Here is a 225,488-nt window from a genome sequence, read left to right as displayed (position 1 = left end):
AAACAATCAAGAAGACAGTCATTTGATGAAATCTCTCGCACATGCCCTTTTAATATAATGTTGTTAAGCTCTATATGATGTGGGCCTTTCTATGTACGTAACTCATGGGGTTTTATGTTATGAGAGCTGACTGTCATTCCCCCCCCCCCCATTACTTTGGTGGAGGGACAGGCAGAAGAGAGATCAGGATCTACTGCTAGCTCTCTGGCTGGTTTGCAATAGGTTGGCAAAGCTTTCTCATTCCAAATCCTTTTAACAATAGCAGCAATAAAATCACCTTTGCCAGCAGGCTGCTGTGATGAAGAAAGCTAAACAGGAGTGTTGTTCTGTCTGAAAGGACCGAGAGCTTAGTTCAGAAAATAAATCCCTAGTTCAGAATGTGCTCAGGGATACCCTGTTGTTCTTGAACACCAACCGTGCAACTTTTGCACTAGGCTCCCATTGGTCGATCTTGGCGTTCTAATAATAAAGCAAGCCTAAAATCAGTCTCCTCTTCCTTTGGTAGATGGATCAGATCTAGTAAGCAGCTTCTCTCTCCTACAGGGCCTTTGTCATCAACAGTGTGTACACTAAAAGGAGGAAGCTGGTTTCACAATTTGGCATGATGTATATTTGCATAAGAGCCTGCTCTTTCAGCATTAGTCTCTTCCCTGTACTATGCAACAACTGGGGACAATCCAATATTTTTTGCTGCCTGAGTTGAAGGACCAGATGGTTACTCTTCCCTCCCCATTCTATGTATGGAAGCCAACTGGACTGATGCATGAATCTGATGAACACCTGAGGAAACACGCTAGTTTGACGAGGAGCAAAGACATGTCATGTAGCTTACAAAACTCTTTTCTCTAACAGAGAGGAATGGCCAGAGGTCTTAGAAGGAACAAGATGCTGCAATTGCCTCTCTTTGCCTCATGGTAGGGCCAGCCCTGCAACAGTGGAAAGAAGCCAATGTTTGCTTGAGTCAGGTCTAATGAGATAATCTACTGACTGCACTGAGCATGAGTTGTTGTTGTTGTCCCCTGAGGCAGAAGTGAAAGCTGCCCATGAAAAACAATGGAGAAGTCCATTCTGTTAGAATAGCTGTGACTAGGTAGCAGCTTGTCCCCTCATTTAGCCAAAGGGAGCAGCAAACACTGGAGTTTCTGTCTTCCACATTCTGTAAACCCAGGAGTTCCCCCTCTAGGCAATGGAATGAGTCACTCCGATTTTTCTTATATCTATTCCCTCACTATTTTGTAAGTCTTGGAAACTTACAATGTCATTTTTAAAAACAACAACAAGCATTTTTTAAAAAAAATTAATTTACAAACTATTTGCATTGACAAGATATACCTGCTGAAATTCCCCTTTTCTACAGAACAATTCAGGGTGGCTTCATTTGCATCCTAGCTATGCTCCTCATAGCTGTGTTCAAGCCCTAGAATAGTTGGGATATCCAATCACGAATCCATGTATTACAGCATTTGACCCTAAGTGTATGGCGTTTTGGGAAGGAAAGTGCTTTAGCGAAATAAAAAGTTTGAGGTGGTGGGTGGAATGTGATACGGCTGAATTCTAATGCATCCAAAATGGATACTTCTTCCCCTTTGAAGGAAAATGAACAGCGCAGTCTTGTACTATTCAGAAATCCCAATGAGTTCAATCGGACGTACTTCCAGATAAGTACATATTGGACTGCAGCTTAAATTGGTGGATATTTCATGACAAATAGTAATTACTTCATGTATAGTCTGGGAATGCCTGAGAGGACATAAACATAAATACAATTTAAAATATACTTTTAGCTGTTTTCATGGTATGTTTATACATCACCTTGAGGTACATGCAAAATATGCTTATTTTCTTTAAGTAATTGGGTTGTACTTATTTCTCTACTAACAGATGGTGACTCTTTTAGACCCCTCCTTGTAAAATTGGACTGCACATTTATCCATCATGCCGTCACAATTCACTCAAACAACAAATAACTAAGTGAGGGCGTTTTTCACACATCAGGGCTTATGCTGACTCTTGCTATAAATCCATCTGTAAAGTAATTGTGCATTTGCTTTCTCTTCCATTTTCCCACGTTATTACCACTCACCCATCCTGTATGACAGAGTCTCAAAAAGTGCTGTTAGGCTGCAATCTTAAAATAAAATGAAGCAGGGCCTTAGCGCAGTGGGTAGACCATGTGACTTGCATGCAGAATGTCAATCCCTGGCATCTCCAGGTAAGAAATGGTAGAGACCCCTGCCTGAAACCTTGGAGAGCCACTGCCAGTCAGCAAAGACAGTGCTGAGCTAAATGGGCCTACTATGGTCTGATTCAGTACAAAGTAGCATCCTAGAGATCCAGATGTTGTTGGGCTCTGACTCTCATCAGCTCCAACCAGGAGGCCAGCAACATCTGGATAACCACATCTGGGTTCCCACCTCTGCACTGGGGAGTAAGCCCCATTGAATATAATTAGGATGCCCCTGAGCATACATGCATAAGTTTACATTGTTATTGTCTCATAGGGGAATGTTCAGCCATTTCAGTACCACAGAGCTCTTTGTTTGCTTTGCTGCTATGTATAAGTACTGGGTGGAGGGGAGTTTAGTGTAGTGCTACAGCAATCGTTTCACCAGCACAAGCTATTCAGCTTGCTAGGTGGGACAATCCCCTACTCCTACATGCTGCTATGGGAGTTCTCTTGACCCACGGAACCACTTTGGGCTGTGGGGTAGGGAATAGAGGGAAGGAAAGTCCCTCATTGTGTTAGTGGGAGCTCTTGTGTAGACTTCAACCAATGGAGGTTATTAGCTGGATCCTAGCCAGATGCTCTCCTGGAAACTAGTAGCAACAAATGTAAGCCGTCATGACAGATGTGGGTGGGAGTGGTGGATCTCAGGCTTAGGGACCAGATGTGGCCTTCCAGCCCTCTCTTTCTTGCCCTCAGAAATCTTCCAGGCCACCCCATTCTTTGATCACACCCTTCACTGGCCCTGCTTTGTACCCACAACTAATTTTGTCTGGCTGGAATGTGTCCTTGAACTCAAATGATGCCTTTTGCTTGTCTGGATGGAGGCTAGAGTGTGTGCACAGAAAATAGCCTACTGTACAAAAGTAAAATTCCTATCTGTTGCTCCACCCACTTTTGCTTCTGGCACTGCCCATCATTGCCATGTGCCCCCCCCCCCCCCGGAAGGGTATGCAGCCCTCAGACTGAAAAAGGTTCCCTAGTCCTGTGATCAAGAGAGACCATATTCCTCACATTTGTGTAGGCTGGCCGTAGCGTCCAAGTTGCTGACAGTTTCTTATATGAATTGAACCTGCCTGCTAGAGACATAGAAGTTTTGCATTTGGGTTGTTCTATTTGTATAGAACACTTTGGGTTGTTCTATTTGCTCAGCATGCATCGACAAATATGCAGGAATTTGCTTTGCTTTGTATTTCTAGTCTGTTTCATGTGTTTAATAAAAAAACAACAGTAGTTTTACAAAGGGAACAGAGCTTGCTAACAGCGGTGGAGTATCTGTCTCGTGGAGTTATGGCCAGCCCCATCTATATCAATAACCCTTCCAGCTTTACAGTTCTGCTCTATATCGGAAATGTGCTTGCAGAGGTGCCAAAGCAGAATAGGAAGCAGAGATTACATGATAAAGGTCGCCATCTGCTGGTACTAAAGCACTCACAATGCGTTTTCAGAAGCCCAGGAAACCGCTATCAGCTGCTCATGTACAAGAGAAATCAGACTCATTCTGAGCTGCATGCTTTGCTTTCCACAGATTTATCCTGCCCTTGCCTTCCCTCCTTTCCACACTTTGTTTGATGACAGGGTAACTCTGCATAGCAGCTCCCTGTTTGAGACGCTCCCTTCACTCATCCATAGGTAACTGCAAATAATGGGCTTAAAGCAGAGTTGAGCCACAACGTTCTTAGAAGACATTTATTTCCCCAAGAAAATTTCTTTTCTTTTCTTTGCAAACGTTGATGGTTGCGTTTTTTTAAAAAATCAGTAAACATAAAGTGTTGTCTTCCAAGACAAATACATGCACAGATGTTGAGTCTTGTATGCAGTCATCTACACAACATCAAAACAAACTTGTGAGTATAAGACGCCTGTGCATCACTTATTTGTAATATATGGGGAAGCAAATTTGGAGCTACGGAAATCAAAGGTAACGTTATTAACAGTCTCTGGTATTTCTACCACTCAAGTAGCAAAGCAGACTCAAAGGTGCTGTCCAGAGTGCTAGAGATTCAGTACTTCTCCTGTCCAGAAAGCAGAAAGGCTGAGGTGGTCAGATGGCCCTTGGGAGAGAGAGAAATTAATGTTCTACAGCCAGGTCTATACAGGCCTGGATCGAGGTGGGGCAAGTGGGGGACACGTGCTTCAGCCAGCTGTCTGGAAGACCATCAAAGGAACATCCTTCCCTGGCAATGATGCAGGCAGCCACTCACCTCTTCTAATAAGTGATACCAAGGGACGTGGGTGGCGCTGTGGGTTAAATCACAGAGCCTAGGACTTGCCGATCAGAAGGTCGGCAGTTCGAATCCCCTCGACGGCGTGAGCTCCCGTTGCTCGATCCCTGCTCCTGCCAACCTAGCAGTTCGAAAGCACGCCAAAGTGCAAGTAGATAAATAGGTACCGCTCTGGCGGGAAGGTAAACGGCGTTTCCGTGCGCTGCTCTGGTTTGCCAGAAGCGGCTTAGTCATGCTGAATGCCAGCTCCCTCGGCCAATAAAGCGAGATGAGCGTCACAACCCCAGAGTCGGGCACGACTGGACCTAATGGCCATGGGTCCCTTTACCTTTACCTTTAAGGCATCACCAGGCTCTTTCCTCCACACTGTATTGTTTTCAGGGTATGAATCCTCTTTTATATTCCTGATCAGACCCTGATCAGGATGCAGCATGGCTGGCTACAGCCCATTTACTTCTTCTAATAAGCAGAGCTTGTTGCTATAAATAAACTAAAGATTGTTAACAAAAGAAGTCAATGCACAGTGCAATTTCAAGCTGCCACTGAAACCCTAATGACCCCAAGAGGTAGCCCTGGTTCTCTTTCCCTCAATCTCTTTATGACATGCTGAATGACTACATTTCTCAAACATTTGACTAATTAGTTCAAATCAACACCTGACATTGTGTGTGTGTGTGTGTGTCAGTGTCAGTCATAGACACACACACACCAAGTGGTTCTTGATTTTTGCATTTAAATTTCACACGCTGATTTTACACCAGGGGTAGGTAGAAGGTAGATTGGAATCTCTGGGCTATATTTCAATAGATCACCAACAATTACCAACTCTAATTTTCCCAATGAGACTGCCGAAACAAAGGAAACTTGGGGGAAACAAGGATTGAGTTTTTGTGTGAAATAACTGGGAGCCTCTTTCTGGTACTGAAAATAAACTCTTGGATTGAGAAACACTCAGAGGTGCTCTGTTCCTTAATATTAAATGTGTGCCTGCCCCTCTTTCTAAGCCACTATATTACACTTAACATCAGCAGATAAACCACGGGGCTCTTGGAGAAAGAAAACAGATCCCACAAGCTTGAAATCTGTTCAGTCCTTTTTTACACCAATTTTTGGGGCATGTGGCAGCTGCCTGATCCAGGCCTTTAGACCCCTAGTAGCTGTAAGAAGGGGGACGCGGGTGGCGCTGTGGGTAAAACCTCAGTGCCTAGGACTTGCTGATCGTAAGGTCGGCGGTGCGAATCTCCACGGCGGGGTGAGCTCCCGTCGTTCGGTCCCAGCTCCTGCCCACCTAGCAGTTCGAAAGCACCCCTAAGTGCAAGTAGATAAATAGGTACCGCTTTATAGCGGGAAGGTAAACAGTGTTTCCGTGTGCGGCACTGGTGCTGGCTCGCTGGAGCAGCTTCATCACGCTGGCCACGTGACCCGGAAGTGTCTCCGGACGGCACTGGCTCCCGGCCTCTTAAGCGAGATGGGCGCGCAACCCTAGAGTCGGTCACGACTGGCCCGTACGGGAAGGGGTACCTTTACCTTTACCTTTAGCTGTAAGAAGGGAGAATTTAACCAAGTGCTGCTTTTTGACTTTTCCAGGGTGATGGAGTGAAACTAGAGGCAGTGACTTGCAAAATAATAATATTTTTTAAAAAAACAATCGTGTGGCTCTTAGTCTCCCTTCTCAATAATGAAATGCAGCTTTTCATAGACTCTGCTTGACATGGACTCTGCTTTTCTTTTTTTCTTTTTTTCCTTTTTGATTTTTTTAAACATATAAAACACATACATTTACACAATACACATACATAACACACTACCTTATTTTCATAACATAAAACATACCTACATTACTCTATATAATACCTACCTATACTATACATATCAACATACCTACACACCTACCCCCCACGGATACCCACCAAGTGACTTGACTTTCAGCCGTTCTTGTTATGCTACTTTATTTTTCCAACTAGCTTAAACACATTTCATTATTTCTTTAATCTCTTCTTCTATCTTGACTTTACTCTCCTTTCACTCTGATCATTTTCTGGATTCACTCAATATCTGTCAGAAATTCTACTTTTTCCACATAAATTTTGATGTATTCCTTAAAGATAGCCCACTCCTTATTCACTTTTTGTACCATATATCTTCTTATCCTCCCTCTTAGTTCGGCAATATGGATGTATTCCATCATTTTAGATAGCCAGTCTGTTTTAGTTGGGACACTGCTGCTTTTCCAATTTTTGGCAATCAATTACCTTGCCGCCATAGTTGCATACACAAATACTGGTCTGACCATTCTTTTTATTTCCTCTGACATGATACCTAGGAGAAAGGATTCTGGGTTTTTTCCAAATGAAAATATAAACATATTTTTCAATTTGTTATAGATATTTTCCCAGAATCCCACTATCTCTTCGCACTCCCACCACATGTGTAGAAAGGTTCCTGCCCTATTGTTGCATCTCTAACAGACATCACTACAGTTTTTATACATTTTTGCCAGTTTGACTGGGGTCAGGTACCATTTGTATTGCATTTTCATTACATTCTCTCTTAAATTATAGCATGCTGTAAATTTGATATCTCTTTTCTAGAGCCATTCCCATTGGCTCATCATAATATTTTCCCCTGAATCCTGGGCCCACTTTACCATCACTGTCTTCACTTGCTGCTCCTTTACCTCCCATTCTAGGAGCAAATCATATAATTTGTAAATATGTTTACGGTACTTTTAGATTGGATTAAGTACTCATCCAGTCTTGAAATTTCTTTCTCAAATCCTTTAATTTGAAAATATTGCAGCCAATCGTTCAAATATTTTTTAACTTCCTTATATTCTTTCAATTTAAGTTTGTTATTTTCCTCCTCCAGTAATACTTTTTATGTTGCCCAATTGTTATTCATATTCTTTCTCTTTATGGTCATGATTTCTAAGGGTGAGGTCCTCCAAGGTGTTTTGGGTTCTAGGATCCCTTTATATTTCATCCATATTTTATACAGTGATTTCCTTATAATATGGTCCATAAAACCCTTGTGGACTCTCACCTTTTCATCTATTAGGTATGCATGCCATCCAAATCGAGTGCCTACTCCCTCCAGATCTAACACATCGGTATCCTTTAATTTAACCCACTACTTTAACCAGGTCAGACCTGCTGCAGCATGATATAATTCCAGGTCAGGTAGGGACATGGACTCTGCTTTTCAGTCTATGGTCTACTTGACCTGCCTTTGTTTGGGATGCTCTGTGTTCTTGACCTAGCTATAAAGTTCACTATCTGGATCATAGTACTTCTTGAACCCAAGAAGGATTTGCAAGGCAAATGGGTAAATGGGAAGTATAAATGACTGGCAGTAGTGGACTTACCTGGCTGTAGGAGCAAAGAAAAGCAAGGGAAGAAAAAGTAACCATCCGCCCTCTTTCCTCTGCAAAGGAAAGTGTGAAGCAACTTGCAGTTTACCTTTAGGTTCCTCTCCTTTTCCTTTTGTAAGCAACTTTTCTGGCCCATCTATACTCAGGGTGGAAATCAGCAATACAGCCAGAAAACACATCAATACAATGCAACACAGCAATGTCTTTTTTTAAAAAAACAGCAATAAACTAGAAACTAAACCAGTGCAGAACTCTGCTACTAATGGCACCATAAACGTTTCATTTCATTGCTCAAATTGTTGCACTCAAGGCATTCACTATACTGCTCAAATTGTTGCACTCAAGGCATTCACTATACTGCTATGTTGCAATGTTCCACTAGATGTCAGTGTAACCTTAGGATAAGGGGAAGCAAAGAGAGAGTTCCCCATTACCTAACAGATGTGGAATAAAGCTCTGTCACTGCTGTTTTGATCACACGAGGAAATAATGTTGCCTATGTACCCTGAAAGAGAAGTTGCTGAGACTTTATTTGATGTTGGGCCTCTTTTACTTGAATTAATATTGTGGATCTGGGGTCCAATGGCCCTCTTCCTGTTATATTGTGTTTCTTGTTTGTAAGTAAACAAAATTTTGACTAACCAAATGTGTGGTCTTTTCCTATGCTGGTGGCAGAGGGAAATTATGGAACTCGCTTAAAAGGGCATATTTCAAAGATCTGACAGCCTAGATTTTCCACATGCTTCTTTGCTGCATATTTTGTGACTTTAAATATCTGCTGGGGCTCTCTCACCCAAGAGTACCTGCTCCAAACTTGGGTTTTGGCATCCAGATACACAGACACACAAACACAATCTTATTGTGGGAACATGCAATCACAAAAACAACTCCTGCAAGTCACAATGGACCATGGACCTAATTTCATGGATGGTGTCCTTGTGAGCCTGGTTGTGTGAAACAGAGTGGACTGAAGATAAGTATTCTTGAGACTTCTATATTCACTACGTATCAACCAATCTTTAAGATTGTTGGTTCTTTTAAAACCACCAAGTGTTTTTTGATGTCAAACGTGGCGGGTCTTGTACTACATGCCATTTGGAACATATGTGCATTTGTAAATCTTTTTGTGACCTGGCTGAATGGAAAAAAAATACATGAATTTCTGTTGTTTGCTATTCTTCTTTGAGGAGACATGATAACACATCTACGGATGTTGGTCCTATTCAAGGCTGATTCTACAACCCTAGATGGGTAACCTTTATTATAAAAGTGTCATAGTAAAATTTGTGGTTCTTTCATGTTCTCCTGATTTTCAGACCATTCCAGAGCTCCCCTTCTTTCTGCTGACTTTAGAGCTTCCCACCACCACCCTTGCTCATTTCAGTCTCTAACCAGGCTGGAAATCAGACTGAAAGGGGTAGAGAAGCATTTTGCAGTCTTGCTACTGGCACTGAGTGGAGCCATATGTCAGGGTAATGCTACAGATAAAATCTCATTGTTATCTGGAAAGGCCATCAAGGAAGTGGGTGCATAGGTTTCTGCGTGGAGCAAAGGTGATGTTCCCTAATCCTAGCTAGAATTCTGAGACCACAAACCTATACTTACCTGGGAGTAAAAAGGTAAAGGAAAATGACTCCTGGACAGTTAAGTCCAGTCAAAGGCGACTATGGGGTTGCGGTGCTCATCTCACTTTCAGGCCGAGGGTGCCGGCGTTTGTCCACAGACAGTTTTCAGGGTCATGTGGCCAGCATAACTATACCACTGCTGGCTCACAGAGGACTGTGACAAATGCAAGAGCACACGGAAACGCCATTTACCTTCCTACCACTTCCTACTTGCACTGGCGTGCTTTCAAACTGCTAGGTTGGCAGGAGCTGGGAAAGAGCAATGGAAGCTCACCCCGTCACGGGGATTTGAACCGCCAACCTTCCAATCAACAAGCCCAAGAGAGGCTCAGTGGTTTAGACCACATAAGCCCAACTGAACTCAATTCAACTATCTTCCAAATGGACACATAGAGGATTGTCGGCGGCTGGCTCTGCACAAGCTTTGGCAGCCTGCTTCTCACAAGTGGCAGCAGCCAGCTCCTCAACAAGTCAGAGCAATCTCTCCCCATTTTCTAAATTTAGAGTTCCCAAAAACAGGGGTCGTCCTACACATGGGGGCGTCCAATACACAGAAAAATACGTAACTTCTTAAGAGAAATGCACAGGTCTCTATCTACTCTGTAGTTCCACAACCCCATTCCTATAACACTGATGCAGCTATTGCTATTTGATAACAATGCTTGCCATTGTTTTCTAACCACATGCCTCAAGGCTCTTTTTTATGTTGTTCTCATAGCAAGATTGGTGCGTGTGTGTGTTTCCATTGCTGAGGGTTACCAGAGCAGGAAACAGGTCTCTCTCTCCATCTCAAGGCAATCTGGGACATTGACATAACTCTCTGCGGGTCACTTGCCTTGACTTGGGTTGAACCAGGTACATTCAGAGAATCATAAAGGTGGAAGGGACCCCAAGGATCATCTACTCCAAACCCCGGCAACGCAGGAATCTCAAATGAAGCATCCATGCATCTATTCCTTGCATGGACATATACCTCAAGCAATTGATTCATACAGGAAGTGTTTGAGTTTAAAGCGATTGAACCACTTCAAAATAACTTTGTCAAGCTCCTTGGAGTTTGAGTGGGCAAACAAGGCCTCTTTCAGGTGACTTTGTTGTTTTAAGGAAGATGGATCAGGTAGGACGGTGGTCCCCCAAGAAGTGGGGTGGGGGGGTGGGCAAGCTGCTGTGTTTGGGCAAGAGAGAGGTGAATAAGGGTTATCAAGCAGAGCCAGGAATGGAGCTGGCCCTTAGCAAAGGAAACAGCAGCATACTGCCAGGACAAATATGAAGCTTTTGTTCGTTCTGCTTGCCCGCATCGCTTTGGGTTAATTTGCTATTACCCAAAGTACTTGACAGCAGTGATTAGCAAAGCCTGCAATAACAGTGAGAATTAAGAAAAGTGGTAAAAGAAGGAAGCTAAAAAGCAGCTCCTAGATAAGGTATCATTCATAGGAAATGGATGGCAGGATCAAGGGGTTGGGGAGTGTTTGGCAGCTAAAATATCCTGGCAAGTTGTCACCTACAGCTTTCACACATTTCATTCTTCAGAAAGTGCAGATACACCTCTTCAAGCTAAAGCCACAATTATTGCTGAGGCAAAGTTAAGCGTGCTTGATGGTTAATGTTGCAGTGGGTGGGTTGCAGACCGTATAGATAGGTATTTGGTGTATCCTAGGTCAAGGTTAGAGCTTTGGCAAAAAAAACCCTCCACCCCCCATTTTTCTCACCCCCCCCCATTTATTTTGTAGTTCCTGGTGCTTTGAATAGGGCTGCATTAACCATTATGCAGTCATTCCAGACAACCTGGGACCCGTTGCAATAGAATGGTTGTTTAAAATAAAAAGTACTTTCATGTGAATTAACAAGTTTATCCCACTCCCACTGCTGGCATCCTTTAAAGTTTCCCACAGCTCATCCCATCAGGCTGCCTTAGTGGGAGGGATGGGAAACAAGGCTTCTCGCATCAGCTTTGCGGAAAGACCAGCTGCATCAGGCACCTCCTACCCCTGAACTATTTCTACACCTGCTGCTCATGATAAGAAATGCTCTTTAACCATTAGTGTCTTAGTTTGCTTTCTGCGTCTCTTCCCTCCCTGTTCTTCCCCCTTGCTTCTCACTTTTTTTTAGATTGCAAGCCTGCAGGCAGGGCCTGTCTTATTTTAGTTGATTTTATGAAAACCATTCTGGGAGCCCTTTTGGCTCTTCGGAGTGGGGTACAAATGCTCTGTTTAAAACAAATAATATAGGGTGGCTGTTCCTCCAGGACATCATAGAATTGCAGAGTTGGGAGGGACCATGAGGGTCATCTTCTGTAGTCCAACCCTCTGCAATGCAGGAATCTTTTTGCCTAATGTGGGGCTTGAACCCGTGAACCCTGAGATTAAGAGTATTGTGCTCTACCAGCTAAGCTATTGCAGCATCAGTGGCCATTTTTTCTAATTGTGTGGGAAATTGAACTCTGCTTACAGAAGGGGCTGCTTACAACTTGGCAGCAATTTTTGGATGCAGAGATAAGCAGATGTTTGACTGCCTGAGAGACTCCAGGAAGAACAAAGAGTGGCATAGGTATCAGGCAGGTCAGTGCCTGCAGAATATGATCCCCTTCGTAAACCAGAGCTGCATGTTGGGTTCAAGTTGAGAGTTCAGTAGCATTCTTTAGTGGAATAATGGAAAATAGAAAATAATGTTGCCTGACAAATTTCAAATACATAAACAAAAAAACTTGACATTGGTGTATCTTGACTTGATGAATTCAGGGTGGACCAAGTTCCGATGCTTTTAATAATGGCATAGAAAGGGGAATTTCAGCAAATGCAGCTTCTGCTACCACTACCAGGAAACTCTGGTGCAATATTTCAAATATGAGGGGACCTCCAAAACTTCTTGATATCACAAGCTATGCACCATTTGGATCCTTTATATTGGAACATTTATCATAGCCAATTAAGCCCAGTTATATAATTTACACCAACCTTTTGTGTTCTGTGACATCTCAGGATGTTTCAGAAATGAATTTTCATTTCATACCACAGTTATAAAGATTAAAATCCTGGTTTCCCCCTATGAAAAGCCACCATGCTAATCAAATATTTGTATATGTTCCACCAGTGGTGTGAAACCTCCCGCCCTGGCTGCTATTGGATGAGCTGCCCTGATGTCAGCAGAGGGAGTGACATCAGGGCAGGAAGCAGCAGTGAGCTGAAGAAGCAGTAAGGCAAGGGAAGGAGTGGTGAAAGAGGAAGAGGGTGGAAAGAGAAACAGCCACAGTAGGAAGAGGGGAGGGGAGTGGTAGGAAACAGAAAGAACAAAGTTGAGAGAGAGAGAGAGAGAGAGAGAGAGAGAGAGAATGTATGTGTTGAGTAAGATAGGAAGCTGAGTCAGACAAAATGAGGTGTAGTCAGTGGCAGAAGATGAGATGAAGGTGACCCTGGTGTCATGGGAGGCAAGTGAGCAGGAAGGAAAGTGGGGGAGAAAATGAGCTCAGAAAAGAGAACACACATGTCCAGTTTCTGGAGGGGCAAGAAGGGCAAAACTTCAAGCATGTTGCATTATTTTATTTATTAAAGCATGCCATCCCTTTTTTCAGTCCAAAGACATCTGGAGGGCATCTCACCTCCGTAATATCAAAAACCCATTCAATATACATTGGTTTAACATCATTAGAGCCAGATCTTGGGCTACACGTCTCTGATGTTGACGTCTACATCCCAAAGCTCAAGCACGGCATCTCCTTCCCTCTTTTATCTTCAGGACATGGGTGCGTGGGGCCAGTCATTGTCATCCCCATTTTAGAGATGAAAAACTGAGGCTGAGGAATCACTCGAAGTAATGCAGTGGCTGCGTGGCCGAGCTGGCATACGCTTCCTGGACCAACACATTCACTCCTGGATTTCATTTCCACCTGGACCCAGCCAAAAAGAAAAATGAAAAATCGCCTCTGGAAGAGTGTCTTTATTAGTCGCTGTCCTCTTCCTGCCGTGCTGATGGGACCGTCGAGGTTAGTCTTCTTCCCTGTTCACGAGGTGGTTTGATAGACCTACCATTATGCGCCTGATAATGTGATGAGGATCCTTCCCGCTGACGAGGCTGATAAACCAGCTTAGGGTCACGCTTAGAACGAAGGTAATCTGGGAGTCGAAACGGTGCCACTGCTCTACTTTTGCTTTTTTCTGATGCAAAGCACCTGAAAACGCAGGTGCGTTGTTATCGATCCTTGGCACTGCGGCCTCACGCCCTGATCTTCGGGAGCATGTTTAGATCTCGGATGCATCTTTGGATTGCATCCTGCTAATCCCCTGCTGCTCTAGCCCCAGGTGGCTTTCTTTCACAAAAAGCAACATCGGGCTTCCCTCTGGCCCTTGCGATTGTTTTCCAGGCTTTCTAGGCCACCGGGTTTTTGGGGGGTGGGGGATGAAGGAGAGAATCAGCACGAGACCGGAAAGGCTTGCTTGATCTCGCCGCAGCCCCGACTACCTGCGCCTCCCCTCCCCCGCAATTCTCAAGGATCATTCCCAGACTCCCCCCACGATTTGAAAGAGGTGAGAAAATGACCCCGACGTAGAGGCCCCGGCTGAGAGTGGCTTGTTGCCAGACCACCCAACGAGCCACGAGGACAGGCGAGGATTCGAACTCGGGATTCCCCAGGTTCTAGTGATTCGTCTATTGATCCAGCTTTCCGAGCCCCCTCTTTCTGTCTCTCTCTCCCCACCCACCCGCAATTTCTGCAAAAGGAAATCGTGGGGAGGTCTGAAAGCAGGCTCCCTTCCCAACTCCCTCGATTCCCTTCGCGTCCCGTGGGTCCACAGCGCGGATGAGCCCCAGAGTGTTCACCCCTCCCCTCTCTGCTCGACATCGGGAGTGGGGACATTTGGAGGGACCTCTGCAGCGGTTCTAGGAACGCAAAAGAAGAAGAAGTGGACCCCCTCCTGACCCGAATCCCCCTTTTGGGGGCGCGTCCAGATCGGCGAACCCCCTAAGCGCCCCCCCCCGAGAAATCCACAGAGGAGGGAGGCCCTAGATCATCGCAAACGCGATAGGACGCCAGACACGAAGGACGTCGGGGCTATTCGGGTAGAGACCCCGGTGGGGGTGGGGGCGCGATCCGGAGAGGGATACCCCCTTCCCCAGCGTCTACGAAGATATTCGGCTGGATCGTGGTGGGCTGACTGGGAACGAAGGCGCGCCATCTCCCCTCTCCTCTCTCAGACTGAGGGCTGGAGGGGTGCTGAGTCCTCTTTCCTGTAAAGGTAAGTCCACTGCGGTGAATCGTCGGCAGCCAAAGAGCGCACGGGCGGCGTGGGAATCCCGCTTACCCCGCTTACCTTAACCCCGGGGGCTGCTGATCGGGGGCAGGGCGGTTCTTTGGGGGAGAAGAGACGGCAAAAGGAGATCCACCCCAGGAAGCAGGATGATCTGGAGGCCCAGCACGCGGGGCTCCGTCGGGGCAAGTGACCGTGTCCGGGTTGAGGAAGCGCCAGCTATTCCCACTACCCCGCCTCGCTTCCCTCATTAAGACCTCGTTGGTCCCAATTGCGAGGTTCCTGTTTCCCTAAGGCGGATCTCTTTTCCATCTCTTTTCCATCCTTCGGCGCACGCCTCGCATTGGCTTCTTCAGCTGAAATGTGGAAGCTGCTTCGCTGGTCCGTAAAAATGCTTAGCTCAAATAAGTTAAGCTTAAAAAACCCCACACACCAACCCAACAGGATGGGGCAGGTGTTCTTCCTTCCCCTACCCCCGCTCTCTTCCCCAGCCGATTCGCACTGAAACGACCCCAAGAGACAATTTTAACCCGGGCCAAAGTGCCCTAGATTTCTCTTTTCTTCCCCTCACCCCCACCCTCCGCCAGTTCTTCTTCTTCCTCCTCCTCCTCCCTGTCCCCAGTGCGTTGATTCAGGCCTTGGTAATTAATTTGGCATTTCAGAAAAGCCCCTGGTCTGGATAAAGCCGCCATTCATCCCCCCAGCCTAATCTGAGCACAATCTGGAAGAAAAGCTTTCAGAGAGACAGAAAACGCCTTTCGCTTCGCGTTCAAAAGAGCTGTCACTCCGTCGGAATAAATCGCTCCTGATTATTTCGAACCGGGGCTCCTGCCTCGCCTTTGCGCCACGAACTTTTCTCTCTCTCGGTCCTTAGCCAATAATTATTTCTTTTATAACCCCACCCCAAAAAAGCCACCACCCCATTTTAAAAATAACTTAGCACTAATAGTTTTTAGAATATATATTTAGGCTGCAGTGCGTTTTTTCTTTTACAGAAAGGGGGAAATGCCTTCTCTCCCTAATTCCTTTCTCTTTTTTTTGCGCTGCCTCTGGACCAGAAAGAGAGGGCCAAAACAACAATCCTCGGCAGAGGGAGTTGAAAATAAGCGTGTTGTTTCAGAGATGAAAAGAAGGACATGTGCAAAGCAGGAGGGGGGAGAGAGATCACGTCCGAAATCCGGAATTCAATTCAAAATGCGCTGTCTTTCAAAACAGTTCAGTTCAGACGCGCGCACCACTTGAAGGCTGTGATTCCGTTGCAATCAATATAAGGCAATGTAGTGCATATTGTGTTTAGCATAGTTTCCTTCGTGGTCTCCCCCCCCCCATACATATTTACAGGGGTTAAGTATTCCGATTTTGTTCCATTGTTTTATCAAGTCTCCGAGGTCCAAAAGCGAGCCAAGTTTTACTTTACTCTGAAAGGTGAAGGCGCTCGGAGGGGTGCGGGGAGTTAAGGACAGGGCCTCCTCTTCCCCATATTGCGGGGAAAGTACCCCCCCCCCCGGCAAAATTAAGCTCATCCTTCCACCCCCTGGAAAGGATAGGTCAAAGGAGCTTCGTTTGGGCTGCGTGCTCCGCGCTTCCCCCTCTTTAATGGCGAGACTGCGGCGCAAGAAATTACCCCGATTGCGCGAACACCGCCCCCCCCCCCGGGAAGAGAGTGATGGGTTGGCAGCTCCCCCACCCCTGTCCAATCGCTGCGCGGAATGGAGGGTCTCTAACCCGAAGCAAAGGGGCCTAAGCAGAGAGCGCGCGTCGGGCGGCAAGGCTGACCCCGTCACCCCTGGGCCCTGCGGCAGCAGCCGACGAGGCGCTGGTTTCAGTCGCCCTTGATCAAAACTCAGGGAACCCGGGTCTGGACGAGGGGAAAATGGGCACGAGGGAGGAGAGATAAAAACACCCAGAGGAGAGAGGAAACCTTGGGGAACGCGGGTGATATGCTTTTTTATTATTTGGGGGGAGGGGGGCGTGGGAAATCTGATTAACGCGGGATCAAGCGCCAGAAAGTTTGCTTCCCGCTTTTCCCTCAAGAAGTCCTACCATGCAGAAAGTCCTTCCTTCTAAAATACTAAAACACTCCAAAGAGAACAAAACGATCATTTCCTCCTCTTCCTCCCCGCTGCGCCCTTATTCCTTCGCCGTTGCGTCGTTCCCCACCAAGGGAACTCTCCAAACCGAGAAATCCCGCCGGCCAACTTTGCCCTGAAGCCTCTGGGACAGAGCAAAACGGAGGTCGAGCTTGTGAGCCACTGAGCTGCGCTTCGCGGGGACCCGCCGTCGCGTAAAGAGAGAGAGGAGAGGTTTCCATAATATGTGAAGAGACCTTAGAAAGAGTTGGGGAGGAAGGAGCGGTGGCGGGGGGCCGGCTGAGAGACGGGTCGGGAAATTCTGAAATATTGGCAATGTGGTACATCCATGCAGATAAAGATGCCTTCGCACAAGCAGGTATCCCACCTGGCGTCACTGATCTTAGGAGACACTGGCCTGGCTTAGGAGACACTGTGCTTTGCCGTCAGTGACGGCGCTTGGTCTTGGGTTCTATGTATCCAAGACGCCACTTGACCTGACGGTCATCATCCAGTGCAAAACACACACCTGGTGGCGACTCCGTCTAGCTCAGGGAAACCCTCCCCCCCCCATGTTGCTGGACTGCAACACCCATCACCCCTGAGCATTGGTCATGCTGGCTGAAGGTTGATGGGGGTTGGGAGTCCGGCCACACCTGGAGAAGCACAACTTCCCCACCTCTGGTGTAACACTTTCTTGAGAAGTAGTGGTAGCTCCCTTGCCTTGGAATTGACTAGATTTTTGATTTTTTTAAAAAAAGGAATATACAGTGGTACCTCGGGTTAAGTACTTAGTTCGTTCCGGAGGTCCGTTCTTAACCTGAAACTGTTCTTAACCTGAAGCACCACTTTAGCTAATGGGGCCTGCTGCTGCTGCTGCTGCCCCGCAGGACCACAATTTCTGTTCTTATCCTGAATCAAAGTTCTTAACCCGAGGTACCATTTCTGAGTTAGCGGAGTCTATAACCTAAAGCGAATGTAACCTGAAGCGTATGTAACCCAAGGTACCACTGTAATAGGGTTGCCTTGTAGAAATCATCTTAATGCTGCCCTTGAACTGTTTTCTCGAAATGAAAGTCTGTTTGGGCTTCCTTGATTCTGCAGCATAAGGATTTTAGCAAACCCAGCAGCAATTGGCCTTAAGGTCTGGCAGGCTGACTAAGCATTGTGCATCATGATCCTATGCATGTTTACTGAGAAGTATTCTGTGGAGCTTACTCCAAGGTATCTGTGCACAGAATTGCAGTCATGTGGAATAGGTCTAGGAGATATCTGAGATTCATTGTTGAAGATTACTATAGTGCATAAACAAATGTACCTATGTTTTGTCTGCATAGGCACTAACCTGTTTGTAGCACAAAAATGTAGCTTTTTGCAATCCATAAATGTTTGTGCTGGTCGTCATTGATCCTGCCCTCCTGAACCCTTGATTAGGTTTAGCTATGTCTTTTCCTCCCTGTGCAGGCCCCAGTTGAATGAAGAAGGAAATGATTATTGCCTTTTGGTCTATTTTACGCACACCCACAAGGTCATTGGGCAGCTAGGGAGACACACAAACAAACAAACAAACAAACAAACAAACACTGCATTGTTGGACACCCCATTGGGTAATGCAGAATAAATATGCAATGAGCTCTTATTTTCAGAATGAAACCAGTTCCCCAAAAGGGGTTTTCATGGGCAAAAAATATGTGATAGATCTAGGTTATGTACAGACTAGGTAGAAAAAAAAACAAATATTCAGTCTCCATTGATTCGAGAGTGAAATATTGTGTTCACACCACCTAAGTTAGTATTTATTTGTTTTCCTCACTTTTTTGTAAGGGGTTAGAAATAAGAATAACGGAAAAGGTTAGGGATCTCAATCCAGTTAAATCATACTTGAAGTAGAGCCATTGAAATTAATTAACTTACTTTGATTTCAATGGGGTTGCTTTGACTAACATTAGCTTTCACCCACAACTCTGTAAAGTGGTTAAGCTTTGTCTGTCTCAGTCAAAGAATTCACACTTTATGGGTTTGAGTATGTCTCCTCTCCCCCAGTAAGGTTTCCACAGTGAAACCATGACACCATCCAATCCAATATTCCCTTCTGGTGATTCCCAAACTTTCCCCTCCATGGACCACTTGAAAATGGTTGAGGCTCTTGGCGGTCCACTTAATGATTCTTCCGCCCATTGCAGCAGTTGTAATGTGCTGTGGTAGATGTGTGGTTTTTAATTGCATTTGTATTGCTTCTTTTATTTCTTATGTAGTATTTCATTGTCTGGCAATCTGGACTCTAAGGAAATCAAATTGTAAGTGTTGTTTAGAGGCATGCCACAAAGTCCACCTGAATGAAACTTGTGGACCACTGGTGGTCTGCAGACCACAGTTTGGGAATCCCTGGTATTTTTTTCCTAAAGTGGTCGCTTCTGGAAGTCCACATGAAGGTCCTCACATAGTGTTTGTCCATAGCTCTCCAGTTCAGAGGTCTCTGTGCCTGGAAGTTCCATTCCCACTATCATTCATCAGTGCTCTCAGACTTCCCTGTGAATTTGGAAGCTCTATACCCCATGAATTTGAAATCTGAGAAAAGAAAAGAAAACCCTCATTCCACCTAGGGGCCATCTCCAGATGGACTGCCAAAACAAACAAACAAAACCAATGATTAAAGCACAAATCAGGGGTGGGGGGCACTCATTAGCCCTGTTAAAAGGCTAACAGTATAGGGTAAGATGAGACCAGCAATAAAAAATAATTTGCAGCACTTCCTGAGTCTTTGTTAAAAACAAAGAAAAATCCGTTTACAAATATGAGAGTTTTGCATAAGGCATCTCTGTCTCCTTATGACATAAGAAGTTAGTTGCCAAAAGCATGTCCCGAAACTAGGCGATTACAGCATAGAAATGCCCACTCATTAATATTATCAATTATCAATTATGTAGAGGAGCATAATAAAAAGCTAACTTGATAATTTCCCCCACTTTCTAGGTCATTATGGTTTCTTTATAATCCCCTTGTCTTTGGAATGTTAGTACAGACCATTCTGTTGAAAAAAAAGCCCTTGAAATAGGAGACCTCACTGCTCTGGTATCTCTACTATTATATATTTGCTGGCAGGTGAGTAGAAATGCCTGTTGGTTTTATTTTTTTAGGATTAAAAATTGCAGGTCAAGGAGACTCTCCCACATTTGTGCCATGTAATCCTTGGCATGTTTACTCAGAAGTAAGTTCTGCTGTGTTCCACGGTGCTTACTCCCAAATAAATGTGTTTAGGAACTTAAAAAGCCATGGCCAGCTAGTTTGGGCCACGCTATGCTTTAATGCAATCGGAGGTGGGTTTAGGGAAGCACAAACAGTCACCGCCCCCCCCACTGGACACTGAGCCAAAGGGGGGGGGGACCGCAGGGCACCACAAGTATGACATTGTGCATGTGCAGAATGGAAGGTGAGAGGAAGGGGGACACTGAATTTTGGCCTCACACAGGGAGCTGCTGAAATTTGAAAGACTGAAGCTCCTGATGCAATTAGGGGCTCAAGTCTTCTGTTGTTAGATAAAATAGAAATGGTTGTTGGGAATGCTGGTTGAGCGTGATGGGAGTTGAAGTCCAAAATATCTGGTCAGCACCACTTTTGGGAAGGCTGATCCTGATCACTCTTGTGGTTATTTCCAGCTACTTTTTTATATGATGAGATACAAAGAATGGTCTAGGTCAAAGGCATGGCCAAACTTGGCCCTCCAGCTGTTTTGGGACTACAATTGCCATCATCCCTGACCACTGGTCCTGTTAGCTAGGGATGATGGGAGTTGTAGTCCCAAAACAGCTGGAGGGCCAAGTTTGGCCATGCCTGGTCTAGGAGCAACCGATGCTACAGTGTTATTGAAGCTAAGCAGGTGTGGATGTGGCCTGGAGAGGAGGCTCCTGGGAGGCACAGATAAGTTGCTATGAGTTTTCAAAGGTGAAGGAAATAAATGCATGAATAATAAACACAATCTAGGGCACCCTGTAATATAGCAACAACTATCAGTAGTGCATGACCTATGCTTAGATTCAAATAGTAGTAATGGTTAGTAGCCATTTTGGGTATGTTGCCATTTGAGTTTTCAATGGGATTCACGACTCTGTGCTGCTTTTGCTATCCACTGCTATTTCTCCCCTCACCCCTCCTTCATCCATTGCCATTTCCAAACATCTAGATGAAAACTGGAAATGGGATGGACACTTGAACAGATAGTGCCAGGCCAGCTTTATGTTCCTTCTTGATGGGTGAACCAGTTTGGTAGATATGGGGAATGAATATTAACTACATCAGCAGCCTGCCTGCCCTTCCCTCTTTGGCTTGCGGAACCACAGCTTTGTTTCATGATGGTAACCTAGGAAGGCTACTTAGGCTGAGAGAAAGTAACTTGCCAAAGGCCATCACCCAGGGAGCAGGGATTTGTATGCGCCTGTCTCTATCTTACCCCAATGTTTTGCCCACTGCTAAATCACACTGGCTGACAAGGCCCAGGACCCATTCCCTCCTCTATGGCACTTAGTTTAGAAAACCAGGGAGAATTGCATGCCATCCCAGATAACTCGCCTGCCCAAAAGTCAGATGTATAAAGAAAGAACTTCCCCCATTCTTTCTTTCACTTGTGCATTTGATTGCAGAGGGCTTTGACTCTTGGAATCTTGCAGCAAATAAACAAGGCTCATTATCCAGAGCAGCTGCTCTATGAGAAAGTTGCCACCATCAGGCACAATATATAAAATTGTTGTTGCTGCTTTGCACAGTTCTGCCCTTTCAAAAATTAGGAAAAACTAGGTCAAAAAGTTAGCAGCATTAAGTGAGGATACAGCTGGCCAATTTTTCATTCATACAAGATTTGGATCTTTTTTCCAATGTGAGTGTGGCACATTGGTATTTATTCAGTTTTGTCATATTGCTGGCTATCCGGGACATTTTGAATTTCAGTCCTGCTCCTGTCTTTTGTATTCATGTGATTGACGTTTCTTTTCTAAATCATGGTCATTTATTAAAAGTAGCCTGTACAACTTTCGGTGGAGTTCATTTCCATGCAAGGCATTTAGGACCAGGGTGCTAGGCTGCAATCCTAGACCCACTTACCTGGGAGTAAGCTCCATTGAATTTACTGTTCAGCACATCAAAGCTAACTTCTATATTAAAATGTATCTAGTGAGCAGCATCTGCTCCACATTTTAAAGCATCCAGCCTCTGGCTGATGGACCAAGCCTTTATAGTTGCTCCTTGTCCCCCCTCACCCCCTGCCGTTCACCCCTGTGAACTCTGCCATTGCTAGAATTTTTAGAGGGTTATTTTTCTCTCTCCCTTTGAAAGGGTAAAATATGGCAACGCATTTGTTATATTGTATCTGTTGGCTACACGGCTGTTGAGGAAGCATGGGGAAATTCATGGTGTTTGGACAAGACAAACATTGTTTCATCCCTAAACAAACCTCCCTGGAGGTCAGCTTGGTTCATTCCATTGCTGCAGCCAAGAAGCAAAGGGGCATCCAGATAATGTGAAAATCAGACCTTTTCAGTTGTGGAGGGGGAGGGTGGGGATAAAATAAAACCCAACCCCTCTGCAAGTAGACAGGCAGACAGGAAAGCAAGAAAAGGCCTCTATCCAGTTCCTGTTGCCTGATTCCCATTGCCTGACTCATGCAGAGAGGAGCTGACAACTGATCTAAGGACATATATTAAGAAATGAACCCCACTCATTTTTTTAAAAAATCTGGTGCAAGAGGTTCAGGTGTCCAGGTGATGCACTACAATGTTCTGCTGACTCCTCATTTATACATCTATCACCTCAGCATAATCCAGTCCATCCTAGTTTATCAATGGCAGCATTAAACTGGGCTTTCCTCCTATCAGCTTCTTATGCACTGAGAACAAGGGTAGGGAATCTCAGGCCTGGGGGACAAGTGTGGCCATCTGGGCCTCACACCTCTCTGTTTAATCTGTTTCTCTGCCCACTTTTGCCTCTGGCCCTGCCATCTTCTGAGGCATGTGGCCCTCAGAAGACTGCTCTGGAGGGAAGATGGTCCTTGGGCTGAAGAAGATTCTCTGAGCCACCCTCCTCCCCCAGATCACTCAGAATGATTGGCATGCATTACCACCAGGTATATTGACATCTGCATTCTCAGACAGGATAGGGTTTTAGCAAGTAACTTCAGCAGTAAATCACATCATTCCAAACTGCAGGTTTAGGTTATTCCTTCAGGCTGGCAAAGCAGAGAGTGTAACGAAAGCATTAGTAAACCACTCTTGTTTAAGAGCAAGCTGCCAATACAGACACTCCAGAAGGTAAACACTTTCCTATCAAAATAAATTCTTGCTTGGAGAACATAGGTAATGAAAGCAAAACCAGCAAAATGAAAACTTGTAAGGTGGGTGTGTACAGTCTTAACATTTTCCCCACACTGTAAAAGAGGGACAAAGGCTGAGAGAGGTTTTCTCTAGTGAATTCATAACAGAGGTGAGATTTGAGCTAGAGGCCTCCCGGTGCATTGCTCAGCTATTTAGCCATACTCTCACTAAGTTCTTTCACTCCCAAATAATGTACTTCTGAGCCAGGCACAAGTCAGATTAAGAAGGAAATAGCAAAACTGGCTGCATTTCATACAGTATTTGGTGCAATGGAGGAGTAGCTGCCACACCACCTGATTGCAAAGGGGTTGATGGTGAGCTTTTTTGGAAATTACCAACCCTGAAAATTTTAGAATGGAGGCAGAGGTTGCAGAGAAACCCACTGTCACTTACCTGTGAAAGATGCTTAATAGAGAATCCTGCTCGCTGTGCACTAACTGGTACTAGAAGATAAATGTAGGTCAAATATAAAGAAGGGTAAAGGGACCCCTGACCATTAGGTCCAGTCGTGGCTGACTCTGGGGTTGCGGCACTCATCTTGTTTTATTGGCCGAGGGAGCCGGCATACAGCTTCCAGGTCATGTGGCCAGCATGACTAAGCCGTTTCTGGCGAACCAGAGCAGTGCACAGAAACACTGTTTACCTTCCTACCGGAGCGGTACCTATTTATCTACTTGCACTTTGACATGCTTTCGAACTGCTAGGTTGGCAGGAGCTGGGACCAAGCAACAGGAGCTCACCCTGTTGCGGGGATTCGAACCACCGAACTTCTGATCAGCAAGTCCTAGGCTCTGTGATTTAACCCACAGTGCCACCTGCATCCCTTAGGTCAAATATATATTTTGTTAAATTTAATTTTGCAGTTAAACTGTTTTCCATTCCAATATACTATCCAGTTGTTGTCCCCCCCCCTTAACCTTAATATATATATTTTGCTATAATTTGGTAGTGGAATGTTGCATGGTCATTAAGCGAAGAGCTGTGGCAAGCTAGCCAGCTTTTGAAAACTGGCTGTATGGAGGTACCTAGGCAACCAGTGGAAGCAGATACCGCTTTGGGGAGTAGTGGGGCTGACCTGGGCTGTAGCAAGGGTCTGCAGTACACAGAGCTGGATTTGTGCATAAGAAAAGTTACCGGTAACTACAGTTAAGGCCACAAATTATGAGGAGCCTCTAAATACAAACAACAACACTAATTGTCAAGATTGTAATAATAATAATAATAGAAACAGGAAAAACAGACATCATTATTGCATCACAAATATATATTTCATGCCTACACCATTAGTTGATATATTGCATTTAAACTTCTACGGATTTAACTATAATATGGTTTCCATATTTGATAAGTAAGAAATCATAAGGTATAGCCATTTGAAGTTATTTCATATGCAAACAGGCTTGTGGCAAGCTACATGATTTAGCTAGCTTGCTAGTTTTTGGCTGCATCCTCAACTATGCACTAGTATTTATGCAAATGTAAAATGTCATTACTTCTATTTTTATTGCCCTTTCTGTTAGACTAATACACATCTTTTGGGTAATGCTCTGGGGGCCTCTTCAACGCGACACAGCTTAGGGCCTCAGTGTGTCTTAATTCAGCCCTGGCAACAAAGCGATGGCTGTGTTGGCCCCAGAGACGAGGCTAAACTGGGCTAAAGTATGTTGCAGAATAAAAACCCCAGAGACGGAGGGATCTGGCTGGAGTGCAATACAAATATCAGAGGGCATCTCTTTAGAAAGGCCTGGGTATGAGATTTCTTGAAATGTCTGGGTTTTGTGAGAAGAGAAGTGGGAGGGGTGAGAAAGGATTGATAGGGATTGTGGGCAGAGGGTGGGTGTAAGGAAGGGGTTTGGGGATATGGGAGGGCTTTGAAGGGTTAGGGTCCCCGGGGACAAATCTGAATAATATGAACTGGTTGCACAATTGCAAAAGAAAGAGGACTGTTACCTAGAAGGTGCTGATGGCTCAGCTATAGCAGGGGTACTTGCTCAAAGGCCATCATCATCACCAGCTCCCCTCCTCAAAGTGACCTTTCCATCAAATTAGTTCCTGGCTGGGGGTTTTGTGGAACTGGTATTTTTACATGGAAGACTCACACTGCTCCCCCATTGCCACCCTCTGTAGCTTTCAGTGGCTTATGCAAGTTGGGCGGCAGATAAGATGTTTTAATAAATTGTGGATAGTGTGTCAAGTTGATGCTAGGCTGGCTGGTTGTTTTTATGCTAGCTTTTTGACTACCGTGAAGCGTGGCTGCATTTAGATATTTTTAAATAACACTTGTATTGATGTGGAGGGCAGTTTACACTGCTTTGCAAAGTATCTTTTCTTTAAAAGCAGCTTATAACCACCTTCATGTTGAACTAAATTGAAATGTATACCTCTCATACAGTCCTTTAGCATCTGATTCCAGGTGACCCCGCCCCCAATAGTTCCCAAATTGGCATATATAAGCGTCCACTTGTTTTGCTATAGGTGTAGACCCCAGCTGATCTGGGGCTCCACTTGCAAGTTACTCTTGCAATTGCAAAGTGCCTGATCTGAACCCAGAGCCCTTCATGGTGTCTGAGAAGCCTTAGGCTGCAATCCTAACCATGTCTACTCTGAAATAAACCCCATAGAATTCAATATGTAGGGCTTACTTCCTGGTAAGGGCATGGGGATGGGGACTGTAGCCTTAGAAAGGAACGCCATGTCTGCTTACAAGGGACCAATTTTGTTATTATTCATAATAATATTTAAATTCCAGTGGGAGTCCCAGCTTTTTGGAAAATTAAATAATCTAAAAACTATACTATTGGAGTTTGACCCTTACTGAGTGATTAGGGGTTGCAGGGGGAAGGGGGTCAAAGAGGTGTGACGGGGAGATGCTTAGGGGGTGAGTTATTTTTCCCACAAGGAAGAGGATTATTGGGATCTCCAAGCTGTTACCTGAACTCTGGAGGCAAAGTGGGAGGAGGAGAATGGGGAATAAATTTGAAATCACACCAGAGAAGGCCTTCTGGATGTGCAATAAGAGCTGCGCCAGATTTCCTTATTCTGCTTCTTAGGCTGCGATGCGCAACCCGATCCTGTGCGCCTTGGGGCAGAAACTATTCAGCATCGTGCAGGGATAGACGCGATTAGCGTCTTAAGCTCTCTAACAAATTGCACCAACTTCCTTACTTAGACGAGGGACAGCAATGCCTGCTTGGAGCGAGAGAGAAGAATAAGGGGGGAAAGTCTCTGATTGGAAGTCTTCGCTATAGCGAAAGCAGGCAAAAGACCCTGCAAAGAGAGGAGGGGAAAGGGGGGGATGTTGCCCACCCGAGTGCAGGTTCAAAGAGAGGACAAAAGTTTTTTAAAAAAAGTTCTGCTACGTACATATGTGCCTTCCTTCACCCTATTTTCTGATTGCTGAACAGCGCTCAGCACAATATAAATTGTGGCTAAAGCAGAAAAATTCCGCGCGCCCCTTCCAGCCACCCACAGGGTTTGGGGTGAGGTGGAGAGCCTCTTCTTTTAACATTATGGATGGTACCCTTTCTATAAGGCCAATATACTGTATGTGCAGGAATAATATTTGAAGAAATGCTCCCCTCTCCTTTGGATCGGTTCTAGTTGTTGGATGTTTTCCTTTCAAGACTTTATTGCGGACCGAGAGGGGATGGGGAATTTGCAAAGACCCGAGGAAGGGGTAGATGCGAGTGCAATCTCTTAGCAGTTTGCATGCTTCCTTGAAAAACGGAGTCTCGATCAGAAGTCGTTTAGTTTCTCTATTATTGTTGCCTGGTTGTTGTTGTTGTTGTTGTTGTTTGGGGTTTTTTTTTTTGTAAAATGCGGATACTGCATTCCTGATAGCCAGCATATTTGCACTTCAATGCTAAATGAGCAGGCTTTGACAGAACTCCTACAAATTTAAATCGAACTGCAAAAGCAACTCTTAACGGCAGGCTTCACAGTTCTGAAAACATCCAGATAGCAGCTCAGATTCTAGAGGTAGTTATATTTTATTAATCCAAACGGGACACTGGCTCCACCAGCGCAGCGATGCACACCTTAAAGATCGGAATATCATTAGAATAAACGAATAGTTTACCTTTAAAACTAAGAATCAGTCCTGAAAATCTGAGAGTGAAAATCTTTTGTGTTTTTCATAGCAGCCTCATAGGCGGGATGGGGAAGAAACGGGTATCTAGAAGGGCCCATTATCATCATAATCATAGAATCATCATCATCACCAATTGAATTTGTATACCGCCCTTTATTCGTACATCTCATGGGAAAACGAAATTAATTCTACAGTGCCTGAGTAGAGAAATGTTCACAATGGCTTTCCACTAAATATTACAATTTGTTTGTTGTTGTGGAAATAGTGGCTTTTTCTAAACAAGAAACGCACTTCCATTGCTCGCAAGACTATCACCAGCACATTAAAAAGCAAAAAACTAGGCTCTCGTTGTGCAAAAACTCGGAGCTCGAGCCCATCGACGTTAAGTACCTTTTAGCCCCATCGACTTCAATGTGAGGAAGTTAGCTGTCTGTGTAAGGCTAAAGTCCTAAAAGCTCCTGGAAGGGAATCACAGACCTGTCCTAGTATGTAGCCTAGACCCTAGTGCGCTCAGCTGGCCCTGCTTCCTGCTGAACATGCTTATAGGTTCCCGCTTCGTGTCGCCGGCTTAAAAGCAAATGGATTTCAAAGCACTTAATTTTGGCTGGATCTCATTATGTGTGTATGTGTGTGAGTGTGATACCTTTGAAATTGTTTGTAATGCGTTTTGAGATTCGTTGCTGCAAGTTCATTTATATATTAATGAATGAATAACAAACAAAAACATCATCCAACTCACAGTTTAACTACAAACAGCAGCTATTATTGCAGAAGTCGCCCTGGATAGGAACCGGCCCAAGGCCAGACTGAAAAGAGAGGCGCTTGGCCCCATATTCTGCATCTGTAATCAACGAATTAATTCATAGATCGCTGTGGCAGAAGGAAGTTTGTATGAAAGTAGGAACTCGGGCCTATTTAGAATTAAAGAAGCTACAAGAAAATGTGCTGCCTGGGGTGATTTGGAATAATGTAACAGGGTGCTAAGGGACGCGCTAGTCCTTGGCAGCCGGCTGGAGCTCGTTTTGCTGCGCTGTTTAACTACAAGGCAATCCGCCCTGCGATTTAGGAACCCCCCCCCAACTGCCCTTGCCTCCTCCTAGAACCCACATACTAACTGAGTCAGCTCCTACAAATAGTTTGCCGAGCGCGTTCCGCTTGTCAGCCGCAGCATCCAGCGCCTCAAATCGATGGGAACCTTTTAACTTCTCTCCGGAGTTTACTCGGCAGTTTAATCCCAGCCGAGATCTAAGGGTCTCCCAACACGCCCTCCCGTTTATACATACGTTACAAGCACCAAATTAGCACATGGCGAACCTTGCAAGACTGTATTATTTCCAGTTACTGCAGCTTGCACTGAACGCTCGGTCATCGGCTGACCTTATATACATTTGAGCTTTTGCATAGAGATGTAGCTGACACTGACTGTACCTTCGGCTTCACTGTTTATACCTTTCCCCCGGTCCCCATAGCCCTGTAGAAAACATGCCCTGCTCCGCCAACTGCGCATAACCCTTCGTGCCTCAGGTGCAGCAGTGGATTCCAGTACACCAACGTTTGTGTCACAATGCCTCTAATTTAGTTTGGTGGTGGCAGCGGGGGAGGCGTGGGTTTTTGTTTTTAATTATTATTGCTATAGCAGACGAACAAGGCTACCTTTCTGGCTTTTTCTTCTTCCAGAAGTCTGATATTGTAGTTTCTTTTCTGCCAGTTAAAAACACCCGTTCATCGCTATCCTTAGCCCTTTCCACCCGGAAGCAAAGCTTCGATCAGCTGGCGGATCTCAGCTTACTCTGTGTTTATGATTTTTGTGTGTGTGTCTTTCTGGAGAGAGTAGGCGCATCTCCCGTTGCAAAGGATCCTCCGTGCAGGAAACGGATGCGTGGCTAGAGCACAGGCACCAGGGTGTCCTAATCCAATCTGCCAGAGGTAGTGGACAGACCCTCGCTAAAAAAAAACCAATTTCAGTTGGTTAGCTGACCGACAGGCTGGCTTGAAGAGAAAGGACAAGGGCCGGGGGAGGATAGACTGACTAGGACTGTAAAAGGGCAGGTGCGAGTGGACCTCTTCTGCAGACTAAGGTAGCTGCATCTCAAGAGGAAAGCATTCTCCTTTTTTCTTGGTACTTGTGCATTCCTGTCTACAGGCTTTTTTGCCTTCACACAGTGCCTAGTCAACTTCATGCTCTGTGTACGTACACGAACAGAACAAATATAAATCTCAGTGCATCAGTGTATGTGCGCTCGTGAGAGTGACCAGCCGTTGTGTCAGAAGAGGATTTCTATTTTTTATTTTTTGCAGACGCTATGGGCCTCGTGGCTCCACCTTCATCCTTTCGCCACGCCCATTTAGAATCCTCTCCCACCTGTGGCCATATCACCCCCCCCCCTCTTTCGAATGAAACAGACGGGACAACCTATAAAGAAAAGTACCTCTGAGCATGTACAGAGTGCCTTCTCCTCGCCACTGTTCCCCACCCACTTAAAATGAAGAACCAGGTTTTCCTTCTAGGCCTGAGTTCGAGGATCCCAATGCAGGTTTGGGCTCCAACAAGGCAGCCCTTGCCAGCCCTGGGAAAACTCCGTTTTAAATCTCGTGCCGGGTTTGAACCTTACTACGACATTGCGGACCTTTCCTCCCCTGGGAGACTCAGTTCCTCTTCTGAGCTGCCATCCCTCCGCATTTCTACTGCAGAGGTGGAAGAGACCAGGGTTCTCGCGCCTTTCAAAGTTGCGTGGAAGCGGGGATTTCAGGGAGGGTTGGTTGTCTTGTAGCCCTTGGCAGGTGTGCTGAGGGTGACAGAACTGAGAAAGCAACGGATCAGCACTGGGAGAGGGTCACGTCTAGGCCCTGGGCTGTAGCGAGGGATCTAGGCAGGGCGGCTTCTAGCAGAGGAATCGGTGCTAGGAGTCGTCACTTTCAGATATTGCAATAAAACTTATTTCCCGGCCAACAGCGCCAGAGAAGTAATCTCTCTGGAAGCAGAGGTGAGGTGGTGGTGTCCAGCTTTCTCGGAAGAGTCTGGAGAGCGAATGGACTTTCTACGTGGGCTCTGGGAATTTGCGTGCGTGTGATGCCTATTCACCCTTTTTCTTGGCGAGTCGCTTGCGGCCTTTGAATGGGATCCCAAACAAACGGATCGCGGTGTGCGCAGTGCGTGTATTCAGTTATAACATTTCATAACACGCAGTCTGGGCGAAACTAGGCTGGCTAGCCACCGCCAAACACAACCCAATATACAAAAGTACTTCTCTACAATCACATATACGCACACAGTACGAGAAATTGGCGATGGAGCCAAGACTTCACCCTCTGTATCCAACGAGTCCGACAAACGCTCCATAAGAGCGAGTGAGGTGCTTGTGGGAAGCTAGGACTTGTTAGGAAACGACGGGATTTCGCCACACAGGTCTGCCCAAAGAACAGCGATAACACCGGAATTCCTCCCCAAGGAATTGTAATGAGCACATAATTGGGTGCACAATAAAAGGCAGCTGGATTTATTATGCAAGTAATAGACGAACAGCAGGAAGAGCTGGTAATAGATGTTCTTTAGACAGGTTGACAGGATTCGACACCCTGGAACAACCAGGGGTGTGGGTGTGTCGCTCGAAGTCGGCTTTAAACATCGGAGGAATAAAGGAAGGCAAGAAAAAACACACCGGTTGGTGGGAAGAGAAAGGAACTCTGACGATTCTCGCTGCCAAAACACTGTCGTTTTGCCTCCAGCAAGGAAGAAGGCGCTGGGTATTTTAACAACTCGCACGAGTTTGCCCCGGGAGGTGAGCAACAGATACGCTTAGTTCACTCGCAGGAGGGAAGAGGAGGGCGGCTGACGGCTTTCTGGAGCCCAGCTGGATGGCTGCGTGTTTTGTCTGGCGGAGTATTTTCGACTAAGTATTTTAGGCTGGTGGGAAGTTTGGCAGCGCAGCGCGGCCGGAGGTAGCTAAAGAGGTCCCTGTGCGTGGTATCTTTTTGGACACGGGAATTCGGGGATGTATGATTTACCAAGCGAGAAGATTTGCCCCCTCCCCCTGCCCCAGGTGGCTAACCGGCTTGGGATGCACCCAGTCCTTCCTTAGAAACTCCACCAGCAGGAGCTGAGCCCCAACAGCAGTTCGTCGGGACGAAGCCCAGGCTTTTCCCTTCCCTTCTCCCGGGCTCCTCCACGCTAGCCGGAGCGCGAGGCACTTCGGTCTCCCTTAGGGCAGCCAAGCTCGGGTTTGGCCGCGGGACAGGAGCTTCACGCGTCGCCCTCCTTCCCGGCCGCAAAGCTCGGCAGCCCGCGCTCGCTCACCCGGTTTCCCCTGCGCAACGGCTCTTGACTGCCCAGTCTCGACCCTCTGAGCTCGCGGGGAAGGAGCCACCTAGGAGGGCCCGATCCTGCAGTAGCTGGCCAACTCCCCCTCCCCCGGCTCCTCCCCCTCCGGCGCCGCCCCTTCTCCCTCCCGCCGCGCGCCCTGCCAGCCCCCCAGTGGATGTCGTCGCTTCTTCCCCCGCGCGAGCCCACGGGGTGTCACTCCTCCGGGATGACCTCAGCCTCGGCCCGAGCCGGGCGCGTCACTAGCTCCGGGCATCCACGGAGCCTGGCCGCTCGCTGGGGCCGGACGATGGGCAACGAGCGCGACCCCTGAGCCACCGAAGCCCGCTGGCTGCAGCTGCCGCCGAAGAACCAAGTCCGCCACCCGCGAAACGACTGCCCGCCCTCTAGCAGCTGCGGCTGCTGCTGCCAAACCAAGCAAGGTAGCTCGGAGGGACCCTAGGAGGGCGGCGGAGGGGAGCTTCGAGGCGGGAGGGAAGGGGGGGTGGAGGTCTCTTTAAGAGAGTCGCGGCTGCCTCAGCTCTCCGTGAAGAAGAGCCACGCCGGGGCAGAGCCCACGTCTTTGCGCGCAAAAGGTTCCTTCTTTCGCGTCGCCAGGTAGGGCCCCGAAAGACTCTTGCTTGAAACTCCAGAGAGCCACTGTGCGGAGCAGCATTTTTAGACAGATGAACTGTTGGTCGGTCTGCGTTTCTACGATCCTCGGGTGCGAGGGACGGAGTCCTGGGTGGCGCTTCCGGATAAGTTATCTCGCTTGAACCGATCAGGGAAATTCCCGCCGGAGGCTGCAGGATGCTTCCCGGAGCTGGGGAGCCTCCCGCATGCCTTGTTCCAACTTTTGTGGGCTGGACGTCGACCTCTCTCTCTCGGCCACCAGTGTGCCCAGATTCCTTCTTGCTAGGGTGTGTGTGTGTGTGTGACGCTGGAGCGAAACTCAGGCGGCATTTTCAAAGCAGCCCCAAGCTCAGTCGCCTTCTCCTAAGCAGGCGAGGGCAGCGAGTTTTCTCGAGCGAAGGAAAGAGCAATTTGCTCTCTTGGCCAATACAGTTGGAATAACTGAAAAAAGCCTCTTCCGCCTGAGCCGTTTTGGAGTCCCATCCGCCGCTTTTCGTTTCTCTCTCGTTAAGAGATATGTGCAGTACGATCCTATGCATGTTTACTCAGAAGTCAGATCCAGCGTCTTCAATGGGGCTTACTCACTAGTAGCAGCAGCATTCGCTGAATGGCTCCGTTTAAACCCTGGTAGGTCGGACGAACTGGGTTGTGGATGGGGCTGAGATGAGCCCTCTCTCTCCTCACCTTCCACTTTCCCTCGTTCATCCTCTGACAACCAGAACCACAAGCCTGGTAGTAAGCCACACCGCTTGGTTTAGTGTCGCATAGAAGCGAAGGCAATCCTAGGCACGCTCGCTTGGGCGATTCCCACTGAAAGGGCTGAACCACGCACAGGTTCAGGCTGCAGGGTTGTGATTCCAAGGCGGATATCCTCGAAAACTTTCCCGGGAATAAGAACCACTGAACGTAGTGGGATTTGCTTCTGAGTAGACTTGTTTAGGATTGCCCAGAACGCCACTTGCAATGGAAGGAAGTCCCACAAGCGATTTTCTGCTGTTGGTCCCTCGCATAGAAGGCACCACCAAGGCTCCTGTGTCCTGAACTTCATTACTGTTGCGCTAATTTACCTAAGAGAGAACCTACTGGTTCAGATGCACCAGAAATCACTGGGTCTTATTTACGCAGTAAAAAGTTCCAGACATTATGGGACTGCCCACGTGCATGAGTTTCGAAGACCTGAATAAATTGGGTCTGCCGGCTCAAATTCTCCCGCCCAATTTCCCCTAATTGCAGAACAGTTTAATGGCTGTTAAATATTCTGCCTGCATCAAAATGAGGTGCATATGTTTGCTTTAAATGGCTTTCGGGGCAAGGCCCTCCCAAGAGTGAAGGAAGGCGTTCTCTGTGGAAGAAGCGTGTGGGATGGGGACCCATATTCAGAAGGGCTAATAGCAGGTGTCTGTGAAGGTGGTCGAAGTACTAGAATGCGTTAGGAAAACTCAGTCTGAAGGCGCCCCGTCGTCCATTTAAAACGGAGTCCTACTGGTTCCGCAGAACTTCTTTCCAGACAGTGGGACTTCAGTTGAAGGTAGCTTGGGGCTCTCTCTCATCTGCTTTCTCGCTTGCCGAAACCGCCACACACCCCTCAAGCCACTGGACAGTCTGCCGTGGAAATCCGCGCACCATCCAAGCCCGTTGCGCGGGCGCCCACCTCCCGGATTGCAAGGGGGTTTGCTTGCTCGGAGTCGATGGATCCTCATCCTCATGGCTTCAGCGGAACGCCTTTCCATCTCCTCCTCCACCCTTTAGGACAGAGGATGTTGCTGGCAAGATAAAATCTGTAGCATTTTATCTTGAATCAAGTCCTCACTCTCAGGCCCCATTCGCGGTACAGTATATATTTAAAGTAGTAGCAGCAGCAGCAATGCCATTTACCTGTGAACCGTAGTTTAAAGGTGCTGAGAGATATTGGGAGACCCCAGTTCACCACGTAGAACTACAATTTACAGAGTGGTTTAACGATCAATCGGCAACTCTGAAATTGTACCCCTGCGAACAGGGTTCTCCTAACAGCTTTCCACACCCTTAACAACATACAGTTCCCAGGACTCTTGCAGGGAAGCCATGGCTATTTAAAGTGGTATAATACAGCTTTATCTGTAGCGATGTGTCTTCAGTGACACTTGGCTCATGCAGCAGAGACTTCTTCACCTTCTCTCCCGCTTAAGCACAGCTCAACGGGCCTTACTCTCGAGTCGACACTTTAGATAGTGTGCCACGTGCCACTTTTCTCTAGCGCCAGCTGTTTTTTTTCCGGACTACAATTCCCATCATCCCTGACCACTGGGCCTGCTAGCCAGGGATGATGGGAGTTGTAGTCCCAAAACAGCTGGAGCCCTCACCTTTGGGAAACGCTGGTCTAGCGCCTAGAAAAACACAGGAAAAACGCTGAAGGCTCTTTTGAGCGCCTTTATGAATACTTCGCAGGTTCCAAGGACGAAAGTTGGGACTTGATAGGAGAGCGCGAGAAACGGCCTCAACTTAAAACTCGGCTGACTCAGCCCCGCTTAACCTGAGCGGGAATCTCCCTCCGCGTGAAGAGGCGGGCGGTGCTGCTTGTCCGTCAAAAGTGGGTCAGCGGCTCGCGCGCTCGGCCTCGCAGGTTCCTCCCCGCGCGCGCGCCCTGCCCCGCCCCGCCCCGCCCCACCCACCGCTCCCCACTCCGACCGGGTCAGCTTGGAAGGCGCCCACGGCCCGCTCCGGCTCTTCCGCCCAAACTTGTTCATTGGCCAGCCCAAGCAAGCGCCAGTCTTAATTCACCCTCAGTGGCAGCACCTGTGAGGCTGACGCGCTCTCTCTCTCTCTGTCTCTCTCTCTCTCTCCACTTTCCCCGCTGCAGGTTGGCTTTCCCGCCCTTTCTCCCCCCTCCGCGCGCCCTCCCGCGGCGACCCGGCATGTCTCCGGCGGGCTGGGAGGCGCTGGTGGCTCTGGCCGCCGTGGCCGCTTGCCTGGCGGAGGGCGTGCGCGGCGGCGGCGGCGGCGGCGGCGGCCTGAGCATGTTCGCGGTGCAGACGGCTCCTCAGCCGGACCCTTGCTACGACGAGAACGGGCACCCGCGCCGCTGCATCCCGGACTTCGTCAACGCCGCCTTCGGCAAGGAGGTGAAGGTGTCGAGCACGTGCGGGCGCCCCCAGGCGCGCTACTGCGTCCTGGCCGAGAAGGGCGACGAGCGCAGCCGCACTTGCCACTTGTGCGACGCGGCCGACCCCAAGCGCGCGCGCCCGGCCGCTTACCTCACGGACCTCAACAACCCGCACAACCTGACGTGCTGGCAGTCGGAGAGCTACGTGCAGCACCCGCTCAACGTGACGCTGACGCTGGCGCTGGGCAAGAAGTTCGAGGTGACCTACGTCAGCCTCCAGTTCTGCTCGCCGCGCCCGGAGTCCATGGCCATCGCCAAGTCCATGGACTTCGGCAAGACGTGGGTGCCCTTCCAGTTCTACTCGACGCAGTGCCGCAAGATGTACAACCGGCCCAGCCGCGCCGCCATCACCAAGCAGAACGAGCAGGAGGCCATCTGCACCGACTCGCACACCGACATGAGGCCCCTGGCCGGCGGCCTCATCGCCTTCAGCACCCTCGACGGCCGGCCCTCGGCGCACGACTTCGACAACTCGCCCGTGCTGCAGGACTGGGTCACGGCCACCGACATCAAGGTGGTCTTCAGCCGCCTGCACACCTTCGGCGACGAGAACGAGGACGACTCGGAGCTGGCCCGAGACTCCTACTACTACGCCGTCTCCGACCTGCAGGTGGGCGGGCGCTGCAAGTGCAACGGCCACGCCTCCCGCTGCGTGCGCGACCGCGACGACAACCTGGGGTGCGACTGCAAGCACAACACAGCCGGGCCCGAGTGCGACCGCTGCAAGCCCTTCCACTACGACCGGCCCTGGCAGAGGGCCACCGCCCGAGAGGCCAACGAGTGCGTCGGTGAGTGAGGAGGAGGAGGAGGAGGAGGGACTCCTTGTACGGTTTCGCCTTATGAGCATCCTAATAGCCATGTACCCTCCAAAATTCTCTGATGTAGGGACGTCCTAAGGGGCATTCCGGGATCAAATCAGAAACCGGAATGCCTTCTGTAAATCTGGGGCGGTCCCTGGGAAAATAGGGACACTTGGAGGGTTCTGGTAATTGCAGCTTCTCCACAGGTGCGCAGGCAGAGAGCCAGGTGTGAAAGGGGCTCCTCGGAGTGGCGCAGCGAGAAAACTGCGAGAACGTTTGCAAAAGCTAAGCAGGAACTGGTAGGGTTTCATATTGGATGGGGGCATGGATTTATATGGGGGGGGGGGAGTGAGGCAGGACACGCACCTGTCCTCCTCCTCATCTGTCTTGATCTGCCTAACTCTGTCTAGCAGATTCAGAGTTTAAAGTTGTTTTAAATTACCACAGGTGTTAGAAAAATCTGTCACAATCTTTCTACAGTTTTGTAATTTTAGTTAAGTATTTTTTATTTATTTACTTGATTTAGGTGAGAGCAGCTGGCTATGGCTATGAATGGAGGCTACACCAAGTTGAGATTCCTGCAGTGCAGGGGGTTGGACTAGATGGCCCTTGGGGTACCTTCCATATGAGGGGCTGTGGGAGGCCAAATGATGCAAGCCTGTTCAGTGGAGTCTGTTCACATGGGGGGGGGGGCGCGCTAGTTGCCAAAATATACAGTGGTGTGTCTTGCAATAAATGCAGTTGATTCCCTCCCACCCACACTGCAATAATTGCCTGACCCATCTCAGATAGGTGGGATATGTCTGGGTTTATGCACTGGAGGCTTCGTACATGCTCAGAGGCACTCTGCTATGTTAGTTTGTTTATTGGCGATATCGCTTACATGTTGTCTGCAAACAGAACAGTTTGTTTTAGCAATGAGTTGCAAGCCTCTGGCCTGATTCTGAGCCTTAGTATTAAAACCAGATTCTGGGACTGAACCTTCTGCTGTCCTTGCAGGCAGATTAATACCCTTAGTATAATGCTAAATGGGTGAGCGATTTGTGACCTGGCTGGGAAGTCAAACATGCTCCGCATGTGCAGAAAGGCTCTCTCCTGTATTTCTTAATAGGTGGCTAAACCCTGGTTCAAGTAAAGCCACACACCATTTTAAGGCTCCTCTCCTTCCCACTCTTTCCCCCAATGTCCTGTGCACCTGTGCACAAGAGACAAAAATACATTCTGCACAAGAGACATTGTGCACAAGAGACGAAAAAATACATTGACACAGCTTTTCCCAGTGTGGAGGAAAACTTGACCTGCTGAATTTCTAACCTTCAAGACAGTTGTTAGTGGTGCAGCAGTCTTGTGCAAAAACAAGCTGAAGTCCTGAACCCTTGGAGTGTTTCGCTTTCTCCCCCACCCTTAATCCCAGGTTTTTTAAAGGGACAATTGGATTGAAGAGAAGGCACCTCGGCAGTTGCCCAGTGATGCTCTTTGCTTCGCTATTCCTGTGACCCATGGAGGAGCATGTGGGGATGAGGTCAGGGATATAAGGTGATTCTGGCAAAGCTGCAGGAAGGCAATCTTTCTCACAACGCAGTTCATCCCGTGTACTTGTTTCCTCAGCTCACTCGGCTTCAGTCCAAGTATTTCGGCTAGTTAAAATAAGCCTGGCAGGAAATTAATTTCCAAAGTTAATGGGTCCCCTTCTTCAACATAGTCTTGGTATGCTGAGGAACAAACTGGTGGAGGAAAGGCAGGGCAAACAGTAGGTTTATCTTGCGTGACCCCGGCTGGTCCCCTCACCTCACCCAGCCACAATGTCTCCCCTAAAGAAGTAGGTCAGGTCAGACCAGAGTGGGTCTTTACCTTAGAAAAGATGTGCTTGCAAGCTGGTTTCCACCAGATTCCTGTGGGTCGGGGCCGGTATAGGAAGCACAGAGCAAAGTGGCAGGAGGGACTCTCTCGCACTGTCTCCCCAAAGCGACTTTGAGAAGGGGGACAGAGTTAGAGTTTAGGGAGAGTAAAAGATTAGGGAGCTCTACTGGTTTGGTGGAAGTCCCAGCAATGGTGCACTGCTTCGGAATCCAACCCAAGGTCGAGTTTGTGCAGCCTGCTGAAGTCTTGTACTGCCTGGTCACAGGGGCCAGGCGTTGCTGTGGGACTCTTCTAATTATCTTCTCTTCTAAGTATCTCTATCTGCTCCTTCCAGTCCGAATTCTTTGATCTGTGATGGGCGGGCCTAGGCAGGCATAATATTCGGTCCTCTTTTGCTGTAGTCAGAAAAGCACAGAGGGAGGGGTGCAGTCGGAGAGACTGAGAGGAAGGTTGACTGGCCTGAAGCAATCCCTGGATAGAGGACTGGGGTGTATCGGGATTATCTTACTTGTGGTGCCAGGTGTGTGCTGCTGCTGGGGGAAATTGATAAGGTGATAAAACATCACTTTAAAATGCTCAAAGTGTTCTGGGGGAAATGAAACACTTTTTAAAACTCAACTTTATTTCTTTCTAAGCCTCATTGCTAAGCAGGTGAATTTGAAAGCAAACTTTGACTGGTTTTAATGCATTTTGTTTAGGATTACTGTTGGAAGAGGGAAGCAACTCAGGTTGCCAAGAAAGGTTTGCATGGAAGCTCTCTCCCCGGAAATGAAACTTGCTTCCAAAATCTTCAATAAGTTTACATGTAATTAAACTTCGGGTTGAATCTTTATAACTTGTACCCTGCGTCCCCATGCATAGGGGTTAGAGCTGAAACACACTAACCTGGTAACAAGCTTCTCTTGAGAAGTGACACCTTCTGAGAAAGCAAAGTTAAGGACCTGCTCTAAGGAATACTGTATCAGTTTTAGTAACAATAACTATATAAACAGAGTACTATTAAGAATATTTGTATCTATTTGGAACTAGTAACACTTTTCATTCACATACTGAAGACAGAATTATCCAGTATTTGAGCTGCAATTACCGTACCTGTAAAACAACTATCATTTATTCCTGGGAAACACGAGAAACATTTGAGTTAGGGGGCAGGTTATAGGCCATCTAGCACAAACTGCTGTTTATACATAAATACAGAGCTAGAACCCCTCCTAATACGTGTATGTGTGTCAGCTATCTTTAAAAGGAGAGCCACTATTTATTCAAAAAGGGAGAAACTGTAATTTGGATAGAGAATATTTTAAATTTTCTGAGGGTTTTTGTTTTAAAAAAATTGTGTTGGAGAAGCTTTTTCTTGTTTCTGGATTTTGTTTTCCGCAGGCTCTCACATAACTTAAGAGAATGGTAAAGGAATCATTTCTTTGCTAAATGTGTGATTGTATCCTTAACCCCCCCCCCAAAAAAACCTCAAAACCTACAAAGGAGCCTTAAGTAATTATAAAAAGTTCACAGATGGAACAGTTCAGTCATTGCCCGTGCATCAGCCATGACCCCAAATCATACAGTCCCTTTCTTTTCGATTTGTCATTGCTTTGTGCCTTGCTCAAACACTTCCCTTCCCAATTTGTCATGCTGTGGAAGGACCAAACAGGTTTCTATCATTTTTTTAAAAAAATGTTTTTATTAAAATATTTTCCGTAAGTAACAAGAGTACATTCAGTGTTTCTATTTTGGAATCGTACTGTGTTTCATACAGGCCACTTTGAGACCTTTTTTTTTTTTTTTACTCTTGTCCACTTGTCATTCACCCCTTTGAGTTTCTTAAACCACAAGGATGACTCCAAGGGATTGTGGGTGTTATTGCAAAATATTTCCAATTACTCTGTTCGCTCCCCTAGGTTTTAGTCACACTATAGCAAGGTTCTGTGCAGCATAGATTAAATCCTTGCTTCTGTAATACTGAAAAAGTAGTTGGATAATACAAAAACAAGGAGGAAGAGTTGGGCTCTGGGTTGCAGGATTGTGCAGGAGGGCTAACACTCTTCCCCCATGCCATTTTGAATTGCTCCCAGAACTTCTCTTTGCACCTCACCATATCAATTCAGATGGGGAAATGGAAAAGACAGAGTTAACCCTCTCTTCCCAAACATTGTGGCTCTAATCTGAATTTCCCCTCTTTCCCTTTTCAATAAATCTTAACTTGTCTGCTTGAGTCCTTTAACGAAGAAATGAACCTATGCTGCCAATTCTCGTATTAGACCAGTATGAAGTAAGCAGCACATAAGTGGCACACAAAACACTACCAAACTATTCTACATTCTAAATCTTATATTAATAATACAAAAATTGAGAGAACAAGGTACAAGATCTACTACAAAAGGAACTTTAAAAATTGAATCTTTCTTTTGGACACAATTTGAATGAGTTTTCTGATTGTGGCTTCTGCAGTAGATCTTGTACCTTTGTTCTCTCATTTTTTGGATTATTGATATAAGATTTAGAACGTAGAATGTTTTGGTAGTGTTTTGTGTGATGCTTATGTGCTGAGTCCTTTAACTGGTTGCTCACCCATGAATTCCAGTGCCTTTATTTCCTGTATAAGCCAATGCAGGAAAAAGTATAGGGCTTTTCCACCCTCTATGTATGACTCATTTGTCACTATTGGATCATGTTGTTTAATGGGCAGTGAGTGCTGTTTTCTTTGGCCTTTGAATGATTTGCAATTGAATAATATTGCAGAATAATATTGCTGCACAAGTGCAGTTCCATTCTATTAAATGGTACTCAGATGTGACTTTAAAGATATTTCTCATGTCTTTGTCTTGCTGTTGAACACCAGGATTGTTAACAAAACAAAATATTGTCACCATATGGCTGTTGTTTGGCTCATTGAGATTTATTCCTTTAGAAAACGGATACAGCTGAATATGTCACAACAATGTTAAATACAGACATGCATGGGCTCTTGCAAGATTATTTGTTGGATTTTTTGTTCCTGTTGAGAGACATCAGCTCCCACATTTTGGTTGAGTTCTTGTAGTGGAGTATGGTTCAGTTTGCCTTTGAGAACATACTTGTCTTGTTTTGCTAATATTACATAGCCTTTGGTTTGTGTTGTGAATAAAATTAAACGATTCAGCATTGCTATAAATTGTTCTGGAGACTTGGAAGTTGAATCTGAAGCTGAGCCAGGTCTGAGCTAGCTGATAGTATTACCAATTTCTCTTCCTTCATATTATTGATGTTTGTTTATATTATTGGTGAATGTTTTCTATTATGGTTTGCAGCCTGGCAAATTGTAATGCCTTTGGCTAGTACAACAAACTTAATGATTTATTGAATTAAACGACAGACACATTGCGTTCTTTCTACTGAGATGTTTCACAACCCGCTTGGGTTCAGAACCTGAAGGGGTAGGGAGCCTTTTTCAGCCCAAGATTACATTCCATCATGGACATTTGGGCCCCCTGATCTGAGATTCCCCACCCCTGCTGCAGACATTACACTCCATCTTACTATTACTATTTGGGGTGTGTGTATGTGTGTGTAAAGAGAATGAATGCACAGCAGTATACTATTTCCAGCTATTGCTAAAATTCTGGAGTGGAAAACTTGGTTTTTCTGTTCAGTGTTCTCAAGTACAAATTTGCTCTAGAAAAAGTCTAAAAGAGAAGGGCATTTCTGTGAAGTTATTATGTCCCTTGGTGAAATAACAAGATTTTAAATTCAGCTGCAGCTTTGAGGTACAAATGATGTACAGTGGTACCTCGGGTTACATACGTTAACCCAGAAATATTACCTTGGGTTAAGAACTTTGCTTCAGGATGAGAACAGAAATCGTGCTCCGGCGGCATGGCAGCAGCAGGAGGCCCCATTAGCAAAAGTGGTGCTTCAGGTTAAGAACGGACCTCCGGAATGAATTAAGTACTTAACTCGAGGTACCACTGTATACTTAAAAGGTATCATCTGGCATATATGTGTGTAGGCCAATGAAAATTTACTAATTTCATTCTCCATTGCAAAAAACCCCATAAATGGGATTATACAGTAGCACTATCTATATAATCTAAAGCAACACACATGGAGCTCCATGCAATCTTCATAAACTTCCCATCTGTATCTCATGCATGCAAACAAAAAATTGTTCCTACAGAGTTCAGGCTGGGGAGGTCTCTTGAAGAATATTTCCAAGGGGCGGAGAAACTTGTTTTCCAGAATGAGATGCAAAGTTTGCTGATGTTTTAATCCACTCCTGATGAAGAATGTCCTACTTGGGTGTTTTATTGCTGAAAACACTTAAAATACTTACTTGCAAGGCAAATGCTTGCAGTGCTTCTCAAGTCTGTGGTTGGGCTCAAGTTTAGGAAAACTAATTCAGCGGTCACAGCCAGAGGCAATAAGCATCTGTAATTTAAAACCACAGCAAGTCAGGGTTGTGAAAACCAGCCCCTTGGTACTACGTTGTATTAGCTCTACCTATGAGATCACTTGATGGTAATGAAGCAAAACACACATATTGAGCATTTCCCTGAGCTATCAGAGCTTTGAGGCCCAGAAGATACATTCAACACAAGGTTATTTAAGGTTTAATGCTCCTGAGTGTGCAAGTACTGTACAAAATAAATAAAAGATTTTTTTCGGGATAGTCATCTGATTGATCACAGAAGGGATTTATGAAGAGAATTTTTTTCTGGCTCTTTTTAAAAAATCATTTAACTTTAATTCATTATGATTTGGAATCACTCGTAATGATCTGTCTGAACATATCTTTGCAACTCTTTGGCACTGGAGCTCAGAGAGTTTGAACAGAAAACACAGTAAATGCCCCAAACTACTGAGAATAATGAACTGCAGCAGCAGTTCAAAGTTCAGCATAAAAAATATACAACACCAATTTAAAAATCCTGGGCAAATAAAAAAGTTTTCAACTGATGCTGAAAAGCTAATAAAAATGGTGCCAGGCAAATCTGTCTGGCAAGGGAGTTCTTGGGACATCCTCCAGTTTGTCAATACTGGGATATGACAGAATCTTGGGAACTGGTTGCTACAGAGAGATCTAATGATAATTTTTAGCATGCAAGTTGTGTACAGACTTTATTGCCTTTAGTGCCTTGTTAGGGCTGCAGTTTGTTTTCACATTTGAGAACCCTATTTTGGGGGGGGGGGTGCGGTGGGGGGAGGTACAGCTTTTGTTTAAGTTACTTTAATTTTGTGTTCTGCTTATCCTGTGACATCTCAAAGATTTTGCTTCCCCCGGTGCTTAGAGTACCAGCATCTGAGGGGCCAACCCTGGATGAGATCTTCACGTCTCGCAGCTTGAAGAAGTCACACAATATCTTGAGAGATCCCACCCATCCTGCTCACAACCTCTTTGAACTGTTGCCTTCGGGCAGAAGATACAGGACAATGAAAACACGAACCACACGCCTTCTGAATAGTTTCTATCCAAGAGCTCTGATTGCACTAAATAATGATCTCAGGGCCAGTTGTAAGAAATAGCAAGCAGTGAGTAGTAAGGAATGAGATAGGTTTTAGGTTATGCTATGCTTTTAATAGGTTGTGTTATATTCTGGATTATGTATGTTTTAATAGATTATGTCTGAATAGGATGAGAGTGTTGGAGATACGTGCAAATGTGTATGTGAATCCGGTCTTGGGTGTTTGATTTTCGTTGTTGTGTATACTGTGTATATACGGACAATGACAATAAATTTATCTAATCTAATCTAATCTAATCTAATCTAATCTAACAGGGTCACATTATTAGTGATAGGGTCTTGGTGGGAAAGGGCATTTTCAGTCCCTTGTGGGAAGTCCTTAAGTACCCTTAAAATGTGCAAACACTCTAGAGCTGTAATTTATCTCCTTTAGCCTGTAGCAGCTGCAGGAGGGGCACTGCTGGGATTCTCATTAACACTTTTGGGAAAGTGGGAGATGCAAGCAATAGCACTGCCTTCCAGCCCAGTCAGCCTTGGCATCCTTGCGGTGAGACAACATAGAGGGGTTATTTCCTAATATGCCCACCACATTATTATTTTTAAAATGTAAACAATGCCATTCTCTCATTTCATTAGTTTTAAACTTCATGAAAACTTCTGCTTTTTTTGCAATGAGCATGGCACAGATCTAGGAGCTGATAACTGAACCTACCCACTTATTTCACATCCAGATTTGACGTAGATCAGGGTGGCATTTAAAAACTACGGGTAATTCATGTTTACATTTGGGATTATTCACATCTCAGTGACTGAAGAAGGCCAAAGCCGCCACCCCCCCCCCCAATTTGGCTTTAATATCTGTCGTTAGTCACTGTAACAAGTATACCGGTTTTAATGATTATCTGTATCCTCCTGGGATTCAGAACAAACTTGTTGAAGTGCTATTTGATGCTTTAAAAGTATTCTATATTAATAAATATTGTGTGTGGGTATTACTGTCTCTAGGCAAGTAATGGTGTTTGCTAAACTCCATAGCAAGAGAGCCTGATGCTGATGTGAGATCGGCAACCATTTTTATTATTTGAATTTTTTTTTGATGTTTGATTTTGTTAATTGTATTTGCCAGAGTCCATGAAAATGCAACCAAAGCACTTAAAATGCAGCCTCGTTTTAGTGGTAGCCTATAGATCTAAGCCATAAGGGGAGAAAACATCAAATATTCACCGGGGCCAACTATCCATGCTGGTCCTACATGGGCCAGCAAAAAGAGCCAAGGGAAAATTTATATACAAATCCCTTATAAGGGGTTCCATCAAAAATAAATAAATGGGGGGGGGGTTAGACAGAGTCCAGCCCAAAGGCCAAGCGGAACAGCTCCGTCTTGCAGGCCCATTCCTGCAGGGGATTTACTCTAAGACCCCTATTACTCAGCGTCTATGTCCATGCACAATGAATGAAGTAGAGGACTTCATACATTTCTTTTTCTACTGCCCTATTTATGAGCTAATAAGAACTAAGCTCCTCCTCTTGATCCCGTCCACCATCACATCCAAGAAAGACTGTTTGAAATCGCTTCTTGTGGACGCAAATCCCCAAGTTACACGTGGGGTGGCAATCTTTATAGTGCAGGCCTTGAAACTCAGGGCTACTCTGACGGGGTAGTGTGTCCTAGACCTGGACCTGTCTTAATTCTTTTATTACCTTTTTAACCTAATGTCCCGAGCCTATTTTGGGGCCATTATATGCTTTATATACATTCGCAGTAATATCGCTTTGAATTTTGTTTGGTTGTTTGTCTCTAGCATTTTTATTTATTTATTTATTTATTTATTTATTTATTTATTTATTTATTTATTTATTTATTTATTTATTTATTTATTATCCTGCTATGGCTGTATGCTAATGCAATAAAGGTTTGATTGATTGCAGGCCCTGCAGAAAGATGTCAAATCCCGCAGGGCCCTAATCTCCTGTGGTAGGGCATTCCACCAGGCTGGGGCCAGAGCTGAAAAGGCCCTGGCCCTGGTTGAAGCCAATCTAACCTCCTTGAGGCTCGGCACTTCCAAAGTGTTTTTATTTATGGACCTTAAGGTCCTCCGCGGGGGCATACCAGGAGAGGCGTTCCCATAGGTACGAGGGTCCTACGCCGCATAGGGCTTTAAAGGTCAAAACCAGCACCTTAAACATGACACTGTACTCCACCAGGAGCCAGTGCAGCTGGTAAAGCACTGGATGAATGTGATCCCGCGGCAAGGACCCCGTAAGGAGTCTCGCCACGGCATTCTGCACCTGCTGGAGTTTCTGGGTCAGCTTCAGTAGCCCTCTCCACCATGAATTTGTCTAATCCTCTTTAAAGCCACCCCACTCCTGTGGGAGTGAGTTCCATAGTTTAATAGTTCATCGTGTGAAGGAGTACTTTCTTTATCCATCTTGAATCATCCAACACTCAGCTTCATTGCATGTCCATGAGTTCTAGTGTTGTGAGAGAGGGAGAAAACTTCTCAGTCCCCTTTCTCCATGCCCTGCATAATGTTATCAACTTCTATCATATCACCTCTCACTCGCCTTTTCTCTAAACTAAAAAGTCCCAAATGTTGTAACCTTTCTTCACAGGGGAGTTGCACCATCCACTTGAGCATTTTGGTTGCCTCCCCTTTCTGTTTTCCAGATGTATAATGTCTTCTTTGAGGTGAGGTGACCAGAACTGTACAGAGTATTCCAAATGCGATCACACAAAAGATTTGTATAATGGCCTTATGATACTGGAAGTTTTATTTTCAGTTCCTTTCCTAATGATCCCTAGCATGCAATTTGCCTTTTTCTTTGGCTACCATACACTGGGTGGACATCTTCATTGAACTATCTACTCTGACCCCAAGTTCTCATTTTCTGGCCCCATGAGTGTATTCATGAAATTAACATGTTTTGCCCCAACACTTTTACAAATGAATTGCATTTGTAGTCACAAGGGAAAACAAACTATAAACAAAACACAAAACAATGTTGTCAAGATGAGCTCTTTTATGCTTTGATTCTCTCAAGCTCTAGAGAACAAGCTCTATTGATTTCAGTGGAAATGTCTTTATAAATAAGTGTATTCAGCATTATACCTTTGGTTGCCATAGTTCAACAGAAAGCATACACAGTTAGAACTTAAGCTTTTGTTTCCCTTGGTCATATAGCAAACAACACTCGCCCTTTCCTTCTGCATGAAACAAACTTTATTCCAATTAGGTATCATTCCACCTATTGCTACCAATGAAAAGCCATACCCTCATCCACAGGGGAAAACAACCTTTGCTGTTTCAGGTATCGCTAATGACTGTATGGATCATGGCATTATTTTATTCAGTCAAAAGCATTTCCATTGCACTGGGGATTGAATGAAGGCTTGCAACTCAGTCTTATGCACGTTTATTCTGGGGAATGGTCAGTGACTAAGTGGTAGAGCACCTGCTTTGCATGCATATGTTCCCAGGTTAAATCCCCAGAAGTTTTATGTCAGCAGATGGCCAAGAACGAAACCTTTTAATGCATGGATAGGGAACCTGTGCCTCGTCAAATGTCCACCATCCCTAATCATTGGCCATGCTGGTTGCAGCTGATGGAAGTCAAAGTCCAATAGCATCTGGAGGCCCACAAGTTCCCTGTCCCACTTTAAATCTTCCCTATATACCCCTCCAACTGCTTTTTTACTCATGGGACAATTTTCCTATAAAATATATGGGTAGTTTGGTCAACCTTGCGCATCATTCTTGGGGCTGGCCAAGCCTAGCAGCAGTCCCTTGCTAAGAGCAAAGTTGCTTCTCACCCTATCCAAAGAGCAGAGGTAGTCATTGTGGACTCCGACTCCAATCATCCTTAGCCAGGATGACCAATGACCAGGGGTGATGAGAGTTGTAGTCCAACAACATCTGGAGAGCACCACATTGACTACCCCTGCCAAACAGCTTTTGGCCTCTTCTGTTTTTTGTTATATCCATCGGTTGTTTACTCTCTGTTTCCCGCTGTAGGATAATAGATAGTAGTGTCAGTTCTGTATAATGTTTGAGATTGCATCATTAAATAAAAATGGTTTTGCTTCAAAGGACATTGCAGAAATAAGCTTGAAACGCTGCCTGGAAGGGCAAGGGGCATTCCAAAATCCAGTAAACCAGTCACTGCCGTACCAGTCTTATGGCAGTTATTGCTTTGCTAAATTTTAGAATGCCCTTTGCCCTTTCTGGTACAAGCTTTTCCTTTTGCAAATTGTCAGAACAGCCTTCTTTCATGTACGGTAGAAGCTTCTCCCCCAAGGAAAATTGCAGGCATGAGGACCCTGATGCAGGCTGGGACTTTAGGAAAGAGCAGAAGGTTAAAGACAGAGAGACAGAGACAGTGACAGCGCCAGGGTTCCAATCCAGATCAGGCTCACTACACTGGAAGTTTATGAAAGAAAAAGCTTGCACTCAAAGACAAACCATGTTATTAACGTCATATGTGGTTTGGTCCACAGTGAGTGAGCTCCAGAAGAAGAAGGAATTCCTAGGAGCCAAAGCCAGCACATTCTGCAGTGAGCGCTTAGTGTTTAATCAGAGATGATGATCAAGACAGGAAATATTATAAGAACTTTTTCTAAGATGAAAGGAAAAATTATTACTGTAGCTATCATGATTATTCTGCTGAGCATCCGCCTAGTTCTTTGAACACAGAGCAAGTTTCCTGCCCTAAATTACTGGCAGTCTCGAGTTAATTTTTATATGAACATTGAGGACAAATCAAAAGTTATCACTGAGAATTTCCAGAGGAGTAGTTGTATTGCTGCAAAAGCAACACAGAGTCTTGTGTTATTTTAAATACTGTCATACATTTTATTATAGTATAAACTCTTAAGGATTAGTATCATCCACCTCATCCAGTGCATTCATTCTCATACTCTCTCCCTCCCTCCCAGTGGGTGTAAAATAGGGGAAGTGTATAAAGGGTAGAGTGGGACACGAGTGGTGCTGTGGGTTAAACCACAGAGCCTAGGGCTTGCCGATCAGAAGGCTGGTGGCTCAAATCCCCACGACAGGGTGAGCTCCCATTGCTCGGTCCCCGCTCCTGCCAACCTAGCAGTTTGAAAGCACGTCAAAGTGCAAGTAGATAAATAGGTACCGCTCCGGCGGGAAGGTAAATGACATTTCTGTGCGCCGCTCTGGTTCGCCAGAAGCGGCTTAGTCATGCTGGCCACATGACCTGGAAGCTGTACGCTGGCTCCCTCGGCCAATAAAGCGAGATGAGCGCTGCAACCCCAGAGTCGTCCGCGACTGGACCTAATGGTCAGGGGTCCCTTTACTTTTACCTTTGAAGTGTAGAGTAAATGCCACTGGAGTGAAAAAGTACTATCTATCAGAATTCATTTGCATATTTATGTTGCATTTAACTACAGCCCCAATCTGCATGGTGCTATTTCATAGGGTTTGTACTGACTTTGTATCTGGCAGTCTCTTGTAACTGCTCCTGAATTCTAAGTGAATGCCTTGCTTACACAATAGTGGGGCTATTCTATGGTGCCTGTGCACATGAAAAGAAGCTGCCTTTAAAATAGTGTGAGTTTCCCACAGGAAGTTGTGCCGTTTCCTTAAAACTTGTTGTGTATCACGCCTGGGGCCTGCCAGTACTAGAATCCCAGACCCTTGGGAAAAGCAGTGGCTTCTGGTCCACCCCAAATAGCATCCTTAGACATTTAGAACCCATAGAACAGCTGCAGAGCTTTTGCCTCCCTCCTTTGCGGTTACAGCCATCAGGTTGTTTACTCTCTCTTTCCTCCTTAAGGATAGTAGAGTCAGTTCTGGCTAATGTTTGAGATTGCATCACGGGGAAAAAATTGCTTCGCTTCAAAGGAAAAGTGGGGAGGAGTTTAGAAGCATTTCTGGCAAGCTTGAGGATGGATGTGTAGATATTGAAAGCGGGTTGGCAGCAGGCTTTGCACTTTGCACAATCGAGTCCTGACTGTGTGAAGTCAAATACAAACAGTGGCTTGTGTTTGCACATAAGAGCTTTGTGGATCAGTATCCCAGGCCCTATACTTTACATCATTGGATCTGAGAGCAGAGGTTTGCTGGTGTGAGTTTGGCTAGAGTGGGGCGAGTGGTGAGGTGGGGGGGGGAGGCTCTGCTGAGCATTTTGAAATGAATTGAACTGTGCAAACATTCTGCTGAAAAGCTCTCAGGGTGATGCTTTGGAACAGATACCCAGCCCCTTGCTGAAATTTAAATAGCAACTTTCACGCTGGAGCAAGCTGAACAAAAGAGGACAAATAAAATAGACCCGAATGGGGTTTTGTTTGTTTGTTTTTGTAGCTTAGCTAATATTTCAGCAATTGTTCTGGTCAGGAATGTGAGGAGTTCCCTTCAGAATTAATTTGAGTGAAACATGAGAAGGCTCAGTGTTGGGTAAATGCCACCCCTATTCTCTCCCTAACTCCCACCCCCAAATCTCGATGCATCAAAATCTTAGGCTGTGAAATCGTAAGTCACAGTTGTTCCTTGCTACATTTCCGAAATGTTGGCATTTGGATAGTCATAAGTCAAGGGCAACCCAGCACCTGCACATCCATAAAAAGGAAACCAAAATATTTGACAAAAATTGGATTTAATCTGATTAAATATTGTAGTTGCTTAATCAACTATCTTTAACCAGTCTATCATTCAGTTAAATTAAATGTAAATATATTGACATATTTCTAGACCCTCAGTATTGGTTGTCTTTATGAGTTATTGAAGGAATAATGAGTTAATAAAAAAAAAGCTACCACTCATTATTAAAATGAAACATAGTATTTTATATTTCTTTTTCATTCAATATTAAACTTATTAAAACAATCCCAAATACAAACAAGATTGCCTTAACTTTGCAGCCTCAGTAATTAAACTTGGTACTTATTAGTTAATCTAGTGAAGCTTTAGTCAATTAACTTGAATAGAATTTGCAACATTATTTTTTAAAATTTATATTTAGCATCAGGCAAACTTGTCAGGTGGTACAGATAATTACAGTGGAACTGAAATCACTGGGATCATGGTTTGTTTTGCCTCTAACACTCCAGGACCTGCAACCAAGGTTTGTTCTTGGCTTACTAATCATGGTTTGTTGGAGCAAATAAAGCTGCAATCTCTGTATCAGACAAACATGAAGGCAGAGGGCATGGTTTATTTTCTCTGTGTGCAGAGGCGGATTTAGGGGAGCATGACTGGTTTGGTTGCCCTGGACATGGAGCTTTGAGGGTGCCATAGGGGGCTCCACAACTATTATGCAGAATGGGAGGCGGGAGTGGTGGTGGTGAATTTCAGTGTTGCAGAGGTGCCACTGAAATTTGACACCCCAAGGTCTGCCACTGTTTGTGTGCTGGTTTGTAAGAGGGACACAGCCCTGAAAAGTGTGTTCACAATAAACCAGTAAGTATGAACTGGTCTGCCTTTCAGGTGTATTCAGACCATTCTTCAATAAGAATATACAGTCATACCTCGGAAGTCAAACAGAATCCGTTCTGGAAGTCCATTCGACTTCTGAAATGTTCAAGAACCAAAACACGCTTTTGGATTGGCTGCAGCAAGCTCCTGCAGCCAATTGGAAGCCACAGAAGCCCTGTCGGACGTTTGGCTTCCCAAGAACATTTGAAAACTGGAACACTCACTTCTGGTTTTTGATTGCTCAGGAGCCAGAACGTTCGACTCCCAAGGCATTTGGGAGCCGAGGTACGACTGTAGTGCAATAGGTGAGGAAGCATCTGGTCAGGTTTGGCCCAACCATGATAGCTACAGTATGCAAGGAATTGTAAATAATTCATTACCACGACAGAAGGAAACAAGGACCTTTTCTTCTGACTCATATTTTTGTGATCAAGCTTTAAAACAAGTTTTCCAAACAATTACACATCAGTAGATACCTTCACATTGACTGACATGCTGTGGTATTAATAATAAAAGCTAAACAGGATCCAAAAATTCAAGTAAGGGTTCTTTCTAAATAGCTTCCTTTGTGCCAGAAGCCAATGGCTCAGACCTTCAACTGAGTAGCAGAGCGGTTGTCAGTTTAACACTGGTAGAAGGGTTCCTTCATGTTAGAGCAGTGTGTCTGAATGTGAGAGAGGATGTGCATCCCCTAATACAGCTCTAATAACTGCTTGTTTAGTGGATAATTGCAGAGTTGACCAATTAGGCATATACTGTCCTATTAAAGTGCTGGAAACAGTACAAGAAGAGAGCAAGGCTTGCAGTGTGAACTGAGCTTCTGAAACCTGCACAATATCCAGCTTCAGGGTTCTAATCCTTGGGTGCTGTACCAAGTCTGGAAAATTTAAGGCACATTAATGCTGGAGGACGGAAGTCTATAGTAAAAAGTAATAACTGCAGGGAAGCACACACACAAAAATGATTTTTTTTCCTGCTAAATGTTAAAGTTGAAACATTCATGTGCTGCAAGCTCCTCAAAAGAAAATAAGGCTTGTTTCAATACAGCACCTCAAGGACTGGTTCAATAGTTTTAGCAGGGCTGAAAGAATTGTAACTGCAGTCATGCAAAAGAAAATGAAATGCTTTAGGTTTTGCGACAACATATTTGCTTTGATTTAATGTTGGATATACACTACACTCTGAATGGAGGGCAAAACATAGACCAATGTATGATGGATTTTAAAACTGTTGGCACAACTTTTGGGAGCTGTCCGAATTATTTATTTGAAATCACAGCACATAGCAGAAGGTCAGACAGATGTAAGATCCAGATTACTGTAAGAGCAATTTAACTCCGCAGCATGCACTGGATGTAAGCGTAGAAGAAATAGCAGCCACAATGCAGTTGAGAAATGTGTACAGCAAGGGAGAAAAAGTTCAACGGCAAAGCCTTGTTTACTCTGACAGAAACAGGTGAAAACCCATGGGTGTACTGAATTCTTCAGCTTTGGAAGATGTATGAAATATGGATCTTGTCATAGATGTTCACAAAACAATGAATTTCAAAACTGGCACAAGGAAACAAAGCTCATGCAATTGTAAGTAAAACATTGCAATGAGAACAACTTCAAAATTCAAGATTCAAATACCAGATTACTCTCATACTCCTGGAGGTGGGAGTAGGGAAGGAAATGCAGGTGTTTAAATTTCATCGAAATTTCACATATAAAGTCAAGACAGCTCAGTTGAAATTTCAGGTAGCAGTATACTTTGCCTAAGGGCTATGATTAATAATAACTTGCAAAATGAGTTTGCAAAAGGAAAGTTTCCTGCCCTCTGCACAAGCCTGTGTACCTCATCCTATAGTATTCAGTAGGGACTCTGAAAAGACTTTGCAGGGGGTGCAGGCAGCTACAATGGAGGAGGAGGGGATGGGAAACTTTTCATCTGCAAACTTCTTTTCATTCACTTATCTTGGGATCCAAGTATATGCTGGCAACAGAGTTTGGTGGCACAAGATTCCACCAATTCACCCAAGAATAAAGTTTCTATGGAAAGAAGCCACAAACCATTAGGTGCAATTTGGATGAAACTTGAGTCAAATATTATTTACAACACTACTGAAACACTAGCTGCTACAGAGCAAGCAAAGGGTTGATAATCTCTGATTCTCTATCCAGGGCAGACACTTCCCCACCCCCATTTATTCTGTAGGGATAGCAAGATGGCCTGATTAAGTGACCATAATACAGAATTGTTTGGTACAGTATATACCAAAGGCATTGTCTGGTATAGTATCAGGTCTAAACATGGGTTCATGGCTTATCTTGCTCTAGACAAGCCATGGGCCTCTAGCCAAGGTATGTTCTATGGTTTACCACCTAAACTTTTAGATTTTCTTTAGGTATCAATGCAACATATGAACAATGAACATTATACCTGAATGTTCAGCATATTAGAAATTTCTCGGATAGGTGATGGATGGCGAACCCTCAGCCCTCCATATATTACTCTTCTTCTCCCACCATCCTGGCCATTGGCCATACTTGCTGGGGCTGATGGAAGTTGTAGTTCAACAACATATGGAGGGTCAAAGGATTCCACCCCTGTGGTAGACACTGGCCCATATTAAAATCCTCTTTCTGTGTTTGGCAATCCAGAATTTACTCTATTCTCTCACATTAGATTTGAATACAAAAAAATTGCAGCAATGACCAAAAGGTAGATTATGGTCTACTGGTAGATCTCATAGATAGGGTCGATCGTCAATTGTTTAACAACAGCAGAAATTTTGTTTCCAAATTAGGCTGCTGAAACAAATGAGAGTGAGAGGAAACTAGGCATAGATTTTTGTATGAAAGGAATGTGACCTCAGTTCTGATGCTAAAAACAAATTCCTGGACTAAGGTGCAGTCAGAGATGACTTGTTCCTTAATTCTTTGGCCCCAGATGGTAGCCCTAGGCATCCTAGGAAAAAACAAAGTAGGTCTCTCAGGCTTGAAGTCTACCCGTTGCTGTACTAATGCATATGGATGTGTGCATTTCTTAAGGCAGGAAATGCAACATGTTTTCCCCTCCATGTTAGGAAGATAATGGGGAGGGGGATACGCATGTGCAGATATTTGTGTGTTGCAAAATATTCACCATGGCTAATTTTAGATACGCCAAAACATTATTTTCACAAAACTCTGCTTTGGGAGGGAATGAGAAACACAGTGAGTTATTTGTTGCCTGCTGCTAGTTGATCTTGTGTATTTAAGAATGTTTTAATTCTGTATATGGCTATAATACATATGGTTATTGTTTTATTTGCATTGTGGGGCGGTTTTTCTTTATTCTCGTATTCCTGTCCTGGGACCAATTGGTGAAAGGCAGGTTACAAATGCTATGAATAAACAAACACATTTCTCCAAGTGGAAAGTGGAAATAAAAACCCCTCATTCCTGGCAGGAATGTTGGAAACCCACTTTTGCACTGTTGTAAATGAATAGTTTCTGTGTGCAGGCTACATGGCACAAGACCATCTCTGCTTGAAAGTGGATGGGTATTGCTTTTCCCATCTCAGAGGTAGTCTTGGACAAATGCATTTAACTTCCTACCCTTCAGAATTTCAAACATTTTCCAAAAAAACTGCTAACAACCAGCATGGTTGGAATTGTTTGTTTTACAATCCCAGCACGCTGTGTCTGTCACGAGGAGTTTTGCTCATTATATACAAAAGCATAGAGGGGTGGTAGGTGGAACTGTATGTTTTCCAGAAGAAGTGGACAATACAACTTGTATGAATGAATGGCTGTTAGTGCCCCTGGAGCGGACAATGGGGGGAAAACTGCCGGCACAAAACGAACAGGCTTCCAGGCTTCTCAGCGGCTGAGCCATTCTCCTGAGAGTTTAATTTTTTGGGAAGCTTTAACATCACAAGCTTACCCAGCACAGAAAGAAAGAAAGGTCAGCTAATCCCTCAGAACATCTGAATGAATTCAGGCCCAGAAGTGAGATTACGCAGATGGGATGAGGAGGACGGAAAAGCTGCGTGGATACAGGGACCCTTCCCATAGCCAGACATGCTTTCTAAAGAAATTGAGCTTTTATTTAAATTTTCTTTCCCTGGGAAGAGGAGGAGGGGGTGGATGGCTAGATGCATTGAGGGAGATAAGGGCCCAAACCATGCTCTCTCTCTCTCTCTCTCTCTCTCTCTCTCTCTCTCTCTCTCTCCTGCTACCACCAAGAAGCTCAGACTTTCAAACACTGACCCTCTCAAGGCTGTATGAAACCCAGCTTCTCAGGTGAACATGGGGATCAGCCAGGAGGAGCAGCAGGAGAAAGGCAGAATTGCAAGTAAGACTCCTATATGTGAGATATATAGTTTTAGGGTAGCATATATGAATTCTGTTTTCAAATTTGTAATTCTCATGCCTGTTTTGAATCAAATCATTGGTTTCTTATGGGCTATATAGCACAGTCATAGAAGTAACAGGACAGAAATAAGGCTAGCAAGTTTTAAATCAAGCTAAATATTTTTGTTTTAGTACCCTGAGGGCATTTAAAGGCTGCCTTCCCTGATAGGTAATCATCTATTTAAAACTACCATATATTTAAGTGGTTTTTAATATATGAAGTTTAACCTTTCTTCTCTGGGATATATGAAAACCCTAGTTGACGTCAGCTAGAAATGATTTAGAATGCTTTATCATAACTATCCATTTATATCTCTCTTTAGGTGTGTAATCCCTATGTTGTGCTTCTGCACATAATGTCCCTGAGTAGTAAGTCATTCCCATTTTACAGATGTGAAAGTGAGGCTGAGAGATAATGATATGCCCAAGGCCACACAAGGAGTCCCTGGCTGAGCTGGGATTTAAGCTCCATATTTGAACACTGGTCTTTCAACACAGCATCTAGTCTCTATTGAATCATGCTTTCTTAATCATCAACAGATAGAGGTAGACATTTTAGACTATGACACTGTGAAGTGATGGTGAGGGAGACAACTGAAGAACCAGAGGACAAGGTGGAACTTCCATACATATGTTTTTAATTCAATTTGCATTCTGCCCTTCATCTGAAGATCTCAGGCACTTCACAGCATAAGTAGCACCCTATGGTAAGAAAGGGAAACCCACTCTCTCTATAACACATTATTTGAAGGCTTTTCCACACTTCCTCTTGTCCCATTGCTTTCCCCCTGGAAAAAACTACTCTTTAGCACTCAATTGAAGCAAATGACAATTCAGGTTCCCCTCACATTTCCATTTGTTATGATCTATTGCTAAAGAGTGGGTTTTCCCTTGGAAAAGTGTGGGGCAAAGGGAAAACTGCTCAGACCCATGCCTAGAAAGTGAGTCAAGCAGAAAACTGCATGGACCCATGTTTTCTAGCCATGGCACAAGCAGAAGTGTGGATGAGCCCTGAGTTATATTTGGATTGGCACCATTTGTGTAGTCCCAAGAAGGAAGTTCTTTTTTTGTGTGGCTTCTGTAGAGGGACCTCTGAGCCATGAGAACTGTCCAGTGCCGTGCAGACATAAGCAGCCAGCTCTATTATGCTTTGCACCCACAATCCATTGTGAACCCTGGGGTGATGACATGACAGCCCCACTAAGGGCTCTCTTTTCTTCTGCAAATCAACTGTCCTTCTCAATGCTGGAAGAGCTGAGTCCCATTGAATGGGGGAGAGAGGCACCCCCCGGGGTGTGGATGCACAGTGGATGAGCCATGGTAACCTGGCTGCCAGTGTGACAACACAGACACCCAGACCTTAGCTGTTCCTGCCAGGCTCTGAGTCCTCCCCAGATTGGGTATTCAGGCAGGAGGGTTTCTCTCCATTGACCCTGTAACACTGTTCTGCATGGGAGAATTCTCTTTCTTATTCTTTCTTTTTGTACCCTCCCACCCCACACTTTTTAAAAAGGGGGAAAAAACCCTACAGTACCAAACATTTGCAGCTGAAGGGCATTTGTTACCCACCAACAAATCATTAATTTAATTCAGCCAGGATGTACTTCCCCATACAAGGAAGCCTTAATCAGGAGTTTTCAATGCCAGGGTGGAAAGGAAGGATTTTTTTGCTACCTTTGGACTACCTCAATTGCATTCATTATGTTCTGATATGTCTGCATCATGTTGATCAGTGCCCAATTACGATTGGTGGTGGACCTCTGGCCATAACAGGTTTGAGTGTTACATAAATGCGTGCCTAGGACAGCCCTGCAAATTAATGATTAGTGCATGTGTGTGTGTGTGTGTGTGGTGCTTGTATTTGGAAAGAGTGCTGGAACTCAGTCCAGGTGTTCCGTCTTGTTCCCTAATGGCTAAGTCCTATTATGACCTTGCCGATAATGACACCAGTTGATACAGTAAGTGTCACACTTTTAAATCAAAAACGAAGAGGTGCCGGTACCCTTGAGTACCCCCTGAAGAAAAAAACAAAGCACTGGTGGCACTCCATTTGTGGAATTCCCTTTTCAGAGACCCACCTGGCACACATATTGTTATCTTTTTGTTGTCACATAAAATGTGTTTTTATTTTCCCAGGCATTTTAATGTATTTTTCTTTTAACATGCTGCTGTTGTATTTTATTGGTGCATTTTATCTTGCTTATGTAACACACATTGGAAGCTCTGCTGAAGTGTGATATGTCATCTCCAGGGAAGCTGATTTTGGTTACACATCAGGAGAAACCTAACAGTATGATTTGTTTAATTGTGGAATACACTGCTCTCCTTTGGGGTGGGCTCTCCTTTGTTGGAGATATTTAAGTAGAGTCTGGACAACCATGGTCAGTGATGTTATAGTTGCATCCTGCATCGAAAAACCTGTAATGAGCAGAGAGTTGCTTTAGGTAACCTACAATGTCCTTTCTGGTTCTGTAGTTCTAGAATGCTGTGTTACAAAAACTGCTTGAAAAAAAGCTAGTTCCAAAGTCAAAAATCTGTTCTCTGCACTGCGTGGTGTAGTTACAGTCCAGTTGGAAGATGACTGCAAAGCAGGATGGTGATTGGGTTTTTCTTTGACTGGATGGCAGGACTACAGAACCGCAGTGTAGAGTGAAGAATTGCATTTCTATATGATCCTCTCTAGCTAACGCAAGTGTCTGGTGAAAGAAAATTCATTAGTCCAAGAAGCCTCAGTGTTCTCTGATGCATCAACAGCCAGAATTATCAAGGGGGTTTATTAGTCCATAAAAATGTCATCAGCTCATGAAGCAGTGTCATAAAAAAGCCCAGTAAACTTTATCACCATTTAATTCAAAATGGGAGTCTTTTGGCAAGGCATATATAAATATCAACCACTTCCCCTGACACATTCTTACAATAGTTTTGCGGATGGGGAGTGGAGCATCAAGCAGAACACCCAAGCAGTAAATACACTGTGCTGAGCAAGACACCGGAGCTAGAGCTGAGCCTGGGGGAAGACATGATGGATGAGAATATTCAACAACCAGCTGAAGGAGCAACATTCAGCTGATGAAGAGGCCAAGTCATTAGGGCACTTGACTGTGTTCCCAAGGGCTGCTGATTTGTGCCTTCTTCAAGTTCAGCTCTAAGAGTGAATGCAGATGACCTGTTGTGGTCAATTCCATTTCTGACATCTGAAAAGTAGACTTATATTGCTGCACTGGAGGTCAGTCTCTAATGTTGCACACTTCTTATACAGCTATAAAGTCTAACATGACTTCCTGCCAACATTCACCAAGTGGCAACTTTGCTTCATTGCATACACAGTCACATGAAGTGCTTGGTGCTTCTTTGTCCAAATATGGGACAAGAAAGGACCCAGGACTGCATATATTTTTCAGATGCAAATTTTTATATCGTTAGATGTAAATTTAGAAATTGTTACTATACGATTTCTACTATACGACGCGGGTGGTGCTGTGGGTAAAACCTCAGCGCCTAGGACTTGCTGATCGTAAGGTCGGCGGTGCGAATCTCCACGGCGGGGTGAGCTCCCGTCGTTCGGTCCCAGCTCCTGCCCACCTAGCAGTTTGAAAGCACCCTTAAGTGCAAGTAGATAAATAGGTACCGCTTTATAGCGGGAAGGTAAACGGCGTTTCCGTGTGCTGCTCTGGTGCCGGTTCGCCAGAGCAGCTTCATCATGCTGGCCATGTGACCTGGAAGTGTCTCCGGACAGCGCTGGCCCCCGGCCTCTTAAGTGAGATGGGCGCACAGCCCTAGAGTCGGACACGACTGGCCCGTACGGGCAGGGGTACCTTTACCTTTACTAGACTTTTAATAGAATATATATGTGGACTGCAAGAAGATCAAATCTATCCATTCTGAAGGAAATCAGCCCTGAGTGCTCACTGGAAGGACAGATCCTGAAGCTGAGGCTCCAATACTTTGGCCACCTCATGAGAAGAGAAGACTCCCTGGAAAAGACACTGATGTTGGGAAAGATGGAGGGCACAAGGAGAAGGGAACGACAGAGGACGAGATGGTTGGATAGTGTTCTCGAAGCTACCAGCATGAGTTTGAACAAACTGCAGGAGGCAGTGGAAGACAGGAGTGCCTGGTGTGCTCTGGTCCATGGAGTCACGAAGAGTCAGACACGACTAAATGACAACATCAATATGTGTAAATATACATCTACTAATGAGGATATTGCTTCATGTATCTGTGGTGTGGCACACACTTTTTTTTACTACCTTTGTTACTTTTTTATTATTTTGGTGGTATTTGTTGGTTTAAGATACTTGCCTGGGATCAGATCCAGTTGTATGCTGGACGAGTGATTTAACTACAAATGACTAAATGAGAAGACCTTATCCCACCACATTTTGTACAACCTATACTACTCTGAGATCACTCTGGAAAATTCTTCTTTCAAGACAGCAGGTCTGTTGGGCTCCCTCTGGTGCCAGCTATCTAGCCCTGCCCTTTGAAGTTGCTGCTTCCTTAAGCACTTCTCGGTAGCCCAATAGACACATCATTCCCACTCCAGAGTAAGCCTGTGGGCTATATCCTCTCTGCTTACAGTCATTGCCAATTTCATTATGTCCTGGCCTAAGTATTTGAACTGACTTGAGCTTTATGAATGAATTTAAATGCAAAAGGTTAGAAATATGGTGTTTATTTTAAGATGAGGCTCAAGAGAGCCAGAAGCAAGAGAGCCAGAGATGGAGCTACCTGGATTGAGACTTATAATTTTAATATGCAAAGACTTAGCATAGGGGATCAAGACTTGGAATGTGACTTCCACCCAAAGGAGCTTAATGTCTCTTTATTTGATTGACTCACAGAATTTTAAGGATTATTTTTTTAAAATGTAATCATAAATGCTCCATGGGGGTGGGGGGAGAGAGAAAAGAAACCAAACCTTAAGTTGTAAGCACTGTTCTCTTCTGTATCTGCATGTCCCTTCTTTGAATTCTGGCAAAAACAACACCCATACATACTTCATAAAGTTTTAGTGTGTTCAGCCAAGTACAGCGTATTTCAATTTCCCTATTTGCATGTGGTGTCTACTGAGAAGGCCCTCTGCCTGGTTCCCTGTAACTTCACTTTTCACAGTGAGAGAACTGCCAGAAGGCCCTTGGAGTGTCTGGACTGAACAATGGGGGGTGGAGACCCTCCTTCAGGTATACTGGGCTAAGGTCGTTTAGGATCAGCACCAACACTTTGAACTGTGCTTGGAAATGTACTAGGAGTCATATTTTCTTAGTTTTACTGCCCTGTACTTAACTTTGGATCTCCCATGTTTCTCTGTGCCTCCCACCATGAGAATAATGATACATTAATAACACAGATAGTTATTATTTATAATATTAATTAATATCATACTGTTATTGTACTACACATGAATAATAATAATAATACTATACTATTACTCCCACTACATAGGCATTATATGGGTATGATTACAGCAAATAATAATCTCTGTTAGCAGATTTATATGGTCTCCCATCAGATGTGTCCTCATAAAAGAATAAAGTCCCATCAGGGAAAATGGCAGGGTAAATACAACAACAACAACAACAACAACAACAACAACAACAACAACAACAACAACAACAACAACAACAACATATTATAGTAAAATACAAGGTAATAATTGAAAGCTTCAAATAAACTGTTTTTTGACAGAAATAAATACAATAAATGAGCTGCTCAATAAAACAAAACATGGTTAGCATAATGACAGCTCAGATTTTGTTGATTTAAAATGGTAGTTTTTAAAAGACTCAGGTGAACACAAAGGGCTCCACTTGTTTCTTTCTTTATGGTCTTTTTGGCACTAGGTGAGTATCTCCAGGGAAGCTATTTTCACAGCTAAGGAAGTTACCACTGATAATGCCCTCTCCTAGGCAGCCACCCATCTCACTTGGGGACACACTGGTCAGGGCCTCTGAGCAAAGAATCTAAAAGATTGGGTAGTATCAGGATAATGAATTTGTACATGGTTAAGATTTCCAGACAGACCAGATGGCTGCATGTGAAAGGCAAACATGATGTCAGTGCTTAGCTCATACCTGGGAATGGGCTGAGACGTGCGTTTGGCTCCATGAGTGTGAATTAAATTTTCAAAGAAAGGTAAGGAAGGAACAACGTAAGGCAACAGGTGGTGGATAAATGCTAATAATGTGAGAGCTAAAAGTATACATTTTGGAAAAGTTCAAGGTCAATCATTTACGCGGGATACATATGCTCTGGCAGGTACTTTATTATAAAAAAAGCCCCCACTCCCTTTGTTTCGTTATGCAGGATAGTATGTGCAGCCTTATTCCATTCCACCTTGTACCCTAGACCTTTCCAGATGTTCTTCCCTAATCTTAATAAAGTCATATTGGGTTGAATATAACTTGGCACTAATTGTTAGTATTGAATTGCATGCTAAAGTAAACTGGTCAATGCTGAGGTACTGAGTCTATGGAGGCAGAAGTGCTTCCCCTAGTTCTTCTTAGATCATGAGTGGGGAGCCTCAGGCACCTACTGGAAATAATGCACAGTGGTGGGTTGGAATCACAGCTTCAGTGGAGGCCAACCAGAGTGTGGCTGTGGTGGCAATTTAGCCTTTTTGCTATTTTGGCGATTCAGGTCCCACTCCTGTGCTGGTCACTCATTATGTGCCATGTCCCTTTTAATGGCAGCACAGTCCTTTGGGCTTTCTGTGCTTACTGAAGAAAATAAAGGCTCAACAAAGTCATGGAATGTTCGGAAAACAGACTTGACAAGTTGGTAAATGCTAAAGCTCTTGTGCCTGGTCCATTTGGTTTCATAGCATGAGTTGTAAAGATTAGTGTCTGAGGGATAAAGGGGTGAGGGAGGGGAGAAAAGATGGAATTAATTAACAGAACTGTGTGAAGACACGATACATGAACATTTCTTCCAAAAACCAATGAGGAAAAAGTTGTGCAATGGCTACATCAGAAATGCATCATGGGATGGAGCCACAGCTAATTACATTCTTCAGTTTGTATGTTCATTAATATTAATTTTCATTTAATATTCACTTTAGTGACAGATTTAAAACTACAGTTGGTGAAAGCTTTGAACCATCTATAGTAGTATTTCCCTGAAGCCTTTAAATGAAACAGAGCTTGACTCAGGAAATATTAATATGTGGGTGGGGTAGGGGAATGAGTACAGGCTCCTAAATTACTTTAACTTCCTACATTGTTTTCAGTTATTTAGTACTTTGGCCATCATATGTATAAAACTAATTTTTGACAGAATGAAAACTCAACTTGAAACACTTAATCACCAGGGTTCTAAGAACTGCTCAAAGGACATTCTAAAATAACACTCGATGTGGCATGTCTCTTAAGGGGGAGAGAGACCTAAATAATCTCTGGCCTTTCCAACAAGGAGGAAAAAGACTACCTTTGCTAATACTATAGGGAAACAGAAGACAAGCTAAAATATGGAAGACAAGCTAAAATATGGAAGAAGTCATGGCTCTTGGTTGCTGTAAAGCTGGGTCTGGTATTCTGCTCATCTTGAGAAATGGAGGATAACCTGGGGCTAGTAGAAAGGAAGACAATGACTGATGTCATGTCATGTGAAAAACTTATAACTATCCATACATTATGACATTAGGAGGAGAGGGCTGGTCAAGCAGCCTTGCCTCACTTTTGGAGGCAAGATTTAATAGCTCTCCCTAGGTCGTATAGGTTCCCTACCTCAGAACAGTGACATAATGGCAGATTAGGAGTCCCCAGGACGCCATTGAGATACTTAGGCTTTCTGGGACCAGCACATGCAGGCCACTTCACGCATTAACTAGAATCTATTGTGCAGTCCATCCCTCCCCTCTGACGCCAAGCTTTCAGGAAATCCAAGCTCTTCCCTTCTTCAGAAGCCAAGCATTTGTGTTGAAGTGGACTTGCTGACAGACTGTCCTTTTATGCACAGGATGGGCTCTCCGGGATCTTTTCCTTAATGCATTGTAGGGCTTCTGAATGGTGGCCCGGAAAAGGGTGGCTCCTGGGGAGTGTAGGGTTTGGGGAAGCCAGAGGCCCTGTTGCATGGAAGAATAATAGCCCAAGCCAGCAGGTGGGACATGGAAGCTGTTAATCTGAGCCATTTTTCTCACTTTTTTAAAATAATTATCACTGGCAAGGCATGGACTCACCGCCTTAGAGACTGATATTATTCACCCCTTTTGTGAACTATACCACATTTGAAATGAGGAACGAGCCTTAACAGCATGTGCCTCCTGTTCAACCCTTTCCTACCTCACTAGGGAGCTGAGACCTATTCATTCCAGTCTAATCACCAGATTTGATTCTTCCTTTATCTGTTTTAGCTCCTTAACAAATATCATAAAATAGGAGAATAATGATCACTGATTGCCCAGGGGCCCTTCCATATGTGTGAGGCACCTGAGAGCAGCTTACAAAAATTGGCAGTTAATTAATTGTCAGTAAATGTCTCATTTAAGACATTTGTGTTCTACATTAGTTACTAAAGACTGAAGAATGGAGGGCGCCAGTAGAAGTAATGCAAAAATAATAATAATCATGGATTTTTACCTTCTCAAAAATTGAGACTTCCATTAAGTGATTAATATTCTCAGATATTCCCATCTATAGAAATAACATGCCCAACATTGCACAGTTGGTGTAGCATGGAAAAAAACAACGTTGCACTAGACTTAAGAACATAAAAAGTGTCTTTCTGGATCAGACCAGAGACTTATCTAGTCAAGCATTCTGTTCTTACAAGTGTTTGAGGAACAATGCCAGCATGTGTTTTCCTTTTACTCTTTCGACATAACACATTGAACTGAAAATGAAATATATTCTTACAGCTTAGTGTATGTTAGGTGCATGAAAAAGGAGCTCATCTACAATTAGTATGCAAGCAGAAGGGACAAACTCTTAGAGCAGGAGGAAGAAATTACACCAGTAGGATTCCTGTTTTGGGTGACCAAAAATGATGTTTCAGTTTTTCTGGTCCCTGCAACCCCATGTAGGGTACCACATCAGCTGCATCAGCAGGAATAGCTCCCTACACATTGCTGTGGGTGTGTCCCAAGAAACTGCTACAGCGCCAAGTAAGAAATGTGGGAAGCTAACAGAAGGGATGATTAAAAGGAGGATTCTAAAGAAATAGAGAACTGGGAGTCCAAATTGAGTGGTAGGAAACAGTATAAAGGGAGCCTTCTCAGTCTACCAAAGGATAAGATCACTGGGAGTTGTTTAATGCATTAGCTGAAAAAGGACTGATTAATGTCTCATTTTTATTTTTATTTAAAGAACTCACTCTGTGTAGAAAATAATTCTTCTACTAAGGCTAGGCTATAACTCACCAGAAGTCATCACTTACCCTTGTCATAGACAATTGGTCTATTGGTTTTCTTCTCTTTCTCTCTCTCTAAAAAAGTGCATACTTTCTAGATTCAGTGCCAAGAGAACTTGTATTTTATATATTTATTAACCAAACACCAACCTCAAATATGAAAAACAAGCTATTAGCTGACATCTTGCAAAGAAGCAGATGTGATTAAGTGCTATAGTACCTATTACTGGAATGTTGCACTTTTCATTCCCCACACATTATGTAGTGAAACCGTATGGAGTTCGAACAGAGTTGGAAAGCTTTCCTGGCAGAAACAGGAAGTAACCATAGAGTAACTTTAAACTCTCAATGCCATTTCACACCATAGTCTTAACTTATCCACAGGAAAAGTAACATCATGTATTGAGCTCACTTTGAGTAATCAAAGTTCTATGTTTTGAGGAAATTAGATTCATTTTTGTGTGTGTGAAAAAGACAGGAGTTATCAGATGAGATATATGAATGAAATTGGGGGTGGGAGCAGTAGATGTGTGAGGCAGAGATAGTGACAAGAGGTAGCAGGAAGGAAGAGGGAGATGTCATGGGTGTTGAGGTACTGAACACTAGAAACATAGTGTACATCCTTCTAACGTCTTCATGTTTAACAACGTCTTCATGCTTAACCTTTTTTTTTTTTACTGTACTAAAGCAAAAGATAACTGAATAATAGCACAGCTCTAATTCTCATCCGGTATACAAATACATGCTGGATTATTTCTTGGATGTCGTCTGATAATCAAGGAAGGTTTATGAGCAAACTTCTCTTTGCTCCAGGAGAGAGCAAAACAAGGAGAATGATTTTATTTTTATTCTCTAAAAGATGCTCTTCCACAGTCAAAACAGATGTATAGATTTATCTCGACTCATCACTATGGTGTTTGTTCCTTAACCTCAAGGGAAGAGCAAGTATCTCAAAATGTAAAGAGGTCGGTAACCTACGATCCTCTATGCCAACTGCACCAGCTTGAAGCTATTTCCATGCTCTATAAATTTTATTGGGAGAACAGATTCCGTTGTGTTGTTTTTGTGCGGGGGGAATTATTTCTTTCCCTCTTTAATGCACCATGAAGGACTTGTTAAAAAGCACAGCTTCTCCTCATGCAGATTAATCCTCCCAAGCAGGGTGACACACACTAATGATATTTCCAGCAGGGTCTGTCCCTAGAGTCTTTTGTTGCAGCTGCTTGAAGCCCAAGTACCGCTGAAGGAGACAGCCTCTTGGATGGCTGAAGGGTTGCTTTTGGCCGTGGCCTTCGTTTGTAGTGGATAAGTGCCTGCAGGAGCTCAGGCCGCCTGTGACTCTCAATGCTCCCTAGGATGGAGGCTGCTCATGTCTCACACGCTGCTGGGACATTGCTGTGGGAGGTAAATGAGTGATGATTCTGGGCTCTTTGACAGTGGTGACTTTCGCTTCCAGGGGAGGTTTTGTTATGTGGAAAAGCCCCCCCCCCCCCGTTCTTTAGCCTGCTCAAGACCTGACCCTCCTCTTTATCAATAAACAGGTGGTTTTCAATGAAAGGATTCAAAAATCTTGTTTCCTTAACCTAATAGACTGCACTCCAGCTCCTGCCAAGATTCTAATTCTCTTGGAAGAGTGCAAGCCATCATGGCTTCTGTCCAAAAGAATTGTTTTAATGAACTAACCCCTTGGTCCAAAATCCAATGGCAAAGCAGTAATGGATGGTAGATCCATCTCCACTCTTTCTCTTCCCGAAAGGTCAGGCAGCTGCTTGTCTCTAACAGACATGCCTGTGCTTTCCTTTTGCCGTCATCTTACTATGCCTTGTTCCCCAAGGATCAGTCTATCCATGGTTATGGTGCGTGGACTTGGGTTCATTTTTGCCATAATCTGGTTAAGGTCATTCTAATATCTGCACTGCTCACAATAGCCAAAAAGCATGCCTGGGGGAGATGCCAGCTGTGTAGGGTAGCTGGCAGTGATACACTACAGGGCATGTTAAACAACCTGTGTTGACTGGCAGAGAGCTGGCAAATTTAGTGACCTCCAAGCAGGAACAGATACATGATGACGTGAAACAGAGAGGGTGAGCGGAGGACAAGTATGTGTGGGTGGGTAAGGAGAGATGCTTTGGGATTTAGCACCGGCTTCAGAGCTTAGCAAAACATCCAACACTCAATGTAGACATCACTTGCCTAGGTTAGCATGAACTGCATGCAGGATTGCTAGTCTGGCTGACATGGAGCTGTGCTGTCCTTTGAGGGTCCATGCCATTGCAGCCAAGAAGTATATGTGGAGTCTAGGGTACAATGAAGGGGGAACAGTGGGGAAAGGAAATTTGTTGAAAGATGGTTTCCACGTCATCTAAGGGGAATTTATATTTAAACTGGCATGGGGTACTTGTTTTCACTTAAGCAGAACTATGAGCAGACATCTCATAACTGCCTTCAATGTGAGGTCTTGTTCATTTTGGCCAACACAGCTACACAGTTGAGAGGTGGGGGTAGAGGGAAGCTGCTGACAGTTTCTAGGGGTGGTATTTGGTGGGAGGTAGGTGAGAAAGAAAAGCTGGAGCTGGAGCCAAGTTACATGAAGCTGCTTGGGCTGCTTATAGCAGCTAGTGTGAGGGAGACACTATAAGGCTGATGTCAGAGGAACTAAGCTACTTCACATTAAATGAGGATTTGGCCTGAGTCAATTACCATGACTCCTCTGTCATCCCCCCCCCCCCGCTGCTCCTCCCCTGCCTGGGTGGTGAAAGATGCTGCTGGTTTAGTCTTGAGATTTTACCCTTTTGTCTTTCTGTTCTTTTAAAACAGAACACAGGCCAAAAATTCGTCCAAGGTTGGATTAGTGTACGCAAGTCTGCAGTATCTCCCAGTGTACTTTAAACCCTTCCAGATCAGGACTGGGTGTGATGCTCCTGGGTGGTGGGGTTATGATGTAATTACACTGCATTCCTGTCAATGTCTTCTCAAAAGGAAGTCCAGTTAAGTGCAGTGGAACTAATTTCTATGTAAATGTAGATAGGGTTTCTGTCTATATCTCTTCCTCTAGCAAATCTCATCCAATGTTTGAGAAGCGAGTAATTATTATTAGGTTAATTGATAAGAATGCATTGAAAAATCTAATTCCTATTAATTTGCTGATACATTAATGCTGAAATATGCAAATAAAATACCCTTCTGTCTTATACACTAGCACTAGTTTGATAGAGATACGTAGTTATAACTATGGTAGATCCACATGTGAGTAAGATATAAATTGTCAGGCCTTTTACAGTTTACCTCAGGCTTCCTCAACCTTGGCCCTCCAGATGTTTTGAGACTACAATTCCCACCATCCCTGACCACTGGTCCTGCTAGCTAGGGATCATGGGAGTTGTAGACCAAAAACATCTGGAGGGCTGAGGTTGCAGAAGCCTGGTTTACCTGGTAATTACCTCCTGAAAGTACTATAACCTACCAAAGTTTGATTGCCCAAGGTTCAACGAAGGGCTTCCCCCCTTTTTTCTTTTGTTACTGCTGCGCCCATTTTATGCAGTGAGTTCCCAATGGGCATCAGGCAAGCACTTAATGATGTGATGCCTTTGCAGACAGCCAAAGACCTTTCTGTTTACCCTGGAGGTTTCCGACTGTTAACATTGTGGTTCAGGCTGTATGTTCTCTTCCACACAAGATGATTGCAGTAGTGGCGTTTGTGGTAGGCTGGAGCTGCTGCTTTGCACTGGCATCACTTAACCTCTTTGTGGGTAAGTAGTCTGCAAACAACAAGCATGAGAAAAGTGTCCCTGGGTAAGGAACATGCCAAATTGCAGACAAACAGATGTATAAGTTTTGGTGCTTTATAGTTGATGCAGGCAGGGAAGTGGAGAACTCAACTGAATTAGCTTTCCTTCCTGTGGTTTTGTTTGTTGGCGCTGGAGTGGGCACCTAGTGGCTTGGTGGAAATGCACACAAGCAGCAAAGGGTTTATCCAGAGCTGCACAGGACTTCCCCCTTCTCCTCCAGTCCCCATGCTCCCTCCCAAACCTCTCTGAGCAAATTTTGAGGGTGCACAACGGACTGCAGAGGAGAAGGTGAAGTTATGTTGTACAGGCAGAAGTCTTCTGCATGAGTGGAACAGCAATGCTGGCTTTGAGGATTAGGCTGGCTTCAGGTACTTGGTGCAACTGAGCTGGTGGCAGGTAGAGGAGATGCTAGGGAAAGGGTTTGGCAAAACAAAGGGTTGGTAGGTGGTTTGATGGGCTGTAGTTCATTGGTAGAACATTGGCAAAAGATCCTTGGTCCAACCCATGGCATCTCCAGGAAGGGCTGAGAAAGATCCCTGTCTGAAATCCTGGATAACGATTGCCAATATTAGTGTCAATAACACTGTGCTAGATGATCCAGTGGCAGTTTCCCAAGTTTCTGTGGTTCAAGTCTAATTGTTGCTGTAAATATGAGCCAAGACATGGAAAGTATGTATTTTATGTTCATATGTTAGGTCTGAATATATTGCAGCTGGCTGAGTTTCAGGCCTGACTTTTATGTTTTCGGTTATGGGTCCCCCCACCCTGACTCGGCATTCATTTTCTTTGGGTCTCCTGTGAAGTTACTCTCAAACTATGCAAAGTTCATACTGAATGTTTTCTTTGAAGGGTCCTGCCCATTTTTATCTTTTAATAATTCTTTCTTTGTGGCAAAATCTACTTTGCTATTAGGGGTTTAATTTCTTCATACTGTGCAGCACTGTTCACAGGTGACTGAAACAACGTGCAGATTTATGCTAGCAGTTTTTAACATTATTTTGGTGATGTGCTCCTTTACAATTGATCTAATCAAGCTTTCCCTCCTGCCTCGGCCAAACATGAACATACAAGCAGACCTCTTCCATCTCTGTAATACGCAGATCTTTTGCTCTCTTTGTAACTCCACATGGCCTTTACCACTTGTAGCTGAGGCTTGGCAAGACTTCTAGGAGAATTAATGAGCGGCTGGGAAAGAATAAAATATTATGGACCGTATCAAATGCTTTCCTGCTGGTGCATGCTGCAGGAGCCCAGGATAGTCAGAGTCCCCAGCGCCTAAGTTGGCTTTACACAACGATCCCTCCCATGCGCCAGAATTTTTTTAATAAAAAAACATTGTGGTTTACTCTTCACTGTCATAATGTTGAAGTCTGGCATGGGCTTCACCACAGCACTTGCAGTAACTCTGAGCATGAGGAAGGAAAGGAATATAATTTACTGAGTGCTAACAAAGAGTAAAGAGATGGCAGTACACATTGTATTTCCTAAGGGCCCAGTCGTTTGTAAACACAGCTCAAATGCATTTGAACACCAGACTGTGACAAAGAAGAAGATAGTTATGGGATGAATCTAAAGAGACATATTATCCAGAGCAGAAAATGGAGAGTTTTAAAGCATTCCATGCGCTACCCAAGTGTGTTTGTTATACAGTGGTACCTCAGGTTACATACACTTCAGGTTACATACGCTTCAGGTTACAGACTCTGTTAACCCAGAAATAGTGCTTCAGGTTAAGAACTTTGCTTCAGGATGAGAACAGAAATCGTGCTCCGGTGGTGTGGCAGCAGCAGCAGGCCCCATTAGTTAAAGTGGTGCTTCAGGTTAAGAACCGTTTCAGGTTAAGAATGGACCTCCGGAATAAATTAAGTACTTAACCCGAGGTACCACTGTACAGAGCAGAATATTAGTTTTGTCCAGGTTTGGCTCTGCTGTTAGGCAGAGTGAGGCAGCTGCCGTAGCCAACAGATACCAGTGTGTGTTGAGCAGTGATAGTAGTCTGTCGCCTCAGGTGGATTCCCCTCCATTGGAGGACAGAGCTATGCATGCTGTGCAGTCAACCCTCAGCTCCCTGAACTAGCTTGCTGTCCTCAGGTGCTGTGAAAGGTCCTGGCCCCATCTTGGGCTGGCCTCATATTTATCTACATCACTGAAATATCACCATGGCCTCTGGGCATAGGAGCCAACTCTTAGGGGCCATAGGGGCTTTGGCCCCCACAATAAAATAAAAAAGGGAGGGGGATATATTGTTAATGCCTGTGTAAATAGCACAGAATTATGGTAAACTGTGTTTTTGAAATGCATTCAGTGGAAATAAGTGTGGAGAAGTGAATGTCTCCTTATTCTGCATATTAATTTGGTACATCTGTTGACCAAATGCAGACATGCTTTCTATACACAGTGATTATTTTTTTAAGTATAATGTCAGACCAGACAACCTGAAATTTGCTCTGAGTATGAAATAAGGTTTCCAAATAAGTGTGCTCTAACCACTGGTGTTTGAAGTCGTGTGCACATAATGTTACCTACAAACCATATCCATCTTGTAGTTTCTATTGCTGTTTGATTGGTTTTCCCTCAAACCAGCTTCCATTTGATTTGAAAATGTAAAGCATATTCACTTCACAGTTAAGCTGAGGTGTGTATATTTGAGACAGCCATTGCACATGCACAGATCACAGCTTCGTGACTAGGATTTTGGGGGTGGGGGTGGGGACTGCAGTCACTGGAAAACCAAACAAGTAAAGTGCATTGGGTGAAGATATCCTCCCTCCTACAAGTGCAGCTTGAAATGCAGCTGGGGAGTGCGGGAAAGACCTTGCTCCATTTTAAGATGCTAATATATACAAAGTGAGATGAGAGTCCTCCCTCAGGAATAATAATAATAATAATAATAATTTATTATTTATACCCCGCCCATCTGGCTGGGCCTCCCCAGCCACTCTGGGCGGCTTCCAAAAGAATATTAAAATACTATGATACATCAAACATTAAAAGCATCCCTAAACAGGGCTGCCTTCAGATGTCTTCTAAAAGTCTGGTAGTTGTTGTTCTCTTTGACATCTGGTGGGAGGGCATTCCACAGGGAGGGCGCCACTACCGAGAAGGCCCTCTGCCTGGTTCCCTGTAACTTGACTTCTCGCAGTGAGGGAACCGCCAGAAGGCCCTCGGTGCTGGACCTCAGTGTCCGGGTAGAACGATGGGGGTGGAGACGCTCCTTCAGGTATACTGGACCGAGGCCGTTTAGGGCTTTAAAGGTCAGCACCAACACTTTGAATTGTGCTCGGAAACGTACTGGGAGCCAATGTAGGTCTTTCAAGACCGGTGTTATATGGTCTCGGCGGCCGCTCCCTGTCACCAGTCTGGCTGCTGCGTTCTGGATTAGTTGTAGTTTCCGGGTCACCTTCAAAGGTAGCCCCACGTAGAGTGCATTGCAGTAGTCCAAGCGGGAGGTAACCAGAGCATGCACCACTCTGGCGAGGCAGTCCACAGGCAGATAGGGTCTCAGCCTGCGTACCAGATGGAGCTGGTACACAGCTGCCCTGGACACGGATTTAACTTGTGCCTCCATGGACAGCTGTGAGTCCAAAATGACTCCCAGGCTGCACACCTGGTCCTTCAGGGGCACAGGTACCCCATTCAGGACCAGGGAGTCCTCCACACCTGCCCGCCTCCTGTCCCCCAGAAACAGTACTTCTGTCTTGTCAGGATTCAATCTCAATCTGTTAGCCGCCATCCATCCTCCAACCGCCTCCAGACACTCACACAGGACTGTCACCGCCTTCACTGGTTCTGATTTGAAAGAGAGGTAGAGCTGGGTATCATCCGCATACTGATGAACACCCAGCCCAAACCCACCCAGGACAATACAATCAAAGAAGCTGATTTGAGACTTGTTGGTGGTTTTTGGCTTTAGAAAAGTTCTGTTTGCTTGACAAAATCCCAGCCCCATTTTGTTTCTGCATGAAACATGTAATCTGGCCCTAAGATTTTACCCATGTTCAAGTCATCTCCAGTGCTGCCTGTGGGAGTAGCTGGTGGTATATCATCTCCCCCATCCCCTTGACACATTGGCTTGCACTCCAGTTCAGCTCATTGGGATGCAGAAGTGGCACATTTCCTTCTATTTAAAATTTCCTATATTGCTCGAGGTAATTCGTAAGTTCTTCAGCTAACCTCTGTAAATATGAATCTGCATTCCTATTCCATTCGGATAATGTTAGAAGGGTGGGTTTTGAGGCTGGAGTAGCTACCCTAGTGTTAAATGGACCCCCTTGCTCAAGGTGCAGCATTTATACTTCTTCAAATGAGCAAGAACCAGATAGGTGTAACAGTTTTCAAGCAGGTATCTAAGGCTGAGGTGGTAACATTGGTGCCACTGCTATATTTTTTATAGCACCAATAACTGAGGAGCTTATAACCTCACAAACTGTTTTAGAAACTCATGAATTTCGGTAATATATATATATATATATATATATTACCTTCTCTCCCAATTGAGAGAGAATATTCTCAAGATACTGAACTGTGTGCCCAACTGATACAAAATTCTGCACATGTGTGGGGCTTAAATGAGATATGTGCAAAGTTGTTCAACGCTGCTAAATACCTAAGCCCCGAAGCTGGATCTGCTTGTGAAATGCACAAGATGAGCATTTTCTCTTTGCTTTCTGTTCTAGGGCCCCTTGCATGCCCCAGAAGCATGTATTAACCAAACATCTTTAAGTGATTTTGTGCTTAAAGTGGCGTAAGGACAAATACTGACGTCTCTGCAGAGTACAACTTTCTTTACACATGGAGGGTGTAGGGAAATGCCAGAGAATTAGGAAGATGACTTGGCCTGACTAAAAGCCCTGGCACAGCAGATCAGTTAAAAACAAGTCAGATGCTGGCAGGTTTCTGCTTGCACCAGCCCTTTCAGGTCAAATGTGAATTCCAGGAGATTCCCACTTGCCCCCCTTAAGATCTAGCTCCTTGGTTTATTGTGTATTGTTGTTGAAAACAGTCCTCCTGTTTGTGTAAAGAAATTCTAACTGGGTTTGTGGTTGGGAAGGAATGCACTGAACCAGGAGTTGTTTTGAGGTCAGAAAGCCTTTCGCAGACAATCGATGTTATTAAAAACATCCACACGGCGGGGAAAGAAAACCCCTCTCCCTCCCACAGTTCAGGAAATGATTTGTCAGTGTATCTCCCCAGCAAAAAACACAAAAAACAATTAGATAATTTTTTAAAAAGTTATTACATGGGGGATGACAATATTTATTAAACCAGATAATTGGAACCAAGTGAAACTTAGAATGTTTTGTCATGAAAACTGCTTGATGGACTCTTGTATCAGAGCTTTGCGGGCGCTATAATAACCAAGTTGAGATATTATGTATGGTGATGCTTAAAGGATATTACCCTGCAAAGCTGCCAGTGGTAGAGAGTGTGTCCTTTTTAGAATCTGGGCTGCCCTGGGAGCTTCTGTGGGGCCCTGTTTTATGTTATGGGGCCCCATCACTTCACTTGGAACTGCTGCAGCATTACAGAATACTGGTGGCATTGTGCAGAACTTGTTCTGCTCATGCTTGCGAGGAGTTGCTGTGTAGGTGGTCTTATGCCTTTTCTCTGTCAGGGAGATTCTGTCTGGCTGCTTGTGGCACAGTTCCAACCCATACAGCCCACCAGAGAAAATGCAGGAGTGAGGGAGACAGATGCTCTCCCACAACTTCCCTGGCAGTACTTTGATCTGCAGAGTTCTTCCGTCCAGTCTCCACTTGGCTGAACTTCATGACGAGAATCACTGTTGCTGAAAAGTCTATGCATATATTGCACAGTGTGACTTTCAAGCAATTTCTACAGAAGAGTATAAAAAAAAAATAGCCTTTTAAACAAAAAAGGGAGAGGAGAATCATATTGGTTCTGACACCCTGCTTATATGGTTGGCATCCTCTGTTCTTGCCCATGCCAGCATTTTGAACTAACTTGGAGTTAACAATCTGCAAGGCAGAGGAGAGAGTCACTCTCCTTGTTTGTTTGCATCAACCTACATTGATGATGTTTCTCTTGACTTTTTAAGTTTTTAACTAAATATTTTAACTGCATCTTTAGGTTAGCTTCTCCCCAGTAACATGAGCACTGCAGAGAATATTTCATAATGGTTGAGAGAAACTTGGATCCTTCATAAACTACAGACTAAATGATGCAATGACGCCACGTTGCCATAATCCCTCCCTTAGCACTGCATGTAACACTTGAGGCTGAGGCTTTGATTTCTGAGTCCTTATGTGAACTAGGCTGGTCTGAGATTCCCACTAAGATCCATTGTTTGACTTGCTCTATGCAAGTCAATGACCTGCAGTCCCAGTTACTCATCAGTTATCATTGGATGGTTTTGAATTCTGTAACTTACTACTTAATATATTTCTTATTTTAATTTAATTATTAAATATTTTAAATGATTAAATACTGAAATATTTTTTCTTAATTTACACCCATTGTCTTAATAATTATAATAATATGCCTTTTTATTTTAGTTATCCTTTTTGTCAAAGACTGGAGTGATGATGAATATGGGGCCTGCAACAAAATGTTGCAGTGGATTCCCCCGTAAAGCTCTTAGGACTGTCATCCAAATAACAACCTCAAGATAAATTTATTACTTGATTTTAGACACTTAATGTATATTTTCTAGTAATTTAATCTGCATAACTTTAAATTAGGCTAAAATAATGTAACAAGTTAATTTTAGTCTAATGTATATTTTATTCATCTTTATAGTTAAGAAAAAGAATTCCTTCCTTTCCTTTCCCTCCACAAATAAGAAAAGTCTTTATTGCCTTATTCTGTCCAGATAGTGGCAGCATAAGTGGGAGTAGAGTTTATGGGAATGGTTTTAGGATCTATAATGGTGAACTGCTGGAGGTTTCTGCTCACCTACTTTTCTGGAGTTCTTGACAAATGCAGCCAGATGGGCGGGCGGGGTGTAAATAATACATTATTATTATTATTATTATTATTATTATTATTATTATTATTATTATATACCCCCTGTTTCATTTATTATATATACTTTAAAGCTTATTACAGGTTTACCAAATATACAAAATTAAAGATTTCTGTAGGTGTAATCCTACATTTCTGGGGAGGGCATCCCACATAGGCCATAGGACAGTGGTTCTCAAACTTAAGTTTCCAAGGAGCACTTGAAAATTCCTGAGTGTCTTGGAGGACCACTTAATGGTTTTTCTGCCTGTTGAAGCAACTGGATTACACTGTGCTAGATGCTGTATGGTTTTTGATTGTATTTTTGTTTGCTTCCTTTATTTCTTATATATACAATATATTTCTTTGCATTAGAATTTGAATTCCATAGAAACACTTCTTAGGGCAGGGGATTTGAAACATGTTGCTGTTGTTTCTTGTGAAAAAGTATGTTTATATATTTGTGTATTCATTTATTTAGAGAACTGACATCCCACCCTACAAAAAGGTTTTTTCAGAGCAGCTTTGCAAAATATAAAAATAAAATATAACCTATTAGAGTGCAATCAGCATCAGACTAATAACAGACAAAAGCAGAAGAAAACTAAGCCAAAGAACTAAATTTGTTAAATTTGTTAAACGGCATGGGAATACAAAAGGGGTTTTTGCCTGGCCCTGAAATGATAATAAATTGTCAGGTAATTCTCCCTTAATAGCTGAGGAGGTCCTATTTTCCAATCTACCCGGTACCTTATTTCAGATTACAGGGTGTCCTGAAGAGGGCCCCCAAGGAGAACTTGAAGGCAGGCAGGTTTTCTTCAAAGAGCCTATGGGAGAGTTGCCAGAATTGGTGATTCATGGAAAAATTGCTACAGATTTCTAGACGACATAATACTGATAATTCTCCTTACAGTATTGTTAAGATATAGAGTGATTGCACAGTTATAAGTACTAAAATTGTTACTGTTATTACTGCCTTTGTTCTTTCAATTCTTCCCCTCCAAGAACATGCAAGCTCAAGGGTCATTGCACCTGACACTCCAGAGCTTAAACAGATATCCTTAGTATCTGCTGTTCCTAGCCTGTTCTGCTTCGTGTGTTAGGGAAAGCTCAGAATTTCCCTGGTTTACATGGGAAAACAAAGCTTCTCTTGAGCACCTTCCACATCCTTCTGCATTGCTTAAGCTGCCCTGAGGGGAAACATAAGTGATGGAGCTAATTGCCTGCAATAAACTAATTAAATGACTCTGATATAAATCTTTTTTGGCACACTTGGGACTCCAGTAGCCATGCCATCGTGAAGCAAGCGGGTCTTTCTCCAGGCTTATCCCTCCTTCCACCTCAGTTTGTCAGCATTAATTATCTAAACCTGCTCTTTTCACTGCCTGCCTTTCTTGTGCTTTTTCTCTATGCCTGGCACTTGTTTGTTGTTGACAGGGAATCGGGAATCCAGGATTATAGACATGGGGCTGAAGGTGTTACAGCCAATCATAACAGGCTCGCAGAGTTCAAAACTCTGACAAGAGCACCCACTTTAAGGATTCCACTGCTTTGAGATACTGCATGTTTTAATGCAAAGAGATATTAGCATTTAAACAATCAAAGGATATGAACCACTTTAAATGCTTTTCACAAAAGCATGGAAGATTAAATATATCCACGTGCAATTTAGCTCATTCCTGCCACCCCAAGGTTGCATAAGCTATACACTGAATCACATGCACACCATGCATCTTGTTCCCAATTTGCTCATTTTATTTTTATACCAGAATGTTACAGGTGGGTAGCAGGAGCAAACAAAGAACCATATGTCTGTCAGAGGTGCTTGCACAGTTGATTCTAGTAAAACAGCTCCAGATGGCTCAAGCGAGTGAGCAAGCGAGTCTAAAAACAGCAGTAGCAACAGGTCACTAGTTAGGTTGACTTTGGGGGTAAAATTGCTTAGCTTGTTTGAAACTAGTTGTGTAGGCACTTGCTTTGAAAGTTATCAACATTCAAGGGAATGTTTCCTGGTTATTCTCCTTACTATGTCACACTCTTCTGCACCTGTTTATCTAAAGAGATTATAAGCCATGTTTGCCAAGTGAAGGACTTGTACCAGCTGTTACAGAGGTACCTTAATTGGGGCATGCACTAATGGATTGTCTGCCACTTCCACAGTCCTGCTGGCCAGGATATAAGGTGGGGCCCAGTTTTTCAGCATATGCTGTTGCACCAACTCCAGGCTGACACAGCACAGGGGCCTGGACTGTGCCCCTCTCCAGGAACAGGCCCTGCTTTGGATCTAGCAAATCCATCACTGCCAGGGTCTGCCCCTGCTACCCAAACATTTCATTTTGCCACCTGATATCAGCTACTGCACACAGGAACACCACCAGTAATCACATGTGCTCCATTGCACTTTTTGGCAGGAGCAATGGAGGCTTCTTTGCTGGCAGAGCCTACCACCATCACCACCAGAACCCCACAGAGTCCAACAAGGGGTACCTCCACCAAACCCCCACCATTAATGTGGACCAGAAGTTAGGAGTTACCTGCACATTTTGGTATGTTGTCAAAAGGCAGCTCTGTTGCATGATTTCTTCCTGCTTTCCCCCCATCCCATTTATGGGAGACTCTATATATGGTCTCTGACAATTGAAATATTACTTTGTAAGGGTCCCTGCATATATTCCATTTTTAGTTGAACACATTAAGATGTTTTAAGAGTACATCCAAAGTGTAACTGTGTCAAACAGATGTGTCATGCAGGTACACAGGTCAGGGAGCTGGGATGGGCTGTATCTCTCTGTTGATGGAATATTCAGTGCTGAACTCAGGTCTTATTCAGAGTAATAATGTGTGGTATGGTCCCTGCACTCCCGCATCCATACATTTCAGTCAGCAAGTATCTTCTCAAAACATTCACACAGTATATTGACTGCACCAGTCACACTGCATCTTCTTTCCTAATGGACAGCACAGTGCGTGGTTGGGGCAGAACAGGGTTGCTTTGCTGTCTTCATGGGACAACCATGGCTGGTACTATGTTGCTGGAGCTAGCAGTGCCCAGTGGCAGAGCAAAATGTTCCCTTTTAAATCTCTCCTTGAAATCATATATATTTTCTAATATAGTGATTACATTTTCTGATTGCTCTATTCAAATGTATTCAGAACTTTTAACCAACTTCTTTGTTAACTGAACAAGAAGGTGTGTGTGTATTCCTCAACTAAACTGATGTTTTGGTAATTTTGGTTTCATGAAGCAGCAATCCTTTTTCTAAATCTTACTCACCTTTGGTACAGGGTGAACACTGCTGTGAATCCCTAAAGGAGCAAAAGGCAGGTAAATGCCCAATACAGGGGTAGCCAACACGTGAAAGATGTTGCTGGACTACAGCCTCCATAACCCCGACCATTGGCCATATTGGTTGGGGTTGATGGGAGTTGAAGTCCAAAATATCTGGAAGGCACCATATTGGCTACCCCTGGCCTAACAAAAGCTTGCTTGCAGTTCAGAGCAGCTAAGATCAGAGTGCTGATGTCCAGAAAAGAGAAAGTGCAAGCTCCCTTGTTACAGGGGAGCAATGGGGCTGAAGTGGACACAGTGGGATGGGTACTGGATATGTACACAGCAATCACCTGCCTCAAAGATGCCTTGGTAATTATAGAAATGATTTGGTGAGCTTTTATCATTGTTTTAGTTCAAGAAAGTGCAATCCCTGGTATTTCCAGGTAGGGTTGGAAGAGACTTCTATCTGAAATCCTGGAGAGCTGCTACTAGTCAGTGTAGAAAATACTAAGCTAGTTGGACCAACATTCTGATTCACTAAAAAGCAGCTTCTTATGCCCCTATGTTTATGTTCAGAGGCAATGTGCACTACATGCCAGTTGCTGGGCACAAAAGTAGGGAAGAGCTCTTGCCTGCATGCCCTGTTTGTGGGCTTCGTGAAGGCATTTAGTTGTCTGGGAGAAGCAAGGTGCTGAATTTGATGGAATTTTGGCCTAATCCAGCAGGAGTGGTTTTATGTTCCAGCTTGTGTGTGTTGTGTTTTTAGTTTTGCCTTGGCCAAGTTTAAAGATGCTTTTGACATGCAGATACTGCCATCAGTTTCAGTGTCCACTAAAGCCCTTAGTCTGGATCAGTAAATGCTGGACTTGCTTTGGATTTTGTTTTTGTTTTTTGCCATAAGGGTATGCTGCAACCCCAGAATTTGCTCTGGACTATGATTTAGTGCTTCGTAAAACAGTCTACCTCAGTCCAAAGCACTTAAGAGGCTGCTAGATGTTGTATTGTATTTCTTTTTATTGCTATAACTGTTGTCCAATTTGGTATAAGTGGATGAAATGTGTAGGCATAATAGGCCCTCCTTCTATTAGGAGAAAGTCTTACGGGAGGGGGCCATTTATCTCTACTTTGTGCTTTTCAAGCCTTTCCCTCCCTCTAGATAAGAGTACTCTGTTGATGCTTAGAGGCACCTGAGTTGAGGGCTCTCCCACTCCTTGCCTTAGGCCGCAGCCTTGTAATATATTGCAGAAGCAATGCTGATGTGAGCTGAAAAGGAAAAGGTCTAATGGGTTTCCTTGGGGAGGGGGTGCAGAGTGGGGGGAGCAGGAGGGAGTTGGCAAGCAAAGGACTTAATGGGGGCAGGAGTAGAGGGTTGGTGAGGTCCAAGTAGGGGTTGGTGAGGTGGGAGGGGTGGCAGGGGTGGTGAAGTAAGCAGAGGTGCAACTTCTAGTAATAATAGAATGACTTAAGGCAGACTTAGCTGATAAATAATACAGGAAATATACCGTATCACTTTGGATAAACTAAGGTTTGTGCATGCATGTGAAAAATTCACACACAAACACACACTAAGAATTTAATAATGTAAAGTAGACTACGGCTGAATAAAATCACTTGAGACAGACTAAATAAAACAGATTACCGAACTTACATCAACTCTTCAGACCAGAACTATTCAAAGGGGGAAAGCGGGGGTCCACTGACTCTAATAAGAACAAGCTAACAATGGAAGATTTAAATGTGAAGAAAAGAACTATAGGATTTAAAAAGAAAGGGTGGGCAAAGGGAGGGACTGGGCTGGACGTAAGGAAAAGAAAAGTCTCACTCCAATTGCTCCACTAGAACTCTTTTAATAGCATTCTTCTTTCTCAGAGACAGAACTTGTGAAAGAGCCAGAAGTGCATAAAACCAAGGCTGTTTATTTACCTCAGCATCCCTGCCCCAAAGCAGGGGGGTTGGAGAGTCCAGGTAAAATAATTCCCTCTGATGACAAGCTTTGCCTGTCAGCCACCATGGAGCTTTCTCTCCCCTTTCACCCCATGCTAGATACATTAATAGAATTAGGGAACATGAGTAACTTGGGTACATTACATTAAATGAGCGTACTCTGAATAGAAATTATTTGGATACAATCCTTTAGTTTCATGTTTAGCAGACACTTGTTTGTAGCATTGTTCTGATACCCGAATCACCAAGACATCACAAAATGCTTTAGGGGATCCTTGCTTTGGTTTGGGGCACCTTATACAGATCCTGCTTCACTTTGGATAAACTTAGAACTCCTGCACTTCAGCTTGGGATTCATCTGCTGCATACTTCTCATAAATACTATCCGATCAAGATAGTATTGGCCGTAGCTAGTATGATTTTGGCAATATCTTGCAGAGGAAAATCAGTGAGGAAAATATAGAGCAAACTGGTCAGCAAGAGAACAACATTGGCAAGTAGTTTTTAGTAGTGTCACCTGGTCCATTACTGAGGGTGTAAGTTCCTTATAGGGTTCAAAGATTTCCTAAGTTTTAGACAACAGTATTCACAGACACAGAAAGGGTGGTCCAGACAATTTCACTGTGGTATATAAAAGCACAGTAAGTGTTCGAGAGACAGAAAAGAAATATAGAGCAGTGCCCTCCATGACACTGTTTTGCTCAGAGAGCAACATCCTTGGACACTTCCATGTAAAGCCTTAAAGCTGCTTTGCTTGCTGTTTTCCCTTTTCTCCTCCTCTTGAAATAATTTTGAAACTCTACTACCAACAAATACTACACACTCAGAAGCCAGGAGGCAAATTAAAATAAGTTTGAATTTATTTAATCATGGTTTCTGAAATTTTATTGGATCTATAACCACACAGAGCTTAGAAGCATTGCATATTTTATATTTTCTCCAAGTTTAAATTTACAATTCAAAAATTCAAAAGCAATTTATAAACCAGGTTATCATGCCTGCAAATGACCTATGTTTCTTATATTATAACATGAGTCCAATGTTGACCCTGGGACTGCCACTTCCTGCAGTGGGGGAAAAAATGCCCATTGCTTATTAATACCTGTGAAATCATTTCCTGTAAATGTAGAAACTAATCATAGTGTAGAACTGTGAGTGGCACTTTATTGAAAAGAAGAGAGTCAGAAAAACAGCCAGAATGCCTTAGCACACACCAGGTGGTGACCTCGGTGCTGAACATGTTGCCTGTCGCTGGCTGATGTGGCTTTAGTGAAACATCCAAACAGCTGTGAGGTGTTTGCCCTGACCCAAGACTTGCCCTGACACCTCCCTGTAATGCTTTTCATATCCTAGGCAAGTTGGTGATAACTCTGGCCAGTGTGTCAGTCAAAGAAGCCATTGGGTCTCCTTCTCCCTTAGATCTCTCCTAGATAAAGCCCCTGGGCATAAACTGGCTGTGTTTGCTGAAGGGTCAGCCAGCCCCTGTTCACAAAAGAGTGCTCTGTCAACAATCCTCAAGGGGCGCTAGCATATTTGAGCAAACAAGCTCTTCACACCTGTTTAATGTTTTGAAAGCAAAGCCTTGGCCTGACAAGCTGCATCCAAGGCTGATTCCTTTTTGAAGATAGCAAACAAAAGGAAGGAAAGGGAGGACTGCTGATTTTAACACCCTGTGTTTCAGAATTGACTCTGGCAACACAGAGACTTTCCCTTTGCATCCATTCATATTGACTTTCCGTGGTGCTATTCCAGGGTGTGGCCTTGGCCTACGTCTTGCAGGTCGTTAGCTGATTGATCTTTTCTTGTTTGGATATGCTAGCGCTGGACTGAGGGATATGGTAAAGCATATATCGCAACCCCACAATTCTCTCATTATTCACTGCACTCCCAATTTACTCTCATAAGTAGAACTATGAGACTGGGCGCCTTTTCTTAGCTTACCAATTAAACTCCATATGCCAGACGTGCAGTTCTTCTGCTCCTCATGCTGTATTGGCTTCTAGAATTTGTGAATTATCTTCACAGATGTGAAGCAGTGACCTTAGGTAAGGAACTCTCACAAATGTAAGGATAGCAATACAGATTTGGCTTAAAGAGTTGCGGTGGTGCTGTTTTTATAAAAACATTGCTTTCGTTGATTTAAACTTAACAACACGACAAATATTATCAATAGCCAAAACAAGTAGCAACATACATGTAGATCAGCACATCAATCAGAAAAAAAAGTGGCAGAGCCCAATACAATACAACAGTGATATTGAAAGTTGGTGCAGAATGTCACAGGTGTGAGAAATATACCATCTTCAATGTGGAATGTGTTGCTGAGGATTGATGGGCCACTGCATTCCTGTGAATAAAGCTAATAAAAGGGAGCTACACCATGTCCATCTGATGATCATCCTGTGTGTTGCTGTAATACGGAATGAAAAAGAAAGAATTAAAAATAGCCTTTCCTTTTATATATGAGGGATACATTTCATTCACAAAATGGTAAATTGTTTATTTAGATCATTTTATTTTGTTAACTGCTTTGAGGTTTGTTTTTACAATCAAATGGTTATATACATTTTATTAAACAAAATAAATTTTGAATCAAACCTCCCCTCCTTCAATATATCAAAAGGGGGCTATTTTTGCAATCCTGACAATGTACAGATTTTAAGGCAATGCATTTTAAGTGACAGAAAACTCAGAGATGCAATTAAAAATCTTTAAAAAACCCTGTCATTCTAGCATCACATGTACAACACGTAAGCTATTCTTATTCTGATTTCAGCTTCATTGCCTGAAATGTGTTCAGCTTTAAACTACCTGGGTTAATAAATTTGTCTCCTGGGGAAAAAACCACAACCCTCTTCAAAAACACTTCTCTACCAAAATCATACCTGTATGTTTTTCCCTACTGCGAAAATAGTAGCTTGGGGAGCAATTTTCACGGAGCATGGAATAAAGAATTAACTCCTCCCTCCACATTATGCTTTTAAACCTCACAAATTGCTGGCAAATTTGACCCACAAACACTCCTGCCATGTTCCTCATCAACTTTGGCGCCCATTTTCCTTTCCTTTCCTTTCCTTTCCTTTCCTTTCCTTTCCTTTCCTTTCCTTTTTTGAAGGAAATTCAGAATCTTCCACCGGCGGTTTATTCTTCACTGTTTCACTCACTTTTTACTTTCTGTGAATTTTAAAACCTCTGCTTCTTTTTCTAACTAATAGGAAGAAGAGTTTTCCCCATTCTTTATTCTGATATTTCTATTTTTACACATTTTCCAAATATTATAGATGTATAGAAATATATTCTAAAATATAAATATTTTTTTAAAAAAATATCTATCATCTACCTATCATCTATTTATCATCTATCTATCTATCTATCTATCTATCTATCTATCTATCTATCTATCAGCAATTCTCTTCTCTCTAGGTAGAACACAGCCAGTTCTTTCAGCCATTTATTATCTCCAGTTGTCTTTGTTCCCTTGCATAGTAATACCAAATCTAAAAAGGGGTATAGATGTATTGTCTTGTTTGTAGCACCTTCCCCTCACATGTTGCTTTTATTGGATTCTCTTTCTAGCTTTTTTTTTATTTTTTAGATTATGAATCTACAAGGATTTGCTGGGATGTAGTTTACTGGACAACAGTAAGAGCCACATCCATTATTTGGCCAACTTACTTGCCTTCAGCTCTCCCCACTATTGGAAAGGCTGTGGCCTTTGGGCTGAAAAAGGTTCCCCACTCCTTCCCCATACTAACTAATCTTATAACATCAAGTATACAACACAAGGGACGCGGGTGGCGCTGTGGGTTAAACCACAGAGCCTAGCGCTTGCCAATCAGAGGGTTAGCAGTTCGAATCCCCACAACGGGGTGAGTTCCCGTTGCTCGGCCCCTGCTCCTGCCAACCTAGCAGTTCGAAAGCACGTCAAAGTGCAAGTAGATAAATAGGTACCACTCCAGCAGGAAGGTAAACCACGTTTCCGTGCGCTGCTCTGGTTTGCCAGAAGCGGCTTAGTCATGCTGCCCACATGACCCGGAAGCTGTACGCCGGCTCCCTCGGCCAATAAAGCGAAATGAGCGCCGCAACCCCAGAGTCATCTGCGACTGGACCTAATGGTCAGGGGTCCCTTTACCTTTACCTTTACCTTTTATACAAACACAAGTATATATGCACGCTTGCACTGGTCCGTCTCTAGCTCACTATTGGCTGCACTGACTGGCTATGGCTATGCAGGGTTTCAGACAGATAATTCTTCCCAGCCCTACTGAACCAGATGCTCCACCACTAAGCTGCAACCCTTCCCCAGACTGGTTTTAAAACAGCCACAGATATTTTTCAAAGCTTCATGAACTCAGTTAAAGAAATAAACAAACGAAGTGTGCATTTTAACATTCTGAATTTTTCAAATTTGGATGAAGAATATTGACAAATGCAAACATTTCAGAATTCATTCAGGCCTGCCCCGCTTAGTGAGAGTCCAGATCCCACCCAGTTACTCCTTCCTTTCTCATATGATCTCTTGGGGGTTCTTAGTGTCCCAATGAACCTTTAGCATCCTGTTAGAAAACTCTATCAAGGTTGACGTGCTCAGTGGCATCCAGCGCCTCTTGCATGGGGTAGGGAGTAGGCATGTGGAAAAACACAAAAGTTAAGCTTAGAGGAGTTACCACAGCAAACTCAACGGCTGGTCCTTTTTCTCTGATAATCAGCCACACTAGATGTCTGTGGAAAAGCATGAAACCCACATAATGGTTCTCATTGTTCAATATCCTGCCTGGCTCCTGAGACCCCCGCCCCATGCACACACTTTCACAGCAGGAGAATCAGCCACTGAATGATCCTTATCCTGGGCAAACAAATCATCTCCCACCCCCTGCTCCCAAGCTCCACCTTGGAAACTGGAGATCAAGCGTATTTTGGCCAAGTTGTACTACGGCAGCACAAACACTTGGTTTTGCTCTGTTGGGCAGAAACAAGCAGCTTGACCTGCCAACTGTTCCCTGGAGCCAGCTCTACATCTGAGGAAAAACCAGTGCTTCCCAAGAGCTGCAATCTGTCAAGCCTCTGTTAGCATGTCTGGCACATCAAGAGGCTGAGCTGAGGTTTGTAATTCATTGGCATCAGGAGGAGGACCCAGTAAGTGCTCCCAAAGAGCTCACACTGTGTTCTGTTTCCCTAGCACGAGTCAGGAGACCAGGAAGAGGGAAAGTTAGGGTTTTGCCAAGCTGACTGTGTGAAAAAGTCAGTTCTGGTGTGTTAGTGGCCATCTTTTGAGTCCCTACCCCCCCCCCCAAGGCTGCAAGATTCATTTATAATGGCACAATGTTACACGTCAGGTGAAGTTGCCAGTTCCCTCTCCTGGAAGCTGTTGTAACACCCATTCATTGGCAATACTTAACCACTGTACTTGGAATGAAGTGACATTTCTGCATTTACAGGGACCTGATTTTTGAGCTACATGCAGATTACATCTTAGTATTCCATGCTCATTAAACTGCAGTAATTGTGGACCACAGACCCAATCTTACGTGTTTAGTTTGCTCACCTATATGAATTGGTTATTAGTAGATATCAAAGTGTGCCGGCAGGTTATCTCCACATATAGAATACAGTTGTACCTTGGAAGTCAAATGGAATCCATTCCTGAAGTCTGTTTGACTTCCAAAGTGATTGACTTCCAAATCGTGACTTCTGCAGCTCCTGCAGCCAATCGGAAGCCACGGAAGCCCCATCGGATGTTCAGCTTCCAAAAAAACGTTCGAAAACTGGATCAGTCACTTCTGGGTTTTGTTTGGGAGCCAAAACGTCAGAGTTCCAGAGTGTTCAACAACCAAGGTACAACTGTATAGTTTGAGCTTGAATCCCAACAAGATGGAGGCTCTGTGGATGAGTGGTTTTCAGGTCTGTGTCAGTTGGCTGTTCTGAACAAGGTTGCACTCCATCTGAAGGAGCAGATACATCACTTGTGGGTATTCCTATACATCTTTGTCACTGGAATGATATATTTGTCCCTGGAGGCCCAAGCTAGGTGTGCTTTCTGACATCTTCAGCAGGTCTGACAACTTCAACCATTCCTTGGTCAGGATAGCTTGACTAGGGTAGCCAGGCATTGGTAATCCCCATATTTTTGTGATTGGAAGTTGTTTTAAACTGTTTTTTAAAAAAATAATATATTTCACTGTTGTGATCTGCCCTGGGACCTTTGAGTGAAGGGCAGGTAATAAATAAACAAATAATATTGAATTGTTCTGTGTGATGCTTTCCTTAATGGCTGGTCCAGAAGTTGCAGCTGATGAAAACCTTTGCAGCAAGGTTGCTAAATTAATGGATGATTGGCCTATTAATAAATGCCTATTATCCATGTTGGGACGCGGGTGGCGCTGTGGGTAAAACCTCAGTGCCTAGGACTTGCCGATCATATGGTCGGCGGTTCAAATCCCCACGGTGGGGTGAGCTCCTGTCTTTCGGTCCCAGCTCCTGCCCACCTAGCAGTTCGAAAGCACCCCCAAGTGCAAGTAGATAAATAGGGACCGCTTTATAGCGGGAAGGTAAACGGCGTTTCCGTGTGCTGCGCTGGTGCTGGTTCGCCAGAGCAGCTTAGTCACGCTGGCCACGTGACCCGGAAGTGTCTCCGGACAGCGCTGGCCCCCGGCCTCTTAAGTGAGATGGGCGCACAACCCTAGAGTCGGACACGACTGGCCGTACGGGCAGGGGTACCTTTACCTTTACCTATTATCCATGTTGGCTATATGGATACTCAGGGCAATATGGCTTCTTCATGCGCCTCCTCCCTGAGAGGTCTGAAGGGTAGCAACAGGGTAATGGGCCATTTCTGCAGTGGCTCCACCATTTGTGGAATGATGGCCTGTCACCATCAGGTGCTGGACAAAAACTTTCCTGTATAACAAGGCCTTTGGCCTTTAACTATCTGTGGCCTTTTATAAGTGGGTGGAATGTTTTTAATGTTTTGGTTTTAATGTGTCTATATGGGTGTCGTTTGCTTGTATGTAAGTTGCTTTAGGTTGCCTTGAGAACAAGAGAAAGGGACAGCTGTCACTGTCACCTACATGCCTTGACCGTAGGCTTCCTGGAAACATCTGGTAGACCATTCTTGGAAACAGGATGCTGGAGTTGGTAGATTTCTGGTCTAATCCAGGAAGGACCTCTTTTATGTTGCTTAACATCTTCATATTGAAACCACGGCAGCAGTCGTAACATTTCAAGCTCGGGGCTAAGGTGTGACCTTAAGAGTGAGATCAAAAATGAAAAAGCTCATAGCTCCCAAACTGTAGTCATTGCCCAGCCATTGGCTCACCCTGTGAGTCACTTCTATCCAGACTGGATTTGCAACATCCCATGGATAATGTGGTTCCTTTTCCAAGGTCTTATCCAAAGCTAAATAACATGAAAAGAGAACTGATTTTAATCTTACATAAAAAGAGCCTGTTGGATCAGGTCAATGGTCCATCTAATCCAGCTTCCTGTTTTCACAGTGGCCAACCAGATGCCTGTGGGAAACCTGCTAGCAGGAGTTCAGCACAAAAACACTCATTCCTCCTGTGATTTCCAACAACTGGTATACAGAGGCACACTGCCTCTGAGAATGGAGTTGGAGCATGGCCATCATGCCTAGAAGCCATTGATAGCCTTATCCTTCATGAATTTGCCCCATCATTTTAAAAAGACACCCTAGTTATTGACCATCACTGACTACTGTAAGTGCTGGTGCCGGGCTATTTTGCGCCTTAGGCAAGACTAACTACTTGCACACCCCCCACCCCCCAAATTGCTAACTTGAATTTTCAAAAAACGGATGTCTTGCAGAAAAAAGAAAAGCGAAAACCTTGAAACTGTTAAATTTATTTTAAATTGCAAGAATAAGTAATACAACAATCATTGATTATTTTTCTCGTATACAGAAGACAATGTTTTAGCACACAGGTCGTTTTGAATAATCTTGTGAATTGTGATGTTAAAATTTAAGTCTCTTAAAAGTTTCAATTTCAGGCACATCAATATCTCACTTTGTGTGCTGTGGCCTTTGCAAATTTTGTCACCAATTCCTTTTGGTCAAGTGGTGATGCTTGGGCATGTTCAGCTAATATAGCTGCCAAGTCAACTAGTCTCTTTCACAGTATTGCTGGGCATTAAAAGATTGCATCTGAGAAAAGCCTGCTGGAGTAAGATCACATTTGCTGCTCAGATAATAAAAGTGGGCAGGGAATATATAGCATTTCATGTATCTCTCTTGGCTGTTCCAGATTTTGTCCCCACGACCTCCAATGGTGAGGGGAACCAGAGAAAGGCTGCAGAGGTTGGTTGAAGTGCATAACTCCAAGGCACAAAGGGGAGAATTATTTTTTAATACGTCTATAAAAATGTGGGTAAAAGAATAGGTAGACACAAATAATTTGGAAATAAGGTGATGAGAATCACAATCAAAAAAAGGTCTGCCTCTCATTATGAAATACAAAGATTTGGAAATTCTAAAAAAGAAAGTTTGATAGCATCAGCATGTGAGATTAACAAGAACAACCAGCAACAAATCTAGAATATAAAAGCCTTGAGAATATTTGGGAAGCAGGTAGAAGTTGTGTGCAGAGAGGTTCTGTTTTGCCTGCAGCCAGAGAAAGCTGCAACAAAGATCTTAACCAGATAAGACTGTGATTGTACAGACAAATAGCTTAAGCGGACAAATTGTTCCCAAGTGGATTCCAATTGAGTGCTAAAGAAACATTTTGCAAGCCCTTAGGCATTTATTTCTAACAGGACATGCTGCTCTTCGCTTCCCCAACTAAAATAGAGATTTAATGCATTAACCTTGCATCAGGCTTGGCATCTGTATTATCTATAAGCCTAGTTTGCATGAAATGCTAAGCCAAACCATGGTTTAGTGCAAGCCAATTTGTCACTTGCAGGAGTGAACATCACAAAGTCTGTGTACCTCTCCCAGGTCCTCCTGTTGTTGTGCTATCAAGGTCTAAGACATGGTTTGGCTTAGCATCACGTCCAAGCCTTGGCACGTCGTTTATCTCCCCTAGACAAACCACAAGGAGTTAAAAGAAAACAAAAGAAACCCACCCCCAACAATCTTGGCTCATATTGGACACAACCCTAAGCCAAGCTATGGTTTATCCCTGGGTAGCAAGGCAGTAGCAGAACTATAGGAGTGCAGGAACAGCCCATGTGCCCAGCTATGTAAGCAAGCAAGCATTTTTAGCAATATAATTGAGTGGAAAACTGTGGGAGGGGAAAGTGTCAAGCAACGCCAATCTCTAATTTGCTGCTTCAAATACCCACTTCAAAAAACTCCATTTTCTTAACCCCTCCATATCCACCCTCCACATTTAAATATGCAAAAAGCCCCTTGGCTTAGGAAGAAAATATCTTGTCGGATGCCACCCTGAGACTAATTTCTAATTGTTACATTTGTAAATCAGTATGTCTGCATTTGAACATCCAGAAAATGGGTGGGGTGACTATATTGGGGAAGGGGCCAGTATAGGAGGCAATCTTTACTGACAGGTGGGATATCTAGCCCTTGCAGAAAAGTTAAGAGAGCTGGAACATCCTCACCAATCCCCAAATCCCCAAAACTGGACATGGAACTGCAGTGGTTGTGCATGAGCTCTTCTCTCATCATTCTGGAAATATACCGGGGCTTAGAGGAATAGGGGATTTTTGCTGGCTGAGTGGGAAGTGTAGTGCAGCTTGATTCTTACCCAGCCAACAGGGGGAGCTACCATGTGTTTTTGCTGCCCTTGCTCCCTTTAAAAGTGAAGGAAGCCTGATCACTGCCTTCTGGCACATTGTCTAAATAAGACCCTATTCCCCTCTCCCCTAAGGTTGCTTTGGGGCATTGCTTAGTTCCTAAAGTCACCAGAAGGACAAGGAAAGGATTTGCCTGACTTTCTGTAAACCTACCGTAATCACTATCCCTTTCAGCTAACCCATTTCATTCAGAGTAAGCATCTGATTTCCAATGTGTACATACATTCTCCAGTTACCTGTTTCGTGACAAGGGAAGGCAGCAAATGTGTTTTGTTTGTTTTTTAAAAAAGTGATGCTGTCTTTTAAATGCATTTTCCTATTTGCTAAAATATTGCAAAAGAGAAAGTAGATCTTTAAAGAAAAAAGAATTGGCCAGCACCACCAACAAAGTGGACCCAAAAGAAAATAAGGCTTTTGCCAATGGGAGAGAAGCCAGTCTGATCTGTTACAGGAATCATGAAGTATGGGGAAGGAGGCTTTTGTGAGACTTTCTCGTTTCAAAACACAAAACTATACAATTTATAGAAGACATCTAAAGGTAGCCCTGTATAGGGAAGTTTTTAATGTTGGATGTTTTATTATGTTTTTAATAGTTGTTGGAAGCTGCCCAGAGTGGCTGGGACAATCCAGTCGGCAGAGTATATTATTATTATTATTATTATTATTATTATTATTATTATTATTATTATTACACTTGTGAGATGTAGACTCACCACCCCAAAGCAAGCTGCTCCACTCTTCTGGAATTGTTTCCCCCCCAACTCCTGTGGGTTCCCTGTGTTCCCTTGAACAAAATGGAACAGCTACAGAAGCAGTTGTTCAGCAGCAGCATGTTTACCAGAGCCATCAGAATTCAGCAGCTAAGGAGGAAAGCCATAATTGCATCACGTCCGGCCTTCCAAGGGAATGGTACATGGGAGCGATAGGATGTAACTCTGCTCCTCCTGGGCCTCTTCCAGCCTTTACTCTTTAGTTGTTTCTCCTTTTTATTAAATGTGCCAATGGCATTCATTCTCTTTTTTTGGAAGTTACTGTAATGGTAAGAGTATTTCTTAGCAAGTCCAATTCTTCCACGGGGCATCATAAAGCACAGCAGGCTAACAAGCATAATTGCCAATGAGTGCTGGCTGGAGGCCAGGCCAACCCAGTGGCAGGATTTTCAGAAGCTGGGCATTCAGGGACAGGGTGAAGACAATGGTTTCTAATCCATCCATCTCCACTCCTAATGAAATTAGAGCCTGTATGAGCTGCCGTTCCAATGGTGCCAGCATGGTTTGCAGGGCCTGGTTTCTGCATACAGGTGCACGGTGAAGGCAGGAAATAAGCAGCTACAAGAGTGTCTGCTTTGGATCTAAAGCAGCTAGGATGTGTTGCAATGTGTGGTACAGGACAATGGTGGCAGAACCCCAGACACAACAAAACCCCTGCGAGTTGGCACAGTAGAGCAGCTTCCCAGTGATTACTTGAGCGATAAGGAAGCAGAAAACTTGCTGCATTCCAAACCCTAACCCAGGATTAGAAATAGGAGAGGAGGTGAGATGCAGACAGCTTTTCTGCCAGGCTGGATACTTTATACTGTTTTATGAGTGCTTTGTGTACGCGGTTTAGATATTTTCTAAGATGGAGCGTGCATCTATAGGCAGGAATTCAATCACTACGGCTGGGGAAGGAAACCTGTGGCCTTCCTGATGTTGCTGGATTATAACTCCCTGCAACCAGCATTGCTGATGGTCAGGGATGATAGGGGCTGTTGTCCGGCAGAACCTGGGCCCCCACAAGTTCCCCAACTATGGACAAAAACCAAGCAGGCAGGGCAAGAATGGATGACACCAGAGCTTGCGTGAGAGAAGGTGAAGTTCTACTCTTGCTGTTACTTCTGTTACTTTCTTGTGGGCAGAATAGAACAACAAACTTTGGCTACAGCTTTTTACTACAGTGTTATCAGTGGGACTTTTAACCTTGACTAATTGTATCCGAATTGTTGTTTGCTGGTCTGTAGCACTGATAACAAATCCTACCCATTGCATATGGCCTATTGTGCTAGGACTGAATTTAGTAGGCTAGGTTTGGTTGGTGTGTGTGCATGTGTTGGGGGAGAACCCGACTCACATTTGCTCTGGGATCTATAAATCCTCTCCCCAGCTCTATGCCGAAGGAAAAAAATCAACATTTTTATTGGCCCAGGTCCTAACATATTTTCTCCCCCCTCCCTCCTATGCCTGGAATGGTTTTAAAACTTTTTAAAATTGGGTAGCATTTCCTTTGCTAAAGACGCTACTTACTTCAAGCGACTGGTTGGTTGCTTTGGGATTGAAGGGCACCTGTTTAAGACCCAGCAGACTTCGTAATATTGGTAAAAGAAACCAACATGTATTATGTAATTTACTTTAAAGTTTTATCACAAGATAAAAGCAAATAACTCCTCTTTCTTCTCAGTTGCCATAGACGTGGCACACAGATAAACCTCTGGGATAGCTCAGTTGGTAGAGCCTGAGACTCTTAATCTCAGGGTTGTGGGTTTGAGCCCCACACTGAAGCAAAAGATTCCTGCATTGCAGGGGGTTGGACAAAATGACCCTCTATTATTATTCTATTAACAATATTCTATTATTATTCTATTTCAATAAGAGATAGTTTGGCAGTCCACATTAGAGTTATGACCACTTCACACACACACCCCACACACATCCACACACACACCAAGAAGCTACATTGTAATTCTTAGGACTGAAATGTGATAATTAAGCAAATATAATGCCTTAATCTCCAACCAGCTGTATCAGGTAAACAAAGGAATAGGAGTTTTCTCTTCCAAACCAAAGTGAGAAACCATGAGCCATGAGACCTTCATGATGAACCAGGAAATCCAGGTGTGGATTTGCAGTGTTTGTTAGACATAGATGCATCTGTCAATTTTGATGTATCTTCATTTCTCATTATTTATTTAATTATGAATGAATGAATGAATGAATTGGTTCCTATGAAGCATCCAGAGGTGATGCCACAATACAGTAAAACCATATATAAAGCACTTGCATATATGAAAACAGTTTCAACAATTGCATATATAAAAGAAATTTCACATCCAATACAGATACTGATTAGGATTATTAAAAACAACAACAACAACACCTTCGCTTAGAAGGCTTGTTGAAAGAGGAACTGGCACCAAAAGGACAGTAAGAGCAGCACCTGTCTTCTTTGTAAGCCAGAACCTAAATGAATGGGTGAAGATAACTGTTTTCATCCAAGAGTACTTGCAGCTGTTGCACCACAGCCCTCTTGATCATACTGGATTAGTGTGAAAATCAAAATCCTGGTGACTTGGGAAAGAAAATTGGAGCCTTGTGTAGTTCAGATTTAATTGATAAATTGTGATTTTGAATTGGTACAAACAATTTATATCCTTAAAATGTATCTTTTGTTTTCCATGAGAAAACAGAAACTCATGTATTCATGCTAACTTGTTATACTACTTTGGTTGGCCCTGCCAAACATTTTCAGCTATAATTTTTCTTGTATTATTTCCTTCTATACTCGGAATAGCAGGGATGACAACTTTGGGGCTTAGGACACGCCTAAGGTGTTCTCAGGTTTACTCAGATATATTAAGGACAAGTATTTATCACTTTTGTCAAGGGTAATCCTAAATGAGTGCCACCATTCAATGGCAGCAACATTTCTTTTCTCTCTCTCTTTTTGTCTCCTTTCTTTTCAGCTTGCAACTGCAACCTACACGCCAGAAGGTGCCGTTTTAATATGGAACTCTACAAATTATCTGGTCGCAAGAGTGGAGGTGTCTGCCTTAATTGCCGCCACAACACAGCAGGTCGTCACTGTCACTACTGTAAGGAGGGGTACTATCGGGACATGACCAAACCAATTACCCACAGGAAAGCATGCAAAGGTATGTGTGTCAGGGTAGCAGAAGCCAGGGGAACAGCAACAGGTTTACTAATGTCTTTCCTTCTCTGCCATATCTGTAAGTGTTTTCTTTCCAACAGTCTTTGGTATGTTTATTCAGAACTAAGCTCCACTGAGTCCAATGGGCACATATTCCTGGGTAAATGTGCATAAGATGGCAGACTTATTGTCTGCTTCCGGCCTATTTATATTCAAAATTCCAAATTGCATTGAATTCTTTGGACTCTTTTGCCTCTCCTCTTTTTCTTCTTCACAGCCACACTCATGGGTTGAGAGTGGGGGAATTAAAGGGAAAAGCCAGGCACAAACAGAGCAATCACACCTCTTCAGAGCCTGATTTGTGTCTACACAGCTGGTCTTATGGTACTGGTAAAGGAGCTACGGCTCATAAACTTGGATATACTATCCATTACTGAGCTTACTATAAAGAACTGAAGCTGAAAAAGTGAGTTGCTTATTATACACTAATCCCTATATGTGGCAGCTTAGGCTTGCAACACTTGGAAGAAAGGGTCTTAAGTGGGTGGGCTTTTGAACACAAACTACACGTTTGTAGCAGTCTATCATGGGAAAGAAGACATATACTGCATGAAAGGAGGAAACATACTAATATCCTAATTTTAAAATGGTTCCTACAACTTTTCCCCCCTGTCTGGCATGCCGAAAAAAGTGTAGCTATCTAATGATGACAGTGTTAGGTAGACACTGTTTTTGCAGGACCTGGATCATGGAGTCCTCAGGGCTGGCTTGTCCAGATGTACATGCTCAAAAGTAGGGATGCACTTAGGTAATGTTAGTCTTTGAATTTAATAGTCTTAGGTGCCTAAAACCCCCTCCTTCATTTTTTGTAATGTGTGTTACTTCAATGATTTCACAACTTGAGAATCCTGCTGTTCTGCATTTGGGAGCCATCCTGTTCATTCTACTGAACAGGGCCCTGGATCTCTGCTCCCAGAGTCTTGTCATGATGGCACCATTGCTTGAAAATCTTTGAACTATTTTTGTTCCTCTTTAAGTAAGCAGCACAGCCCCTTTTGCAAGCTTGGGGTGTTATTCTGGTTAGAAAAAAACACACAGAATCATTTCATGGTTTTAATTCTGGGTGTCACTGGTGAAGCTGTGGGTATTGATTGATTCTGGTGTGGGGAATCCTAGGCCACAATACACCTCTCTCTCTCCCTCTCCTACACTGCCCATGCAGGCTGTCCATCAATATGGCACCTGAGGATTATTCTGCTCTCTGGTTCTGGCTGGCTCTGTGACCAAGAATCACAGTAGTAGTGATAGCAGCAGCAGCAGCTTCTCCCTACCTTTGTGTTCTCAACAGTGCTTTCTTCCAGTTTTTCGCTACTTTTGTTCAGGATTGGGATGATTCATTACTGTCAGGAGCTAGAGCTGGAATCTTACTCCTGAGAGAAACAGACAATTCAGTTCCGAACCCCCCCTCTCTCTCTTTGCCCGTTGGGCTGTGGGAGAATTGGAGCAGTCCAAGGGATTGACCCCAGCTCCGCTTCCATGGGAGATGTGTGAGCTTGTGCAAACCTTTACAGACCTCTCTCCCCTTTGAAAGGTATGGAATTTAGCTGTATGAGAAGCTGGTCCTGCAACTGCTATTACAGGAAAGAGATCTGGGCAGTTCAGTTCTGAAAGCTCCACTTGTCTGGACTATGTGCTATGTCCAAGAAACCATAATGCTTTCAGGATTTTTAAAGGGGGGGGGGGAGATCAGAAGTCTGTTTTGTTCAACTTGTCACAGCTTATCAGCCTTTCCCCCTCCTCTTCGCTCCCCCCTCCTCACCATTCCCGCCCTTCAAATGCATAAGCACAGGCACACATGCAGAAACATTGAATGGCTCAGAGCAGCTATTCAGAACACGTGTGACTAGACAAGTAAAAACAAAGAAGTGGAAAAGGGACCTCAGACATAGGAGAAGAAAGACAAAGGTGTGAATGGATTGTTGAGGTTATTCAGATCAGCATATGGGCCTCTCACATCAAAACAAAAGCTCGCCTTCCCTCCCCTTCCCACAGGTGTGCATACCAGCAAACACTGGGCTCCATTCAATAGGCTTAGTATCTGGGAAGACAAAGACTATTTCTTTTGCAAATACACATAGACACAGATCTACCATGCATACACACAGAGAGACAAATATATCCCTAATCCATATGAAAACAGCTTTATTATCTGGACAAAATAATAGAAAGCTAAAAGTTTCCTTCATTGAGTGGCTCATCGTTCAGTGCTTGGCAAAATCCTACAAAGCAAAGTAAGTTTATTTACAATCAAGGATTTTATTTATCCGTTACTAAGTTCCTACCCCAGATTCATTTTCCAAGATGATGTAAAAATGTGCAGTTGCACATATGAAAACTGGAGTTCAGTGGAAAAGAAACAGGAACTTAAAAGACAATGGCAGGCAAGCCATTCCTACAAAGCCTTTGGGGCAACCCAGATAATAAAAATAAAAATAATGATAACAATGATGATGATGATGATGATTTCTTCCTGTCAACAGGAGGATCTATACCAAATCTACTTATCTACCTATGTGCTCCATCTTTTAAAATTTGAGTGTTTGCTATGCATTAGATGCAAAATCTTTTCAGCATCAACAGAAGAGATAAAAGGCTAGATAAGACAATGCTACCCACATTAAAGTTAAGCATGTTCTGTCTCCTAACTGTAAACGAATGCAAAAGTGAAGGGGAAGGAGGCTGTAGATCAGTGCATTCAGAAGGTTTCTGGTTTAATCTCTGGCATTTAGGCATCTCTACGTAGAACTGGAAAAGATTCCTTACCTGAAATCATGGAGAGCTGCTTCCTGTCAGTACTAACAGTACATGACTAGATGGACCAATGGTCTGACTTGGTATAAGATAGCTTCCTATGTTCCTAAGGAGGAGTGAGGTATGGGAGGTAAATTAGGAATGTGTTTTTGTGTATAGTAAAGACAGGGAACTGTGAACAGGGAAACTGCAAGAAGCTTGCATGCTGGAAGCTCCTCTGAGACACCCCCACCCCGTCTCAGAGCTTTTAGCAGATGTTGCCTTTTGCTTTTAAAATGTTATATTTGGAACCAGGAGGGCTAGAAGTGAAAGCTGAGAATCTCAGGAATATGGCAATAGAAGCCAATATTTGAAATTCATGGAATAACTGTAGCCATATACAGTGCCCCTGCTTATGCTCTCCAATCTCTCTCTCTCTGCTGTGGGCAAGGCCTTGCATTTCAGCTAAGTGTATGTCTGTGGGAGGCAGATGTATTGTGCACCCACCTCATTCATCTGATAGAAAGGAAACATGCCCAACTAATGTGGGCCACTCAGAACAGCCTGAACCTTTTGAATAAGCTGGAATTTCAGCAGCAGGGGAGGGTGAAACAGCCACATCACTGAATGTGGGCACTAAGTAAGGGGGGGGGGCGAGAGAAAAGATCTCTTGACATCATTGCTTGGCAGGTTTGGAATCCACAAGAGCAGGCAGATCTGAAAGAGGAAAGAAAACCAAGCCCGCAGTTGGGAGGGAAGCAACTGTGACACAACACAGTTTTAATATTTTTCAAGCTGCTCTGCTTTCCTGAGGGGGATAGCATGCTTATTGGCAAATTGCTGGCAGAGCACTGGGAAAGTATGTTTGGTAATGAAGCTGACAATTTAATTCTGAGTAAGTAACTCAGCTAAGTAACAAAGGCTGCACGCAACAAAGAGAAAGCTTAACACATGGCCCCTTTCCTAATACAGATGAAGGGGCAAGAGAGATGCAGAGAGAAAGAGGTACAAGAACTAGAGGTAAACCAACATTTCTCAGAATATTTTTTAAAAAAGAAAACACACCCCCCCCCGCAACACACACAAATAAGGAAATACAGTGGTTCCTTGGTTCTCGAACTCAATCCGTTCCAGGAGTCTGTTCGGCTCCCAAAATTGTTTGAAAACCAAGGCGTGGGTTCTGATTGGCTGCAGAAGCTTTTTGCACTCAAGTGGAAACTGCATCGGATGTTCGGCTTCCGAGAAACGTTCGCAAACTGGAACACTTACTTCTGGGTTTGCGGCCTTCGGGCACCGATGTGTTCGACAACTAAGCCGTTCGAGAACCAAGGTACCACTGTATCTGCAGAATTTTCTGTGGCTATGGGTTTCCCCCACCATTTATTTAGTGACATTCCCCACCTGCCAATGCCCACAGAACTACCATAGGTCTAGGTCGTTGTTGAGGATGCAAAATGTTGACTAGGCTGACAACTGGGTTCGAATAAGCATATGGCTGCTTCAAGGACTTGGCACTTCTTCAAGCAAAACAAGATTTGGATCTTGGATTTGGATGTCATACATCTACTACCAGCTAGAATCAGGTTCAGAGGGAAAACAGCACCCATATCTTCAGAAATCTTCAGGAAGATAGCAGGTTCATTGGCTTCCTGCTATACACCATCAGAACAACAATATACCACTAGTCCTTCTAACTCAATGCACCTAAATCTGTTATAGGGATTCCCTCAACCCTCTGGAGCTTATTTGGGAAGGGTGCAGTGTGCATGTGGGGGGAGGAGAGAGGGTGGACACCTATTGCACAAGTGGAAATCCTTGCACGGACAGAATGTGGTCATTGAATATTGCCCAGACACCTTTGAATTCCTTTGTCTTTTGTAGAATTAATTAGATTATCCATAAACCTTGGGTTGTTTTATCTCTTCATTTGTGAGGGTTTTTAGAAATGTTGGTGTAGGATTTAAAATTTTAATTGCATTTTACTGGTTGATTATTTAATTTTTGCAAACTACTCTGGATTCTATTTACAAGAAGGTCAGTTTAGAAGCTCCATAACTAAATAAAACATTTGCCTCTTAGCTTCCTTGATTTTAAGGAACCACTTCTAAAGTACTGTACTCAAAGTTTCTGTTGAATGGTTTGCTTATTAATGTCCTCATAAAAGTGGGCTTAATTTCATTCATTTGCTTTAAAAAGTAATACCCTTCTCTCCTCCTCTGAAAAAAAATTATCAGTGCTGCCCAATATCCGTTTTTCTACTGACACAACAGCAACCTTGTTTTTTTCCTTGTTACCCTAATAGAAACCTATTTACATTTGACTGTGCAATGAATGTTGCTAGTATTACAATTTTCAACTGACATTCTCTCTTCTAGATGGACTGCAAAGAATTCAAGTTGTTTCATTTTGTTCCTTTAAAAAACAATGATGTCATCTTTGTGCAAGATTTCCAAAACTCTGCTTAGTTTTGTTTAGTTTTTAACTAAGCAGGTGGAAACTATTCAGCGTGGACCAGGTTAATGTGGTGGCTAGTGCAATGGGGATCACCACTTAAAACTTGTCTGTGGCCCAGTGAAACAAAAGTCTCGTCCCAACATAACCTGTGCTCCTGACTCTATGGATGTGATTAAATTTCCATGCAGTGGGACAGACATTATAAAACATAGATCTTAATCATGCTGTACCACCCAGGGCCTGATGACTGATGAAGGATAGAGCACTGAACATAAGACTGCAAGAGTTGTGGGGGACCCCCTATACTTTGCTAATTCAGAGTCTGACACTGCATCGCTCAAGTTCCATCAGCCGCAGAATATTTAATCCATAACTATAAAAACCGTAACTAAATGTTTGTCTCCTTTACATCCGGCTGACTGTTTGCTTTGTGAATATTGTTTTGTGAAGTTTGCCAAAAGTCTGGAAAATATTTTCTGTTGAAGTTTATGATTTGGCGTATGAACCTCCCTTGATTTCAGAATGTGAGAGCAACACGTTGGTGGATTTTTCTTACCTTTTAGCCATGTGAGCCACAGCAAACACATCTGTCAAGGCTAATGGATGTAAAGAGAATGCAGCGCTAGGCTACAGGTTGGAAAGCCCTGGCTCAATAGCAGCTCAACACTATTTTGCTGTGGTTTCTTATGGTTGCTTTCTGTTTTTTAATGCAAACTGACTGGTGTGGTATTTTGCACGAGGGGGAATTCTTCTGAGGCATGGGCTTTGTCAAAGAGTACTCTTGTCTATCTAGGGCCCTCATCTTTTGTGCTCTTGATGTTTTGCTTTTGGGACATTTTAAAACAATTGTGCTAAAACAGTTTTGTGAAAAGTTACCTTCTAACAGTCTGAGCCATATCTCTATTGATAATAGTATTAATTTCCACTTCATCAGATAATCTGCCAGTAGGCTGAACTTCGTAGAAATATGAGGTTTGGACACAATTCAGATTAAGAAATTAACCCACTTTCTGCATTTGCCATCAGCTTTACCAGCAACTCATCTTCCATCCTATATAGCTGAGAATGTTTCTCCATAAGACTTGATTCTTTCAACCATTTAGTCCTGATTCATTTGCACTTGCATTTAATACATTTAAATCAATGCATCTAATGAAATGTCAATGCCTTGTGAGAGTAAAAGTGAGTAACTGCCTGCCAACCAAGCATGCAGCAAAGTTCATAATTCTTGCAAGTATTTTTTGGCTAATATGAAGTAACTCCTGGCATTCTGTAAAGAGGCTGTGTAGGGTGTTTGTCCATAATAATGCAATTTCATCCATTTACTCTAACAGACATGCTGTGCTAAACTGCTTTCCTTCATCCCTGCGCTTTCCATCTGTCACTTCACCATACTATCTGAGCTGGTATTTCTGAATAGGCAATAGATTCACAGTTAAGAAAACACAGAAAGATTGAGTTACTTTGAAGGTACACTGGAAAAGTAAATTTGATTTGTTTATTTCTGAAGTTGTATATGTATTTTAATTCTCCATATGTACAAACAGTTTTTCTTCCTTTTAAAAACAGATACATGATAGATGTTCAAAAATTGAAAATTTATGGTCTGTTGTTGTTGTTGTTGTTGTTGTTGTTGTTGTTGTGTGTTTTAACAAAATCCTAGTTGACAGAACGTTTAATTTCAGTTTTTGATCTGAAAGTAACATTGTAGTCTTTGTAGGTACAAATGGGAGCTCAAAAAGGAAGAGCTCTTTTCCTGCAAAAGCTTCATAAGTGAATGGCACATGAACAGAGTAATTTCAAAAAAGATAGTTCCATGACCTTTAAAACATTAAATTAATGAAGGATAGGAAAAAAATAATCATGCAATTTCAGCATCTTTCTTTAAAAATCAGCGGGCAAAAACAAACAAAAGTAAACAATTTAATGGAATGTGAACATTTTTATTGGAGGAAACAAAAGACAAATGAAATGGGTAATACTTTTCTTAAGAATCTAAAATGATCAAATTAAATAATTTTTAAATAAATTGCAACTTTATCACTTATAGAATTATGCTGCTTTGTCACTTGTCTGTCCTGCTAGCTTTTTGTATAGAAAATTTTAACCGGGTACCCTCAGCTCTGCACCATTCAGAGAAGCCAATACTAAGCAAATGGAAAAAGGAAAGGAAAGAAAACCTTTTGCTAGACCAGCAAGTGTGATGAGCTCCTTACTGCAACTTGGAAAGAAGCCACACAACAGGAAAAGAGATGACAGATTGAGTAGGGAATATCACATGAAGTGGCAGGGTTGGGATCATGCCAAGGCCTACTGAAGCAGCCTGGAAGTAGAAAAGGAGCCAGGCTGCTGTACGCTACTGGGTGGTCAAAGGCAGAAATGAAATGCCAGTGGTTCAAGAAGGCATCATGTTTGACAGATGAAGGATATAAATCATGTCCCATAAAATTAATGCAAGAAAGAGTTGCGTTATCACTAGAGTGGTACTATTGGGACTTAGAAATGACCTAAAGCTCCTGTTCTTTCTTTCTCCCTCTCTCTCCTGGCAGCTGTCCCTGCCCCATCTCCCCAAGAGGATTAATTTCTAGCACAGTTTCCAAATTAAAAGGGAAACTAACCCCAGAATCCTATACATGCTATACAACTTAGAAATAAATCCTATTGAGTTCAGTTGGGCTTACTCCTGAGTAAGTAAATACCGTATTTTTCGCTCTATAAGACGCACCAGACCACAAGACACACCTAGTTTTTGGAGGAGGAAAACAAGGGGAAAAAAATTCTGAATCTCAGAAGCCAGAACAGCAAGAGGGATCGCTGCGCAGTGAAAGCAGCAATCCCTCTTGCTGTTCTGGCTTCTGGGATAGCTGCGCAGCCTGCATTCGCTCCATAAGACGCACACACATTTCCCCTTACTTTTTAGGAGGGAAAAAGTGAGTCTTATAGAGCAGAAAATACGGTATATTAGTGTTGCAACCTAAGTGCCTATTTTAATCTTACATTGTATTCTCAACAGTCAAACTGTTCATTGAACATCTACCTCAAAATAAGCAACTCTATTTTTCCGCTCTGTCTGTTCTGTTTAGAAGAATGTTTTCATGCAGAACCCTTTCTGTGGTCAAATACATTTATAGCATTGATCCAGGAATGGCTACACAACTTCTAGTACCAATCTGTTCTGTTGAAGTACTGGACATGCTGTTGGGCAGCTGTCTACGTAAATATGGAACCCTATGGAAACATATGCAGTGTAGGTGGACAGTTGCAAGCATGAGACTGCTTCTTGCTGCATATGCTGAATCTGTGCCACTAGCAAATGTTCCACATCCTGTTTACATATTATGCATTATTGGTTTGTTTATAAAAAGGGGCCTTAAAAAAAGGTAGGCTCAGCTGAAGTTTTAGATTTGGGCCTTAGAAACTGGAGACAAATATGATTTTCACCTTGCGCAGCTTTCTCAAAGAGTTCCTGAAGCAGGAGGTGAAACAGGAACATTCACCTTCCTGTCCTCCTAGATAAACCATTGCATTATTTTTATTTCCTCACTCCTCCATATCCACCCCCATCTTCTTAAAAAGAGTGAGGTTAATAGGGAAGTTCCAAATGACCTTTCTATGTAAAACCTGTTTTGTTGTATAATATATTTGGAATTGGTTCCATAAGCCCCTTTGATTAATTTCAACTCTGATATTTACCAGGCTACTGATACCAATGTAATTCTATTGAAACAGAGCCCCTGTCGAGTTTTATAGTATTTCTGTAAAACTGCTCTGCACACTGGGGAAAGGATTTCCATGCTTTTGATGAAAAAATGATGAATGATATGAACCATGAATGCACTCAGGCTCCACTTGCCAATATAAACCTATTGGGGAGCAGTGGAATTTAACATATGGAAAGGCGGCAAGTTGGCTTAATGCAGGCTAAACTTTTAATTAAGGATGCCAATCTTCCTCCTAAATGTCTGCTCCAGAGATTCTCAGCCAAATTTTGAGGCTTCAGTAAAGAATCATTGCTCAGCTTGCTCCCCTCAGGGAATCAATAGCTGCTGCTCCTTCTCACATGCACAGAGATTTGAGTTTTGTGAAAGGAAATAAGACCAAGCCTTAACCAGTTTTCTTCTATGAACAGCATTTTGAATTATAGTGAGCTGAACCTCAGCTCACTGCACGACCATGGAACAGTCTGCTTCCTTGGGTTTCTTTCTATGGAAAACAGAGACAAGACTGGCAGGCTCATAATTTTGATATATCCAGATTAAATACACTTTGCTCAAGTTCTTTCTTTCTTTCTTTCTTTCTTTCTTTCTTTCTTTCTTTCTGTCAAATGGCTACAACGGTCTTAAAGGAAAGCCCAACCTTTAAGGGTTTATAACATTTTAAAACAAATTAGCACAGTTCACTGAGAAAAAGCTCGTGACATTACAGTATATTATATCTCCATGGTAACAAACAGCACTCCTGAAATATGCTTTCAAAAGATAAATGGTTGCAGTTAAATTTGAGGTAAGAACAAGTATTGTAGTGATCTGGTGCCTTGGAAGCAATGCTTTTCCAGCTGGGTTAAAATAATTTAAAAATCAATAATACCCACAGTTAACAGTGTGTTACCCCAATTGAAAAAGCATTGTTTCCAAGTCATGATGTCACTACGACACTGCAATTTCTACACTGAATAACTTGGGAGTAAGTCCCATTTGCCTCAGTAGGGATTACTTGTGACTAGACAAGTTAGACTAGACAGCTATTCAGTGTGTTTTGTATATCATCATTGTGAAATCCCTCAGAATTGCTAACAAGCTACAGTTATATATTTGCAGTCTCTTGTCTATTTAAAGCATTTGTTGTTTTCTTTCTTCTTAGTATTTGCAACATAAAGTTGCAATACATGCTTGGGGGAAAAGAAAGCTTAAAGGTAAATCATATGCAAATACGAAAATTATTTCCATAGCAATAGTAAAGGTAAAGGTAAAGGTACCCCTGCCCGTACGGGCCAGTCTTGACAGACTCTGGGGTTGTGCGCCCATCTCACTTAAGAGGCCAGGGGCCAGCGCTGTCCGGAGACACTTCCGGGTCACGTGGCCAGCATGACAAAGCTGCATCTGGCGAGCCAGAGCTGCACACAGAAACGCCGTTTACCTTCCCGCTGGTAAGCGGTCCCTATTTATCTACTTGCACCCGGAGGTGCTTTCGAACTGCTAGGTTGGCAGGCGCTGGGACCGAGCAGCGGGAGCGCACCCCACCGCAGGGATTCGAACCGCCGACCTTTCAATCGGCAAGTCCTAGGTGCTGAGGCTTTAACCCACAGCGCCACCTGTGTCCCTTATAGCAATAGTAGAACAGTGCTATTTGCATAGAAAGCAATGGGAATGCATCTGTCGTAAAAGAGAGAGAAATAAACATTGCAGGAGCAATCCAGATTTTAATGCCTATTTGATATTTTGGAGCCACAAGTCATTTCTACAATAATCAATAAATGCAACATAGGAAGCTGCCTTCTGCTCTGTATTGTGACTGGCAGCAGCAGTTTCAGGCGATATGGGGTGGCAGGTCCATTTCAGCCTACCTGGAGATTCCAGAGATTGAACTTCCTGCATGACTCCCAATGATCTGCAGCCCTTTCCACTTCATTGTAAAATTATTTGATTTTGTTAAATGTAGATCATTAAAATTAAAATCAAGTAATGGTTAATTATTTAATTGGTTCTTCTTCTTTTTTTTACCCAGACATTCTAATCCTTTGCTTAAAAATCTCCTTGTCTCACTCCACCCCGGTCATGCCACATTCTCTTCTCTGTTTTTACTATATCATGCTTGGGGCAAAATTCTGAGTGCCCAGCAAGCACAGAGAGCCTTTTCCCAAAGCAAGCCATCTGACTTAAAAGAAGAAAGGAGCTGGTGTGAACCTCAGTCCTATGCAGGCTTACTCAGATGTAAGGCCAGTTGAATCCAGTGGGACTTACAGGCATACTAATATTGCAACTTTAGTATTGTAATTTTCCCAGTTTTTTTAAAAAGTCCGGTTTCCAGTTTCCCTAAATCTGCTCCTGCAACACATGTGTACGATAGCACTGACTTGGTGGCACGAGGCCCCAGCATGCTTGAAAATGCAGGAAAGAGAAAAAAAAGGAGGAGGGAAGAAAAAGAAGAAATAAACTTCTGCTCTGAAAAGCACAAACAGAAAGTTGTGGGGATTTTGCCATCAATGAGCTACAGCAGCAGAGGCCCCAGCCCCAGCTTCGTGAACATTAATTGAGCAAACTGAAAGTCTGTCTACATGCAGTGATAACACTACAGTGAAGTCACTCTGATGCCAAGAATTCAATCATTCTGCAGATGTCTTGAAGCTCCAGAGGAGCCAGTGGTTTCATACACTTCCACCCAGATTACATCTAAGTCCAGTTTTGTGTCCCAGAAAGGATCATCCCGTCACTTTCCCTTTAGACTTGTTATGGTTCAGATGGTGATATTCTGGAACCTCAATTCTGGCAGGTGGTCTCTTCCCCCACAACTTCTTATCCTTTGTCTCAGCAGACTGGGGACTCTGACTTTCTGTTGCTATAAAAAATACAAAGGCAGTGAATTTCCTTCTTCAGCTGAGAAAAGAGTATTACGTTTAAGTCTGCTTTCCCATCCACTCCAGTTCAAAGATTCTAGGACATCCTCTCCTGGATTTTAGGAATTTATTAAAGCCTGTCGTATTTCCCCTTCCCTGTCAAATGTTAAAAACAGAAAGGCCTTCGGGGGGTGGGGGAACAAGGATGAGGCTTTCCGTGGTCCTTCATAAAGGCCAGAAACACATCTGGTCATAAACAGGACAAAGATTTCTTGGAACTGCATCTGACCTCCGGTGTGATTTCCAAAACATTGCGCTGACATATCTGCTAGACATCCCCTGTGACACAGCTCAGTCAAAAAATGGATGAGAACTATTCAGGGGTTCCCTGTTTTTGTGATCATATCTTGGTGCACGTGCTTGCAGCTTCTAAAGCGTAGGAGCTCTGCACTTGCACAGATGCTCTCATTTGTCATACCTTTGGTATTTGACTTCAGGAAATAAGATTATTTCACAGATGAAAATGTAAACAGGGCCCAAATCAGCCACTGCCCAAGAAGAGCTGTCGTAGAGAAGGGAGGAGAAATGCAAAGGGATAGTTGTGGTCTCTTGATCAGAAAATCTGCTACATGCTGGGGACTGTTTTCCTGCTCATCGTATTTAGCTGCTTCAGATAGATGATCAAACCTTGGTTCAAAATTTCTCTGATTTTGTGGGCTTCAGAAGTGTTGCTTCATATCACCTTGTGGAATAAAGTTATCAACTGAACAAAATTGAATCACTGATTAAAAACAGCAGCAGCAGCAATGCAAACTCAAATGGCAACATCATATGTCATCACAATGCAAGCCACCATGGCAATAACAGAAGGCAAGGTGTGGTCAATCAAGGAGGATTTCTAAAGGAAAGCCACATTACAAACTACAGTATTCACCAAAGGGGTTGAAAATTCAGGTACTGCTGACCTCTGTTTCCCCCCACAAACTCTAAGAATGAACAAACCAAAAAAGTAAGCATTTTGCTGTAACAATCTTCACAAACTACCAGTGGTTCTGTGTACGGTGCTGGGGCAATTTAATAATGCACAAATATGGAATCTCACATGAGGACAAAACTATTAATAGAACACAGTCATCGGAAGAATAATTGAGACCATTGAAATGTACAGGTGATTCAAATTAATGCACACGAGAACACTGATGTGGAATTTTAGAAGCAATGAAAAGGACTTGTGAGGAAACGCATAGCAGCAGAACCTGAGCTGCAGCTCTGCACACACTTTATTGGCAAAAGCCCCATTGAATTCAGTGGGACTTAAGGATCCATAGAATTTGGCTAATAGAATGACCCAAAGAATGGAGGAAAAGCTGGACAACATTAACTGACAGTTGTGAGGTGCTAATGTAACACTGTGTGAGCCACAATGGTTCTTCCTCCTTGCATAGTTAGGGAGTTCTGAGAGTTTGCATGTCCCCACCACTTCTGTAACACAACTTGTGAGGCGGGTTGTACATACATACAAGCATTACCACCCTTTGTTGAGGAGAAAGGGTTGAATGAAAAGTGCATAAATTAGGCTTTGGTTAATTAAACAATATATCACCTTTTAAACTGGGAGTTTTGTTTGTGATTGTTGCTATGGTATTTTTGTGTGTGTTTTAATATTGTAAATTGCCCAGTGATCCTCAGATGAAGGGTGGTATACAAATTTAATCGATGATGATGATGATGATATTGTTGCAGCTTAAACCCTTATAATTATATTATCACTAAATGAATGCAATATGCTTAGAATTCAGAATCGTTGCTCGTTCCACAGCCAGTCATACACAACTTTTTAAAATATACACTGTGATAAAATATAGATATGAAAATGATGCACATAGCACACTAGCGGTGGTGGGGAGACTCCTATAAGTAGTAAGCCATAACCATATAAAATGACACAGGATTGTTTTAGAACATGAAGACAAATCAACACATACAAGGTATATGAATACACATACCACAAAAACTAAAATAATGCTTACTTGTGAAAAATATGTAAGATACATTTAGGCAAATGATCTCTGATACTGGTAAATTGTGTTTCTTGAGCTCATAAACTTTGTCTCCTTTGACAAAGTATAGCTTCCTGTGTAACAAAAAGCTGTTGATCTTAAAAGAATGTAAATTCCTTCTGTTACTCCTTCACTGTTAAATGGTCACATTCTAAATCAATATCTAGCTTGACAGAAGATTTAGTCTTTTCTGTATCTTTCAATACATTGACACAGAGAGAGATTAGTGTTTGGAAATTATTGTGACATATTTAGTGAACTGGCTTGACCGACCTGTCTTTGGACAGGCATATCCCAGCATGTTCTAGCATTGTTGACAGATGGATTCTGGGACTTCTAAATGTATGACTATGAACATCTTAGTGATAGAGATAGAAAGAGAAACAACAATCCTAGACCATAAACACAAGGCTGGACTTTAATTTTATTTCCAAGTGTCACATTCATTCACTATTTTTGAGCTTTGAATCACACCTCTGTGTCATTGAAAATATGAATGTTTCAAATGCAAAGCAACAAGAAAAGAAAAAAGTCCACCTCAAGAGGGAAAACCTAGATTTAATAAGGGAACTGACAAAAATAAGTAAACAATGAGTACTGAATGTTCTTATACATACCTGCTGCTGAAACATATTAGATTTCCCCAACAACAGCCATGCAACCCCAGTAAAATATATATTCACAGATATTTTGATTGTCATGAGCTGTATCACTGGAGACTGACTAGTATGACTGACAAAGATGCGATAGCTCAAATGTCAAGCTTATCTTAAAGACTTAAATGAGAAATAATCTGAATTGTGTAGGCTCTGGTTCAGCAAACAGCTAAGCTCTAAATGTTGAATTAAGTTTTCAAAAGGTGGGATGACAACATTTCATTATCCCATGAGTCCTGGCTTAGTAGGCAGCTTAACTCTAAAAGTGAAAAGAATGCAAGAAGAATTAATGTTGACTGGTTATGATGGTTATATGCATCCTCTGTGCTTATTTATAGAAGAGGTGGGGCACTTCAGGTCCAGGGGGTCAAATGTGGCCCTTCAGACCTCTCTGTCTGGCCCCTGGAACTCTCCCCAGGCCACACCCATCACTGGCCCTGCTTAACACTCAGTATTTTTGCCTGGCTGGAATGTGCCCTTGAATTTTAATGCATTGTTTGTCCTGATGGAGGATAGAGAGGAGTTTATGTCTTCTATATAGAAATTAAAATTTACATTTGTTGCTCTGTCCATTTTTGCCTCTTGCCCCTACTGGCATGCGGCCATCAGAAGGGTCACAGAACCCTTGGGCTGAAAAGGTTCCTTGCCACTGATATATGGGAACATGGGAAGCTATCTAAAACTGAGTTGCACCATATAGCTAGATCATGTACCACAAACTGGCAGCAGCTGTTTAGGGTTTCAGACCAGGGTCTTTTTCAGCTCAATGTGGAGGTGGTGGGGATTGAACTTTGGACCTTCTAGCATGTAATGTATGTGCTCTACAACTGAGCCATAACCCTTTCCTGACTAGATTGCGAAGGTAGTATGCCTCTCGAGTGCCAGCTGCTGAAGGAAAGGAGTGGGGTTATTGCTTTCATGCCTTGCTTGCCTTCTCAAGAGGCATCTGGTTAGCTATTGACAATTTATGGCTGTCGCTTGTTGGCTAATGATGGACCATTGGTTTGATTCAGCAGAGCTCCCCCTGAATGCTCTTCAACAGGAATTTAGCCAGGAGAAATCACCACAATCCGCTGAGTTTAGTTATTGTTCCAGCTACAGAACAGGTGTTTCAATGACCTCTAGAGAGAAAAGGAAACCCTTCCTCTTCTTCTTGCTCCCACCAGCTGTGATGATTGGAGGTTGATAGTGAGGCTGGAACAGAATATTTCCCGAAGCACTGAACAAAGAGCAAACGTACGGAAATTGAATGGTGGGGAAATAATTCTAGGTGTGGCATTAGGCAAGTCCACTCAGCAGCAGTAAATGTCTGCTTTAAAACTTTTAAATTCATTTTAGGCCACAAGTATATTAATAATCCTTGTGGTGTAATGTAGTAGCTGGCACTGATTGTCCATCATGTTGCTTTCAGATTTTCTGGGGAAAGTTGTGCTTACAGAGCACTGCTATTAGAATGAGATGATACCTGCAGTCCAGGGCACTGGCTACTCTCACCTCATTCCTATAGCTCTGCTACAAAAAATCTTGCTGTCTTTGGATACTCTTGCTAGTTGAAAATGCTTGTTCTTTTTGGAAAATCCTTCCTTCCTCTCCAGCTCCTCACCTCTGATCCTCTTGTTGTGTGTTCCCCCCACAGCATGTGATTGCCATCCCGTGGGTGCAGCTGGAAAAACCTGTAATCAAACCACAGGGCAATGTCCCTGCAAAGATGGCGTGACAGGCATCACTTGCAACCGATGTGCCAAAGGTTACCAGCAAAGCAGATCTCCCATTGCCCCCTGCATAAGTAGGTGGATGCACTTTCCGACATTGGTACCATAACGTAATGAATCCTAAATCTGGTCTGCTTACTAACACCTGATAGACTTAATTAATATAGCTAGAGATACTGTTGGCCACTTTTCACATTGCAGTTTTCATGGGTAGTAGTTACAGGTCCACCTTGTGAACCTAAAACTTCAGGTTTTAAGGCACATTCATTTCCACCACTATTTCAACTCGCTTATTCAGTGAAAATGCACAGTGAAGAGCTGGGGCTAATAGCAAGGAAAGACATATATGAACCTGGAAACTGGGATAGGTTTAGTGAGTACACAGTGAAACTGTGTAATGTATACCCATTAAAGCTGTAATTTGTGCAGTGGCCCTGTGTGTTGTATGTCCAGGTTGCATTTTGCATGTCTCTATGTATATAAATATATGGATGAATTATACATATATCTTATTGATCACACTAGTAAGGTGATGCGAGTACAAGTTCCCACTTAAACAAAAGGTTTCAAAGTTCAAAACATGATTTTCTGTGTTGCAGAACCATTTTTTCTAGCAATGCCAGCAATAAACTACTACTGTTTTTAAATTATGTTTGATTAAAATAATGTTTGGGCGTAGTCAATGTTTTCCTCCTAAAAGCATTAGACAGCCTGGGTTCCATCATTGTTCAGAGCAACTTTCATACCAAAGCAGTTGGTTCTGTCTCTGTCATACAGAGAAAAAGAAATCAAAGACCAAAGCAACTTTGAAAAGCCAAAAAGAAACACAGAACAGCCATATAATGGCCATTACCCTGTTTCCTTAATACTAATGCAAAAATAAAATAAATAAGGTCATGGTTGAAAGAATCAAGTCTTTTAATAACTTCTCAGGATGCATTTCTGATAATCTGGAATAGTCACGGAAATTTCATACTCTTATACTGTTATAGAGTATTTATGGTCTGAAGGCAGCTGCCCTCTCCCTACAGCTTCTTTAAGATAAAAGATGTGAGAAATATCTGATTATGGATCCTCTTCATCTCATACAGTATGAGACTCTAGAACTCACTTCAAGGAACTGAAATGAGATTGTTCCTAGAACCAAATATGGCTCCAGGAAATATATGTCTTTCTCTTCTCTGATGGAGTCCTGATTACATCAAAATCATTGGAGACATTGTTTGCTATGATATTTAGATGGACATAACTAGATGTGCTTGGTGAAGGCGAACTCTAGGTTAGCGCTGCACTAAAATGTACATGCACACACTTGCTGAACACCCTCTCTGGTCCCTGAAGGTTCATTTGCACAATCACTTTTTTTCTGACAACTTTTGAACTTGTGAAAACGTTCATTCCTGGAGAGAGTAACAACTTTTACCTTTTCTTGTTTATCCTTCCCTTGTTTGCCTTTTCTTCTTTACCACAGAGATACCTGTTGTTCCTCCCACCACTGTGGCCAGTAGCACAGAAGAACCTGCAGGTATGTTATACTTTTGTTTTAATCCTGTTCAAATTGTCGGGGGGGGGGGGGAATATCCTATTCCAAAGACAAGATAGGTTTGCTGACCAAGTTATAGCAACAACAAAGTAAGCAGGACTGAAACTTATTCAAGGCTTTTTTTTACTGTAGGTGAGGGGGAGGTCATAAGCGTAATATTTTGGTTTTTTCATTTAAGAATAAAATAATTAACATTAAATGTCAAGAATGGGTTATTACATAGCAAAAGAAATAGTGTTTGTGTAGTATTGTATGAAAAAACTGGCTCTGGGAAATAAGTACATAGATTTAAACTGCAAAAAGACATGAAAAAGGGCAAAAAAATGTGTGAAATGATTGGCTAGCAATCCCAGAAGTCTTTGCACTAACATTTGAGGTCTGTGGAGAGTTGGAGTTTGAGAGAAAGCTTTGGAGGGAGTGATTGTGCTGGAGTTTGGCGGATTTTGTGGAATTTGGTACTTCAGGAGACCAGTCTGCCCCCCTTGTCATTTTTTCAACATTATCCTCTAGCAATGAGGAAAACTGAGAGCCCCCATTGCCACTATTCATGCCAGTTTGGTAAGTGCTGCTGGCTTTTAAAAGGGTTTTTCAAGAGTTTCCAGAGGTTTAGAGGGTGTTTACAGGCATTTTAGATGGTGTCCCCCACTATATGTGGTTTCATGTATATGTGCAGTACCTGGGAATGTAAACCCTGTGTAAGTGAGGAGACGCCTGTAACATATTACCTTTGGTTGGGTATTTTACAGTCTTGTGGGTAGCCTGACCTGGAGCAGAACAAATTAGACAAACAGATGGAAGTAAAGAATCAGCTGTTTAAATATGCTATTATTGAATCTTTTAAGGAACATTAGCAACATCACTGTTGTGGACTCATTTATTCTCATCGTCCTCTGCTACTTTCAGTTTAGGCTAAAAGCTATAGAAGTGCAAGTTTTTATTCTCTTTTCAAAGAAAATTGTTTACAAGGTGGAGAGGGAGTAGTAAACACTCAAACTTGCAACAGTATCTCCTGGATTCCTAAATTTTAAAAAATTATTATTCATTCCCCTGTGTATATCATTTTCAGTGGAACAATCCATCTTTTCAGAAGCAGATTGCAGCACAAGGCGCCTTCTCTTTAAAAGCACAAGGAAAGTTCAGCCAAACTGAACAATCTGATTGGCGGTGGGTCCCTAAGTGCATGATATCCCTTCAGTAGAAATTTTATTGACGTTTTTAAGCACCACTTTAGTCAGAGAGGATGAGCTCCCGTATTTTATCATTTTTATTTGACTGCCTAGCCCACTTGGGAGTGTGGCACCTTTCAGATTTCATCATTGCACACTTCCCCAGAAGTCCACAACACTGTCTTGGCTACATGTCACTTGGCATAAGCACAGGTGATAGCACAGCTACCCCTAAATGCATTCTGAGGGCTGTCTGAACATTGCAATTCAAAAGAAGAAATCTGGATGGAAGTTATATGTAGCAGCCCATTGGACAGAATCGCTTTGCCGCACTTCTTCAAGAGTGTGTGTGTTGTTGTGGATAGAGTGCTCTGGTCAGACTGCAACATTCAGTTTCAAATCCTCAGTCATGAAACTCGCTGGGTGACCTTGGGCCTGTCACTTCTCTCAAGGTTTAATCTGCCAAACAGCGTCGTTGGAATAATAAAATGTGGGAATGAATGCCAGTGTAGGGAATCAAGCTCCTTGGAGGAACGGCAGGATATAAATAAATGCTCAAGTTGAAAGTGGCTCCAAATCTGAAAGAAAGGGGAATGTATATTTTGTAGAGAAATCTCAAATGGATCATGAGCCAAGACCAGCTTTAGTGTGAAAGAGAGAAAACATTGCCATTGCTGGTTCTGCACCAGGGTTTGCTTTAGTTATATAACATCTGCATTTGACTGGAAAAGCAATTAAAATTCATTTGCTTTTATAAAATTGCTCTTTGCCAACGTTTTGAGCCAGCAGCCTTGCTGAACATTTTAAGCTGAGCAACCTGGACATTTTCTACTTCTCTCTCATTTTATAATTCTACTCCTAGACCTTGTCTTGCTGCTGGAGGGTAGCAATGGGCAGGTGGGCAATTCATGGGATAGCCGTGTGGCTGCTTAGACAAGGATTTAGTCTCTCATGTTGGTTACTGCAGTGCACCTTCAAAAACACTTGGGAAGTTTGGGGGAGTACGATATGCTGCAGTTCATCTTTGACAGGTTACTCATGACAGGTCTTGGTAAAATTGCTTCTAGCTTTGCTGGCTTCCTGTTAGCTTCTGGGCCCAGTTAGCAGTATGAGTGATGAACTTTAAACCAGGGTACAGGCTAGGTCAACTACCCCCAGTATTTTGGAACTGAACATTTTGGATGGGTGTTGCAGTCCATCTGAAAGTTTTGGAGGACGAGGTTGGGGAAAACTTTGTCTTAGGGCCTGATGAAGCCCATCCTGTGGAATGCTCTGCCAGCAGTTGGCTCCTTTGCTGCTGTTTTTCTGGCAGTTTTTAATACATTGCTTTCTCTCTTTCTTTCTTTCTTTCTTTCTTTCTTTCTTTCTTTCTTTCTTTCGCTTTTCACAGTATAGTGAGTAACCAAGGAGTTGGTTTCTGCTGTTTCTTTCTACAATTATGTTCTAAGTGTAGCTGCACTGTGGGGATGTGCCTGTTGTCCTAGTATTGTGCCTTTGTTAGTGGTAGTACTGCAGGTTTTATAATGATTGTGCACTGCTTTACTTGTCACTTTTGTGGTAGAGAATCAATCTATAAATTGAAAAATGTTGCCCCAAAGATGTAATGATTCCAGGGTGTGTTTTTGCTTTTGCTTGTATGTCTGTATATGTTATGGCTGTTGTTTGTTTGAGTCATCTCAATCTGTTTGCTTTGTAAGCACTTTTCTGTGGTCTATTTGCTCTGTTCCTAGAACATTGGCCTCTGGCTTGTGCAACAGGTATATCTGTGGAGGGCTGCTGAATGGGAATATAGCTCTGGCTTCAAGCAGAGGATTGTATTGTTGGATGAGATGACTAGAAGATGCTCTGACATTCACTCTGAAGGGGCTGATCAGGCAGGAATTTGGCTGAGAAACAGGCACAGCAACCATGTCTGTGTGAGGGGTGTGTGTGTGTGTGTGTGTGTGTGTGTGTGCATGCATGTCAGAGAGAGAAGAGGGGGATGGATTGATGAAGAGAAGGGAAGGAGAGAGAAAGAGAGAGAGAAGGGGGAGTGGGAATGGCCATGCCCACTTTTTGGCCTTGGCTCTGACCACCAGTGGTATGCAGTCCCCAACCAATATGGCCCCCAGCCCTGAAGTTTGCCTAGCCCTGATTTATTGCATTCCAACTGTGATTGTAGACATGGATTGTTTCAGCTAAACAAACCTTCATTGACTTAAATGAATTATTCCATATGATAAACTTGGCCTGTGAGCCGCATTACGAAGTTCAGCATGACTTACCTCTCTTCTGGTGTACCAGCATCCTGCCTTGCCAGTTTTCCCTACCAGTTGCTGTTAGCGTCATTTATTTCTGGCTGCAAATTCTTTCCTGGATTATAGAATTGCTGCTGCTCAAAAGGCTAATCTGTATACCCTGGGCAGCTACTGGAAATAATAACTGGAAAAAATTCTTTGCTCTGTTGTAGGGCTAGTGTTTCCTGTGGGTCTTATCACGTTCCTAGGATTTCCCACAAAGTATAGGAGCAGAATAGTGTAAGATATGACCTGCTCTATCTTGGCTATCTGTGTGCTTCATTTGCAGCAGCTGTGATATAATGCAGTTACGCAAATGCTTGGACTGACCTAAGCTGGGCAGGACAACAGCCCAGAGGCCATACTGTAGGGAACATTCTTTCTCTGCCCCTGGAGATGGGCTGCATTTGGCCTTTCGATTTCCTCATTTTGCAGTTCCATAAACACTTTAGCTGAGAGAAATGGGGGCAGGAGAGAGAAGGTGGGGAGAAAACTCTGGTAATTTTCCTGATAATCAGGAAGGCAAACCACTGTGACTCTGGAATGGCTATGTTGACTGACCTTGCCGCTAGCATTGTTAGACTTTGTAAAATACAAATTCATGTTCTAAATTAAATACACGACAATTCAGATTAGAACAATACTGTAGGCTGGTGGTTTAGAGTTATTTCATCTGACATGCAACCAGCACAATTTCCACACACACCCCAACAAATATTTTTATTAAACTTTTAACATGAAAAGACATTTAATTGACATTTGCATGGGGATTGTCATTTTACACAGGATCAGCTACATGAAGGATTAGACCTCTCCAGAAAGTTGTATGGGCTGTTGGGAGTAGGCATAAATCCCAGTGTTTGTTGATAAAGTCAATGAATGTGTGTCATATAGCATAGAATGAGTCTTTTTGTGGTTTCCCCTGCAAGCTGGGCATGGCAAGTTAGTTTTTCTGACAGGGCTACCTGCCGGACTCTATCTAGACACTTGAAGGGAAGAAACTAGGCTTTATTTCACCCGGGTCAAAGACTCACTTTGGTACCCCCTCCCATGCGCATTTGGGTACACACACAGAGAGAGAGAGGGAACCTCAATGGCACCCCTCTGGAGGCTTCACCCAGGGCAAAAAAACCTGGCTACCTCCATAGCTATGGCTCTGCCACTTGTCATGTGAAAGGCATACAACTAGTACAAATATGCACAAATCCTATGCTTGTTTTTTGGTAGTAAGTCCCATGTGGGAGGAAGTTCCAGTCATAAGGAGCAGCAAGGGAAAATGTTACTTCAGGTAGCAAGGATACCTTTGAATGGCTGAGGATGGTAGAGCTAGACAAAATGATCTCTTGCGAAATATGTGCAGAGACAAGGACAGATGAGGCTATGGAAGGTTTTGAACGCTGAAGACAAGAAGGGACTTAAAGATGAAGGCCAAAAAGTCAAAGTTCTGAGAGAGCTGAATAATTTTGAGAGGCAAAGGGAAGGGAAGTATCAAATAGAACACCAAGGCTTTGTGCCTGGTCAACTGGGTGGATGGTGACGCTGGTAACGGACAAAGAGATGATGGCTTGGGAGGAAAGATGAGAAGTTTGTTTTTGATCACACTGAGCTTGAGACTATGTTGCAGCATCTCAGCAGAAATATCAGAAATGTAGTTGAAAATGCACATGAAGTATTCTCTAGCGGGGAACGTTTAGCCTTCCAGATGTTGTTGGATTACTTGCATCATGCCTGACCATTTACCATGGTCATTATCCAACAACATCTGAAGGACCACAGGCTTCCCATCCCTGCCCCTATTGTTATCAAGTTGCTGGATTCTGTTGGGTTCCAGTTTTCTTGCCTTCTGAAATGTGAGGTATCTTGTGACACCTCCATTTGAGCTCTGATATGATGAAGCACAAATGGGACGCGGATGGCGCTGTGGGTTAAACCACAGAGCCTAGGACTTGCTGATCGTAAGGTTGGTGGTTCGAATCCCCGCGGCGGGGTGAGCTCCCGTTGTTCGGTCCCAGCTCCTGCCCACCTAGCAGTTCGAAAGCACCCCTAAGTGCAAGTAGATAAATAGGTACCGCTTTATAGCGGGAAGGTAAACGACGTTTCCGTGTGCGGCGCTGGTGCTGGCTCGCCAGCTGCAGCTTCGTCACGCTGGCCACGTGACCCGGAAGTGTCTTCGGACGGCGCCGGCTCCCGGCCTCTTGAGTGAGATGAGCACGCAACCCTAGAGTCGGTCACGACTGGCCCTGACGGGCAGGGGTACCTTTACCTTTACCTATGATGAAGCAGCAAAGTGGGGGAGACAGATGCTGCCGCAGTGGGCTCTGAATGAGATACTCCGGTGCTAAGCAGTACGCTCAAGCTTTAATAACAAAACATCTTGGCTGCTCCTTGTCCTTCCTGCCTTCATACCCTAATGGGAGAGACCCCAAAATGGCATTCAGCAAGTTAACGCTATCCCCTTGCTTTCAGCAACAACACTTCACAATGGAGCCCCCATACAATGGAGGGAGCCGAAGGTCATGACAAGGGTTAGAAGGCGCCCACCGGGGGCTATGACTTGCTGTCAAACATAAAGCAAAGTCCTTTGTACACCCCACCGCCACCTCTGGGTTTGAGCCCTTTCATTCTGCTTTGGTTTTGCGGGTGGATATGGCTGCTTTTCCACAATAGGGCATCTTGATAGAAGCTAGAAGGGAAGGAAGCAGGTGTGGGTACCCTTGACAACTGCATTCCATTCTCCTCTGAAACACTTCCATATAGTAGAAATTCTTCATTGTAATTTAAAATAGACGTGCATTTTTAATATGCCACTTTCCCACAATTCTTTTACAATACTATTCTAATTCCCAATAATTGTATCATCGTTTAGGGGTGGGGGTGAGAGAGGGGTTGATGCAGGATTTAAAAATAAAATGTTTGTTCTGAAGGGAGGTCCCATATGTAAATTTACTCCCCAACCCAACCCAAATAAACAGTAGGTGGGAACCAAAGATGGTATAATGATTTCACTTCAAGATTGGCTTTATGAAGTCACATAGGCAGTTTGCACTTTTAGCTGTGGGGTGAACCAGGAAACAATGAATGAAATTTTGTGTAGTGAAAATCTATTGAGCAGAGTCTGCCATCAGTTACTTGTGCAAGTCCCTTCTCTTAAACTGGTAGTATTACTCTGGATTTGCTACTCTTGGAAGTGCAGTGCAATATGGATGTGCTCCAGCTCTTCTCTGGAGCTTGAAGCTCAGTACAGAAAGGAAGTGGATCATCCATTCTCTCACACCACACTTCCAAGTGCCTGGATTGCCTCTGAAGCTCAACATAGTTGTTTTATGCCTTTTGTTCTGTGATGGAATGCAAGTTAACATACATGGATTCACAAGGATCAGAACTGCTTTGCTTAATCAAGGTTATTGTATCATGTGCCTCCAGACTGTTTTCTGGAACACATAAGCGGTAAGACACTGCCCCTCCCCTGCTAGTGAGGGTCAGGAAGCTGGCAATCACAAATTTTAGCAGGCTATCTGGACCAGACAAAATGTGCAAATTCCTGATGGCCAGGGCTGAAGTAATCCCAAGTGTAACCCACCTTCCTTTTTTGTTTTCTTAAAACCAGTTTCAGTGTGATGGTATCAGTTTCCTTTATGGAGCCCCAGCAGTATGTTCTCTGCTTCTAGAATAAGAATTTTAAAGAAGTACTGCTGTCACTCAAGAAACAGAAACTTCTACGATCCCCGTGGCATCTAGTTCAACTCATTGTCCCACTCCTGACAACATACTATTTTCTGTCTATCCTTGGACAAGTATTTTGCTGCTTCTTTTCATATGCTAAAGTCTTGCACAGTTGGACTTGCATTGGATTGAAAGATGGGAGGTGTATTCCAGCCCTTGGAAGGGTGAGCTGAATACTTGGACAATTGTTGTTTTGGGGTAATTTGGGGAGCCCAGGGAGCAGATGATTGTGTGCTCCCCCCTCTGCTCCCCGTCATCTTGCAAGGTTTCTAAAAGATTCAACTCACCTTTAACTTGTTTCTTATTCCTGTTTGTCTTCCCCGTCATCTGCAAATGACAGGCAAGGCAGAAAATCTGCCCTGTGTTCAGACAGTAGGAAAAATCTCATCAAGTTGGTTTCCTATTCCTGTTTTTAACTGGGCGGATCTGAAATCAGCAGGGTTGTATTCCTTAAAGGGAGCTGTAATCAGGAACTCTTAAATTTGCCAGCACACACCAGTTCACAAATACACCCTCATGAACTATCATTTGGCAACCCATGAACAAGAAGAAAACTCTGCTTGATTATAATACTGTGGTGGCTATGAGTATATTCTCTTGGGCTGTAAGGCTGCGGGGACAAGGAGGGGCCACAGACAGATTTATTAATGGTGCCTCGGCTCCCACAGAAGCCTGCCCAAGTCTTGATTTCCGTCCTGGCAGCCCCAAGTGAGAGGCTTTAATCTAATTTCATGCCTTATTTGCGCCAATTTGTTTTTCAATCAATCTTGCTCAGCAAGAAGAAAGGATATTGCTAGGGGCTTATTTGTTCGGTCTTGTTCCAAGGGTGAGGTTAATAGCAGTTATGCTTTGCTGGGATTGCTGCAGGGTTCATGGAGCTTTACTTGTTCACTTCAGCTCCCTGTTTGCATCTGGCACATCCTCTTCTGCCCCAACTTTACATACCAACCACGCTTTACATACCAAGGGCACTTGAACCAGTTTGAGCAGCAGAACTCTGCAACTTGACTTCAGTAGGACTTTTGTTCTTAAAATACATTATATGTCTCTGCAATTGTTGTTGTTAAATTTATTACAGGCCCTTCACCAGCAGATCCCAAGGCAGGTTACAAATAATTTAAAATTCAGAATTAGGAAGTTACAGTTACTAATAAGATGCACTACAACGCTGCTCAAACACTATGAACAGACCAAGAGCCATGCCAGCCGTGCTGTAGAAGTGGCAAGAGAGAGGAAGCCAAACTTCCCCTTTCCATTCTCCTAGATTTCATCCAAAGGGGTGTGGTGCATATTCACCCCCATGGGTGAGCTGCGTGTTCTTCCACTGCAGAAACAAACACAGTGGGGAAAATATCTATGAAGGGCAGGGCCAATCTATCCTGCTTTGTGTGAGACATGGAAGCATGGGGAGAGGAAGTGTGCTTCTTTAGAATATCCAGTGTGGCTCCGAGGGAGCTGGTATCAGTGAATTAGCATTTGTCAGGACAAAAGCTGTAACTCTGCTCTAGTGAATCTGTAGAATTATCTAGCCAACCTCCTCGGAATCACCTTGAGCATATGAACTGCACCTGCAACAGAATGTAATTTTGCATATACAACCTAGGACTAGCAAAATAGTGTCACCACGCAATCGCTTTGGGATTCAGGGAGGACCAGTCGGGTTTTAGACCCTGATTGTGAGAGCTAGTGCTTTCACATAACAGTTGGCTCTGGTTACTTGTATAGCTTGTTATAAATGACATGTCTGCACAAATGCTGCCCAGTTGCAAGACAGAGGCAGCCTTGCACACTTTAAAAGGTGATAATGGGGGAGCAGCTGGTACGGGCCTTAGCTAGTGCCAAACTGTGGAGGAAATCCATTTGGTTTAGCCATTGTCTCTACTGCTACAAAGCAAGCAAGTAAAAACCAGATGGCTATTGAACTATGTTCTTGTTTCTTACTTCCATTCTCCAGCTGCTAGAAGGTTTAAGGAAGTCTGGACATGTTTAGCCAGGCCAAAAGTAAATAGATGTTTATTTGTTTGTTGCTGTTATTTATGTATTAAGCATTTGAAAATACGGATAAGCCCTGTACAAAGAGTAGAATGGACAAATCTCTACAATAATGGCATTCATTCTAACATGGGCATGCCTGATATAAATGCTATAGAAAAGGAAGAGTAATGTTTGACATGTCAAGAGTGATGCTATTCTTGAAAATCAAAAATAAAAAGATACATTAAATGGTTCCAGAATAGCTTTTTAAAAATTGAATAACAGAAACAGACAATACACCAACACACACACAAAAAAACATTAACAACGAAATAATTTATACAAGTCCCTTTTGATAGTAAAGTAAAAAAAAAAAAAAAATCAGAAGTGGATGAAATGGATTCATCTATAAAATTATAAATGGGATATAAAAACACAATGTACATTGTACAATGAAGGAAATAGAAAAAAAGAAAAAGGTCTTGCCTGTTCACCAACTCCACCAAATAAAATAAATTTTGATGGGATTTGCTACCCATGTGATTGTGATGTCATATATTTAATAAATAACCCTCTAAATAGAGGAGACATTTGACCCCTCAGATATTACACCAGACTCAAAATCTTTATGTAGTTGGTTTATTGTCTTTCCTCCACCACTGACAAAACTTTCGCTTTTTTAAAATTTAAAGAGAGGTATAATAAAATAATATCAGAGTCAAAGGAACAAATAAAACTGAGTTTAGCGTTCTGTCTGATAGATCCACCCAGGCTTTGTGCTGAATTGTGGTACCAAGGCAGAACCAATGCATGCCATTTTCTGCAGTGGGAACAGCATCTCCAGCCCCCAGCCCCTCAGTGACCCGTCACCTCAAGGTTGCAAAGATAAAGGCAGGCTCAATCAATGAAAGGCTTGAAGCAGCAAAACATTTGGAGGAAATTGTAGCTACTTGGCAGAGAAAGCAGACACTGGCTCTGCAAAAGCATTTTTACTGTCACCCATGGAACCATTTGCTGCTCTGAAGTTGATCTTGAAGATATTAAAACCAATAAACTCACTCCAAGGACAGATTGAGCCTGAACATAAAATCATAGAATTGTAGGATGGGATGGGACCTGCGTATCACTGAGTTCTTGTAGCAAGAGTAAGGAACCGTCACTAACTGATTGGCCTACTTTATCTGAATTGTATTTTAACATGGGAGATAGAAATGGTGCCAGATATTCTGTTAGTAAAAGAACAAGGTTAGCAAAAGCAATACCCCAGGTAACCTACCTGTGAGGTGTTTCCTGCTTTAGCTTTTGACTCCTCATTGCACCCTTTCTCTCCAGCACTGGCTGCATGATTATGGAGGGCCATGTGGCTCATATTTGTGTTTTGGAGAAACGTCTGAAAATGTTCAGATGGTTTATCTGGAAATGGCTATTCTCCATACTGGAATTTGTTTTGGGATTTAGTGGAAACCTAAAGTCAACCCTCGTGTCTCATTCCTTTTTAACACTTTGATGTGATCAGCTATGGAGAATGGGTAATTTTACTAGTTCTTTTCCTGCTCCTCAGAGCAGAATTTTATTACAGTTCTGGCCCATTGTTCAATGACACCATTTCTCCTTCTCTTTCTCTTACATTCTATACCTCATGCTGAAATTGTGGCCTGCTGCAGGATTTGGGGTCAAGCAGCTTCTTATAAAGGGGTTTGGAGACCTGGCTTTGCAGCTGGAACTCAAAGCAGCTGGAGCATGCAGTTCCACAGAGACTGGATTAACTTGCAATTACGCTGTCTGTTGACTCGTTGGCCCATATTTTCGCTATGTGTTGTACTGTATAGAGCTTAGTAGCTACCCAAGCAAATGCATTGATCCCTCTTTAATGAAGTGTGCTCATGGTACCCACTGGTAGTTTTCTTGTCATCTTTAGTTGTTCGATCTTTTCAGGAGACAGGTGCTGCCTGCTCCTACACACTGGGTGTGACGTAGTAGCACAAGAGAACAAGGAATTTTGCAGGCATGGAAAATGTTTAAGCAATGTTCTTATTTAGGGTGTTTGATTCATCCAGCTGTAGAAACAGAGCCAACTCCTCCAAAAGATCAGCTCTGAAGTCTGCTTCACAGGTAACTTTCATGTGACTTGGAGATTATCTGTAGTGTTCTGTCTCACCTAAGCATGTTATCCTGCTTAAAACTGTATGGCAAATTTTATGTTGGAGCTCATAATGGGAAAGCCATAGTAGCTGCCACACAACCCGGAGACATCATGCTGCTGTGTTCTCCCCATCCCAGTTTGTCTCTCTGTGAGATACGTTCTGTTCCTGAATCAGACACAAGTGCAACAGTGCTGAATAGTTCTGAGAAATCAAGATGATGCTATTGATGATGACCATTCTGAGTGGGCAACTGGAAAGCAGCCCTGAGAAATGAACCCCAAGAAATGTGCATACATAGGGAAATAAAACATGAAGCAGAAGAAGGAATAAAACAGATGTGCTGTGAACAATATGAACCAATCTCCCACAAAATACAACCAGAATATCATGTACTGCAAACATGTCCACTTTGTCTCTCAAGCATCTGGCATTCCATCTGGGATGATGCATCCCAGCTGACACAAGAAGTGCACTTTGTCATAGGCTCCAAATAGCTCTAGCACCGTTGCTCAAGAAGTGTTTAGTGCTGTGTGGTTTTAGTGCCAGGCATTCTGATTATCCTATGATCTCCATCTCCACATGAACACCATCCTGTGAGCACAGACAGCAGCATGCTGGGAATTCCTTGTTCAAGGATTAGTAGACCATAGAAGGATCAGGGCAGGGAGGTTTTTCAGGCAAGGCTGTGTGTCAGTTGCTGCCCAGCACATGGAAACCCCAATGACAGGTTTTTAATGCTGTCCACACTGTGCAAATAAAAGAAGCACTAAAAAAGGTGAGTGCACTGATTTGTGAAGGAAGTGTTCAGAAAATAACTAAGCTAACAGATATGAAAGGGGAGGGGGGGAAATGCTCCTGACATGTTCTGAAGCTGCAAAGGAGACAAAACAGCCGCCACACCTTTTTATCCTGCTTTAAGGATTTTAAAATTATATATATATTAAAGGTACCATTTCCCAAATCTGTTTTGTTTTGACTGGACAAGAGATTGCTGGGTTTGAGGTTGCAGCTTGCCAAGGTTGTTTGTTTGTTTGTTTAAATAAGACTAACATTTTCTCCAATCTGGGGAGGTTTATGTGTGTTGTGTTCCCCTGTGGTACCCCAGCTCCTGGAGAGCCTTGCTCTTCTTACAAACTGCACAAGTGGACTTCCACTTGCTGAGCCCTGGTACTTTGGCCTTGGTCAGGGCAGTAGACACACTCCACAAAGCTTCTCTCACATCCCCCCCACCCCCAGAAGAGTGCTTGGTCAAAACAGAGAGAGAATCAAGATGCAGGAGAGTGAATATGCTGTACATGCCTTGTGTTACAGTGAAGGAAATGGGGGATAGAAGCATCATCTACTACAGCACATCTGTAGTCCTGTTTTGGTTCTGTGCATAAATGCTGAGCTGTGCTCAGAGTCAGAAGTTGAAAGTGCAACAAGCGAATAATTCACTTTTCAATTTTCCTGTGATTATTTATACATTTTTGGCTGATATTAATTGCTGTTGCAGACAGTTTCGTGGACATACATTGCCATACAGGTTAGCAACACTGTCCTTAATAGATAACCTAAATGCACTCTGTTGTTGCTAGATAATTTCTGTGTCAATTGTGAAGGGGCTACATGTAGTTTGAGGCAAGATGAGGAAAGCAGGAATACTAGTGAAAAGTATTTGGAGTTGTACTCTTCCACCCTTCTCAAGGGTTACATTGAAATGGCAAGTGAAATTGCCATCAGTGAAATCTTAAACAAGTCTTCAAGAGATGCCTGAAAGTCAAAAGCAAGGGTGTATCCTGAATCTCTGTTGGAAGAGTATTGCTCAGCTTGAGACCAGTGATGCTAAACAGTTAGAAGCAATAACGCCAGAAGTTCCATGCAGAAATAAGGTTCCGTTGGGGTATTGCCAGTGTACATTTCATTTTCTCAAGCAGCAGTCCAAGGCCTAAAGCCTGGGAGATCACTCACCACCTCAGTATTGTATGCAACACTCTGAGCCTTGCCTTGGTTCCTAGGGGATCAGCCAGAAATATTAGTGATTTATCAACTCAATTGAGACAATGTACTTTTATTGTCACAACAAAGGAAATGGCATGCAGAGGGGAAAACATAGAAAAAATAAGAAATAAATTTTCCTTCAGAAAGTGCATATTCTTAGGTATTGGGGAAAGGTAGAAATAAACAAAAAGGAAACACGAATTTGAACCACAATTCCATTTAGAACTTAAACGAAAGCTTGACTTATTATTCAATTATACATCGTGATACATTATACAAGTACCTTTGTTTCAACCCCAAACTGACCCAAAATTGCTTTTATCATCTCTTGGTTGAAAATGCCTGTCTTACTTTTCTTTGTTGCTGCTTCCAAGCATGCTCTCAGCTTCTGTTGATGGATCAGTAATTGGAAGCAGTCAGAACAGTGTTCAACACAGTGGATGGGGGCTCTAGCCAACCTGGTAACACACATTCAAGCTTTTGCTCTGACTTGGGATAGAGAATTCAACTTTTCCTCCAGGACTTGGAAAATGACTATAATAATGCAGCCCTACTCTTACAGAAGACAATGGCAAGACCCCCATTTAATGTAACTGAATTGCAGCCTTTGCTAGTGGTTAACTGAGGTTAGGTGAGATGAGTCTTTTTTTAGAATATATTGTCAGTAGATCCACAGAACTATTCCACAGTAAATAGTTCAAGGACAAATATATTAGTGTGAGATGGGCCCAGAACAATTCACTGTATGGTCAGAGATGGACCAGGAACAACAAGGAGCATTAGTCAGGCTGAAAGAAGCACCCAACCCTTCATGATGTTTGCTTTATAGCAATGGACAGATTGCTTTAACTGTCCGTATGGGGCTGCCTTCCTTCTCCATTTCTGGTCCTCCTAATCCTAATGTGGCCAATGTCTTTCCACAAGGAATACACTCTTATCTTAGGCAATAATTAGAGCTGTTGAACTGTATTTGTACTGAACTATATTTTAATCGGTAGGCAAAGCTCTGCATTAGGCAGTGGTGGAAAAGAAGGGCAGAGGGAGGTTGTAGGTGTGAATGTGGTGGGGCTCGACTTTTCCCTTCCTCCATTGTTCATGAGTATAAATATGAAAATTTCTAAGTATTTTTTATTTCCTTTATCTGTACATCCTGTTTGCAACACAATCAGGTAGGTAATTATACTATATGGATTTATAACCTTAAAGGATGCTGTTCTGGCTAGGAAGGAGGGATATCAGTAAATAATATTGCTGTAGTTGCTCATTTCCATTGTATAGTCCCCTATGTGGTCATAGGGCCTCTCGTTCTTGAGCATACTGCTTGCAGACAAGCAAGAGGTGAATATGATCAGTCATATGTAGGAAACTTATGTTAGCTGATTTGAGCATTCTAAAGAAAGAGCAGGACATGAACACATAATGAAATAATATTTATCAATCACTGCAGAAAAGCAAGTTGCCCATCATCATATGTTTTCCTAACAGCAAAGTATAATTCCTGACCCATCTGTGCACCAATTGGATAAGCAGGAACACTGCTGTAGAAACACTATACTCTGGCATACCTGGGAAACATAGTGCAGGCTGAGCTATGTGCAGCCCAGCCTTGCCAGACTGGAGAGAGAGAGAAAGAAAGAAATGCCACAGCAAATAACAGTTTTTCATGCTCAGGGTCAAGCTGCACTCCCAGTGCTCAAAAGTGGCATGAAAATAGTTCTAGCACAGCCAAAGCAGGATGGAGGCAGTGCCAAAAACTCAACGCAGCATTACATTAGTGGCACTGGAACACAGGATGATGTTCAGGAGGAGTAAATCCATCGTATCACAGCAGTAAGGCCCATAGAAATGAAGCAGTCCCACTGGGGCATTTTATTTGCACACTCCAGTAGAGTGGACGCCAAAGGCTTTGCTAATGCTTCATAGGCTGCTAATTTCCTCCCTGACCCCTTTTGTTGAGGAGTGACCCCAGCCAGAATCCCTTTGCTATGAATGCCAAAGCCTGACACAGGTCTGGGTTAGGGGGTGACAAAGAGGCCTCTGTGGGCTTTAATCAGACTCCAGTTTGCAGTTTAAGAACTGGGGGGGGGGGCTGTGGCTCTCTAAAGATCTGGGTGGCACAATAAGCGAGGCCCTGGGGTCTCCCATGGAGGCAACCAAGTTGTGGCAGCCTGCAGAGGACAGCTTAAAGAATTTGTCAGGCGGGGATAGGAGGGGAGGGAAAGGGAGAGGAGGATAGCTTCTTTTGTGAGTTACTTTCTTTAGAAAGGAAGGTTTTCAGTGAATGCCCCCATTAGATGACCCAATCAGGTCCTGGCAGATGGATATCACAGGCATGCTGCTTATTCATAGCGGGCTACAGCTTTCACTGTTCGCTTCTCCCCTCACACACACACTCCCTTCTTTTCCCAAGTCTTTCATTCATTTTAAGACTAATTTGTTTTGTTAATGTTTTCTTCTGTCTCTTCCTCCTCGGCTCCCCTGAAGACTGTGATTCATACTGCAAGGCATCCAAAGGGAAACTGAAGATCAACATGAAGAAGTATTGCAAAAAGGACTATGGTGAGCTACCATCTCTCCTCCCCGAGGGCACCCTAGAGTTAGTGTGCATCTGCCTCTGTTTATGTCAGAAATTTCAATTTAAGTTCAATTTGTTTTCTGAAATGCCATTGGATTCCTCTCTAGAATTGATGGGCCTGGGCCTGCATTTGTGGTAAGCAGGATTTGGGACCCTTTGTTTCTGGAGTCCTGGGAAGCCCCTGCCAAAGGGTGCAGCAGAGGGGCATAAATACTGGGAAGGTGTGGGAGTGGTGTGGCAGGTAGACAGTTTGGTTTTGCTCAGAGAGCGTCAAATGACCACTCAGTTTGTCACTCACTGACGGTCTAACTACATTATGGTAAATGCCTCACTGGCAATTTGGTTGGTGGTTTTTATCTAATATTTTGTGTATGTGTGGGAAGGGAGAGAGACCTTCATGCTGTAGGCCAAATTAGGCCCATCAGTCCAGCCAAATATGGCTGCTTTGGCTGGCCACACCCACCTGCCACTCACATGATAGCATATGACATCAGGTGCAGGACTAGTAAAGCCATGACTGCCAAGGAACAATTGGGAGTGCACAAGTGTTTGGCAGCAGGGATTGTCTGAATCAGCATGGAATGCAAACTCCTTTGTGGTCAGTTCCACTTAGGAACTTCAATCCAGAGTGAAGCCAGGCCCCAGCAGAAAGCAGGAGGTTTTGTATTTTTGGCAGTGTATTCTGTTCAAAGCAAAAAGCAAAAGTGTGAGAGAAGCAGGAAAAGTGGGAAAAGGAAGGGAAACTTCCTTGTTTGCCAATTTGCAAAAGCTGCTTGATGGTTTATTATTATTATTATTATTATTATTATTATTATTATTATTATTATGCATTCCTTTCTGATGTGATTTGTCAGTGGTTTTCCAGCAAAAGTCAGCAATCACGTAATATGCCATCAATTATCCTTTGCTTCATCTGAGGACACAGAGATGGTCACAGATGTGAAACCTAACTAGTTTGCATTTGACCATTCATGTCAAAATATGTACAACTGTGCATAAAACCATAGAACAGGAACTAAAAGGACATCAACAGGAACTAATAGGCTATTCTGTACCTGAGGCATGCCCAACTTATTCGTAAGAGTATGGTGCGTTTAACTTTGCTTACTGTTTAAGAACACTGTAGAAATGATCAGGAGGTATTTGAGAATGTTAAGAGTTTGTGGGTGCTAGACACCCTAAATTCCTGGATTCAAGAATCCTGGAAATTGTATTTACCCCTTAAAGAACTGTTAGTTCCTAACACCCTTAAAGTTAAGAGTTTGTGGGTGCTAGACACCCTAAATTCCTGGATTCAAGAATCCTGGAAATTGTATTTACCCCTTAAAGAACTGTTAGTTCCTAACACCCTTAAAAAACTACCATTCCTAGGATTCTTCTTTGGGGGGAAGGATGTGTGTGCTTTGAATGAATGGTGCATATGCAGCCTAGGTTAGAATTCTATACAACATTCTTTGACACCAGATCCCTCCCTTGAAAAAAATAAGCAATGGTTAACCTCTGAGTATTTATCCAGATTACTGCTGACTGTACCTTCTTTGCTTAAATAGTGGTACAAAAATCTATACAACTTGAGTCTAACTATTATACCATTGGGCATATCTGAGAAGCCTGAAGTTCAAAATAATTGTTATCATTAACACTATTTATGCATCTGCAGATGCTTGGGGGCAGAAGCACTTAAGGTTTGCTCTTGGGCAGCATTTCGTTCTCCCCAGATTGGGAATGTCCTGCTTAGGCTTGTGCATATCACCCTTGTTTCTTCTAGCTCCCTTACTATTGGTTTTACTGGTAACAAAATCAATCGCTTTCTCAGCCTAATCTCATTCTCAGGCTAATCCTGGCCATGGTCTGTTTATATTCTAGCAGAACTTTAAAATGTAGCCTTTAAACTGCTGGTATGCCTATTGGTCATGTATGCACATGATGAACTATGCTGATTGCTGGAGGTCTCTGGAAAAGATTCCTCTGCCTCTCCCCCCCCCCCCCCCCGTTTCCTCACTGAATCAGAATTTCCAGCAGCAGCACCACATTCTGCTCATTTGAAACTTAAGGCACACTTTGGATGTGATTGCAAATGCTGAACTAAATTCAAGGTAGCATGCCATCGCAACTTCCTTCTTGCCACAAGGGAATTTCTGGCAGTAACTCAGTTTGTTCTGTTCAGGGGACGTGTTGGGATTTTGCTTTGTATCTAGGCAGCTTATTGCAAATTCATGGGAGCAAGATTGCACCAAATAACAGGCAAGTAACAAAACGGCCCTCTCCTTGTACACAAAATCTCCTCCCACTTCACCAGGCCATGGCCACCTGCCCACTCCAGCAAAACAAAATTCCAACTTGCATTTGCAGAGATAAACCCTGAATAATTTATCACATCCTTTTCCCATGGAAGGACAGTGTGAAGACTGTGCATGTATGTGACATTTAGTGAAAAAGTACTGTTGTTAGTTTCTTTGCCAGTCCCCCATTGAGAGGGTCAAATGCAAAAGCTTGTTGTGTCGACTTGCTTTTTACAAAAAAGGCAAATGTGTTCTGAAGCCTAAATGAGAAAGCCCCTCCTCCCTTTCTTCCACAATAAATATTCATAACCAGGGCCACAAAGAAGAGTCACATGGCTATGCGCAAACATGAGTTGGGAGGCTATATCTAGCACAGCACAGCACACATCTCAATGCCAGCTCTAGCCTTTTCTCTTTTTTTGGAGCGGGGGGAGAAGAGATGCCTTCAGTAGGCCTACTCCCTGAGAGAGCCCACATCACCCTTCCTTCCATCTCTACTGCTCATTCACATACTCTCCCCTCTCTGGACCCAACCCACAAAACCACCCAGAGGGAAAGCACAAGGCTGGATATTCCTACATCTCCTCCTCCCCCTTGTTACTGCTTGCATACTCAGAGAGGGCAGGTGAAGGGGCAGTGACAGCACTGAGCAGCAGCATGATCAAGAACCCTGGGGGAACTGCAGTGTCTCTGAAGGTGCCCAAATAATCCCATTTCTGATGCCAGTCCTGCCTCCCCTCAGTACTCAGTTCTGATCTAGCTTAAAGCCATCTTGTACTTCTGTACTTTCCACCTTCTCTGTCCTCTCTTGCACTGAGGTGTGATGTTACTTTCTGTTTTGTTAAGTTGTCTCTGCTGTTACATAACCTTACTCTCCCTAGGAAAGTAAAAGGCGATGCTTCATAAAATCAGAAATGTCATCTCAGTTTCTTTTTGAAGCTGAGTGAAACGGGGGTGGGGAGGTCCCAGGAGCCTGTTCACTTAAATTAATGCCGAAGGGTAAGGTGTTGTGTTCTCAACTCACAATCTAAGCCCAGGTGCAATTGCTCTTTTGGCTCTTCTAGAATCCATTCTTTAGAGATTACAAGCACCATACCCCATTGCCTCTCAGTTTTTGGGTCCCACCTATGGACAGGAGGAAAATTTAAATGCAGGTATTTAAATGTTTCAAGCCCCCCCCCCTCCAGTTTTAGAACAGATTGCAGATAGGAGTGCTTCAAAATCAAATGATATTCAAATAAGCATGTGAGACCTTGCACACACGATTGTGAGAAAAACTCCTGATACGCCAAGTAACATTCATGTACTAGTAGCATGAAAGTTTCTTGCAGCCATGCCTTTAGGTGAGGGCAGCACAGTGTTCAAAACAGTCCAGCTGCAAAGAAAGTGCAGAGTGGGTTACACAGAGGGACAATAAAGGCTTTTTCCCGGACTTCCCAGCAGGAAGCCAATTAGGAGACTGTTTTCTTCAACTTTATGGAATGATAGCAGTTCTGAATATCCTAACAGGTCCTAATTAGATTGAACATGGTTACTTCCCTTGTGAGCTAAATTGGGGTGCTATCATCTGGACAACTAGCTTCTATAGAGCTTTTATCATCATTTTAATTTGCTGGCTCAAAAGGGGGAGTGTGTCTTTAAAAATACAAAACAAAGAAAAATCCTGTCTCTTACTATTATTTATACCTTTAAAAAAAAGGTTCATAAGCAAATTTAATTCTGTTCAAATATTTGGAGCTGAATAATGCCAGAGGGTACTTAATTTCAACCACCTTTATTTTGGCTCAATCCAAAATTGCTTTGGTTTGCCTCTAAGTTGAATTAATTAATGACTTTGCTTAACTTCAACAGGAAGCCTGGGGAGGGGGGGGGGAATGAGCTGGTAGACTTGGAGAGTGTGAGATTCTGGGACGTTTATAAGTAGCTCATTGCATAGCCACAGAATACTAAAAGGCAGGGTTTGCCATGAGACACCAGTGCTGAAGCCACTGCTTCATGGGCTATGAAAAGAGATGGCTACTTATTTGCTTCCTTCCTTTCAAAGTGCAAAAATGTTGACAATTTCCTCCTAAAAATCTTCACTGAATCCCTCCCTCCCTCCCGTAACTGCTTATATCTTGTTATTTTATTCATAACCATTATGTCCCAATTGCATTTTAAGAGTGTCTTAACTACAATGGGCACTATACAAGCTCATATCTAAAAATATTCTGTTTTGTGCTGTGTTTTAATCAGTGTACATATACACTCATGCCTGGTGCTAACTTGTAAAAAAAGGGTAGAGGGGAAGAAATACAAACTGAAAACTGCAGCATACAGCACATGCACCAAATTAATCCCAGAAATTCTTCAAGTTAAACCGGAAGGCAGGCAGAATGAAATGCTGGGCAGAGCCAAACCACAGCATAATAATGAAATTGAATGGGGGGATGGGGGGGGGGGAGAAGAGATTTGCTCATCCCTAGATTGTACTCATTTCTCATACTGGGCACGTCTGATGTCTGGGCTTGAGGGAGATGTGGGTGAATGCATAAATAGGCATGTGGAGAAGAAGGTAAAGCAACAGCAGTAAGTTTGGGCCGAATCTGGTGGGGCATGGAGACACCTTTATACTCCCAGGTAACCATCGCCTTCTGATCAGACGAGTTTGCATCCAAAGGGAATAAACTTCCCTTGCACCTTAGTGTGCTTGCGCAGCACCACACCTGGACTGGGAAAGGCAAGAGATGGTCTCAGTTTCCTGGGCTGTTTAATCTCTTAATTCTTATGCATTGTTCACACCACTCCTTCTCCTCTGCTGCCTGGACACACATGCACCCCCCCTTCATCCCCAGACAGCAGATGGAATGTCAGTGTCTCAGGCAGGCAGTCACTTTGATCTAGTTCACTTCCATGCATTTGTAAAATATTGTAGACTTCTTTTTCCAAGGTGCTTGGTCAACAGGGATGCCTCTGGTTATGGCCCATTAGGGTCACTAAGCAAATGGATGAAAAATAAATAATAAATCATTTGAGGCCCTATTTGGTACTTAAGAGAACCAGCCAAACAGGACTTCCCTTTGACTCACAAATCACCAGTAGGAGCCTAGCAATTCCCACTGCCTTCCCACCAATCAATTGTCATTTTTATTTATTTTTGGGGAAGGAGCAGGGGTGAGGAGTGAGTCTGGGGGTTCCTATCCCAAAAGGTGGTATCACCGTCCTGCCACCTTCAGCCTTCCTTGGAAAAATCCTTCTTTCATGGAGACTCTGGTTAGTCATCCTCTTTGTTGAAAGGCACTTTGGCAGCAGTACGTGGAAAAATAAAAAAATATGTTTTCAAAAGACCTTTTTTTAAAAAAAAGTATTCCACATAGAAACCCAAAACTCCTGAGGATAGAGCTGAAGAGGGAGAGGAAACATATGCTGTTCTAATAGCTAGTCTTCCAAACATTAATATGGTGAAACCATATTTCTGAGCTTTGGGGGAGTTTTCTGGGGTGGCAGTTTGTTCATGGCGAATCCTGGGTGTAAGTGCATCCATATGTAGTGCATGGGTATCTTTGTGATAAAGGCAAGTTGTGCAGAAATGTGCCCTGCCAGGGTGGCCATAAAACTGGATAGAGGGGGAAATGAATTAAATCTTGCAAAGGAGGAAAGTGACTGGATGGGTCACACCCTTCACAAAAAGCAGAGATTAAACCTCGTAAATCTTCAATATTAAACTCAGATGTAACAGGTAAACCCCATAAGCTTTCTAGCCCCACTTCAAAAGTAAGATTTTAATAATAATAATAATGACAAACTTTGCTCCAGAGAGGGGTTGAAACTAGAATGACCTGGTCTAGGCTTAGATACTTTCAAAGAATGAAGGACCATATCAAACATATTTGTTCAGGGCCTGTGGACATCTGGAGAGGATGGGAAGGTGAACGAGGGGAACTCTCAGTGAATTTATTGAATTTTCCTCTGTTCCCAAGTCTTTGACGTATTGTGAGTAAGAAAGCAACTCCTAGCATTTGTGGGGAGAGATTGTCTTGCGGTCAAACCTCTGGGCAATTGCAATCAGATATTGTCGGTCCAAGCAATAATTCCTAAAGAACTTAAAAGGTTTTGCTACATGTCTGGGAATTTTACAGTGAGCAAGATTTCTTGGTTTGTGTGTGTGGCGCTGCATCCATGTTACAACATTTAGGTGCAGTTAAGAGCCCTCAAATAACGTGTTTATAAATGCGTAACTAGTAACGTTGCGGAGGAAATACAAGAGGTTTGTGCCTCCTCCCTGATTGTGACCCTTGCCAGTTTCTCAGCTGCCTGAAGTGCTGCAATGCCACCTGGTGGCTGGTTAACAGCACAGTGAAGAACAGAGCCTTGGCCCTGCACTCAAAGGATATGCATCTATCCTCAACACCGCATTTAAAATCCTTGTAAGAACGGAGGTTGAGAAGGCAATGGCAACCAAACTCCTACAGGGTAGTAGGTAAGGATTTGGTGGATTCTATTTTCTATTCTTTATTGATGCAGTCCTTTCTCTGGAGACGTCTTTCCAGCACCACAGGTGTTCCTGGCTTAAATAGGCCGTATCCTAGCTCTGCTCATTGCTCAGCTTATTGTACAGCTATTTCCCAGATGGCCTGGGCTGTGTAAATTGGCCATGCATGAAGGTTTTTCCCCCCTGTTGTTGTTTTTAAATTTCCAAGAAAGATGACTCCTGGCTGACTTGGCCTTCTCTTCTCTAAACAAGAGTTTAAAAGAAGAGTTTACAAACACCAAGTCTGCTGCTTATTTTAATTGCACAGTAAGGGCCGTGAGCCGATGGCAGCCTGGGGACCCCTGCCCTCTTCTGCTCATATACTCCCAATGGTGCATGCCTGAGATATTTTTAGCGAGGAGCTGGACACAAGCCACACCATGTCGGAAACTAGTGTCATCGGGGGCCCAGGCAGCAGCAAGCTCAATGTGAAAGCTGTGACTCATTTTATTTTGTTCTCCCCCTCAGGGGGTACATTGCTAGAGCACAGCAGGCTTGCAGAGCTGCTTACGGGGCACCTGCTGCTTGCTTCATCCACTTGCCCCCAGTTACCAATCCCAATTCTTTTGCCCATCGCGTTTTTCCTGGTGCCAGGGCTCAGTCTAATCCACTTTGCTTGTGCTGATTTGACTGGGAGGGGGGCTTTGTAGCTCACAGCACAAGCTCAGCCATGAATGGAACAGAGATGCTGCCCCTGGTGGAATTTTCCCTCCTTCCCTGCTGAGAGAGGTTACCAACCCTGTTAACCAGCTGGCTTGTCAGTTCTTTCCTTTAACCAAATGCTGACTTGTTCCCTTTCTACTCTGACAGGCTGTGGAAGGATGTGCCAGCAGCTGTAGGATTGTCTGTGTTACTATCGCAGGGGGGCAGAAGGCTAAATCCAGCATAATTCAGGATAGGTTGTCCTCATTTTAACTGAAGCCAGAGCCCCTCTCCCACCATACTTTAAAGTTTAGCAGTAAACTACTGCTTCCAAGCATGGCCAGGCTGCCTTGTATCATTTTGTGCAGTACAACTTTGCTGGTAGAGAATCGGAGTGTGCCTGTGGTTTTGAGGCTAAGAAGCAGGCATATCATTGTTGCTGAATGTTGCTTGTAATTTTTCTATGTGGACTAGTTGGACAGGTCTCTATGAACATAGGAAGCTGCCTTACACAGTCAGGGTTTCAAGCAAACTTCTTCTCCTTCTGCACCTGGAGATGCCAGGGATCGGACCTTTGTGTCTTGGGTTTGCAATCAGCAGTGCCGCACTGGGACTGCAAGGTGAAGCAGGGAGGTTGCATGACAGTGCAGCATATGCTTTTTAAAAAAGCAGTTAGTTGATGGCAGCATCTTGAGATATACAGTGGTACCTCGGGTTACATATGCTTCAGGTTATATACGCTTCAGGTTACAGACTCCGCTAACCCAGAAATAGTGCTTCAGGTTAAGAACTTTGCTTCAGGATAAGAACAGAAATTGGGCTCTGGCGGCGCAGCAGCAGCAGTGGGAGGCCCCATTAGCTAAAGTGGTGCTTCAGGTTAAGAACAGTTTCAGGTTAAGTACGGACCTCCGGAATGAATTAAGTACTTAACCCGAGGTACCACTGTAATCCAAGTATAATTAAAAATATTCAGTGCCTTAGATTATCACAGTTTGAGACTAGGGTTGACGTATTTCAAACAGTGAAAATCCGAACAGAAAAGTTGTTGAGTTTCAGGGGGTTTTTTTGGCCCAAAGTTGTTGAGCTTCTTGGGCAAAATCACTATTTTAATGGAAAAGCAGCAACGTGGGATGCCATATGTCCTGATTTTCCCGATTTCCACCTGGACACTGCTGCCAACTGCAGTATTCTGGATATGCCTGGGAAAATCTGGACATATGGCAGCCCTATTTGAGACAAGTGATCTCCAAGCAAAAGAAAAGTCAGTGCCAAAATGTTCATAAATTGATCTGTCAACCAATTTGGGGGGGGGGATTTGTATCACTCTTGGGTGTTTGGGAAATATTTATAGTGGTCAGATTCATATAAGGTTTGCTGATATTTGCTAGAGCAGGTAGGGTCCCAGATGTAAGAAGAAGCCATTTAAAATTATAGTGACTCCTCTTGGTGCTAAATAGTGAAGTGATGGAAATGAAACTGATTGGATTATACTCAGCTTCTCGATGAAGCAATTTCACTCACAAAGGAAACAATAAAGAGGAATGTCAAACTCAAATGGATTAGAAGGCCAACTTCACCACCCACCACATACAGATACCAGACTCACTTAAAAAGAAACAAACCCAAAAATGCAGTTCCACCTGAATTTGATACCAGATCATTATGTGGAAGAAATAAAAAGTGTTTGCCTCTGAACTTTCTCAGTGTATTTCCTTCACTGCAGAGCAACCTGAACAAGCCCCAACATATCTAGGATTAAGGAGTAAGACTTCCAAGCTTACAGGAAGGCTTGAACCCCAGCACCTTGCTTTTCAGAAGTTAACCCTTGGCTCCCTCATCCTCCCCCCAACCCCTCAATCCAATCAAAGTATTTTCCCCATTCCAGTCCATTTGAGTTTGGCACTCCAGAGTTAATTAATAGCCATTATCCCTTTTTCTCCAGACCAGAACCATAATTTCCTCCACCTGCCCCTCCCTACTGAATACTAGGAAACTGCCAGCTCCCACACTAAGTAGACTCCGGTGCATCTCATTTTCCTATACCTGCTATCCATGTTAATGGTGAGGCCTGTGGAGGTTGTTGGTATGGCATAAGAATTCCTAGTGGCCCTATTCACACAATGCCTTGGTAGATGCTGTCCTTCTGATCCTGACAATGTAAGACATGGGGATGTTAATTTTGAGAGTCAGCCTAGGGGAAGAGTATAATTGTGGAGTTAAGGAACATCACTTGATTTTAGATTGCAGGAATTGTTTTCCTCCTGGAAGATCAAATATGCTTGAGTTTGGAACTTCTAGTATTTTAACTTTTGTATGATTTAAAGTATGGTCGTGATTTTTTCACATCTTTATTGTTTTATCTTTTTGTAAACCACTTGAGGGTGTATGAATTTTATGAAATAAATAAAATAATATAAAGAAACACAACCTTGTAAAAAAGAACACCAAAGATCCAAATCAGTTTAGCTTCACTGGGTTTTAAATTGAACCTCCTATAAATACCCCTTGCTCTCTTTATTTTCAACAACTTGAAGCACTCCAGCCAACAATCACCCTACTCCCACATATCAAGCAATGCTCTGCTTTCCAAAATGATTTAAGATCTTCCCCCTTGTCACATCATTTACTGTGGGTGTGACTCCTCTCAGTTGTCTAATCTGGCAGAGGAAGAATTCTCAAACAGCCACTTCCCTTTTCAGCAGTACTTAGCCTACTTAGGATGGAGCTGAACAGTCGCCAGCTTCAATTTTCGCATCAAAATTGTGCTTTTGACAGCATAGGAACTTTACAGATTGATTGCCCACTTTTTCTGTGTGAAAGAAAAGTTGTTCTCAAAACAAGGGGAGTTGCTCTGCAGCCCAAGAGGGGTGAAGCCCATGGATAAGCCTGGAGGAACTATGCAACCCCAGCTGAAAGTGAGTCTTAAAACGGACCATCCTGGGAAGCTGTTCAATGCCACAGCAAGACTTGGAGGGGGCACACCAGAAGAAGTTGCTTAGTTTGTGGGGAGCCAGCTCTAGGTCAGTCCTTTTGGAGACTTACATGAGTACTGCTCAGGTCTTTCAGCTGAGTTTCCTCAACCTTTGTATTAGTATCCATTTAGGATAAAGATTCTGTAGCCTATAAGGTAATTTAATAAAAGTAATTGGTGCGCAGCATATATCATCTTTATTTTAAGCAAAGCTGTGAATGGTTTCTACCCAGCATTACTAACACTGAACATTGAGATTTTAGGTTGGGGCTGTTTTTCTAACCATGAAAATCTTGTGCATTTGAGATGATTTGGTTAGTCTATCAGCGCCTATGCTTATGATTTGATTAACCCATCTGTAAACTTTTCGCTGGGTCACCCGATTTCCTTTTCATTTCTGTATACTATCGCAAGTACTTCTAGGAAGGCAGGGCATTTTATTAAAAGACCCTTACTGGCTGCTACTGGAGATAAGGCAGTAGACTGGTAGTCTATTCATCCTACCCAGTGTGACAAATCTTGCATGCTTATGAGCTAGAAGCATTGGGTTAAAAGGTAGGGACTCTGCTCTGTGGGGATGCATTGCAGCGAGATTCTTTTCACAGGCTAGCCCCAGTACATGCCAAAAACCCAAACAGTGTGGCAAAGTTCTTGGTGGGTTTTAATTCCCTTCCCCCCAACCTTTTGCTCAAAATGAAAGGGGTGCCTTTTGTTACCATGGCCACCTTTCATGACTTCAGCCAAACAAGACCCTGACTTCCTTCACATTTTATTTATTTTTTTAAAGTTCTCATTGAGCCTCAAATCCCTAGGTAAGGGAAACATGGAAACGGTTACCATCATACTTAGACTTGGAATGTGGGACACTAGCACAGACCACAGAGGTCAAGATGCCCAGCATGAAAAGAAGGGAGAGTTGGACAGGGAGAGACTTGTCTCCACAGGCAGAAGGGAGCTGGATACATTATTCCCAAATGCCAATTTGCTTGGGGCAGGCAAAGACTGGAACAAAGTAGTTAACCAAACTGAAAGTGACTTATTACAATCAGGAAAAATGGGATGGCTTCTCTCTTTCTCTCTAATGCACATTTCAGTCACAACTCCAGAAAAAATAGGCAGGATCAAATGAAATCGGAATGCAATACAAGTAAGGGCAACTCTTCTCTTAAAACTAAACTCATGACCATCTATCAAGGACAAAAAGACCAGTTACTTCAATGACAGACAGATGCCGATAGTCCCCCACTGCCCCTCCAATGACCTTCCAGTTTGGGAACAGACTCTGAAGTACAGGCAACTCCTCTCATCTGCAGATTATATACATACGGTCTACCCATTTGAAAATACTGGATAAATACTCAATCCCATTTAAAATAGATGTATATAATGGGTCAATTTCCAAAGAGAAGGCATTGTAAGGGAATCTACTACATATCACACTTTTTCTAGGTAACATAATGCAGCTGGGCAGTTACATCCCCAGCATCCCCCTATCAAATCAGTTACCCCATAAAGGACATTAAGAACATTTCTATTGTGTAACTTACAAGTCTGTCATTTACAGCAATGTGACGTCCTTCATGCGTATTTCTAGATTGCTCTTGGTTAACCACTGCTGTTCAAGCAACATTTGCTTTGTCCTTGAGAGGAGAACTGGGGTGTTAAATTGATTGTCCCTGTTCTTGGCTTTCTGTTCCCAGCTGTCCAGATCCACATCCTGAAAGCAGATAAGGCTGGAGAATGGTGGAAGTTCACAGTCAACATCATCTCTGTGTACAAGCAAGGGACAAACCGGATACGGCGCGGTGACCAGTTCCTTTGGATACGCTCCAAGGACATTGCCTGCAAGTGCCCAAAAATCAAACCCATGAAGAAATACTTGTTGCTGGGCCACGACGAGGATTCCCCTGACCAGAACGGCATCGTGGCAGACAAAAGCAGCCTTGTTATACAGTGGAGGGACACATGGGCTAGGCGACTGAGGAAGTTCCAGCAACGGGAAAAGAAGGGGAAGTGCAAGAAAGCCTAGGGGGAGAGAACTGGAGATGGGAAGAGAGACTGAACATACTGCTTTGCGTAGGACTTGAAGCAGACGCAAATGGGATTAGGGTCACTGGCAAGACGCTCACTTTGCATTATGTGTGACGGGGTGGGGGGCAAAGGAGGGGTTAATAACTTCTGTGAGACATGCCAATTATGTACCTCACAATACAGAAAAAACACAAAATGTAGTGAGAAGTGACAACTTTAGAGAAGGACAGCCATGCGAGACCCTACTCACCATAGTAACAAATGTTAGGCCAGTTACTAGTTCCCATCGTCCCCTTTGACTTTCCTTCTCTCTTTATTTCTGTCTAATCAGAAGAATGACCAACTGCCTTAAGTTCTCTAACATCAACTAGTCTTAAAGTCTAGGCACAGAAAGGACTCAACCTGTCACTGAAGCAAATATAAAGAGAGATGCTGAAGTTGCACAGAAATTGCCCTTTGAATACATCTCCTCCAAAGGAGATTAAATCATGTTCTTATTGGTTGGAAAGATGGAGCGTATGGATCATGGCTTGAAACCAATTTCTGGGGCTACAAGCAAATGAACAGCAAACAAGCAGCCTGAGTAGCTCATCCCTTATCTGTCATGCAGCATTTAATGGACTGGGTCACCTTTTTATAAGAATCTAATGAAAGTTCACAGAGATATAAGCTACTTACCCTGCAGTCAGTAGAGGGGTATGCTTTCTTGAAAATGCAGCCCCAGACTAAGGTCTTATTGCCTGACTTTAAAAGGCACTCTGCTAAGGAAAGAAAGCTGACAGCTATGAAGTATCGATGGAGCAATTGAAATAATAATTACTTAATAGCAATATCTGAAAACATGACCACCACCGATCTAATGGGTAATCTAAAGAATTAGTCAAATATAAATGACTCGGATTTTTAGGAGTTGTCCTTGCACTGCTGCTTTTGTGAACATAGCCCTACCCTGAGACCACTGGAATATTATTATTATTTTTAAATGCATTCACTAGGAAATGAAATAAACTCTGTCTATAATTTTAAGTAGTAATAACTTCTTTAGACACCCACTAGACTATCAATACTCATCTCAAAAGCAGAAAGCAAAAGTTACCATTCATAGATTCAAACTGATTCTTCACACACACACACACACACACACACACACACACAGCTCCCACTTTTGTGCCTCTCCACAGCAATGGTCATTAATATCTCAGTGTAAGATCCATTCAGTGCTCTCTCTTTTACCAGGAGGGTTGCTGAGCAGACAGTCCTGTATGCTGGCTCTGTCTGCAGGGAATGAATTGACCAAGATGTGTACCATACCTGCTCCAGGGAAGACCAAGTGGGGAAAGACACAAAAGAACAAAAGTGTTGCTAATGCTTACATGGAGCAAGGAGTGTCACTTTGGGCAAGGAAACTCATGTTTGTAAGAACCCAAAATGTATGTTTTGCAGCCAATAACATACCTAGAATAAAGGTGATGCCCTCTCAAACACTCCCACAGCAGCTCTCTACGCTTTCCTTCCCCTAACTTCCATTTGAAGGAGATTTTTGTTCCACTCATGCAAATCTCCCATCAGCCCTAACTTGCAAACTAGGACTGTCTAGGCAGGCGGTTCACGCGTGAGCTCAGGGACGCCTGCTCTGCAAAATACAAACTTCCCCAAGATGTTTCCTATTAGGAAATATGGAAACATCCTTTTAATGACATTTTCCAGTGGTTTTGCCTTGTTTTATAGCAATTGACAATATTTATATAATGACATAAACTACCATAAAACAAACTGTAGCACAAATAGGTGTAAAGTGGCCAGATGCCGGGGAAGCTGAGAATAGGGGGGACAGGAGTTAGGATCCCTGGCTGAAGGCAAGGGGTGGGAACGAAGTGCTCTGACTCAATTGCTCTGCACACTGTTGAGAGTTTCTGGGCTCCCACTTCTTTATATGAACCTAGTTGCTGAAAAAGAAATATGCAGAACATTCTCACAGCTGAGGTACATTTATCAGTGTTGTTCATACTGACTCTCATTTTAGATTCAGAGGGAATTAGTTAACCTACTAAAATAGAAGACAAAAAAGAGCCAAGCCAATAACTGAAACAAAAAGGGCTTGTCGCCATGTCCTCTTTCAGCCACACACTGCCCTGATCTACTCATACTGTGAAATTAAGTAACATAATATAGATAGTGGGGTTCTATATTTTAGAGTGACTCCCTCCATAAAATACTCCCTGAATGTAGAAAAGTAGCACAGCAGGAAGAGCTAGAACTGTCCTGACATGCTAGTTTGTTTCCTTTTTAAAAAAACTTGCAGGAAATTTTGCATGCCGGGCAGCATTCAAAATGGTTATTTTCTCACCCACGAGTAGTACAATCCATTTTATCACCTCCAGATTCTACCACCTCATTCTGCTGCATGACAGAACCAAAGTAAGTAACTCCGGAAAAGCTGCATCTTATTAGGTCATTGGTTTTCGAGCTTCTTATCTTCAGGATACCTGTTCTACACTGATTTGTCTGCTGAGGAACTGTGCACTCTGTTGCTGTGCAATGTCCGCCATGCTCGTTGGGCCTACCTGAGAGACGCTCCCCAGAGCCCACCCAGCATTCTACTCAGTCTGTGCAATGCGAGCGAAGAGGATCTGCTTCTCATCAGGAGAAACCCTGAATAACCTTCTAAGGAACTCTAGGATTCCTAGGACCAGAATTTGAAAACCACTGCTCAAAACTCTTCAAATGCCATCAGCTTTCTTGTGTTAGCAACATGTTGAAGCGTACTGTATTGAAAGAGCGGCCTGTAAAATCTTAGCACCGATATAGACTCTGAATGCAGGCCCACTAGTGATAAACATCAGTGGTGAGGTAGGTACTCCTGTATGGAACGTTCATTTTTTAAGTAGTAATTGGGTTTAAAGCTGAACTGAAACCCTCTGTTTATCTTCACTTTTGCTACTGTTGAATTTTTTTTTAATTAATGTTTTTAAACATTCCTCTCAAAATTGCATCTATTTTTCATATAGAACCTAGACACTAAAGAAAACAGAGAGCCCTTCGAAAAGCCTGGTTTTTATTTTAAAATCAATGGAAAGCAGGGGTTTTACAAGTCACACAGCCTGGGTAAAACAGGGTATAAAGATACTCTGCCTAAGCTGTAACTTAGTCAGGTTCAGACTCTTCTCTGAGCTGTGCCCTGTGGGGTAGCTCAGTGACTGCATATTTTCTGTGTGTCCTAAAGGTAACAGGGAGGAGGGGGGCTTTTGTCTGTGTTCTCATTAGTGTTCCAGCATTGAACAGAAAACAATTTGATTTTCATATAACGTGCTTAGTAGTCTGACAAAAGTTTTATCCTAGACTGAAAATTCAGAAAGAAAAATCAAAGCTCCTAAAAATCCATCTCAGCCTGACGAGTGCATCCTTCTCCTTGACACAAACCTCTCGTTCCTCGCTTTCCATATGGAATTCTCTGGCTACAATACAGATCTTGGTGTGATGTCGTTTCCCCTTGACAGTTCTGTTCTGCATCTTAACTACACAGCAGCACATATATATTCCTGTGAGCATTCAGGAGCCAGTTCTATGTTTGGTTTTGGGAATTAGTACTGATAACCACTAAATAATTCCTCAAAACAATGTTTACAAACAGATACCCTCACCGTTTGCCCAATCCCCTATAAGACAGCTGGAAAATGACCTGCGCTTCCATAGTGGACACCGATATCCTAGAGAGATGTAAAGGGGCATGGAGACACCAAGATAGCAAAAGGCAGCCAAGGGGGTGGGGCTTATAGAGAAAACCAAGAATGCTGACTGTATAGTACAAAATGTAAAATAGGCTAGAACTCAGAAACTGTATATTAACCAGAAATGTAATTTTTTAGATTACTTTCTCCTCATCCCAAATTAGTAAGAAAAGCCTTTTCCTTGTCATCTATATTGGCAGGCTTAAGGGTTTGTTTTGCACATCCCACATTTAAAGAATTTACCTGTCTAGGTATACTGCAATGAGCATATAGGAGAGTCAGAGAGACTTTCAGCTTCAATCAGTAGACTATGAAATAAAAGGAGTTATATTTGGGGGGGGTTGGCTTACATTCTAGAACCCCTCTCTCTTTTTTCTCTAAAACAGAAATACAGCAACACAGCCTCAGCATACTTGGGGCTACTTATTTTCTACACCATCAAATGTGTTTAGGAGGTAGTATATGGTCAGGATTGTCTCTTACATTTAGGGTTGTCCTTTTTATTCGGAGGCTAACACTCAGTTAGGCAACCTTTCATAACAGAGAAGGTCAATAATCCTTTCCTGCTGGTTTCACAGCCAAAATTTAAGGGACTAGAACTCAGCAAGAACAGCCCAGCAAAGGTGGTGGTTTAGGAAGCAGAATGGCAAGTCGTAGTTTCCTAAAGAACTAATTTTTTTTTGCAGTTGAGAAAATAAGTAAAACTACCACCAAATTTAGTATTTAAATGAATCTCAAAAAAAGGAAGTTGATGCCTTGCACCTGCTCTAGGAGTGCCACACAGCAGACTACATTCAAGGTCTTCTTGAGAAACATTCCAAGCTCTACATTGACATGGTAAAAGGGCAACACAAACCATTCTGAGAAGCAGCTGAAATGCCAAAACAATCACCACTCATGAGTAGCATTGAACAATGGCTTCCTCCCCATTTTATGTTTTGTTTTAGCTGGTTCATTGTATGCTCATTCCCTTGGTCATCTTACCTTTCCCCTATTACGCGGGGGGGGGGGGGAATCAGCTGTGTTTTGATTATTCCTGTTAATATCATGAATTGTAAATGTTGTTTAGTTATGACTATTACATATAGTTTTGGGGCAATGTTTCTTTACAATGCATACTAATATATTATGGTTATATATATGAATATATTTAATGACTTGTGGGAAAAAAGTTGTGGATTTTCTTATTCCCCCTCCCTCCGTTTTCTTTTATTTGTTAGATGGGCTGACAACTGAACCAGGAGCAGTATGTAACTGTGCAGGATCCATTTGATAGGACTAAATCCAGACATCTGTCAAATAAACTCTTGTAAACTTCTACTCACCTTATGCCAGTCTCTTCTGTTGAAACAGGATGAACAAGTTGTGCTAATTGCCATCAACTTAGCTTTGAAAGGAGATTAGGCAAATTCATGGATGATATAAGGCTATCGAATGCTGCTAATCGGGATAGCTGATCCTGATTAACTCCAGGATCAGAGGCAGTCTACCTCTAAATACCAGAGCTGTGGGAAACAAGTGAGAGTTAATTATTGTGCTCATATTCTGTTGTAGGCGTCTCTTAAGCATCTGACTGGTCACGGTGAAAATCAAGATGCTGGACAGGATGGGCCTTTGGTATGATCCAAAGGACTCTTACATACTTAGCAGTGTGATTCTGTGAGCTTCGGGGAATACAATATCTTCCACTGAAAATAAGCAAATATTTCTTACAACTGTTCCCTCTAAGGTTTCGAAAAGTAATGAAAAACAGCAACAATACTAGATCAGAAGTGGAGAATCAAGCAAGCACAACAACATAAGCTGTTTTTATGTGTACTGAATTTTGCTTCTGCTGTAACTACGGCCTTTGTGAAGTTCTGAAGCAACTGCATTTTTCTTTCACCTTCAAAACACCCTTCATGTTGAGAAAGCCAATTATTCTGCATATATTTGAACCAAGGAAGGAAGTACACTGGACACCAGCCTTCCCAAGCAGAAATAATTGGGTATTGTTACTCATTATCACAGATAATAAGTATGTTCTGCTCTTGTAAAGGTGGTCCCACTGGGAAGCTTGGAAATACTGCTAGGTTTTTCCAGTGGCAACACTAACCAGCAACTGTTGTTGCTCCATGGATTAATTAGAGTGAGAACTCACCTTGACTAAGTCCTTTACTACCAAGGAACCATGAGCAACTCCTCTCCAAAATCTGAAGTTAGGGATAGGCTTCCATGCACCATTTTAGAAATGAAACACTAGATTTCCATACCAGCTCTTCTGGAAGCCATGGGGGAGTACCAGCCACACCACAGGTAATGGAAGAAGCACCCAACTCTGGTGATGTCTCTTGCTCTTCCCTCCATTTAATCAGTACCACACAGTTCAACCAACTGGGTTCCAATACAGATCTGGGTGAATGTATCTCTCTCTAGAAAAGCTGCTTTACTTACTTTTTGGCTTTCATTTCTTTATTACAACTTAGAAAGGGGGATCGGGGGTGGAGGAACCATCTATGGAAAAGACAACTTTCAGCCAGCCCCAGGTTCAAAAGATAACCTCCAGTAATAAGTAACACAAAATGTTTGAATGATCTTCAGTGGAAAGTGGTGCTGTTACTTTCCAGAAGAACGCAAACAGAATCCATAGTTTTCCTGACCATGTCTCACCAGAGTCTGCCCTGTTTATGAGATCACTGCATGACTGTGTATGATAATTCTCCATTGCATTCTTTGCTTGCTCTGTGATAGCAGAAAGTCCAAGGTTCAACCCCTAACCTCTCCAGGTAGGACTGACAATGTCCCCTGCCTGGAGAGCTGCTGCCAATACTGAACCAGATAGACCAATGGTTTGACTCAGTAGAAGGCAGCTTCCCATGTTCCCACGTTGTTTTTGGCTATTGTAAGGGAACATCCATATGGTGAGCAGCTCTAGAACCAACCACCTCTATGGAGTCTTTAACAAAAGGGCTAATGATTGCACATGCACCCATCTCCTTCCAGTGGATATCTTTTTGATCTAGGATTTCTCATCTTTGCAGTATACCACCCATTCCCAACAGTGGATTAGAGGTTCACTATTTACTGTAGCATGGCCAAAACAACATGCTCTGGAGACTGAAGTATTGATTATAAAAGGATTTGCACAGCTGCTTCCTGCATTGTCTTGGATGTGGGCACACATGTCCTAATGCAGCTTTCTTTAAAAATCTACTGTTCTCATAGAACCATTTCCCAAAATTCATACAGTCAACAAATATCAGAGCTTAGGTGGGTTGACAGCCAGAGGCAGTCTTTAAAGTTCTTTAGATTTCAAACTTCCCTGACCCACAGGAAAACAAAACAAAGAAAAGAAAAGAAGGGCAGAAAATGAAATAATGATGTGCCCAAAGCGTAATACAGAAATTAAGTGTTTTATTCTGTCTTGTTATTGTAGTAAATTGATCAATCAAGTTGGCACATATGTAGCAAAATAATGATTTCTGGAGGTGAGCAAACATTAGTGACTTTTTGTATTGCTACTCTCATCTATTTTAATTTCTCATGTAAAATATAGATTTTGGAGCTTCAGGTAATCATGTTTCTTCCCTGCTATTAATGTAGTTAGGAGGAAAACTACACAGCACAGCATAATGTGTTAGTGTTTGCATTTAAGGATAGAAATATCATCTGATTTTCCAAACAATACCAATTTGCTCCTGTCTATATAAATGTAACAGCAGTAACTGTTCTATCTCAAGCCAAAGATTATCCAGGATTTATGTGCATCTGAAAGGTTTGTGCAAATATCCATGTGCAACAGAACATGGATCAGAGCAGCAGTTTGCCTGAACCAGATCCACTGCCCTGACATTCAAAACCAAGATGTATTAATTTCAGCTTCAAAGATAATGTTAGAATGAAAACTCCAATATCTTAGCTTGGCATTCTAGAGATTAACTGTAGATCCCACCTAGCAGAGACAGGTGGAATTGGAATTAATTGCATTTATGCTTTGATGTTTGTTAGGAGATTCGCCTCCTACCAGTAACATTCTCAAAAATATCAAGTCCTACTGGATAGAGATTTTTGCAAAATGAATTTCTCCACCAGCCGTGCTTCTGCCAGTGCACTGAGAACAAGTCAAATACAGCCAAGTCCACAGAAAGTGTCAGTAATGAGATCAAATTTTCCTTGCCTCAGAGTGCTATGGCTCCAAAGTAATAGCTCCATTGGTTATTTTGTGGGCCACACAGCAACGACGACTATCGCAATCAGCAGTAGTACGATCACCACCATCATCCCTGAAAGGAATCAAAACAAAACCTCATTATCTCTGTCATTATTATAAATCTCAAATACAAAATTAAAGTTTCTAGAAGAATAACTTCACATCATAAAATAGCTCTTCCTATGTAGAAAAAAAGCTTCTTCCCATGTAGCTGACGTAATACAAGAAGGGGCATTTGTGGATTCTGCACAAGTGCTGCTCACTCAGCCCTAGTTTGAAATGGGAACAAAGCTCATCTCCACTAATGAAGGCAATAGGACTGTAAATTACATTAGAAGCTTAAAAGAGATTTGCACATGAAAAATGACATATGAACATTTTCAGTAATTAGCAAAACACAAATGAGTTCTGGAACTTAACTTCTGATCTCAAATAACTCGATCATCTGAGATCCTACTATTCTCATCCCACCTCCCTGATGGCTAATTTTACAAAGAGAGGCTATTTAAGCAAGAAGGTAGGCGGTTCAAGCCCATCCACGGATGGCTGTGGACAGGATGTCTGCATTGCAGAGGGTTTCACTAGATGACACTAGAGTCCCTTCCAACTCTATAGTTCTATGACCCCAACAAGGCTACTTTTATGTTTAGCTGGTGTTCTGGTCCAATTGGGAAATCTTAGCTTTAAAAGAAAACTAAAAATATTTGGAGATGTGATGGCCATTTCGTATGCCACCCTTCACTATCCTTGTGCCCTCCAGATGTTTTGGACTACAACTCCCATCAGCACAGCCAGATGAGACTGGGGCTGATGAAAGTTGTAATCCAAAACATCTGGACTGCATCAGGATGGTGAAGGCTGTCCTGTGCCATATGTAACTTGGTTCTTTGTTGCACTACTTATGTTGAAAGATAGGATGTACATTTCTCTGCGACGTAGCTAAAGGCACAGTCTTTGCACAAGAGGAGGAAAACAATGAATATTTATACTTCAGTTTTCTGCTATGTTTCTCTGTGCTTTTTAAAAATCCGTTACATTTTCATTGCTAGATTCTATGCATTAATTTAAAATCAGTAGTCAAAAGATACAAGATTCTTAGAGAATGAAAGCAGATCAAGATCACAGATAGAAATTTGTGATACATAATATTTCTAGGGAAACTCCCTCAAATAGCATGAGAGGTAGAATTGTTAAAATATAAGAGGAAGATGAAAAGGAAGGGGGGGGCTGAGATTGAAATCTGGAGGGAAAGCCAGACTAGTATAGCTGGATGGAAAAGAACAAGTTTGAGATCTATGCCTCAAAAAAGGGAAGTAGTTACTTTCATGATGACTGAAATTAGGCCTCCAAAGAAAATATGCAAAATCGTGCATGGCAAATGTAAACAGAAATGTACCCCTGAAATGAGTCACTTGGGTCTGTTTTACTCACTCACATACATTACAGAAGGACTGCACAATGATGGGCACTGTCTCCTGCCTTGCAGGGCTTCCAAGTGCCAGAGTCTTGCCAAGTTAGTGAGCAGTTCTCTTGGTGCTTTTTCAGCACCTTGGGAATGGGTGATAAAGATGCCCAGGCAAGTTGCTCTTGCTATGCAAAATGTCACCAGTTTTTGAGAGCGAAGATTGGCTGCAACCAGAGAACTGCCGTTCCATGTTATTCTTTTTCATTTTCCTGTTGAAGCTCCAATTAATTAACAGAGTGTCCAGACATCAGAGAACAAACTGTAAGACACAGAGAGCCAATATGGCCCTGCAGATGTTTTGGAGCTCCCAGCAGCCCCAGCCACAACAGCTCATGGTCAGGGATGATGGAGTTGCAGTCCAAAACATCTGGAAAGCACCAGTTTAGCAACACTGAACTAGAAGATGAATGCATAAATCTAACCGAAACCAGTCTGCTGTTGCTGTTAAAGAGACACTTCCCCCATGCACTCACCCTTTCCCTTTCTGACATTTTCCTGTTGGGTAAGTGATCACTTTTGCAGTCACTTAAGTCAATATTCCACACCCTCAAGGTAGCTTATTTGTAAATACCCTCACCTGCCTCTCTAGGGAATTGGTCTTGTATTACTTTGTGGCAGCCCGGCTCTTTCACCTGAGTGATGTGTCAGTGTAAACATTTCAAGTGTACATGTGCCTCCTGCACCAGGGAAACTGACCCATTATTACTTTTGACCTCCTTTTTAAATGTTACAGCTTGGAAACAATGTTAACTCTTTAGTCCGCTTTTGTTATCAAGAGCAGGCTTAGGCAAGTGGTTGCTGAAGACTCAGAAAGTCTCATCCAATTGTGAGGGTCTGTATGTAAGCTTATTGGATTGGCTGTTAGCCCAATTCCCAAATCTCAAGGAAGGAACAGGCTTTTCCTTATTCAATTGTCTCCAAAAGACCCCAGGTTAAAATTCACCGAAGAAGCCAGTCGTATTCAAACCATAGCTGTCAACGTTTCCCCTTTTTTAAGGGAAATTCCCTTATTTCGAATAGGATTCTTCGCAAGAAAAGGGAAAAGTTGACAGCTATGATTCAAACCAGTCAACATTCTCTTCCAAATTTCCCTTTACAATTCCCACTAGGCTTATATGACAGAGGTTCCAAGTTGGTCACTTACACTTTACACATGGGGCACTGAGGCTGAGAAATAGCAACCTACAAAAACTATCCAGGAAGCCTGAGAAAATGTATAATTGCCTAGGCTTCCTAGAACAAGTTTGGCACCAAACAGAGAGTCAAATCTGTGATAAAAGAAACACATCCCTTTGCACCATTCAATTTCAGAAGTTGGAAGTTGAAAAGATGTGATTACAGGTATATAAATGGTAAATGTGATGCACAGATGGCCAATAGCCCCAGACATGATGATAACATACTGAAAAAAATCAATTTTTTAAAAAGGCAGGTTTAATGGAACTGCTTGATTACTGACCAAATTATGGAAACCTAGTAGCAATATTTCGTTAAAGGATCCATACCACAAGAACTAAATAAAATAGTAAATGCTTATTTATAAGCGACATGTTTTTAATGTAAATATCTGGATTGTTCTGGAAAGTAGCACTGCTATAAAATCCCACCTACCATAAAGGGCTTTGTCAAAATTAACACACCATGCAAGGCATAAGTGAAGTTAATGTTTCTCCAGATTTAAAAGTTGGAAGATAAAAACTATTTGTGTAAGCTACCGATACATTTTCTGTGTCTCCTGTGGATGCCAGCGGGAACTAAAAATGAAATTTGCAACACAGTTGTCAACTAACAAGCGCCGAGTCAGAGACAGGCGCTCTTGCTACAATTCTGCCTGCTATTAGCTAAACAAAGGCAGATGTTGTGCAACACAGTTTTTTAATTCATTTCTCTTTTTGGCAATTTTATGTTTCTGAACCATATAAAATTATAATGTGGGGTTTCAATTAGTGACTGGGCCTGAGCACCTCCAAAAAATCTCAAGAAACCCTTGAGTTCTCAAGGTAGGTAAAGGACCCCTGGACAGTTGACTATGGGGTGCGGCGCTCATCTCGCTTCAGGCCAAAGGAGCCGGAGTTTGTCCACAGACAGCTTTCCGGGTCATGTGGCCAGCATGACTAAACCGCTTCTGGTGCAACGGAACACCATGATGGAAGCCAGAGCACATGGAAATGCCATTTACCTCCCCGCCACAGCAGTACCTATTTATCTACTTGCACTGGTGTGCTTTCGAACTGCGAGGTTGGCAGAAGCTGGGACAAAGCGAGGGGAGCTCACCCTGTTATGTGTATTCGAACCACTGACCTTCTGATTTAGACCACAGCGCCACCCACTCCCTAACCTGTATGAATTACCAGTTCTGGTCTAATTTCTAGTGTCACATAAGTGCAATATGTTGCTCAGGTCTGAAGTGCAATTTGTCTTCCATTTTTATCCATATTTTAACTGATTTAAAATGCTTTAAGTGATTTATAATACTTTGATAAAATAGCTGCAGTTTCCAACTCAGGCTGTATTGTAAACAACAGTTCTTGGGGCTAAATCAATGCCTGTGCACATTTTAAAACTGTCATTCTTCTAGGCACTATAGACATCCCAAGGGCAAGACAGAGTTTGCCCAGAAGGATTACAACCTGCACCTTTGATTTAATAACATCTTCCTCCAAGGCCACCATCAACTTTATTGTAAGAACCGTTGACCCCAACAGCTCCTCCAAGATCAAACAAGGCAAGCTGCATCCTTTAATCACGGAAACACCTGAGATTGTTTTATGCATTTATTTATGATCACCATTCCAGTATGAAAGATTAAAAATGATTAAAGCTATAATCACTCTACAGGAATGCCAATCAGAAATAAATGTGTGCAGATACAACAGTTTCAAAATCTTCACAGCCCAATCCAACAGTTGGTAAGAAACACTCTTTTCTTTTTCACTGAGACTGGCTGGCAAAGCAATGAGAAGAAGAGAAAATAAAAAGCAGAAGTCCATGAGAATTCCTGCATGTCAAACTCAGTCAGAAAAAGTGTGTAGTGAGTTTTCAGTCCAAAATGTTTATTGTCTCTATGATGAAATAATCCCTAGAGTTTATGGTCCCAAACCACATGCATAACCCAACTGAATGAGAGGAAATGAGATAAGTGTTTCCCCTCATCTATCATTGTTAGACCTCCATTTCTGGTTCCATCATATATATATATATATATAATCTGTTGCTACTTTTCTAAAAGAAAAATCAATGCCAGATAATATGCATCGCTATTTCCAAGTGGAATTTCAAAGACGGCCTATTTTCTTTCCAGAAAGAAGAGTTGCTTCAAACCCTCCATTTAGAGCAAACCTTTCCAATCAGAGGATTGCTTGCTTTGAGCACATTTTGAAACATTTCCATTTCATGTAGTGGTCCAGTCAAAAGATATTACTTTGTCTCTCTATGGTATTTCCAATCATACCTCTACCCTTACAAACACTCAGGTGGGTTCATAACTACTACTTGATAGAGCCCTGTTAGCTTGAAAATAAAATGAAACTAAACAGAGACAACAGACATGATTCAGTGACAAACATACAGTGGTGCCCCACAAGACGAATGCCTTGCAAGACGAAAAACTCGCTAGACGAAAGAGTTTTCCGTTTTTTGAGTCGTTCCGCAAGACGAATTTCCCTATGGGCTTGCTTCGCAAGATGAAACGTCTTGCGAGTTCTTGCGAGTTTGTTTCCTTTTTCTTAAAGCCGCTAAGCCATTAATAGCCGCTAAGCCGTTAATAGCCGCTAAGCCACTAATAGCCGTGCTTCGCAAGACGAAAAAACCGCAAGATGAAGAGACTCACGGAACGGATTAATTTCATCTTGCGAGGCACCATTGTATAAATAAAAAGCATAAGCAAAAAAGTTACTCACAGGATACAAACTGCCTCTGTATAGCGTTGTGGGGAAAGAGTAATTTCAAATGCCTATAGCCCACAGTCTGCAGCTCCAAAAACACAAGGAGCTCCCACTGCTGGCTATGAAATGGGGGAAGCTGTGAGCAAATAAGGATATTAGTTGACCAAAAGTGTAATCTCAGAGCCTCTGTCTACAATATTTGAGAATTCTTGGAGAACAGTCCTTGTGGACTCAAGATAAGCAAATGTTGTTTCCATCTTCAAAAGATTCCAGCTAAACATCAGGAAGAGTCTCTTGGAAGGTAGTGAACTCTCCTTCCTTGGAGGTTTTTAAGCAGAGGTTGAATGGCCATCAGTCATGGATGCTTTAGTTGAGATTCCTGCATTGCAAGGGGTTGGACTAGAGGATCCTCAGGGATCCCTTCCAACTCTACAATTCTAAGACAATCTCATTTCCTCCTTGGCCACCCCTCACAGAGGAATGAAGAGGAGGAAGTGTGCCTTTTGACAGTGATATCAGACAAAGGGCTGCAGCAACAGGAAGCACATGAAGGCCTGATGGCTCGCCTGCTCATTCGCTCAGCCAGGTTCCCCACTAGGACCCTGGGCTTTCCTCAGCTTGTTGCTTGTGCATGTGAACGAGCTAACAAGCAAGCAGGTGGGTGGTGGCAGTGACAGGGCGCAGGGAAAGACCACTTGGGCCACTCAGCTGCCTGCTCGTTTGCTCACTGCGGCGATTTTCTCACTCATTCCACCTGCTCTCACTGTGCTGCAGTTCACATGGCCGCCAAGAGGCAAACTGCTGCAGCATAATTACCTTTTTCTTACAAAAACATTCTATAGTAAGATAAGACAATATTCCCCCCCACACCAACAAAAAAACCACCCACCCACAAATGTAGCATAAGCTGTGGGTTAAACCACTGAGCCTAGGGCTTGCCAATCAGAAGGTTGGCAGTTCGAATCCCCGCGACGGGGTGAGCTCCCGTTGTTCGGTCCCAGCTCTTGCCAACCTAGCAGTTCGAAAGCACGCAGTGCAAGCAGATAAATAGGACCGCTCTGGCGGGAAGGGAAACGGTGTTTCTGTGCACTGCTCTGGTTCGCCAGAAATGGCTTAGTCATGCTGGCCACATGACCTGGAAGCTGTATGCCAGCTCCCTCGGCCAGTAAAGCGAGATGAGCGTCGCAACCCCAGAGTTGTCCACGACTGGACCTAACGGTCAGGGGTCCCTTTACCTTTTACAGAATAGACATTTTCTCTAGAATTATTGTCTTCTTCATGCACAACATACGAGCAGGCATGTAGACATTCCAGCAAAAGAAAAAGTGAGCCCTGACTCAGGTGACTACATCAGCACAACAAAAAAGAAAGGATATTTTGGGAGAAATACACTGGCTGGGGTTTTTTTCCATGTTAATGCAAAAAAGGTCTATACCCAAATAGAAGGGTATATTGAAAATATTAGATCCTTATGGGCCTTGTGGTCCCTGGAATACTTCTGCATTCTTGATCACAGTATGACAATGAAAGTGATTTCTCTTTAATGCATTCAGTTATTGGAAGACTAAAAATATCCCCTAGGCCTGGTACTGCTCTGTTCTCTTTTACCAAGACACATCTTCATCCTAATATGTTGCATTTCAAAGACAGCAATAAACATTTCAGTATGGGTTACCCAGTCCCCAGGCTCATATTCTCTATTTCCATCATAGCCCTGTTATCACAAATGAAAAACTCTTAGCTCCACTGCCATCATAAATCAGTTTTTGAGAAATTAAGCATGAAAAATTCCAGCTACATAATTTTTCATCCTGAAGAGAACAAACCTATGAAGCAAACAGATTTTTGTGTGATGGATTAATGCACACATCCCATGGGAAATGCAGATATTAAATAATATATTAAGAATTCCACTAACACGCACACTTTGAGTTTATGCTCTGCCTGATAATACATATTCACTCTTCAAGACAGAAGCTAAGGTATTATACAAAGCAAGAGAACACAAGTGCCTTCAGTATTTATGTTCCTAAATCCTCATTTAAGCAACTCAAGGCATCCTATAGCTAGGAGGATATACATTTCTTTTCCAGTCCTGCGACTATTGGTGAACCCTTGTCCATCAGTTCCAACACAAGTCTAATGCAAGAGAGGCAAGGGACTCCAGCATCTCTGACTGAATACTTGGCAATGAGAATCAAACAGACTGGGATGCATTCCCCTCCACCCTCAAAGCACACAAGTGAGATTTTGCTGAAGTATCCAAACTGATTTGTTTCATGCAACATTCCTTCACTTTTCATTTCATCAGGGCTGAAAGAATGCACAGATCATGCCAACTTGGCTTCAAGAGCCATAGAGCTCAATCTAGCCAATATGAGCTCGCACCTTATCTTTATTAAGTTTTAATTGCATCAGGCATTGCTGGCATTTTGTCCTCATACCATAAAACAAAAAATGGGAGTCCCTCTGTCACCCCTTCCCAGCCCACAGCACGAGTATGATCTCACACCTCTCTGACTCATTTTACAGGTAGATGACTTAAGACCAAATATATCCTACTCTGTGTCGCACCCCTGCAGCCCTACTGGAGAACCACCAACACATGCCTAACTTTCTAAAGTGAAGCCCCATTAGCACCTTTTGCTGTGCTTCTCTTCAAGGCTCATTGCTGAAACTTTGGCGGTAGCACCACAAGCCTCCTGTGACCTGTTACTAGATCATCAATCCATGTTAAGGAATCACCGATCTATAAACTGGGTAACAATGCAATTTAGAGACATCTGGGACTCCAAGAACACACCACAATTTTATTAGAAAAAAAGGGATACAAATGATACACTCAGCCGCAGTTGCTTGCGTCATTCCTTTAAACTTGCAAATTTGATCGCAGTTGCCTAACAGCTTGTAACAGCTGTTACAAGTCTACTGCCAGAATTGCTCCATGCTCATGTTGCACACCTGAATGGAGTGTCTCGAAATAATTCACCTTAAATTGGTTTCCAGAATACCTAAGTAACTCAAACCAGTGTTAGTTCTGTATATTATGATGTGGCCCAGGGTGCACCATCCTGTAATATTCCTGGAAACTGGGATGATTTTTAAGCATTTAAGTTCTATGTAAAGTTTTCAGACATCGTGATTATGTGCAGTCTAATAAATCTGCTGAAGATATTAACACTTCTTTGGCTGTTTTTTGCATGAAAATCCAGGAATTATTTTACCATTTGACGGCAAATACAATGCTTCTAACCATGATTCTAAACTTAAATGAACAGCACAAACCTAAAGCACAGCATTGTACAATAGTTATGGAGTAGCATATATTTGGTTTACTTGTAAAATGAGTCCTGTGGGTATGTGTATCTCCTACATACACAGGTAGGCATTTTTACATGCAGTGAGTTGGACTTTCGTGAGACATGATCAATTACCACCTAAAGGTCACTCAGCTTGCTGGTAACTCTCCACAGTGGTTGTGCAGATGTTTAAAAAGTTAAACAAGAGTATCTCCCAGTTAATTTCCCCCAAGAGAAAACCCTGATGTACTTATCCATACCCTTCCTGCAATCAGCCTTAGAACATGGCGAACACTTTCCCCCAGAACAGAGAATAGTTATTAACATGTTGTCTCTTGAAATTCGCTGTAAGGCCCATTACTGCACTTAAATGAAGGGTGTTTTTCAAGCTCTCTTTCTTACTTAACCTACCAGTAAACATGGGAAACCATTAGTTCAAGCTGCCACAATTAACTCTCAGCTTTCCCTTCAAAGGCTTGGAGAGTCTGAAGCTACTTATCATGCAAACAGCCTAGGAGCCTCTTTCTCCTTGTGAGGCAACAGGAGGGGAAAACTACTGAGTTAAGTAGATTATTGGGGAAGGAATCACACTCAGCTGCCCTATGAGATGATTAGACCCTGGGAAATGCAGACTCCAAATCTCCTGCTCCTGACAGTGAACATTCATCAACTGCATTTGGATAATCTGCTATCAAGAACCTTTAAAGAAGCTTCCAATACTCTTCTACCAATGGTATGGCAGGTGGAAAAGAACACACTTATTTGTGCAAAAGAAAGCTTCATCGCTAGCTGCTGCAAAAACAGCCTTTTCAAAAATGCAGATGCATCTCTGGCTAAATCACTCTGATAGATCATGCCCACTAAAGACACACATACATACCCTGGCAAGAATGGGTGCTTAGAAAAAACTCTGCGGCTGTCTTGACACCAAGTTACACTGCCTGATTTTACCAGTTCTTTCCTCCTTATAATTCAGTCTTGAACATTATCAGCCACAAACTGGAGCCCAAATATTCTCCTCCCTTTCCTGATTTTGTAATTTTCAACAGTCCTCAGTAGCTTTGGTTATCAAATTCATTTAAGAGAGAAAATAAGGGAAGAGTGTTGCCTCTTTCCTCTCAGCCTACTTCCTTCCTTACACACACTTTTCTCTTTGGTATGTTAAGCGTGCATGAGAATTACCTGTGGCTGAATAAATGATGATCCTCTTTATAGGTTTACATGCACAGAAGGAAGCTTGAAGCATAGCATGATGTGAAAATAGCCCACTACTCATGTGCTATTCAGCAGAAACTGTTTTACAGGAAGAGTTCAACAAAATGAAAGGAGATTATCCATGAGAAAGTAGATAGGAACAGAAAGTGCTCAGATAAAGTTACTGAGAGGAAACCTAAACAACCAACCCTAAGCTACTTCCTCGGTCCTTTGGTGCAAACTGCTAAGGACAAGCGCTGCAGGAGTCCAAAAAGGGAGCCTTGCCTGATCAACAACAAAAGATAAGCAAAAGGCTTCCACAAGTAGATCATATAGCTGTTATAAAACAGCCACAAGAGTGCAAACTGATTATTTAAACTTGCAATTGAACTTTCCATACCTCATTCATTCACGAACATCCACTCGTGGGTTATCCCCTTTTTGCAGATATAGAGAAAGAGGGCCAAGAGGTAGTGACTTGCTTAAGGGCTACCGGTGTCCAACATTTAATCCACTGAACCACCTTGTTCAGTGATGTTGAATGAGCTAGCTTATGAGGGGAAGGGATTTAAACACAGTGAGATGTAAGCAACCAAACCCTAAAGTAGGAAGCTGCTATTACTCGTACAATTTAAGCAAAGCCAATCTCAGTTCTGCATTGAAAAATCCTTAAAGAAGGATTTGCTCTGCTCTGCAGTAACTGAGGACAGAAAGATGCTCATATGGATTCAACAAGAATGGATGGAAGAAAATATGTAGAACATGTATGTATTAAAACTTTGAAAAACATTAGAAGTAGTAGTAGTAGTAGTAGTAATGAACCCCAAGGTCCCAAGTCATACTCCAATACCTATAAAGCAGCCTCTCTCAACCCTCAACTACAACTGCCATCATTCCTGATCACTGGTCCTGCTAGCTAGGAATGATGGGAGTTGTAGTCCAACAACATCTGGGGACCCAAGGTTGAGGGAGGCTGCTATAAAGTATAAGGGATTTTGTTTTGGGTACTTACCTTGGTTTTAACTAGGGTTGCCTCAATCAGAAGTCTGACTGTTTCTCTCCCCAAAAGAACTTTAACTGCAACTTATTCCAAATGCAACTCATTGTGGAAACTGCATGGCAGCAAATTAAACCTATGAATTCACCTCATAAACCAGAATCCAAAATGACTGTACGTTAATTCGAATCTCTGCCTAATCCTGTTGTTTTCTCCCTGCCCTACAAATGGCAATAAGTTCTAGAAAATGTTAATCCATGTGCAAATATTTTTCTCTTTTCTGTGTGCACAAGTATCAGCAGAGAGAATGAAGGGCTACAGCAACTCAGCTTGAGAGTAAACTTAGAAACTCCAACCCCCGATGTTCTATTTTTAATATTGCTATGAAAGAACAAAATTTCTCAATACGAACGCCTCTACTAAATGCCTCCCTCTCTTTGGAAAAAGAAATATACAGAGTAGGAAACTCTCCTTAAGATCCAAACACGTGGAATACTTTAATATGGCATGTGTTTATTGAGATACCTGTGACTTAGCCATGCAGGGCTTCATAAATAACCACCATGAATTGTTCTTAAAAAGCAAGCATGTAACCAGTGGAATTTTTAAATATGCAGGTAGTGTCTCATACCTCATCATACAAGTAAAGTTTTGCATAAGCTAAGCTTCCAGGCATGTTCACACAGAGCATATTATACAAATCAAATTCTTAAGATAATTCAAGTATGAGTGATGAACCCGCCCCCCCGCCCCAGCACCAGGAAGGTCTTACCTTCCAATAAGAGGTGCAGCAGCTAATACTGAGTGTAAGTGAAAAAAGCACCCATGGCCACTAGGGACATTTCTAGGTTAGGTATCTGATCTTCTAAGTGAGTATGAATGGAAGGAAGCACTGCATCTTCAGTCTTGTCTGCCTTCTGCTTAAAGTCTATTCCACCTTATCTAACCACAAGAGCTTTTAGATCTCCACTCCCCAAAACAGAAACAAGAATGGTGGGGAAATAGACTGAACAGCTGTTAATAATACACTCTTATACCAGTCAGAAAGGAAGCAGAATCACCTCAACCCCACAATATGATTCAGAAGGATGCTACTGTCAAATGGCATCAGCAGGTATAGTAGCAACAGCTGAGATTGTCCACTACAAGCAGAGAAGTCTCTGGGCCCAAATCTGGCCTAAAGCCAGAATGAAACAGATTTAAAACTACCAGTCTCATGCAGGAATGCACAGAATTAGACTCTCTCTATCTTTGTGCCCCATGAATGGCAAGTTAAAGCATGGTCCAAGTTTCTTCTCAGTTGCTTTTCTAGCAGAGACATCACCCCTACCTCGAGGGTAGCCAACCTGGTCCCTCTAGATGTTATGGACTGCAACTCATCAACCACAGACAGCATTGCCAATGACGGAGGGTGGTCAGAACATCTGGAGGGGAACACAGCGGCTGCTCCTGACCTACCTCATCCAATCATGTTCACAGCCTATGGGATAGAGGATAGAGAGTCCTTCAAGTGCCTATCCAGGCCACCTCACTATTCACCTGTTCGACTTCTCTCCCCTAAACACAGTTACAACTACCAAGACCTCTGATGAACTGAGAGGCAAAGGTCACTTCTATAGGCATTAATTCTCATGCAAATGAATAGAAAGACCTGACCTTATGGCTTATCTAAAACCATAACCAGGAGTTTAGGTTTTTGCTGAAAATGGAAGGCCAGCCATTAAGCTTTGGATAACACTCTCAAAGTGCTAGGATTTCTCCTGTGAAAAGCCAAAATAACAATGAATCTTTTTTTGTTAATCATTAAAGTATTAAAAATAAATCTGACTCCTCTAAAAGGGAACATCATAGGTTATAAATTGTATACCTGTACTCATTAATATCTGGGTATGAAACCCCAGAGATAGTCCCACATACAGAAATGGACCCAGTGTTGACTCCTTGAGGAAAAGTGTTTGCCCTTTGTGGTTTAGCCTCTGACCTTCCTTAAGGCTAAACAATCATCTGCTGGAAAGTGTTACAAAACCTCTTCTACCTCCCACTGGCTTTTTATTTATATACACACACGCACACATATATAAAGGTTGGTTACTCTCCGGTTCCTAAGAAAGACTCCCTCCAGCTCCTCTCGCTTTCTCTTGGGGATGTGGGCTCACTTCTCCGAACAAGAGGATGACCTCCAGCAACATGGGGCCTGCACTTGCTACTGTCTTCAGTTTGGCAACCCAACACAAAGGCAGTGGGCCTGGTATATACAATTTTGGGGCCAAGCTCCCTATTCACAGAAACAGGCTCCCCAAGAGACAAAGCCTGCAAGATTCTTAATTAAGTCTAAGTGAAAGACGGCCTAATCACATCCTGCTCACATCTTCTGAGTACCTTCATTCTGGACTTCAAACAGCCACAGAACACTGCCCATCAAGCACGCCAAGGCATTCACAGCCAGCAACAAACAATCCCCCCTCCTAAAATATAGAAAGCCTAGTCTTCGGCACTGCCTCTTCAGCCTGCTCTCTTTTGCTGCTGATTTTAGACATGTCTCTGGTTTGTAAAACAGGAAACAAAGGGACTTCTTGTGTGTCAGAAGCCCTCCAGAGGGTCTGCATTTCATTCCTCCCTCTCCAGGCAGTGTCTGGAGAGCTCTTTAGCCCATTTCGTCTCATTAACATTTCCATGAAGGATCAAAGAATATATTTAAAAAATATCGAAGTATTAAGTACAATTCCTGCTAGGGAAGCCGCATAAACAGATACGTTTAAGAAACCTGTGCAAATTCCTTTGCCTGACCCATTTCTTTATTAGATAATTGTCTCTTCGCAAGAACAACAACAGCTTTTCTTTCCATTGAGCTGCCCTTTCTACAAATCCTGTGAAAATCTTGATAAATACATTCCATTGAACACCCCCCTCCCCAAAACCAGCAAACAATTTCTGTTTTCCAAGCTTCGCTGTGATAATGTCCCTTGCAAACAGAAACCAATTATTCCCTGGCAGTAAGTCACCCGCAGTATGAATTGCTGTAATTTTGCCCCTTTTAGCAGCTGCTCAGGGTGGGCTGAGAGGTGGCTGTGGTAATGAAGCACGGATGAATACTAAAGAAGCACTGAGGCATGGCATCCTGTGGAGCAGCAGTGTTTAATTTTTCCTAAAGTACTTTCTTGCTCCAGGAAGCAAATCAATGAGATTTATGTGTCAGAAAGGGAGCTTTCTACTGTATATTTGCATTCACAATCCCAACCAGAATACGAATTTCTATGCACCTGACTAGCTTGTAAAAAACTTTCACCTTATGTTTTAAAAGTGCTAACACACCCCTCCCCCTCCCTCTCCACAATTCTTTGCTTTCTCATTAGAAATGCCCAGCAACATCCGCCAGACAAAGGCACTGCAAACAAAGTGTATGGAAAGGAGTGGGGGGGGGGAGGAAATTAGGGAAAACAAAAAAAAAAAAAAGAAAAGAAAAGAAAAGAAAAGAAAAGAAAAGAAAGACGTGCAGAGGAATTCCTTTTTTCACTGATCTGTGGAATACATTAATATCCCAAACTGTTGGCACAGACTCGAACGCTCAGATGGGTGACAATGCAAGCAATGACTCTGAGTCTGGGATCTTCAAATAAACCTCTGCTGCTGTCATGGCCACCGGGAAAGAGGCTGAGGGCAATATTCGCTGACCTTCATTTCGTTGTTTCACCAGACCTAACTGCTGGACCTTTGTTTGCCTGTTACTAGGAGTTCCTCTTTCAAAAATGTCAGCATTTCCTAGACGATACAAGAGCCAGTTTATTAGGTAAATAAACCCACCCTAAAGCAGTCTCTCCTGCTCCACGATGAGAATCCACGGAGAGCAGAGACAAGGAGCAAATCTGAACCCTCGAAATGAAGGGAGAGAGAGACCGCAGAAATTTGGAGAGCATTTCAAAGGCAAATATGAAAAGGCCAACAAATGTTATATTGAGCCATCAAGGAATGCGACTGGGAAGACTGAAAACTGCAACAGAGAAGACCTTTCGAGTAACCAGGGATTTGTGTGGCTTATGGCACTTTCCATGAAACACATATGCACCACAGAGGTCTGTGGCCCAGACTCCACAGACCAGGATGAATACAGGGAAATGATACGTGTCCCTTATTTCCAAACATTACAGTCCCATGTACATCTACAGGACAGGCATCACAGATCCACAATGTCACTCACCACTGTTTTGGCAATCAATTACTTTGCAGTTATATTTCTCTAGTGAAAGCGGCGGGGGGGGGGAGGGGCAATTTATTCCACCCTTCCTTCTTTTTTAGGACTCCAAAGGGAGGATAGAGTTAACTGAACACCATCTACAGCAGCAATGAGATAGTGAAATCCACCACACAACACCGTGGATTCAGATGCTTTCCTCAAGATTGGCATCCTCATTTATTTCAAAAATAATTTTTTCACTTTCATTTTATTTGAAAAAATGGTCAATGCCTTGGCCCCAGATCATAGCCCAACAGTAGGGCTGCAGTTGGATGAAGAGCAAACATGAGCTGGTCCCTCTCCTCTACTACACAAACAGGCCCTCAGCATGAATGGCCAACTGCACAAACTATTGGTTTATGTGACTGTCGCGCCATTTTCTTGAAGTTCAGAAATGCTACAGATCAGTCCTGCATGTGATCAGGCACTCATGAGGAAGGGCCAGTTCACACTGCACATGGTTTCATGTGGTGGAGGGAAAGATGTGTGCGCTGCTCCTAATGGCTCTCTCAGTTTTGTTTCAGATATGAAATCAAAGAAGGAGGAGGGAAAGGAAAAGCAGCAACAGACTGGCTGGTTGGATATGCGAAATCTTTCAGGTGGAACAAGGTATGTTAACCAAGGTATCTTTAACCGAGAAAAAGCACCCTGGATGTCCTTTTCTTTTAGGAATGAAATACTATGAATCCTTATCATCTCTATTTTGGAGGCTGACGTGCACCTTAAGATTGCCCTTATAAGCGGGAAAGTCTTTATCCTGGACCTTTCCACCATCCTTCTACTATCTGCACCCTATTTTTCTGCTGCCTAGCATCTGCTTTTGAAATACCCATCTTTCTAGTGAAGGGAATTAAAGAGCTTCAAGAAAACGCATGCAGAATCAGGAAAGCGGGCCACATATGATTTTCACCCAGCTCCCACAAAACAAAACAAACTAAGTCATGATCTCAACAGAACCTCAGCACGATAGCCAATTGTATTTTTTTCTCTGTTTTTAAAGGAAAATTAAACAACCACCTAAAATCACAGGGAAGCCTCCACCGACTTGCAGGATGTGCTATAAAATAAACAGCAGGCGTCAAATTCTGATTATCACATTTCTGCACTTTTTCCAGAAATATCAAGCAGTGATTTAACTCCTGGACACGTATCCTTGGAAACCAAACTATAAGCAGCTGCCCCTGGATGTTCACACAATGCCAGGTTTCCCCTCTTTGTATTCAAATATAACTAATTACTTGGCCTTTGAAATGATAGATGGTTGAGGGGGCGTCCCGGGGACGCACCCCAGCCCTCCAATGGCAGAGCCAGATTGCCGGGTCTAGCAACAGCTGCTCCAAATCCCCCATGAGGTGAGAGCAGGCACCAGAGAGGCTCTATTTGAACAGCTGCATATGCAAATGTAATTAACTAGGTGTTGCTGGCCTCTTCCGCTCACCCAGCCTGCATAGGCATGCTAGACCCCCCTTACCCATTGCTTTAAGGTGAAAGGCTGGGGGGGGGGGGACACACAACAGCATTTTCTCACTAGACATGCCAAATCCTCTTCTGAGTTTCAAGAAAGAGTAAATAACAGGGATATAATTATGAGTATCAGATCCAAACTGCCTACCAGAGTAGCTCACAATCCTGCGTCTTATCACTCTAAATTTTTAGATTTCTGCTCTTGGAAGCCTAACGAGACAAAATATTAACTAAGCTCGGGGTTTATTTTTCTTTGGGGAGACTGTGGGAGTTGGAAGGATTTTACTGTCCAGACTATTTCTTTCTGAATGCTTTCACCATGGACTTCTGCCAAGTGACAAAGAGGTTGCTCAGTGATTAAAGCATTGGGATAGAATTCCAGAGATACAGGTTTAATGATAGCCATGCCATGGGGCTGTTTGGGTGACCTTGGCAAGTCAAGCAACTTATCCTTTACTCCACTTCACCAGAGGAGAATGGGAAAAGGAGAGAGCGCATCTGATGGTGGTGGGAGGCGAGCATATTAGGATCTGTGATGCTCTTGACAAGATATAAAGAAGAAAAATATATGTATGAAACGATGCTGTCTTGTGAGCGTCCACTGCTGCTTAGAGTCTTGAACTCTGCAAATCATAGCATGCTGGGCACAATTATCTGAGCTTCTGATTAACATGCCACAGCAGTTGAAGTCGTCAAAAAGCACAAACATTTTGACAGGCATAAGGGGATGATATATGAGCGCAGCAGTCCCAGCGTCTGAATCTGAAATAAATGACAGCTCAGCAGTTACAGGGCCCCATTGCAGCCAAAGGCCACTGTTGGCCACCATCCAGACAAGTTATCTCTATGTCTCAGGGCCAAATTAGACTGATCTTAACTCCATGAATGAAATTAATGCACATTTTTATTATGTAAATAGCAGCTGAAATAAGAACCCACCTCCCATCTTACAAAAAGTAGTTATTATGTTTTTATGCCCCTTCTCCAAACTTGGTCCATTGCTCTGCTATCAGTATGAGGTGTCACACACACTTCATGGCATAAGATCTGCCAACATCACAAACCAAATGGTAGTAACATCGTGGAAAGTGATTCCAAATACCCAGATAGCTGGGCTTAGGGAACATGAAAAGGAGCAAAGAGAAAAATGGAACAGCTCATAAACCAGGGAAAAAAGTTGTTTCAGGGAAATCATCTTTTGGTTCAGACCCAAGGCAATTGTCCGTGCAGTTATTGGAAAGAACGCTGGCACAATCTTCTGGCAAACCGGCCACAGGAAAGGCTGACTTCATGTCACACTGAACTAAGCTCCCCGCAATACTAAAAATAAAGCGGATGGAACTTTCACTCGTCAGAATATATATACTTTGCATCAGCTGAACAAACCTGATTACTTGCAGCCCTGAATTTATCAAGCCAATTGACTTTCTGAGAAAAATAGCCAAAGAATGTGGGTACTGCACCAGAATGATGAATAAGGTGAGAGCTGGGGGCATACTCCTACTTTCTAGGGACATTCTTTTAGGATGTCATCCACATTTTAAAAACCCCGCAGATTTATTTAAAGTTTGCAGCAAAGTCTGAGGAACACCGTAAAAAAATAATATTCCTGTGAGAAGTTAATACAGCGCAGCGCATACCGATTTAGGTGATAGAAATTAAAGCCATGATTTTTGTTCTCCCCTAAAGACACCATAAAAACTAAAAGCAAAGAGACATCTCGCTGCGATGCCACCTTGTGGAACAGAAGAAAATGGGAGGTTTTAATACAACCCATTCCTATATCTTACCATTCATATGCATTTCTAGTGAGCTGGAAGAACTGGTGGGGAAAGAGGGGAAAGCGTGGAGGATAGACTAAGTCATCTTTAATTGTCTTTGGAAATATCAGATGAAATATACCTTTGTTCTCTGACTCTTAGCATTTCATAGAGCCAGCTTGCTAGGTAAAATCGAAGATGGGGAAAAAGTATCACTAGCCTACACTATATGATTTCATGACTAGATACGGGTGCAAATCCCTGCTTTCAGATTCAGAACTCAACTACACAGCAATCTGTAGGGGTTTAATATCAAATGGCTGACTGCCACCAGGCCTAAGATGTTAATGCTAATAATGCTAGCACAAACTGTATGCTTCTGAAGCTTCCCCCCGCCCCCGGTACCATGGTAAAGTTGCTAATAAATAACAACGACAACATTTATAGCAACATCTAAAGCCAGGAGATTTTCCATCATCATCCCCTCCTCCCCGCAGAGCCATCATGAACCACCACTATCTTAACCAAGTATATTATGTTTATTAAATATTAATTTCCATTTACTGTCCGTGGCATTGAAGTCTTTTCTGCCAGACAGAAGGAGGGAAACAAATACTTCTAACAAACACAGGAGTATTCTTTCTAAGTGCAGTTGAAGAGTCTAACTTGATGGCCTTCCTTCTTTTTTGCTTAAGTCATTTAAGAGACATTCAGTATTAAGACATTCAGTAAATTAAGTGCACTGTGAACACAAAACTCAACAATAAAGATCAAGGATTCCCCTGTCCCACACAATTGGTTTTACATCTAAGTCTTTTGAAATTTAACACATGCAGTTATCTGAAACATCAAGGAATCGTAGAAAAGTATTCAGTTGTGTATGGTTAATTGTTTGTCATCTCCGGACTTCCACGCCCCCAAACTGGCTGACAAATCAATATCAGTACTTTTGTATGCTGATGATGCGATACTCCTATCTCGAACAAGAATAGGCTTAAATAGGCTCATAGGTGAATTTTCAGCATACTGCAGGAGAGAGCAACTGGTAATAAACTATCAGAAAACCAAAATTATGGTTTTTGCAAGGAAACACAGACAGTACAGCTGGAGGATGGATAACCAGACAATTGAACAGGTTAAAGCCTTCAAATATCTGGGTATCGTTTTCCAGTCGACCGGGTCCTGGGATGTCCATCAAAAATGTGCCAAAGAAAAAGCAGCTCAAAGTATTAAGATGCTGTCCCGCTTCTTTTATACGAAGGGGGGCAGATACATCCCAGCAGCCTTTGAAGTTTTTCAAGCAAAACCTCTGGCGCAGTTACTGTATGGGGCACAAATCTGGACGGGGAACCACTGCTCCAGTCTTGAAACTGTTCAGTCTAAATTCCTAAGGCAGATATTCGGCGTCCCCTCCTGTGTTCCAAACGCAGCATTACGACTCGAGGCCTGCCTTCCATCTGTAGAAACTCAGACCTGGCAAAGAACATTTAACTATTGGCTTCGTCTTAATCTAAATCCACCTGGTCTACTGCCTCTAGTAATGCAAGACCCTTACAAAAGCAAGTGGTTCAAAACTGTGCATCAAAAACTTCTTACATGCGGTCTGCATTCACAGTCCCTACTATCAATGGGCCTCATTAAAGCAAAGAGTCTAATAGGCCAGCGCCTGAAAGACATTGAACGGCAAAACAACCTGACTATCTTAAAGAAACTGTGCCCATGGTATACCTACTTTCCCCCTTCTCATTTTGATTCTCCAGCTTCATATTTGTTTAAATTAACCATCCCAAAATACAGACGTGCCTTTACATTGGCTAGATGGGATGTTCTCCCTTCTGCCGTACTCGAAGGTCGCTACCAAAAGACTCCATTTGAAAAACGACTCTGCCCATGTGGAGATGGTAACACGGAAACAATGTCCCACGTCCTCCTATCCTGCCCCCTTTACAAAGACCTAAGGAATGAGATTATTACTCCACTCATTCTCGCCAACCCCGGCCGTTCACCAGATATCACACTGTATTTCCTCTTATCTGATACGGATAGTCAGATAACAGAGAAGGTCGCGAGGTACATCGAGAGAGCTATGAAATTGAGGGCCACCATCTGAGTGACAGACTTGTTCATCTGACGGACATCCTTTTGCTTGTTCTTTTCTCCCTTTTATCCTTATTTCTATTTTTAATTCTTGTATAGCTGTGGCCTGTTGGCTTTGCTAATAAAGTTTTGATTTGATTTGATTTGATATTCAGTTGTGTTTTATCAGCCCGACCAGTGTTTCATACTGTTTTGCACTAAATCAGGGTTTCCCAATTTGGGTCCCCAGCTGTTTTTGCGCTACAATTCCCATCATCCCAGTGGTCAGGGATGATGGGAACTGTAGTGTAAAAACAGCTTGGGGCCCAAGTTTGGGAAACCCTGCACTAAACCAACGTATTATATGGAAACGAAATGGTGCTAAATATCCTATACCTATCATGTGCCAAGAAAATAAAGATTTAAAATTATGTACACACGTGGCTTAACTGGCAACATACAGTTTATTACAGGCATAGGCAAACTCCGGCCCTCCAGATGTTTGGGACTATAATTCCCATCATCCCTAGCTAACACAACCAGTGGTCAGGGATGATGGGAATTGTAGTCCCAAACATCTGGCGGGCCGGAGTTTACCTATGCCTGGTTTATTATGTTTGACAATATGGAAAGTGCAATAGTAGAAACACAAATTGCAACATTGGTGGCCTTCACATAAGAGAACTCTCTGCTTTGTAGGGTATCTGTAGGCACAGACATTTTACCAAATGGAATCACTTCTACAAATAACTCCCCTTCTCTATATGAGGATACTAATTTTACTCCTCTTCTATCATGTCTTCTTTTCTCTCCTCACTCTCTCAAAAGCAGTAGCTGCTTAAACCGTGCTTAATTAACTGCCATTAACCATTACAAGATGACAGTAAAAAATTATTTAGACTGCTTCAGGCCAATAATTAGAAGCTACAAAATGGCAGCTATTTTTTAAAAAAAATTATTTAAAAAGTAGACTTTTAAGTCAAACCATATCTTACCACAAGAAGATGATTTTCTGTCCACTGTCATTACACGCTTGGTTTGGTTGCGCAGCTTGTTGTCGGTATTTTCTACTAAATTGGTGATATCGTCGATGATTTCTATTAAAAAAGAGATATCATTATATAGTATTAATATCCAGGTTTTCCACCATCACACCCAAACAAATGCAATGTTATCACTTTATGGCACCCTTCCAGCAACCAAGAGCTCTGCAGCTTTGATCTAACTTATTGGCATGGCAGCCCTCTGAGGAAGGTTAGACAGATGGCTGTTTTAAATGTGACAGAAGCCAAGCAGAAGCCACCCAAAAGCATCACGGTAGGTGTAGCCCATGTAGATGCTGCACTTAGCTAGCATAACAGATTAAGAACGTGCAGACACATCTGGTTAGTAGTTAGAACAAAATGCTTTATAAATTTAGACCAGAAGAAGGGTGAAAATTTTATCTGGGCTGTTTGGAGTGGCTGCACAGAACCTCCACTTTTGCAATGGGCAAGGATCACCCCAAAGCTACCTGCAAATGACCAGAGATTAGAAACTGGCCCCACACATTCAGCCCTCATGCTACTTGCACTGCACTCTATTGCCCCACAGATTTTGTCCAAACCTGCAAATGGAAAATATTTGCACCTTTGCATATTGGTATAAATACAATTTCTAAGGCTCAGTTATAACTGAGAATAAAAACTGAAGCATGATCCTGTTTAAACAGCTTCCTTATAGAATATCTCTCTTACAGTTGTGCTTCTTCTCACCAATATTCCATTTTTCAGCACAAATAATGACATCATGACTATAAGCAAGCGCTAACTGCACTTTGGCATTTAAAAAAACATTACTTGCTTATTTGTTTCCAGCTGAGATTCAAGGTGCAGGTATTGATATATGTGAATAGCAAACTCCACTCTCCAAATCTGGATTCACATGTATTCCCCCAAAATGGGGGGTGCAGGGGAGTGGGAGAGACTGAGCATGTTCAGTGGACACAGAATGCTGGCTGACTGCTGAAGGAAGGCAGGGGGCAGAATGGAACATTGTAGGGAAGAGGGATAAAGTGAAATGAGAGGGGAAAGAAGGAACAGCTGCCTGGCACTCCACACTTAGCACAGGTCCCACTTGCACTGAGAAGCATAAGAACATAAAAATATGTATAGAAAGAGGTTAACATTCCAGTTTCTTCAGAGATGGCATATCCAGGTGAAGAGATCATAGATAACGGCAGAGAAAAGCATCTCCTAAGGATGCTATACATCCACTGAAAACTCATCAGGTTCACAAGGGTGACGCTGTATAAAACAGCTCCTTACAGAATGGTTGGTTTCCATCACAGACCTCACAATGGATTCAGAGTGAAAAAACAAGGAAAATTATTAAGCAGTACAAAAACTAGCAAGCTGCCAACATCCGAGTGAAGTTTCAACATGTTGTCTTCCAGTTGCAAGCCTCTTGCTCTTGGATATTAGGTCAACATTTTAGTAAATTCAATCCCGTCTTCACATATACAGTCAGTGTGGCAGGGGTGAGGCCAACTGACAGGTGGTAGGTTATGAAGTAATTTATGAGAAAAAGCTTCTACTAGTACGTTTGCTCAGTTTGGACGATGAAAATTCAAAACTGATGACTTTCACAAGTTACCCAACCACATTAAAGTAGTTTTTAAAACAAAAAATAGTGTCACTGTCTTTGAATTATGTTTTTCTGGCTTTTGGAGCACAAAACAGAAAACTGTTTCCAGAAAGAACAACTGCCAAGTGTATAAATTGACCATGCCCCACTTTGAGTCCATTTACATTCAATAAAAAAGGGGAATTGTACAGCATTTTCTTGAGCAACCACAGTACTTTCAAGGCCTCATTGCTTAAACCACTCCTGTAGTTTGTACATTATAAACACTTCAATTTATAAACAGTTACATCTATGGGAATGGTTTACATTTGGAATACCAACCTCTCTGCTCTGAAAACCATACAAATGATATTGTACAGTGGTACCTCGGGTTACATACGCTTCAGGTTACATACGCTTCAGGTTACATACGCTTCAGGTTACACACTCCGCTAACCCAGAAATATTACCTCAGGTTAAGAACTTTGCTTCAGGATGAGAACAGAAATCGTGCTCCGGCGGCGCGACAGCAGCGGGAGGCCCCATTAGCTAAAGTGGTGCTTCAGGTTAAGAACAGTTTCAGGTTAAGAACGGACCTCTGGAATGAATTAAGTACTTAACCCCAGGTAGCACTGTACTTTATTGTATTTCAGTAGCCAAGAGTGTGAGCTGTGAGTCGCCTGCTAACCTCATCCACAAATTCACTAGATAGTCTTGGGCAAGCTAGAATTCTTCTTGGTGTTAAGCCCTACCATCAGTAATAGAGAGGGGAAATACTGCTGTACCTTACAGGGGTGTAGCAAGGATTGCTGAGATTATGTGAAGTGTACTGAATTCCTGAAGTGTCCATCTATACTATACATTGTATAGGAAAGCTCTCATTCATGGCAAGGTGCCACTGAGGTTTCCAGGTAGACCAAGCCTGGAAGTCCCTAATCTTTATGAGCCCAAAATATGCAGTCTGTGTGAGGCACCGATCAGGAACCCAGGACATTACAAAATGTTAAGAAAAAGGAAAATAAACAGCCTTCCCTTCCATCACTCTTCTTTAACATGAATTCACCAGGAAAGAATTTGGAGGGGGAAATGGGTAGAGAGGGAAAGAGAACTCTGTGAAATTCAGGGCAGATGGGCAATGAAGAAGGAAAACTGGAAACTGCTCAGCTTAAGAAAATAACATTTTTTTCGTAGGAAGTAAAATGCTCCTTCTCTCCACCCCCACGGGAGAAGGAAGATTTACTTGGTTACATCCCATCCTGAATCAGAGTTTCTGTCTGTGTGCTACTCAGGTGTGCCCTCTCCCAAGAGGCTTGCGAGTTTTTATACTTCTGAACCACACACAGAGTCCCAAGCATGGCGGGATTCCTATAGCACTCAGAAGAAAAGCAGGCTGCTTGCCATATAACCTCCTCGTATTTGTACTAATTGATTTTCTGATTTATCTAAAATATGTAAAAGCCTTACTTGGATTTGGCAGCTGCCTTAAAGAACAGGCTTCACAGTTCCTGCCCACTGAGTAAGCCAAATACAAACTGCACTTGCAAAATGCAGAGGGGAATGGATTTAGCAGCAGCGCTGGGTACAATCGCATCTTAGCTACAGATTAATAAGACTATAGGAGAGAAGGATTTCCTTTATTTCAGTTCAGCCTTTCTTCCATGTGTGAGGTTCCAAGCCAGGCTCTCATTCAGACTTGATGATGTTACAACGTGACGCACCGCTGCCACTGCCCATCAGGTGCCACGGCTTCTGCCTTACCTCTTGCACTCTGGCGTCATGGTGGGGACTGGACCAGGGTGTGCACCATGGTGGGGACTGGACCAGGGTCTTGTGGCAGAGGCAGAAGCCCAGGTCCAGTGGCTGTGCAAGAGTGAAAGAGGTAAGACAATTGGTGGTCGCACCCGGTGTGCAGTGGCAGCAGTGCATGGTGGCAGCTGCGGAGGAGGCAGAGGCGGAGGCTGGGCACCCACGGGCACACATAACTAACATTTCGTGGGAGCCCAGGCACCCGAAGAGATGGCACCTATGATTTAAGTGCAGGCAAACACACATTGTTCCAAAGGGAAGGAATGATAGTGGACAAAGGCAGGGCATGGCACTGCCCTCAGCACTAGACATAACAAGTAACAGAGGCAAAGAATGCCACTGCTCCCATCTTCTTCTTCTACTGCTGCTGCCACCTCCTGCAGGTAAAAGTTATTGCCCCAGAACCTCAGAAACCACCCTTTGACATAACATGGGGGGCTGAAATTAGTCACTCTTCTGAAGTTCTGTATGGAGGAGGAGGACCAAGTTCAACATGACCTTCCACCATCTGGCTGGCATGCTGTATCAGGGTTGGGTGAGCCTCTCATTGCTTCTGCAGAACCCTTTAATTTTTCTCCAGCTGGAGATGGCAGCAGCTGTGGAGGAACAGCTGCATCTAGGTCCCGCATATGATTTGCTGGTATGCATATTGAGCTGCAGGAGGTGGCAGCAGCAGTAGAAGAAGATGGGCCCTGGTGACAAGCAGGTACATAGTAGCAAGTCTGGTGAGGATCTAGGATATTCTTGTTTGAGAAAACTGTCACAGATTTCCTTCCTCTCACCAGTAACGTTAGCCAGTTCTAATGGACTGATTTGATTTTTGCTGTGTGGCTAAAGTGCATTATTCTCATTATTAGAAACTGCCTCTATTTCATGAAGAAGGGACTATAAATTATAAAAAGAAATGACTAAATGGCCTGGAAGAGAAAGATGCCATCTGTGATGGAAAATGATGGAAAGAAAATATTTAAAAAAGCAAGTCAGGCAGTTAGAGATGTGAATCTGCACAGAGGGAGGCAAGACTGAGGGAGAGCTACCTGAGAGACAAAAAGATCACATGAGACAAGCAGAGAGTATGTATAGAGGCAGGTGTGGGAAACCTTTGGCCATCCACATATTGTTTGACCAAATCTCCCTTCAGTTTTGACCATGCTGGCTGGAGGGCTGTTGGGCATTGTAGTTCAGCAGGTTCCCCATCCTAATAATAGACAAATTACAGGTCTGGGTGATGTGGATTGAGAAACAGATGAGCATGTGAAAGCGATTAAGACGACATTAGTACCAGGGGTTCATTGTACTAGTATAGTGGCAAGAGAACAACACCCCACACCTGCCATTTTGGTTATGATGGAGTACACAAATAAATTGGCTGGCAAACCAATGAGTGACAATGCAGCCAGCCTCTGCATGGATGGCTGGAATCAGGATGCCTGGAAGCCTCCCAGTAGCTTCCTTGTTCAAATCCCTTATATTTATTCTGGAGGTACACAGTGTAAATCCCAGCTTCTCCAAATAGATCTATATCAACAGAGTAACGTATATCTGTAAAATATACACCACAAAATTAGTCATGGGACATGGCAAATATATGTATACTGGAACCGGGTTGAAGAAAAACATCTCAAAACCTGAAGCCCAGAACATTTCATATCATACCAAGAACATTATAGTATGACAAAGCTTAATCTGGAGGCAACCCAGTCTCCATAGCCACTGCCACCATCCAAGGGAGCACCTTAGAGTGAAATGCCAAGGAAATGAATCACGCAAAACACCAGGCTACACACTTCAAAACAACGCAACACTATGCTCAATAGAAGAAAGCAAACATTGTGTATCATGCCAGTGATGAAAAAGATTGTGGCCAATGTGCACATGCGAAGCAGAGCGCTTTAATACTGAGCACCAAATGGAATCTAAAGCCCAAAGAAAAATCTAAAACCCAAAGCAAATGAAAGCCATAAATTCTCATCTATGCCGAAATAATGAGAAAGTTTCATAAATGTCTGAGAGGAAGCAACCTATAAGCAGCCCTTTACACAAGAGCTAGTCTCAAATAATAACAAACTGAAGCAAGTTATGCTGATATAAACTTTGCTTTCCTCAGCAAATGCTTAGAGGCAATTGTCTTGACATCATGAGAACGACCTTGATAGATTAGGCCAAAGGCCCACCTGGCCCAGCATCCAACATGAGTGCAACAGCTCTCTCCCCCATTGTGATTCCCAGCAACTGGTATTCAAAGGCATACTGTCTCGGACAGTGGAGGTAGAACATTTGGTAATGGCTAAGTTTCCTCTTTCCAAGTCAATTGTGTGTGTTAGGTTTTCTTGGCAACTGTCCATTTACATATATATTGAATTTGATAGCACTGTGGTCTCTATTCCCAGTCTGCTCAACAACATTTAATCATGAACCAGATCCCAAGAACTGCTTAAGATTAAGCCCAGGGTTGTTGCCCTTCTGGTAGCCTCCGTGATTCTAGGGCACAGTCATTTAGGGTATCTTGAAATTTTATCTTTTCTTCATGACTGGAGCACATATGAACTCAGTCTGTGTGAGGGTAATTGAAGTCACCTGTTACTACAACATTTCCTCTTTTGAATGTCTCCTTGATTTCATTCTCCATCTGACTATTTACTAAATTTAGTAACTAAAAAAATGTTTGTGGAAAGGGGGTTATTCATTTGTTTTTGTTCTTGTTTCCATTATGTATTTTGTGTTCTCCTTTTGTATTTTTATGTTGTGAACCACCCTAGGATTTTCCGTATACAAATCTACAAATGAATGAATGAATGAATATCGCCCTGAACATTTTGTTCAACTACATCTCAGCTAAAGTATCCATGACAGATGGCCATCCAACCTCTGCTTAAAAACCTCCACCTCCCATCAACCCTAGCTAGTATAGTCAATGGTCAGGTGTGATGGGAACTGAAGTACAGTAACATATCGAAGGCCATAGGTTCTCTACCCTGAAACTAAAGAAATTATTTATATCTGCAAAATTATTCCGGAGAATGAAGAAAGAATAACTACGCACCATCAGTTACAGCAATAATGATCACTTAGAATGAGTACTTGGTGGAAAGAGTAGTGGGGCAAGAACTGAGCTCAGAATCCATGAATATTAACTGGAGCCCTTGCTCCCCAACATGCACCAGGGATTTTCTTTTCCAGCTGCTTATTTTGTTTTATTCAAACAAAACACACAAGCATTAATTTTAGTTGTATTTAATTGAATAATTTCCCAGGAGAATAGTTCAGGAGAGTTTTAGAGCAGCTTGTTTCCAAAACCCATTACTGACTGGCATATACCACAGCATCTGCGTGCCAACCAAAATAGGATGCTTTAATGTTACTGGAACTACTTTCGTTCCAGATGTGTTGAGAACTCCTGGTGATATAATGCAGGCAATAGCTGTATTTACACAAGGTAGTATTTTGAGTATCCTTTTCCAGTTATCTTGGGTAAGATAACAGACCCCTTAATTGGAAGCATTTGAATATAAAGCGAGGTCACTTGTTTCTCCCCCTCATTCTTAAAGTTTTCCTTGCTTTGCTGTTCATTAAAATTGAATGTGAGGCAGACCAACAGTTAGCAAAGCAACAGATCATAAAAACATGAACATCTGCAATCTGAAAGACCTTAACAAGAAACATTGCATGGGCCACTCCAACTCATGGGGGCAAAATGTTGTGGTCGTGTCACCTTATGTAACTCCTCAAAGCAAATGAGCCAAATTAGACATCTCTGCACATTTTTTTTTAAAAAAATGCAAATAGGAAAGGCTAGTTGATAATGATCACAATTTGTATTGGGAGGGAACTCCCCCCCCCCCCCAGCTGTCACCCTGGATCCAATGGAGAATTGCTTTCCAATGCAAATAGCAGCTTCAGCAAAATGGTTATCATGAATGCAGTGGAGGAATAGGTTAAATTTCACATCCTTGCCTTCCATGATCCCGAAAATATACAGGAAGCCCCCCTCAGGTGATATTTTAATTTCTAAAATGTACATATTAAATGAAAAGATGCATGCAATGTTACATCTAGTTTGGCCCTTAGATGTTCAACAGAAGCAGAATTAGGACTGCAGTGGTGCAGTTTTGGTACTTGATTAGGGTTTAGGGTAAAACAGGAAATGACTTGACCAAAGTGGCTTTCCAACATGCTAGGTCAGGTCACATTCCCTTCTAGGCAACCTTCAGGGGGGCATATGCCAATGCTGGGCAGGACCAGAAACCAAAGTGAACAGAACAATAAATGTCAAGCTTGCCTTTGTACAATAGACTATTTTTTTATGCACATTCCTCTCTATTCCCATCCAGGCAAGCAAGCTGCATTATCAGGAATATGTTCTAATCTAGTCAGACATACATACTTGAGGAGGATGCAAAGCAGGGCCAGTGAAGGGTGTGGCAGGGGTAATATACCTAAGAGGAGTGGTGAATATAAGCACTGCCTATGTTGTTACACAGAAGGTTTTACATTAAGGAAGAGGCTTGGAAAGAGATGGGGAAGCCGGATAGGAGTTGCATGAAATTCAAAGGCTGCCTCCTTAAAGGACCTTAGTGGTTTTTAGCACACAAATACATTCTGTGACTGGCAGAGTTGAAAGCAATTACCCTCTCAAGATCTAACTAGATGGGGCTTTAAGCACATGATGTAAGAAGGTGCTTGGACTGGTCACATCTTGTCTACAAAAAAGCAAAAAGTAGTGGAAGATGTTGCACGGGATGAGGGCTAACAATTTGGGGCATTCTCCTGCTGATAACTTCCTTCTCCCCAACTGTTATTTCCCCACATTTTTAGAAGTTATGGGTAAGAGCATTTTCAGAGGGTATTGTTTTTGGCAGGAAAACAGCATGGGAGAAGAAGTAAGCCATCTTCCCACCACTTCATGGCCCTGATAAGGACCTTTTTGCAAACAGAGAGGCATGGCTAGTCTGAGCACAGTTTAAAACCATGTGTTTAAAGTCATGGCCAGTTTGAGCCTCAATAATTTGTTTATGGGCAGCAGCCATCATCCTGGTGCCATTCTCCTTCCAGCTGAAAAGTTAAACTGAACCACTGGCCTGAGTACTGTCAGTCTCTGGTTCCTGCCATCTATTTCAAGCAATTGTACACATTTATAATGAAGCTGCAGCCTGTTTTCTTTCCAGCTCTGTGTGCATCGTTTCTCCGTTCCACTCTGTTCCCACTGTGGGCACACAAATCAAAACACAGACAAATACAAACAGCAGCTGCAACAAAAGTAATTTAATCTAGTTTAAGCTAAAGAATCAAAGGGAATTAGCTGCTCCAATCCTTTTTCCATCCCAAATGGGATGTGGATACCTTAACTTTGACTGCATTCTATTCTAAGCAACACTTACCCCAAACTGGTACATGAAGTCATTTTGATGAAAAACAAAATCAAAATATGATTAATTCTAATGCTAGTTTGAAGCCAGTTTGAAAACATGAATAACATCTGCCAACAGGTAAGAAATGACAACGGATCTTCTGATACTTCCTAGTTTTGCATAACTGTCCTGTCTATGTCCTCAAGACCTATAATTTCCCTCCTGCTGTAGTGTATGAATCTAAACCACAGGTGTGTTTGCATTGTGCAAAACTCTGGGCTTTGGACCTGGAATAAAATTAGCACCTAATATCAATATATTCTGTCCATATTTCCTACACTGGACAGAATATATGCATATTACATCCCAATGAAGAACTACTGGACCCTGGTAAGTAGGGAACAGAGATGTACATGTAATCCTTTAGTCACTGGGCCATTAAATCTATGTTGAAATGATACTGTCTCCTGCTGGATAGTCCTTCATGAACTATGAAACAAGGTGGCCCCAAAGCCAATACACACATAAACTTCAATGGGCAACAAGAGATTCAGCCCAATAAATCCCCACTGCCGTTCTGAGCTGCTGGCCTGTTTGGCAATATATCACCAGTGAAAGGACCATTAGAAAACACTCACTGGTCAGCAAGACACAGATGTGAACTCCTCTGTTTGACCTGCTTGGCACTGAGTGATGAAAGCTATGCACTGATTGATAACTCACAAAAGGCAGGAATCCTGCTGCAATACAAAGACCTTGCCACATGGGAGTACAGTGATAGCATCTCAAACACCTTGCAAGCAGTTTACTTTAACTAGATCAAAGTAAACACCATTAGTTGCAGAACCAAGAGCTTTAAGTCACTGATCAGAGCGCTCATACTATTCTTCCCTGCAAGAAAAGTCACTGTGACAATTATGTGTGCTTGAAGATAAACCAAACTTAAATACCTCCACTTTCAGAAGAGTCTAAGATTCTGGAAATGCCTGAATTACAAAGGTGAAGACAAGTAAGAATAAACCTGGAATTCCTGAAAAATTAGAGGGGAACTAATTTTCTTTTTTTAAAAAAATAATCCAGACTTAAACAAGCACTGGGATATCTATATATAAAAATGGATAGGACCTCATTTGATACCTCAACTGAAGGACATACCCAAAATGCCACTGAACACACAGAAAGCTGAAATTTAATGCTCACATATTCCAAAACACCCTGACTGTTAGTAAAGTTAGAAAGGAAGTTCATACATCTCCCCCTCAAAACTTGGGGATATGAAGTCTGGGGATATGAAGTCTGTCTCAACCGTGGGCAGCATGCCAGCCCAGCTCCTAAAGCAATGACTGACACTGGAATCAACCTCTTTCTGGGGGAGGGGAATTTTTTTTAGTGAGAGCAGGAAAGCAAATCTGAAAATGGGGCAAGCTGTATGCACCTTTGGGGAAACTTTCCCTTTCACATGCTTTAACAATCCTCAGACTGATAGGGGACTATACTAGTCCTAGTATATATCTAAAGGGATTAACTGCTTAATATTCAGGTAACCAGATGCTAGATTAAAACTCCTATCGAGTGTGTTTATTCTTACTTATAATATCTGTTTTCCTCTCCTATTTGCTACAAAATGGAAACATGGACAGTTTAAAGAGTTTAAAAGCTTTAGGAGGTGGTTGGGCCCCGAAATTCATTCTATGACACCGATCATGACATGACTATTGAAGGTCTCTCCTTTATTTGGGAAGCCATCTAATTATCTGTGCTCTGGCACTATGTAGTCCAATTTTGCTCCCTGGTATACTGAGGAGCTGCTGCTGCAGAAACAGATGGGCAAGGCCTGAACAGTATGTGGCATAAATCTCACTACTTCATCTTCAGGAGTGTCAGTAGTAGTTTCCCAAGTTGGTGAGGCTCATTTGATAACAACAAGAAAGAGAGAACATTGTGGGGTACTCTACCAACAGAAATTCAGCAGGCACCTTCTGTTTCAACTTTTAAATGCCTGCTGAAAACTTTTCTATTCTGCGAAGCCTATGCAGGCGATGAAGAACACATCTTCCCACAATAGTTAATTCAAGTCTGATTTTAACTTCCATATGGTTTTAACTGTACGGTTTTATGTGTTATTGTTGTTAACCGCTTTTAAAAAAAAAAAAAACGAAATAGTGATATATAAATATTATTATAAATAAACAAACTACATATGATGATACTATAACATTCTCATTTAAGTTTACACATTAGCCATAGGACTCTAGTTAACTTTATTTTTTATAGTTCAGCACTTGGTGCTCAGCAATATGTTTTCCCTTTTAAAAGTGAACCATCACATCTGAAAGGAAACAGGAAATAAGTTTAGGACTTCAAGTGACATTTTGAGCCTTCAAAGAAAAGGGGGGGAAATCACACATACCTAATTTAATCCTTCATTTTCTTTTTTTAAGGAAAGGTCTGACATCTGGACTGACAATCTGCATTCCAAAGTTTCGGCCCATCACAAATTGAAACAGCTGAGTTATAAATCTTTAGGAAGAGGGTGATTGGTCATGGAAAACAGCAAACGTGCACTTAAAAACAAGTGTAGTTTGGAAAGAAGATAAAACTCACAGTACAGCTAGCTTTCCCTGGGACAACTTCTCCAAAGGACTTGCGCAGATAAATCTTGCTCTTGAAAATAAATCCTGCACCTGACATCAGTAACGCTACATCTGATCTCACGGTAGCTTGTTTCTTTCTTGTTTTTAATTTGCAACAGGTTTATAATAAGAATGAAGCTCGGGACCTCTACATCTGGTTGCTGAATGAATGCCACATATATTCCTCCTCATTCCCACTCTCATATAATATATACATTGCTGATTTCTCAAGAGCCCTTTCACATATTATTTTTACAGCAAGGAAAAACTGATATTTGGCATGCAGTCTTGATAAAGCTGAGTACTCATCTCCCACGAGCAACCCAGGGCTCCAGACTGCTTGTGCCACAAGCTTGAGAACAGCTCTTATCCCTGACATTGTTTCGCAAGCCCAGCACCCCTTGGTTTCACTGGCAAATTGGGTTAGATGGGGTGAGCTTGTTGCTTCAACATTACCATTACAGAAACTAAAATCTAAATTGTAAGTAAATGTGATTTAATGAGAGGTTCTAAGTCTTGGCATATATCAAGCAAATATCCTCTTCATTAGAGAATAATAGATGTGAGTTGTAGAATCTATTTTTTTAGGTAGGATTATCTAATTTAACACTTGGATCATAATAACCTAGTATTGGCAACTCCTCATTAAAAGCAATGTTGGTACCTCTTATTCAACCACTTTGGAACCACATGCTATAACTTTTGTCTTTACTTGCATAAAGTGGGACCACCCTCCCTCGTCTCATTCTGCAGACACACCATTACCAAACTCTTGCCCATTTTATGTACAGATAACGAGTGCAACATAAAACATCCCTTATGTGCTACAAACCAATCACAAATGCCATTTAATATAATTACAGCTTAAATGAAAAGTATAATGATCCTTACAACTTCTGCCTATCAGCAGAGGAAATGGTCCTAAACTAGGGGAACTTGCATTCACAGGCCACAATATACTGTTTAGAATGCAATCCTTTGAAGATCAATAGGGGAAAATAAAAAAAGGATGATTTTGTGTGGTGGTTTTGTGAAGTTTGTTTTTAGGAACAAAAGGTGATGCACACCAGCTTGATATGCAAAGAAGTGACCTCATCGGGCTGTTAACCCAACTAAAAAGCAAGATCATCCCGTGCAAGAAGATGTGCTGCTTAAATGCAGTTGTTTTGGACTTTGAGTGGCATCAGCATTAACAGAATATCAATGCAAACTTCATTACACAGGCAGAACATGGCACATAGATTTCAGTCTTCTTCAAACAGTACAGCCACATTGAAAAGTGGAATTTCAGACTAGTGTCTCACGTTTCCCCCCATTTATGCTCAGACTATGGTAAGGCTTGCTGATGTATTGCTAGAAACAGTGTCTGTATTATGAATTCATACAACAACAAAAGATTCCTTGTAAAAAGGTAGCCGGCAGTGGAAGAGAAGAAAGGGTAGCACTTTCAGACTCAGAAAGAATTGGAGAAACAAGGCCACACATTTTTGCCTTCACACTTTCAAGTTGGGTCACATATTTCTATTCTTTCGGGGGTGGGGGCTGTGAAATGAGCAACATGCTTTAAAAGATACTGAAGTGTCAATCTTAATTTTTAACATTCTAATTATTATTTAAGAAGCTTAACTGTTGTGGGATATGGAAATAGAATTTCTTTTTTCTATAGTTCTAGAATAACTAAGTTGTAGAAGTCCCCTCATAGGCAGACTGCAATGTGTGGTCCAGCTGGTCAATTGTCTATGGAGCACCATTGACCCCCGATGTGCAACAATAGAAACAAAGAAACCATTTAGCGGCATGCCTCCTCAGGTATACAGTGTAAGTGCCTAAGCCATCCTTATATGCTATTAATACTAATTTTTTGTCTGATAAACGGTGAAACTCAGAAGGTTTCACTTCTGGCTACTAAGCTGAAAAGAGGTTAGTATCTTCTAATTCTATAGCTCCACACAGGCAACCAACTTACTAAGTGGTAAGGAATTTTCTACCATGCTTTGTCTTAGCTGTCTGGATACATGAAGACATGGGTTTGGAGGCAGTCAATAATGGCTGCCAGGGTAGTTACCTGACACAGATGGAACCAAAAGGATATTCCTTCTTCAATAGTCAAATAATTGAGGGAGGAAGGCAGAGAAACATTTTTATTGCAAAGTGTCATTTTTATTATGTTTTGGAATTAGAAGGGAAAAGACAATGCACAACCAAACAAACTGAGTATTGAAGAGAAAAGGAGGACTATTAAAGCCCTATCTGATACAGGAAGCTTCAGAAATATAATCTCCAATTTAATATACAGTGGTACCTCGAGTTAAGTACTTAATTCATTCCAGAGGTCTGTTCTTAACCTGAAACTGTTCTTAACCCAAAGCACCACTTTAGCTAATGGGGCCTCCTGCTGCTGCTGCGCTGCCGCTGCACGATTTCTGTTCTCGTCCTGAAGCAAAGTTCTTAACCCAAGGTATTATTTCTGGGTTAGCGGAGTCTGTAACCTGAAGCGTATGTAACCCGAGGTACCACTGTAGAGCTAATAGGGTAACTCGTCTAAGTTGTTTGACAATTTTATTTAGTGTGCATTTTGAATTTAAAGATGTTTAACTGGCTACTTTTACTTTATCTGCTCTTTGTGCGATATTGCTTATTTGTAATTTTTCATTGTGAATTTTAAATGTTTATGCTGATGTAGTTATTTTAAGCATGTGATACACTTTTTAATGGCATTAATGTGAGATCCCTGTCCTACAGAATTTCTAAAATGTGGTGCAGTTTTTTCTGTCACACATCTGACTGTGGGGTAAAAGATGAGAGCCCTTTCTCAATGAGACTTCTCACATTTACCATTTGGTAAATTGGTGAGCCGAATCCATGGCACGTGACACTGAGAGGGGGAAGATATTTCTCCAAGCTAATCTCATGACTAGTGTATTTTCCCCCTTAGGGAACAGAACCCAACTATTACTGCAGGCCAGGGGTACAGCATTTACATGCAGAAGGTCCCAATTTATTTCCTGATAGGCCGGGAGAGACCCCTGTGAAATCCTGATGGTTTTGTGAGTTCACTTTTGAGACTCTCTGTGGGATGTGCATACAAAATATTGCTTTTACGATGCGAAAGTACACAGAGTATATGCTTTCACATGTATTACTTAAAGCACAATCTACTTTTTTAAATGTCCTAAATTCCCCACCCCAGAAAAAATCATCTAAGAGAGAATGCTTTATTGGTGAGGATATATTAAGTATCTACTTCCCGAAACAAAGAGCTGGGAATTAGTGACAAGACACTGCAGCGATGCATGGTGGAGTTCATCTTTACTCCATGGCAACAGAACAACTGACTGACTAACTAATTAGGGGTGGAGCAAGAGCAACCACAGAATCCTACTAAGCCTATCCATGGTCATCTTACTGCTGCACTTCAACCCACTTTTAAAGAAACAAACAAGCTTCCCCACATTTATTACTTGGCAGGTTGATCATCTGCATTCACCCCATGTCTCTATCTCCCATTAAATTAACATGCATCAAGTCATTCCAAAAGAGCCCTGAGATGCACTTTAGGATCCAAGTCTATGAAAAAGTAGTAAACCAGGGGTATCCTTCCGGAAGCCAATTCTCCCTAAATATATTACAGGATATGAAGCTGAGATGCCGGCTGCTTTGTAAGCCTAGAGCACAGCTCTAGATTTTCTCAAATGCTGCTGCTAGGAATGGGCTCCTTCCTAGGCCAAGGAGATTCTTTTCATAGGGGTGCATCCCAGGAACATTCAGTGGATTTTCCATCTCAGCTTTGTACGAGGTGCATATGGCGAGGTTTGGCATCCTTTGGTGGCAGTTCTCCAGGAATTAGGGAGCTGGACTGGACTTACTTGCACCTAGATCATTTCCAACTACACTTGGTCCATGTTTTCAGAGCAGAAACAGTGCAAGGGTCAGTGTGGTGCAGTGGTTAGAGTTTTGTATTAGGACCTGGGAGACCAGGGTTGAAATCTCCACTCATCTATGAAGCTCACTGGGTTACCTTAGGCCAGTGGCTGTCTTCCCCCCCCCCCCTAGAAAAATAGGTGCCAGTACTCACCACAAAGTTGTTACAGTAAGTGTCACAACTTTTTAACCAAAAAAAGAGGTGCTGGTACTGAGTGCCCTTCCCTTGAGTACCCCCTGAAAAAAAGCATTGCTTACAGGGTTCTTGAGGACAAAATGCAGAGAGAAAAACCAATGTATTTGAGAAATGTGGAGGAAAGGTGGGGTATACATCAAAATTTTTAAAGAAACAGCTCATACAATGGAACCTCGGGTTACAAACACTCGGGTTACAAACACTTCGGGTTACAGACTCTGCTAACGTGGAAGTAGTACTTCGGGTTAAGACCTTTACCTCAGGATGAGAACAGAAATTGCGCGCCAGTGGCACGGCGGCAGTGGGAAGCCCCATTAGCTAAAGTGGTACCTCAGGTTAAGAACAGTTTCAGGTTAAGAACGGACCTCCGGAATGAATTAAGTTTGTAACCAGAGGTACCACTGTACAAGATAAAATGAAAAGAACACAATCATGGTTGCTCAAGCCTTGATTTCAACCACTGGATGGTGAAAGGTATGCATAAATGGCAAAACTTATAAAAGAGGCAGAGTATGCCCAATTGTCCATTCCTGCATCCTACATTTTGACATACAAAGAGTTCTAGACTAGAACAGAAGGAAACAAATAAGAAATTATAGAGCATAATCAATGTCCATAGATATCAGGAGCTCAAAGAAACTCTTCCCTTGTCACTGACTGTGTTGACTACACTGGCTTCATACTTCTGCACCTCACGTCTCCCAGAATGAGGAAAAGATAACATTCACCTGTCTAGCAAAAAACCATTTGCAAACATTCAGGAAAAGCATTAATCCAACAGGTGGGCCAAGTGATATATCATGAGCCTCCTGTCAGTAAACAGATATGATTAACGACCACACTGCCTCATTTTACTGAGGTCTGACTGCTAACTTCTCTGGCGCATTGCTGCGGTTCTCACAGAACAGTTCCCAGCACTCGGCAGACTCCTCATAGCAGCTGCTAAATGAAAACTTAAAGAGTGTATTTTCAATAAAACAAGAGGGATTTTACCTTCTGTGTCAGAAATGATAAATAGTTTCCAATGAGTTCCTGCTGGGAACCAGGGCGCTAATGCTAAGCCAATGTGAATGGGATCGTTATGGAACGGCAAGTATGGCCGTGCATTTGGCCCATGTGGGGAGGACCACAGCGCCCCAGCCAAAAGCTCCAGTGCTCCCAGCAGAGTCACTCAGCAGCCTCAGTCTCTTCACCCTTCCCCATCCAGTCAGATTATATGGAAAGCACCAGGGGAGGTAATGCTAAGTATGTCAGGCTGTGTCTGCTCCAGACACAATAATGGAAACAGGAAAGCTATGCATACATACAGATACAGAGGCTGCATTAAGTAATAAGAACCAGAAGAAACAACCCACTCTGCAGCCAGGACAGCAGCACTGTGTGGAAGGATGGGAATTCTGGGCCAGGATGGAATCAGGTTTAAGTGTGCAACATGGCTAGAACTTGAAACGGGGATAATAATGCAAAATACAAAGACTTATTGGAAAACAAGACTCCGAGGTGGCTTTCGCCTCTGGAAGCTAAGGCCCGAAAAAGACCCAATATGGAGGCCAAATGGCCAAAATATTGGGAAATATTAGAAAAAGATGGAGACAATTGGAAATTGCAGAGTTTGGAGAAAATGAAGGATAAAGTGCGAGACTGGTTACATTACGCTCAGATTAAAGAAGTCTTTAAAAATGACAAAAAGTTAGGGTTCCAGGTGGAGAAATCAAAGTTAGAAACTGAATTGTTAGAACCAAAGACTAAGGTACTATCTAGAATGTATAACTTGCTGTTAAAATGGAATACACAAGACGAAATGGTTAAATCGGCTATGATAAAGTGGGCACAGGACATTGGGCATAACATTATGTTTGAGGACTGGGAAAGGTTGTGGACCACTGGGCTGAACTTCACCGCATGTAATGCTCTGAAGGAAAATGTAATGAAAATGATATATAGATGGTACATGACCCCAGTTAAACTTGCCAAAATATACCATTCGTCTGATAATAAATGTTGGAAATGTAAAGAAAATGAAGGAACATTCTTTCACCTCTGGTGGACATGCCCTAAGGTGAAGGTCTTCTGGGAAACGATATATAATGAGCTGAAAAAGGTATTTAAGTATACCTTCACTAAGAAACCAGAGGCCTTCCTTCTGGGTATTGTCGGCCAGAAGGTGCTAAAGAAGGACCGAACATTTTTTATGTATGCAACAACGGCAGCAAGGATACTCATCGCTAAAAACTGGAAAACTCAAGATCTACCCACACTGGAAGAGTGGCAGATGCAGCTGATGGACTATATGCAACTGGCAGAATCCGAGACCTGGGAGAAGAGAGGATTGAGGAAGACTGGAAGAAATTTAAGACGTATTTACAAAAACATTGCAATTTGGTTGAATGTTAAGAAGGATGCTAGATTATAAAAAATTGGCCACCACTAAATTAGATTTGAATTTGATGATAAGTGAGATTAAAGAAAACATAAATTTTTGGGAGAATTGTTAGATTATATTTAAATGAGTGGATATGAGATCGTAAACAAGTTGATAATTTGCTTGGAAAAACTTTTTTACGATGTAAATGGGAGCGGGAGACGTGAGGGAGTCCAAAGAAGTGATGAAACCACGTTATGATATAAGTAAGGTTGTTTATTATTTGTGTATTTGTATTCAAAAATTTTAATAAATATTTATATATATATATAAAAATAATAATGCATAGAAGACTGGTGACTCTGACTAAGAAAGGGTACTGATCTTATGTTGTCCATCTTGTGTCATCTACAAAAAATGTTGCTGATTAAACTGCCTTACTCTGCCCTTAGTTCTACAAAGGGATTCCACTATCTGTTTCCTAGAATATGAGAAAGCTCTTCCTAAAATAACTGTGGGGACAAAAAACAGCAAATAAATGGCCGATTAGCAAAAACTGGAGTCAAACCCTGACACCAGCTCGTCAGGACACGTCAAGGAGCACAACTAAAGATGGAATTATAGACTTGTGATGAAGTTATACATTTAAAATCCTCTCTCTGGAGAGGGCTGCAAGAATGAATAGGTCTGGTTTGCACAGTGGGGATCTAAAGCAGGAATAGGTAACCTGTGGCCCTCCAGATGTTGGGAGGGCTGCAACTCCCATCATCCCTGATCATGTTGTCTGGTTCTAATAACAATTAGAGTCCAACAACTTCTTCATCCTTGAGTTGGTGTTAAGAAACATTTGTCTAAATTGCATTGGCTGTTGATGCTTGCCTGAGGGTGGGGCATAACAAGAAGAATTCCAAGCTATAAATACTTCATTTACCTTTGTTTATGGTATAGTGTGGAGCAAAACTGGAATACAGGACTCGGATATGCATTCCAGTCACGGGGCTGAGCTTCTGGGTCCATGTGTCTCAAAGTGTCTTCCTATCTTTGTTGCCCTGTCTAATCCCCAACACATGCCCTTCCTTGCCTTTCACGAGCCATTGCCAAAACATTGTTACAGAAATAGAAAATCTAATTTGGATTATCTATGATGCAGCCTTTGAGTCATGATTTTACTAATTTAGCCCGAGGAGAGCTGGGGCACATTTAGGACACCCTGAGAAGGAGAGCTGGACACATTTAGGAGCACCAAGGACACTGAAAATGTTGAAACAGATGCACCATCTTCTTCCCACTGAGCTGGCGGCAAGATTAAAGAGCTCACATCCCTGATTTTGGCAAGCGCAAAAGCAATTCCCTTAAATGCAGGATGCTCTTATAGGCACTTTTGTATATTGTATCTAATCAACATGCTCTCTGAACAACCTGGAGATATGATTAGACTCTGCACAATTCAAGCAGCTGATGTGATGACAAGAAGAAAGCTGCCAATTCTCATTTCCCAAATAGGACATGGTATGATTGCTTTTCCCTCCAGTTTACATAGACCTAATTTAATAGTTAGCCTGAAAGATCCTTTTAACTGATTTTTAAAAATCATCCATCTTTATCATCCACAGCACAAATCATCACAAGAAGGCTATCAAAAAGGCCCAGTAGTCAGCTCATGATAATTTGAGATGAATACTGCTTCATGCAATCCATGGCAAGTCTCTCTAAATCCTTCTGCAGAATCAAGTACAAAGAATACATTTAGCAATTTTACAGTGCAAGAGACGCAGGTCAAGCACTCAGTTTGAGTGCCCAAAGCGTAATTCTTGCTCAATAAAGAACGTAAAATACTGTATTCTTAAGAATCTGCCACATTCATATTGGGGGTGAAAAGAGGCCAGTGGTATTAATTCATTAAGACAGATTAATGCGGCCTCAGCTCACCCGCCCCCAATTGCATAAATGCAATTATGACTTTCCTTGATTGGCTGCCAATGTGATATAAGTCTAAGAGAAATGAACCTTTTCTACTGAGACAGAACAATAAATGGGTTTCCTTGAATACAGTGGTTGAGGAATCCAAGTTCCTGACCTCAAATGTTTTACTAGTAGTGCTCTATGCAGTAGGGAACTATCAGAATGACATTTGCTGAAACGCGGGTGATTTACGATATAATTGGTTCTGCACATGTGCCAAGAGTAAAACTCCTAAACCCAACAAAAATCAAGATTAATTACTGATTAACATATGAAAAGGGAATAGTGCGATACAGGTGGCGCAACAAGCTTACTCCCCCTCTACAAACTTGTGATTAAGGAAGTTATTTCTGAGGTCATATTAAGCCCAATGCATCTTCCCCTGCACTCTCTCTGGGAAAGGAAGGACTGTTACTCAGCTTTTTCACTACATGCTCTGGACTTCCATAAACAAATGCTAGGTGGCTTTTCAGAGGCAGAAGCAGCAATGGGTGAATGAGCAGTCAGAACGGGGAAGGTGCTATTAGTGCCTAGTCTTTACAGTACAGACTGCCTATGTTGCGTGGGCAAATTACTTACAGATTATTCATCCCAGAAGCATAAACTGTGAAAAACAGAAGAAAGGCAGCTTCTACTTACTTACTGCTCCAGAACAACCAGTTTTCACTTTTTCTGCCATAAAAGGGGATTAGTTAGCTGCAACTGAATCATGTAGTCTGCAATATAAATGTCTAAAACAGAATTTAATTGCCAAAGAGCACCAAACTGATCCTGAGTATGCGGTGGAACCAGGTAATGCTAAAATGCCATTTACTAACCCACCTTGGGGTTTAAAAGTGAGTTTGAGAAACATCAGAAGCCTAAAATGCCAGAGTTCTTGAACAATATGAAAAACGCTAACATCTTGCACAAATATTTTAAAGTCCTTCTATATCCCTTTTGTCATATTTGATTTGTAATGAAACACCTAGCACTGCAAATGGAGGGCTCTACGAGTAAAAAAACAGTATTATGAGAGTCAATGACATTGTGAAAAGCCATCAGATTCTTATCACCCCCACTGGTTCCAAATTTGTCAACTGAGAAATTATGTAACCATGGAAATTTTTAGAAAAGGAACCTTGTATTCAGGATTTGAATACTAAGTTCTAACAACAGACAATACTAAGGGGTTACCATCAAAAATATACCGTCTTCTAATGAAATAAGTGTTACAGAAAAAGGAATTTTTTTAGAAAGAGATGGGTAAAATGACTGAAACTTCTATGCAGATGGACATCTGTTTTTACTGGCACAGCAAGCAATGCCATCTGTGTCAGTTTTAGCTTTTTTATCAACTGTAATATAGCTGGTATTTAACCCTAAATAAATTAAATAAAACAGATAAGAACAAAACATATGGATGTTGAAAATGTGGACAAATAGCAGCTGATGATCTCCATATGTGATGGCACTATCCCAAAATTCAAGAACGCAAGGAGTCAAACAGAGAAGATATCCAAAGGACAGTTGGTTATGATTTAAAGCTGAGACCAAAGATACGACTTATTGTATACTGCTTAGAGAGCTCTTCAATTGAGCGGTTTATAAATCTTCTAAATAAAATCAAATCATATATGTGAACTGGGTCCTAACAGATGGTGACTTACCATGAGTCAACAGCTCAATGAAGATCTTGTTGTGAAAAAAGCAAAATGGGGTGGTTTTTCATAACAGTTAGACAGGTAATGTTTCGTTTTGCCCTTAAATGGTCAGCCCTTCCATCTAGGACATTTCTACTTCCCACTACACAAGAATATGAAAAAATGTCCTTGCAATCTCCTAAGATTCCCTGCTATTATTCTAGCTCAATCATCTCTTCCTCTCTAAAGATCACATCAATATATCACTAGTAGTCAAGCAAAATAGTAAAAAGCCTAAGTTATTGCAAGCGTGCAGTGGAATGGATTTGGTAATCATCAAGAGAGTGATTTGTATTAAAACAGCAATATAGACCTCTAGAGGAAGTAGCAACTGCCTTAAAAAAAATTTAAATGACACAATGTTGATTCTGTGCTGGGGTAAGAACAAATAGGGTAATGTTGCCATTTCCAAAACTGTTCTTTAGCTGCTTTCTGGTAAAAAGAAATCATTTTAACTGGATGCGTAGCTTCCTCCACCCTGAAGGGCTGGAGCAAGGGACAAAGTATTAGTACACAAGAAGAAACACAAAGACAGATATTAAGATTTCAGAGCTTTGTCAGCGGATCTACAGTTATCACAAAATAGCCAGAATGTAAGTTATTTTATACTACTTCCAGATCACACACTACAAACCTGTTCCTCTAGAGAAGGGAGTGCACCCCCTTCCCTAACCGGTTGTCCTCCTAATTTCCAGACACAGGAATTGCCTGTCTATCCCAGCTCCATCTTATTAGGATTCAGTCTTAGTTTACTGGTCCTCATTCAGCCCATCACTTCCTCCAGACACTGGTCCAGCACTGCACAGCTGCTACTACTGATTCAAACAGAATGGAGAGATGGAATGGGTGTCATCCGCATAAGGGTAGTGCAAAGACCCAAATCTTTGGATGACGGCAGGCCAGGAGAGCAGCACAAACATGCAGAGGGGGACCCAAACAGTATAGTTGCAGAGTGTCAATTTCTCCCAAATAGTATCTGAACTATTTCATAAATGATAGACATTAATTGGAAGCAGCTGCAAGATGATTCATTCTTCCATAGATAATTACATATACTTACGTGAATCATTCATTTGGGTAATTTCAAAGATTTTTTTTAAAAAAACCCTTTGGGATGTTAAGCCAGGCAACAGGTCTTTTACAAGGAAGCTGTGTGAAATGGCAATTGCACTAGCTGTCAACGTATACCCACTTTGAGACAGAGAAACACTGACAATGGCAAGAGGACTAATGTGGCATGTCTGTCAGGTATTTTTTTAGTTCCATTCAAATGGGTCTGTACCCCACAGTTAAGCCTATCTTTCAAATCTTACCTCCAAAAGCAAATAAATAAACAAGGGAGCATTTAAAATGTAATATAAAACCACTATTTTGATTTTAAATATTTTTTACCTGTTCTAATTTTATTAAGAGCAATTTAAAAGGGAAAAAAATCCCCTCTGATTACGGCCTATCAGGTACATTTGGAAATACAGAAAAGTTAAGCATCAAACCAAGATGTGAAAGGCTTGAAGCTAGTTCAAGGACCACATTCCAGAGAGATGCACCAACCACTTCTGGAACAGGGCTTGTAATGTCAGCAGCGGTCCTCCGATACACATGGCAAGCCCCTTTTGAAGGCTGGCAGACTTTTAAAAGCAAATTGGGATTGGCAGCTAAGTGTAAAAAAACGAAAAACGAAAACCCAACCCTAAGGATCCTGACCAATTGGTATAGAGGATCAATTTGTAGAAATAACAGTGTGTTGGGTTAAGATGACAAACCATGGAGTCTTCAAATACTGGTTTTAGAATATGAAAAAAAAACACCATTTATTTTTTCAAAGCTACAATAGAAATGGTTACACTGATGTAAATGGCTGGTTCACTGTCAGTATTATTTTATTAACATCTGGTGGCAGTTACTATATTTTGGAAATTCAATTCAATATATTTAACTTTGCAAATCCTTATTTCAAACATTAGTTTGTTGTATTTTAAGGGCATCTCTATTCTTAAAGTACCTCTGACCTCAATGGCTATTATCAAATGCAGTATGAACTCTTAAGCACATACCGCTAATATTTCAGTGTTTCACAAAATGTTCATCATTACCCCCATCCTACCCACAAGGGGGGGGGGGGAGAGGAGGTTTATCAATGCTGCTAGCAGTTCCATAAATTTTACATCTCTACTCTAGTAAACAGGACTCAAATACATAAAATGTGGGAAGGGCAGTGGACAAGGTCATTGACTCATTTTTCATCCTCTAATAAATGAGGCCTATCCACATGGGGATGGGTGGAAAAACAGGACAGGCATTTGTTTGAAGACCTGGAATATTCTCTCTACTTTCCAACACACTGTTTACAAGACACTTTCAGAGGTTCTGTAGAACTCAATTCCAGCAGAACATAGGAATCTAACTCTGCACTCACACCAGGCGCTGGAAAATTTGATGTTACATGTAAAACAGTTTTCTTCATCCTACCTTCTCTCCTAACTCCACCCAAATTATTTCCCTTTTTCGTCCTAGTACCACCAATTGTTTATGTAACTGGAGAAGAGACAGACCTTCTTCTTCCCAAGTGATTTAAAGTGCTCCGGTGTTAAAAGTAAAACAGAGAACACAAAGATGTTAAAATATTAATCATCTTGTGCAGCATCCACTGGGAGTAAGTGAAAAATGCAGAGCTTTGCAATTTGTTGGCCTCACTTCCTCACTAGGCACAAAGAGACTCCCTTTCCTGCACATATGGAGAATACTAGGGAAGGAATTTACCTTGGGGGCCATTTTCATCCATAGTTCAGTCTTCCATGTGAAAAGATCATAATGCCCATCCCTGAGAGCTGGTACCTATTTCAGAATGCCTTAACCATGATTCAGAACATACACCTTTTAGGAGGTACTAGTACAGTACAAAAAAGTGTATATTGAAAAGCTGAGAGGGCATCAAATACCAATGGTATTTGACCCCGGTTAAGTTAGCAAAAATGTACAGAACAAGTCCAAATACTTGTTGGAAATGTAACGAAAAAGAAGGTACCTTTTATCATATGTAGTGGATGTGTAAAGTAAAGTTTCTGGGAGATGATATATAATGAAATGAAAAAAATGTTTAAAATATCTTTTGTTAAAAAACCAAAAGCTTTTTTTATTAGGAATTATAGGTACCGAGATACCAAAGGACCAGAAAAGACTATTTATGTATACGACAACAGCCGCATGGATGCTATTAGCCCAGGGATGGAAGGAAGAGACAATCCCTACCAGAGAAGAATGGCAAACCAAGTTGATGGACTATGCCGAAGTGGAGAAATTAACTGGGAAGTTTAGAAACCAAGAAGATAAGAACTTTAAAAAAGAATGGGAAAAAGTTTATAATTTATTTACAAGACCATTGTAAACAGGTTAAAACATTGGCAGGATTTTAGCCACACTTGTAAAGTAACGGAAAGTATGAACAATTTGGAAGGATAAAAATTTGGACAAGTATTGATATGCAGTTGTAAATATTATTAGGACCCATGGAAGGGATGGGGGGAAGTCAGGAGATTCAGAGTAATCTCAATATTTGGATCTTCAATTGTTTTTTGTTGTATGTTTATATATGTATGCATGCATGTATGTATGTATGTATGTATGTAAGAAAAGCTGAGAGGGTGGTAGATTGCTTGTGCATTCCTGATCTGGGAACATGAATGGCAAGCTAGCTACAGGCTCACACGTGCTCTGGTTGTCTACACGTGAGGCAACTGCTTCATAGTGAATGTGTACAAGTTCCATGAAGAATTCCATGCTACAATTAGACATATACAAAAGAGAAGTTAGAAAATATTAGATCCAAAACAAATGGGTAATGCAGACACTCAACCAGACACACTGGCATAAAGAACTATCTAAAGGACACATGTGGGGAACCCAATCTTAAAAGGTCACAAAACAATATTCTGCTTTGCAAATTGAACTCACCCCTTGAATTGCACCAAGCAGCAGATCAACACTGAACGCAGACCACAAAGATCTGCTGCGATGGGATCCTTGCAGCCAAATTGATCAAAGTGCAAATATATAATATATACATTCCACCACCATCTGCAGCTAGACAAGAACAATCGACTATTTTCTTCAGAAATACCAGTGATCAGATCTGATCTACTAGGAAGAAAGTAAGTTGGTAACAATGTACCATGAATAATAGGATTTCACTGCGAGGTTGAATTTTCAAATATTCAAGTTAAAGGACACATTCTTCTCCTCACTCATCCCTAATGAACTGTATAGTTGAATGCAGGGTTTTTTTGAGGAAATGGAAGGATTGGAAGGGAGGATTTTGCATGCTGAAAATGACAGAATAATAGATTGGACAAACCAACAGCTCTGGCCAGTATGGCATCCTCTATTCCAAAAAGTGCTTATAAAACAGAAGATAAGTATTGTATGTGGTGTTTAAAAGCAAGAAAAATAAGAAAGGCTCTGGAAAGAAAATATTTGCCACTCTCCTCCTCAAAGCATTTTATTTCAAATAACCTCTGCTAATTGAGGGAAAAGATGAAGGATTGTGTGGGGAGGAAGGGTGGTGACTGACAAATTAAGATTGCATGAAACGGCTGTTCACTCTCAAAACAACCATTTCTGCTTCCAATGAGAATATTTAAATACCACTTGAATTTATAAAGCATTGCAGATTCCTCAAGAACTGGAGGGAGACCTTCTTTTGCCTTCAAGTTTTAATTTAGGATAAGGCAAAGATGAAGACTCTTTCAGACATCGTCAGGATGCCAAGTCCCATCAGGCCCAGCTGGCATGGCTGACTGTCAGGGATGATGGGAGCTGTAGTCTAAAAATCTCTTGATGGCCACAGGCTTCCTACCCCTGTAGGAATGGTTTAAATTATATTTAAGGGATCCCTATCTTTAATGAGATCCAGCATTTAGAAAGGCAAATCATCATAAGGTATAGTCCCTTTCCATAACTCATTAAATCCTAGGATAAATAGGAAAAACTTTTCTATTCCAGCTCAGTGTCAGGGCTCTTTCTCACTGAGCATACCTCTGCAAAGCAAATAGCTCAAAGGTCACTGCTTGGGTTTTCCAGTTTTCCTGTGAGCTCATCCACACTGTTACAAGGCAGAGAGAGCATCTCTTCTGGAATGAATGTGTGTCTTCTGTTGGGTATAAGTAGTTTATACCCTTCAAGCCCTGGCACCAATGTGAATAGAAAAAAGAACACACGCCGCAAGATAAACAGCTACTCAAGCTTTATCAGTATGGACTCTCAGAGGGCTAGAAATAGAGCACGATCTCAGTGGTTATGGGAATTGCTACCTCATTATTGAGGTGTGAACAGCTAGAATTTAAGAGTGTTTATTACCATTCACTCTTCACGTAAAACCAAGCATGTTTGTACTGGCACAGATCTGCTAATCAGATGCACACTGAATGCCCCCAACACAGATTCTGCCCATGCAAAGTACATTAAACCCAGCATTTGACCTTAAGGTGGGTTCAGTCCCCTTGGCAGCATGCTAAGTGGCTAAGCTGCAGAATAAATATCTGTGTGAGGCTAATCCTCTTCTACAAAGAAATATCAGCGGGTCATTTTGGATAATATTTCTTCCCAGGATCATAGTGGGAATTCAAAACTAGGATTTCCTTGGTTTATTTAGGATCTCCTCCCCAAAGTAAGTGAAGCAGAGAGGGTGATGGAAGAGGGAACACTGAAGACCAGGGCCCACCCCCATCTCACATCCACACAGCCCCAGGGCTGTTTCCACTTAAAGAGGAGGAGACCAATGATATGGGGTCTGAATAAAATTAAGGTAATACATTGGCAGGGAGCAGTGTAAGTTTCTACCAACTGAGCACAAAAGCTCATTAAGGAATAAGCCATCATGAGCTGTGAAAGCAAAAGGGTGAAATGCCTTTCCTCTCAACTGCCCATCCCTTCCTTCTCCCCATTTGGGAGATGCCAAAGTCTGGCTGTACGAGCGGTTAAAATCATTGTAACCTTTAAGACTTAAGTGGTGAAGAATGAGCAAGATAAGCAACTGGAACCAGATGGAAGCTATATGTAAATGACACCATCACTAGTGGCATACAGCTCTAATGCACTATTTATAAACTCTCTGCGCGCAAGTTGAAGGAAAAGTAGGACAGGTGACAATCAGTCCTTCTGCGAATATAGTACATAACACTTTGCACTTATGAAACCCACTTCCCCTCCTACCACTGCAGATGCACAATAGGAACACAATAGGAAGCTGTGCTAGTTCAGCTTAATCTACAATGACTGAAAGCAGCTCTCCAGTTTTTCACACAGGGTTTTACCAGAAGCCTTCTGCACCTCCAATCTCCACAAACCTTAAACCAATCCTGTAAGGAATGCAATTTTCATTCTCCTCATATTACAGATTAGGGAGCTAAGGGTGAGAGACAGTGGCTCATCCAAGGCCACCTAGCAAAGTTGTGGTTGAGGTGACATTTGACCTGAGGCCTTACCAGCTCACGCTATTCACTATGGTACATTAGCTGTCATATAAAGCCTTCATTTTGACACACATCAATGAACTTACTAGAAATGCATATACAGAAGCACCTTGGTTGTCAATCTTAACCCGTTCCAGAAGTCCGTTCCAAAACCGAAGCGTTCCAAAACCAAGCTGCGCTTTCCCATAGAAAGTAATGCAAAATGGATTAATCCGTTCTAGACTTTTAAAAACAACCCCTAAAACAGCAATTTAACATGAATTTTACTATCTAATGAGACCATTGATCCATGAAATGAAAGCAATAAACAATGTACTGCAATCACACAATCAATCAATCAATCAATCAATCAGTAGCTGAACTGGGTTCCACGCAGACCCAAAAACAAAACAAAAATGCTGCAAAAACAAAAACGCAAAATAAATAGCAAAAACAGACAGACCTTAGCGTAACACTCAAATTGGAAGTGTGGCTCTCAAATCAGAAGCGTAACACTCAAAATGGAGCATGTTCGGCTTCCGAAAAAAGTTCGCAAAGCAGAACACTTACTTCCAGTTTGCAGCGTTCTGGTTCCAAGTTGTTTGAGTACCAAGGAGTTTGAGAACCAAGGTACTACTGTAATTGATTAGCTCAATGGAGAAAATTGCTGCATTATCACAGGAAAGGTTAAAGATTTTTTTAAAAAAATAACTTTAAAACAAAATATCCCATTTTACACAAATAATACATTTCCTGGAGGACTAGTTTTTAACATTATTGCCTGAATAGAGATAAAAGATTATTCACAACATATTCAGCTCCTTTTTTTTTTTTTTACACTGGATTAAAAAGCAATCTGAACTCTCCATTTGTAACTCTACAATTAAATAGTTGGTAGTGTCAACTGAAGCTTTTGGTACAAGCAAAAGACTTTCTACAAACCATCAGAGAAGAACGTGAGGATTTAGACTCTGTTGCAAGGAACCTTTTTTTAAAGTAACTAACTTTCCTTTCCCCCTGTAATTATTATTAACAGGAACCATTCAAAAGCTTTTCTATTTCCAAAAACAAATCTCTTGCTAATGTCAATAATTGTAGTTGCTATATAAAGTGTTTTACAAGATACAGCTGACGAATAATTATTTTTCCCTTATTGAATATGTTTTTAGTAGGAAGAAGCCATACAGTAATGGTGACTAAAACCAGCTTGTTTTTAAACTTCAGCTTTAAAATTTACTTGGGCCCCATTTAAAACATTATAAGAGTTCTTTAAAAAGTACCTTAGGATATTTTTACGCCCCCCAAACTCTGGAATAAAACTCTGCAACTTTTTTTCATAGGGAAGTTGCTCCACCCCCTTGATCATTTTAGTTGCCCTTTTCTGAACCCTTTCCAACTCTAGAACATCCTTCTTGAGATGCGGCAACCAAAACTGTACTCCTAATGTATTCCAAATGTGGTCACGACACAGATTTGTATAACAGCATTATGATATCAGCAGTTTTATTTTCAAGTCACTTCCTAATGATCCCTAGCATGGAATCTGCCTTTTTTACGACCACTGTACACTGGGTCGACATCTCACTGAGCTGTCTAATGAAGCTACCCAAGGTCTCTTTCCTGCTAGTTCAGACCCCATGAACATATATGTGAAAATAAGATGCTTTGCCTCAATATGCATCACTTTGCACTTGTTTACACTGAACTGCGTTTGCCATTTTACAAACTCAAACAATTCAATATAATCAGCAAACTTGGCTACCTCACTGTCCACTCCTAGCTCTAGATCATTTATCAACAAGTTAAAAAGCACAGGTCCTAATACCGATCCTTGGAGGACTCAATTTTCTAGGCTTCTCCACTTGGAGAACTGTCCATTTATTCTTACTCTTTGCTTTCTGCAACTTAACCAATTCCTGAGACACAAGAGGACATCTCCTTTATTCCTTGATGACTAAAGCTTATTGAGAAGTCTTTGGTGAGCTGCTTCGATGACAGCTTTTTGAAAGTCCAGGTACACTATATCAAGGAAGGCAGTAGTTCATGGAGAATTAAAAATCCAAAGAGCTAGATTAATGTTAAAATAGGCAAAAAAAGATTCACAAAATAAATAACCACATCTATATACCAAACCCATATAAAATTAGTCATTTCCTAGACATGTAAGGAAACGAAGGAAATGTAAGGTACTCAGAATTATCAGCTTTATAAACTCCTTGGGATGCAAGATTGATGCCAGCAACCAATGACTCTTCTCCACCACTAGAATATGTATTGTCCAAGGTATTTCCTATTACAAAATAGAACAGCACTCTTTTAGGGTGTCCCACTTGAGGTTATGCTCCTTAGATATTACACACAAATATCTTTATCACCCTGAGTTACTGTAAATGACAGGATGTGACTAAGTGACTCATTACTTTGTGGTTGCTGGATTCTGAGTGCCCATATTGTTCCTGTAACACCTCATGGCAAAAATCAGCCCAAGGATGTAGGCTCCATTGCCTGTCTCTGGTGCGATTGTTCATGCTTGGGTTGGGTTACACATCCTCTTGGAAAAGCATTAAGTAAACTAGGAACAGGCAAAAGCCTCTTCAATGAAATCACTAGGATGCAATCGACTCTCAGTATGTCAAACTCTTAGCCTTTGGCATGCAAAGTCCAGTACTGGGGCAAAAAATAGGTTACCCATCATTACAAAATACTGGGGGGCTGGGAGTGCATTTGAAGGCTCAATTCTGGTGATATGGTGTTGATGGATTTGCTTTCTTCAGCTGGAACAAGGTGAACAGGAATTCAGAATTTACATTTTTTGTGGATTTAAGTTTATAAGGTGCTCTGAAAAAAGGTAGAGGTAAAAAAATCAGCTGGCAACGTAACTTCCTCTTCGAAATTAATCATTTGCTTCCCATTCATTTTGGTTTTTCTCTGCACATGATAAAGGGATGCAATGGTAGTAGTGATATAATGCAGGAGAAATGGATGTGGGACATTTTTATTCAGTGGATTTGTTTGGAATTAATTTAGAGTTAGCACACCTATTCCAGCTTCAACAGACTGACAGAGAAGCTACATTAAAAATAAAAATCAGAAGACACTTGCATATATTTCATATTTCCCTCTTAAATTATTTAACACTTAAATATCAGCCTTTCATGAGACTAGAGCTTAGATATGACAGACCTGCTATTAAAGTAAAATCAAATGAGAAATAATTTTTAATGCTCATTTTTCTCTTTGTGTGTATTTAAAACTTCCTATTTCTTTTGCTTGGCTGCATATCTTCAAGATGGACAAAGGAAGGCTTGATATTCCTCTCTTCCCACCAAGAATGATGCGGCTTACTTCAGAATTGTGTCATCATGGCAATGCAATTTCCTATAAGTAAGGGCATATAAAGATGTCACAGGGGCACAACTGATGGCTTAGAATGCAGGTCATGTCACAAAGCTGTAAAAAAAGGATGTGTGGGCAACAGAACTGTACTTCAGCCATTCCCAAAGGAGAAAAACATTAAATATACCACAGGAATTAGAACATTCACAGAATCAAGAATGTACTTAAAGCTCACTCTTTAGAAAGATATTGTTTGCAACATGCAAATCACTTTTGGTGACAATCTTGTTCTTCAAAGAAACAAAAATCAAAAAGCACCTGCTTCCTATGCTGTCACTGCCCACAACATTACTTTACTATTAATTAATTTTAATTTCATTTATATTTCACCCTTCTTGGAACAGGAAACACTATCATTTGTACCATCACAGCAACCCTGATCAGTAGTTTAGGGGGACAGTGTGTGACCAGCACAAGACACATAGTGAGCTTTGCGGGGGTTTGAACCCGGCTCTCCCAACTCCGGTGGTGATATGGAAATATGATGGGTAGTTTGATTCATTGTGGTTTGCATTACAGTCATTTACCATTCTCTTGGGGAGCAACGAAATCTACGGGAGCTAGTTTCATAGGCTCAGCAATGCTGCTTTCCTGCAGACCATTACGAATTCATCGGGCTCCAAACACTCACAGTTGCTTGTACACTTGTCAGAGATTACATATTATGAAAATGGCCTCAATACAGACCAAAAATACACAGATGAGGGAACTGTGTCTTCAGTCCAAGACAGATCACTGAACGATAATTTGTGCAGATACTGAGTTGATATTAATCAAGGGCAGAACACTTATGGAAAAATATGTGCTCCACATCGCACACAAGGCTAATCAGAGACCCCATGTGCAAAGTTCTGATTATATTGCCTAGGAATGGGAGTTCTCAGCACTAGTCATGGAAGAGACCCAAATTGAAGTTCAGCAACTCCAACTCTGACTAAACAAACATACACATGAGCAACAGAAGGTATTCACGTGCTATGCACTGTGAAGTTTTGGTGAGAATTGGTATTAGTGTGGGCAGATCATAATCATTTTGCCCTGATTTATTTGTTTGTTCTTTTGTCAGCTTAAATCTGTGATGAGAAACCACCAATGGAACACTCCCCCCGGCTCTTTTTACAAATGCTGTTCTATGGTGCTCTTTTAAAGTTCTGTCAAGACAGATTTTTTTTTTTTTTTAAGTCTCCACATCTCTTCCCTCCTAAGGCCTTCAGTTTAGTAATCTCAGAACAGCTGGGGTTTTAATCTGTTTTCTCCGAGGACTGAGATTAGAGAAATGCTTTATTAAAAAAAAAGTTTCCCATTTCAAATCTGGCAGGCAAGTAAAGTTGTTGTAGGCTAGGACAACTTTTGTGAATTTTAATTTTCAAGGCTGATCTCACTCCATCATTCCTGTAGTACGTAACAAATTAATAAACCCAGGGACATGTGAGCAGGCAAGTCTGTTAACTTTTGTGCAATGCTTGCCAGGGCTGAATACGCACCTCAGAAACCCTGGGGGGAAAACAGGATCAGATTGGGAGCAGAAAGGGTGAAAAACAGGGCATGAGGACACAATATGTACAGTTGACCCTTAGACTACTAGTATTAATGTTTGATGTTTGATCATGTTTTTAATATTCTGTTGGGAGCCACGCAGAGTGGCTGGGGAAACCCAGCCAGATGAGTGAGGTATAAATTTATTGTTGTTGTTGTTGTTGTTGTTGTTGTTGTTGTTATTGTTGTTGTTGTTGTTATTGGCAGTGACACCTTCTCAATGAAGAAAGTGCTCAGCAAATGGGGAAGTATCGGAGCTGCTGCCTTCCAGTCACTTAATATTCATGCAACCCTCTCTAGAAGCAGACCAGATGGATCAAATCCTTGCAGAGATCACACAGCTGGAAACATTTCAAAGTTCTACCATACTGTAAGAAAAAAGAAAATCTCAAAAATCTATAGATTTGCTCCCATGGGGTCTTCTCAACAAGTGAGTGAGTGCTACAATATGGTTTAACTTCAAATCTGTCTCTCATAGTAGTCCAGGAGAAAGAAAAGGGTGTGCATCACCAGACTTCTACAAGCTACATTAATGCAGGATCCAATTGATCCCACTCAAACTTCAGGATGTAAAATACAGCCGGGTGTTTGTATATAACTACTTGCCTGGGACACCACAAGGAAAAACAAGGCATTCCGATCAGGTGAGTGAGCAGACTGGTGGTGAAGGAAGTAAAGTGTCTACCTCTGTAGCAAGAATGAAAACACAGCAGTTCGGTGGAGGAAAGACTGATCACTCTTATCCCTCACTCATGAACCCGCTGCCCTCCTTCCTAGGCACTGAGGAAGGAGCTTCCTGCATATCCCTGCTGGAGGAAAGCAAATCGCTTCCTCTGCAGCTGGCAGCGAAACCAAGTCAGCTTCCATGCTGGTAGAGGATAAAGCTGAGCCTCTTCCCCAACGGCCAGCATGGAAACCATGTAGGCTGGCAGACAAGGGGCAGAGACAACGGCCTGTGCTTCATCTGTTAGGAGACTTTATAATCATAATAAAACCTAGCCTGCAAATGTTGTGATCCATGCAAAGCAAGCAGTGCTAAGGTGAAAGAGGCCAAAACTTTTAAAATGCCAACACCCTGTCCTGAAGGAGAATGCTTGTGCTCCTTTCTGTGGCCTCCTGCCAGACCTGCCTCCTGGACTATGTGAAACAGGAGGACTTAGACTTCTCTGGCAAATCACGCTGGGTGGAAGGTGCCCGTGAAGGTCCTGGCTCAGGGTCCACACATTCCTGCCTGCCTGCCTTAAGTTCAGTATTGTTCAGTTCCTCAGCCCATGGGTGGTACAAAAGCCAAAGACTCGACCAGTTCATCCTCCCAACTCTGAGCTCGAGGCTGAGGCCATGGCAGCTAAGAGGCTACTTTTCCTTCATTTTTTTTTTTTTAAAATCAGGCTAGCAACTTTTCAGTGTTTATAATGGCAAGGCTGTTCTAATCGTCAGCCCTAGACGTGTTCATTTAAACTAAAAAATAATATGTAAGTGTACTCCCAGACCAAAGGACAAACTATAGATAAAAATAATGCTAAACTGGAAAAGGTGTGTTATGGTGCTGGAGGAGACTCTTGAGAGTCCCATGGACTGCAAGAAGATCAAACCTCTCCATTCTTAAGGAAATTAGCCCTGAGTGCTCACTGGAAGGACAGATCCTGAAGCTGAGACTCCAATACTTTGGCCACCTCATGAGAAGAGAAGACTCCCTGGAAAAGACCCAGATGTTGGGAAAGATGGAGGGCACAAGGAGAAGGGGACGACAGAGGACGAAATGGTTGGACAGTGTTCTCGAAGCTACCAGCATGAGACTGACCAAAGTGCGGGAGGCAATGGAAGAATGGAGTGCCTGGTGTGCTCTGGTCCATGGGGTCACGAAGAGTCGGACACGACTAAACACCTAAACAACAAAGCATACTCCCAGACCAAAGGGCAAACTATAGGTAAAAATAATGTTAAACTGGAAAAGGTGCATTGCACAGCTCCAGGAAAAAACGAAAAACCACCAATCATGCGCTGCTCAAGGTCAAGAACCGATCATGTACTAGGCATTTTTCTGTCCTGTGCTGCCACCTACTGGCTCAGACAGGAATAATCAAACAGCTAACCGCACCTAACCTGCTTAGGTCTCTCTCTCCTCTCATGGAAAGCTCCCTTGAGAAGCACAAGTACGAACTGACACACAAACACCCTGCACCAGAGCTACATGTTGGTGGCATGCTTTTTAGACATGCATCATTTTGCAGCACAGTAATTCAGTTCTGCATAATTTTGCAACACAATAATTCAGTTTTACTAGCAAATCGGAGGTTAAACTAAGCCCTTTCCAGCCCTGGGAGAAGCATGAGGCGTGTTCGTGTGACACACCTACACACTGCAGCCGACACACTGATGTATCCCGACACACAGTTTGAAAGGCCCTGCCCTACACCTACCTACAAACAGAAACTGTAGCCTCTTGAGCGAAGGCACTACTGTTCCTGGGACACTGCTGTATAATCTGTCCTCCTTTTACAGCTCATTTTCTAGATCTAAGAGGCAGACCCCCAACAAAGGCACAGGGCCCAAAATAAAAGTACCCTGAGGCCCAATTCTATGTCCAAGGGGCATCCACACCAATGTACTCTGGTTAATTTTGCAACTGATGGAAGAGAAGGGGAGGCATAGTAAATATTTTATGACACAGTGGCATCTAGGCCATACCAAACCATACATGAGATAATGATCCAGGCAGACATGGGCAGATTGAGTAACAGTTTTGAAACAATTCTTCACTTTTTAAAACTTCTCTGAAATCTGTACTTTGATGACCTAAAAATTCAGCACTCTCTCTTTCCCATTGCTCGGCCTGAACCCAATGCTAGGAGTGGGAAGCAAACTCTGTTGTCAATTCACTTTTATACCATCACACTTAGAAATGGAGATGATTAATTGTGGCTCTTCTATTACTGTTCAGGGAAGGGGGGAAACTATCATTGGGAGTGGTTAATAATGATGCAGCAGAGACGACGCGCCAAAGGTTTTCAGTAGAACAGAACTATGAGAAGGTACAACACCGAAAATAATGACTGTGTGCTCTCTTGAACCCATCAAACTGTGAAAGCAGGACAGTCCTTACCGTTCTGTTCCTCTAACTCATTCCCAATTTCCTGCCCCATCTGTTTTTGACGGGCTAAGACAGAAGAGAGAGCATCAAGACCAGCATCTTGCTCTGCACAGGGGAGAAACAAAAATGAATCAAATTAAATTCCAGCGTTCTGATGCTAAACCCCAGATTTATGACCCACGACAGCTAAGCAACATTATGAAAAGTCTGCAACTGAAGTGTTAAAAACTTAAAGACCCAAAGACCTCACCGATGGCATGACAATGAATTCCAAAACAGACAGATCTTAAGAAACTAGGGTAAAAGTGACAGTGCTGGGTAGTGTCTTAGAAAAGAAAGTTTAGCCAAGAGTCCCAAACCCTTCAGAAACTGGATTTGCAGCTGCTCCTCCATCGTAAGAGCACTGGATGTTTTTTTATTATTATTTTGGCACACTCGTATAGTTTCCTGATTAAGCCTTTTTGATTTTCCAGGGAAGGTTTAACATGACTGAGAAACAAATAGGTGATGCAAGCACCAAGGAATCCAAAGGGTTTCTCAAGCTGCGTGTAAATGTGGCGTTTATGGGGGGAGATAATCCAACTCTTGGCAAGGGGAGCTGCAGCCAGCACAGCCGCAATAGAAGTCTCCCTCTAGTCTTACAAAATGCCCCCTATTGTAATCCAGAGCACATGGCATTACCACACCCTTGGTCCCAATGGCACTGAATTACACTCCAGTCGTACACAGCTCTCTTTTGTACTGGAGCCCTCTTGGAGAGTTGCTTTTGGGGAGGTCCTCCAAAGACAGCACAATCAACTACTGTGGGTAGCGTTTTGCAAAAGGGGAGGGGGTTCTTTTACAGGTGCCGGAGCGGGAGAGTTGTGTGCCAATGGCTGTTTAAGCAAAGAGGGCAAAAGATTAATGGCTAACTGATAGCTCAATAGATCTTTCTGCAGAAGCCGTTATTTTTTATTTTTTCTTAACTCCCTACTTGACAGCATATACAATTGTTTTGAAATGCCCCCAAAGTGTCCACGAGGTTTTAAGACCAGCGCTACAGGAGCAGAAAGTTGTTGTGGAAAAGCTGGCTTACTGGCATCAAGACGCTGTTTCCCATACAGATGGCATAGCCAAGCACCACACCGTTATGACTGCTGGTGCATGGGAGAGCGCTTCCGTGGCCAAAAATACTCCTCCTACCATCAGGGAGAAGGACGTAGAACTTAATCAGCAAAAGAGGCCTCACAACTACTTCACATAAAATCATTGTTCAAGGAAAAAGCCTAGAGCCTAGGAGACAGAAATTATGACAATGAGAGGAGCAGGAAAGGGCTATATTCTGCGTGGGGAACTGGATCTGGCTGGCAATGACACCAGGTGGCCTTTTTTGCTAACAGGGGTCTTCGCGCAGCAATTTGAAACAGGCCCCTGAAGACAATCGGTCTTCAGAAGCCCCTTTCAAAGCACTATCTTCCAAGCCCTTTGTAGGCACTGCTAAAAAGCTGATTGGCAGTGCCTGCAGACCCAGGCTGAGCCAGGATTTTACCTGCCCCACACCTGACATCGGGTGTAGGGAAGTCAGATGTCCCTTGGCCAAAATGGCCTTGAGAGCCAAACAGGAAAGCCCAGAGGACCTAACTGGGTCCGTGGGTCAGAAGTTCCCCATTCCCAGGCTATATGGAGATGGAAACCTGGGCATGGGGAAGGACTCAATCTCCTTAAACAAGAGACCAGGGTAGATCTACACAAACTGTGGCTCACTATGCCAATACAGCCTGCTGGGCTTATGCTGCTGCCTGACAGTTGCTTTGACAGCTCTGTTTTAAGGTTCAACAGCTACAGCAAAGGCTTACCGAGCCCCAAGTAAGCCACATTTTCTTGGTGGGACACAAGCCACACCAGCCAGTTCTAAGCCCATAATGATGAGGCAGCCCAGATCAAGGTGCCAGACTCTGGTTGTTTCAGGCTAAGAGTGGTCTGCAAGATAAAGTGGGCCAGTAAGAATTTTCATCTCTCACAAACAAGCCTGGATAAGAATGAGGTTTCCCTCTCTACACACTGACATACGTTAGTCTGATTAGTGTGAAGTATGTCCAAGACCTTCCACCAGCAACCAAGGGATGCAGAAGACTGATATCTTCCAAGGAGCCTAGAAAATTCAGGAACTGAAACTCTGCTGGCACTTAAGGCTTGGTGCCTAATTATCTGAGGCATCTTAAGGAATTCCGGTTTAACAAGCCAGCTCCTAGCTACCCACAGAATTGTTTTCCAAATGACGAGTGTGTGAACTTAAGCAGAGAAATGCCCCCTGGACTCAAAACAAACATTTAACAAAGTGCTCGAATGTTTTGGATGGTCAGGGACAAAACAAGCTGGACATCAGAAATCAATACCTCCATCCTATACAAAAGAAGGTGAAGGTGGAAGATTTTCTGACCTGGGTCACTGGAGTAAAAGGATGCAATCAACACCAGTGGCTATCAACCATGAGGCCTATGTATAGGCTCTAGGATAGGATTAAAGCTTTAAAAACCAAGAAGGATGACTTACCTTCTATAATTCTCTGTTGCTGCTGCTGGATTTCATGAAAGCCAAGCCCTCTTGTTTCCTCAGGCTCCTCCATAAGCCATGGGTTTACGACACCTTGTCTGACCCCTCCAGCCATTAGGCTAGACCTGAAAATATATATATATATTAAAACTGCAAGCTTTAACATTTTAAAATAATTTATTCAAAGGAGGGGGGAACCCCAGCAAGCCTGCCATACAGTTTCTGAAGCCTCGATATAAAAAAGTGCAACTGCATCTCCAAAATTGCACACGTGCAAAATGTATGAATGACTTTTTTGCATATTTGCAAAGAGCACAACATGTGTATATTGTGAAACATACCCCCACTTTTCTTCTTGCAATATATTTTTATACAGAGGGAGCAGCTGCAACTGCAGACTTTGCATGACACCAAAGCCCTTTTTTTTCCCTGCAGCTACAGCTCTGCTGCTCCCTACTTAAAAGATGGTGCTGGGAGAGGAGACGACCCAGAAGGCAGGGTGGCTGCTGTGGTATCTGGCCAGCAGACCAGACTTGGGAGAACTCCCGCTGAATTCAGAGGGACTTGCATGCAGAATAGTGCACAGGCATGCACTTAACTAGGAGGTAGGATTTTATGCAGCACTGCAATATTAATATAAATGAAAGACAGAGACAGGCCCTCATATTTTGTTGAAGTGCGTCTATGCAACAGAAGAAGAATGAGGTGTAATGGATGAAAACCAGGATCTCTACCCAATTCATTTATGCAGCATACAGAAAATGTGTGGATTTTCAGTAGGAGAGAGACACCTGCTGGCTAAAAATGCAAGTTGCAGAAGCCCTTCAGATACATCAAGACTGGGGTATTTGTGACTCTCCAGGTGCTGTTGGAGTCCCATCAACTCCAGGCAGCATGGCCAATGGTCAAGGATGATGAGAGCTGGGTGAGCAACAGGTTCTCCATGCCTTAGATACATTTAACCACTGACTATAAGCATAAAGAAAGGGGGGAATCACTTTACCTAGAAAGAGTGCCTGTCCACCAAATCAAATACCTGTCTACCAAATGAATTACATGTTAGTGCTTAGAGTTTACAGAAGGACTGACAGGTCACTGGCACATCTGCTTTGCATGGAAAAAATGCCAGGCTCAGTCCCCAGCACCTCCTGATAGGGCTGGGAGAGACTGATATCAGCACTGGCCCTCCAATGTCTACTGCGGTGCCTCAGCCCTGTCCGTGAAGCTTTTTTTAGTAGCCCACAGCTCTTTTCCAAAACTGAATGCTTCCAAAACTGTTTGCTGTGCTTTTCTAAGGCCTTGTGATAATGGTGCCACACCAGAGAGAGAAGAAGCACTTTCTCAAAGGTAGTAAGAGGCATCCAATGTTTGAAGGGCTTTCCTCCCCATCCAAGGAAGAGGAGAGGAACCTCTCATCTTAGACCAGAGCTGAAGTGTGGAGGGACCTCTCCTACTCTGCTGGCTGTGCATGCAAGTGTGTGTTGGCCACATCCACCCCAGCATGTGGCCCGTGGCCCTCAGGCAAATAAAAACAAGTATTTGTCTACGGCAGGGGTTGCTGAGCTAGATGAACATATGATTTATCCTAGTATAAGGCAGTTTTTCTATGTTCTATAGTCAACTGCCGTCTCACCTGTTCAGTATCCACCAGACACATCACATCAGTTAGCTAGCAGATAGCTGTATTTTTTTACACTGATGAAATCTGATGGTATATGAAGAAGTGGACAGGCCCTGCTACTACGAATTGGCAAGGCCTTAAGATGCCACAGCATCTTCTTGGTCTTTTTTTTTTAGCAAAGAGAACAGTTCTTCGTTTAAAAATCCAAATAAAATGAAATTTGGGGGACCCAAAGCATTGATCTCTAACTAATAAACAACCCAGGAAGCAGCTGTATTAAATCCACTCTGGTTAAGTTGGCCATTCAATTTGTCACCTGTCACAAATGTCAGCCACACTCACTAGGACAGAAGGAGCCTAAAGGTCATTTACCTGCTTGTTTTGTCTTTAATTAAAATCATCTTCACTTGCAGTTGAATTAAAACTACTACAGAAGAAGTAGGGCGGGATTCAATTGCACAGCAGGGGGTTGGACTAGATGACTCTTGGGGTCCCTTCCAACTCTGTGATTCTGTTATTCTAGTTCCACTAGCAGAAGCCAGTTGAAGGGCTCCAGCTAGCGCAACAGAGCATTCCTCAGAGGACACACACCCCACAAGAAAAAATGGCTCTGAGGGTTTGGGGAGAAACCCCAGAACAGCACCGGGGGGGGGGGGCCTTCTAGCTGGCAAGCTGAAGAGATTGCACTGGCAAAATGACTGCCAAAGCACTCCCCTAGTCTTCACCAGCCATATTATTACTGTGTGCCTCAAGAGCTCACAGTAATAATAAGCAAACAAGGCAGCCATGTGACATGCAGAAAAAATATATTCATATTTAGTAAAACAATCCCCATTGGCTTCAACAAAAATATTGTGTAATACAGTATAATGGGGACATTTGTGTTTTTTAAAAAGCCAACTCACATAGCGGACATTTTTACTCCTGTAAGGGGCCCAAGTCCCCATCAAAAATTGTCAAAAGAAAAAGGTGCAGCTCTCATCAGAGTCTTCCCAAGAGAAGATGGTCTAGCCAAATCCTCTGCTCCAAAATCCACAGCTGTGGCTCCACTAGCTCAAATGAGAAAAACCTTTTGCCATTTGAAAATGTCAATGGGGGGGGGGGTCGTGTAGTGGCACAGTTTTACCCCCAACCATGCTTTCTAGTTTTGGTTGTGGCAAGTGACCTGCTAGCATTTTAAACATAATCTTTCTGACATGTTTGGTAGCTCTCTTCCCACCCAGGGCAGCCCAACTTCCTCTTTCTTCTGATCTTCCTCTGTTTCATTTTGGCAGTGTAAAGATTAAAGTTTATCCAATTAGCCACCCACTGCTGATGCCAAGTTAATCACTTAAATCTTTGAAATTGTCACAGCACAGTGGAGTGTGCAGATAGCTTTTGATTATAGGAGCAGATTTAACTAATTAAAAGGCTTAGCAATGTGCCCAAATATAAAGGAAGCTGGAGGGTTATAATCAAGGGTTGTGCCTCTACTTAACAAACAGCAGCTTATCTTCCCAACTGCATTGTTTCACTGGTTAATTCTTACAAAATTTCCCAAGAAACACAAATTAGTCAAACAGACCTTTCCCTAGACCACGGCCACACATGAAGGCTTTCAAACCTTAGAACAATCAACGTGAGTGATTTTAAAACAAAAACCCAGGTCATGTGACATTGGTCTATGTGATTAATCACATTTCCCCTTGTGAATATGGCAGTACAGTAATAATATTTGAAGTGTTTTGAGTACTTCAATCTGGATTCATAAATTGCTGTAAAATGTGATTTGGGGTTTCCGAAAAACATTGGATACAAGGCCCTTGGAACAGTCTGCATGGCAATATAGTGAATTTCCCCATTTTTTCCCCTGTACTGGGTGCTGCTTTCATTTTATTTGCTGTATTGGTGCAACAGGTGGCATTAGGAGGATATAGAACTGGAAGGGATGCTGGAGGCCATGTAGTCCAATCCTTGGGCTCAATGCAGGATCTGCCTTGCAGGATGTAACTGCAGAATCCCTAACAGAGGGCTACCCAGCTTCGGCTTAAATATCAGCAGCAAAAGACAGCCCACCTCCTCCTGAAACTGTCTGTTCCACTGTTGAGCAACATGTACCATTATGAAGCTATTTCTAACAGCCGAAATCTGTTTCCCTGCTATTTCCACCCACTGCTTCTAGTCCTGCCCTCTGGAGCAAAAGAGAACAAGTCTGCTCCATCTTCTACAAGAGAGCCCTTCAGTTATTTGAAGACTGCAACCATGCCTCCCCCTTTTATTCTCCAGGCTAAGCGTAGCCTGATTATTCAAATGTTCCTCACAGGACGTTTCCAGACCCATCACTATCAGAGTCACCCTCCTCTGGACATGCTAACTCCTGCTTAAAATGCGGCACCCAGAACTGGACATCGTACTCCAGATGTGGCCTGACCAGCACAGGACAGAGTGGCATTATTACTTTTCTTGATTAGTGCAACTCATAATTGCATTTGCCTCTTTAGCAGCTGCATTGCCCTGTTGGCTCTCTCAGCTTACAATGCACACAGAGACACTCAGAACCTTTCCACATGTCTTGCTGTCAAGCCAGATCTCTCCCATCCTGTAACTAGTGTATTTGATTTTTACTTGTATTTTTAAACCCAAACACAGGACTTTAAATTTATCTCTCTTGTCAGTTTTGGTCATGCTCCAGCCTGTCAAGATAATTTTGCATCTAGATTTTGCCATCTATGTCCTTAGCAATCAGATTGTTGAGAACCATTAATTGCTTACATCTCTTAGGCTTGGGGTAAGGACTTTCCAACATTTAGTGTATGTACAAGCACACACCCAATAGGTAATTCAAAATACATGATACAAATATTAAGCGCTCTACCTGTAGCCAGTCAAAAGCCAGCTACAAGGAAGCCTTTTCAGCACTGCTGAAAGAAGCTCAGCTTGGGGTCTGGCAAGGGTCCAAGGGTGGAAGAGACTTCTACAGTTCTATGCTAGCTGTGTAAGAAGAAGGAGGCTCCCAGGCAGATTGTTTTAATCACGACTGTGGCTAGCATTAGCTAGGCTTTTCAGTTTAGGAAGATGCTAGCTTCCTACAGGTGACATGCATCATTTCATCACCCTCTTCATTCTATTTCCTTTTACACTCTCCATACTTCCAGTGACACCTCCCACAACTGCAGCTACTGAAAGCTAGAGATGGGGACTTTTCTCAAACGGCATTATAAATGCCCTGCCATACAGGTTCACTCTTGGCATCAGCAAAAGCTGCATTATTAGTTTCGCAGGAAGTGGGTGGGTTTGCTCTTTTTGCCTTCTACTCTGTTACAGGATATCAATCTCCATTTCATTACAACTTCATCCATTTAATAGATTCTCTGATTAGGAGTCCAGCAAAGGGATCACAGTCTCTTTGGACGCAAGGAAAATATTAAGTTTAATATCTCACAATTTCCTGGACCTCAGCTTTGCCCCTAATGACATCTCTAGGGTGGTTCATGCAATTGGCATTCTATGTGTAAGATACACAAGTCTCCTTCACATTCGGATATTGCATGGTTAATTTAAAAGGCAATTGAATAAAATGGTTTGGGTCGAGAGAAATAACCGCATTGAAGCAGCTATGCAAATGGCACAACCCTTTCGGATACTCAGAGCTGTGTCCTAATTAAGTCTGACAATACCGGAAGGTAAGCTACTTGGGTGCCTCATAAAGCAATGCCTTGATCTGTATCGTGGCCCAGGTTGTCACTTAAAATAAGAATTAGAAGTACTAAGGCCACTGTACCACACCAAGAGAACTCGCATTAAAGCAGATTTCAAAGGATGTAAACTCACTGAATGGTGACCAAACGTAAACGGAGATTAATTTTGAGAATGCTTTCACAATTGCACATCATGAGGACAATAAGACATGTGATCACTGATGCAAGAAGGTTAATGAAGGGGATGACTACGGGATAGGACGGGGGGGGTGGAGAGAGAAGTGCGAAAAAGGCTCCTGAAAACATGGGGTGTACTTTAAGGATGGATCTGATAAAAGCAAGGTGAAGCCTGCATACAGGAACAGGAAGAGAGAAACAGTATGCCTACTCACAGTCAGACCAAACTACCATGATGACCCCACTATATCCAACCACACCCACATCACACAACTTCTAAATTCTGAAAAGAAAATATGAAAATAGAAATATGCATGGGCGTGATGAAATAGAATTTGGCTTGTAATATAAAATGGTTGGGCTTTTCTAAGGGAAAAAATAGCAATAATTATAGACCCCTAAGGGAAGAGCCATAGCTCAACAGCAACTACAGCCAGATTGGAAAGATCTAACTATCAGGTACAAGTTGGAATACCTTTTCTTTTAAAATACACATGCAAAGCTAAGAGTTACAGCTTTGGAGATTCTTGGCTGGCCAAGAGAAATCCACAGAAATTTCCATAGCCAACAATAATTCTAGCACTAGCAGTTTCTAACCGCTATCCACCTTTTTTTGGCACACTAACGTCCCCAATATTTCATTTATTTTTGTTTCAGAAAGGTGAGGATAGGAAAGGAAATTATAAAAAACTTGAAATGTAAGAGGAATCCTGTTTACGGTGCAATTTGTATTTGTGGGTTCAGGGACAGAGGAAGCCACAGTTGCATGCTCCTCCTGGTGGCAATTCAGTAGTATTGAAATTCCCAAGACAATGTTGCATAGGCTCACTTTATGCTGTTGCTGGAGCATGAAATAAACAACGACTCAACTCAGATAATCCATCAACATGGAAAGCACTGCCCGACTGATTTCTCATGCTGAGTTAAACTAGCTAAATACAAAATCCAGCACACAGGAGAGCTGGAAGGATTTGCACTGCTTGCCAAGGGATTACAAGGCCAGAAAAACAATTAATCGATTAGACATTCTTCCACAGTTTCCTCTTTCAACAACACAAGCAATCCAAAACACATTTTCTCCACCTGAAATGTCGTGGGTGATACATATATGCTTTAACTATTTTAAGCTTCTGTGTAGAAGAGGTAAAAAGAGAATGGGATAGATCATCAAAACCCAACCAGCAGCTGGAATTGTTTTCAAAATTTATGTTGTTTATTTTTTCCTTTAGCTTAGGACAAGTGGGAAATTAATCAGAATATCATCATTAATGTTAGCATATAATCATTAAATATTACTAAAAGATGCATCAATGTAATGTAAAAAGTACATCTTGAACCAATTTGCAAGACCAATACTATGTACCACCACCCTTCTCCTTCCAAATTTCTAGTGTGGCTGGTTTTCTTAAGGCATAGATCTCTACAGTTCCCTTACTCAGACAGTCCAGAACAACACTGCAAGGACAAGGTATGCACTGCTGGGAAATTCCACTCCATAGATCCCCCTGTAGCTCTGGATCATGTAACTGCCTTTCTTTTGATTGGCCAGTTTTCCTGGCCTGTGCCCTAAGAACACAAAACCACCCTGCCTAGACAAACTATGTGCAACTGTCTCTTTATTTCTCATCTATCTCCCTCCTCCATCCCTGACACCATATGACTCTTAAATTCCAACACACGCTTGCTTTCTGTGGCCATTGTGATGTGAAGTTTTGTCTTGCATGGTTTCTGAGCCCATCTCTGTTAAAGTCTGCTTTGGCTTGACCTTGGCTCTGAACCACTTAAGACACTCAGCCTTTTAGTATGACTGGCTTTGATGCAACCTTCAGCTCCGATTTTTTTATTCGATTCTGAGTGCAGATGCTCCATCAAGTCTGGGTACCTGGTCAAGGTACTCACAGAATACATGAAAAACAATATCCTGAAGGAGAGCATAACTGATCACACACAAAACAGGAGGGGTCTGTGTGAAAATAAGGTACAGCAGAGGCCCTCCAGATGTTGTTAGACTCCCAACAGGCCCCAGCCAATATGACCAGTCATCAGGATGATTCCTGGGGTGCAGGTACACTGGTGCTTCATAGCTCAAGACAGAGCTACTCTCATGCATTTCTCATTTAGAAGTGGCAGAACTGTACCTTATCACATCTGGTTCTGTCCCCTCATTTTTGAAAGATGCCTGAAGATGACGATGTCGCGTGAGGAGGTCATCCACTAAGTTCTGCCGCCTGTCCCCTTCGAGTTGTGTTCTGCAGGAACTGGGTTAAGGTTGATTGCCAGAAAGAAATGACTGAACATCTAGACCTCATACTTCTGGTATTAAATCACAAATCAAGTAAGTTACGACTTCTTTATTTATCCAGTCAGGAAGAACCACATGCGTACCTATCAGTATAGGAACTACCATACTAGATCTATACCAGAGAGGCCAGAGTTAAAAAATATCTAAGTTCTGTTATGACTAAATAAGGATATGAGGTTATCTTGTCCTAGGCAGAGAACTGACGACAGACTACTATCATTTTTATAACACTTTTCCATGTGTAAAAAGTACTTTACAACATTGACCTCATTTTATAAGTCTATAAGACACATGGAACATTTTAAAAACAAACAGCAAGGTGGCAAAAGTCATAACTGTGCAATTACTTATAGCAGAATTCAGACTCACACATGCAACTACCTAAGTGAGCATCGACTTGTAATAAAACCACATGGGCACAGCTTTACACAGCCCATTCAGTTGTGTGTGTGTAAAGTGGGCCCCAGTTAGATCTGATACAACATTTGCTGCAGCCCATTTAGTTAGGAGTGCCCTCAAGAAGTGCTTGCACATACAGAACAAACCCTGGAAATAAAATGGAAGACTGCAAACATTTCTTTTGTACCTGGGTTTTTCCCAAGTTGTTGGGGATTTTCTAAACACACACATATAAGTTAATGGTCTTGTTCCTTTTCCAAAACAGAATGCTGACCCACTCTTGTCTCACTGGCCTTCCTGGCATACAGCTGTTTACATGGATACATCTGACGTGTTGATACAGAGTGAAGCAAGAGGTCCTTCAGACGCTCTGTCTTTTCTTTGAGGTTTTGCAACAGTGACCGGATGGAAACATTGAGCTAAAAGGAGACAAGAGCAAAAGGGAAATAAGTGATATCCGCTCATCAGTGCTGCAATGAATTAGCAGATGGGACCATCCAGAAACACATAGAAATAAGCAAATAAAAACAGAGTATAGCTCATTATTACCCCATCAAGGCAGAGAAGAGTTACCTATGTAGGATAGTTTTTTAAAAAATCCTATTAGAACTTCAGACAGTTAACCGGAAGGTGCACTTACAAACTTACACATGTATCTGAGTTGTTTTTGGCCCACTGACTGGGGCCAAAAACTACTGCTTTTGTGAGCCAATGCCTTCTACAGGTTTCAAAAAGCAAGACATTCATGAAAAAGGAAGCCAGCTATACACAACAGGCTTGGAAAAGACCACTCAAGTTAGATCATTCCCTTCACCCTTAGGATCCAGCAAGAAACCCTATCCATTTTAATCAAAGAGCAACAGTCAGCCCTTGTAACAATACTATAGTGCCAAGGAGCCGCAGTAGACCCTGCATTGCCAGCCTGGTAAAGAATGCCAACCATCTTGGGAACAGAGAATGACCAGAAGAGGGCTACACTACATCCATCCACAGGGAACTGGTAATTTGTGGGGAATGTGGTGCTAAGCATTCATCAAGGACTTTATTCTGGTCAGAATCTCAAGCGAACTCTTGAGGCAATCTACTGAAAGTCAAAGAGCAGCAAGTATTGCTAAGGTGACTTAAGCTGACAGTTAACCCTGTTAAAGTCCAGGAAGTCCCCAGAATTTCATGTCACTTTAATCCAAGGTAATGAAGCAATACCATCCACTCACAGGACCTTTCCCAGGTGACAATTCCTTGAGAACTAGCAGCTCCCACAACCATCCACTGTCTCGTAGCACAACAATGGAAACATTAGCCCTGTCTCACATTTGATTTAAAAGCAAAAAAGGGGTGGATGGCAAATTTCACTAACGCCCCTACGCTAAGTATGTTTACTTGGACGTAATACCCACTGATTTTTTAAAATGGGATTTACTTCCAAATAAATCTTAACTTCTTAGGAATACAGACTTGCTACATCAGGGCAAGGTGGTTGGAAGAGGTTAAGAAAACAATTTTCTGTTTGAAGTCACAAACCACTAGCTCATTTCTGCAAAACAAAACCAGTTTTAACTACAGGACTTGTCCAGACACCTAACTGTGCTCTTATGTCACTGTAATTCATAAGGGAAACATTCTTGAGAGATTTGCGTCCAGTGTGGACTTACATTTGCTTTCCACATTTTTTTAAAAAATGTATACATTTTACTGAGGAATGTTTCCAATCTTTCACACTAAGCATTATCTACCAACAAAGCAAAGAGATGAGGAGGGGAAGGACTAGGAATAAGAATAAGTTTTCTTTTGTCTCTCATTTGGAATGGCAATAGAAATGCTTGATTTTCTCACTACATTTTTAAAAAAACGTCTGAGCGCATGAAAGTGGCAAAATCCCAGAAAAACAAGACACTGATGACATTTCCCCTACTTGGCAAACATGGGAAAAGAACATTTTTCTTCATTAAAACATTCCCTGGCCACAGACAACATGACTGAGCTGCTTAATGTTTTTCAACATCAGCCCATAACATCAGTTGTTATGGCAATAAATATTGCAATTGTTGGAAGCCTGTTTACACTGGACTCAAATGCTGGCTTCCTACCTGCTCACTGAGCAAGTGCCTCCAATTCTACTCACGTACAAACATGGAAAGTTTTCTTCAGGGAACCATTTGTCTACTGAGCAGTGTATTTTGTAACATGAACCACTGTTCCTACAGTATGGGGAGAGCGCAAAGGAACAATAGGTGGCCCTGACACATCTGCACTTGGTCACTACTCTAGTCACAGACACACATTTCAAGATGTGCATCTTTCTTTCATACTTCCGGTATCTACTAAGTGAAACACAGCTTTGTGAAACAAATGCTGCATGTGAAGTAGCCCTAAATTATTAGGGCTCATCATACCTTCTGGATTCTCCTATCATCTGAAAGTGTAAAGGATTTTGCAATTTTACATGAAGCAAGTCATTTCAGTCCAGATTATTGAATATTTTCTGACTTGAGCTGGGCCTTTACCTGACAGCTAGGGCTTAGCTTCCCTATTTCAGGATTAATAATACCATGGAAATGAGAATCTCTGCTTTGTCCCAACACTGGGTTTGTTCTGGTGCTGTTGCCTTCTCTCAGGGGACAGCCAAAAGCAATGACTTGACTAAGTGGTAAAAGAACTGCAGCAAATGTCCAGCTCACTCATTTTACCTGACAACAATACAGTTTCAAAGTGCCATGTCCATGTTCTGAGACAGAGGTGGTTATCTTACATCAAGAGCACCCTCTTTCCAACTGATATCATAGTATGTATCCTACCCTTACAAAACCAAACAAAATATTATTGTTTCAAAAATATTTATTCCAGTTTTTATCTCACTCTGTCACTAGGACTTAAAATAGGTAACTATAATTTACAAATCCAGTCCAATGCGGACGAGTGGGGGCAGAATAAAATAGCTAGTTACTAATCTCTACAGGCTTGGTCTGTTAGAGCACTCAGCCTCAAAGAATCTGATGTGTCTTTTAAGGATAGGAGCTCCAGTGTTATAAGGCAGCTACCAAGATTACCTTTCAATAGATTTCAGGTGCACACAGCTTGCTCAGTCAAGAGGACACTGGCTGCTGATCTTAAAAGATGTAAGAGAAGGTAAAGCAAAGCTGGAAGGTGGTCCATGAATTATGCAGTACCTTAGTTGTACTTTCACCATTCCTCTGACATCGATTACGTTCTTGAATTTTTTCAGCAACCTCTTGGGCAGTATGGCAAGTGGATTCATACATCGACAACCTAGAACAAGTTAATATATTTTAACTATTATACATACATTTCTGCCTTTATTGTTCATCAAAATATTCAATCTTTCACCACTGCTCCTCGATCCATAAAGATGCCTATTTCAAGTCAAGCTGATTGTTTCTGTATCAGGTTTTGAGGTTATGCAGTACCATGCATGTTATGATTCCATAGCTGGCAGTGCATGGACGGAAATAGTTCTATACCCTCCAGGGTGAGAGCCTGGGCTCACTCCAGGGAGAGGCAGGAGATGAGTATTAGATTGTTCAGTGAGAGTGGGACACAAGTCCAATACTGCTTCATGTATTAGAAGTGTATCTTATTCTGTATGCTTGGCAATGACCTTTTGTGTGTGGGTTGAAAGTATGAGTAATTAATAGAGGTAACGTTTGGTGTAGCAAATGGTTGTAGTGGTTGTGTGAAATGGATGGTGAGTGAGATTGAATGAATGATTGCACATATGCTGTGCTGTTTGAAATTTTATATTATACTGCCTAGTAGTTCGCTCTGATTTTATCTTATGTTTATGGATTTTTAAAATGTATTTTGTGGTGCAAATCATTGGATGTGGTTTGTGGAACATACTGTGTATGTAGACTGCTTTCAGGTATTTTAGGTAGCAAAGCAGTCTATAGATGGAAACAAGAAATAAAACAAATATGGACAGCTTATACATAAAAAACATTCCTCCAAATTTAGAGCATAGCTAAAGAAGCTATCCCAACAAACATCCTATAGAGAAGCCAATATATTAATTGCAACCAAATTTTAGCAAGTAACAAGACACAGGATGCTGAAACACTACTGAGGATTTTTAGCACATGGTCACAATTCATAAACAGCACCAAGGTAAGATATTTTATTTCTATCCCATCCTTCTATCCCATCCTGCCAAGGGGGCAACAAGGCCCCACCTCTCAAATCTGCTTAGGGGTCAAGAGAATCCCTGGAACAATGTACAGTGGTGCCCCGCAAGACAAATGCCTCGCAAGACGAAAAACCCGCTAGACAAAAGGGTTTTCCGTTTTTCGAGGTGCTTCGCAAAACAAATTTCCCTATGGGCTTGCTTCGCAAGACGAAAACGTCTTGCGAGTCTTGCGATTTTTTTCGCTTTTTTCTCCCTTTTTCTAAGCCGCTAAGCCGCTAATAGCCGCTTAGCCGCTAAGTCGCTAATAGCGCTAATCCACTAAGCCGCTTCGCAAGACGAAAAAACCGCTAGACGAAGAGAATCGCGGAACAGATTCTTTTCGTCTTGCGAGGCACCACTGTACAATCAGTGTTTGAAACAGATTGAAAGCTAGGAGCTAAATGGCACCTTAAACCTAGATTATGGGCACAACAATGTAATGTCTAGGCACACTTTTTTATAAGAATACAAACAAAGCTGAAAATGAATGAACTGCAGGAAAAATATGATGTTTATTTTTCACATGGTCTAGTCCGTCCCCTGCCCACCCCCCTAATATTCTTAAGAGGGTTTCTTCTCCAGTCTTCGGAGAGTAGCTGGAAGTGGGGAGGCAGACAAAGGTCCTTTCCTTCCACTCTGCAGTTTTAATCTGAAATCTTAGGCACAGTACTGTACCAGAACTCAGAAACAGCTTGTGCTAATGAAATTCCCTGTCGCAAAATGCACCTAGAACAATGGGAGTTTTGAACACTGTGTACAATGTACAGTGGAAGAAGATTGTTCCATTAGACAAGTGGAGAGGCTTGTGCTGACTGAGCAATCTCCTTAGTGCCACACTGAATTCACATGCAAACACTGTGGTCAACTTCCTCCTCTCAACAGTAATTATATGTGGTTGAAGCAAACATACACTCAGTCAACCTAAAGAAAAAATAAAGCATCTCACTTGAAGTATTTATTGCTATTGTTATTGCCCTGGAAAGAATCCCTGTTCAAGTAAAGCAAACTATCTTGAATAGAATTCCAATCCCTTGTCAAACTTAGGAAGCATTGCTTTGTATCCCAAGCACAATGCTAAAGCCTTAACCAGAAGTGTTTTATCCAACACAAGGAACATATAATTTATTTAGTTTTTTAATTCATTCTAGCTAAATATCTCATAATAGGCAAATAGGTTAGGGAATCCCCATCCCCAAAACAGATTGAGTCTACAGTACTACAAAGAAGTGTGAGTACTTAACGGAGGATAAACTTGTCTCCTTCTGTTGCATAGTAGTACAACTATATTACAGCTAAGCACTTGCCGTATCAAAGGAGGAATCAAACAAGGAAAAGCTAGGGAGGGAATGGAAAGAAGTCATCCCAGCAAAAGAATAATGGGTACAAAAACTTATGGAATATGCCTAAATGGTGAAATTTACCGGAAAAATATGAAATCAATATAACAATTTTTTTAATAAAAGAATGGAAATGGTTTATTGAATATTTACAAATAAACTGTAAACATATAAGAACTTTGACAGGATTATTGCAATAACCTGCAGTTTTATAAGAGTATATATTTAAAGTAGATGAAGAAATGAGTAAATTAAGTTAATGTGGAAGGAAGTTGAGTTTTGAAACGTTGAAATGATTGTAAAATTACTGAAATGTATAAAACTGAAAATCATAAATAAAATAATAAAAAAACAAAGAAAAGCTACACATGTGCAAATTCTCTCTGCTATGCTACTATCCAAGTACAAGCCTTCCTTTGTATCCACGCTAGGTGCAGGCTTTTTTGTCTTCTATTGCTACAGCACCAAGGCGGAAGAAGCTGCACCTGTGAAAATTCTCCCATCTCTACAGCAGTAGCCCCACAACTGATTCCAGAGAGGAGATGGGGGAGAAGAATGGTGAGGACAGAGGAGGAGAAACCTCATACTGTATTGCAGGGGGAACGGGGGTGCTGCGTTTCTGGGCTGCCACTCCCACTGCCCCTAACCATTGGCCATGCTGGATGAGGTGACAAGAATTGTGTGCGAGGCGGGGGGCGGAGAGGCTACCACAAGCACCTGGAGGGTCAAACTCTCCCCATCTTCTCTGGCCGATATCAGGCCCAGAGTGAAGCCCCCCCCCCACTCCACCCCTTGGGTCAAAGGCAGCAGCCCCGAAGGGAAACGCTCCACGGCTTCAACCAAGCGGCCTGCCCCCCCCCCACACACACATTTACCAGGGGTCTGGAGCCATGGCGGCGCCCGGCCACCCAAAAAGCCTGTATTCCGAGTTTCGTGCCTGCAGCCGTTCCTAGTCAGGTCAGCTGACAACGGCGTCCGCGAAGGCTCAGGCGACCAACGAGACGGAGGAAAGCGCGACCCTCGGGCGCATTCGACGGAGGGGTCGAAGGGCGGGGCGTCGCTGAAAGCGAAAGAGAAAGGGGCGCCGGGTACAGAGGGAGAGGGCGGGAGGGGCAGGGCAAACGGAAACTGCGCGTGCGCGAACCTGCCCGTCAACTCGCGCTCAGCTTAAGGGGGCCACGCTGCAGCTTCTGGGATGCAACGGGGCTTCTCCCCCTCCAAGGCATATAGGGCGTTAATACGGGCTTGAATGCCTACATGCGACTTGTCCGTGGGCATCGCCTGGTGAGGAATTCTGTGCGACGCGGAAAACTTGCACATTGGTTGCATTGGTAACGATTTGACCAAACTGCGGGTTTGACCAAACTGCGGGCGGCAGTGGAAGACAGGAGTGCCTGGCGTGCTCTGGTCCATGGGGTCACGAAGAGTCGGACACGACTAAACGACTAAACAACAACAACAGCGCAGAATTCACCGTACCCGTTTTGTGCCCCCGAGCAGTCTGGCGCCACCGGGTTAGGCTCTCGCGGCACTGACTGAAATCACTAAGGGCTTATCCAAACTTATTTGCCCTTCTCTTTGCAGGCGCGGGTCTGAACCATAAAGCTCAGTGTCCCAAGTGTATGGTTAGGTGGTTGTGGTGTTTCTGGTTTTTTGTTGCTTTTGCCCTGCAGCTTTCCCCACTAAAACCCGCTGTTTAGCGCTCAGTCGGCGCAAACTCAGATGCGGGTTTTCTGTGGATTGTTGTTTGCGCCGATTGAGTGCTAAATAGTGGGTTTTCACGGGGAAAGGTCCAAAGCAAAAAAGAAAAGGGAAAATAAAGGTGCTCAGAGATGGAGCTTTAAAGCGAGGACCATGCCTGGAAAGAGCCGATAAGCTCTAAGTATTACTGTTATTTATATCAATCCTGCTGGCTCATTTGGGATAGCGCTCACTATGCAAGAGCGATCACTGCAACTAAATCTTGCAGGCCCGTGGCTCATCTTGCTATTATATAACATCCCTTAAGTTATAAAGGGTTGTTCCTTTTTTATGTTATCACAGCTCCATAGAATACTGTAGATCAGGGCAGGGCATCTTGCAGATGCTGCTGGACCATAGGCCATGTGGCCTGGAACTGATTAGAGTTAGCTTCCAACATCATTGTTGCAACTGCTCTACCTCTACTGTAGATTATTCTTAGTTCAGAACCACTCAGTCTACAGTTCTCTGCAGGACACACACCAATCTTGCTTCACAATCTCTCTCTTCTTCTGGCAACCTAGGCTGCAACATCTGAAGAGACTGCAAAGCTTGCATCATCAGTATTTGAATCACAAACATGCAAGGGAGTGATCAGTTAAAACTGTTGCCACACACTTATTTTTAATTATGTTACTCCATTGCTTCTTGACAGGTCTAGCACTCCTTTACAAATGACTCTACTATCCCCTGGTCCTGAGGCATTATGTTGCTTTCCTGATTGTTATTGCTGTTTTGTAATAATTGTTATTACTGTTTTTTAAAATTACATGTGCTAAGATCTGCTAATCTAGGGCTCACAGCCACCATAACGGAGGCTAATACATAGTGTGACTTGGCCCTTGTCCTGTGCTTTCAATAGCAGCATGGCATGCAAAAAATTAGTTGGTGAAGCTTTTCTTGGCATGGAGATAAACTTACGGTAAGTGATGACACAGGAAGCATCCCTGCCGGAAGAAAACAATGAACTATGTAAAGTGTATCCCAAATCATAAATATGATTTGACTTATGCTGTTGTAATAATTGTGAGCTGCAAACTGCTGCAGAGAAGAAAATTTATGTTCATTAATAAAAAAAGTGTGTGTGTAATGGAAAACTAAACACAAATAAATGCTTTTTTGATAATTTACTATTGCTATTAACCAGCCCTACAGAAAGATAACATTATTGTGCCAATTAATAAAAATATATTGACATTGTTTGTTTTCTGTTAGGTGGTGTGGCTGGTGCAGTGCACACAAAAATAGAGTTGATAAAGAGACAGGACAAAGACTAAGGGAGTGGGCACAGTTCACTAAATATGGGTCAGGAATAGGGAGTATGCAAGTAGGTCCTTAACATGTACCATATGGCACCAGTCTAGTTAAACTTTGATGAGTCCACAAATGCTTTGTAGAAGAAAGGAGGAGAGTTGATGATTTCAGAAAGGCAGTAGGAGTGCCACTTCCACCCCACTCCCAGTCCCCCTCCTGTTGACAGTAGCCTAACATTACTTTATCTCCTGCTCAATTTATGTACATCAAGCTGTTATCAAAGGCACTGTTGTTGTTGTTTTTTTAAAGTGATAATACCAGGCAGAAGAAATGCTTACAAGGATTATTTGATGCTCACGCATCAAAAGAATAAACAGATTTATTGCTTCAAACACAGCCAGTATGTTGTGCATTAACAGTGGTTAACATCCAGATATCACAGAAGGCTGAAATCCTATGTATACTTAAAGGTAAAGGTAAAGGGACCCCTGACCGTTAGGTCCACTCGTGACCGACTCTGAGGTTGCGCCCTCATCTCGCTCTGTAGGCTGAGGGAGCCGCCGTTTGTCCGCAGACAGCTTCTGGGTCATGTGGCCAGCATGACTAAGCCGCTTATGGCGAACCAGACCAGCACACAGAAACGCCGTTTATCTTCCCGCCAGAGTAGTACCTATTTATCTACTTGCACTTTGACGTGCTTTCAAACTGCTAGGTTGGCAGGAGCAGGGACCAAACAACGGGAGCTCACCCCGTCGCGGGGATTCGAACCGCCGACCTTCTGATCGGCA

The 225,488-nt window shown here is 42.7% G+C and overlaps 2 protein-coding genes across 6 annotated transcripts; one reads left to right on the top strand and one right to left on the bottom strand.

Moving 5' to 3' along the window:
- The first annotated feature begins 14,152 nt into the window (after positions 1-14,152).
- NTN1 (netrin 1) lies at positions 14,153-145,259 on the top strand. 5 transcript variants are annotated; one of them, XM_081848687.1, is made up of 7 exons: positions 14,153-14,672; positions 34,972-36,062; positions 93,985-94,173; positions 110,319-110,468; positions 111,866-111,919; positions 127,685-127,759; positions 139,881-145,259. In XM_081848687.1, exons 2-7 carry the CDS (start codon positions 35,027-35,029, stop codon positions 140,207-140,209), a joined length of 1,833 nt encoding a protein of 610 aa, XP_081704813.1. In that variant the 5' UTR covers positions 14,153-14,672; positions 34,972-35,026; the 3' UTR covers positions 140,210-145,259. The 5 variants fall into 5 exon arrangements, 4 of the variants coding, with proteins under 4 accessions (XP_081704813.1, XP_081704812.1, XP_081704811.1 ...); XM_081848686.1 differs by lacking the exon at positions 14,153-14,672 and adding an exon at positions 30,709-30,981; XM_081848685.1 differs by lacking the exon at positions 14,153-14,672 and adding an exon at positions 31,685-31,942.
- Positions 145,260-147,315: 2,056 nt separating this feature from the next.
- STX8 (syntaxin 8) lies at positions 147,316-222,765 on the bottom strand. Its single transcript, XM_081848775.1, has 8 exons — positions 222,582-222,765; positions 219,357-219,456; positions 216,514-216,608; positions 215,627-215,737; positions 208,014-208,138; positions 205,494-205,586; positions 169,494-169,595; positions 147,316-148,201 (listed from the first exon to the last, which is right to left on the bottom strand). Exons 1-8 carry the CDS (start codon positions 222,596-222,598, stop codon positions 148,134-148,136), a joined length of 711 nt encoding a protein of 236 aa, XP_081704901.1. The 5' UTR covers positions 222,599-222,765; the 3' UTR covers positions 147,316-148,133.
- Between the last annotated feature and the right edge of the window lie 2,723 nt (positions 222,766-225,488).

Source organism: Podarcis erhardii, assembly GCF_964252035.2.
Source record: "Podarcis erhardii genome assembly, chromosome: 2".
Taxonomy (NCBI): domain Eukaryota; kingdom Metazoa; phylum Chordata; class Lepidosauria; order Squamata; family Lacertidae; genus Podarcis; species Podarcis erhardii.
The sequence above is the reverse complement of the archived record's forward strand: the minus strand, read 5'-3'. Positions and strand labels throughout refer to the sequence as shown.

Coding starts and splice junctions, on each gene's coding strand:
- NTN1 (XM_081848687.1), top strand. CDS start 35,027: ATGTCTCCGGCGGGCTGGGAGGCGCTGGTGGCTCTGGCCGCCGTGGCC. Junction 94,174..110,318: donor CCACAGGAAAGCATGCAAAG/GTATGTGTGTCA, acceptor TTCCCCCCACAG/CATGTGATTGCCATCCCGTG. Junction 111,920..127,684: donor TAGCACAGAAGAACCTGCAG/GTATGTTATACT, acceptor GCTCCCCTGAAG/ACTGTGATTCATACTGCAAG.
- STX8 (XM_081848775.1), bottom strand. Junction 216,609..219,356: donor ATGGTGAAAGTACAACTAAG/GTACTGCATAAT, acceptor GTCTCCTTTTAG/CTCAATGTTTCCATCCGGTC. Junction 148,202..169,493: donor CAGAAAATCATCTTCTTGTG/GTAAGATATGGT, acceptor GATTCCTTTCAG/GGATGATGGTGGTGATCGTA.